At 49.3% G+C, this 226764-nt stretch overlaps 3 protein-coding genes and 1 long non-coding RNA gene across 10 annotated transcripts; 3 read left to right on the forward strand and 1 right to left on the reverse strand.

Annotated features, from left to right (window-relative positions):
* Positions 1-37136: 37136 nt before the first annotated feature.
* On the forward strand, positions 37137-95445 carry LAMC3 (laminin subunit gamma 3). Of its 2 annotated transcripts, none has more exons than XM_074362418.1 (28): positions 37137-37589; positions 50891-51195; positions 55630-55760; positions 58862-59028; positions 61231-61419; positions 61497-61614; positions 63432-63530; positions 66015-66151; positions 68319-68429; positions 70253-70445; positions 70611-70729; positions 72858-73076; positions 74753-74941; positions 78243-78488; positions 79350-79503; positions 80168-80310; positions 80805-80983; positions 82294-82435; positions 83471-83676; positions 84053-84129; positions 85309-85443; positions 86540-86687; positions 87750-87899; positions 89705-89807; positions 91547-91746; positions 92500-92646; positions 92735-92834; positions 93880-95445. In XM_074362418.1, exons 1-28 carry the CDS (start codon positions 37217-37219, stop codon positions 94128-94130), a joined length of 4731 nt encoding a protein of 1576 aa, XP_074218519.1. In that variant the 5' UTR covers positions 37137-37216; the 3' UTR covers positions 94131-95445. The 2 variants fall into 2 exon arrangements, with proteins under 2 accessions (XP_074218519.1, XP_074218518.1); XM_074362417.1 differs by having other exon boundaries at positions 37138-37589; positions 87720-87899.
* Positions 89760-100436, reverse strand: LOC123617114 (uncharacterized). 2 transcript variants are annotated; one of them, XR_012506583.1, is made up of 3 exons: positions 100306-100436; positions 90013-90176; positions 89760-89897 (listed from the first exon to the last, which is right to left on the reverse strand). It is a non-coding gene; the product is annotated as an uncharacterized LOC123617114 (long non-coding RNA). The 2 variants fall into 2 exon arrangements; XR_012506584.1 differs by lacking the exon at positions 100306-100436 and adding an exon at positions 91473-91594.
* On the forward strand, positions 98551-120927 carry AIF1L (allograft inflammatory factor 1 like). 2 transcript variants are annotated; one of them, XM_074362419.1, is made up of 6 exons: positions 98551-98716; positions 98925-98986; positions 110009-110075; positions 112634-112675; positions 114950-115112; positions 118014-120927. In XM_074362419.1, exons 1-6 carry the CDS (start codon positions 98686-98688, stop codon positions 118099-118101), a joined length of 453 nt encoding a protein of 150 aa, XP_074218520.1. In that variant the 5' UTR covers positions 98551-98685; the 3' UTR covers positions 118102-120927. The 2 variants fall into 2 exon arrangements, with proteins under 2 accessions (XP_074218520.1, XP_074218521.1); XM_074362420.1 differs by lacking the exon at positions 98925-98986 and having other exon boundaries at positions 98580-98716.
* A 1075-nt stretch (positions 120928-122002) lies between these two features.
* NUP214 (nucleoporin 214) lies at positions 122003-212836 on the forward strand. Of its 4 annotated transcripts, none has more exons than XM_074362415.1 (37): positions 122003-122157; positions 124922-125117; positions 125759-125910; positions 127099-127297; positions 127947-128017; positions 128900-128963; positions 129410-129513; positions 131110-131216; positions 131861-131927; positions 135671-135797; positions 136913-137074; positions 140484-140958; positions 142484-142659; positions 144639-144736; positions 146908-146994; positions 147201-147350; positions 148385-148543; positions 151516-151619; positions 153619-153801; positions 154501-154586; positions 154689-154772; positions 158561-158821; positions 159565-159726; positions 161864-161963; positions 172806-172881; positions 174189-174267; positions 176970-177060; positions 178375-178436; positions 180806-182638; positions 184656-184726; positions 197096-197252; positions 203491-203573; positions 203661-203813; positions 208136-208307; positions 210034-210173; positions 211054-211078; positions 211580-212836. In XM_074362415.1, the coding sequence occupies exons 1-37, from the start codon at positions 122113-122115 to the stop codon at positions 211696-211698; spliced, it is 6480 nt and encodes a 2159-aa protein (XP_074218516.1). In that variant the 5' UTR covers positions 122003-122112; the 3' UTR covers positions 211699-212836. The 4 variants fall into 4 exon arrangements, with proteins under 4 accessions (XP_074218516.1, XP_074218517.1, XP_045373271.2 ...); XM_074362416.1 differs by having other exon boundaries at positions 144642-144736; XM_045517315.2 differs by lacking the exon at positions 203491-203573.
* Positions 212837-226764: the final 13928 nt, after the last annotated feature.

A 226764-nucleotide genomic window follows, 5' to 3' on the forward strand; every position in this document is an offset into this window, starting at 1 on the left:
TTCAGAATAGACACCTCTGTTCCCTGCTTCTCCCCAAAGCTGTCTTCCGGCTCCCGGGGCGCCTTGGCCCGCCACGCTGTTCCCTGGCACCGTCTTCGTCTCTCCCCCACTGGCTGCCAGTCTGTCGCCCCATCTTCATCCCTCTCCCAGCCCCTCACTGGAGAGGGAGACTGCCTGGGTGTGGGGCAACGCAAAGCTGGGACCGGGGGCACTCCCTGCCCCTTGCCATATGAGCAGACTGTTACCCACCAGAAGCTGGGTTCACAGCCTGCCAGCTGTTTGTCTCCAGCCTCCTCTTCTTTCAAGGGCTGCCTGCTGGCCTTACCTGCAGCCCCACCCCCACTGCCCCAGGGAGGCAGCCCAAGGAGCCAGAGAGGGTCCCTCAGCACTGGCCGGGAGTCAGGGGACCTGGGTTAGTGTCCTGGCACCGTGGCTCTTTCTAGGTGGCACCTATCCCCTGAGACCTGCGGATTAAAGGAATTGGCAGGTGACCGCTTGGACCATCAAGTTTGGGCAGAGGGGTGTGGTGGAAAGCACAGGGTCCTGGCCTGGCGCAAGCAGCTGTGCCTCTGAGCCTCGGTTTCCTACGGTTGCCAAAAGTTTAACTGTATTCTCTTCAAAAAGGCTCTTGTGAAGTTCTAAGAGAGTGCATTGAAGCCCCTGAGCAGGGCGAGGCCTCAAGCTTTCCCACTATGACCTTGGGCAGATTTCCTGTCTTCCCTAAGCCCGAATTTCCTCACTGAACAAGAAATTGCAACTTCCCCCTTTTAAATGGGCGATTGTGAGGTTTGTAGGCATGAGACTGGGACTGCAAATCTGTGATTCCAGTTTGAGGAGAGGATGTAAACTCCAGACATGTTTATACACAGACAGAAGATCGCCCTTGGCGGACCCTGAACTGAGAGTCTGGATGTCGGCGGGGTGCTAGGGACCAACGGAGTTTTGGTATATATGCTCTGGGTGGACAGAGAAGGCATCCTGGATGAGGAGGGGGTGTGCGCTGGGCTGTGAAGGTGGGGACCTGTAGATGTTGGGGGAGAAGGCATGTCAGGTAGTGAAGCCACAAAGCAAAGGCAGAGGATGGAGAGTGACAGTAGCCTGCATGGGCTGGTGCCTACAGGAGGACGCTGGCTGGAGGATCTGCTCCCAGACCTGCAGGAGGGCGGTTGGACAGGTAGGCGGGGGCCACCTAGTGGCTCCTCCCGGCACTGTTCGCTGTCGGGTTATTTCACGTGCTCAGCCGCAGATTCCTCACTTTCTTGCCTCTGAGGGGTGGTGAGTGAGTGTGTGGGGTGGTCTTCACCCATCACCCACTCTGGGGTGATGCCCCTGCTCAGACCCCCCAGAAGAAGAGTTGGCTCTGGTACAGCTCTGTCATGAGCCTGCAGGCCTTTGCTCAACACCTTATATGCTGCCCTCACCTGCCATGCTTGGGGCACTATCTCAGGAGAGGACCGTGCCGCTCTCTGGTCATCTGCCCGAGATCCATATGAGAAAATCGCAGCTGACCCCACAGAGGAGACAGCGCCCCACTTTCTGATTTCCTTTTGACAAAGCTGGTGTACGCAGAGCCCCAGAGATGAGCCCAGGTGAGCTCAGCTGGATCAGAGGGGTATTAGGGCTTTCCAGCCAGTCCAAGGCAGGGCATTCCAGGAACTGGCCAGTCACCCCTGCCCACTCCCTCCCTGCACATCCCCTCACCCTTCTCCCTCAGGCTCGCCAACTCCCCGTGTTCCTGTCTTTCCTGCCCATGGCCACCTAGACGTGATGGTCCCACCCACAGAAAACTCTTGTCTGGGATTTTTAGTTGAAATTCCAGAGAAAAGGCCTGTGATTCTTCCTACTCATCCTTTGGAGCCAGGATATATCAATCATAAGTCGTCAGCTGGCCGAAGACAGGTGTCCTTGTCTGATGGAGGGCATGGCTGTGGGGTCCTGACACAGGGCACCTCCCTTAGTGGGGAGTGGGTACAGGGCAGGCAGCAAAGTATGTCAACCTCAAGAGAGCCTTCCCATCAGGGAGACAAGATGACGTTCAGGGTTGCTGCTGTTTGACTTGCTGTGGCCCACTGAGCATCATCCCAACACTGAGCCCCGTGCCAGGCACTCTGCATCCTGCCAGCCACCCGGAAACACAGGAGCTAGCGTTATGCGCATTTCAAGGATGAGAAAACTGACTCCAAAAGGTAAGTTATGTAACTTGGGAAATAGCATGATTAGTAAAATGATACAAATAATAGCTACCCTTCAGGAAGCATTTTCATGTGCTGTGGACCATTCATTAGCAATAGATCTCATTTCATGTAATCTTCACCAGAAGCCTATGGGTGACATTAATATCCCCATTTTATAGATGAGGCAGCTGAAGCTCAGAGAGGTTAAGTGATGCGGCCAAGATCACACAACAATTGGTGGGGCCAGAATCTGAACCCAGGTCTCTGCCCTGTGGAGCAGATCCCCCTTTCTCACTCACGTCCATCCTCTTGGTTGGCTAGAGCTGGGCCTGAGACTAGTGCCATGCAGCTGGCCTGCAGCAGGAGCTCAGTGAACGTGAGCCGAATGTCAAATATGCTTGTCTCTTGGGGACCAGGGGATCGGCTGGCCGGGAGGTAGGGACCTCTGGCCTCCGTCCACCCGGCCTCTGCCCCATGCTGCCGAGGGCACTCAGCTCTCACCGTAAAGCTGTCTCAACTTAACTCTGACAGTCACATTTATCATTAAAAATAAATTTATCTTGGCTTCCCATGGCGTGGAAAGCTACTGTGCAGTGATTCAATGGGCTTGTCACCCCTCGCGGTTAGGCACGGGGAGCTGAACAACTGGATGGTCTCCAACTCCAGCTCCTCATTTTCTGCGGCAGGAGCCAGAAATGTACAGTGGGCTGACATTTAATTTAGAATCCAACACACCTTGACATAAACCCATAATACAAAGGCGGGGGCGAGGGTAGGGGGAGTCCAAGTGACAGGGCGGATTTCTTTCTTTCTTTTTTCTTTTTTCTTTTGCTTTGTCAACTCTGAGTGGTGCTGACAGTCTAGAGGCCGCAATCAAAGGCAAGAATTAGCACGGAGTGAACGTGTGTGTGTGAGTGTGGGAGCTTTTTCGTGGATACGGCATGCACAGGCGGGTGGGTCTGTGCCCTGAGTCCACTGGGATGCTGTGTGTGGCATCTTGCAGCGTGTCTGTCGGGTGGAACCAGAGAAATGTGTGCCAAGGCGGGGTTCTCAGGGCTGAGACTGGAAACCAGGAGTGGGACAGCTCGGACATAATGGGCCAGAGGGTACCTGCCCGTGGGTCTTGGGGTCTCCAGCCCTTTCCACGGGTCCTCCAACACACAGTCAGTGCTCTCTAAGTACGGAGCTTCTTTTAAAAGCTGGAGGCAGAGTTCCGGCTTTTCATTCAGCAGAACACCCTGATGGACTATTTGGGTGTGAAAAGCTGGGGGTCAGGCTTGGCCAAGGAGGGGAGGGCAGGACCTGGGAGGGAGGCCAGAAACCCAGGGAGAAAGGTGGTCTCAGCAGAAGCAGCTGGAAGAGGAAGGTTCATAGGGAGGGGGAGGGAGGCAGAGGGAGCAAGGAGGGAAAGGCCGAAGCCCACCCGGCCAGGTGGGGGCCTGGGGAGAAGGCTGGCCCGGGAGCCAGAGTGCGGGCGGGCACAAGTCCGAGTCCGCAGCGGGATGCGTGCGCTGGTACCAGAGTGGTTTTCCATGTTGTGCCACAGGAGCAACCCATCTGTTCTCCCTGGTTTTGGTAAGAGTCTGCTCTGCTTAACGGCCTGTGTTCGCGGCTTTGGGGGAATGAAAGTAGTGGGCCCTGCCCCTGACCCAGCTCAGCTTCAAGGCAAGGCTGGGTGTGGGGTCCAGCTACCAGAGGGGCGGAGGGGCGGAGAGGGAGGCTCTAGAGATGCAGAATTCAGGCCCAGCAGGAAATTCGACCCGCAGGTGACACCAGCTTTCAGTTTTCAGTTTTAGAAGAAACGCGCCGTTTTACTGAATGCCCACTCTGCCAGGCATGGTGCGGGTGGCTTGGATTTTCTCACTGAAATCCTTGCAAGAACCTCAGAGGCACATGTCATGGTTTCTGTGCCATTTCACCAATAAAGGAACAATGGAAATATGTGAAGGTCAAGCAGCTTGCTCAAGGTTGTGCATTTTATAAACATCACAGCTTGCATTTGAGCTCTGCAGTCTGGTCCCAGAACCCCCAGCTGCAGAATTTGGGGACCCTATGCAGCTAACACTTGGATTACACGTGTTTGTTGTTGAACGAAAAGAACTGGGTATAGCAAACAAACATCTTGCAACCAGCGGCCGCGTCCCAACAGTCAAGTGGCCAAACTTTCAAAAAGGGCGAGCCTTGTTTCCTCTTCTTTCCCGTCTGTGCACTGTAAGATACTGGACTCAGTGCTAATCCTGTCAGTCGCTGTGTCTGCCGACTCCCATGGTGGTTGTTTCCTCGTGTTTTGTAATTTTAGATTGTGTGCTCCATCTTGGTCAGAGCTTTATCTTTGGGAATCCGGTGGGTTCTGGGCTGGGCGTCTGACCTTCCGTGGAGGAATGGCTGTTGTTTTCACTAGGCACCCAAGGACACCCCAGACCCACAGCCACTTAAAGTTCTCGTCTTCCATAGAGAATGAATTCAAACTAAATCTTTATGAGGAGAGACCTGTGGTTATTAATCTAAAGCAGAAACTTTTTCCTTCACCTCTTCTCTTTCCCCTGAAGATGGACTTTTTGCTAGTCTGCCCATGTCCACGTAGGCTCTCTGTCACCTTTTAGTTTCTGGCCTATGGTGATTTCCTTCTCTTTTTTAAGTTTAGCTACACATTTAAAAGGACGTTTGTGATATCAGATCCAACTTTTGTAGGTTTTTATTGTCGTAGGTGTCTAGTCTACTGTATTACTGAAAACTCTCTTCTCTCATGCCTGTTCACTTTATTTTAACTTGAAAACTAAAGTCTAAATTATATATGATAAAATGCACAGATCTTAAGGGTAGAGTTTGGTGAATTTTGGTCACCACACCCGTCATTTCTGTTGCCCTAGGAAGTTCCCTCCTGCCCCTCTGCTATCACACCCGGCCCCCCCAGCGGTAACCACTGCTCTGATTTCTATCACCTTAACTTCCTTTTGCCTTTTCTTAAATTCCATGTGATGGAACCGCATGGAGTGTGCGCTTTTGGATCTGACTTCCTTTGCTCGGCGTTGGGCTGATGAGATTCATCCACGTTGTGTATTTCAGTAGTTTGTTTCTTTTTATTGCAATAGTATTTTATTTGTGGTTCTGCATAATTGGCTTAAGCACTCTTCTGGTGATGGACATTTGGGCTGTTTCCATTTGGGGCTGTCACAGCATTGCTGGAACATTTGGACGCTTGTCCTGGTGCACACATGCACACGTTCCTTGAAATTGCTGGGCGATAGAGTAGAAGTAAGTTTAACTTTACGAGAAACAGCCAAACTGCTTTCCAACGTGGCTGCACCATTTGATGCCCCATTAGCAGTGTCTGGGGTGCAGGTGCCCCATATCTCACACCTGACTTCCTCCCAGTGTTCCCCTGAGGGTCACGTGGGTAATGGTGGCTCTAGTGTGTCTCTCAGAGGCCCTGTCACTCGCTCACTCAGTCATTCCATGAACATTTCCTGGGCTCCTCCCCTGCAGGCCTGCCCCATGCTGCCTTACCCCAGTTCATCGGACCTCGGGATGGGCTGGGCGGCCTGCCCCCAGGGGCCACTCTTTCCTAGTATGCCTGCCAGAGGGTCTGTCTTACAGCTGTGGCCCAGAAGGCAGCTCAGCTGTCATCTGAGCCTCTGAGGAAGTCGGCCCCTTGGTCAAACCTCAGCAATGTGGCAAGCGCATGGAAGGCTTGTCAATCACCATTCTGTTTCCCAGTCCACCCCCCACTGCTGGCACCCACCAACGTCTAGGACTGAAGGACCAGTGCCCTTATGAGAAAAACGGCCCAACTGCTTCCCAGCCGCGGTGGTAGCCTTTGATACTCCCGCTAGCAGCATGAGGGGCAGGATAAATTCAAAGCCCAAATCCCCGTGAGAACAAGCCTGTGGTCATTCCTTTGTGGGGACATTTTCCCCTCGTTTTCCTTCTAGCTGTTTCACCTGCAGGTGGATTTTCCCCATAGTCTGCGTGTTCACTGAGGGTGTGGCCCTGGCTTTATTCGGGGTTCTGACTCCCTGCCTTGCTGGAGACTGAGGCCTTGGGGTCGGGGGTTCCAGATGCCCCACATCTCATGCTCCAGGTCCCACCTGGAGTAGCAGGTGAGGCCAGAGAGAGCAAGCCCACAGGCAGACAACCCCCAAACCCTGCATTGCTCCTCCAGGTGAGACGGCGCCCCATGCCTCCGTGGGGATCTGACCGCCCTCTGGCAGAGCCCATGCAATCCGTGCCCCTCTCTGGAGACCTACCTGAAAGCCCCCATGCCCCAACCAGGCCAGCTGAGCTCTCCCGGAGAGCGCTCACCCCTTCTCTCACCTCCCACGTCCAATCCACTGAGTTCTTTCAACAAACATTTATTGAGCACCTACTATGTGGAGCTTAATTCTAATGAACAAATAAGATATTTTCAAACAGTGGTCTCAGAAAAGAAAACAGGGTGCTATTGTACAGAGTGGTTGGGGCATCTGGTGAGGAGGCGGTGCTCGAAGGATAAGAAGGAGCCGTAGGAGGCTCTGAGGGAGGGCTCTCCAGGCAGAGGCGGCAGCAGGTGCAAAGGACCTGAGGTAGGAATGATATAGGCAGATGTTTGGACTTGACATAGGCCTTAGGGTTAGAGCACAGTGAATAAGGGGGCAGAGGTGATAGCTATGCCCAGAGACAATCCTGTCTACCATCTTGGGATTCTTCTTTACAGTCCTTTTTCCAAGTGTTTGCCAGAGACTCTGGGCCATGGGACCAGCAATGTCTTGGGAATCTATTTGTATGGGCCAATATAGAACAAACACAGACAGAGAGAGGATCTTGGAGGTGTTTTTGTGAGCAGCCCTGTAGGGTTGAGATAGGAAAATAGCAGCAGCATTTATTCAGCACTTACTGTATGCCAGTGCAGCAGGTGGGCACTCAGCACCCACCGTTCCTTACTGTGCTGAGACCTGTAACCACACCCTCTCCCTGAAAGACAGCCCGTGGCCAACAACAGAGGGGAGTCGGAAGAGTGGAGGATAGATACCCCAGCTCCCTCACCCTTTGTCAAGGGCATGATCTACCCTGTTTCCCAGAGTTCCCCCGGGGGCTGGTGCTCCAGGTGCCCGTGGTACAGTCTGATACACAGCACACCCAGTGCTGGCTGCCTTCCCTCCCGTCTCACCCTCCTACTCCCCTGGCAGAGCTGGGATCACGTCCAAATAGACGACTTGTATTTACATCTCTGCTTCCGGGGAAGCCAACATAAGGCGACCAGGTGCTGTGTGTATAGGTTTTGTGTGTATCTCCATCCCTCTCACAATCATTCAGCAGCTTCTAGCGTAACCGTATTTTTGTATTACCTCCTGCTGCTGTGCGCCAGACACTGACTGTGGTCAGTGCACTGTTGGACGTGACCTGGCATCTGTGCCCCAGCGACTGGGTCTTGCCCTTGACCCAGAGGAGGGCCTCAGGCTGAAGATGGTATTTCTGGCACAGATCATGTTTTACCAGATTGGGGTCACACGATACGTACCATTTCATAACCTGACTGCGAGAATTGTCCCATGTTCTTAAAGATTCAGAAGCCCACTTTTAGAGTTAAGCCTGTGTAATGATGCTATCAGCTAATACGCACGGGAGATGCTCTCCAGGCCGGCAGCCGAGCTTAGCCTGCTCTGTGTGCTAACTCACCAACCCTTACAGGGGCTGGTAGCTAAGTCCACTTATTCTCTCCATTTCCAGAAAAGGAAACTGAGGCACAGACAGGCCACAGCTGTAGACTGGAGATTTGCATCCGGGTCTTCGGACTCCAGCACTGGGGCTGGGGGTACTTGGCGTTTATAAGCCTCCCTTAGTTTTTGGACATTTATTTCTATTTTCTAGTTGTTGTAAACAACGCACAGCTAACAGCTTTGTCCCCCCGCCCCCGGCCCCCATGGCTCACGGCCTCGCTAATTACTTCCTCAGGGTAGGTTTCCAAGCAGAGAATTATGGGGTCAAAGGGCAAGACGGTCTTTAAGACTCTACATCCCCACTGCCCTGCTCTGGCCTTGCCTTTGGAATCTCCTGCCTGCTTTCCCACACTGTCTTGAGCCAAGTGTTGCTGGGAAGTGTCCAGCCTTGACCTTTCTCCACCCAGCCCCACCCTGCATCCGCCCAAGTCTGCACCTGACCTCCAGGCCGACATGCCTGCCCAGGAGGGCTGAGGCTCTCGGTGAGGCAACTCTCTCCCAGAAAGGACGGGAGAGGAGAGGAGGGTCTTCATGGAGGTACTGTGGTTGCTCCTGGCACACAGTAGGGGCTTGGTTTTGAATGAATGAATGAATGAATGAATGAGTGAATGAACGAACAAGATGCCTGGCCTGCCTGAATCCACTTCTAATTGCCAAGGAGCTCCTTGTGAAGCAGCCTCCCTACCCTGGAGCCTAAGCCCCTGGCACCAGTGGGCAGGAGGGAAGGGGACAGCAGACCCGAACCCTTCAGTCTGCACCCAAAGCCCCACAGGCCTCGCTGGCCTCATCCTTGCTGTGTGCCTTCCCTGACAAGTGCTTTTCTCTCTGAGACAGGCGCTCCAGCCAGGGCACCTGTGCTTAAGCCAGGATGGGCCCACCCAGAACACTCAAGCCAGCAGTAACTTCCAGGAGACACAGAGACTCTGGACACAACAGTGTATCTGACGGGTGGGAGGTGGTTGAGTTCAGCTCAGCAGCGGGAGGGGACTTCTCTCCCTGTCAGAACTGAGATGCAACGGTGAGTCCCGCAGCCACATGGACGTGGCTACTGGGGCCAGGTCCCCTCAGCAGCTGCTGTCTCCTGGGCCTGGGAGAAGGGCCCTGGCCCCGAGCAGGTTCAGGGGGCTGGGGTTGGGATCTGCAGGCTCAGAACTTGGGCCACCTACTCCTGGGGCCCTGAGAACCCACCCAGAAGACCCCAGCAGGAACTGGAGAACCCTGAGGGACAGCCGGGCCTGCCCTGCGCCCGGCCAGCCTCTAGAAGCACCTGGCTCATCCTGGGAGCCCACACGTAGCTGTCATCAAAACAAGACCGCCGCCACCGTTCTGGGGAGTAAAAGCAGCTCCTGGAACTTAGCCTCAAAGCAGGCTCCGTTCACCCACATCAGGCCCTGAAGTGTCAGGAGGGGCAGTGCGGGGTACACGCCTTTCTGCATGCTGATCCCTGCCCCACGTGGAGTCAGAGACCTCTTGCTCTGACAGCGTGAGGACCCCTGTCCTCTGGGCTCACCTGATCTGCTCCCCCTGTGTAGCCAATCCAGGGCCCAGCTTAACTGGCCGGTCCACCCCAGGCATAACTCCCCTGGGTCCCAGCTCCTGGCTCTCCCCCGGAGGCCTGCCCATACCCCCTTGGCCTGAGCTTAGGGGTGCTGGGAGTCCCCAAGGAATGCGCCTCTGACACAAGCCTATGCTGCCAGCCCTGCTCGCCTTTCATAGCCCAACTTGCTGAGTTACATTTTACAAACCCTCTGGCCCCAGGGCGGGGAAGGATGGCCCTGCCCTGAATGTCTGCTCTGTTCCTGGCAGTCAGCAAGGGAGATTGTCCCCTCCCTCCCGGGTGCTCAGGCGATGGGAGAGAGCCAGGAGTGTGGGGACCATTGGGAGCTGGCTCAGGGCTCTGCAGGGGGAGCCAGGGATTCCCAGGTGCCCCCAGCTCGTGGCACCAGCTCTGTTCTGCCTGGAGCCTCACGGCTGAACCCTCGTCTCAGAGCTGACAAACGGGAGCGGGCAGTGAGGCCCCCAGAGAGTTAGATGTAGATGATATCATGGTGCCACCAGGAGATGATCCCTGCCGACTGGTCCCCAGCAGCCGGCCCCAGCGCCACGAAAGGAGGTGGCTAGCTGTTTAGGAGAGTCCTGGGAAGGGGGCAAGGTGGGGGGAAGGCTAATCAGGCCGTCCTGATTATAATCGTCCGAAGGCGCCGACCCCCTCGTGCCCACGCAGACGGGGACAGCCGCTGCGGCGCGGTGGGGCTGCTCCCTGCTGGGACCGTGCTGGGTAATGTTCTTTCGACATAACTCTATTTAAATTCACATTTCCATCATCCCCCAGAGGAGCCAGCAAGAGAGCTGAGCTGCGTGGTATAAGCCGGGAACGGATTAGACGGGGTGGGTGTTACTTTTTCCTTTTATTTTCCCTTAGTGACGGAGATGGGGTTGTGGGGTGGGGGGCAGGTGGCTGTTCTAGAATCCTGCAGCATCAGTGTCAGAAGGGCCATTATGGGCCACCCAGCCTCAACCCTCTCGATATCCAGATGGGAAACTGAGGCCACAGGGACCCTCGGCACAGGCGGCAGAGCCCCTGCCCCCGGAATCCTTCCCTGAGGAACCCGGCGCAGGTGTCAGGGAGAGGGCGAGCCCAGGTCTTCGCCCTTCTGCTAATCGGCAGGTGACACCACTTCCCTCCAAGCCAGCGTGCCAACCAGCTGCAGCCCCCTGAGGCGCAGCCCCTCCCGTGCTGCTCTGCTGAGCGAACTCCTGTCCGGAGCCCTTTCTCCCGAGCAGAGCTGGGACCTCATTTCCTCTGCAGGAGGCCCCCAGGGGCTGGCAAAGGCCATGGCCTCCCAGGAGGAAGGGGCAGGTGAGGGACCATCAGACGTGGGCCCAGGCGCAGGGCCAGATTGAACAGCCAGGAATGTGGCTCCCGGGGGAGGCCAGGGCTCTGGGAAATGGAGCTGTAAGGAGAGAGGGTAGGGGTGGGAGGAGTGGGGAGGAGGGAAAGAGGGGGATGGCAGGCTTAGTCTGGCCGGCTGAGCCCCAGAGGGACGAGCCCTCCTGTCGTCCCATGCCCGCCTGGAGGGTGGGGGGAGCGCCAGGCAGAAGACAGGCGGCAGCAGGGGAGAGGAAGTTAGCTGCGTTTGGGATGAAACGCCGAGCCTTATGAATGCCAGAAATGTTCAAAGAAGCATCTGGTTTTGTTTTTTGCAATCTCCCCCATCAGCAACAGCTTGGGTGCCTTGGAGGGGGCTGCAGCCCAGCCTGGATGTCCCCCTGCCAAGAGGCCTGGCCACCATGGTGACAGCGGGGTGTGTGTGTGTGTGTGTGTGTGTGCATGCACATGCGTGTGACCCCCTCCTCCGAGCAGCCAGGCAAAGCCCTACATTGCCAGGTCCCCACGGGACCCACATCTCAGCCCCTGGTGATGTGAGGCTTGGAAAGGCTCTCACCTCCTGGGTTCCTGTGAGGCCAGTCGGAGGGAGCTTTGGCTTGTCTTTAACTGGGTCCTGTCCTCCAGGGAGAGGACTTTCCATCCTGGTCCAGGGGTGACAGGGTGGCCTCCTGCATGGATCCCCAGGCTCTGGGCTGCTACGACTCATGCCCAGCGTGGACCCTGTCCCATAAGCCTGTGGACTGGCATTTTCTTCCGTTCCAGGGCCTGTGCTGAGTCCTGAGCCAGGCTCAGAGAGGCTGAGACACCCACCTCTGTTTGCACAGCCATGAAGTGCTCTCCTCACTACCTTCTGTTGCTTCCATTCTGGTGCCCATGTGACCAGGCTGATGGCCCCAGGGAGGGTGCTGGGTTGAACCTGGCTGAGAATCCACCGCCTTGCATTCTAGACCAATCACCACCTCATCTGTGCCCATGACCTCTGTCCAGTCACATCCCCTCTCTGGCCTCAGTTTTCCCATCTGCTAATCGGGTCTACGTCACAGGACCACTGCGGAGGTCAAAGGAGACAAGGGCTGTGAAGTCACTTTGCAAAGGACTTAGTGAGTCACAGACTCAGATGCTGTTGGAGCCAGCAGGTGTGTGAGGTGGCCCAGGGAAGGGCGGCTCGGAGGGGAGGGGACAGGGAGTGTGCCAGGCTCCTCCAGTAGGCCGGCCACTTTCTGTCCCTGCAGCAGGGGCCAAAGATGAGGGGTTAACACAGTGTGTTGTAGGTGGGCAGACACAGGTTCCTGTCCCAGCCCCGCTGCTTACCAACTGACCTTGGGCAAGTGGCTGCCTCTCTGAGCCTCAGTTTTAACAGTAAGTCTGTAAATGGGATGATAACACAAGAAGTCACACCTGCTCGGGTGACCATGAGGATGCAGTAAGGCTCGTTGCCCCCTTAGGACAGGGGCGATGATGGTGAACGGGAGGCGAAGTGGGACTTGAGTGTGTGTCCATTCCAGAAGCTTCCATAGAGGGTTCTGTCCAGTCCTGAGCAACTCGGGTCTAACTGCCCAAACCAAAGTGGGCTGGGAGGCAGTGCGGACCCCCAGGTGCCCACCCTGAGTCTGTGCCAGGAAAGGAAAAGTCAGTCCTCACCTCAGGCCCCAGGAGCCCAAGAGCAATGGAATGAGAACCAGGGCCGGGAGCGGCTGGCCTGCCCTCCTCCCTGGGCCGGTGCCTGGACTGCCCGCCCAGGCTGGGACAGGAGTAGGGGGCCCTCGGACCCCGAGAAGAGAGGAGAAAGCTGTGTTCTTGGCTCCGACTGTCCCACACAGTGACCCTGCCCCCAGCAGGGTGGACCCGGGTGACAGGCCTCCCCGGGACCCTTGAAGGGAGAGCGGAGGTGAGGATGCTTGAACTCTCCCTGGAGGCCACCAGGTGAGCTGCTTCCCTGGAATCATCTTCCTGCTCACATGGCTGGTTGGGGGAACTCGGGCCAGAGCAGGAGGACCACGTAGCCTGAGGCCGGGATGGTCTCTGCTGTCCATGTGGCTGGAGGCCTTGGGACCAGTCACCTGCCTGTACCCTGACACTGAATGCGAATCTCCAGCTCCTAGCATCTTCCAACCACTGAGTGTGAAGACCAGAGACTCTTAGAATCCTGGAATCACGGGCCCCCTGGCTCTTTGGGATATATACTTTTTTTTTTTTTTTTTACTTAAAAGACGTAACCAGTGCAAAGGAATTTGGAAATGCTTCCCAATGTGAGGACGGCTGATTCTTTTGTGCCGTCTTGGAGGGTGGGTGTGGAGTGTCTGGTGGGGGTGGAAGCACAGAGGGGGCTGGAGAAGCTGCCAGGACACCTGCTTCCTCCTGAGCAAGAACCAGAGATGTGACGCGCCACCCAGGTGTTGCCAAGCCCCGCCCCCCGCCGCCCACCTTCTCCTGCTGACTCCTGTCCCTGCTGCTGGGCCCCTGCAAGCCTGGGATGTGGCTGTGACCACAAGGAGCCCCCGACCCAACCCCGCTCCCTCAGGCCCAGCTACGCTTTCCCCATCTTCAAATGCGGTCTCTGGATTCGATCTTAGCTGCAATAATTTGTTTTTTCGGTGTGTGTGATTTTTTGTTTAATTGAAGTATAGCCGGTTTCCAATGTTGTGTTTCTGGTGGACAGCACAGTGACTCAGTTAGACGCGTACTATCTACTCCTTTTCAGATTCTTTTTCGTTATAGGCTGTTACAAGGTGTTGACTATAGTTCCCTGTGCTCTACAGTAGGACCTTGTTGTTTATCTATTTTATATGTAGTAGTTAGTATCTGCAAATCCCCAACTCCCAGTTTAGCCCTCCCCCGTCCCCCTTCCCCCCTGGTAACCATAAGTTTGTTTTTTATGTCTGTGAGTCTATTTCTGTTTTGTAAATAAGTTCATTTGTCTCTTTTTTAAGATTCCACATGTAAGTGATATCACATGGTATTTTTCTTTCTCTGTCTGACGTAACTTTACTCAGTGTGAGAATCTCCAGGTCCATCCATGTTGCTGCAGATGGCATTATTTTATCCTTCTTACGGCTGAGTAGTATTCCATTGTACATATATACCACAGCTTCTTTATCTAACCATCTGTCGCTGGACGTTCAGGTTGCTTCCATGTCTTGGCTGTTGTAAATGTAATACTATGTTTAAATGAGATCTTTTACAGAACCCTGCAGTCTAATATCAGAGCTGTTCTGGGCTGGGGGGAAGGTGGTGTTGATGGCCCCTGGACCCCTGCTGGCCTTCTGGTTTCCTCCCTCAGCCCCTCCTGCCTTCAGCCCCCAAGTAGCTCCACAGAACCTGAGACCCTGAGCACATCTTTAACCCCTGGCTGGCTGGATGCGCTACAGATGCAACATCCAAACTTCCGCGCGTTAGAAAACCCTCGATTCTGAGACAATGGGTTGAGCTCCTGGACGGCAGCTCCGCTCACATCCATGAACAACTGAGCAGGAGTGACCGAAGGAGGTGGGGGTTGGCGTGTCTGCCCTGAGGAAGGGACCCTTCTGAGCGTGGACCTTGGGACACTTGGGGCTACATGGTACTGGACCCAGGCGTGGTCCATCTCGCACCTCAGTATGAAGCCAGGTTCCCAGGCGGTGTCAGGAGTCTTACAGCCCCGCCAGCATCCCCTGGGCAGCAGGAGGGTCAGCAGGCACAGCTGATGTTGGGGGGTGGTCACCCAAGAGCTGTCGAGTGCCATCTGTGATGTGTGCCCTGAGGGTGAGAGGCACCAGCTGGGCCGGAACTTCCTTGGGGGTCTGACCTGGTCAGGAAGGAGCAGATGAGATGGGAAGGCTAACAGGTGTGACAGGTGAGGAGCAGAGGGAGCCAGGGCCTTGTGATGGGGGAGGGGCAGCTGTAGGGGAAGGGGAGGGTGTGTGAGGGGGACTAGAGGGTGAAGGGACCAGACTCTGTCCCCTGCACACCCTGCTGGGGCAGAGAACTGGGTACTCGCTGATGGCTTTAAACAGGAACTTGGAGTGACCAAATGGCATGTCAGGAGGTCCACTCTGATTGTGACGGGAGATGAACTGCTGGCCAACCAAGGTCCGCACTGGGGCTGGGAGAGACGCCGGCCCCCTGGACCGGGCTGGGGAGGGGAGAGGAGTCGGGGAGGACACAGTCAGCAGGGCCATAAAAAGGACAGTGTCAGAAACAGGTGAAGGGGAGGTGGGGGCAAGGGTGACCCCCGTTGGTGTCTGGCCCAGGCATTTCAGTGACGGGGAGCTGCTCACTTCAGCAGAGAACCCGGGTGAGGACTGGGCTTGGGAGGTAGATCTGGTACTTCCTACTGACGTGTTGGGGTGGGAGAGCCCTTGAAACGCTCCCAGAGACAGTTACAGGTCCAGGTATGGAGGGCGAGTCTCTGAACTACAGGCGCGGGTGGTGTGTCATCTCTGCATGGGGAGGGTGGGATGAGGGTGGTGACCGAGGGTGCGAGATGCCAGTGAGGAGCCAAGGCTGAGTTGCAGGGACGCGTCGTCCTGGGCGGGGCGCCCACGGCCAGTGCAGGACATCTGTAAGGTCTGGTGGCCTCCTTGTGGGAAGCCCCCAGGACCCCCAGAAATATCTGGGTGCCTCCGAGAGCGGGCTGCGGCCGCAAAGCCATGTGGATGGTGGGGAGCAGCAAGGTGAGTCCCATGGGTCACATGACTTCGTCAGAACGCACGGCTGGGGGAGGTGCATTCAGATGCAGGAGCAGATCTTCCAAGATGCAGTGAATCTAAGAATATATTCTCTCTGATTCTCAGACCGAGATCTCAGAGTCAGTAAATGGGACCCAGCTGATATAAAGCCCTTGGGGGTTGTCCCTGTGCCCGTCTCCTAGGGATGTGTGCAGCTGACCTTTCACCCCCAGCAGTGGCCCCTAACCCTAGTTGGGGGGTCAGAGGATGGAGGGTCCCAGAGAAGGCCTCCCACAGCTGTCCCGCAGGCTGGGGGCTGCTTGGAATGTGGCCAGGCAGCCTGAGTTGCATCCCAGCTCATGCAGCTCCTCACACATCCTCATAATATTAATAATAAAAAGGTCTGCGCTTGGCTCCCTCCAGCAGGAGCTGGGAATGCCAAGTGGTCTCAAGGATGCCACCGCAGACAGATGAGGGAGCACTCGGGCTGCGGTGGGCAGGGCAGCTCTTCTGCAGCCTGTCCCCCTTCGCCCCTGGGGGGCTGTCTGGGACGTCTTTAAGGATGCTTTGTTAAGCCCCATTAAATATGCATCGGCCCCGTGAAATTTTAATGGCCCACTTTGAGGTGTCACATTCTTCACCTTCTCCTATGAAGGAAGGTTGAGAGCTGAGAGCTGATGTCTGGCACTGGGGACCCAGCCCCAGCCCCTCTGGCACTGCCTGGGCCTTGGACAAGGCACAGCTGGGACACACTGCCCATGGTGTGGATTGTGCCTCAAACCTCACGCATACCCAGCCCTAGGGATGGAGGGCCCCTCCAGTAGAGTTTCTCCTCTGGACAAAGCTGGGGTCAGCAAACTTCTGTAGAGGGCTGGCAGCAAATGTTTGAGGCTTTGCATGCATGTCTTTGATTTCTTTTTACAACCGTTTAAAAATGAGAACACCCTGCTTAGCTGCCAGGCTGGAGCTCAATTTGATGGGGGCTGTATGTGGTTTCGATTGACTTCACCTGGTTTAACCCTCGAGACCACCCTGGGAGGCAAGAATTGGTACCTCACTCTCCATTTTGCAGATGCAGAAACTGAGGCTGGAGACCTGGTGGGCTGGCCCACGCGGGAGGTCACAGCACCTCCTGTCCCTCTGACCTCAGGTGCTGCTGCCCGCCTGACCATCATTCTGTGTCCTGAGAACTGGGGAGCAGCTGACCACACACCCTCCTGCCTGAGGGCCTGAGGACCAAGACCCAATGGCTGGGGTGGCGGTGGGCCCAGGACTTTATCAGCTTCACTCAAGCTCCCCGAGGAGGCTCAGACCCCACAGCTCTCCTCCTTCTGGCCCCTTACATCCCACTTCCCACAGTCCCCCAGATTGCTCTTTGTTTTTTTAAACTAAAGTATAGTCATTTACAATGTGTCAATTTCTGGTGTACCGCATAATGTTTCAATCATACATATACATACATATATTCATTTTCATATTCTTTTTCATTAAAAGTTATTACAGGATATTGAATATAGTTTCCTGTGCTATACAGAAGAAATTTGTTTTTAATCTATTTTTATATATAGTAGTTAATATTTGCAAATCTCAAACTCCCAATTTATCCCTTCCACCCCCTTTCCCCACCTGTAACCATAAGATTGTTTACTATGTCTGTGAGTCTGTTTCCGTTTTGTAAATGAATTCATTAGTATCTTCTTTTTTCTTTTTTTAGAGTCCACATGTAAGTGATATCATGTGGTATTTTTCTTTTTCTTTCTGGCTAATTTCACTTAGAGTGACGATCTCCAGGTCCATTCACATTGCTGCAAATGGCATTATTTTAGTCTTTTTTGTGGCTGAGTAGTATTCCATGGTATAAATATACCACAGACCACAGCTTCTTTATCCAGTCCTTTGTCGATGGACTTTTAGGTTGTTTGCGTGTTTTGTCTATGGCATATAGTGCTGCTATGAACATTGGGGTGCATGGATCTTTTTGAATTAGAGTCCCCTCCAGATATATGCCCAGGAGTGGGATTGCTAGGTCATATGGTCCCCAGATTGCTCCTGCCCCCGGTTCTCTGGGTGTCCCCCTGTGTCCCTTGTCCCTGTTCCTGTTTCCGGGTGTGTGGTGGTAGCGGGGGGCGTCTTGGTCTCCCGCTCTGTCGTGTCTCCATGTGCCTATGTTGTTGAGCTATGTACTTATCTGTCTGTGTCTCTCCGTCCCTCTCTGTGGATTTCTGTCTGTATCTCTCTGTGTATAAGTACTTTTCTCTGTCAATCTGTGTTTTCCCTGCCTCCAGCAGCCTTCCACCCCACCCCCGCCCAGGCCTCTATCTCCTGAGTACCCTAAGGGTGTTTAAATGACAGTCCCTCCATCAGGCCTGAAGGCTGGGGGAGTAGCTGTGGCCACCGCTGGGACCCTTCGGGGCAGACCTTGCTACCTACCTGGTGGGACTGGAAGGACAGTGTCCTCCCTTCCTGGCTCACTCCACCTCCACCTCCAGGACAAAGGCCAGACTGGTGCCTGGGGGCTGCCCGTGCCATCTCTCCAGCCTTGTGTCTCACTCCGCCCCTACCCCCAACCCCCTCAGGAGCAGCAGCCCGGCCTTCCCTACACACACTCTGCATCTTTCTTTCCTCGGGGACTTTGCATAAACTGCCCTTCTGCCTAGAACACTGGCTGATCCCTGCGTCCAGACTTCCCTGCCGGCTCGGGCACCTCATCTCTGCTGCTGGGTCTGAACTTCCATCACAGCCTCTGGCAAATAATTGCTGACTTTCTGCTCCCAGTAGCCGTGGCCGGAGTCACATCTGTGTGCAACCTCCTGGTATCACCTCCACCAGCTCCGCTGGCCCTGAGTGGGCACCTGTTGAAGAAGGGGTGGGAAAGCTTCCAGAGCTCATCACAGGAGGACCTGCCTCTCCAGGGCTTCCTGGGGGACCATACAGCCTTGACCTAGGCTGTGTGGTCATCTGTGAGCCAGCGGCCCTCCCGGCCCAGCCCTGCCCCCAGGGGAGGGGGGAGGGAATGACAAGTCCCAGGCAGGCGGGAGGCCCCAGGGAGCTCCCGTGTGAGGCAGCAGCAAGGACAGAGGATGCCCTGCCAAGCCATGAACCCTGGCCCCTCCAGCTGCTCCCGCCCCAAAGCCCCACTATTACACTTGCTCCTGCCCAGCCTCCAGGGGCCAAGTCTCTTCCCACTCCCTGCTCCTCCGTTTCCTCATCCCTCAAACCAGGAGCTTTATCCAGGTCAGCGTTTCCCAAACCTCAGTCATCCCTCCACCTCCATGGGCCATCTCCAACATCATTTATAGAACTGTTTTCCTTAAATCTACCCACTTGTTCGCTCCGTTAGAGGGGCCCTAATTCAGGAGCATCTGATTGTCCCTCTGCGCACGGGGAGCTCTCTGAATGCTCAGAGCCACGTGGGTATATATCCAAGGCCCTGCTGGACTCCTCGAGAGTCCCAATGCATAAAGGATACATGAGGCACTGAGCTATATTTTCCATGGTGAGGCATGTATTAGACATGATACAATACATGGGGTAATGAAAGCATGCGATATATGCGTGAGTTGTTGCCAAAAAATCAGCCTCTGTGCCCTGAAAGATGAATTCAGACATGGAGACAGAGTTTTGGGAGAATCAGAAAAGAGCAGTTTATTGCTTTGCCAGGTAGAGGGGAGTCACAGCCTTAGGGACTGTGAGTCCAAGTTGGGGTTGGGGTCTCGAGGTTTTATAGAAAAACTGTCTGGAGCAGAAGAGCGGTAACAGTCTGGGGCAGTGTGTGGTGCTGCTTCGCCTTGTTAAGTCTTGATAAGTCCGTCTGGAGTCACAGAAAACTCTAGGGTCTGTCCATTCTTCTGAGGCCATCAACCTGTGACTTTCTTTCTGGAAAACAGCTTCTGGGTTAAAGAATGTATAGGGAAGGTTGGAGGCTATTTTAGCAAAGCAATTGAGTGCGTAAACAAAAAGAAAAGCAAGATGTGTCAAAATGAATCAGCGAACAGCCTTAGCATCAGGGAAGCCATTTTGTTAGTTTCGTTAGTTGGATTTCTACTCTCTCAGTGTCACTTCTGTACCTACGATATGCCCCTCGGCATCCTAGCAGAGGGCAGGAAGCAGAGGGGGAGCCGGCCTCCGAGTGCAGGCAGCCCCAGCCCCGGGGAGGGGGGGGCCCAGGGCTCGGGTTTGAATCCGGCTCTGCCCCTCGCCAGGTGTGTGACTTAGAGCGAGTAAGCTAGAGACCTCGGAGTCCTGGCCAGGTCCCCAGACTCCTTTACTGGCGCGGTTGCCCGTCTGCCAGCTTGTCTGGCTTTGCTGATAACAGTTTACAGCCGTTGGCAGGTGGCTGGGCACGGAAGCCCAGCCTGGTCCTGGGATGGGACAAATGCTGGGGGTACCGTCTGTGCTCCTCCAGCGCTTCTCTCGGGATCACGCTGAGCCTGGGGCCTCACCTGAAACTGCATCCTTGTTGGCCTCCCCTCCCTCCCCTGTCCGGCTTCCAGCTCCTCTGGCTTCTCCTGGGACCACTTCCTTCATAAAATCACTTTCCCCGAAGTCCTTGACTCAGGTCTGCTCCCGGAAGAACCCGCCTAAGATAGCAGGTGACTTGCCTCTCTGAGCCTCACTCACCTCACCTGCAAAATGGACATAACGTTCCCCCCACAGCATGCAATTAGCATGAAGGGCCTTAGCGTAGGGCCTGGCCCACAGCAAGTGCTCACTAAATGCAGTCGCTTCTGATGGACGTGGAACGCATAGCAGTCTTGTCACTAAGGATACACAGGAATGAGGCACTGCCCCTCAGGCAGTGAGGGGCGTCCTGGGTCACCTGCACCGTGGTTAGGGAGAAGCAGCTTTAGAAAACATCTGTGAATCTTCAGAGTTGGTTTTGGGGCCGCAAGTCCGCCTTCTCCCCAGATTGCCAGCTTTCTGATTAAAAGCAACGTTTTCTGTTTTTACCAAAAAAAACCAAAAAACCAGTCTGTAGCCCCACCCCACCCCCTTTGTATCAGAGAAGTTCTCATCCTTGGCTCCGCGCTTACAAACAGCCCCACTGACTCTCAGGCTGTGGGTTGACGCCTTGGGGGATGGTCTGTCACAAGAGCGGGTCTGGCCTCTGACACGGTCCTTTCCTGGGATGTGGCCTAGGACATGCGGGGCTCTGGGTTCGAGAGTTGTGGATGTTTTACTGGGAAGCCATCCTCATTCCGAGGGAACGCGAGGGTCCCTCTGCACAGAGGACAAAGCCAATGGGCTGTCAGAGAGAAGAACCATGGAGGGGGGGGCCACCCGGACCCTCAGCCCCACCCTGGGCCACCCGCTTTGGCCAGAGGAGACCCAAGTGGCTGGGCAGCTCAGGTCAAGTCGCGTGCCTCCCTGGGCTTGCGTGGCCGCGTCTGTACAGAGGGACAATGTGAGTGAATAATGGGGGGAAGGCAGAAATGTGCTCTCAATCCCGGCCTGTTTGGATGGGGCGTCTAACCCCCCGGGGAGGATACTATTAACTCCCCCGCTTCTGACGAGGAGAAGGCCACTCAGCCTCGGAGCTGAGGGGACCAGGGCCAGGCAGGGCTGAGTGCCAGCCGCCGGGCTGCTGTGCCGCCTCTTAGGAGCCACAGACTCACACCGGTCCTTCCAAGGCTCTGTTCCTGCCCTGCAGGTCGTGTGGGAGCCAAGGACTTCCCTCACGGGGTCCAGGGGTCAGGGAGGCCGTTGTCCCCACCCGGGCCTGGCTTCCCTGGCCCCCAGGCCACATCTCAAACCTGCAGTTGGGGCTTCCTGCAGGAAAGCATCCTCAGAGCTGCCTTGATTCTTATTAAGTCAGCAAACCTGCAGAAGAAGGGCGCCCGGCTCCTTCTCCCCTGCACCCCCCACCGCCCCTCCTCCCTGCACCTTTCATCATGGGGGGAAAATCCCGGTAAGATGACTAACGTCAACTCAGCCTGGGTTACCAAGACAACCTTCCCTGCCCACCGCTGGCAGGGAGAGAGGGGGGCTGGAGGGGAGGTCCCCACCCACCCCCACCCTCCCGGGGTCCCGCCAGGGGAGGCTGGGGCGGTGGGCACCCCTGCAACGGGGCTGTCATCCTGGGTCGCAGGCTGCGCCTTTCATCTGTGAGAGGGTGCCTTTGCAGCGGATTTGATTCTTCCGGGTTCTCGGTGGCAAGATAATTGAGGAGGGAGTGACGACGAGATGGAATGAAATCCTCTCCACCGTGGAAAGAGCTCAGTCACGGCTGCCTCCTCCTGCTGCTGGCTGCCTCGTCCGGCCCAGGCTCGGATTTGGGGGCCCAGAGCTTTGGGGAAGGAAAGCACAGGGGCCAAGACGAGGGGCCAGAGGGGTCAGAGCTGCCTGGGCGAAAACCCCACGTCCACTGTTTCCAAGCTGTGTGACACTGGGCAAGTTACTTAACCTCTCTGAGCCCCAGTACTGACCAGACACTAGTTACAGCCTTCATGGGGCTTTTGAGAGATCAAATAAGAGAGGGTGTGGACATCCCCTCCCATGAACCTGGCACCTAGGAAGCACTCAGTAAATGAAAAGGGCTGCTGTGAACGCCAGGTCTGTTCCCGGCCCTAGCCCCAGCCTCTGCAAGGGAAGGGGACTGACATTTACACAGAGCCCACTGGACACCAGGCCCTGCTCGGCGTCAACGATGCCCAGGAGGAAGCATTAGACCCTACCTGCGGTTGGCTTGTGTGGCAGGCAGGGCTTGGAGAGCCAGCTACTGCCCAGCAGTGCTCAGCAGGGAGGGCGAGGTGGTGCCATCCTTCCAGCCTGGTGGGACTGGAAGCCCAGGGTCTTCCCTGCAGCCCATCTTCTCCAAGCTGCCCCAACTTTACGTGGCATCAGCCATGGCAGATGCAGGGACTGCGGTTGACAGCAGTGGGGACACTGGGACATGCCTGTGACCCCACAGCCCTTGGAGAGGCCCAATCTCCTCACGGCCACTCCTCCCCCCACTGGACCTCTTCCTGGATGGTGGCCGGGCTTTCTACGCCCCCTTCTGTCCTTGTGGTGACCTCAGTACTGTGACAAAAGCCCTGGGAGACGCATAGAATCCAATCACCTGTCGTTAGGTGTCCTCCATGGCGGCCGTTACTGAGAGGAGGAGCATGAGGCGTCCAGGACAGAATGAAGCCAGTCAGCTGGGCAGGGGGAGGCGGTGGTGGGAGCTCCAGGCTGGCATGAGCGGGGAGGAGAACCCGGGGCCCGGGACCAGCCCCTGCCAGCCAGGCGGCCTCGGGAGCCCGATGCTCCGGCCCCTGCTTTCCACGCTAGGTTAGCCTCTTTCAGCCTCAAGAAGGTTTAGAATTAAGAACAGGCACCTTTAAGAGGATCAAAACAACAATATGAATATTTTTGTCTTAAGCGTGTGCATTTTGGGTAGTTTAAGCATTTGCAAGGTTCAGGAGAATTTTGCCGGTTAAAGTGCTAATCAAGCCTGTAATTCGAATTTAGAAGATGAAGTCGAGCACTTGATTTAGACTTGGGATTTAGGGCGCACTCTTAGGAAGTTTGTAAACAGTGCTGGCATTTACCACGTCTGTGAGTTCAGTGTGTTAGATGTGCCAAAGGTGTACTTAAACCTGTAGAGAGGCCGGCTTCTCAGTCAGATCACTGAAGTACTTAAAAGAGAACCGGCTGTATTCAATTTATTTAGGCAGCTGCAAATGTTTAAAGGAGCCTGAATAACTAGTTTTGTAAATGGGACCAAAGAGTAATTAAATGCCCCTTAAAAGAGATTATTCTGATGTGCTAAATTTATAAATATATAAATAGAACAGTAAGACGTAAAGTGAATTTTCAAACTTAAGAAAGAACAGCATTTGTGAATGTGGAACATTCATGAATCAGATCTTAATGTTTAAAATCAAAGTCATCGTCTGAGTAGTGTTTTCTGTGCACACAAGTCGCCCAGGGAACAAACCACTCACAGGGACTCACCCCTGCTCCTGTCTCCCACTCAAAGCGTACCCCTCCCGTGTGCCCCACCCGCCATGATGAGCGCTGCGGGCGACAGACCTGGCTGCACTCGTCGGTTTATGGTTAACAGGCTAATGTCAGCTTTGGTGGGAAACCCTTGGGCCTTTGATCCGGGCCTTTGATCCAGGCCTTGGCCTACAGGTCTCTGATGGTGGGGGCTGCCCCGAATCCTTCAGCTGACCCTGCCTTTCAAGGGGGGAAGGAGGGTCGAGCTCCAGCAGTAACCAGGAAGTGTTCAAAGTACCTAATACGGTTACACAAGCCAACACGGCTATGATGTTATTAACCCTGGGGATATTAACTCGTGTAATTGGCACAACGACCCATTTTGCAGAGGAGGAGACTGAGACGCAGAGCTGTGGGTAGCAGAGCTGGGACTTGACGGCAGAAACTTCACTCTTCATCACGCTTTTCTCTTCCGTATCTTGCTCCATCCTCCCAGCTCTGTGAAGGAGGCATTATTGTCCCCTTGTGCAGGTCAGTCAGCTGAGGCTCAGAGAGTCTAGAACCTCCCCTAAGGCTGCATGGCTAGCATGGGACAGAGACTCAGCAGCTTCGGGCCCCTCCGACATCTGTGCAGCCCAAACCCAGGGGGGAGATGGACTTCCGCTGACAGTTGGAGCCGTCCTTAGATGGTTTTGTAATTATAGCCACGGCCAATGTTCTGCAGGCAAAGGGCAGGGGCTCAGCGTGCACATAGCAGGGAGACCTGGACTGGTCTGGGGACAGGGGAGGCCAGGAGGGTGCAGAGGGAGGGTGATGAGGGGTGAGCTGGAGAGGGTGCAGGGATGGGAAGCACCTGGGAGCGGTTTCCTGCCTTCAGACTTTCTCCTGAGAACGGCTGGAGGTGATTGAAGGATTCTGAGCGCGGAAGAGGCAGGGTAGACTCATGTTTGTAAGCCATCTGCCACGAGAGGGCAGCAAGACAAGACAGGGAGACCAGAGAGGGGCTGCCTCGGGCGTCTGGGTGAGGGGGCTGTAAGCTGGGCCAGCCTAGTGGCTGGAGAACTGAACCAGGTGGGTGCAGGGAGAGAGGGCTCGGGAGGCAGCCTGGACAGGGTTTGGCAACGTTAGGCTGGATGTCAAGGAGGACCTCCAGGGCCTGGCTGGGCCCGGCACAGTGTGTGGATACCTCTCCACGTGGAGCCCCCAAGCCGAGTGACTTCCACTGGCCTGAGTGCGGCGTGGAGGGCGGTCCGAGGGACAGAGAAGCATGGTCCTGGGGCTGACTGCAGCAAACTGGCCTCAGTCGCGCCCCCACAGCCTGGCCTGAGGTGCCCTCCCAGCGACCTGAACTGCTTAACTCCCCCCAGAGGAGCCCGGGTAATTCAGTCTCTGTGTTTACTCCCACGGTGAGTGCCTCTGAATCTTTCATCTTGACTGCTGACTGTATCAAAATTCCCGTGGTAATTGGATCAGGTGCAGTATTTTCCATGAGGATATTAAATCAGGCCTTCTGCCCGCGTCCAGAACGATCCGTTTCAGAATATAAAGATGCAGGAGATGGCATTACCCCAGGTATTTTTCCTCCTTTAAACTTTCTCAGCACCCCCCACCCCGCCGCCGCCCTCTTAATCATGGCAGCTCTTTATTTGTTGCCAAATAAATCGGGGCCGTCCTCCCCTCTCCTGGTTATTAGCTAAAGGAAAGGAAAGATTCTTGCAGGTTGAAGGGGGAGGTCGGGGGTACGAGGAAGACGGGCCCGGGTGGGGACGGCAGAGCCCAGGACTGTCGCACCTCTGGGGAACCGGTGGGCGCAGCAGAGTGGCCAACGGTGTGTGTGAGTGGAGGGACAACTAGCCACTTCCCTGCCCCCAGTCTGCCACCAGGCCCCTGGGAGGGCCACATGGGTGGGGGTTGGGGGTGGGCACTCAGCCTGGATGCAAGCCCCTGGTCAGCCAGCCTTCAAGGTGGGCTGTTTGGACTGTAATCGCTGTAGGAGAAAGCTCAAGGACACAGCAAGGCTCAGGGCTGGGAGCTGGAAACTCACAGACATTTTGTTGCTAAAAAACAAAAGAGAAGGGAAACTATTAAGGTCACATCGGAGGTAGAGGAGGCCGTGTCAAAATGGCTGGGGCGGGGAGGGTATAGCTCAGTGGTAGAGCACATGCTTAGCATGCACAAGGTCCCGAGTCCGAGCCCTAGTACCGCCATTAAAAAACAAACAAACAAATAAATAAATCTAATTACCTTCCCCCCCAAATTAAAAAAAAAAAAAGGCTGTCATTTGGAAGAAGACAGGGATGGTGGCTGCACAACAGCATGAATGTACTACATGCCACCAAATCGTATGCTTTAAAATGGTTAATTTCATCTGACATGAATTTCATGTTCACTTAAAAAAGTGGCTCTGTCAAAACGCTGCTGTTTCTCGCGCCTAACTCAGTTCTGTTGTTTCACCAATACTGATGGAGCCTCTGTTCCGTGTCAGGCAATGACTGAGGTCCCAGGTGGGCAACAGTGAACCAAACGCAGGTGCTACCCTCAGAGAGCTGACATCAGGGAAGGGGGGAACAGACGACAAGACAGACGAAAGAGCTGGGGAGAACCGCAAAGCAGTGGGGTCGGGGCAGGCTGCCCTGAGCAGTGACGGGAGGAGGAGGGAGCACCCAGGCGAATGTGGAGGTGGGCAAAGGAGGGCAGCAGGGAGGCGAGTTTGGGGGACCGAGAGCAGGAGAGAGCAGCGGGGGAAAGCCTGGCACAGCGGGGCCCATCAGGACCTCAGCACTCCCTCTCAGTGAGCTGGGAGCCAGGGGAGGGTTCTGAGCAGAGGAAGTCCCTCTGGCTGCTGGGTGCAGGATGGACTGTAGGGGCAAGGCCCAGGCAGGGACCCCAGGTGGGCGGCCAATGCAGTTGTCTAGGTGAGAGTCAATGGTGGAAATGCAAATTGAAACCACAAAGAGATCCAGTACATAGCTCACAGAGTGGCTAAAATTAAAGTCAGATATCACCAAGTGTTGGCACACACCTGGAGCAACTGGAACTCTCACCCATTGCTATGGGCGTATAAAATGTTACGGCTCCCTTGAAGACATGCTTGGCAGTCTCTGGTAAAGTTAAATGTACCTCTGCCCTACGACTCAATAATTCCACTCACAGCCACATACCCAAGAGAAACGAGAACTTATAATCACAAAAAGACACAAATAAACTGCTTTATTCACAATAGGTCCAAAGTGGAAATAGTGTAAATGTCCATCCACAGGAGAAGGGATGAACAAATTGTGTATCCATGCGGTTAAATTCTATACAGCAACGAAAAAGGAGGAGCCCCTGATACACACAGTGACATGGATTCATCTCCTACATACTAGTGTCAAACAAACAAGAAAACAGACACAAAAGAGTACATATTATATGACCATATTTTTCTGAGGTTCTAGAACCTTCAAGTGACAGAAACGCAGCTTCCTTTGGAGAAGTGGTAATGACAGGGGAGGGGCATAAGGGAACTTTCCAGAGTGACGAATGTTCTTTGCCTTGATCCTGGTGGTGGTCTTCCAGGCACATAACACACATAAAAATTCATCAAGTTGTGTACTTATCTGTAAATTTCACTGAATATGAATTACACCCTGAAAAAAACTATCAGAGAGAGGGAGAGAATGGAGGGTCCAGCCAGGTGATGGGGTGGTAGGTGTGCAGGTGGGGGCACAGAGGACCTGCAGAAACTTAACTTTCCCCCCTGGGCTCACTGTTTCCGGCCCAGGCAGCCTGCAATACCAGCCACCTCCTGCGTTTTCCTGTGGACCCCACCCCTTACTTTGGATAGAGTCAGCCTGGGTGAGCAGATGCCTGCTGCAAAGCGGGCAGGTGGCCTGAGGAAGCGGTTATTTATTTGGGGGACCCAGCCCGTTTGTCTGATGGGGAGGGGCTGGTGGTGAGCATCGCGGGACCAGATTCCTGATTATAACTTCATAACGGGCACTGGCTATTCGGGAGGCGCTGATATTTATGGAATAAATACGACGCGATTTATGACTGTATCTCCCTCTGATGTCCCATCTGATATGCAATTCAATTTCTTTTATTGTCTTTGGGCTTTTGCCATGGAGGAGAATGCATAAATAAATAAATATATGGGCGAATGGCAGCCGGCAGGCCGGGCCGGGGCTGCCAGCCCGCCGTCTCCAGTCCCATATTAGGCCCATCTATCATGCGTTATGAAGCCAGAGCCTGTCCCCCGGCTGGGACAGGGAGCAGACATGCCGGTCACTCCCTGTTATTTAGGGGCCTCCGTTGGCAGGCTGCCCTGCCCGCCCTCTGCTTGCCACCCGGCTGAGGCATCCTAACTCAGGACCAAAGCCTGGGCTGCTCTGCCACTCGCTGGTGGGGACCCCTGGGGCCCAGGTGTCCCAGCCCTTTTGTGGCTGGGGAACTGCACAGACTCAGGACACGTGCCCCTGCCGCTCTCCTGCGGGTGCCCCTCGCCAAAGGCCTGGCTGTGGCTCTGCTTTGGAGTCAAATCACATCTTGAAAACCAAATGGGGGAACCTCTGAGCCCTGGGGGCCTGGGTAAGTCACCCTGCTCCATCCTCACCTCCTCATCTATCCAGGGGCTACTTTGGAGATCGAGGGAGGCCCTGCACATGCTCAGGGCAGGGCATTTGTGCCACGCAAGGATCGCCTGGGCACTTACTGAACGAGGGGCCTCGGGAACAGGTAGACCTCAGCCCTGCCCTCAGCAAGGCCCTGCTCTGGATGTATCTGAAGGGCTCAGTGGCTGGGGTCCCTGCCCCTTGCTGAGGGCACAGTTGGAGAACCCCAAGGCCAGCTTCAAGGCTGCCCTCCATAGCTCCTCTGTGGCCCCCACTTCATGCAGACTCCTGCAACCTAGATTTGAGTAGCCTACAGCACCCCTCCTTGTGCCCCTCGGGGTCTGTCCTCCAGAGGCCACCTCTGGCCTCAAGCCCCCACCCCAAGGTGCTCCCACCCTCTGTGTCTCCTCCACCCGAGAGCAGGCTCTGAGTCCTGTATGTCCCCAGCCATGCCAGACCACAGGCCCTGTGACAACCCTGCAGTTACCTTCAGGTTCCAGGGGCCACAGGGGCATCTCCCCTACATCAGTTCTGGCCACCGTTTCTCCTCCGGCCCACACGGAGCCTGCCTGCGGTACCCCACGTGTCTCAGCGCTCCACAACCTTCAGATGGTGTCTGCGCCCATGCCCAGCCCAGGTTCTGCCACACCACACATACACGCACACACACGGAAGCCTGACAGCTCCGGCACACCCCTGACACAGCAGTGTGGGAAAAGTGATTTGCAAAGATCTCCATTAAAGAGACAAATTTCCCTGCTGGAGGTGGGGACAGACCATCACCCACTGTCTCAGCTGAGACCAGAATGGGAAGGAAGGGGGTGTGGTGGGAAGGAATGTTCCAGTGGCGGGAACAGCATGTGTGTAAGTTCTCAGTGGCCTGTGCAGAGCTCCCTGGATGCTCACGGAGGGAATTCTAATCTGACATGGATGCTCTGGTTTGTCCTGGAAATTGGGAGGGGTGCAGGAGGGCAGGGGGAGGGCAGGGCGAGGGGGCTGCTAAGAGAATCCAAGGGAACTGAGTTCGGACCCCACCTGATCGCCCCAGCCATGGAACTTTGGGCAAGTTACTTTGCTTCCCTGAGCCCCAGTTTCCACATATGTAGCATGGGGCCAATACCCTCTCCCTAACACCGTCCCAGAGATGAGGAGCTGGGATGATTTTGAACATGAGGTGGTCAGGGACAGGGCCTGGCCCAAGGCGGGGAGCAGTCACCTCTCCAACGGTGCAGCGGAGGGGGCTCTAAGCCGCCAGCCTACCACCACCTGTGGGGCTACCCTCTGCCCACCTCCCTGTGCCCTGGCTGCTCCCCAGCAGCCCACGCCCTCCTGGGGAGCCACAGACTTGGTAGCCTTACCGTTTTATTTTCTAGATGCTCCTGCCTTGGCCTTGGATCGGCCCCAGCAGGCGGCATAAATTTCCTGCAGCTTGTGCCGAGCCCCATTAACGCAGGCACCAGGAATGCTAATGGCTCAGCGTGGTCCCAGGCCAAGAATCTACTGCCTCTCCCTGACATTTGTAAAGTTCACGTTTTCAAAATAAAGCCACGTGAAGGGCGAGGTGCACTGGTCAGTCACTTTCCAGCCGTGGGTCACAGGCTTGTGAGTTCCTTCCCTGCTCTTGGCCTTCACCCCTCTTTAAAGGGCAGCCAAGCAAAGCCCAGCCGGAGCCTGGGCCTTGCTACCAGATCTCTTTCCCCCTTCTTCCCTCCCTCCGGCTTTCATGTACTCCCTCATTTACTCCATACACTCTGGGGACCACCTGGTGCTCACCCTGCCTGGGACAGAGCAGGAAGCCACAGGATTCTTGTCCTTCGAGACTGACGTTCTAGTGGGAAAGAGGGGCATGGAATAACAACAGGTGTTAGAAGTGCTGTGAAGACAGGGGCTGCGCATCAGGGAGGGCTTTCTGAGGAAGTGACGTCCTGAGGTCTGACGCCTAGAGCAGGAGCAAGAGTCAGGCTGGTGAGAAGAGACAGAGGAGCATTTCAGGCAGAGGGACAGGCAGGTGCCAAAGTCCTGGGGTCAGAGGGGATCTGGCCAGTCTGACAGTCTGGAAGATGCAGGAGTTGTGGAGTCTTATGAGTTGGGGCCTCAGAGGCTGCCTTTACCCGAGAGCAATGGGAGCCCCTGCAGGGTGGTGTCAGGGCCTGGGGACAGACAGGGGACCAACTCAGGCTCGGGGGTTCCCTTGTGGTCCCGGCAGTGCCCACGGCGCTGATTAGGAAACCCTGGAGCAGCAGGAGCGCAGCTGTACCATATCTGTGCCTTCCCCTCCCTTGCTGGGCTCCGCTGCTGACTTAGAATTGCTGTTTCCTTGTCCTCAGCAGAAAGAGCTGGGAAACGAAATTAGTTTAAGGGCAACTTCGGTGCGGCAGGGACCGCTGGTGGGGACCAGTGTGTTTGTGGAACCAGCCACTCTACTGGGGACCTTGTGCTGTTCTGCTGTTTTATGTCCCATGGATTCATCCCACAAGTGTCCCTGCTGGGCAGAGGAAGGGGGCCACACAGCCTCCTGCCCTCAGGGGGCTCCCAGTCTGATAGAGGAGATGGGCCACAGACAAAGAAGCAAGTGTGAATGAATAGGTCAGGTGTGGTGGGAGTTAGGAGGAAACAGGGCTGGGAAGCGCAGGGAAAGGCCGGGGTGGGGGGGGGGGTCTAGGACAGCCTCGTCGTACAGGGACCCTAGGGCAGGGAGGGATGCAGAAATTTGCAGGATCAGTGTTCCAGGCATAAGGAACAGCACCTGCAAAAGCTCTGAGGTGGGAATGCGCTCTGTGTGTTTGGAAAGGAGGTCTGGGTGGCTGGAGTCAAGTGGCCAAAGGGAGATGGCGGCAGGCGTGCTGGAAGAAATGGGGAAGTGTCACCAGGCAGTGCCTCCCGCTGGGAGGAAGAGGGCCCCAGGACTGGAGGCAGAGGCTGTGCGGGGAGAACCCAGGGAGGAGAGGCCCTCACTTCCCGCGTATGTGCATGCGTTCCTCACCGCCGCAGTTACTGCCATCCCCATCCCCACCGTCATCACCATCATCCTCACCACTGCAGTTACCACCATCCCCATCCCCACCACCATCCCCACCATCATCACCATCATCCTCACCACCAACACCACCACCATCTCCATCCCCACCATCACCATCATCCTCACCACCATCATCTTCATTCACACTTAAATCCATTTGTTCACCATCTATCCATCCATTCATTCAGATGCACTCATTCTTCATTTATTTTTCATTCACTTACCATCCACGTATCATTCGTCATCCTTCATTCATTCACTAGGTGTTTTGCAAGCACCCACTCTACCACCCATCCAGGGATGAGTCACACCCTCCTGCCTACCCTCCAGGGGCCTTAGTCTGGGGAGGTTGGGGCACAGACCAACAAGAAAACCCACTGAGGGGCAGCTGGGCTGTGTGTCTACCCACACAGTGGGCTCCATGGCCTGGTGTTCCTGGCTAGGCCCATCTGTGGGTCACTTGGGCTGTGTGTGGGCAGCGTCTGGCACAGCAGAGCCATATCTGTGTGGACCTGGCCACGGGTTTCCCCAGGGAGTGTCCACTTCCCTGAGTGTCCAGAGTAAGTGGAAGTGGACCTCGCAGGGGCCAGAGGCTTGGTCTAGGGCTGAAGCTTCTCACTGGGGAGGAGCTGGAGAAGGGAGGGTGCTCTAGACAGACCTCGGAGGCCATCCTATCATACAGATGGGAATTCTGAGGCCCAGAGAGGGCAAGGGACTTGCCCAAGGACACAGAGTGAGGGAGGGGCCAAGTTGGGAGACGAGTCTGGCCTCTTGGACACTCTTCTGGACCACCTCTGAGGTGCACACTTTCAGCCCTTGAAATTGACTTCCCTACCTGCCCTTGACCTGAGCCCACTTCAGGACGCAGGTGGCCCAGCCAGAGATGGGGACGCCACCATTGTCTTCCCCCTCCCCATCCCAGCTCAGCTGATTTCCCTCCTCAACACAGCTGCCCACCCCCTAATCCCCTCCAGGCCACCACCCTCTCTCCCCAGCTCCTACAGGAGCTTCCGGGCCATTCCTGCTTCCCTGCCAACACCCTACCCCTACCAACAGAGAGGACTTTCCAAAGCCAAACCTGCTCCAGTCTCACCTCTGCTGAAAACTTTCCTTTGGCTCCAGCAGCCCTCAGGTGGAGTCCGACTCTTCAGCAGGACACTCAGGGCCTGGTTGGCCTGTCCCTTGTCCACCCCCACCAGCTTGCCCTCTCTGCCACCCCAACCCTGCTTCTTCCCAGACTCCCATCTCCAGCCACCCTCCAGTTTCCTTCAATTTGTCACACTTTTGCCTCTGAGCCTTTCACATGCTGTTCCTTCTCCTGGAATGCTCATCCACATCCCTTTTTCCTGGCTATCTCCTCCTCTCCAGTTCTCAACTCAGACCCTGCCTCCTCCAGGAAGACTTCCCGGACTTCTCCAGAATAAGGTAGTCGCCTTTTCTTTACTGTCATTTCCCCAGTGCTCACCCTGATCACTCTGTTATAATCCCCAGTTTATTATCTGGACCCCCCAAGTGCAGGGACCATCTCACCAGTTCATCACTCTGTCCCCCATGCCCAGCCCAGAGCCTGGCATGTGGACTCAGTAAGTGTCTGTCCAGAGAGTGAATGAGCGATGAGTGGACAGTACTATTACCCTCTGCGCAGCCCAGCCTCTGGCCCCTGCACCACCCAGAAGGGAGCATCATTTATCCATCTGGGCCCCTGGATTTGAAGGGCAATTCAGGGCTGTCTCAACCCTGGACCCAGGCCCTGCTTGGGCTGGGGACAGAGAGGGGTTGAGACAGTTGCTATACTAAAGGGTGGCATGCCCTGAGGCCAACCATGTCCCTGGGCCTGTCTGAGCTTGTTAACTCCAGGGAGAAGATGCTGTCTGAGCGTGACAGCTGAGGGGCCCCCTGTCAGCTCCCATCAGCATGAGCCCTCCCTCCCTACCCTGCCTTCTGTCCCATCTTGCATGTCTCCATTGTGCTGTCACCTCCTCCAAGTAGCCTCCCCTGATTGCCCAAACTAAACTCACCCCCTCATCCTGGCCCCTCATCTATTTCCTTTGTGTCTCTTACCTTACCTGTTAGTACTGAATTCATCAATTTGTTCCTGGGTAATTGTCTCCCTAATTCTCTAGGAAACCACATGAGGTCGTCCCACTGCCTGCACCATGGCCTCCCCAGTGCCCAGCGTAGGTGCTCCCTGAATGAATGAATGAGATGAGAGTAAAGTGGAAAAGCGCCTTGGCTCTGGGGCCAGGCACATGGGGTCTGAATCCAGGCTTTGATACTGACCAGCGGGGTGATCTTGGGTGAGGGACTGCCCCTGACTGAGCCTCAGCTTCCCTGTCTGCACTCACCTGTGCAGATGGTGGGCTCAGCCCAGGCCTGGAGCCCAGGAAGCCTCTGCCATGGCCACCCTGTCCTTGCTCAGAGGTGGAGGAGGCTCCCCAGAGGTGCAGTGGGTGATTGCATTGCAGACAAACAGGCTTGGGTCTGGCAGCAGGGTCCTGGGGGTCCAGGTAGAGCCAGTCACTAAATTCCCTCTTCCATGATTCCCTACTCAGCCTTAGCAGACCCCCAGTTCTGACTTCCTGCCCTGTCTGCTGAGCAGGTGGAGTCGGCCCACTTGACAGAAGGGAAGACTGAGGCCCAGACATGCAGATAGAGAGCACCAACTTAGAGAGCCTTGGAGCCAGACAGGGCATCATGAGAAACCACCTAGACCAGTGCCCCAGAGGGGCAGGGTCCACCCAAATTACCACAATGAGTCTGGGGCAGTCCCAGCTTCTTCCCAGGCATCCAAGGCAGGACCCCAAGGCTGGGGGCCAGGGTTGCTCTGCCTCTGCACTAGTGCCCCCAAATCTGGGCTCCAACAAGGCTTCGGAGCTGTCAGGCAGGATCAGCAGGGGCCTGGCCCCATCTCCCCAGATTTAATTAACAGGCCTTTCATCTCTGTCCTGAAGGAATCTGCTATCTTCTGTCTTCTTAATTAACATTCATTAAGCAAATCTGAACAGGGTTTTTCTCCCTCCTTTCTTTGCCTGGAAGGTTTTAACCCTTGGTAGGTAGGCTGCAGGGAGGGGAGCCTACCACCTTTGCTTTAGCTCCCAGTGGGAGGTCAGGCCTCTGCAGGGACTCCCCAGGTCCCCAGGATAAGCGCCACACAGAGACACCAGCCCCTCCTCCCACAACGCCTCCGTGCCACCCTGATTCCACCCTATCCATCTTCCTGAAGGAAACGGACATGGGTCCTTCTGCTCAAGAAACTTCCCTGGCTCCCTGCCACCACTCGAACAATGGGTTAGGACAACGGGCAGGTTGTGAGGTCCGGCCTCAAAGCCCCAGACTGCAGAGAAGCCGAGGCCGTTTGGCCTGTGGCTTCTATGGTTCAGCCAAAACATAGGCATCAAGTCATGAGTGTGCAGAGGGGACCCCAGGGCACAGATGCCTTTGCTGGGGTCATGGTGGGTCCTGCTGGGAGGTGACACTCAGGGCCTTCTCTTAATAGAGGGTTGGCGACAGGCATCTTGTTGTCCAGTGTCCTGAATGGTGACTTCCACACTTCTCCTGGCTCATTTCCTGCGGTTACAGAAGTATTGTCTTTTTATCATGCAGATTTGGGGAGTTACCCTGAGATTTGGTGGGTGCAGACACCCCAGGCCTAGGGGACCATACTTGGTTTCCCAGCATCGGGGGACCCCAGTGCTGACTCCTCCCTGACTCCTGTCCTAGGGAGAGCTGACCACAGGGATGGGAGAGGCTTGTGTGAATATCCTCAGCGAACCACTTCCCTTCTCTAGGCCCCATTTGTATAACCAGTGCCCTGGGCCCAATGACTTTATTCTGGTCCGGCGTCCACCAACTCTGCAGGGCCACCAGAGGGCAAGCGGGGCTAGTCCTGTAATGTGGCCAATGCTGCCACCTGGTGGTGGATCCGGGCTGAACATGAACAGGGAGAAACTGTAAATGCAGCAGGCGAAGGGAGCAGGGGAGGAGAGCTCCTGCAGACCCCCACCGAGGTGGCCGGCCCAGGCAAGGTGGACGCCTCAAGGATCACTCCAGGAGCTAGGCAAGGTCAGCGAGCACCCCACTGGCACCTCTCAAAGGAGCCATCATCTCTGGCCCAGCCCCTATAGGATCAGCCTTTGCCAGCCCCGTGGCTCCTCTCATTCCCCATTCCCTGAACTACACTCAGCACAGCCCTGGGGTCACCAGGGTGAGGGACATGAGGTCCCCGGCCCCCCACGAACTCACAACCCTCAGCAGCCGCAGGCCCTTTATAGGGCGGAGCCCCAGTTCATCGCCATGGTGCCCAGCAGAGCATCTGGCCTCTGCACCCTGCCTCACCCCCCAGGACCAACTCCCCATCCAGAGCTGCAAACACACAACAGGCTTGCCTTAGCCATTCAATCCTCTGAGTCTTTGCAAGTTCTGTGCCTCTTGCTTGAGATGCTCTCCCCCTACTCATCCTTTATGACTCATTTTACTTATCACCTCTTCTGGGAAGCACCTTCCAACTGCAGGCAGAACTAGCCACCCCACCCTCCCGACACCCCAAATCCCCCTGTGCAGCACCTTCTGTTACATCTTATCAGCCTGTTCATTGACATCAATGCATATGGCATCTCTCCCTCACTAGGGCATGGGGTGGGGGTGTCCAACTCGCCCCGTGTCCCTGCCCCAGCACAGTGCATGTTCGCTGAGAAGAAATGACTGAAAAACACGTGATCACAGCCCAGTCTTATAAAACAGGCAAGAACAAGCCTTGGAATGTCATCAGGTGGTTTCTTAGTGTGCCCCCCCCTTCTTCAGCCAGACTGAGGGCTCACAGAGGGCAGGACTTGTCTTCATTGTACTGATAGCAAGTTATTTTTATTTTGTGTGTCTGTGGGGGGGTGTAATTAAGTTTATTTATTTATTTTTAGAGGAAATACTGGGGGTTAAACCCAAGACCTCACGCATGCTAAGCATGCGCTCTACCACTTGAGCTATACCCCCCCCCCATAGCAATTTATTGCCCACTCTCTCCACCCTTGCCATGCTGGGCTCTGGGACAAGCACTTGGCAAGTGCTTAGGCGTTTCCAACAGGAAGGGTTGAATGCAGCGAAGTGCATGCTCAGGGGATGATGGATGGAGGGAACCTGGAAGTGCTGACATCAAGGACACTGCCGAGCTGACCCCATGGGAAGCTGCCACCACCTGAGGCTCTTGGAGCACAACCTGTAACTGCAACCCAGGGATGGAAATAAGAGTCAAAATGCCACCGCTGCTGCCACCACCACACAAAGCCCTCTCAACCCCCACAGAGCTGGAGAACGGGGAGCGCACCGCTGCGGGAAGCCTCCTCCTCTGTAACCTCACCTGCCATCAGGAAAAAAAATCACCAGGAGCGCAGAGGCCATCCTCGACCTACTTCTACCTTCCCAGTCTCCAGAGAGGACATCTGACAGGCAGGACCTAGCTCGCATCGGGACCCGAGCTGCAAAGGCTGCAGCTGAGAAATAGTCCTGAGTCTGCTGAGGAAGTTCATTCCTGTTTTCCTTAGAGTTTTTCTGGGAAGGGCTCCTAAGTTTTATCAAGTGTTTTCTCTAGCATCTGTTGATATGAGCACATAGCTTTCTCCTTTGATTTACTGATTTTAGTGAATTAAAAGGGGGCATCTCCTGGGGGGAGTGGATAGGGAAGGCCTCTCTTTGACGTGATGTTTGTGGTGAGCCCAGGTATCCTTGGTCACAAATATCAGGTTGGAATCTCTGCTTTGAGAGCAGAGAAAAGCCAGCAGCAGAAGCGCTTTTCAGAGTTAACAGAAACACAAGCAACCATCCCAGGAACCTGCCTGGGGTGACTTTATTGCTGGGAGAAGAGTGCAGCAGGAAAAACCAGATAAAGACCCCCCACATCCGCTTTTATCTCAGGACTTGAAAGGCACTGGTCAGAAGTTTCCGTGTAACGAGCAGCCACCGAAACCTCACCACCGCGGTAATGAACCGGTGTCATCACCAATCCCGTTGTACAGATGCGATCACTGAGGCTCAAAGAGCCAGGCAAAAGCAGCTGCGGGGGACTCGCAAGCCGGGCACTGCCGGGCACGTCCACCAGGTGGGGTGAGCGCCCCGGGACGGAGCGATCGGGGAAGGCGGGGGCGGCTGCCCCGTCCGTCCCTCCCTCCCGCGTGGGTCCCGCCCGCCGGGGGAGGCGCGGTCCGCGCCCACCGGAGCCCGAGCCGCGGCGGGCGGGTAGAGCCGGGCGCGCACCGCCGGAGCGCAGGGGCGTCGGTGCCCTTGACCATGGCGGCGGCCGCGCTCCTGCTGGGCCTGGCGCTCCTGGCGCCGCGGGCGGGCGGCGCGGGCATGGGCGTGTGCTACGACGGCGCGGGGCGCCCGCAGCGCTGCCTGCCGGTGTTCGAGAACGCGGCGTTCGGCCGGCTGGCGGAAGCCTCGCACACGTGCGGCAGCCCGCCCGAGGACTTCTGCCCGCACGTGGGCGCCCAGGGCGCGGGCACGCAGTGCCAGCGCTGCGACGCCGCCAACCCCAGGCTCCACCACAACGCCTCCTACCTCACCGACTTCCACAGCCAGGACGACAGCACCTGGTGGCAGAGCCCGTCCATGGCCTTCGGCGTGCAGTACCCCACCTCGGTCAACATCACCCTCCGCCTGGGTAAGCGCGGGCTCCGGGCACCGCCACAACCCACCTCGTCCCGGGCTGGAGGCAAGAGGCTGCAGCCCCGGGTTGACTGTAGGATCCAGATATTGGGTGGGGGGTGCTCAGGAACGGGACCTGTGCTCTCCACCATCTGGAAGGATAGACTGATGGGTGGCCCTTGGGGCTGGGAGAGGCGGGAAGTTTCCCGGGAGCCCTTTACAGAGCGGTGGATCTGGGTGCAAGGAGGATGCTCTGTAATGGTTGTTCATCCTGGACCCAGAGCTATTGCAGGGAAAGGAGGGAGGTGACCACCAGGGGCTGAATTAGTCTGCTCTCTGGGTCAAGAGCTCCTAATCTTGGGTCAACTGGTTGCCTTTGGGGGTTCTGTGAATCCCTGAGGCTGTGTGTAGTCCCTGGGAGTGTTCTTGGGGACAGCAGCCACCGTTCACCACTGGAAAGCTGTAGCCCTCAGGGCAGGAGCCAAGTTTCACCCGGGCGTTGGGTAACTGGACCGGATGTCCCACGCCAAGGTGCAGGAGCTCCTAGATTCCCTGGGAATCAGAATCCTGAGTCTGGACCCAGCACTTTACCCCTGGCACCTCCCCCATTGCAGGGAACGGGATTGCCTCCTCCCTGCCAAGTCCAGCCCAGTCCAGGTCCTCCTTGGGCCCCTTTGATGTGCCAGGCACTGAGCTAGGCATCTTAACTGTTACAGCCTCCATGACTTTTTCCAGGAGGGGCTGTTTCCACCCATCCACTCTCCCTGATCTGTGGGTTCAAAATTTCCCAAAGCTTGAAAACTCAAGTGTTTTTATAACTCATTTTGGTTGCTCAAGCTGGCCTGAGGCTGTTTATAGACCTCCTTGATCCTGGAGTGAATGTTCATACATTTTGTTACTGAGATGTTCTTTGAATGTGGCTGTTGGCCCCAGACCCGGCCGGGTGTGTTAACACAGTCTGTGCTATAAGGACGGCATCATCTCTGTAAACTCTGAAAAGTTCTGAATTCCAAATTACATCTGGAGCCAAACAGTTTGGATAAGGAATTATGGGACTGTATCCCTATTTTTCAAGTGAAACAGTTGAGGTTCAGAGAAGTTAAGTCTTTTGCCCAAAGACACACAGCTGCCAGGTGATATTGACATCAGTATATATCCAAGATCAGAGCATAGACTCCTTGACGTGAGTTCCACCCATCAGTAGAGTTGGCTCTTCCTAGTTCTGGGTAACAGTGCCTTGGGGAAGGCTGGGAAATGACACTGAAGTGGGGGGGGAGGGGACACTGAAGCTTCTAGGCAGAGCAAGCCAGTAATGGTGCCAACTGCCACCCCAAAAAGCTTGGTTGCCTGGGGCCTTGTCACCTCTGATCGACATGTCAGGTCCACTAGGTGGGGCTTGTTGATGGGATGGGACAGAGTCTCTACCCAGGAGGGCGACAGGAAGCCAGTGGGGGCAGGGAGGCTGGGGGAGCTGGCTGGCTGGGGCTGGCAGGACCCCAAGGCCACAGGGGAAGGAATCTGGGACAGGGTGGGGGCAGTGGAGAGACAGGCTGTTCCATGACAGAGGGTGGGGGTTTGGCTGATGTGTTGCTTGTGTGGGTGGAACCTGGGGCGGGCAAGGGGCTCAGGCCAGGCACACAGGGTAGGGGGGCCGGGGAAGCATCCGGGTGTTTGGATTCGGGGCAGCTCCCATAGTTGCGCCGCGTGCCCAGTCTGCAGCTGTGTGCGGTGCAGCCCTGAACTCTGCCTAGAAGGCCCAGAAGCTGGGCGGTTTTCGTCCTGTAACCAGGGACTTGAGGCTCAGACCTGGCGCTGTGAGTGTGGGGCCAAGACCTCACAAACACTGTCACTCACACATATTCACAGATTCACACACACTCAAACTCACACATACACAGCCTCACACTCTCACATCCACACACTCACGCTGACACACACACACCCAGCCATATCCTTCCCATGGTGTTGGGGAGCACCAGGCCTGTAGGAGGGACCCCGGAAGTGTGTGCGCAGTGAATGAATGAATGAATGAATGAATGACAATGTCACCTCCTCCATCCTGCACCCTGGGACCAGCTCAGGGTTCTCGCTTACCTGCTCTGGGACACAGAATAGGATAGAAGACACAATGCAGCTTTGGACTCAGGCCCGCAGAGCCATTCGCTGGGCAAACGCCACCTCCTCTCCATGCCTCAGTTTCCTCCCCATCCAGTGGGGTAAGCGTCGTCACCTTCCGGGGTGGTTGTCCAGGTCTCATGAGCTCATGTTGGGCAAGCCCTTACAGGAGCTGGGACGGTCCTTGTGTGTGGCCAGCGTGATCTGCTGAGAGTGGCTCAGGCTAAGGGTCCCCTTGGGGTGGCTTCTTCTGAAGGGATTGAGAAATGTTTGCCAAGCTGGCTGCCGAGAGACGTCCTGACCCTGGGTTCTGTTTATGCACGAGGGGTGCCGGGGAGCCACCACAGCCCCAGACTTGGCCCGTTTGGGGTTTCATTCCACTTTGGTTTTCTCCGTGCTGAGCCATGGATTGCATCATATTGGGGGAAGAAGAGGTCTGGGGTCACCAGGGTATTCCCAGTGGAGGCCCGACCTTCACATGGGCCAGGGAGCCTCTCCAAGCCCTCAGACTGCCTCTGCTGGCTCCATCCCTCCCCGCTTGACGTTCCTGGGAGGGGACAGTGGGCTTCAGCTCTGGCCTGGGTCTCCGGGAGGGACCAGGGTGAGGGACAGGGGAGGGAGAGGCGGCCAGTCAGCCCTGGATGGAGGTCGCTGCTTTCCCAGCCCCCTGTGAGCTCGCAGACATCTGTTCCAAATCCCAGAGTCCAGCACTAAGCTGAGCCTTCCTGTCTGGGATGAAAGGCAGCAGCGGGGTCTGGCGGCTCCAAACCCTCCACTGAGGCCCTGGGAAGCAGGCGGGCTGGGGCCTGGTGGCCGGTGAGGGGCGTAGGGGTGGTGGCTGGTCATCAGGAGTGACAGACACTCTTCAGGAGGTTCTCACCATGTGCTCAGAACCCCACTAAGTCAGCGCCCCATTCCAGCATCATTTGTTCTTTTATGGACAGAGAAACTGAGGCTTTGAGGATGAAATCAATTGCCCAGGGTCCCATGGCCAATAAATGAGAGACCCTGGGTCCCTCATCACAGGGCTCTGCGCCTGGGGGTGGTTAAGTGTCCAGGTCAGGCCATTCGCAGCCTTGGCTTTTGGCCAGGCTAGGTGGAATCTCCATTCCTGCTTGTCCACTTTTTTGGATTTCTGAGAATCTCCTGGAAAGACCCTGAATTCTGAGCTCTTGAGTGAGGGGGACATTGCAGGATTAAGGTGGGTGGGCTCCTGCCAACTTCCCTCCAGCCCCAGGTCCTGGCTGGGCACCACCCGTGTGCAGGGCTGGTCCCTCTCCGCATCCTTTCAGTGTGTGCTCCGTGCTCACAGGGCCTTGGCGATGCCAGCCTTGGGGTGTGGCCCCTCAGAAGATGAGCCAGGCCTGGGAATGATGTGGGTAAGGATGTATGCCCTGGGAACACATGCGGGGTACGTGGGCCTCACAGAGATCCAAAGGGTGGCAGGAGTGGACAGAAGAGTGAAGGACATTCCAGGTCAAGGGGACAGCACCTGAGGAGCCAGGAGGCCGCTCTGTGTGTCCTTGGACCCGCACGGCCTGGCTAGGAGGACAGCAGGGCCTGGCCCGGTGGGAGCCCGGCGTCGGGAGGACCTGCCGGCCCCTGCGGAGCCCGACGCCAGCTGGGTCTCCTGAGCTTTGGCTCTGTTGCGTCTTCCTGTCGAGTGGGCGGCCGTGTTTGCGTTGGACGAGGCCAGTGCTGGGGGGCCAAGTCCTCCTTCCTTCTCCCTGGGGGTTCTGGCTGGAATGCTGGGCCCCAGCAAGGTTAGGAGGTCAAGGCAGTGGACCTGATTAGCCTCAACCACAGAAGCAGCCCCCCGTGGCCCTGGGCCCAGCTGGCCCTGGCCACCTTCCCCCTCTCGGGGCTTCTCGGGACGGACTCGGCAGTGGCAGCAGTGAGATGTTCCAAAGCCCCTGAAGGATGCAGGCGGCCTCCGAATCGGCCTCCGTCGCCTCCCAATCTGGCTGCGCCCAGTGCCCTTCAGCAGGGCCGAGGGTGGGCCGAGGCTGCCTCTCTCCTCCCAGTTTTTGCTTTTGCTGTTGCGTCTGCCCGGCACCCTTTCTCCTCCTGCCCTCTCCTGGCGGAACTTCTCTGGATCTCATCCGTAAACAAAACAATCGTATGCCCCAGACCCCCCCGGGGATGTAACAGTGGACAAGCTTCTACCTGCCCCACGAAGCTTTGAGGTGACCTCCTCCACGAAGCCCCGGCCCCCAGGATTGGACAGAGGGTCTGCCTTTGCATCCTGGCGTCCCCCTGCCTTGCCTTGTCACAGTCTAGATCATGACCATGAGCTTTTGGTTGGTTTGTGTCCCTCCCTAGCTCCGAGCTGCAGAGGGGACGCCTGTTTTCACAGCTGTCCCGGCGTCCAGTGCAGGGCCCCCTGCGCAGTGGTGCTGTTGGGTGGGCCAGTGAAGGGAGTAAGTTAGCACTTAGTCCTGTGCAAGCTACAGGCCGGGGGCTGTTTACTCATTAAGCCCTCTTACTGCAAAGCCCATTTTGCAAATGGGGAAACTGAGTCACTACATTCAAGACACTTGCCCAGTTCACCCAAGGCAGGTTAGGAATTTTAGCCCAAGGCCACAGAGCTTGGGTAAAGCAGTGGAGTTGGGATTTGGACCCCAGCACGTCCTGGCTATACCATATTTCCTCCAGGAAGTTCTCACTCCAGGGAATGAGTGAATGAATGCATGAATGAGTGACTTACCAGCCTTCCAGGTACATGGCAAACTCCTAAGCTGTGTCCCCACCCCTCCCTCCTGGGCCGGCCCCCTCACCTGCATGCCCCAGGCTCCAGCCACTTCACCCACCTCCCATCCCCTCATCTCCCTGCCAGCCCTGCCACCATCTCACACCCCTGGCTTTGCCTTTTGGGATCATGGTCGATCTCTGGGGCCTGCACCTCTCGCTCAGTCTACCCCTGAGCCCTTGACTGGGTCATTCGAGCATTCTCCTGAGAGTCAGCCGTTGGATGTCACACAGGGGCCTCAAAGTGAGGGACCAAAAGTAAAGGCACTCATGTTCGTAGCAGCGTTATCCAGAACAGTAGAGACTGGAAGCAACTCGAGTGTCTGCTGATGAATGATAAGCAAAATGTGGCATAGCCAGACGGAGGAACATTATTCAGCCTTAAAAAGGAAGGCGATTCTGACACCTCCTGCAGCATGGATGAACCTGGAAGACATTATGCTCGGTGAAATAAGCCAGACACAGAAAGATAAACACTATATGATTCTCCTTATATGAGGTACTTAAGCGTCAGATTCATAGAGACAAAGTAGAATGGTGGTTGCCCAGGGCTGAGGGCAGAGGGGATGAAGAGTTGTTTAACGGGGACAGTTTCCGTTGGGGAAGACAAAAAGGATCCTGGAGACGGATGGTGACGGCGGTCGCAAAACAGTGTGAATGTGCTTGATACTCGTGAACCACGCACTCAAAATGATTAAGATGGTAAATTTTATGTTATGTATATTTAACATTAAAGAGTAAAGGCACCCTTCTTCCCCACCTCATGTCTCCATGCACTGAAGCGAGAAGCTCGGGAACCAGTTGCAGTTCTTCCCTCCTCAGCCCTTGACTTGAGCATTCACCAGGTGACTAGATCGTTGTCTAGAATGTTCTTTGTCTTTGCTTCCTCTCCGTCATTCCCACTCATCCCCTCATCTGCTCCCTGATGTGTTGCACTGGCCTTGAATGCCCTGCCATCTCTCTTTGCAAGCTTGTAGGTTGCACATTTCAGTCACGGCTCAGTTCAGACTGGACCTCAGAATCCTTCTTAACACGGAGCCCTGGGCAATAATCAATCAGATGAAACCTGTTAGCCTTCCCCAGCTTAGACAATAGGCTTGACAATCTTGATCCATATTTGGGGTGTAAACTCTTGGCCCGAGGATGAGAGAATTGTCATGGGCCCAGCCCTGATGCAGCCAGCCTCCCGTGGTGTCTGGCGTTGTGGTCATGGGGCTTCCCCAGCTCTTCGCAGGGATTCACTGAGCCTTAAACTGCCAAGAGCCCTAATGGGAGAGGACAGGAACAGCGGCTGGGCAGGTGATGGGACCAAGGAGCCCTGCTGTGATCCCGCTGCAGGCTGGGAGCGGCTCTCCCCACCTGGTTCTCATGCCCGCAGTGGGCAGGGCAGCCTCGCCCACACATTTCCAGCTCAGCTCCCCACCCTGCCCCCTCCAGCCCCACCCCCCCAGGCCACTGCTCCCCAGATGGCTCCAATTAAAGGGCTTTGTTTTGTTACCATTTTCCCAAAATAAGCCTCTCCTTGGGAGCTCATTCTGCTCAATCAGTGCCGGATGTGGGCCGGCCTGGGTCTGACCGCCCTGGTGTCATTCCTGACAGGCGGTATGTCCCAGCTGGCTGGAGAGGCCATGGCTTGGTGCTCCTAACGGCTGTGCATCCTTGGCACTGTGGGTTTGGGTGCCTCGCTGGTGCTCCCCAGCTGCCCCCGGCCTCTTCACCTGTTCTGTAAAGACCCGCCCATCTGTCCCACTGGTCTGGGACCCCCTTGGGACAGGGGCTGTGAATCCTCAGAGCTGAGCACAGTGCCTGGCTTGGGTGACCTCTGCAGTCTTCTTGGGCTCCAGCACCCCCTTCCTGGGCAGCCCCTTCTCTCTGGGCACCCACAGAGCATTGGATGTGGGAGTGTCTGGTTCGGTGACTTTGGGGCAGACAAGCCTGCGGTCGAGTAGAGACTCAGCTCCATGACGCTGGGTGAGTCCCTTTTTCCTGCCTGAGCCTCAGGCTTCTTCTTAGTAAAATGTGCACAGTGATGCAACTGTTTGGGGAGCTCTGAGACTCACTGTACAAGGAGCACTTAACAAGGTGCCTGGCACATAGAAGTTGCTCACTAAATGCTGACTGCTATTAAACAGACTCATTCGGGGACTGTGACTTGCACAAGCACTGTGACGGCCTCAGCCGTGCTGTCAGGCCTGCCTGTCTCAACTTGCTCACTGGATTCTAACTGGGAGGGTACAAATCATGCTTTATCTGCCATGCATTTATTGAGCACCTACTGTGTGCCAGGCACTATGCTCAGCTCTGAGGATTCACAGTCCCTGTCCCAAGGAGGTCATAGACTAGTGGAAGAGATGGGCAGCTCTTTACAGAACAGGGTGAAGAGGCCTGGGGCAGCTGGGGAGCACCAGTGAGGCACCCAAACCCACAGCTCCAAAAATGAGTAGCCATCAGGGAAAGTGGGAGAAAGGGCTCAGGCTGGGGTGTGTGGTCAGTCTGCTAAGCCACTGGGATGAACAGGGATGCATGGAGCCAGCCAGGTGAGGAACAGAGGGAATAGCATTCCAGGCAGAGGGAACAGCCCGTTGGGTGTCCAGGAGGTGAGATCCATGTGGTCCCAAGCACTGTCACTCCCCAGTTAACAGTTGGGGATGATGTTTTGACCCTGCGTTCCTGACGGGGGCACACTTGTCTCAATCACCCTGAACCCTCCTTGGCCCCTGGAGTTTGCAAGGGTCTGGGTTGAGGCTGCAAATTTAATTCTTGTCGCTGTTTAGAAGATCTCCAGGGCCAGTTCATTCCCCAGCCTTCAGGTTGCCTTTGGCAGAAACCTTTTCATCACAAAGCAGGGATTAAGTTGCTTTCTTAGCCCTTCTAATTAACTCTTGTAACAGAAAGTCCCTGCCGTGCCTCTGTGATGTTCCTGGGCCTTCTCCTGGCCCGGCAAAGAGAGGGCGAAGCCGCAGTGTTTCCTAGCGTGTGATGTTGCTCGTTTGCATGAAATCCCGGTGACTGCCTTTTTCCAATCACGCTTCTAGCTGCCAGCTACCTTTTAAGTGGCTCCAAGCTCCCCTCCCGCGAGGTGTCTGGCTGCTAGATGTTTACAGGGGAGTCTGGGCCGTGGACCTGTGCGGTAGCCTCCACGCAGCATCCTTTGGTGAATGTACATCTGGGGCAAGGCCCCACCTGGTTCCAAGGCCTGATGCCTGCTCAGAACTGAAGCGGCCGCCCCAGACACCAGCTCCATTGGTGACATATGCTTTCTTTTAAGGGACTCGGAGTTCCAATGCCAAGCTGTGCTGCAATGTAACTGAAAAACATCTTAAAACAGAACGTGGCAAGGCGGTTGCTTTTGAAAGTTAAAAAAGAAAAAATTGTGTTTTCTCCAGTTTTTAAATGAGAACAAGCTTTGTGAGAAAAAGTTGGGAAAAATGCATAACAACTGTAAAGGGAAGAAAAGTCACTCCGAGTCCTCTGCCCTGAGGACAGCCAGGCTTATTCATTTGATGTTGTTCTTTTCTGCCTGTTCTTTAGGGATTTTTAAACATAATCTGATGATTCTAAACGTAAGATCTTGTGTCTTTTTTTTTTCCCATTCAACATTTTGACTCTAGCTTTCCCGTGTATTACAGACTCGTGGTCAACTGTTCCAGTGGTTTCAATCATCCTGTGAGTTTATGCCCTATAACTTTTTTCTTTTTTAAAAAAATTTTAATTCTTTGTTGGGGGCGTAATTAGGTTATTTATATGTGTATAAGTATATATATATATATATATATATGTTTTTTTAAGTGGAGGTATGGGGAATTGAACCCAGGACCTCCCACATGCTAAGCACTCACTCTACCACTGAGCTCCCCGCATCATGCCCTACAGTTTATTGAACCTGGGAGGGGAGGGTATAACCTAGTGGTAGAGCGCATGCCTAGCATGCACAAGGTCCTGGGTTCAATCCCCAGCACCTCCACTAAAAAAGATAAATAAATAAATACCTAATTACAATTTATTGAACCCTTATGGTCGCAGTTTTTTCCCCATTGTAAAAAACTCCTTGATGTTTTTATGGCTCTTCATTGTGTCGCCAAACTGCATCCCCAAGGGGCCAATATATTTGCATTTCCCCCAATTTTTCTTTTATTGTGGTAAAATACACATAACAGAAAATGTATTATCTTAGCCATCTTTAAGTGGGCAGTTCACTGGTGTGCAGTACATCCATTCACGTTGCTATGAAGCCTTCACCACCATCCACTCACAGAACTTTTTCGTTTTCCCAAATAAACTGTGTCCACATTAAACACTAACTCCCGTTCCTCGGCCTCCCCAAGCCCCTGGCACCCACCATTCCACTGTCTGTCTCTGTGACTTTGACTACTCTAGGGACCTCGCGGAAGTGGAATCATACAGGATTAATCCTTTTGTATCTGGCTTATTTTGCTTAGCATAATGTCCTCAGGTTTCATCCATGTTGTATTGTGTGTCAGAATTTCCTTCCTTTTCAAGGCTGAATAATATTTCATTGTGTGAATAGACCACATTTTGTTTATTCACCATCTGTCGATGGACACTTGGGTTGCTTCTACCTCTTGGCTATTGTGAATAATGCTACTGTGAACATGTGTGTCCAAATATTTCCTCAAGGTCCTGCTTTCAGTTCTCTGGGGCATATACTCAGTAGTGGAATTGCTGGATCATATGGTAATTCTATTTTTAATTTTTTGAGGAACCGCCAAACTGTTTTTCATAGCAAATGCACCATTTTACACTCCTACTAACAGTGCACGAGAGTTCCAACGTCTCTACACCCTCACCAATGCTTGTTATTATTACCTGTTTTTTTAAAAATAATAGCCATCCTAATGGATGTGAGGACCAATTTTTAAATAAATATATATCTTTATATGTTATACCATATGATCCAGCAATCCCACTCCCGGGCATATATCCAGAGAAAACTATAATTCAAAAAGACACTTGCACCCCAATGTTCATAGCAGCACTATTTACAGTTGCCAAGGCATGGAAACATCCTAAATGTCCATCAACAGATGACTGGATAAAGATGTGGTGTGTGTATACACACACACACAATGGAATATTACTTAGCCACAAAAAAGAATGAAATAATGCCATTTGCAGCAACATGGATGGACCTAGAGATTATCATATTGAGTGAGGTTAAGTCAGACAAAAACAAATATCGTGTATCACTTATATGTGGAATCTAAAAAAACATGATACAAATCCTATTTACAAACCAAAAACAGACTCATGGTCATAGAAAACAAACTATGGTTACCAAAGGGGAAAGGGCAGAGAGGGATAAATTAGGGGTTGGGAATTAAGAGATACACATTAATATATATAAAATAGATAAACAACAGGGACCTACTGTATGGCACAGGGAACTATATTCAGTTTCTTGTAATAACATACAATGGAAAAGAATCTGAAAAGAAAATATATATGTAAGTATTTATGTAACTAAATCACTTTGCTGTACACCTGAAACTAACATTGTAAATCAACTACACTTCAATAATTTAATTTACATTTCCTGACTTTTAAGACTAGACATTTATGTGTATTCATAACTCTTAAGAACCAATAAAATTTATTTAAAAAATATATAGCAGCTTTATGGAGAAAAATTCATCCAATTCAAGTGTACAATTCAGTGGTTTTTAGTATTATTCACAGAGTTGTACGTGCACCACCCCAATCCGTTTTTGAATGTTGTCATCACTCCCAAAATAAACCTGGTGCCCATTAGCAGTCACCCCACCCAGTCTCTACCCACCCCCGGACCCCATCAACCACTCATCTACTTTCTGTCTTTACAGACTTGCCTATTCAGGACATTTAATATAGAAAGAATCAAACACTATGCAGTCTTTGTGGTCAGCTTCTTCTATTTATCATAACATTGTTCAGTTTAATCCACATGGTAGCACATGTCAGTATTTCATTCCTTTTTCTTGCCGAATAGTATTCCGTCGTCTGAGATAGCTCAATTTATTCATTTATCTGTTGACGAACACTAGAGTTGTTTTGGCTCCGTGTATATTTGAGTCCTGCCGCTGTGAACATTGTGTCCAAGCGTTCGTGAGGACATGTGTTTTCATTTCGCTTGGGTATATGCTTAGGAGGAAGACTGCTGAGTCATAGGGTGATGCTGTGTTTAACCTTTTGAGAAACCACAAGACTGTTTTCCAGAGCAGCTGCATTGTTCACATTTTTCACCAGCTGTGTCCGAGGGTTCCAGTTTCTCCACATCCCACCAACACTTGTTTTATGTGTCTTTTTAACGACGTCCATTGAAGGGGAGTGGGATCTCGCTGTGGTTTTGGTCTGCGTTTCCCCAATGGCTGGAGATGCTGGGCGTCTTCTCTTGTGCTCAGGGACCATTTGAGTGTCTCCTTGGAGAAATGTCTATGCAGATCTTTTGCCCATTTTTTAATTGGCTTGTTTGCCTTTTTATTTTTTAGCTGTAAGAATTCTTTATCAATTCTCGTTAAACCCCTTGTCAGATCTCTGCTCTGCAAATATTCTCTATTCTGTGGGTTGGCTTTTCATTTTCTCAATGGTGTCTTTAGAAGCATAAACATTTTTATTTCGATGAAGTTCTGTTCATCTTTATTTTCTTAAAAACTTTTGTTTATATTTTTTACAATCTAATCTTATTTTTATTTTTTAACGCCTTTATTGTGGTACGGTTCCTGTACAGTGAGCCACACGTATGTCACACCCATGAAACCACCACCACAATTTTTGTGATGCATCCTTTTTTCTAATGGAGGTGCTGGGGACTGAACTCAGGACCTCACGCATGCGAAGCATGCGCTCTACCTCTAAGCTATACCCTCCCCGCCAATTTATCTCCTTTTTCTTTTGTCCCTTGTGCTTTTGGCGTCACATCTAAGAAGGCTCTGCCTAACCCAAGTCATGAAGATTTACTCCTAATTTTTTCCCCAAGGGTTTTATAGTTTCAGCTCTTACATAGGGCTAAGATGTTTAGACAGAGGATTGAAGTGGCTTCCCCTCAGTGCATAAGGAATCCTTTGGATGGTGACAGAGGTGGCAGCCGCGGTCCAGGCCTCCCGGGGTATCTGAGACCAAGGGCAGAGTGTCCAGAGGGAAGAAAGCGGACACTGGAAGGGGGAGTGAACAAGCTCTGTGCTGCTCTGGGGAATGAGTTGACTGCTAATGCTACAGCCTTTGGGAGGGCTGCCTCCGTTGGTGATTCATTCATTCATTCATTCATTTATTCATCCATTGGTTTGTCTGTTCTTAGTCATTGATTGCTGACACCTGTGTGGGCAGATGAGGCTACAGGATTCAGTCCTCCCCACCCGCCCTGCTCCCCACCCTCATCCCCCTTCCCATCCCGGCCTCCCAGTACAGCTCTGAGTAATTGTGGTGGATCTGGGATCACTGTCGTGAGCACTCCTGGGTCCTGATGGTGGCAGCTGGGCAGGAAGGTGGGCAGGGTGGGTGCCTGAGGCTAGAAGACCCCCCATCTTGATGTCAGCAGCATGGGGGAGGGGAGCAGGACTAAAGCAGATGGAGAGAAGAGGCCACTGGGGGAGGGGGCAGTGTGCAGAGGGGGCCAAGGAGGGGATCCGGGGGGCCAGGAGGAGCAGCCCAGGAGCAAGACCCAGGAGGCAGGGCCAGGAGGGTGGGCTGCACGGAGGCCTGCCTGGGGGAGGGGGCTTCCAAGATAACAGGCATGATCCGTGGCCCAGGAAGTAAGGCAAGGGGCCTCCTGCATGTGGCCACAGGGGGCTGTTGGTGAGGAGGCTTTGTAAGAGCAATTTCTGTCGAGCGGCTAGTAGAAGCTGAATTACACTGGGCTGAGGGTTAAGTTGGGAGGTGAGGTCGTGGGGCCAACAGATGTAGACTGCTCTTGGGAAATTCGGATGGAAGAGAAATTCAGTGGAAGCAGGAGGAATTCAGTGGAATAGAGGGGCCAGGAGGATTGTATTAGGGTTAGGCTGGCTTGAAACAGGCATGTCTCCGGACTTCAAGGGTCTGAAATCACTGGGAGGCAATCAGACCGAATGACACAAGTGGAAGGTTTGGCTTTGTTGGCATACAACTTTCTAACGGTAGAGCAGTCTTCTTCAGGATATGGCAACATCCCAGTGCTGGAGATATTTGAGCAGAAAGAGATGGCTGCCTGTCAGGGGTGTTACACTGCAGATTCCTGTGCAGGGAGGCCAATTGGCCTAGATAAGGGATGGTAAATACCTGGGAAGCGCACCAGCATGGTCCTTTCCAGTGTCCCTGACAGGCATCACTGATTGATCACAGCACACCCAGCTCGGTGCTCCAGGCAGCCTCTAACAATCCATCCATCCAGGACAGTTTATGCAGCACAGCCGTTCTGCTCTTCCTGGACCAGGATTCTGACTCTCCCTTCCCTTCTGTAAAATGGGTCCATGTCATCCTGTGCAGGGAAAGCTTACGAGATCACCTATGTGCGGCTGAAGTTCCACACCAGTCGCCCTGAGAGCTTCGCCATCTACAAACGCAGCCATGCTGGGGGCCCCTGGGAGCCCTACCAGTTCTACAGTGCCTCCTGCCAGAAGACCTACGGCCGGCCCGAGGGCCAGTACCTGCGCCCCGGCCAGGACGAGCGCGTGGCCTTCTGCACGTCCGAGTTCAGTGACATCTCCCCACTGAGCGGGGGGAACGTGGCCTTCTCCACCCTGGAGGGCCGGCCCAGCGCCTACAACTTTGAGGAGAGCCCCATATTGCAGGTCAGAGAGGAGTGGGGCTCAGAGGGGGCAGGACGGGGTTGCAGGCGGGACACTCAGGTCCAGGGGAGCCACAGGAAGTCTAAAGTGACAGGAGGACATGGGGCTGGGGGAGGGTATACTGCGAGATCCCATGGTTTTCAGATTTTTTTTTTTAATTGAAGTACAGTCAGCTACAAAGTGTCAATTTCTGGTGTACAGCACAGCGTCCCAGTCATGCATGTACATACCTATATTTGTTTTCATATTCTTTTTCATTAAAGATTATTACAAGATAATGAATATAGTTCCCTGTGCTGTACAGAAGAAATGTGGTTTTTATCTATTTTTATATATAGTGGCTAACACCTGCAAATCTCAAACTCCCAAATTTACCCCTTCCCACCCGTGTCCCCCAGTTTTAAGCAGTAGAAGCTGTTGTTGGGTCTAAATCTTTTGTGGACGACTAAGAATGAAATAGATGGAAGACAGGTGCTCAGTCCAGCAGAAGTGTCCCTTCCCTCACCTCTATAGCAGAACTCTGTGACAGCCACCAGAAACGGAGGCCTGGAGCAGGGAAGGGGCTTCCCAGGGGCTCACGTGGGTTGGCAGAAGGGCCCAGAACAGAATCTAAGGGTCCTGACTCGTAGCTGCTGCTCCTGCTAGAATTCCCTCCTAAGGGCCCCGTTTCTCCCTCTGCGATGGACGGCATCCCCTGCCCTGTGTGTCTCCAAGAGCTTTTACGAGGATAAGAGGGAAAACGTGAAAAGAACCTGAGTTTGGAATCAGAGAGTCCTGGGATCTACGCTGTGAGGCAGGGCTGTCCAACAGAACTGTCTTCAGCAGCAGAAATGATCTCCGGCTGCACATTCTGGTGTGGCAGCCACGAGCCCCACGTGTCTGTCGCACACATGGAATGTGACTAGCACGACTGAGGAACAGAGTTTTAAGTTTTATTTCATTTTAATGAATTTCAATTCAAAAAGCCACATGTGGCCAGCAGATGCCACATTGGACATAAAGTGGCCGGCACAGTGCGTGGCAGAGAAGATGTGCTCATTCGTGCTTTGAAGACGAAGAGTTCCTGGTTGCTCCCCGACTTTAACCTTACAGCAGAGAGAATGGCAGGCTTGAGGCTGTGTCCATCCATACGGGTCCCCCCAGCCCGCCCACCTGGGTCCGGTATCAGCACCACGCATGCCCACATTTCTGTGTGTCAGTGACAGTGCGTCTGCAGATGCGGTGATCTGATGTTTTTGGCCATGGGACGGCCCGCTAGTCCACTTCCCTGGGTTCAGACAGGCCTTTGCCGAGATGAACCACTGTCTCCTTCCCTCAACACGTTCAGAGCATTTCCTTTGCCTGTCTGGGATAACAAGGGGGCTGGGGTTAGAATCCTTGTTGTTTCTAGAGGGGACACTGAAGCCCAGAAAGAGGTTGTGTCCTGCCCGGATGCCCAGCACAAGAAGACACAGAGTCAGCCGCCCTGAGGTCCCCAAGACCACCCTCAGTTTCAGTGATTCCTTTCAAGGACTCACGGAACTCAGAAAAGCCGCTGTACTCATGGTGATGATTTATTACAGTGAAAGGATATAGACTGAAACCAGCAAAGGGAAGAGGCAGGTGGGGGCAGGTCCAGGGGCGACCGGCACAGGCTTCTAGGTGTCCTCCCCCAGTGGAATCGCGGGAAAGCGTTTATTTCTCAGCAATGATCTGAGCACACTGCCATCCAGGGGAGCTCACTTGTGCCTTGGAGTCTGGGGTTTTTATAGGGGGTCTGCCTGTGGCCGACCTTAATCTCCAGCCCCTCCAGAGGTCAGGCTGATCCCATGTGGCCCAAGGCTCCCCGTAACTCACACTGTCAGCAGTGACTGTCTGGGGTGGCCCAAGGCCCAAGGTGAACAGAGACACTCTTATCAAGCAGGACATTGTAAGGGCTAACAGGTGACCCCCCCCACCCCCCCGCAGGAGTGGGGGCCACAGGCCAGAGCTCTCCTTGTCTAAGGTTAATCCTTTACGGCACAGAATCACGTCTCCAGACGCCCAGGCAGCCCTGCTTAGCCCTTTAAAAATGTTCACATGTGATCATGATTCTGTTTAAAATGACAGTTTCTTCTCCCCAGGGCTCCGAGCTCTGTAGATCAGCAAACATCAGCCAAGGTCATTTGAAGACAAGCAGAAGGGCAGGGCCCCTGCGCCGCCTGCGTCTGTGCTGTCTTGGCAGTGGGGTTCCCTAACTTGTCCCATACGTCCTGGATGCTGTCCCTGATGGAGAAACAGCCTTTTCAGAAATGACCCCTTCTGCCGTCCCCAGGCAGAAGCCAAGGTCAGAGAAGGGCAAAGAAAAGCAGGTCCACCCTCCCCTGCTCTCCCATTCTCCCTCGGGGCATCCCCAGGGTGGTGCTTCCTCTGAGGACATGGAGCATTTGGGGTGGGGGTGGGGTGGGTGGAGGATGTGTCTGTGTGGTTGTTGGGTCTTGGGGCCCTCTGTCCCCCGTGGGGGTGCCAGGGACCTCAAGGAGAAGGCCAGCCCTCTCCAGGGTGCTGGCTGGAGCAGAGTCACTGCTGCTTGAGCGGGGACCCGCTTCTCCTGGTCCCCAAGGTCTGCCCAAAATCAACCTGGGGGCCCACCCGTAATTTTAGCTGGGGCCATTACAAGTTGCAAAAGCCTGTTCGTTGCCTGTACGTCGGGGCTCCAGCTTGCCCGAAAGTGACCTCTAAGGCGTCAGGGGGTGACTTGTACAGTTTGGGCTAAGCGAATAAATGCCCTTTCTCTCTCCTGCTCCCTTGCTGGTGTCTCAGGGAGATTTTGCTGCTGTTTCTGTTGCCATCAGCTTTGCAGACTGATGGAGCAGGTCACAGGCTGCAAAGCAGATACAGGAACTCAGAGGAGGGTCACTTCGGGCTGGAGAACCTGGGCAGGTCACTGCCCTCTGGGCTTCCCCATATGTTGAGGGCATTGGGGTAAATACAGGGAGGCAGGCAGCCTGGTGGCTAAAGCTGGGACTGGGGGAGGGGGTCAGATAGACCCGAATCCCAGCTTTGCTGTGCACCAGCCATGCAACTCGGAGCAGAATATTTACCCTTGCTGAGCCTCAGTCTACTCATCTGTAAAGTGTGGGCAAGAATGACACCGACCCGTGGGGTTATTGTGAGGACCTGAGTTATAACTGCACGACGCGGGTCAGCTGCCGCGCCTTCCAGCTTGGACAGCAGCTGGGTGGAGTTCTCCGGGGGCACTTTTTCGGGAGAAAGAAGACTCTCAGAGCAACAGTATGCACTGCTGGGGCCCCACCCCTGGCCTTAGCCCTGGTGCCCCGGCTGCGCCAGGAACCAGCAGCATCAGCACCACGTGGCACGTGCGGCAATGCAGAGTCTCAGGTCCCGCCCCAGACCTCTGATCAGAAGCTGCATTTAAACCAGATCTCTGAATGCACACTGACATTTGGGAAGTGATTCGGGAGGGGTGGGGGCTTACAAACTCAGCTGAGTGCTGAAGCTCCCACTGAAGTTTTCTGGTGCTGGACCCCTTCCCGGCTGAAGCATCCTCGGGCAGAGGCCCTGGGCCCCAGGCGGCCGGGCTCGGGGGTTGCTGAGCCCAGGGGGATAGGAGAGGCCTGCTGGCCCGACTCATGCTGGGGCAAGAAGGCAGACTTGGCCAGGAGTTCATTTTCTGTCCTGATGGGCTTGATTGCTGAACCAGGAGTTCCTGGGCTAAATTAAAATGCTGATTAACATTCAGCCGGAGCTCTGATTATAACAGCAGGCGGATGAAAATGCCAGCCTTCCGTGGGCTCTCCCCCACTGCCCCGCCAGCTCTTCGCAGGGAAGCGGCTCATTCGGCCATCAGCACGGATTTATCGAGTGCCAGGCAGAGCCCGGGTCTGGGGCTGCGGTGAGAACCAGGGTCCTGAGCCTCTGCTCCCCTGGGGCCGTGTTCCTGGGACAGCCCCAGGCCTGGCCCGGCTGGGCAGGGTGGGAGGGCGCCCGGACACTCCTCCCCCAGCTGACCTCTAGAAAGCAGATGCACTTGCCGCTGGGAGCAGTCAGGTGACCTGTGCGACGGGGCTTTAGACGGGCTGCTTCAGCCCTTCCCCCAGCACCTTGACCACTTACTGAGCACATGCCGGACCCCGCGCCCTGCCGCTGACGTTGGCCATCCGCCTCCGACACGCTCCTGGGGTCGACGTGGCTTCTTGTCCCATTTCACAGACGGGGAGATGGAGGCTCCAAGACCTTGAGCAACTTCCCCAAAGTTGCACGGCCAGGAAGGGACCCGAGAGCAAGGGCTCCTTATTTCTGCTGTGTTCTCAGAATCTATCTGGGCTTGGCCCGTTCCTGAGTCCCGCGAGACCCCCACCCCCGCCCAGGCCGCAAGCCGGACCTCCCGGCAGAGCAGGGTGCGAGTGAACATGCAGGAGCCCGTCGGTGCGATCCCCCTCCGCCTTGCCCCCCCAGGAGTGGGTGACCAGCACTGAGCTCCTCATCTCCCTAGACCGGCTCAACACGTTCGGGGACGACATCTTCAAGGACCCCAAGGTGCTGCAGTCCTACTACTACGCCGTGTCGGACTTCTCTGTGGGCGGCAGGTAGGCGGAAGGCCGGGCGGCGGCCCAGCCCCGGGACGTTGCGGCTGCCACGTGGGGCTGCCACGAGAAGCCACCTCTGGTGCCCCAGGGGAGAGGGAGCAGGAGCCTGGTGCCCTGGGCCCCCCATCCAAGGCCTTCGTGACCCAGCTGCACCCCACCTCCCAGCTCCCTCCCCCTGCTTTTCCAGCATCAGCTGTGTTTCCGCCACCCCCCCATCCACCCCCTCATTGGTGGGAGATGCCAGCCCTTTGCACCTGCAGTCCCTTCCGCCTGAGGGGGTCCCTCCCCCCTTTTTTCCTTTCTTTCGCATCTAACAGGTACATTCATTCCCGCACGTGGGCACGTTTGCAGCAGCATTCCACTCTCTGGTCTAACACACATAGCACGCTTTAAATTTCCAGCTGGACCCATGATCCATGGGACATGAGCCAAGCAAAGCTGGTTCCTGGTGGCCACGAGCAGGTGCAGGACCCTGGGCTTTCAAAGCTTAACTTCTTTTACCAGCTCTTGGGAGCTTATAGCTGATGAAGCCCATCAACTCTGTTCTTCCCCAGGTCTCCTCACGAACTTGGGCATAGCAGGGCTTCCCAAACATTTTTAGTAAGGCTTTGAGGCCTCTTGGCACCGGATGACTGGTTCAGGCTGCTCCACGGCCAAGGACCTGGAGAGGTCACCGAGGGAGCAGGCGTGACGTTTCCGCCCTCTTTCTCACATGGGGAACGTCCGGCTGTGCCGTCGGGACCCCCGGCCTTGGCCCACGTGCTCCTCTGACTTTGGTCAGTGCAGTAGCTTGTCTGTTTAAGCATCGTGGGATGAGGGAGGTCTTCAACATAAATGTTTATTGGGTGCCTTTTTTTTTTTAAATTTATTTTGGTTTTATTTTGGGGAGTGATAATTAGGTTTATTTATTTATTTACTTATTTATTAATAAAGGTACTGGGGATTGAACCCCGGACCTCTGGCATGCTAAGCACACACTCTGCCACCAAGCTATACCTTCCCCCCATCATTGGGCTTTTTCTTGGAAAGGAGAGAGGAGACGTGTATTCCTGCCCTAGGCCGACAGTAATCAGATCCGTCCCCAGTGATCATGTCACACGCCCCAGGGTAACACGGACCGGAGGCCCGGGCAGGGTGTGCTGGTGGTCAGAGAGACCGCCCCGCAAAGAGGGTCCCCGCGAGGCTGGAGGAAGCAGGGGATGAGCGTGTGCGAGATCTGGGCCTGAGGAATGAGGAGACGGCCCTGTGGCTGGGACGGGGTCACTGAGACAGAAGGTTGTCGGGACCGCAGACCAGGTCTTTGTAGTCAGCAGGAAGCTGTGAAGAACTTGCCCAGGGTAGTTAACAGGGTGGGGTTTCTGAAACACCCCAACCCCTGACATTGCAAGAGGGCAGAAGGAGGGGAGGGAAGAAGCTGGTTAGGCAGAGCGGGTGCGGGGATGGGAGAGGGGTGGGCCCTACAGTTATTTAGGACAGGAAGTCAGCTCGACCTGGGAGTGGTGGCCCATGGAGGTAGGAAGCAACTGGCTTCCAGGATTCAGGGATGCTGGGGTGGTGTTCAGAGGGGTGGAGCCGTCTGGGAAGGGAACTCGCGCCCCACTGCCTGCACTCAGAGGATCTGCGACCTCGGGGGGTGGGGGCTCGGGAGTGAAGGGGAAATGAGGGTGTCTGTGAGGGCCCCTCTGCTGCCCCTCTGCCCCCGCCACTCCCACACTTGATTCAGGTCAAAGTGTCCAGCAGGAGGGCCTCTCCAAGGCTGGTGGAGGGCGCTGAGCTCCAGTACCTGCTGTCAGAGGGCTTCGGGACAGAGAACACCCGGGCCCAGCTGCCAGAGCCAGGCCACCCTTCAGTCCCTCTTTTGGGGTCAGAGGACTTTGTGAAGGAGGGAGGTGTTTGCAGCATTCCCTCGGGGACGTGGGCGGTCCCTTGTCCCGAGACCGGTGACCACTGTCTCCCAAGCCTGCCTGGTGCCTGCCTCACCCCTGCAGGGATGCTGCGGCAATGCCTGCCCACTCTGAGCTCCCAGGGAGGCCTGGCAAGGAAACGATGCCCTGAGCCCTTCCCAAGCCCTGTGTCCCCAGAGTAGAGATTGGCAGTGGTCAGAGATTCTAACACCCACTTAGGACAGGGCCGGGAACACAGTTTCCGGGGGGCCACCAAGTGTCCATAGAGGAGTGTCTAGGAGCTTGGGGTCTGTGTGGAGTAGGAGAGAATGGGGTTCAGCTTCTGGTTCTGCCACTTAGCATCCGTCACTTCATGGCCTCAGTTTCCTCATCTGTAAAATGGGGATAGTTACGGCCCCTCTTGCTCCAGAGAGATGATGTGAGCTAATGGCTCAGCTGGGGGCTGGTAGAGAGGAGGGTTGGGAGCTAGAATCTGTGGCCATCCTCTGAGTGGCTCAATCTGGCTACTCGGGACAGGGGTGACAGCCCCACAGGGTTCAAATTCAGCCGAGCATGCTGTGTGCCCCTGCCCCTGCCCGAGCACCCTTGTTCCTGCCTGATTCCACCAGTCTCCTGACCCTGTGGGAGGGTGGGTGAGGCAGGCCAGGGCTGCCCTCAAAGGCACAGGCTCCCAGGGGTCTTGAGACGAGTTGGGGGCTGTCCTGTGTAAGGAGCAACCTCTTTCTCATCCCTTTAGACAGAAAGGAGGGCCCTGAGGTGGGCCCCCTGGCTGCCCCCACCTTCCACCCGCTGTCCTGAGCTGGCTCAGCCTCTACCCAGGAGACTGAGGTGACTCCTCCCCAGGTCCCTCTCCGCCCCCGGGGTGAGGCTCCTCCAGGGCAGAAGCCTTCAGCCGCAGCATCAAGAACTTTGCTGTTACCACCCGGTGGCCTCGGGCAACCTCTCTGTGCCTCAGTCCCTCCTTCTGTTAAATGGGGCTGATACTGGGCGTGTGATGACACAACAGCATGTGTACAGAGCTCAGGACAGCCCCGTGCCGTCCGTTCTGGTACTGTTGCCCCAGGCACATAGTAGGTGTCCAGTGCCGCTTCAGAGCTGAGCAGTAGAATCAGGGGCTCACCTGGTGAGTAACCCCTCCTCTGCCGGCACCTACGCCAGCTTCCAGAGCCCCCACTCCCCGCCGTGTTCTTTTCCCAGATGCAAGTGCAACGGGCACGCCAGCGAGTGTGGCCCCAACGAGGAGGGCCGGCTGGCCTGCCGGTGCCAGCACAACACCACGGGCGCGGACTGCCAGCGCTGCCTGCCCTTCTTCCAGGATCGCCCGTGGGCCCGGGGCACAGCCGAGGCCGCCAACGAGTGTCTGCGTGAGTGTCTTGGGGCCTTGGGGGCCAGAGGCCAGCGGTGCAGGCTGGGAAACCAGCTCCCCAACCCTGGTGGGGGAGGGGGGCTGCTCCTGGGTGGGCCTGGGGGCAGCCCTGGGCCCTGAGTGGGGATGAGGAGGAGCTGAGGGAGAGCTGGAGGGGAGTGCATTTGATGGTGTGTCCTCATCCCCACAGACAGCTAGCCAGACCGAGTCTCCCAAGCAGAGGCGTCCATGGCAGGAGGGCTGGGCAGGACCCCGGACTTAATTCTTTTGTTTCAACTGCTCCAGCTGCAGCTGCTAATCAAAGCCAGGCTGCCCCAGATCCCCCAGGCAGCCCTTTGATGCCCCGGCCCCCATGTGTTGTGGCTGGGGCTGCCTAACCTCAGAGATGATGGTGCCGGCACATACCTTCTCCAGGGACGGGGGCCGTGCATGGGGTGTGGGGGGGGAGTCTTTCAGCCTGGTGTGCCACCTCCAGTTTCCCAGTGTCCCCAAGCCCTGCCTCGTCTCCCCCAGCAGTCATCGGGCTTGCTTCGGGCTGCCACGTGTAGCCGGCTGTCGCTGGGCACCAGCCCCCACCAGCTAGCTGCTGCACGTGTCCACGTGCAGGCGTCCTGATGGCTCGGCCTCTGGGCCCGCTGTGCTCCTGGCCCTGGGTTGTTGGCATCTAGAGCTGGGCTGGGGAGGGACAGCCTGTTCCATGGAACTTGGCACTGTCTGCAGGAGGTTCCTGGGGCCACCATGGCCCTAGTGAGTTTCTGCTGCCCTCGCTGGCCTGCCTCCACCAGGAAGTCCTCTGGGAGTGAGGGCACTGGCTGGCTCACCCATTATGAGTCTGGGGCTGTCTCCATGGTGGGGACACAAAAGTCCAGACTACTTCTCCTGCCACGTCCTCACCCCTGTGGTCACATCTCTGTCCTCCCAGTCCCCAGCCTGGAAGCCGGGGCTTTGTGCCTGACCCTTCACCACCCCCGAGGCCAGGCAGCCCCTGGGCCCTGATTTTGACCTCACCCACCTACCTCCAACCCATCTGTGTCCTTCTACTCAACCAACACCGTGGTCCAGGCCCGCCACCCCTCGTCTGAACACTGGAAGCCCCCTCCTCCCTGCCTTCCCAGCCCCCAGCACCCCCTCCGCCTGTAGCAAGAGAACTTTTAAGTGCAAATGCAATTACGTTCATTCCCTAGCAACACTCCCACAGTGCCCCTGCTTCAAGGTGAAGTCCACAGACCACGGCTGCCCAGCCTCCCTGGATCAAGCTCATCTGACCTCGACCGCAGTAGCTGCCCCCTGCACCCCTCCTTGACCTGTCACACTGCACGATGTCCCCACCTCTGCCCTGGCCATCACATAACATGCTCTCTCCCCACCCCCACATGAGGCAAGCCTTGCTTCTCTAGCTGGGGCACAATTATCCTCTCATCTCCTGCTTGGGACTCTCCACTCCCCTCCCCTCCCCTCCCCTCCTTCTCCCTGCCAGTTCCTTCCTGCTCACCCTTTAGATTCAGCTTAGCTGTGCCTTCCTCCAAGAAGGCTGGTCCCATCCTCCCAGGAGAGCTGTAAGGCCCTCCTTTTACCTCCCGGAACCACCCTGCTTCTCCCATCACACCTGCAGGATTTTCACTTACTGGCTGCACCTGGCCGCTGCCATCAAACAGTGGGCACTTGTGTGTAGGAGCTGGGTTTGTACTGTTCACTGGTCCAGCCCCCGCTGGGCTCACCACAGGAGTCAAGACAGAGATGATTCTTTGTACATACGTTTTTAAAAATGTATTACTGCGTAAATGAAAGGTGGCTTGTATTCTCCGCTTGCTTCTGAGTGACCTCATGGTCACTTGGGATCACATTCACACACTGTTGTGGCTTAGAGGACCCAAAGGAGATCTTGGAGGGAGCCACACTGCCACTCCACAAAGTAGGCAGTCTGATCCATGACCAGATGACTGTACATCCTGGCTTGCCTGGGAGGGTCGTGTATTTGGATGTATTTATTAATGGTGCCCCCTTTGTTCTTAAAAGTGTCCTGTTTTGGAAGGTCAGTTAATGAGTCTCCAGATCCCTGGTCAAGCCAGGCCTGAACTCCACCCTTGACCTTTCTTCATCTGCCTGCTCATTCAGCATAAGGAGGCTGATTGGCACAGACTCCCCTCCTACCCTGTGTCACAGCCTCTCACACACACCCTCCCCTGTCTCCTGCCCACAGCTTGCAACTGCAGTGGCCACTCTGAGGAGTGCACCTTTGACCGGGAGCTCTTCCGTAGCTCGGGCCACGGTGGGCGCTGCCTCCACTGCCGTGACCACACAGCGGGGCCGCACTGTGAGCGCTGCCAGGAGAATTTCTATCGCTGGAACCCATGGGCGCCATGCCAGCCGTGTGACTGCCACCCGGCAGGTGAGTGGGCCCTGCCACCCCGAACCCCCACCCCTGCCCTGTTCCGGCCCCTGCAGCCCTGTGCCCTCCCTCCCCAGGCTCCCTGCGCCTCCAGTGCGATGACTCGGGCACCTGTGTCTGCAAGCCCACGGTGACAGGCTGGAAGTGTGACCGCTGCCTGCCTGGGTTCCACTCGCTCAGCGAGGGCGGCTGCAGGTGAGGGGGGGGCAGCGGGTGTGGGCAGCCCAGCAGGGGTGCACGTGGTGGATTTGGACAGAACAATGGAAAGCAGGAGGGAAGGGATATTAGCTGTCCTTCCGTCCCTCTTTCCTTCCCTCCTTCCATCCCTTCATTCCTTCATTCCTCCCTCTATTCAGCACTTTCTTATTCTGCAACTACCATGCCCCAATCCCAAGAGAATACAAGAGACATCCTGTCCCTGGAGAGGCAGACAGACATACAGGATGAGCAAGAGACAGGGTGTGAGCCCCGTAGAAGTTCAGCGAGTCTTGGGGGTCAAGGACAGGCCTCCTGTAAGAGGCTCTGAGTTCTAGTGTGAGACCTGACACAGGAGGGCTGGTGAGAGGAAGGAGGGGCAAGTGTTCCAGCCAGGGGAGAACACATGCAAAGGCCCTGAGGCTAGTGCATGGTGAAGCTCAGGAGGATGAATAGGGAGTGCAGGCAGGAGGGGGTGCAGAGGCAGAGGGTCCGGCAGGGCCCCGGAGGCCTCAGGAGGAGCTGTGGACAGATGAGAAGCAAGAGTGGGATGAGGTTGGAGGCAGGGCAGAGGCTGCAGCAGGCTTGTGGCCACTGGCACTCGGGTTTGGCCCTGGAGAGGCAGAGACCTGGATGAATTCCTGAATCCCTTGGAAAGCAGAGTTGGCAGGAGGTGGTTACTAGGGAGTGGACAGAAGAAGGGATGAAGGCTGACATCCAGGGTTCTGCTTTGGGCACGTGGGTGAAGGGAGGCCACTCATGGCAAGGCGAGCACAGTGCAGAGAGGCTGAGTCTGCAGTGCCAGTGGGGCATCCAAGGGGAGAGAGATGGGCAGGGGGCTACCGGGAGCTGGACCTCAGAGGCAACGTCTAACACATTACTGTCACTTGATTAAGAAAATACGCAATAACCAAAAAAAAAGCCACTATAAATTCAGAAGCACTTTTAAATGAACTTGGTTTTGGTTAATTGCAGCAATCTCCTTGTATGTTTGAAAAGCAGTGGAAATGCACTTGGGAGGTGTGGGAAGTTCTCAGATCCCTCATGAAACAGTGGTTCGAAGCACAAAATTGGTCATTAAGTGGAGACCTGGATGCTTTTCCAGGGTCTCTCTGGCCTCTGGGCCTTTGCACATGCCATCCCGCCTACTCCAGAGCATTCTCCTTTCCCTCAACCTGCCATGTCCCCCTGCCTGTGTGTGAACAAAGTCCTATTCATTCTTCAGTTCTCAGCCAAGGTACTACTCCCCCAGCAAGTCTTCCTTCCTCCCTGTGCCCTCGTCCCCACTCTAGGGACCTCCCGGTGCTGCCACAGCCTCTTGTACACTCTCTCCCGTAGCACTGATCAAAGTACAGCATCTCCCTGTTTGCTCTCTGTCCTCACTGGATCATGCTCTGTGAAGACAGGAACCACGTCTTGTCAGATGGTGGATGGATGGGTGGGTAGATGGAAGGGTGGGTGGATGGAAAGATGCATGGATGAGTGAGTGAATAGGTATGTGGGTGGGTGATGGATAGAAGGATGACAGAATGAATAAATGGATCAGTGGACGGAAGGATGCACAGATGGATGAATGAGTGGATGGAGGGACAGACGGATGGATGGATAAGTGGGTGGGTAGGCAGATGACTTACTATTCAGGTGAGTGGATGGGTCACTTCCTTCACTCAGTGGGAACAGTAAAGCTGGAGGACAGGCTCTTGGGTCTGCCTTCCTCCTGTTCCCGGGGAAGGATAGATTCCTTCCAAGGAAGATGGGCTATTTCCACTCTGGAGATGCTCACTGGACACCTTCCTCTCATCCCGTCTCTTTGGCAGACCCTGTACCTGCAATCCCGCAGGCAGCCTGGGCACATGTGACCCCCACAGTGGGCGCTGCCCCTGCAAACAGAATGTGGAAGGCAACTTATGTGACAGGTTGGTGAACCGATCCAGTAAGCCTGCTGGAAGTGCCTCTGGGCTTGTGATGGTGGGAGGAGCAGGGGGCATGGTCCTCACAGACTTGGGCAACCCCACCACCTGGCACCCTTCCTGGAGCACCATGGATCTGACACCCAGGGAGTTATGTAAAAGTTTTATGACACCATTTATACTTTGACCCACCACCACTGATGGTTCATAAGCTGTGAAAATACATCTTTCGGGTTTTTTTTTTTTCTGGTTCAGAATCCTGAAAAGAAAGAGCTAGAAAGGATAGGAGAGATCGTCTAATCCAGACGTAGCAAATATGTGGTTACTTGTACCACAGCCCGCCCATCCCACACCCAGGGCAGACATAACTAATGGAGCACTATCACAACCCTTCCATCTCACACCCAAAGCAGACATCACTAATGGAGCACAGCAGTCTTTATTGTGAGCCCTACTATAACCTTAGAATCCTTCTCTACACCCTGCTCCAAGAAGCTCCTACCAGTTGAGCTGAGATTCAGGCCTGTTTGCCATCCTTGCCATCCTGTCTTGGAGCGTCTAAAGCTCAACGAGGCAGAAAGACTTTTCCCTAAACTTCCTCCTCCTTGTGTTATGGGGCCTCCCAGCTCCAGCAGTGGGCTGCCAGCAAATGTGGGTTTACCTCCTTGGGCGCATGCTATCATTTCTTCCTGGCTTCGTCCCTGACCTCTGAAGCCTTTGTGGCCTGTGCAGGGTGTGCCAGGGGCTCCTCATCCTCTGGCCATGGGCTGTGTGTTGGAGAACCTGACACGGCATCATTTTGTGGGCTCGACTCTTGCCAGACTGTGTGAGGCCTGTTCTGGTTCAGGAAGAATCCTGACCTTGAGTCTCACCTTGGCCGGCCCCAGGCCACCTCCTCATCTTGTCTGCATGTGGCCCGCTCAGTCTTCCTCCTCTGGGACCCCCAAGTGAGGAGGAAGAGTGGAGTTGGGGGGTTATATCCCGCTAGCTCTGCTCCACTGCATCGAGTCTTGAGGGAGATCCTCCATGGAGCCTCAGTTTGCCCAGCTGTGAGATGGGAGGGCTGGGTGAGATGTATTTGTCGGAGCTGGCCAGGCGTTGGGGCATTGTCAGAGCGTCTCATGAGTTGGATTCCTCCACCTGGGCCAGCTCGAGTGGAGTTCCCCACCCCTTACACACTGGGGTGCAAACCAGGAATCTGTGTTTGTAAAAGGCCTCTCCAGGGCTCCTTGGAGAAATGGCTGATTCTGAGGCGGGAAAAACATCAAGATGAGCCTGGAGCATCTCATAGTGCCAGAAAGCAGGGGTGTGCTTAAAACAAAACCAGACAAAAACAAACCCCCCCAAAACCCCAAGCCAGCATGGGGGTCCGTGTCAAAAGGACATGAACGCCAGCCTGAAAGAGTTCCCCAAACTGGAACAAAATTTTAAAAGACAGTATTGGATTATAAGCCAAAGAATAAAATAAATATCTGGGTCCACACGGATATAAATAGATGAGTGAATAAATAAATACAGGGACGAAGGGACAAATCTTCCTTACAGAAGAATTCCAAATTATAAACGTGGACGGAACGAGGGAAGTATAAAATCACTGTTGGAATATCAGAGGAACAACTGCTGTAGGCAAGAGCCTCTGGTGAGGACTGAAATGTGTGGGCAGGATTTGTAGGAGAAACAGGATATTTGCATAGCCCCCAAGTATCTCCCTCAAAATATTTGCTAGTGACTGATGGTTTCAACATGTGTGGGCAATTCTTTGATTACCCCCTCCTCCCAGAGGTGGCGCTTAATTCCCTTCCACTCGACTGTGGGCTGAATTCAGTGACTTGCTTCCAGTGACTAGAATATGGCAGTTGCACAGTGGAGAAACCTGGCAGGCAGCGCCTTCACCAAGTGGTGAAGGTTAACGTCGCCAGTGACATCACGTGGGTATCATTTACCCCAATGTGTTGTGACAAGAGGGACACTTCACCTCTGTTTTGTCCCAAAACCCATAGCCCCAGTCTGATCATAAAAAAACATCAGACAAACCCAAATGGAGAACATTCTGCAAAATACCTGACCAGTCCCGCCCAAAGTGTCAAGGTTGTAAAAAGCAAGGAAAGACCGAGAAGCTGTTACAGATGAGAGGAGATGAGGGTCACGTCGAAATGCAACGCCGTGTCCTGATCCTGGAGCAGAAAGCAGACATTAGTGGGAAAAGGGGAGAAATCTTAATAAAGCCTGGGGTTTAGTAAATAACAGTAACTGATGTTAATTTCTTGGTTTTGACAAACGTCCCCTGGTAATGTCAGATCTTAACATAGGAAAAGCTGGGCGGAGAGGCTGTGGGAAGTCTCTCTACAATCTCTGCAACTCTTCTGTAAAGCTGAAATTAAAAAAAAAAAAAATGTCCCCAGTTATTCTGAGCTCGCATTAGCCTAGCTAGGATCCTCTGAACCTGGCCGGTTCATTTGACCTCATGGGCATGTCCTACCTCCATTTCAGATGTCGCCCGGGCACATTTAATTTGCAGCCCCATAACCCAGCCGGCTGCAGCAGCTGCTTCTGCTACGGCCACTCCAAGGTGTGTGCGGCCGCTGCCCAGTTCCGGGCGCACTACATCCTCTCCAACTTCCGCCAGGGTAAGAGGTACCTCCCCCCGCAGCCACCTCCGCGGGGTCTGCTCCCAGCCCAGGGGGGGCAGGCGGTCCTGCTCTGGGGAGGTCCTGCGATGCTGGAGGGGGAGAGTGTGGAAAGGTGGGGGCAGCCTCAGGCCCCCAGCCCGCGTGTCTCCCACGGGCCCCTCTGTGTCCCTCAGCACAACCCAGCATCTCCCTGCACCCCTTGGCTCCCTCCCAGCCCGTGTCTCCTTCCTCAGCCTCCAGCAGGGGTGGGGGCTGGGGTATGTGGCAGCCTTTGGAGCCCCTGGGGGAACTTCCAATCACTTTGTCAAGACTGGCCTCCTTGGCGGACCTCAGTGCCTGGGATCCAGGCTCAATCCCCTGGCCCCCGTTTATCCAGCACCTGTGTACACCAGGCACTGTGTGTGGAGCTCTGAACCTTGCATTCAGCCGTAGCTTACGTGGGTCCCTGCCTCGCCCCACTGAGCCTCCCCGCCCCTCATCTCCCCCAGGGAGAGAGACCCTCAGGGCTGGCTCTGGGACGCCCCAGATGGAGGAGGCAGTGCGCCCTCTGCTGGACACCACGCAGAAAGCAGGACGGAGAAGGGCTTGGATGGGGGAACAGCGTTGTGGTCACCTGGCAGCGAGGCTAGGATGTCAGTGTCAGACGGCCCTTAGAACAACATCATGATCCTTTCTCACTCTGAGCCAGGCCCTTGGTTTGGCGATTCAGTCAGCATCTCACGTTATCTCACAAACACCCTCGGCCGGCTGTTCTCAAACTTTTTATTTAAAAAATTTTTTTTTAGTTCTCAAACTTTTTGGTCTCTGGATGCTTTTCTGCTCTTGAAAATTGAGGCCCTCAAAGGGCTTTTATTTATGTGGGTTGCTTGTCTGTATATTTTCTGTATTAGAAATTAAAACAGAAAAATATCTGTGTATTACTTTATTTTAAAATGACCAGAGTAAACTTACAACAAAATATAGCATCCACCCGTGAAAAACAACTATCTTTTTAAAAGGCAAAAAAGTTTTGTGAAAAGACTGCTGCTCATTTTACATCTTTGCACGTCTCTGTAAGATTAACAGAAGTCAGTTGATTCTTACCACAGTTTCTGCCATTTAATCTGTTGTAACATCATACCTCTTGCAGCTTCTGGAATGTTCTCACTGTGAGAAAGAAAATGAAAAATGCAAATGACATTTTAGTGTTATGAAGAAGATAGTTTGACCTCATAGTCTCCTGAAAGAGTCTTAGGAATCTCCCAGGATATTCAAACCAACTTTGGGAACTGCTACAGGGCCATAGTACCTCATTGCCCCTCTTCTGCAGATGAGGAACTGGCTTCAGAGAGGTTAAGTAACTTGCCCAGGGTCACACAGCCAGCAAGGGACAGTCCCTAATCTGGCACTGAGGAGCCCCAGACCCCCCTTTTCTGACCTCTTTCCCTTTCTTCATCACTCCCTCCTCACCCCTGGGGTGCCCCGGGTGTTGGGCCTCCACCCCGTTCCCCAGCTGCTCCCTGGAGAGCGCCCCCTGGAGGTCACTTGCTCTGTGCCAGATTGTGCTGGGTGTATGGTACACCGTCACCAGAGGGAGGGTGGACTGAACTGGGCCTGGGGACAAGGCCTGGGTTCCCAACCTGGCCTGGCCACTATCTAACCAGCAGCCTCCTTGGGTGCAGTGGGGCTCATGCACACACACCTCAAAGGATGGAGTGGTGAGGTCATGAGCAAGGAAGTTCTCTGAAGACTTGAAGGCGAGATCAAGTCCAGTCTTACCAGAGATGGCCCACAATAGGTGTCTCTGGATGTGTCCTCGTGGTGTGCTCAGAGCCTGCCAGAGGGGCAGGGGAGGCCCAGAGGTCTCACCAGGCCACAGCAGAGCAGGGTCCCTGAGTCTTCCAGCTTCTCCTGGGGTCACCTCCCACCCTGAGACCCCCATCCTGATCTGGGCTGGGGATCTGAGCTCCCTGGCTCTGGGCTTGGAGGATTTGCTAGCACCAGCCGGCTCTCATCCCCAGGGGCCTGTCCCTAGGACTGTCTCTCCCCTCTCTGGGCCCCACTGTTTCAGCTGCACTCAGGCCTCTGGAGGCCATCCTTGGGACCCAGGGAATGGTGGGAAGTGGGAGGGGGCAGAGTCCACTCTCCAGGGCCTCACAGGGGCCTGTATGTGTCTGCCATCTAGGAGCCGAGGGCTGGCGGGCCGGAAGCATGGGGGACCCAGAGCATCCTGCACGATGGAGCCCGAGGGGACTCTTTCTGAACCCAGACGACGAGGAGGAGCTCACAGCACCAGGTACCTCCCAGCACGGGCAGGGGCAGGACTGCCCGCGCTCATTTCCTGTAGCCACTGTGACAAATTACCACCAACTTAGTGGCTAAAACCAACACAGATGTGTTCTCTCAGTGTTCTCTGGAGGCCAGAAGCGTCTTACTGGGCTGAAATCAAGGTGTCAGCTGGGCCGTGTTCCTTCTGGAGGCTCTAGGGGAAAATTGGTCCCTTTCGTTTTTCCAGCTTCCCGAGGCTGCCTGCATCCCCCTGCTCACGGCCCCTTCCTCCTCCTTCGAGGCTGGGCAAGTCTTTCTCATATTGCATCTCTGACACCAGCTCTTCCGCCTTCCTCTTCCTCCTTAAGGATCCTTGCGGTTACCTGGGGCCCAGCGGATAATCCAAGATAATCTCTCTACTTTAAGGTCTGCTGATTAACAACCTTAATTACCCGTGCCATGACACTTAACGCAGTCACAGATTCTGGGGATCGGGACATGGACACCTTTGGGGGCTGTTTTTCTGCCAGCCACGTGCCCCACAGCATCTGCTGGAGCCTGCCCCCCTACACACACCGCCCTTCCTGACCACAGCCTTACCACCCAGGGCTCCTGCAGGCCACTGTCACACCCCAGACAGTCCTTGTGCATTTCCCATCAGCCTCTCGCCCCACCGGGCTGCCCTGCCCAGGGCCCTGGTATTCCTGTAGAAGCAAGAAGTTCTCGATTATTCTGAACCACCCCCCGCCAACGAGGGCAACTTTGGTCTCCTGGAGACTGCATCGGACCGGGAGCCTGGAGTCCATTCTTAGTTCTACTGCAGCCAGATTTGGGGTCCATGGGGTCCCCGACCCAGTCCTGCCCTTTCCCTCCCTCTGCAAGAGGGGTGGGTGGGATGGTGCACAGACAGCTGAGGAGCTCTGTGGACGCAGCCCCCCCCCTGCAGTCAGGAAGCAGAGAGTCCTTGGGCTCCCCCTAGGGCAGTTGTTCCAAGTTCAGATGCCTGAGAGCAGAAAACACGCTCTATTCGGTGGCTGCTTTGTAGACACATTTAAGAGACAGGGGTTATTCACTCAAGAAGTGTCTGCTGGGTTCCCGCTGGATGCTGGGTGAGGCAGGTGGTGAACGCAAACGGTTTTATTTCCCTTCTTGCCCCACACACTCCCGTTTGAGTACAGGAGGACTAGGGGAAGGAACGATGGGGTGTCTGTTGTTCGCTTTCTTTCTGTGTCATGATTTTCCACAGAAGCACTTGGTTCAAGCAGAGAAAGAGTACGAACAGCTATATTAGGGCTCATTGGTCTCAGCTGGAAGCGAGTTCAGACTCCCGGGCAGAGGGTAGCCCGTGGGGGCTGTCAGCGCCCCTGCTTAGTCATGCAGGTGACACACTTACCTTGTCCTGCTTTGAGCCTCACTAAACTCCCCCGCGTGCGGGTCCTCCAGGAATTCCGTGCTCCCCGGGCATCGTGAGTGCTGTGTAAACAGGCAGGCACCATCGCCGTGTGTACTGTGTGCATCTCCCCTGCTCCCACACAGCCCCCCTCGTCCCATCACACTTCGCCGATGAAACTCAAGTTCAAAGAGAAAAGTAGTAAGAATGTCAAGATAGTGAGCGCAGAGCGTTAAACCGGGCGTGGGGCGCCGTGTGGCTGCAGGGCGGCCGCTGAGCCAGCCAGGTGTGGGCGGGCACCCTCCGCATCTGAGGGTGTGCGGGGCCATGCCGAGACACTTTGGTTTCCTCCTTGCTGTGGTTTTATCTTTTGAAGGTTTAATTGCCGATAAAATCAATATAGATATGTAAAGTCAAGCTAATTAAGTGAAGACGATCAAAACCTCTTCTCTTGTCTTCAGAGAAGTTCCTGGGAGACCAGCGGTTCAGCTACGGGCAGCTCCTCACTCTGACCTTCCGGGCCCCTCCCGGGGGCTCCCCGCCCCCCGTGCAGCTGCGGTTGGAAGGGGCAGGCCTGGCCCTGACTCTGCAGCCCTCCAGCTCGTCCGGCCCCCAGGATGCCGGGCAGGTGGGGGAGGTCCAGCTCGGGTTCCAGTAAGTGTCCTGCTCTGTCCTACGGGAGACAGAGTGGTCCCTGAGGTCCAGGCACGCTCGAGTCCCCTGTAGTCTGGGGGCTCCTGCCCTCCCCACTCCTGCTGGAGGACTCTGGGCACCACCTGCCCTCAGCCCCCCGTCTGCTTTGACCCCTCCCTCTGCCAGGTTGCAGGAGACCTCCGAAGACGCGGGCCCTCCGCTGCCCCCCTTCCACTTCCAGCGGCTGCTCGCCAATCTGACTGCTCTGCGCATCGGGGCCAGCGGCCAAAGCCCCAGCCCTTCCGGTCAGTAATGACAGGGACAACCCCAACCCCGACCCCCAAAGCCAGCTAGGCCCCCGGGGCTCTTTCTTGCATCACCTCGTTGAGTCCTCACAGTGTCCCCGTCTTACCACAAAGGGGTCTGAGGCTCAGAGAGGTCGAGACACTTGCCCAAGATCATATAACCCGCGAGGGCAGCAGGAGTGGTTGCTGAGAACAGAGGCAGGGGCTGAACAGGTGAGGGACCTGAGGATGGACAGCTCTGAGGGACAGGTGCTTGGTCTGGCGACAAAGCAACCGAGAACCTAGTGTGGTCACACTATGGCAGAGCCTACCTCTTCCAGGAGGCTGGACCCTAGAAAACCCTTGGTTGGTGCCAGCCAACCTGCTGCTGGCTCCCGCGGGGGGCCAGGCCAGGATTCCTCAGGGCCAGTTCCTCCTGCTGGTCATCGGAGGCATTGCACCCAGAGGAGGCCTGGTTTCTAAACTCTGTCCAACGGCTTAAGTCCCCACACAGCTTCAAGGGAGATTTCTCACCACTTTGCGTCACTGGGTGATTGCCCTGAGGGTCGCCTGACTGTTCCTGGTCCCTCCCTCCTTCCTTAATGTACTTTCTCCTCCTCGTGGGCTCAGCCCCTTCTCTCCTGCCTCCTCCATGCCTGTCTGTGCCTAGACAGGCATCCTCAGTGCCCAGTTTTAGAATAGACCTTCCCTGTTTAACACCCCTTTTACTATCTGGAAATGGAATTCGCAGATATAACCCACCTAGACACAATTTTAAAACCAATAACATCCTAACTGTCATACACAGAATAAATAGAAGGAAAGTAAATGATATTTTAAAATTACCATATGAATTCCAAACAGTCATGCTTCTAGGGGGGTGATTCGCTCCTTTTGAGAAGTCTTGGCTTAGCTGGCCCCTTTGAGTGCAAGGCTTGGAGGTGGTAATCCAGCCCCCTCCAGCCCCAGACCCTCCTCTTTGGGGCTGTGGTTTAGTTAATCGCCTTCATCCTCATCACCCTTGCCAGCTCCCCAGAAGCCTCCCTGCTCCCCAGGTCCCCGAGGCCCCCTTGCAGGAATTTCATATTCAGTCTTTCCAGCAGCTTCCCAGAATTTCTGTCATTCACTCAACTGTCAGTTTTCAGATGTTAACGAGGCACCTACTTCTGCCAGGCCCGCGCTGGGGGTGAGCTGGAGACGCACGTGGACCAGGGGTGCTCATCTCACCTCTGACCCCCAGGCCTCCTCTTCCCGCTGGTGACATTCTGGGGTGTCTCTCTCCAGACCTTTCTGTGTGATCACACAGCATGATGTTCGGCCACTTGCTTGTTTCAGCTCACAGTCCGTCTTGGAGGTGGATGCTTGTCTTACACATAAGAAAGGCTGGCTCTCTGTATTCACCAAGTATCGTTCCGTGGCACAGATGCTCCCGAAAGTGGCACAGATGCTCCCCTAATTCATAGACGTTGACGTGGTTTCCAGCTTTTCACCATTGCCAACAGTGCTGCAGGGAGTAGCTTCTCGTAAAGGTCTTTGTGATCTTGTGTGAGTGTGTCTTTAGGACAGACTCCTCAAAATGGGAATGTTAGGTTGAAGACGACACATTTCATCTTCTGACACGTGATGCCGAGTTTTCCTTCCTATGCTCTGACGACAAGTGCCCCCCCGCCACTGTCCACCTGCTGGGGTTGCTCTCCAGTGTCTACAGTTGGTTGTTTTTATATTTTGCCCAGAGTTTCTGGCTGTTTTCTGTGGGTACATTGGTGTGGTAGGAGTCCCTCCTCTTGTGTTCATACTAGATTTGTATTCGTACGTCCACTTGCGGGAGTTCCCTTCACCCCCTCCTCCACGCTCACACATCTTTAAAATACTCCCCAATCTGGGGGGCGTGAATGGTATCAGTGTTTCAATGTACACGTCTTTAATAACCTGTGAGAGTGAACGTCTTTCTGTCTCCCAGCCATACCTTTTTCTCATTCTGAAAATTACCTATTTTTCCTTTGCCCTTTGTTTTTTAAAAATTATAATTGATCCATGGATTGTCTGTATACACGTGGGCCGGTAACCCTTTGCCTGTTACATTTGTGATGGTTTGGGGGAGAAACACATGCATGGAACTCTCTCCCCTCTCTCCCTCCTCTCTCTGCAGGCCAAGTGTTCCTGACTGAGGTCAGGCTCACGTCGGCCCAGCGGGGGACGTCCCCCCCAGCCCCCTGGGTGGAGACTTGCTCATGTCCCAGGGGGTACACGGGCCAGTTCTGTGAATCCTGTGCTCCAGGATACAAGAGGGAGACACCACGGGGGGGTCCCTATGCCAGCTGTGTTCCCTGCACCTGTAACCAACATGGCACCTGTGACCCCAACACAGGTGAGTCTCCTGGTACCCCACCCTAAGGCTGCCTGGGCCACCCTCTGAACAGCGGAATGAGTACTGACCTGAACGGGGCTGGCTGTGTGACTGTATGAGTGATCACTAAAAACAACACTAATGAAATGGTGTCCTTGAGTTTCTCCACGTGCTAGGCACCCTTTGATACACTGAATCATTGAATCCTGCAAAAGCCCCTGCGGGTCCAGGAACCTCTCCTGTCCCATCTTACAGGTGAGGGACCTGAGGTGCAGGGAGGCTGCATGGCCAGTAGGTGGCAGCGCTGCTCCTCCCTGAAGTTCGCTACCAGCTGTTCATCCCCACTTGTACCAGAGGGAAGCCCCGGGAGAGCCCTCACCCACAGTCACTGGGCAGGAGATGCCGGACCGGCCAGGGCTGGACACCAGGCTCTCTCCACCCCACACCACACGCCTCTCACACGGGAGGTGGGAGGGTCAGCACTCAGCTGCCTCTGAAAAGGGAGATGCCTGCTCAGCTTTTCTCAAGCTGGATGCTGGAGCTGACAAAGGACAGTAGCCTGAGGACCGGCAGGCCAGCCAGGGCAGGCAAGTTTGTGCACTGTGGGGGCCCCTCCCTTCTTGTGCCCGTGGCAGGCATCACTAATCGAGCCAGATGCGGCCTCACAGTCCTTCCATGCAAGTGCTCCAGGGGAGACATCTCATGAGACGGGACTAGTTTGTCATCCCTCAAAGCCCCTTGCCCTGACACATCTTCCAGCTCCATTTGGGCAAGTCCTCATCTGTGAAATGGGCCCAGCAGCCACGGCTGCCCACAAGGAGGAAGGAGGAGTAATGAGCTTGAGGATGCTGGGCTGAGGAGGGGACTGTGGAAAGAAAGGCAGGCGTGACAGCTCCCCCTGGTGCCACCCCTGCCCACCTTGTCCACCCTGGATTCCCCTTTCTTCCCCCTGCTCACCTTGGTCCCTGCTGGAGGCCTCTTGCTTAACCCCTTCTCAGCCAGGCTCCTCACTCGGTCCCTGGCAGTGGGACCTCCCTCCCGGCGCCCCAGGCTCTGAGCAGACTCCAGGTGCTGTGGGGCTGGAGAAGGGGGTTTGCAGAATCCTCTTTATGAGGACCCAGTGGGAAGAGGGAGTTTTGTTCTGTGAGACCAGGCAACCTCTGGGAAGCCACAGACACCCCTAAATGGGGAGCCTCACATCAAAGCCAGAGTCCTGGGTCTGTGTCATTCTCGCTTTTGGTCCCTGAAGTGAAAAGGACACGGAGGAAGGAGAAAAGGAAAACTGAGACTAAACTCTGGGAGTGTCTTTGCTGGTTCAGTGATAGGTTTTGGAATACAAAGTAATAATGATGACGGTCAAAATAATTGTGTGCCAGAGACTGCGCAGGGCGCTTTGACTGCATGGTCTCATTGAATCCTGATGAAACCCTTTGAGGTCAGTTCCCCTGTTACGCCCATTTTGCAGGTGAGGTTGTCGAGGCCCAGGGGTGCCCAGGTTCACACAGTCAGTAAGTGGCGGATGCGAACTCAGGGTGGACACTTCCTCCCTGGGCCGTGCCGCCTCCGTCTTGGAGGGTTCCCACCCCAGTTCTGGTTGGAATGTGCTCTGTGACCCCCATGACCAAAGAAGCCTGCCCGCTGTGTCTGGAGTGTCAGGGCTCAGGCAGTGGTAACCAGGTGTTTGCCTTGCCCCTCAGGGATCTGCCTGTGCGGCCACCACACCGAGGGTCCGTCCTGTGAGCGCTGCTTGCCAGGTTTCTATGGCAACCCCTTCACAGGCCACGCCGATGACTGCCAGCCCTGCCCGTGCCCCGGACAGTCGGCCTGCACGACCCTCCCGGAGAGCAGGGAGGTGGTGTGTACCCACTGCCCTCCGGGCCAGAGAGGTGAGTGGCTCACGCCCAGGGGCCCTGCCTCTGCCTGGGCTCCAGGAGTGAGTCCTGGGTTTGGCATGTGGCAGATGAGGGGAGGGCCCAGCTTAGAGGCGACAGATATGACCTCTGGAGACACTGAGTCCCATAGCCCCTTGGCCAGAGCTCCTGGATGCTGTGGGTTCCAGGCAGAACTGGGGCCGATGAGCACGTCCAGGCGAGCTTTTGGAAATTCTCACGTCTGGCCCTGGCCCCGTAGAGCCTGGTTTAGTAACTTAAGATGGAGGCCAGGAATCTGTATTCCTCTCAAACTCCCTGGCTGATTCTGATACGCAGTTAAGGAAAACCTGATTGAACTTTCAGCTTAAAAAAAAGAAATGTCACCAGATAATGTGTGACCCGGAGGTGTCCCTCCCCCCAACCCTCCCCCCATTCCTCATTCCGGCTCCGGGCCCAGGGCCACCCTAGACATCTGATTTTTTTTTAAGATGTTATCCGCATACCCTATAATTACCCTTTTAAAGCATACAACTTGATTTTTTTTTGGTATATTCCATTACTGATTTCTAAAATGTTGGCAAAATATGCATAACATAAAATTGCCATTTTAACCATTTTTAAAAATTTTTAAATTTTTAACGTATTTTTAACCATTTTTAAGTGTGCAGTTCAGTGGCGTTAAGTACACTCACAGTGTTGCGTGACCGTCGCCACCACCCATCCACAGAACTCTTTTAATCATCCTAAATAGGAAATCCATATCCATTAAACTATTAATAGCTCCCCCTCCCCCAGCCCCTGACGTGCACCATTCTAGTTTCTGTCTCTGATTTTGACTGTTCCAGATACTTCATGTAAGTGGCGTCGTACGATATTTGTCCTCTTGTGTCTGGCTTGTTTCACTTGGCGTAATGTCTCCGTTTCCCAGGCATCTGTTTCTATGTTTGGTACCCGTGGCTGCATCAGGACAGCCTTGGTCCTGCCAAACGTCTGCTTTGTTGGGATCACTCTGAAAGCAGCTCCCTGACCACTAGCAGGGCTGGGGGGAGGCCCCAGAGCAAGGGTCGCAAGAACTGAGGGAACGAGGTCCCACCTCAGGACCCTGCCCACCCCCGCCATCAGGCTGCCGCTCCGTTTCCATAACCTTCCCCACATCTTCAGTTTCCCTGCCTGTGGCTTTCCCTGGTCTGCCACATGAGGGGACCCCAGTCAGAGAGCGTGGACAGTTAGGGAAGTTACCCAAGGGAGGACTTCAGGGAGCAGGGCGCTGCAGTGCGCGGAGGGAACCCTGGGAGGGATGCCTGGGGTGGCCCTCAGGCCCCGGGGCTTTGGCCAGCCTCTGTCTTTATCACACCAGCATCCGTCGGGCCCTGCCAGAGCCCCGCATGCAGAGAGCTCACCGGGACAACCTGAGTCGGGCCTGACCAGGGTCAAGTCCTGACCCCTGCCTGCTTCACTTGCCTACCATCCTGACTGCTCGCAGCTGCCTCCTGCCCTGGGAGCTGTCTTAACCTGGTCCCAAGTGGATGGCGAGTTAACTGCGGGGCCGCATTCTTCGTCACCGACTTCAGTCACCCCCTTGCTCTTCTTATTCCATTTCTATTTCAGAGTCTTAAAGCCAGGCACTAACCTCTACCTTGACTCCACGCAGATTTTGCTTTTTCTTCCTTTTCTTTTCTTTTTTCCCCCTTCTCTTCCTTAGTGGTCCTCCTCTCCATTTTCAAGGTTGCCCGCCTTTAGTAGTTTTAACTTGATTTCAACTGGACCAATGAGCCTTGAGGAGGCAGGGAGCCCACAAGTATTTTTCACAATGACAGTAGCTATTTTTAAATCATACAGTTAGCGCATACTCATCGTAACACTGTAACGTATTTGTAAAAGCGTAAAGAGGAACGTGAATGTGGGAGCAAGAAGAAGACAACTTAAGGTGCCCCTCATCCTGCCACCCCCAGAGTTACCCCAGTTTTCTATTTCATGCAGATACACACAGAGAGGTGGGTGTGTTTACCAAGAACGGGCTGACATTGTGTGAAATACATGGTACTGTGTGAAATAGATGTTCTTTTATGCCCCATCTGTGTCCAGAGTGGACCTCCCAGGCCACGACCCTCCAGAAGCCTCCTCACACACCATCTTTTTTGAGATTCACAGTGACCCTAGGGCTGGAAGATGAGGCAGCAGCCCAAGATCAAACCCAGGAAGCAGGGCAGGCATTGGAAATGAATAGTCCAAAGGAAGTTCTGAAACCATGAGAAGGAGAAAAGGCAAAGGGGGTGTATACATCTATCAAAATTCATCAAATTGTACATCTGAAATATGGGTAGTTTACTGTACAGGAATCATCCCACAATAAAGCCATTAAAAAAGAAAAGGCAAAGGAGTCAGAAACCACACATGAAAAGGCAACACAACTAAGAGAGGGAGATAGGAGAGAGGATGATGAAGAGGATGGTCAAGAGGAGGGTGAGAGTGAAGATGGAGACAAGGAAGGTGATGATGAAGAGAGTGATGATCAAGATGAGGATGAAGACAGTGTTCAAGTTGATGACAGTAGCAATGAAGATGATGGATGACAACAATGATGGTGGATGATATCCGTGACAAAGATGGTCAAGACGAAGATGATGTTGACCAAGGTGATGATGACAATGAAGATAATCAAGTTGACGACAATGATGAACATCAAGATGGTGATGAAGATGAAGGTAATGATGAAGATGAGGGGTGGTGAATGATGACCAAGAGGGATGATCAAGGTAATGATGAAGACAGTGATCAAGTTGATGACAATAATGATGAAGATGATGATGATGACAAAGATGGCCAAGATGAAGATGTTGTTGACCAAGGTGATGATGATGATGTTGATGAAGATGAAGATGATGGTCAAGACACTGACGAAGAGACCAGTGATAGTGAGGAGAATGTCAATGAAGACATGATGAGGAGGGTGATGATGGTGAATGCATGACGACAGCCACTCCTGTTGAGCATGAACCATGTGCTAAGTGCTTTGCACAAATTATCTCACCAAACCTTCTCAACAGTCCTTTGAGATGGCTGCCATTATTGTCCCCACTTTGCAGACAAGGAGCCCAAGTTCGGAGAGGCACCGTGGTTTGCCCAAGACCACACAGTCAGCTGATGGCCCAGCTGGAACCTGGCCCTGGGTCAGCCTGACCTGGGACCCCGCGCTCAGCTCCACAAGGATACTTGAGGGAGCTCGCTTTGGCTCATGCCCACCCTCACCCCTCGTGAACCCAGCTGGCCGGTTTCCTCATTCCTGCCCCTCCACAACAGACTTCTCTTTTCCCAGGGCGGCGCTGTGAGATCTGTGATGATGGCTTTTTTGGGGACCCTCTGGGGCTCTCTGGGGCCCCAAAGCCCTGCCAGCTATGTCAGTGCAGTGGGAACGTGGACCCCAATGCTGTGGGCAACTGTGACCCCCTGTCTGGCCACTGCCTGCAATGCCTGCACAACACGACAGGTGCCTACTGTGAGCACTGTCAGGAAGGCTTCTACGGGAGTGCCCTGGCCCCTCGGCCCACAGACAAATGCGTGCGTGAGTACCTGCCTTCCAAACCCATGGGGTGGGGCACGGTGGGCCTGTTCTCCACCAGATGCAGCCGGCTGCTCTGCAAGGCTGTGCAGCCTTAAGCAGATGACTCACCTTCTCTGTTGCCTTATCAAGAAAGTGCAAGGGATTGCTATTCTCCAAGGTCTTTCAGATTTGGGATCTGATCACCTCTGACCCAGGGATTTTTTTTTTCCTGCTTTGATAAGTTAGCGCTCATCTCATGCTCCACAGTTGGCACATAAGATTGTCCCAAATGGCCTGCAGCACTCATCATGTTTGTCCTGCCCCCAGGCTTCCAATCCGGCTGTGCCTCCCCACCAAGATGCTCTTCTACCCCCTCCACTGCCTGGGTTAGCGCTCAGCCCTCTGTCCTCTCTTGGAGCGCCACCGTGTGCGGCAGCCCATGGGTGGCTTCCATGCTGCAGGGAGCAGTTCAGCATTTGCCCCAAAGTCCCTTGTTCCTGAGACCCTGCTCCACATAGCATCTGTCAGCCTCTTGTTTTATGGGGCCCAGGAGAGCAGAGTCAAGTGACCCAAAACAGTGGGTACAGGGGTCTTCCCGTGACTCCCAACCGAGTTTCTGACCTTCTCTCCAGCCTGTGGGGGCTCAGGGCAGGCCCAGAAGGGCCATCTGGGGCCACGACTATTCTGGGCTGTCTCTCCAAGGGCATAGAGCATGGGCTGGGCTCTGTCTTCCATGAGGCTTTTTTCAGAGACAGCTTAGGAGTCTGAGTGGAATGTGAGTCATCTACATGGACTCCTCATCTTCTGTCTCTCCTGGACCCCCAAAGTTTGGACAGATGATCTGCATGGTTCCCCAACACTCTTTCCTGCTCCCCTCTGCAGCCTGCAGCTGTAACCCAGGGGGCTCGGTCAGTGAACAGCGACCCTGCGACCCAGTGACCGGCCAATGTTCCTGCCTGCCTCATGTGACTGGACGGGACTGTGGCCACTGCAGCCCTGGCTTCTACGACCTCCAGCCCGGGAGGGGCTGCCAGAGGTGGGTGGGGCTAGGCTGTGGGCGCCGTTCCCCTGGGTGTCTCTCCAGGATGGAAGACGTCATCAGGGAGCCTCCAGGGAGGGGCCTGGCTTGGCATGTGTTGTCCCAGGCCTGCTGCCAGGTACAGTGTGCCCTGCACTGGTGAGGGACAAAGGGATGGTCCTTGGGGGTCAGATTCATGGCCCTGCCAACCCAGGATGTAGGCCAAGAGCAACCCTAAGGGATGTCCAGGTGGGCAGGGCCGGTTTGGTCTCTGATTCCCTTCTCAGTAACTCCATCACTCTGTCCCCTTTGTGGCCACAGCAGCACCTTAGATAGTGTCTTCGGGGAGCAGTGGAGCACTCCAGGGAAGTGCCCAGTGAAGCAAACTGGTGTCTGTTCTTACCAGACACCTCAAGCCTTTAATATGCTAACTGCATTGTGATTTTCCAGCCAAGGTGTATGGTCCAAGATGTACCTATGTCCCCATTCCTTGGTGGGGGGGGGGGGCAGCCTTTTGTGAGATGTGCTTCCTAGGACACAGCTTGGGGAAGCTGCCTGACAGGGAACAACGTGGAGCTGGGGCCTTGTCAGCAGAGGGCATGAGCCGAAGTCCCCTCCATCAGCCTTCATCAGCAGAGGCTGCAGAACTTGTCTCAGACACGGGTTCCTTCCCTTATCGTAGCTGTAAGTGCCACCCGCTGGGCTCCCAGGGGGACCAGTGCCACCCCAAGACCGGGCAGTGCCCCTGCCGTCCAGGCGTCGAGGGCCAAGCCTGCGACAGATGCCAGCTCGGTTTCTTCGGCTTCTCCATCAAGGGCTGCCGAGGTAAGGAAGCCGGGGCCTCCCCGGGCTGCCCGAAGAGTGGGGCCTGAGGCTTCTGGGCAAAGAGGACCAGTGGGGAAGATGGCAGTGCAGCAGGAGAGAGAGATCAGGTACAGGGCAGGTCTTAGAACCGCTGTGGAAACATGGAGTGAGTGAGAGAGGATGGTGAAGGGGGCCAAGAACCAAGTCCTGGTCTCCACACATTCCTGTGTGCCTGGGGCCGTCAGGTCGCCTCTCAGGGCCTCAGTTCCCTCATTTGCACGGTTGGGCTGCATGGCAGTCCTGTGCCTGGCTGGTCCTCAGATCCCTGAGACGCTGAGCTAACTCAGGCTTTTAGTCGTCATCTCTGACCTTCTGAATCAGGCTCCTGGGAAGGGATGTACTTGAGCTGCGCATGGGGGTCTGGAGCAGCCCGGTGGGTGGGTGCAGGGGACTTGGGGGTTCCGGTGTGGAGTGGCCATCAGGGCACCCAGCGCTCTCTGTCCCGGCCCGCCCAGCCTGCAGGTGCTCCCCACTGGGTGCCGCCTCGGCGCAGTGCCATGAGAACAGCACGTGCGTGTGCAGGCCCGGCTTTGTGGGCTACAAGTGTGACCGCTGCCAGGACAACTTCTTCCTCACGGCCAGCGGCGCCCGCTGCCAGGAGTGCCCGTCCTGCTATGCCCTGGTGAAGGAGGAGGTGAGCCTGCCCCGTCCAGGCCTTGCCCAGGCCCGCTCCATCTTCTGTTCGTTCCACGCCCCCAGCGAGCGCCCACTCGTCCACAACTCTCAGGCCTTCTGGGACCACCGGCTGCCTCCACCCTGCGCCCACTCAGCCATCTGGCCTATGTCAACCCTCCCCCACCCTTCCCCGGCTCCTGGGTGGACAGGAGAAGAGTGGCTCCTGCTGCGTGTCCCTCCCGACCACCCAGGACAAGGCCTCACACTTGCTCGAGTTCAGTGGGGCTGAGACCATAGATGGCCCTTTGTGGGCAGGGTCGCTGGGCAGGTGATGTCCATTCTGGGGCACAAGTAGAATTTCAAGCAGGGAGGGCTGCAGTGCAGGGGTCAGGAGCACGACTTCTGGGATTCCCCTCCCCGCAGCCCCATAAGTGGTCACACGCCCAGGCAGGGGACAGCCTTGGTAAGCTTCAGTGGCTCCTACTCCAAAATGGAGGCAGTTCAGGCCTGCAACCCCTTACCTGAAACTAATGAGGCCAGCTTTCAGAATGACAGCTCTGTAGAAAGATCAGATGGCATGTAGAGTTTCAGGTACCACCCCCCGGGGCGCCTGGGCCGGCCCCCTTGTCAAACCCGTTAATGCATCTGTAGGAAAACGGGGGAATATTCACACCTCAGGGGCAAGTACAGGCCCCCAGTAGCCTCGTTCAGAACAGTGCTGTTTCTAAATGAGTTCAGGATTCTTTGAACCTGATTTTGCCGTCAAATAAGGAATGGGAAGCTTTGTGGGTTTTCAGAGCATTTTGGACTTTGGAATCAAGGAGAGAGCTTAGGACCTCTATCCCCTAGCCTACAGGGTGCTCACAGGATGAAGATGAGCTGGTGCATGGCCGGTGGTTACTCTTGCCTGGCTTCTGGCAAGTGCTCCGTGAACGCATTTGTTGTTCATATGATTGGAAAAACAGTGCTAGGAGATGTTGCTGCTCACTCAGTCTGCAGGCGTCACATGCCTGCTCTGCCCAAGTCCTGGGAACACAGCAGGACAGACAGAAATCCCCCCGGGGCTTCCCTTCCCATCCCTCCCTCAGTAGGGCAGAGGTGTGGTCGACCGAATGCCAGCATGTGCTGTGGGTGTGAGAGGGGAAGGAACAGCTCTGAGGAGGGCACAGCTGGGTCTCAGCGGTCCTGTGTGTCCTTAGCTTTGAGGCCAGGGTGGGGTTGGAGAAGGCAACGCTTGGGGAGGCCAGACCAGGCAGAAGCCAGGAGGAAGTGTCCAGGCAGGACTTCAGGCCACCAACCTCACACACCTTCCTTCCCTGACCCCTCCAGGCTGCCAAGCTGAAGGCCAGGCTGACCTTGATGGAGGGGTGGCTACAGGGATCCGACTGTGGCAGGCCCTGGGGACCACTGGACATTTTGCAGGGAGAAGCCCCAAGGGGGGACGTCTACCAGGGCCACCACCTGCAGCAAGGTATGGCAGGAGAGCAGTGCAGAATGCTGGGAGGCAAGAGGAGGGCGCTGGCTGGTCAGATGCCCCATTTGGAGCCCTTCAGTCTGGCCTCAGGATGCGTGGAAGGCTCTGGGCTTGCCCTAGGGAAACCCACTTGCTGGGAGAGCTTGTCTGACCTCCCCAACTAAGCTCCTTTTGTGATGCAGTCCTGTCGCCCCACGGACCTCTCTTTATCAGTATCCTCAATGCCCCTCTTCCAGTTGTGCTTGGTAGCTTTATTAATATCCGTCTCTGACTATAGCATCGGTCCCCACGCTCCCTGCCCCACCCAGCCTGTACCCATAAACTCAGGGAAGACAGGGGTTGGGTTCATTGATTCACTCAACAAACACTCACCAAGGCGCTGTCCAGGTGCTGAACAGGTATCGTTCCTGCTGTCTTGACTGTTGGCCATTTTGCTCACTGCTGTATCCCCAGCATAGAAGGTAAATGAGTAAATAAGAAAAAAGACTCATTAAATCCAGGTGGAATTTGACCCTGAGACACTGAAATTTAGGGAGCATCAAAAGTAAATTTGTCATTTTGTAAAATTTCACGTTCACAAGCACCTGTACTCCTGTAGCAGCCATAGGTGAGCTGAGCACCCGTTAGCAAGACTATCAGAATAGGGAGCTATCAGGTGCTGGGCATAAAAACGCCTACACTCAGCCACGCTTCAATTACAGAGCTGACTCAAGGCGGGATTTGCCTGCTGTCTCAGATTCAGGAATTGTTTGCTGCGGCTCTAGAAGGCCTGGGACTTTCCAGTCTGTCGTCTGTGGCTGACTCCCTGTGTGTGGGACCTTGGGTCATGATTCGCCTTCTCTGGGCTTCAGCCTTTGCATCTGTAAAATGGGGAGGCTCTTCCTTTAGAACTGACTGGTGGTACTCAGGCCTGGTGATGGAGTTAAGCTGTGCCCGGGGGAGTGGAGGACACAGATGGGGCCCATTGAGGGTGGGGGTTTTATTGTAAAGTCTCAACTGCTCTGTGACCCCCAATCTATGGGCTTTATTCAGGGGCCCAGGAAGCTTTCCTGGAGCAGGTGGCAGGCCTGGAGGGTGCTGTGAAGGCTGCCCGGGAGCAACTACAGGCACTGAGCCGGAGTGCTGGCTGTGCCCAGGCCGGAGACGAGAAGACCTGCGTCCAGCTGGCAGACCTCGAGGTGGCGCTGGAGTCCTCAGAAGAGGAGATTCTGCACGCAGCCACCGTCCTTGCGTCTCTGGTACCCCAGAGGACCCCTCCCTGACCCCTCCCCACACGCACTGAGCCTGGGCATGCCTCCCCACTTTGGGAAGGCTCAGTTTTCTCATCTGCAAAACAGGGGATCACACAGGGCCTCCCCTGCTGATTCAGTGAGATGTTTGCAAAGAATGAGGCACATTCCAAGCAGACAGCGAATGCCCAGCAAGCGGTAGGCGTCGTTACTGCTGTTTGCACACTCTAGGGCCCCACTCACTGGATGCTGCCCTTGTAGCTGGCTGTGAGCGTTTGCAAAATAAGTGGCGCAGTCAGTCCTGCCTGGTGACTTAGCCGGATGTGGCCCCTGCCCTTCAGGGGTGAGTCGTCAGTTTCCTCCTATTTCCCTCTTGTCTCTAAAGGTGATTCCTCAGGAAGGGCCCAGCCAGCCTGCCAACTGGAGCCACCTGGCCACAGAGGCCCGTGCCCTCGCCAGGAGGTGAGCCCCCATACCCCAGGGAGCATGATGGTGAGGTCCTGTCCACACCATGAAGGGAGCCCAGTCCTCCTGGGAGCTTCCAGGGTCACGGTCAGCCATAGAGGTACCCCCACCCCAGGAGTTGGAATCAGATGAGTACAGAGCTGCCTGGTTGGGAGGAAATGTCACCACCATGGGAAGGACAGGTGTGCAAGGAAGTGTGAGCCCAGAGATATGGGGGTGGGGATGGAGTTCTGCTATATTGAGCTATAATGCACATACCTTCAAGTCAAGTGTACAATTCAGTGGTTTTCAGTATATTCACAGAATATTCACAGAATTGTGCAACCATCCCCACAATCAGTTTTAGAACATTTTCCTTACCCCAGAAACAAGTCCTGCACCTTTAGGCATCACTCCCCATTTCTCCTCCCCCTCCTCAGCCTCTTTTAACCACTGATCTACTTTCTATCTCTATAGATTTGCCAATCTGGACATTTCACAAAAATGGAATCATACAATTTGTGGTCTTTTGTGTCTAGCTTGTTTCACTTAGCATGATATTTTCCAAGTTCATCCATATTGTACCATATATCACTACTTCATCCTTTTTATGACCAAATAATACTCCACTGTACAAATATGCTGTTTTGTTTATCCAGTCATCTGTTGATGGACATTTGGGTTGTTCCACCCATTGCCTTTAAGAAGCAACTTAAGATCCTAAAAACAAGAAGCAATCTGTCCCTTTAGCTGTGCTTTAGACCCATTTTACAGATGAGAAAACAGAGAAGTTAAGGGACTTGCTTAAGGACACACAGTTAGAAGTGGTAGAGCCGGGATTCAAGTGCAGGCTGTGTTGACCACTCTCTTCTGTGCTGTCTTTATTAGGGTGACCATGCAATTTATTGTCCGAACTGAGATTTTATGTGTGATAAAAGGCCCTTTAATCATTATGCCAGGACAACGGGCATAAACCCTACATAACAGGAACAGGCACCTGGGTCCCCGTCCCATCAGTCTTCACTGTATGTCAGGCAGAAGGAGGAAGGGAGCCTGGCCCCCCATTGCTGTACTTTTTGGGGAGGCTGTACTCTCTTCGGGACGGCAAGAGGCTCGTGCAGTGGCGGGTGAGGCCAGGTGCACAGCTGCGCCTGCGACTGTGTGAGCTCTTGGTGATGGCTGGGCGGGTGTTTTCAGTCACAAGGACACCATGGCCAAGACTGAGGCCACTGCTCGGAGGGCCCTGCTCGCCTCCAACGCCAGTTCTGCACTTCTCTGGAGTCTGGTGGAGGGCAGAACAGCCCTGGAGGCCCAGCGCGACCTGGAGGACAGGTAAGACCTCCCAGGTGTGGTTAGGAGCTTGGTTTGGCCTCCTGGAGCTGACAGGGCCAGGCCAGAGGTCGCTGGTTCCAGATCTGGCTCGTTCCCTTGAGTCCTGATGTTCTTTGGGGCAGGGCGGAATGTCAGAGGCCGGATCAGTGATGAGTTATAGGATCCTAGTCTTGCCTGAGGTGCAGCTCAGCCTCTGGAGAGAAGGGACAAGAACCTGAAAACAGAGGGCCCAAATCAGCACATCCTCCCTGCAGCTTCCCCCGCCCCACCCCAGGCCCCTGGGGCAGCTCCTCTCAGGCACCAGCTTTCTTCCTGGCCTCTGCTTCTCTGTTCTGGGCGGCCTCCTTGTATCCGGCTCAGTCAGAGGGTCAACAGACATCCCAAGTGGACTTCCTAGATGAGAGAAACTGATCGGCCCAGCGTGGGTCATGTGGCCGGTCCTGAGCCAATCAGTATGGCTAGGCTGAACCACGTGACCCACTCCGGGGCAGGGGCGCTCGCTCTCTGAGAAGGGGTGTGGGACGGGAGGGACCCCCGTGGGAGGTACCACCCCAGCAGTGTCCATGGTGGGGGGAGCTGGGCGGGGCAGCACGTGGACAGGAAAGCTGTTCTAGTCAGTTGATTACGGCACTTCAGGGCAAAAGGGCCCCAGAGTGCTCCTGCAGCCCAGGTGTCTCCATTTACCTGGAGAACAACATGCCCAAGGTCACCCAAGGACATCAGGGCCTGGGCCACTATCCCTTCCCCAACACCAGGCGTTTTCCTCTTGACATTCACCCCAAGGAGCCAAACATTGGCAAAGCATGTGATTCTCAAGTGGAAACCAAGCGGGAGGCCCTTCAGAGAAGCGTGATTGAATTAAGTGAATGAGGAAACAAGAATGCGGTCCCTCTACTGCCTTTTCCATTCATTAGAAAGCTGCCCAGTGGCAGCCAGTTTCCGAGACCAGCTGCCGGTACAGACCCTAGAGGGCGGCTCTGCCTGGGAATTGCCAGAGGCCTTCAAAAATCAGGGGCTCCCGTGGGGGCTGGAACAGCGCTGGGGAGGGATGGCCTGCACCCTGCTCCTGGGCCATCCTGCCCCTGTCTCCTCCCAGGTACCAGGAGGCGCAGGCGGCCCAGAAGGCACTGGGCGCGGCTGTGACAGAGGCGCTGCCCGAAGCCGAGAGGGTGCTGGCCGCCGTGCAGCAAGTAGCCGCAGACGCAGCTGTGCACCTGGCCTCACCGGCTGCCCCCGCAGCACTGGTCAGCTCGGCTGTCCTTGGCGCTCTGCTTGGGGCGGGGGTGGGAGAGAATGTGGCAGCTGGGAAGCCCAGGCAGAGGCAGGTGACGTGGCTTATTTTTAGCTATACAGCAATTGATTAAAGACAATCCACCTCCACAGCTTGGCAGGGCTCCGCCAATCTTGGTTGTCGACTTTAGTAATAATATCAAGGCCGAGGCCTCTTCTCCACCATGGTGGCATTGGTAACAGCACAAGATGGACACGGACCGAGATCCCAGCTCTGCCACCCCAGCTGTGTGACCTTGGCCAAGGACTCTCCATCCTTGGGCCCCAGTTACTTCGTCTGTCAGATGGTGCTCGCCCATTAGGTTATTTTAGGGCTGCATCCCAGAGGGGCCGACAGCGGATTCGTAAATAATGCTCAAGACAGGCCTCAATGCTTGTCGGCCCTCATCCCCCTCGACCTATCACCCTATGCTCATCACCTCCGGGTAAGTCAGGTCATCTGGTCTTCTCAGCAATCCTGAAAAGCCAGGAGCTGAGCTTTAAAAAGAAAAAAAAGATTAGACTTTACAAATGCACCTGCAGCCCAGCCCTCCGGGGAGTGACTGGCCCCAGGCTGCTCACTCAGCATCTTTGGTTCTCCCGCTGCCTGTGAAGAGGAAGAGGCAGGTAGGGACATGCTTGGCTGTGGGTGCTGCCCCAGGTACCGCCAAGGGCGGGAGGTGATCCGCAGTCCCTGCACCGAGCTGCTTCTCCCAAGTTCGGGAAATTCTGAATTCAGAAGTATGGCTGGCCCGAAGGTTTCAGCTGAGGACTGCGAGCTTGGGAAAGGCAGCGCAGGTCAGGGAGGCCAGCTGAGCTGCCTGAGGCCACCTTTCTAGAAATTGCTGGGGCTGGAATCCAAGCATCAAGTGACCGGTTTCCAGTGTGGCTTCTCTTGCCCCAGCTCCTCTGCTTCTTGGGGTCCACATGCAACCCTGCCCTCGCCGTCCCTGCCCCCGGGCTTCTCCCACCCAGTAAAGGATCTGCCCCTTGGACCTTCCTGTCAGGCCTCTGCTGAGCCGTCCATCTCCGTGCAGCCTCAGAAGTCCCAGGCTGGGGCCCTGGCCCTGAAGGCGCAGGACCTGGAGAAGATGGTCACATCAAGAGAGCGCTTGGTCACCGAGGCTTCCCAGGCCCTGCAGGCCACCGCCCAGGCCATGCTGCACGAGACGGAGCCCCTCATGCAGGTGGGCTCTTGTCCTTTGAGGCTCCTGGGGGAGGTTGGGGCTGCCCCAGGGAGGATGCAGGGGAAGGAGGGGACAAAGACCCGGACCAGTTCTTCCTATCCCTTCAGTGGCCACCCTCCCAAACTCCAGAGAACCTCAGTCAGCCTGTGCCAAGGCAGGAGGGCCTGATTTCCTGGGAAAGGAGTGATGGTGTGGGCAGAGGCAGGATGGACAGACAGAGCACCAGCAGCAGCCAGAGCCACGCCCACCACCCTCACTCAGTATAATTGCAGCTGGGATGGGCCTCATTCATTCGTTCTTGCATTCATTCGTTCACTTGCCAAATGTTTTAGCAAGCACCTACGTTGTTCTAGCGCTAAGTTCCATAGTTTGACATTAACAGCCCAGACGGGAAGGCAGTGCGAAATAATCAGGGAATTCAAGAACTCTGGGGTGAATTTAACCTAATCCAGTGGTTTCCAACCTATGAAAGTATAAGGACCCCTAAATTTTTTTTTAACTTTTCATCTGGAAATAATTTTAGATGTAGAGAAAGATTGCGAAGAAAGGACAAAGAACTCCCATATACCCTTCACACAGATTCCCCTTCTGTTAACGTTTTGTCAAACTAGATTTCAAGGATCAAAATAAGGAAATCAACATGGTATATAATACAGTGAACTGATCTGCAGGCCTTATTCAGATCCCTCCACTTACCGCAGTAGCGGCTTATTCCTCAGCCACCTTTATTTTCCTTTTAAAGACAAGGAATTCATCAGGGCCCCCTGGGTGGTACCCAGGGATCAGGTCCATCACCCTGGTCTAGGGCCTGGCAAAGCCATAGCAGAGTCAGGGCCAGACCCCCAGATGTAGTGCCCCATCCAACCCCAGCACCTCCCACCTCACTGTGCCATCCTGCTGAGCATTTGGAGAGAGACTTAAGACACAAGAGCTCCCTGGGCAGCACCTGGGGCTTCAAACCCATGTGATTTATCTGTTTCTTTTTTTGGTGAAATTCACATAACATAAAATGACCCACTGTGAAGTGTACAACACGGTGGCTTTTAGCACATTCACAATGTTGTGTGACCACCACCTCTGACTAGCTCCGAGACACTCATCAGCCCCAGGGTGAACCTTTTATCCATTAAGTAGTCACTCCTCATTCCTCCCCCTCCAGTCCCTGACAACCGCCGATCTGCTTTCTGTCTCTATGGATTTACAATCTGTGCTGGACATTTTATATAAATGAAATCATGCAATATGTGACCTTTGGCGTCTGGCTTCTTTGACTTACCATAATATTTTCAAGGTTTATCCACATTGTGTATATATCAGCACTTCATTCCTTTTTGTGATTGAATAATATTCCATGGTGTGGATACATCACATTTTGTGTATCCATTCATCCATCAAACCCATGTTCTTTAAGTTTCCAGCTTTATTTAGTGGCAGTGGGGAAGAAACTAATTTTCTATGAGTAAACGTTGTTTACTAAACAGATTTCGTTATTTCCTGTCCTCTGGCTGAGATACAGCAGCATTCAGAAAGAAATTTTCAGTTGTCCATCTTTCCTTTAGTTCTTATGTTCCACTTTTCCTCTGAGCTTTTGTGGTAACTTCTTGGGAGAGATACTCAATATTTGGGAGAGATATTTAATATTTGTATAGCAAAACCAATCAGGTGTTCCTGGTAAACAGCGTAATTCAGTGTCAGAATTTGGGTGATGTTTTGGGACCTTGTATGTGTGGGTTTGGTGCCCTCGAGCGCCGACTGTGCTCAGCACACCTCCAGCCCCATATGCCCAGCCTCTCTTCTCTCTCCAGCTGCACCAGGAAGCCAGAGCCGCCCTGACCCAGGCTTCCTCGTCTGTCCAGGCTGCCACAGTGACGGTCACAGGAGCCAGGACTCTGCTGGCTGACCTGGAAGGTATGTATGTCCTGCTTAGTCCTCGGCTCACTGATGCACACATGTCTGTGACAGACACCTGGATTCACGCCTCAGCCAGGGCAGGTTTGGCTGCAGGAAACAGAAGTCCAGAGTCATACGGGCATAAGTCAAGGAGACTGTTCCCTCCTTCTCTCAGGACCTCTCCAGTGGCTTCTGGTCCCTCCCCACCTCACACATCACTCACCAGGTCCTTGCCCAAGTGGCTATCCATCATCAGACCACACGCAGAGCCCCTCAGGACCAGATGAGAAGAGAATCTGATGTCATCAGCTGCCCACCCCTGATCAAGGCCACTCTGGATAGGGGTCCAGTTACATGTGGCTGCCCTGGTCCAATGTCCAGCTGGGGCTGCGGAGAGGAATGTGGAGTCTCCCTTTAGATGGGGGTGTGGGTTGATGCTGGTCTGGGTCTTTTTTGCGCTTTAGGAAAATGAGGCTAAGTGCCCCCATTTTACAGATGGGTGGACCAAGAGAGGAAAGTTTGCCAGGTGAAATGTGGACCAGCCTTCCAAGGGACAAGGGAGCCCCTTGCTTGTAATTATTCTGCCAAGAGAGGGTTTGTGTTCAAATAAGTTTAAGAAATGTCACATGGTGTAGAACCCCCAAGGCCTTGCTATGCACACCTTGGAATATTAAAGGCTCTGAGAAGTCCTGCGATGAAGAAACTGGGTTCACTTTATGTAAACTTAATTCACATTCCCCCTTAGCATTTATCAACACCCTGTAGAATTAGGACTCTACAGCATGCACTTTAAGATAAAAACACCAATTTTTGTGTATAAGAAGCAAGGTAGATCTAACTTCTGGATTGTCTTATAGAACAATTATGTAGTATTATTTGTCTGAAAACTAGAAGGCTTGAATCTCTTTAAAATTTGATTTTGTCTACTGTGATCAGTGCTCCTATGACACATTTCCTTTAGAATTTTATCTGAAAGGAAAGGGGAAAGCCTCTTTCTTTATAGACGGAAGCTACTTCTTATTGGGTAATAAAACCTATGTGAATTGTAGACTTTCCTTTTTTGTCTTGGCTGCTGGGAGGCTAACAGGTAAATAGAGCATCTGGTACCTGCACTGTCATTATCCTAATTTTCTGGCACGTCTCACTTTTCCTCATCCCCCCTATTACATATGGCTCTTTGTTTTTCATTTTAATGATCCAATTTTTAAAAAATCTTTTGTTATATTTTGGGGGGAGGTAATTAGATTTATCTGTTTATTTTTAGAGGAGCCACCGGGGATTGAACCCAGGACCTCATACATGCTAAGTGTGTGCTCTAATGCTTGAGCTATACCCTGCCCTCAATTAATGGTCCAGTTGTTGGTCTATCACAATAAGCTGCCTCAAAGCCTTTTTAGAAATGGGTGGAACATGAAAACAAAGAGCCGAATGGCTCTCGCCATGCACAGTGCTGTGACTCCCCATCTCCACCACTGGCCCAGACATTGACCATCCTGTCATTTTGTGACTTCAGTATCATGATAGGCCATGAATCTTTACATTCACAGAGAGCAGTACGTCTCACTTATTTTGTTTGTTTGTTTGTTTTCCTGGGTGAGCCTGAGAAATTTACGCACAGATCTCATGCAGCATGCATCTGGAACCTCCACTCATGTTGTCCAAGGGTCTGGGGTGGTCAGGCACCTGGCAGGGACCTCCTTACAGGCTCTCCACGCATGAGCTCAGCCCTTCTGACACAGCCTTGGGTGGGTTTTCAGGAATGAAGCTGAAGTTTCCTCGGCCCAAGGACCAGGCCACGATGAGGAGGAAGGCAGGCATCATCCAGGACAGGCTCCTGGCAGACTCAAAAAAGAAGACCAAGCAGGCGGAGAAGATGCTGGGAAACGCAGCCTCTCTCTCCTCCAGTGCCAAGAAGAAGGGCAGGGAAGCCGAGCTGTTGGCCAAGGACAGTGCCAAGGTCAGGGCCGTGGATCTGAGCTCAGGGGCATCCCTGCCTTCTGGGCCTGGGGGAGGACTGTCACATATGGGCTGCCCTTCTGTAGGGTAAGCGTTGCCCCTGCAGATCTGCCCCTTCAGTGTGCAGTGCTGAGTACTCCGCACTTACAAAGGGGTCCCAGGCTCCAAGCTCTGGAGGCTCACGTGGGCTGCTTTGTTGATTCTTCATGAAATAAATGTCACTGCTGTCCCCGTGGGACAGGGGAGGACCCTGAGGCTCAGCCCGGTTCAGTAACTGAGATCACATAACCAGAATTCATACTTCTGTCTGTTTGGCTCTATTCCCTAAATCTCTAGGCTTTTGTTGTTTAAATGGGACCAAATTCAAATCTCCCCAGTGCTGTCACTGGCTTTATTGCTCAGGCCCCAAGTAAACTGTCTATAGCTGCCTAGAGAAAGTGCTGGATTTGAGGGAGGAGTCCCCAGGTTTGGTTTCTGGTCCTGCCATTTTGATTTTTGGCCAGCGCCTCCTCTCTACCTGTTTTCCCCATCAGTAAAATAGTTGGAGTTTCTCCTCCAGGGAGGGACGAGTGGCGTCCGGCAGTCTGTACTGTGTTGGCAAGTACTGTGTACGTACTTGTTGAATGAATGAAGGAATGAATGAACGAATGATCAGGTGCACGAAGCGATGACCGCTGGGCATGACTGCTGTCAGTGCCTCTGAAAGGACTTACTCCATACCCTCTTCTCCCTGCTGCTGCTGCCCACCCCGTAGCTCGCCAAGGCCTTGCTGAGGGAGGGGAGGCAGGGGCACCGCCGTGTTGGCCGGCTCTCCAGCCAGACGCAGGCGACACTCCGACAGGCCTCCCGGCAGATGCTGGCCTCAGAAGCACGCAGGCAGGAGCTGGAGGCAGCAGAGCGGGTATGTGTGCCAAGACCCCCACCCCATCTCGTCCTGGCCCTGGGAGCCAGCTGGGAGCCACTCAGACTTTTCATCTTCCCCGACAAAGGTGGATGCCGGGCTGAGTGAGATGGAGCGGCAGCTCCGGAAATCACGCACCTCCCTGGAGAAGGACATCAAAGCCTTGTCGGAGCTGCTGGCCAGGCTGGGTAAGGAGACCCCGAGGCTGGGTCCGACCCCCTGGGTCCCTGGGGCATGTCGGGGATCTTCCTGTGAGGCCCAGTCCTAGGGAAGCTTTCCTCCTAGCCCTCAAGTCCACGGCTCCCCCCATCCCGAGCCTTGTGGCCGACCACAAGGCAGGGCTGGTGTCCAGAAGCAAGCTCACTTTGTACCTCCAGGGGCTGCTGGTCAGGTGGAGGGGAGAGACACAGAACACTCAGTGCATCCAGAACACCTGTAGGTACCAGGTCAGAGGGTCCACCCTCAGCAGTTGAGGGTTTCAGAGAAGGAGAGAGACGGTCACAGAAGCCAGTGTGGCAGCAAGGATCAGGTGCTGCTTTGGAATCAGACAGACCAGGATTCAAGTCCGGCATTTCCCCTTCCTTGGCTTCCTTGGCAGAGAGGTGGGAAAATCACTCCACCTCTCTGAGCCTCAAGTTCCCCATCTGTGAAATGAGGGTAACAGTGGGGTAATCTAGAAAGTGCTTGCCACGCTGTGGAGGGTGTGACGAGTCAGTAAATCGTGGAGGGGCCAGCACCCAAAACATGGGGCCCTCAGAGTGGGGTAGGGGTGGTGTCAGAGCGGCTAGGCTGAAATGAACAACATGCAGTTTTAAAAGTTGGGGTAAAACACACAAAACATGAACTTTGCCACTTCAACTATTTTTCAGTGTACAGTTCAGTGGCATTAAGTACAACATTCACCTTATTGTGAAGCCATCACCACCATCCATCTCCAGAACTTTTTCATCATCCCAAGACGAAACCTGTCCCCACTACACACAAACCCCCCATCCCCACTCCCCCAGCCCCTGGCGGCCCCTGTTCTACTTTCTGTCTCTGAATCTGGCACTGTAGGCACCTCATCGCCCCCCTGCACTGCCCTCTTGGTCCCTCGATTTCCCGGTTGATCATAGGCAATTGGGATCCTGAAAAGTTTGGGCTGGGGAGGGTCTCTGGGGATGGGGACTGAACAGACTTCTGGGGCCTGCAGGGGAGCAGGCCCATCCTGAGGCTGTCTGTACCCCTCCGCAGGGTCACTGGACACCCATCGAACCCCAGCCTGGGCCCTGAATGAGACCCAGAGGGCACTGGAGCACCTGAGGCTGCGGCTAGGCCCACCGGGGGCCCTGCAGGGGAAACTGAGGCTCTTGGAGCAGGAGTCGGAGCAGCAGGAGCTGCAGATCCAGAGCTTTGAGAGCGACCTTGCGGAGATCCGCGCTGACAAGCGGAATTTGGAGGCCATTCTGCACAGCCTGCCCGAGAGCTGTGCCAGCTGGCAGTGAGGGCTGCCCGGACCCCGCTGTGCCCCCGGCCCAGGGCAGCATATACCCCCAGAGGTGTGCCACACAAGTGCACTCACCAGAGCCTGCTGCCACACACCCGCACACTCACATGCCTTTCCCAGTCTGTGCCCACATCCCCTCCACACCGGCAGGAGTGAGTGTGCAATCACAGCTCACCCAGGCGGCTACTGTGTGCGCTCCCACCCCACACACACGTAAATGTGCACTCCCCAGGGTCAGCAACATGTACACGCATGCACAGGCACAAGTTACGGACATGTGCCTGTGTGTGTGGTACACATCTGTACAAGTCCCTTCATGCACGCACATGGAAGCAAAACCATTTCTTAAGGGACCACTGTGTGTTGCACCCTCTCCGGATGCAGGGAGCATATGATCTGTTAAATAACCTTATGCCACTAAGAGACCCACTTGCTCCTGAAAGCAAAGACCCAGGCAGGGTTGGTACCTGGGAGGCTGAATGGGGCCATCTGCAGAGATCCAGGGTGGATTCAACAAGAACCAGAGCCCCCAGTTCCAGATCTGCCCTCAGTCCTGCAGCTCCCAGACCTGTCTGTCACCCACCACAAACACAGCAGCTCTGCACAGCTGAGGGACCAGGCAGGTCAAAAGACACAAGATCCTGGTGGGGATTGGCAGGAGGGATCTCAGCAGAAAAATGCAAGGCTCAGGACTCCTGGGGCCACAGTGCAGCCTGCTAGGCTGGCCGGGGCATGGCCCCCTGCTGCAGGGTTGTCACTGGCTTCATGGAAGACTCGAACCTCAGGATCCTGGGACTCAGCCAGACTCACTGAAGGCATTGTCTGCCCTGGGCCCAGGGCTCCTTTCAACCTAGAACCTGTCCAAAAAGCCAGGCCTCGTGGCCCAAGGGGACATAGGTCAGGGGGCTCAGAAAGGTCACTTGGATCTTCCCTTTGTGACCCTGCCAACCCTGGTTAGCCTTTGACCGATTGACACTTCCCAAACTGGCTCTGCAGCCCTGTGGCCCCACCTGCCAAGAGGGAGGCCCCTGCTGGGCATGAAGGCCTGGCTGCCTTTCTAGTCTGTCATGCTGGGGAATCCCCTGTGGCCAGGCCCCCGCTGGCCCCTGCCCAGGATCCCCCAGCAGCTCCTCCTGGCCCACCTCCCCTTTCCTGGGCCCTCTTCCAGCAGACAGCAGGACCTTGGCACTGGGAGGATGGGCGCCCCTAGGAGCCCAGCGCCTTCCTACCAGTCTTCCTGTCCCTACCAGGAGGGACAGGCAGCAGCACAGACCAATTCTGTTTAACGTGGAAATAAAGGACCCCATTTACTAGCTGGGTGTGGCGTGCCTTTGGTCCTCCCGTGCTGGCCGGCAGCAGGAGCCCTGGCTGTGGGTGTACTCACTCAGCACCCAGTGAGTTGGTGGCAGAACTCCAGTGATCCCTCTTGGCGCACTTGAGGTGGCAGGTCACAGGACCCCAGCTGAGCCCCCTGGCTTTGCCAGTGTCTTCCCATTGCGGGGGGCTCTGCTGGGTCCTGTGACCACAGGCACCTTCCCTCTCTCCTCTGCTCCAGGAGGCTTATCAGGCAAAGTCTAGGGGCTGGAGGAGCTTGAGGGGTAGGTACCTCTGGCTCAGGCTGGAGACACTGAGGCAGAAAAGGAACTCAAAACCAGTGTCCTGCAGCACAGAAAGGCTCTGGGAGGGACACCAGTGAGGAGAGGGGGAGAACGAGGAGGGCTTTGGGCCAGGCCTGAAAGGATGGGGAGACAGCAGAAAACATTCCAGGCAAGAGGTGGGCAACAGCCCAGGGTTTGCAGGGTGGGGACCTGGCCCACACAGGTCACTGCGGGAAGCCAGGTTGCAGGGGCGGGATGATGGCACATGCTCAATCCGGGCTCTTGACCAGGAGGCCGTGTTGGTTTAAGCAGAAACGGGGAGTTTGTTGGGAGGACTTGGGAGAGTGTCCTGGAATCCTGGGGTAGGAAGGACTGCCAAGCCTCAGAGACAGCCAGAGCCTGGGGGCTCCCTTCCCTCACCCCCTCCTCTCTCCTGGGTCTCTGCCTCTGCTCTCTCCTTGTCTGCTTCAGTTATTTTCTTTCTGCAGGACAGCTGGCTTTGCTTTTCCTGTGCTTGATGGAAGAGGATGCCCCCACTGCCCTCATCCTGACCCACCACGGCCCCCATGTTTACTTGTTATCAGGTCAAATGCTTGGCAGAGACAAGCTAGAAACTGTCCTGATCAGCTTGGCAGGAGAGACTAACCCAGCTTAGCCAGGTCCCCCTACTCCTGTTCAGAATAATGAGGGTCTCTGGGCCCAAGGCCATATAATGAGAGCTGGGCTGTGCTCCGTCCCCAGTCCCCTACCCCATCCGCACCAACCTGCTGGGGAGAACATTGAGAAGAGGTGCACTCCTTCACAGAGAAACCAAAACCTGAGGCCAGAGGTGGTGGGGTGGGGGGTGATGTGGTGCAGATCAATGACCTGGGAGGGACCTGGTAGATTTGGGAAGGAAGACACGGGGCAGGGAGGGCAAAACAGGAGGTTGTTGCTCTACAGTGAGTTTGATGATTGATGTCTGGTGTGAATGGTACCAATGGGGGTCCTTTGAAGACCTCTGGGACAGGGTCTGATGTCCCCCAGCCCCACTTCCCTGCCACCTAGCTTCTCTGCTGACGCAGGCACACAGCAGGTCTGATGCCTGCTCTTGGCATTAAAACTATCTGTTCAATCTGTAGGGGGGCTCAGCAAAGCCCAGTCCCAGCATCCCCAATGGGTGGAGAACAGGCTTGCTCTCTGTTCCCAGTGACGTACCTCAGGCCTGACATCTCATGACTCATACAATCCTGTCATGCCTGGTGTGTGGGGAGTCACTCTCTGTCCCCAGAGGTGGGGCTGCGGCTGGGTGGAATGTGGCAGCTGCTGAACATCTGGTTAGTAATGCAGCCCAGCAGCTAAGCAGAGGAAGGTGGGGTGGCCTCTGCCCTGCAGAACCACTGACTGGGGCCAACCAGTCAGGACAACAGGCCATCTGAGCCTAGACCAGGAAGTGCATTATGAGGGCCCTGTTCTAAGTCAGCTCTCTTCTCTGGCCTCCAGACGGAACATCTCCCATCAACCAAGGGTTATAACTCCTATCTGCCTAAACCACCCTGACAGTAATAAAATTTACAACAGCCCCTGCTGAGTGAGAAGCACTTGTCTCCCCCATTCTGCAGACCTGGAAGATTAAAGCTCAGACAGGTCAAGTGCCTTGCCCAAGATCACACAGCTTGGCCATATCCAAACTCTAGGAAGGGGTGTGGATAGGACTAGGAGAGTAGCTGGCTGTGCTGGGGAGGTAGGTCCTGCCCCCTGGCAAACTGCTGCTCTGGCATTAGCCCTCTGTCTACCCCTCTACCTTGGGGCAGCCTGGCCTCTTCCCTCCCCGGGGGCAGCTACAGAAAAAAAAGAAAACCAGTTGGTCTCAAGATCCCAGTCCTAGGGGTCAAGAAGGAGGCAAGCCTGTGGGAAGGGGACTTCCTGGATCCAATCCCCAGGGACTCAGTTTATGTGTGGGTATTGGGGGGGTGGGGGGGATATTACTAGCGACCAGGTGTGCTCTTTGCCCAGGATAGTCCCCGTCCGTGCCTGTGACCCCAGCGTAACTATTAGAAGTGCCGCCCTTCATTCTCAGTAATGTCCTGATTTGGACGAGTCCGCAGTTTCTGCACCCTGGGCCACACTATTCCTGGAGTTAGAGGCTTGGTTTATCATCCCAGTGGACCTGTATGCCAGGCGTCAACTTTCTGACTTTTCCGTGAAATGGAAATGCTGAATCCTCTTTCACAGAGTATTGAGAATTAAATGATATAATGCATATATCCTGTGTCAACCTGGCAAAGTTGGTGCAGTCTGTGAGTGCCCAAGAGATAAGTTTTATTAACAAAATAGTAACTCGCTCAGATTTCAAGTGTCACTGAGAGCCTAGTGGTAGTTTGTCACTATGTGTTTTCTTAACAAAAACTTAAAGCTTTTCAAGAATTAAGAATAAAAGTTGGGAACGTAGACCTTCCTTCTAAAAGTGCGTCCTGCGCAGAGGCTGTAGTAACGTTTACAGCCCGGGTTGGTTGAGCGCTTACTCCCTGCGGCTGGGACCCGCGTTTGATCCTTACAGCCACCCCACGAAGTGCGTACAAAGGTTGTCCCCGTTCTGGTTATGGGGAAACCGCAGCCCCGAGCGGGAAGGGGCTTGTCGAGGTCCCAGCGGGAGCGGAGAGGGAGGTGCTCACGGGCGGCCCCCGCACTGTGCATTCTCCGCGTCCTCCAGCAGAGGGGCCGGCCCGCGGGCTCGGCGTCCCGCATAATAGCCGCTTTGATGCCTGCGGCCGGCCGGCCGGCGGGGCGGGGAGGGGAGGCGGGCCGGGAGGGGAGGGGGAGGGGGGGAGGGGAGTGTCCGGCCGCCCGCGCCATCCCTCCGCCCCTCGGTCCCGCCGCCACACGCCGCGGGAGCTCGGACCAGGCGCCCGTCCCTCCTCCTCGTCCCTCGCCGAGGCCGCGAAGCCCCGAGCCGTCAGGAGCCCGGTGCTCACCATGTCGGTCGCGCTCAGCAACAGGTTCCAAGGTAGGCGCCGCTGCCTCCCCGTTGTCCCGCGCCCCTGCTCCGCCCCCCTGTCCCGCTGTCCCTCGCCCCTCGGCCCCCGCCCGGTGTCCCCCACCCGCCACCTGCGCGCACGGGGCGGTCGGTGGGGTCTGCGGGAAGCGGGCGCGGGCCGACGGCGCGCGGCCCGGGGAGACCCCCGCTTCCCGGGCCGCCTCTTTGTCTCCTCCAGGAGGGAAAGCGTTCGGCTTGCTTAAAGCCCGGCAGGAGAGGCGGCTGGCGGAGATCAACCGGGTAAGCGCGCGCCTCCACCTTCGCTTTTCCAGCCCCGCCGCCGCCAAGGGCAGCTTGCGAATCGCCCCCAAAGCTCCCAGCGCACCGCGGGTCCCACCTCCGTCCGTGAGGCTGTGCCTCCCGCTAAATCAACCCCCCCTTCCTCTCCTTCACCCGGGCTTCCCCCAATTTCCTCCCTCCAGCCCTGTTTCTGTGCCTCCGACTCCAGGTAGGTCCCCCACCACCCTCTCCACCGCCCTCTAGTCTCGGGTTGCAAGTTGTTACTTTCAGACTAGAGAGGTAAGGCCCTCCCAGGAGCGCTGATGCCTCCGGGCCTGCCCCCGGGCTCCCCCGAAGCCCGCCCAAGACCTGCTACTACAACTTGGAGCTGGAAGGGACCCCTGAAGGCTCCAGGGAGTCCCCAGTTTTACAGTGAAGGAGGGAGGGAGGGAAGAGAGGCCCAGAGAGGTGAGGTGGCTGTCCCGAGATGGCACAGCAAGTCCAGATCAGGCTGCTTTTGGAACCTGGGGCAGTGTTGGCCTCCTACCTGACCCCCACTCCCATCCCCACAACTCCTTCTCACTCCAACTTTTAGGAAAGGTTGCCTTAGAGACTTGGTGCTTTGCTTGCTAGTCCTAGTGGATCTCCACAGAGAAATCCTGCCAGCTCTTGCCAGGCATACGATGGGACCTTATAGACCTTTGCTTAAAGACCATTTAAATTCTAGAAGATAAGGACAAGTGTCAGGGCCTGCTTGGATTGGCCAAAACTCCAAGGCAGCACAGCAAGACCCAGGCTCGGATCTGGTCTCCATCGCGTTCCGGCTCTGTGGGCTTCAGCAACGACCCCTCGTCACAGAGCCAGGGTCACCATGAGGGCGGAGTGAGGGAAGGCATGTAGTTAGCACACTTGGTCCAGCACCCGGCCTGAGAGAAGACCTCCATGGATGGTTCTCGGATTACTTCCTGAGGAGGATGTCTCCAGGTTCCCTCCTAACTGGTTGCAGAGGCATGCCCACTGAACCAAGGCTGGACATTCCCCCTGCTGGCTCCGCCAGGCTACTGGGCACCTGAGATCTGAGCCCAGTTCAGAGTCCCAAAGTGGAAAGCTGGTGAGCATCAGCAGGGTCCTGGTGGGGGCTGTGTGGAGGTGGGTCCAACCACTGCCACACAGTAGTAGGTCTGAAATCTTGCCAGGGGCTGGCAGTCTTGATTCCCTCCTTGATTTTCTTGGACTAGGCAGCCTGATTTCACTCCCCTGGCCGTAGGGATCCCATGGAGGTCTCTGGGGACCCCAGGGTCCCACCAGGTAAACTCCAGCCCCCTCATCACCATCCTCACCTTGCTTCTTGGTGCCATCTGGAGCACAGCTGAAACGGAGACTGGACGTCTGGCTGGGGTTCTCAGGGGTCCGGGCTGCTGGGCTCCCTCCCAGTTCACTCTGCAGCTAGCCCAGCCTCGGTCTTGGCTGCTCTTGCCCTCTGGACAGGAGCCTGGAACCCTGACCTCATACAGCCCCCTGGGCCACTCAGCCTGGCAGGTTCCAAGCCAGTTGAATCCACCCACAGCCAGAGGACCCTGAGCCAGAGACAGCTGGAGATGGCGGAGAAGTGACTGTAGTTGGACAAACCAGGGAAGCTGAGAGTGTGTGGGACTTTCTATGCCAACCCTGCCCTTGATGGGGGGTGGCGGGGGGAGTAGATGGGGACAGGAGGGGAGCTACAGGGTTTTGGGAGGTGTACTGGCTTGGCTCAGAAAGGGGAGGGGCTGTGCCTCTCAGGGACTGATCTGGATACACTGGAATTGGGGAAAGTGAACAAAAAGGGGCTGTGTCTAATCACCTCAGGACCCCAGTGCCCAGAGAGGGCAAGCAACTGGCCAAGGCCACACAGAAGCCAGTGGCAGAGCTTCCGGTCTAGTGTCCTTTCCCTGCCTGGGTGCTATTCTGAGATCTACTGTGTGAGTTGGGCTGCTGAGACCCAGGCTCTGGGCCCCTGGAGGAAGGAGTCTCCAGGATCAAACCAGAAGCTTGCTGCTTCCCACCACAGCGGGTCAAGATGGCCCCACCACAGTTTAGAGTCACGGGGACGGGGATGGGGGGGGCACGCTCACTGGCTCTGTGACCTTGGGCAAGCCACTTGAGTTCATGGGAGTAGGTCTGTTGTGATTTTCCAGCTGAAATAATCTATGTAAAGCACACAGGAGAGCTGGCTTCTGTCCTGATTGTTATCATTGGTTTGTTTGGGTCTTAAAGGTGCAGGAGTAGAAACCTAGGGGCAAGGTCTGAGATATGCTGGCTGCTCAGCCTGGACCAGACCCCCTCATCTGGCAGAATCATAGAGTTGGTGGAGATGAACAGATTAAAACTCCTTGCAGACTCTGAGGGAGTCACTGTGTTAGGGGTCTGAGTCTGTTTCACCTATGGCTATGGTCACAGCGGAAGTTCCCTGGGGTGAGTGGATTCTAAAAGCAATCGTGTTGGCAGCCCAGACTGCCTGCCTTTGGGGTGCAGCTTCACTGCCCCACTGGAGCGGGGCTTTTGGGGGGCTGGGCTGAGCAGCTGCCCAGTGGCCCTGGGGAAGCCGGAAGGCGTGGAAGATGGGGCTTCAAGACTCACTCACTGCATGTGCTTGGTCATCGCTGTGGGTGATGCCTGGGGACAGAGCTATCAGGCCTGGGGGCTTCTCTGGGCCAACACCCCAGTTCCCTCTGTGGCCCTTCTACCCCGCTGGGGTGGGCCAGCTTCCAAAGGGCAGTGAGGTAGTTCAGTCTTGGCCATTGTTAGTATAAGGGATTCAGGAGTAAAAGGAGGAGAACTGGGTGGGCCTAGAGGTCCAGGTGGAGCTGTGTGAAAATGCACTTTTTGCAGTTTCGCTCTAATTTTAGCTGTCATTTTCTGAGCACTCGGCATGTGCCAGGCAGTGTGCCAGGCAGTGTGCCAGGCGTGCCTCGGACATTATCTCATTGGATGCTCACTCCAACCCTGCGACGTTCTGTCTATTCCCATTTTACAGAAAATGAGACTCAGAGGGGTTTAAACAGCCACACTGGAACCCAGCCTCTTCTCTCAATCTCTGAGCTTGATTGGTCTCCTCTATGGACACCCAGCCCACCTCTGGGCCATGTGTGTATGTGTGTGCGTGAGTGTGCGCATGTGTGTGTCCATCTGCGTGTGCGCATTCTCGGCACTACTGGAGCAGGCAGGACCAGCACACGCCTCCTATTCCCCCCACATAGCTGACATTCCCTGTGCCCCGATGGCATGGCAGGTGACCCCGGGGCCAGCCAGACCCGGCCTTATATGGCAATGGGACAAACTCTCTCCAGCTTCCTACAGGGACAGAGGGAAGCTGTGGGGCTGGGTGGGTGCCCCTGAGAGCGCCCCTACCCTTGGGATGGAGCCGGGAGAATGGTGAGAGCTGCAGCTTGAGCTGGCCAGAGGCCAAGATCTTTAACAAAATAACGTGAGTCGCTCTTTGCTCCGGGCCCGATGTTTGACGTACATCATCTCACTGACTCCTCTCAGTGGAACGCTGATCAGATGCACGGCAAGAATCTGTAAACATCCCCGTGGGACAAGGAGTAGCAGGCCTCCCATTTTAGAGATGAGGAAACAGAGACTCAGCCAGGTGAAGTCACCCATCCAAAGTCACACAGCCAGGAAGTGGCAGAGCCAGGATTTGGTCTCCAGATGCTGCCCAGGGCCTGCCCTGGCCCCTGTCCACCAGGTAGCCGTGGCCTAGCTGTGACACCAGCCTCTCTTGCTTATGTGGATAAGGATCTCTGGCTCCAGTCCCGCCTTCTCGGCCCTCCTGGGTCGAATGAAGGACACTCAGCATTTCCTGTAGCATTTCAGTGCCTGATGGTTATTTCAGGACCCATGTGCCATCTGTGCTGGGAAGAACTGGGCCTGGTAGGCTGGGTATCTCTGTGCAGGGCTGGGGGTACCCTGCCCAGCAGTGGGGGCCCTCTGAGACCTGACCCAGGCACAAAACAGGTGTGTCTCTTTTCCTGTGTCCTGGCAGTGCCACCCTGCCCCTGCCCAGGTGAATGTGCCCAGCTGGCATCGCCGGGCACCCGTCTCTCTTGCTCTTCCTTAATATATTATAAGGGAGATGGTGATAACAGCCACGTGAGCCTTCGAGGATTCAGTATCCCTGCAGATCCAGCCAGTCTCGACCTCAGTGTGGCCATGTCACAGGAAGCTGGAGATGGAATTTCTGCAGGCTCTGCTTCATTTGTGTAGTTGGTGGGATGTTTTCCTTTGGCTGCCCCATCTATTGGCGAGGAAGCAGCATCTGGATGAGGACCCAGAGCTGCCACAGGGAGTGTGAGCCTGCTGTCCTTGTGGGTGCTTGTTACAGGCCCCTGCTACACGCCAGGCACCAGGCTGGGCATGTGTGGTCCGGTCCTGACCCTTTAAGAGCCTGTCAGCTGTGTCAGAGGCCACACAGCCAGGCATGGTGCCGCCTGTCCTACAAGTTTTTGCCCAGGGCTTCAGCCACCAGCCCTTTGGATGGCCTGCAAGATGGTGATAATCTGTCAGCCTGAAAATTCTGCTGCAGCTAATACATAAAAGTGGACCTGGAGGGCCAGGAGCAAGCATCCAGGAGCAGGTGCTCGAGGTACCAGCCCAGAAAGAGAGTTAAGTCGGGGTGGCGGGTGGGGGAGCAGACAAGTGGCAAGGATCCAGAGGCTGGGACACAGCGGGGGCTGCCAACCTCTGCTGGTTTGGGAAACAGCCCTTCCTAGGCATGAGCACTTGGATGGGGCTTCTGGGATGGGGGGAGAGTCTGGTGTGCATCAGGGCTGGAGAAGCCCAAGAGAGGTAGCAGTGAGCCCTTGCAGCTGCGGGCACTGTCCCGTGGGGCTGAGATGGCAGGACCCTGTCCCAAGTGGATGGCCTGTCACTGCCAGCTCAGCCAGGTGTCCAAGGCCCTTGAGGAGGAATGACCAGAGGCTCAAGGCTCACCAGGAGGGCTTCGTGGCACAATGAGGGAGAAAGAAAGTTGTGGGTGGGTCTCTTCCCTGCCCTTCCCCTGCTCACAGTTGCCTCTTGGTATAGCTTGAGTCTGTTGGTGTGAGTGATCCAAACATTATGAGAACTGCTAACCCTTAGTAAGTATCCTAGGAGCCAGGCTCTTTCTATGCAGTTAGCTTGTTTATTTATTTATTTATTTTGAGGCCAAAAAATGAGTTTATTTGGGGTTTGTTAGGACTGTAGGCCAGGAGACACAGATCCCAGCTCATTTAATCTTGACGCCAACCCAGTGACAAGGGTCTATCATTATGATTCCATTTTAAAGATGAGGAAACTGAGGGCCAGAGTGGGAAAGCAAGTTGCCCAGGGTCACAGAGCTAGGATTTGAACTCAGCCTCCCTGCCCCATCCTTCTGCCTTGCTTGCCTTACACTTGCCTGGAGGATAGATGGTTTAGTCAAGACCTTTCCCTCTGGGGCCTCAGCTGTTGAACAAAGAGGACAAGCTGGATGCTGTCAGGCATCCCTTCGGGGTTCTGTGCCTGCTGTGGACGTGGGAACAGCTCTGCCACCCCCCTAGGCCTTCCCTGGGGGCACTGGCTTAAAGAGTGACCACCTGGCTCACAGCTTCCTGTTTTTGACCCCAGGCTCCTCCCTGCCTGCGTTTCCTGGTTCTTTGCCAGGGCCCTACCAGGGGCCACCAAGGCCTCTAGACGTTCCTCTCTGCATATCAATAGTCACTGTCAGAGCCCAGGGGCCCCCTGCACCCCTCATATCTGGAGGCCCTGATGGCAGTTTCTGCAGCCAAAAAAAAATGTGTCTTTAGGGGACAGTGGATTGGAGTAGGGGGTGGGGCTAGAGTAAACCACACACCCTGCCCAGGCCCCTAGAGAGCTATAGAGTGGTTCCTTGGCCCCTGGAATAACCTCCTTCTGCAGCTGCCCAGGAGGAAAGGTAACTCCCAGTATTGACTTTCTTTGCCCAGAAACATGTAGCCAGGTGTTGTTTGGGGCAGGGAGGGAGCTGGGATGGTGAAGGGGCGAGGCCTTGCATTATTCAAACTTTGTGATCTTGAGTAAGTTGAGCAACATCTCTGGGCCTCCGTTGTCCCATCTGTCAAATGGGGCCATCCAGAAAGGGAGAAGAGAACTAACCAGCCTAAGCTGGGGGTGGGGTTTCCTTCTTAATCGATTTCATAGTCAATGGTGGTCTCTGGCTGATGAATTGTGAGTAATCTAAGTGGACTGAATGTATATAAATTTCAGACGGTAATAGTAATAAATAGGTAACATTTATTTCACATTTACTAAGTGGCAGGCACTGTGTTAGGCACTTGATGTATATTTACTTACTATAATTCTCAGGACAAGCCTGTGAGGTAAATATTTTTATCCTTCCTACAGATGGGGAAACTGAGGCCCAGACAAATGAAGCAGGTTTCACACTCAAACCTAGGCACCTGGCTCCAGCTTGCCCTCCTTCTGTTTTTTCCTTTCTTTTTCCAAATGTCTGGATTGAGTTCTATCTCCATCTCCTCTGCCTGGGGGCCCATTCAGGGCAGGGGGGTGGGTACTGGAGTCTGGACAGACAAGGCACCTGCGCAGTGGGTGGGACTGTGCCCTGAGGCGGGGCAGGGCTATGGGGGGAGGACGCCTGGTAGAAGGAAGCTGTGGGCTATGCGCAGGCAGGAACCAGGAACCCAAAGCTCAGAGGTGGGATGGTTGCTGGCACCACAGCCAGTGGAGCTCCTGTTTCCTGCCACCCGCCTGCCGGCCTCCCCGGGCCCCTGCCAAAGGCATGGTCCACACAGCTGCCCCAAGCCCGGGGTCAGTGAGGGCTGCCGGCCCACGCATGAATGGGTCAGCTGCTTCTCCCACCCCTGGACGCTCTGTGGCTCGAGCATTTGTCATTGTTGGCTCTAAGGAAACATGTGATTTCAGTCTCTGAGTCCTCCCCAGTCTGTCACACACAGACGCATGCTTTTGCAACGCTGCCTGGCCATTTCAGGAGTGAGAGTGGAGAAAGTCATTCTGGGCTGAGTGGCCGTCTTCTCCGTTCATTCAATAATGTTTTTTGAGCACCTACTATGTGCTGGGCACGGCTGGCTGCTAGGCATCCATGGGGCAGAGGCAGTAAACACATCCTCCTAGAGCCTGTAACCGAGGCCCTGCCTCCTCCCAGCATCCTTCCAGCACCCGCTTCATTGGGTCACTTCTGTTCCTCAGCTCTGTGCGGGGAGGGAACCCAGGCAGCCTCTGCTGGGGAGCTTCATCCCAGCTCAGCCACTTGCTAGCCGGGCTGCCTTGATGGGCTAGTTGTTCATCCTTTCTGAGTCTCAATTCATTGACCCCTCCTGCAAATATTATTGAGCATCTATCCTGTGGCACCTTGTCGGGGGAGACAGATAATGGGCAACACCCTTCAAAAGCAATTACATTGTGTTAGAGAGGTGACTCATCCCATGGAATAAAAGGTGTTTTCTTAAGGTGGACTGGAAGCGGAGGTGGGGACTCTGGTGGGCAGAGTGGATGAGGTTGGCCTCATTGAGAAGGTGACAGTTGAGTAAAGACTTGAAGGAGGTGACATGCAGACCTGCGCACTCCAGGTAAGGGACACAGCTAGAGCACGGGTCCCAAGGTGGGAGCGCACCAGGCATGGGGCAGGCAGAGAAGGGAGGCTAGGCTGGCTGAGGCATCCACTCCAGTGGTGGGGGGTGGGGAGCGCGGGACACAAATGACATGGCATGTTAGGTGGTGATAAAGGCTAAGGCTTCATCAGTGAAAAGACAATAATCCTGGATGCCCTGGGGCTGCTATGGCTGCTGAACACCTGGCCCAGGGTGAGGTCCAGGGGTGGATGTGGTTATTCAGTGGTTCAGGCTGAGCTCTTGTCCTTCCTCTCAGCCTCACCTGGTTGTTCTGCATTTGCCCGTGTGTGATTTGCCCCTGAGACCAAGGACCTTGTCCTACCCCTCGAACCCAGTCTGCCTAGATCCCTGGAGGTGTTTGTTCTGTATTACTCACAGGCTCCTGGATGGTGCAGGAGGCCATGGTAATGAGGCCCCGAGTGAGGCTGTGGCCGGGCCAGCTGGACCCCGTGGGCCCTGGGGTTGCCCTCCGCTCACCTGGCTGCTAGAGGCATGAGCCCTGGAGTCTGATAGACGCAGGTTCCAAACCCACCCTGAGCTTCCGCATCTCCTGGGGACCTTAGACGTGTTAGTAACGTCTCTGGTCCTCCTGTTCTCACCTGTAAAGTCAGTTAACAGTGGCTGTGAGGATTGAATGGGATAGCATAGTGCCGACCAAAAAGCAAGGGGGCAATCAGAGCCCCCCTGACCCAGCCAGGGGAACCACGTTGGCGGCGGGGGCAGGTGGGTTCCTCCTACTCTGCCAAAGGGTGCTGAGTGAGCATGGAGGAACTTGAACCCAGGAAGGGATCAGATTCTGTCTCACAGTCAACCCTATCCATTGTTTAGTGAGCGCGGACGTTTGAACCTGGTACTAACTGCCCACAGCGGGTTGTCTCCACTGAGAGGTAGGTCCCTGAGGAGGTGGGTACCCTTGAGATCCAAGCCCAGAGTGCTTTAGCATCATTTAGATTCCTGTCATTCTCCCATTCTATATTCTCCTTATAGTGACTGGCTGGAGAGGTAGTGAGTCCCCTGTCCTAGGAGGTGTGTAAGTACAGACTAGGTCATTTAATTGGGACATGACAGCAGGAATTTAGACAGGTTGAGTGATTGACCTAGGTAACTTTTTTTTTTCATTAAAAAGATCATGTATTGAACTTCAAGTACATATTTATGTGGAATGTTCCAAAACTTGGAATTAGAAAAAAATTTAACCCCTCAAAGTTAATGTATAAGTTGTCTTTTTACAATAGTAGTTGGCATAGTTGTAATAGGCAAAACATCCATGGTAGAAACCTCAAGTTCAGCATCATGATTACCTCTGGGAAGGGAAAGAAACTGGATTGGGGAGGGGCAGATAGGGCCTTCAAACTGTGTTTTAGTTAGACCTAGGTAACATTTAACATCATTTAAAACACAGGCTTCCTGTAATTTTAGGATCTTGTCTTACTCACCTTGATGTTAACCTTCTCCCCTTCCCTGCTTTTTTAAATTAAAGTATAATTGATTTACAATGTTGAGTTAGTTTCTGGTGTGTAGCAAGTGATTCGGTGATACATATATATTCTTCTTATTCTTTTTCATCATAGATCATTGCAGGATATTGTATACAGTTCTCTATGCTCTGCAGTAGGACTTTGTTGTTTATCTATTTTATGTATTGTAGTTTGTATCTGTAAATCCCAAACTCCTAATTTATCCCTCCCCTCCTTTCCCCTTTGGGAACCATAAGTTTGTTTTCTCTATGAGTCTTTCTGGTTTGTATATAAGTTCATTTGTGCCATTTTTTAAGATTCCACATATTAATGATACCGTATGATATTTGTCTTTCTCTGTCTGACTTCCTTCACTTGGAATGATCATCTCTAGGTCCACGCATGTTGCCGCAAATGGCATTATTTTGTTCTTTTTTTTTTGATGGCTGAGTGGTATTCCATTGTATACCTAAACCACATCTTTATCCAGTCATCTAGCAATGGACATTTAGGTTGCTTCCATGTCTTGGCTATTGTAAATAGTGCTGCCATGCACATTGGGTGCATGTATCTTTTCAAGTTAGAGTTTTCTCTGGATATATGCTCAGGAGTGAGATTGCTGGATCATATGGTAACTCTATTGTTAGCTTTTTAAGGCATCTCCATACTGTTTTCCATTATGGCTGCACCAAGTACATTCCCACCAACAGTGTAGGAGGGTTCCCCTTCCTCCACACCCTCTCTTCACCTGCTCCCTTGATGCCTAGAACAGAGCAGTGTGCGCTGTGGTCCCTGAAAAACTATTGAATGAATGAAGGACTGGAGGAGCAATGGCCACATCCAGTTGGCTCAATGAGGAAAGCAAGGTCCAGAGAAGAGAAAGGATTTGCAGACTCCCGTGCTAGGATGGGAACACACCCTCTGCTTCCTCATCTGCTTGAGGTTCTAGGGCCGCTTGAGGATTAGCAACAAGGCAAGTAAAATTTCCGCCACTGCACCCAGCCTAGTGGATGCTTACTAACTGTTGGCTTTTTGTTTTAAAGCCAGATGAATGCCTGCTATCTGCGCATCTTTAAGTGTCAAGGTTAAAGATGCAGGCTCTAAATCAGACAGAGCTGAGTGAAGTTCTGTCTCTGGGAGCTTCAGTTTCCTCATCTGCAAAATGAGACTAATAATAGTAGCTACCTCTTGGGTCCCCTGGGATATCTGGAGAGACCATGGGGGTAAGTGCTTCATTCTGGAGCCTGTCGTTAGTCCCACCCCGATCTCCACCCCTCCCCAGCCCATCTGGTTCTGAAAGGACTCATCTGAGTCTCTGCAAGCATCTGAGGGGGCAGGTGCATCCTATTTTACAGGTGAGGACACAGGTAAGAGGGTAAGTGACCTCATAAGATATGTGTAGTTATTTTCTGGCTAGAGAGACAAACGATAGGACAGCTGCTGTTTACTAAGCTGTCAAGATTCATTTATACATGCTCCTGGGATTCTCATACAAACTCCAGAAGAGGCTGTGATCAGCATACGCATTTGGCAGGCAAAGCTATAGCGATTTAAAGAGGAATCAATTCGCTCAGGGTTACATACCTAAGAACTTAACGCTGGAACCAAGCGGCTTGTCTTTGGGGCTCATGGCTTCATGGATCCTGGAATGGGGGTGCCCTGTGGGGAAGCCCAGGTCCCTGCGCCTATAATTCAGAGGCTGACTGAAGGTGTTCAGTTTGCTAGAGCAGAAACTCCGGGCCCCACCCCGAGCTGCTGGGCATGTTTCCTACCCCCAGGGTGGACTCTGCAGGTCTGCCTCTGAGGGTTGACAGAAGGCCAAGGACAAACACGGAAGCCTCCTGCTCTGCCTGGCCAGGCCCGGCCACCTGGCAGGAGAGGAGGCACCGGGCAGGGGGCCTGTGTGTTGGTGAGCTCTGCCGACTGCCCCCTTGCTCAGCGCTGCCCTCTCCCCTCTGTAGGAGTTTCTCTGTGACCAGAAGTATAGTGATGAAGAGGACCTGCCAGAAAAGCTTGCAGCCTTCAAAGGTGAGCTGGGGCGGGCTGCCCACCCTCCCAGGAGAGCTGGGCGGGCCTCTCTGCCCTCACACACAGGGTTCCTCACCCAACAGGGCCAGGCTGCACCCTGTGTCATCCAGAACGCCCCTCTTCCCAGGGGGCTGCGAGATGGGGTGCCCAGTGTGGGGCACGGGCCCCTCACCCCTAGCCTGCAGGCCCTGGCCTGCCCCTGCCCCTCTCTCCCCTCCGGCTGCCCAGCAGGGCTCAGGTTGGCTCCTGTCCGCCGCTGCCCAGGCCCTGCTCGCTCCCGGGGCCCCACAGCACACAATCGGCTCTTTGTAGCAGCCCTTGCCTCGCCCCCTCCGCGGTGGAGCGTCTCGGGAGCCCCTGCGGAGAATGGACGTTTGTGTCGCCACAGTGGAGCAGAGTTTCTGCCCATTGAATCCCAGCAGCATGGGATGAAAAGAAAACAGGGCCCAGGAGCCCCTGCGGAGAGGGGGCGGCATAAAGGTCCCTCTGTTCCGGGCTCTGGCACTTGGGTCTCAGCCAGCGGCTCAAAAGGAGAGGAGCCGCACACAGAAGGAGCGGAACAGACCCACCTTTCCTGCCCAAGAGATGCACCCGGGATGCGGGAGCCCTGGGCGCGCTGGGGGACCACTCGAACATCCTCCAGGCTGCATCCCCCCTAGAGTCTTGGCAATGTGGGCATCGTCCCTGCTCCAGGGCAAAGAACCTGCCAAGTGCTCCCTGGACCACTTACAGCTTAGCTGTCCTTAGGCAGGACATCAATGGCTCAGCAACTGTCGAGCGCTGACCTTGTGGTTAGCATTGCGATCTCCCTGCATCCTCCCAATCCAGCCGGGAGGGAAATGGTGTGAGCTTTAATTTACAAGCGAAGAAACTCAGGCTCAGAGAGGTGGGGTCATTTGACTGGGATCACACAGCTCACCTATAGCAGAGCTGGAGCTTGAGCTCGTATTAGTCTCACTCCAAGGCCCCTGCTCTTAACCATTACACAGTGGTGTCTTATATATTAAAAAGGGAGGAAAGAGGGAGCAAAGGAAGGGAGGAAAGAGGGAGCAAAGGAAGGAAGGAAGGAAAGAAAGAACAAATGAACGAACTAGAATAAAGACACCCCCACCCCTTGCCCGTCCATCTGCACCTCCCCTCCCTGTTCAGAGGAGGAGTGGTCAGTCCATTCCTTTCCCTCTGAATCCCAATAGGGTCACCCTTCAGAGGTGGCTCTGAAAGGAGGAACAGAGGTCCCAGGGGTCTAAGTTCTGGTCTCCTGGGATGTAGGATTGGGTCCATCCTGGGACCACAGGAAGTTACCTTGGAAGCAAAGGGACTGTAGAAGTTTCAGATCGTTCACTCATTTGCTCTCCAAATGAGCCTTACTAGGCACCAGGCCATGAATGGGCCTGGGGACACAGCGGAGAACGCATAGGACAGCTCCTGCCCAGAGCAGCCTGTGTCCTAGTTGGGGAGGGGTGGTGAAGATTGAGCAAGGAAGTAGAAAGCCTGTCAGATGGTAGTAGGGGCTTTGTGGGGTGATGGTGTCCAGTTAGAAAGGCTGGGGGGGGGGTGCCTGAAGGCATGAGAAAGGGCCCTGAGAATGCCTAGGGGGAACATTCCAGGTGGAGAGGTGGCAAGCCTGGAGCAGGAGTGGGAGCAGGTCGGGGGTGGGCCAGGAGCGGCAAGACCTGGGGAGTGGAGCCGGGGGGATGGTGGGCCAGGCAGCTTGAGAGGCTGGAGGGCAGATGCTCGTGAAGGTCACAGGAGCCTCGAGGGTCACTGGGAGTACCTTGGCTTTCTCATGCTGGCTGCTTGGTGTAGAAAAGACCCAGAGGGTCCTGCTCTCCGGTGGCAGGGGTGACCTGCCCAAGGCCACCTGACATTTGTACACATTGCCTTGTCAGGAGATACAAGCTCATTGCTCTGCAGTATTTCCCTCACTGTTGGAGGTTCCCTGGACCCCTAGATCAGGGAGGTTTAACTCAAAGTCTTTAGGTGAGGTTTGTGGGGAGGGTCTGTGTACCCATGGGTGCTGTGTGTTCCACTTTGTGACCAAGGGCAGGTCATTTCTCCTGAAAGATCATTGGATTCTCAGTGGTACCCATGACCCCCCTGAAGGTTCAGAACTATAGGGACTTCTTAAGTTGGGGGTCCGCACACCTGGTTCTCCATCAGAATCACCTGGGACACTGAAAACAGACCAGTTCCTGCCCACAACCCGCTCTTCCCAAGCCCTGCAGACTTGTGTCTCTAAAGCTGGGAATCTATTCTAGCCACTTAGCAGTTGTTCAGATGCAGCCAGTCCCCACTGGCAGGGACCTGGGAGGAAGCAGCTGCCCTCCTGGGCAGAGGATCAGAGCGGCCCCCTGGGCACCTTTCTCCACGACGCCTGTGGCAAAGGGTGCAGTCTGGGCGAGCCCTTTCTCCAGAGACAACAGCTGAAATGACATGGCTCCCGTCAAGGCCCCCACGTGGGATAAGGAGGACCAGTTGCCTTCAAGGGAATCACTGGGACCCTACAGGAGGTGACCCTGCTTCCAAGCTAATGCCAGTTTCTGCTCTGTGATTTCCAGAGAAGTACATGGAGTTTGACCTGAACAATGAGGGAGAGATTGGTAAGTGAGGCCTTGAGTGTGCTGTGGGGTGTGGGGATGGAGGGAGGAGGGGAGGGTCCAGAGAGCTCCACTGACCCACCTGCATGGGTGAGGGGCATGGGGTGCTCTCATGAGTGGACAGGCACCCACTGAAGCTTCCCCAGTGGGCTAGGCCAGGTAAGCTGGCCTTGAGCCTATCTGCCGCCCACGCTGGGTCCAGTGCCCCCAACTCTGCTCCCTACTGCTTCCCTCCCCACCCACCTCCCTACCTGTGCCTCAGCCTCCCACTCCAGGTGCTTTGCAGACTCAGGATGGAGGGGCCGCCCCTGCCTAGGGCTGGAGATGCTCAGGGAGCTTGCATTTCCTTTGTCCCCAAACCTGTCCTTCCATTTGTACGTTGTCCTGTAGTTGACAAGGGGCTTTCATAGACATTGGTTCCAACAGACCTTTCTTGTGTCCTGCCATCCAGGAGCTGGGGGTGACAAATGCCTGTTCCGTGGCACTTATGTTCAGGACCATACCTTGACCTTCACTAGTAATTCTATGACATGGTCAAGGCCGCCTTAATTGTTCCCATTGTACAGATGAGGAAACTGAGGCTCAGAAAGGTGGAACGACTTGCTTGGGGCCTGCTTGGGGCATATGGTCATGAAGTGGCCGCCAGGGCCCAGATCCCCGCCTGTGGTTTCCAGGTGGGTTCTCCCTCTGCATTTCTCTGCCTCCTCTGTCTCCTCTCATTTTCCTCCCGTTTGAATATTTTTAGCCTTTTAAAATTTTTTATCCCTTTATTATTTATTTATTTATTTAATTTAGGGTTATCAAATTAATACATTGTTATCATAAAAAGTTTTGGAAAACCTAGCAAAGCACAAAGACAAAAATATTTCATCACAATCCCACCTCCCAGAATTGACTGTGATCAATATTCCGGTTTATACTTTTCCACTCTTTGTTCTAATCACAAACTGTTTTATACCATTTGGGAACCTCCCTTTTTTAAAAATACAATGCTTTGTTAGTATTTTGAGATATTACTAACTTTTTTGAAAATATAATTAATGGCTGCATAATATTCCATTGTGGGGACAGACTATAATTTATTCAGCCAATGCCTTAGTATCTCCCATTTAAATGATGTCCAGTTTAACTATTATTGACAATCCCATGAAAAATGTTCTTGTGCATGAATCTTTGTCCATGTTGCTGATTATTTCTTTTGAGTTAATCTCAGGAAGTAGACATTCTGGGTCAAGGGCTTTTGAAGCATCTTGCCAAATTGCCTTCCAGAAAGGTCTTGCCAGTTTCGAGTCTGGCCAGCAGCGTGTGGGAGACCTTTCGCTTCTTCCTGTAGCGCACTGCCCGGCTTTCTTTGAAATGCCCTGGACATCCTGGCACCTAGGGGTCTGGCAACAGTCCTGCCCGCCCTGCCTCTCGGGTGAGCTGGCTCACCACTCCTCCGGCCCTAAAACTGGCCCCTGCCCCACCCTCACCCCAACTCCCACCACCCTTCGCTGACACATTGTTCATGGAACAATACAAAGGAAATTGTCTCAGATCTTGGGAGCTGGGAGGTCAGAGGCAGCAGCTTCTTGGGGGTGTAGTGACTTCAGTGCCTCCCTTGTTTTTCTTGAATTTTGTTCTTTTGTTGGCTTTCCTGGATATTCTTGGCACCCTCTCTCTTCCAGTGAGGTGGAGCCCAGGACTGTAGGGTGGGAGTGGCAGGTGGGAGTGGCAGGTGGGGGGAAGCTGCTACCCAGAGCCCTGGAGTGTGACTTCTGCCTGGGTCAGTCTGACTTCCTGACCCTACCTCACTGTGGCTTCTGGGGTGGCTGGAGCACCAGGCTCACGGCTCGCCCGAACCTCAGGTGGCAGCAGAGAGAACAACAGAATGAAGAAGAAAGGCTACATTGGCACCTGCTGTGTGCCAGGTGCTTTTGGAGCATCCTCATTCCAAATGATCTTATCAACCACTGGTGGGAGTAGGGGTTCCGAGGGGTTAAGTAATTTGCCCGAGGCCCCACAGCCAAGAGTAGCAGAGCTGGATTCCAGCCCAAGTCTGTCTGACTTTAGAAGCCCATGTCCCTAACCACTAGTCCATACTGCCTCAGAAGAGAGCAGGGAGTGTGAGATGGGTTCATTCTCCCTGGAGAAGAAAGGCCATTGACTGCAGTCTCCAGGGAGGTGCTGTCCTGCCTGGCTTCTTCTGGGCATAGGATACCAAAGGGAAGTTGGCCAGCTTCCCTACTCGACCCAGCATCCTGTCTCCACTTAACAGATCTGCTTTTCCTCTGGCAGACCTGATGTCTTTAAAGAGGATGATGGAGAAGCTTGGGGTCCCCAAGACCCACCTGGAGATGAAGAAGATGATCTCAGAGGTGACAGGTGGGGTCAGCGACACCATTTCCTACCGAGACTTTGTGAACATGATGCTGGGGAAACGGTCGGCGGTCCTCAAGCTGTGAGTACCTCCTGCCTCTCCTGGGGCCTCTGGAGGCAAAGTCATGGTGTGTGGAGAAGCCCCTGGCTCAGGCACCCCAGCCAGGAGGTAACTCACTATGTGACCTACTGGGCAAGGCTCTTAATTTCACTGGACCTGATTTTCTTATCTGTCAAATGATCACGTTAATACGTATCTCTCAGGAAAAATTAACCTGTAGCAGAACCTCTGGTGGAATCAGTGCTTGGTAAGTGGCAACGGTGATGGTGATGATGACGATAATATATGCACTGTTGAAACTTTCCAAGCCTCAGTTCCCTCATTTGTAAAGAGACTCTGCTACCTCACAGGGTTGTTGTGAGCATAAGATAGAGTCAAAAACTGGTTCTAAAGGGAGGTGGCATTCAAATCTTGATGCTATTTCTTGCTACCAAAACGACCTTGGGCAAATTACTTTAGGCCCCTGAGTTTCAGTTCCTTTATCCTAAGACAGAGAAGATCATATGTATCTTGCGTGGAGTGATGTCCTGCAGGTTAATGATATAACACAGATGGAGTCTAACCCAGCACCTGACTGATCGGCAGACACCTAGTGTAGTGGCCAAAATCACACTGTGTGGATACTTTCCCATTGGCGAGCAGCAGAGATATTCCTTGGAGAGTCTCATAGTATTTTTCCAAGCTGTAGAGGACACTCACTGGCTTTTATGAAATAAGATTAACTTTTTTAAAAAATTGAAGTATAGTTTATTTACAATATTGTGTTAGTTTCAGGTGTACAGCAAAGTGATTCAGTTATACTATATGCTTCTCTAAATATATCTTTTTCAGGTTCTTTTCCATTATAGGTTATTATAAGATATTGAATATAGTTCCCTGTGCTATACACAGTAACTCCTTCTTGCTTACCTATTTTATATATAGTGGTGTGTATCTATAAGATTCACTTCTTCTAAGGTACAAATGTAAAATATACCTGTCTCATTTTACAAAGGGGAAGTTGGGTGATCTGCGTATGAGCACACAGTTCGGGCTGGTCAGAGCTTTTAGTTTGGGGTGGGATGAGGCAGGAGGTGTGGTGGCAAAACCATGCAGGTCAGATTATGCTGCACCTGAGAGACAGGTGGTAGCAATAAGAGTGATCATGCTATTAAAATGACACCTAAGATTTAATGGACGTTTACTATGTATCAGACACTAGTCTGCATGTTGACTCCTTCGCTTTATCATTCATTAATTCAGCGAAGATTTATTGAGCACCATTAGGTGTCAGGAATTACTCTGGGTGCTGAGGACACATGAATTACTTGCCTCACAAAGCTTACATTCTAATGGCAGGAGACAGACCAAAACAAAACAAAATAAAAAGACAAGATGCCAGATTGCAATAGTGCAGTACAAAGGAAAATAAAGTGGACAAGAGGAATAGAGATGAATGGGATAGTGGGCAGAGAGGATCTCATTGAGAAGGCAATGTTTGACCAGAACCCTGAGTGAGGGAGATGTGAAGAGATGTGAAGAGATGTGAAGATCTGGGGAAAAGCACTCTGGGCAGAGGAAGTGGCAAGTGCAAAGGCCCTGTGGCAGAACCATGGTTTTATGCTCAAGGAATAGCACAGAGGCCAGGTTGCCTGGAGTGCAGTGAGTGAAGGATGAGTCTGCAGAGATGGGCAAGAGCCAGGTGATGTGGGGCCTTGCAGTCCACGGTTGATTTCACATTTTGTATATATACGTTTTTATCGAAGTATAGTCAGTTTACAGTATTGTGTCAATTTCTGGTGTACAGATTTCACATTTTGTGCTAATGTGGAGGGATGCCATTGGAGTTACTCTAAGCAGGGAGTTGACTTTTAAAAGGCCCCCTTGACTGTGGTATGGGCAAGAGTGGCAGCGGGCAGGCCAGTAGGAGGCTCGTGCACTTGTGCAAGTAAGAAATGAGGCACTCAGCCTGGAGAGGGTGTAGTGCAGGTGGGCAGGAGGTATTGAAATGGGGAGTGATTTTGGAGGTAGAGTTGGAAGGAATCCTTAAATGCTCAGATGTGAGGTGTAAAGGAAAACAGGGAGTCTGGGATCTGAGTTAACTGAGTGATGGTGCTGTTTGCTTTGAGAGAAGAGCAGACGGGGCAGGGAGGGATTGAGAGCTGTTTTTGATGTGCTGAACTGGAAGTGCCCTTAGACATCCAAGGGGAGAGAGGTCGAGAAGGGAGCTGGCTGTGGAAATCTGGAGCGCAGAGGTGAGCCGTTTGTGGACTGTCACACTCTGGATGGAATTTAAAGCCAGCAGACTAGAAGAGCGCATCCAGGGAGTAAGTCAGATGGAGCAGGGCACTGTCACTTGGAACAGCTCCAGGACAGAAGCACTTTTGGCATCCTCACTCTCAGTTGGAAACATTGAGCATCAGTGCATCAGTGGGATGAGTGTCTTGCTTGAGTCACCATCTGGGAAGGAGTAGGGCTGTGATTCAAATCTGGGCAGTTTCCCTCCAGAGTCTACACTTTGAACCCCTATTCTCTGCTCCCCAGCCTTTATCCTTGGAGCAGTGGGAGGTTTTTGAAGACACGAAGGGGTTTTGAGCAGAGCCATGGCCTAGCCTAGCTCTGCCTCCTCCAGGCAGCATGGTTAGAGGAGAATGCATGGCCAGAAGTCACAGGTCTCATCCTGCTTCGGGCTGCCTGTGTGGCTCTGAGGAGTCACATTGCCCCTCTGCACCTCAGTTTTCTCCTCTGTAAAATGGGACTAGCAGCCCCTTTCACATAGCTGCTGCCACTGGCTTCTGGGAAGATCCCGCTGGAGAGTGGATGCAAGGACATTCTGTTGAGGACCTTGCAGATGTGAGGGCTGGGATGGTCTTTCCCCGGATGAGGGAAGAAGTCTTAATCCTGTGTTTTTTCTTTTTTTTTTTTCCTCCATCTCCAAACCAGAGTCATGATGTTTGAAGGAAAAGCCAACGAGAGCAGCCCCAAGCCAGTTGGCCCCCCTCCAGAGAGAGACATTGCCAGCCTGCCCTGAGGACCCCAGCCTGGACCTGACCCACTCTCCCCACTCCTCTTCCTCCCTCCTGGTCTCACTGCCCTTCTTGACTTGTTGTGATGTGTCTTGTTTGTTTTGTTTGGTCGTTGTGTGTCTGTTTGTTTTTTCATCAGCAGAATCAGTGATCTCTTTGTGAAGCACAAATTATCTGCCTTAAAGGGGCTTTGGGTGGGGGAATCCTGAGCCTTGGATCACGCCTCCCTCTTTTCTTCCCTCCCCGTCCTCTCCTTGTGCGGAAGGGCTGACGTTAAACCAAAAACCAGAGGGGGCAGGGCCAGAACAGAGAGACTGAAGGCTGTGATTCCCACACTTGAAGCTGGCACTGTCTGTCCTTCTAGGAGGTCTCTGAGCTAAGTCCCAGAACCCTGGCCTGGCCCTGGTGAGGACCTCAGCCCACTTTAAGAAGCCTCTGGAGTCAAGATAAGGCTGCAGGACTTCATTAGGGTTTCCCTGGACAGCTCGGTGGTTCCAGGTCTCAGGTGGACCATGATGTGGCCACATGGTACCCCTCCTCCCCAGCTGGTCCCCCCTTGATCCATGCTGCCTCTCATCCTCAGTAAGGTTACAGAAGGAGAGGGGCTTGGCAATTTGAGCCCTGCAAGGAGGTTCCAGGAGGAATCCTCTAGCCTTTCCCCCTGGCCACACTTTTACAGGCAGCTCAGAGGGAAGGTGCAGCCCCCCTGACTCTTGCTGGGGCAGCAATGGGCTTCAGAGGTAGAGGGGATCCAGAGGCCTTTGGCAGGGATTCAGCTCAGTCTAGTCCCATCTTTTAGGGAGGATGTTGAGGGCAACAGGGTAGGAGAATGAGGGCTTAAAGGCTCATGGCAAAGAGGCAGCACCGCTCTTAAGCCAGGAGCTGAGGAATGGGTTCTCTTTCTGATCCCAACATGCTTGAAACCAGACTGTGCTTCCCCATCTGCCTTCACACCTTACTGATGCCATTCATTCATTCACCCTTCATTCATTCACTCAGTCATTCAACAGATATTTATTGACAACCTGTTACAAGCTTTAAGTCCCCCCACTTTGTCCCGGCATGCGCCGTGTCCGCTGTCTATTTCATCACTCTGTTTCCAAATCACCCAAAACCTTGAGCTTGGGGATTGGATTAGGGTCACCTGTGTTCTTTATTATGGACTAGGGTTTCCTAGCCCTGATCCACCCTGTAAGTTAGCTGGGCCAGGCCTTTCAGTTCACAGGTGAGAAAACCCTGGTGGCCCACAGGGATTAAGTGCCTTGCCCAAAGTCATGGGTTAATCTGGAGATGGAAGATCTGGATTGGAGCCCTGGTGTTCAGATGCCCTGCCCACGCCTCACCTCTGCTCTGGGCTGCCTCTGTCAGTGATGAAAACATGGGAAGGGGCAGGGAAGGGCAATCTCCTGAGTCAACCCTTGGGGAAGGCCCTGGGCCAGGACTCACCCTTCTCAGTGCCTCCAGGCAGCATCAGGGCTTGGGTAAGGGCCAGGCCTGCTTCTGCAGTTTTGCCTTTCCCAGAGCTTCCTGCCCAAGACACTTCCCAGAACTCAAGCAGGAAGGTTATCACACTGGCCCCATCTTGGCTGTGCAGGGACCCCAGCCTTGACCCCATCTGTATTCTGCACTTAGATGCACTCATCCATTGAACATATTTCTTAAGCACCTGTTATGGGCCAAGAGCTAAGAACCCAGTAGTAAAATGGACAGACTCATGGAATTTAGAGATTAGTGGGAAAGTCAGACCCCAGCGACGACCAGTGAGATGTTAGGAAAGAGGAGGATATGGAGGTGACTCTATTGCAATCCTGGGGAGCTAACTGGGCACAAGACCGGGCAAAAGTCTTGGAGAAGCCTTTGCAGAGCCTTAAGGAGAAGTCTGGGAGCTACTGGGAAGTTGGAGCCAGGGTGAGCTCCCTGAGGCTCCTTTGACCCATAATCACGAGCCCAAGGAACTGGAGGGAGTGGAGCAGATAGGGGATGGGGAAATGGCCAGGTTGGGTTAATCCACTGGTCTTAACCAGTTCAGGAACAAGATTATTTGGCTGTGGCTGGCTGGTCTTCAGCCTAAGGAGCTGCTTCCAATGCACAAGCCTAGTTGAAGTTTAAACTCCAGCAAAACATTCCTCCCTGTAAATGTAAAACTTCACCCCTACTCCCTCCCCTGCCTTTTTCCCCCATTGAGATCCTTAGATGAGCAACCATCCTGTTTCCACCCCTTCCCATTGCCTCTCCTCTCTGGGACAGGAGCCCTTTGAGCAAGGTAACACCTTTCTTGACTTCCAGCATAGCAAGTGTATCTGCACTTCACTCAGACAGGAGGGCAGGACCAACTAGGCTTATTTCAGTGGGTTTCACAGTTTACAAGGCTGCAGGAAGCCTCCTTAAGGGAGGAGAGCAAGTGGGTGTGTCCCCAGCTTCTAGAAAGGGCAGGAAGGAGTTCTCATTGGATGGGTAGTGTTCTAGGAAACCCCGCCAGTTCCTTCACCATTTCTTGGAATTCAGCTTCTGGAGGGAGAGGGTCTCAAGAGTGGTCCCTGGGAAGGGGGATCTGTATGTATTTCAAGTTGTGGCTGTTAGCTCTAGGACTCTCACTTCTCTGGCTAAGGGCTCAGCTGCTTAGAATTTCAGCTGTCTTCTTTCTGAAAGACCAAATCTAACTAATGTAACCAGCGACTTGGGGACTGCCAAGTATGGCTTTGTCCCTGCCATTTAAAAGGAAGGAGTGTGTCAGGCAAGTTCAGTGGATGCAGTATGTGAGTGTGTGCGTGTGCATGTGTGTGGTGCCGGACATATCTCTACAGATTGGAAATAAAACAAACTTATCAACATCTTGACTAGTGTATTTGGGGGATGCTACCGGGGCTCTGCAAATTCAGAAGAGCTGGCTGATAAATGACAGACTGAATGAATGTGTCCTGTGTGCCAGGCTCTGTTAAATGCCAAACTTCCTTTACTCTTCACAGTGGCCCCACGAATAAGGTTCTATTATGTCATCTTTGTTTGATAAAAGAGAAGCAGGCTTGCAGATGATCAGTTGGCTGAAAACCAAATAGTAAGTGGCAGAATATGCCCCCCAAATTCCCCTGGAGCTGACTCATGGGCTCCAAGCTAAGAACCTCTTGTCTGAGAGCATTTATAATTCCACTACAAAAATCTTTACCTAGGACTGTGTAATAGCCATCAATTAGTATATTCAGACAAACTGAATTCTAATCCTGCCTTCACCACTTTCTGACTGAAGGGCATTGTGAAATTTGCTTAACTTCTCTGTGCTTCCAGTTACCTCATTCATCAAATGGCACTAATAACCCTTAAGTGACCAGGATTAAGTAACAGATCTAAAGCGTTTTGCTAAGTCTCCAGGCTCTTGCTCTGGAAATGATTACCTTTCCAGGAGTAAGCAAAGCTGATCTTGGTGCCCTTTAACCCCCTCTTTCGACCTTCGTGGGTAGACACACAAGGGTCTCCGTGGCGAAGCCCCACGTCACCAAATTTCTGAATTTTTTTCCTCCACACTCCCCCTCCAAAGACTCCCAGGAGCTGCCCCTTGGAAATATTTGTCCAGTTCCTAACTTCTCTGAAATCGGAACTGTTAATAACCACCTACATCCGAGGATTACTGTGAAATCTAACAAAACGAGCGAGGAGGGCACGGGCATGAATCGCCCAGTGAGTGTGACCAACACGAAGCAAGCCGGTTCCGGTGGAATCCCGGCGATGGCACCTGGACGCTCCTGGGCGAAGGAGCACGAGCCCCGCGGCCACGCCCCCTACTCGGTCCGGCCAATGGCAAGCGGCGGCCAGGAAGGCGCTCGGCTTCAGATGGTCCCTCAGCCTTCGCAGACAACACCGCCGAGCGAGGTGTGTGGCGTCACCAACCCGCGCCGGAAGTGAGGGATTTTCTGAGCGCCGCTAGCGCTGAGGGAAGGAAGTTGGCCTGGGAGAGGCCTGGGCTGTGTCGGCAAGGCCGCGGGCGGCAGCGGTGGCTGCTTTGACCAACTGAGGGCGGCGCGATGGGAGACGAGATGGATGCCGTGATCCCCGAGCGGGAGATGAAGGTCAGACACTGGCCAGGGCCTCCCTCCCTTCTTAGTTCTGGCGTTGCCTTGGAGCCCCGCTGAACTGCGGAGCGCGGGTGCCGGCCGCCCCACCCCCCGCTTCCTCGAACAGTTTGCCGCTTTCAGAGTTTTCACCTACGCGTCCTGGAGCGCTCTGTCTTGCCGCCGGCGTGAAAGCCCCACAGAATGCAGTTTCCCCGTCCTTTGTTGGTCTTGTGAGAGTCTCTTGAGTTACCCTAGCTACTTTAATGTGGTGGTCGGAGTAGTGATAGTAATTACTGTTTCTTCAGCGTATGCTCTGTGTCAGGCACTGATAATTACTATAGCAACCTTACGAAGTAGTGTTACTGTAGAGGAACAAATCGAGGCTCGGAAAGTAACTTACCCAAAGCTACATCTGACAAGCGGACTGAAATCCAGGTGTTTTTGTTGTTGTTTTTAAGACCCTCTTTTTTTTTAATTTTAAAATTTTATTGAGTTATAGTCAGTTTACAATATTGTGTCAATTCCTGGTGTAGAGCACAATTTTTCAGCCATACATGAATATACATATGTTCATTTTCACATTCTTTTTCACCGTGAGCTACCACAAGATCTTGTATTTATTTCCCTGTGCTATACAGTATAAACTTGTTTATTTATTCTATATATACCTGTCAGTATCTACAAATTTCGAACTCCCAGTCTATCCCTTCCCACCCCCATCCCCCGGCAACCACAAGTTTGTATTCTATGTCTATGAGTCTGTTTCTGTTTTATATTTAAGTTCATTTGTCTTCTTTTTTTTTTTTTTTTAGATTCCACATATGAGTGATATCATATGGTATTTTTTCTTTTTCTGGCTCGCTTCACTTAGAATGACATTCTCCAGGGACATCCGTATTGCTGCAAATGGCATTATGTTGTGATTTTATGGCTGAATAGTATTCCATTGTATAAATATACCACAACTTCTTTATCCAGTCATATGTCGATGGACATTTAGGCTGTTTCCATGACTTGGCTGTTGTAAATAGTGCTGCTATGAACATTGGGGTGCTGGTGTTAAGACCCTCTCTTTACTCTCAGTGTACTAGTACTTATTTAAGGTGGCCCAGGTTTGCCTAATGCAGAGCCAGGGTTCATCACTTATCTCACAAAGCTTTCGTTAACTAGAGTCAGAGGACTGTTTTTGGTATTGGAAATCAGCCTGAAGTCAGGAAACTTGAGAGAGCCAGGTGATCCAAATGATGGTTATAAACACCTGAAAGGGAATAAGGTGTAGGAAGCTTTTAGGCATTTGAACAGCAGGTCACTGAAATGCATTTAGGGAGTAGTAATCCATACCATATTGACAGTAGTAGTTCCTTATTTCTTCTTAATCACGCCAAGGGCCAGCCACCTAGTGAGTGTGTGCCGTATTCCTCGGGTGTGCTGGAGCAGAAGGAAAAAAGGTTTTAGAACCATAGACTTAGAAGATGATAGTCTCCCTCTGAGTTACTGATTACAAGACCCCCGTAGGATATTTGGGATTATCAGGATGAGAATTAATAAAAAAGATTGAAAATTGTATGGTCTCACCTGGAAAACTATGGATTTCTGGTCACTGTACTGAGTTGGAATTAAGAGTATTTCAGTTAATCTTTTAGCAAATATGTATTAAACATCGAATGCAAGGAAATTAGTTTGTGGGGTGTTAAGGATCCTGTATGAAACACCATGAATGTAAAATGAAGGCTGAGAAAGGCTGTCTGGCTTTTACACTTTTGGAGTATAACCACATATTTTTTTCACCAAAACCTTGACCTAAAGATAGGTTTAGAACTGAAGGAAAAAAACAAGCCACGTATAATACAATTTAACATAATGATTGCAAACTTACAGAACTCTTTTCACCAAGAAATGGTAACACTGAAAATTCTTTGAAAGCATATAGATAAATTGATGAAAGACTAGATAAGTCAGGCATTGACAGGAGGTTGGGGAAGGCTCTCAGACCCTCAGGTACTAAGGAGAATGAAAATGGAAGGAAATGAAAAGTGGAGGTGGCCCTGGATGTGGCTGACGCAGTTGTGGGAGGGAAGCCCAGTGTCTGGAGGTGAGACTCTAGGGGTGGACGGGTCAAGCCGTGCTGGCCTTACAGCCTGTATTAAGGGGTTTGTACTTGATTTTAGATGTCCTCGCAGCATCTAGGTATGTTTATAGGTCTTGAACACTGAGAGATTGATCATATGTGCCCTTTTCTGTGATGGGAGTTTTGTTTAGCATTTGATAACAGGTACGCTAGTTCTTGAGACTTTGTTATCATTCGGTGGTCATTGTTTCCATGTATATTTGTTGCATACTGCACTAGTTTGAGCTTACCGGGTAGTTGGGGGTGTTTTCAATATTTACCAACAAATTATTAAGCACTACTTTGGATCATAAGACAATACATACCTTGAAATAGGACAAGATTATAAATAATAAAGTGCAGCTTGTGTGGTGGTTCAGACAATAATTTAGGAATTCAGAAAAGGAAAAGATTAGTGTTCACTGGATTAGTCAAGGAAGGCTTCATGAAAGAATTTTTTTAAATTTGTTTTATGCAGTCAATACTAATAAGCTCTATGCCAGGTACCGTGATACCATAAGAAGCTTTAAAACGACTGAGCCCCAGAATCCTGAGACCCAGGGTAATATATCAACACTTTATTGTACTGGAATTGGGTGTACTGGAATATAGTGACGTGTGATTTAATTTCCTGTTGTTCCTGAATCCCCTTGTTTTGACCCCTCCCCACAGGATTTTCAGTTTAGAGCACTGAAAAAGGTGAGAATCTTTGACCCCCCTGAGGAGCTGCCCAAGGAACGCTCGAGTCTGCTTGCCGTGTCCAACAAATATGGCCTGGTCTTTGCTGGTGGAGCCAGTGGGTTGCAGATTTTCCCTACTAAAAATCTTCTTCTTCAAAATAAACCTGGAGATGATCCCAATAAGATAGGTAAGTTACTTGATTTATTTTGCCTAATAGAGGAGTGTAGTGAAGTTTGCTAACGCAGTTTGCTTCCCAAGGAATCATCCTGGTACTAAAATTACAACTGCTGTTAGCCCTGGGATCAATTCCTTGAGAATAAGTTCTAGGTGGGCTGTGGGAAGCCTTTCTGGGTGTTCTCTTTGGTCCTTTGTATTTCTCTTTTGATGAAGTTCCCCTCTGAGCTCAGAGAGAGGAACAGTTTGCCCTGCTTTTTAAAATTTTTGCTCAGTTAAACTTGGTTTCTGGCTCTCCAGGAAAAGAGTTTTGTTGCTCGGCTCTTTAGTTGACACAGCAGCACCATCCAAACAAATGGGAATGTGTACTGTTTGGAGCATTGTTGCAAAAATACAGGACAGGACAGTATTTTCAACAAGGGCGACAGCTGCAGGTAGTGTCTCCAGGTCACGTGAGGAAGGGCCCCCGGGATACTTAGTGCATTGTTGCTCATCTGTCAGACAGCTAAGATTTATCTGCACAGCTAGGTAGCAGGCTGTGTGCGTATGTTTGTGTAGATGCGAAAATTATTTCACATAGACCTGAATAGAGGGGTTGTGGCTTCTGCTTAGAACATTCCATTTTCTGCTTTGTGTTTTTTTATGTTTTCGTAGTTGATAAAGTTCAAAGCTTGCTAGTTCCTATGAAATTCCCGATACACCATCTGGCCCTGAGCTGTGATAACCTCACACTTTCCGTGTGCATGATGTCCAGTGAATATGGTTCCATTATTGCTTTTTTTGATGTTCGCACATTCTCAAATGAGGTAAGCTGCCGGGAAACTGTAGGGACCTAAGGTCAACATGGGACCTAAGGATCGAATCATAGCCTAGAAGTTCTTGGTTGACCTTTGAGTTTTTTCTAGATTAAAATATGGGTTTTTAAAACGTTCTTAATTATAGAATCATAGATCTTTTGAGATAGAAGTGACTTCAAGAAGTCATTTCAGGAGGGAAGACAGCTCATTGGTAGAGTGCATGCTTAGCAGGCACGAGGTCCTGGGTTCAATCCCTACTACCTCCATTTAAATAATGAATAAATAAAAACCTAATTATCCCTCCCACCCAAAGAAGAAAGAAATTATTTCGTGACACCACCTGCCCCAAGGTGTTTTCATTTCTCATTTACATGTGAGACAGCCAAGGTCCAGGGATCCTTAGGTGACTTGCCCGAGACGGTAGAGTTAATAGATACTGTCCGAAGCTCTCACATCCTGGGTCTCTGGCCTCCTAACGCAGTGTTCCTCCATCCCGGGCCGTTTGGTAAAGCTAATAGTCAATGGTGGCGCGTGTGTGTGCTGGCTGTGTGCCAGGCCCTGTGCTGCGCCTTCCGTGTCTTGTTCCTGTCAGGCCTGCCTCGCATGGCCTTGCACCGTGGGTGCTGTCTTCTTCATCTCCCTGCCGGAGGAACGGGCCCAGAGAGTTTTAGTACCTGTTCAGGGGCCCAGCACTGCTTGGGGGTTTTTTTGGTTTGTTTGCTTTTGGTACCTTTTATATCATTAATCTTTTGTTAGCCTTCTACCACAAGTAGAAGAAGTAAAAGAAGCTTCTTTTAATGAGGCTGTTTTGGAAATTTGAAGCCTTTTGAGGCTTCTGCCTACCAATTAAAATAAGTACAATAGTTTAAGGTGAGAGCACTCTAAAATTCAAGGGCGCAGCACTGCTAAGAATCAGAGCCCAGATGTTAATTCAGTGTCTGCTCTTTATTGGTTATTTTGCATTTGTGTGTGCACGTGTTAGGAGTCCCTCCTAGCACGCTAAAATAATGGCCATTTTCAAAGTTGTTTTAAAATTGTAACAAATAGGTTGTCACGTACAGCTACATATTTTTTCATGGTCACAGAGAAAAGTGAACTGTAATTTGAGAAAACTTGCATATTCCAGAATTTTCTTTGACTATTGAATGTCTCTTCATTAATTTATTTGTTTTGGTTTCTGGGCATTTGTTTTAAAAGGCTAAGCAGCAGAAACGCCCATTTGCCTATCATAAGCTTTTGAAAGATGCAGGGGGCATGGTGATCGATATGAAGTGGAACCCTACTGTTTCCTCCATGGTGGCAGTTTGTCTGGCTGATGGCAGCATTGCTGTCCTCCAAGTCACAGAGACAGTGAAAGTGTGTGCGACTCTTCCTTCCACAGTGGGAGTAACGTCTGGTGGGTAATAAAGTCTTCTACTCTGTAACATATACTAACGGTAATCTATTTAAAAATTAATTTCTGGAAAAAAAATTTGGGTTTTTTGTTGTATTTGTTGTTTTTTGGCAGAAGTGGAAAGAGTATTTCCATAGTTAATGTCCTTGATACCAAACAGCATACATAATTTAATTTGAATGTTCTTAGGTTTTCTGAAGAAAAATATTTTGGTATAGCTGGTTTAGAAGTGTGTTTTTGAAAATAATTGTTTCGATCTGAAAAGCTCGTACTCTGAAACAGACATTTGTATCTTCAGCAGAAAAGCGTTAGAAAACATCAAATAGGAGCAAGAGAATGATTTCTTGATATTTGAAAACTTTGTTCTTGTATTTAGAGACTACAGAGTTTTTATACTTTACAGCTTCCTGGGCAATACTCCTTTGAAAAAGCATTTTTAGTAGCTGATTCAGTGGCCCAGTGATAAATCACAATTGGCTTAATTATCAAAATGATTTTTCTTCTTTTACTTTGCCTAGTGAGGATGATCCCACAGTCTTTCATGGGCTGACAGAGGACTAAGAGGTAGTGATTATGTAGGTGTTTTGGTGCAGATCTCATTGATTTGCTCCATTTTCTTTAGTTTTTAACTGGTGGCATTCTCTTTACTCAGTTTGCTGGAGCCCCAAGGGAAAGCAGCTGGCAGTGGGAAAACAGAATGGAACTGTGGTCCAGTATCTTCCTGTAAGTCTTCCCTTGGACTTCAGAACTTTTTAAATTAAGTTGCCTACTGTTTTGGAGGTGGTTTGGGAGTATTTTTGATGTTTTTTTCCTATTAAAATGTAACTCGCACTGATTGCAACAAATTTGTCAGTACCCGTGTGAATGTGGGGTAGAGTTGTTGCATGTCCACTCTGTTGTCCTCTCACTGTGGGCTTCCAGCAATAACACTCATGAATATTCTTCAGTGTAAATTGACAGAGAATACATGTATGTCCAGTCAAGCCTGGGTGGGAAGAATCGGTTCACAGGCAACGTCAAAGCCTGTGTTGTTGTGCGTTCCTCCTGTTCTCAGAGGGGCTGCAGAGTGTGAATGTGGTGGAATAGGTGTCAGGTTAAAGGTTTATTTCTTTTTTGTTACCACAAAAACTTGTAATGTGAAATTTGGCACATATTCTTTTAGGGCATAAGAAGATAATACAGTTGGTTTAATTTTACTGTTTGCCTTTTTAAAAAATATCTTAATAGTATATTGAAGTCTTTTTTCCATCTCATTACGCTTAGAGCTACTTCATTCTTTTGAATGGCTGCGTGGTAGTCCACTGTTAAATGTGCTGTAATTGACTTATCCATGCATTACTGATGGTTATCTGCATCAGTAAGAGTGGTTTTGCCACTATAAATGGTATTGCGTTGAGCATCCTCATACCTACATCCAATCACGTTCATGTGAGCATTTCTGTAGGATGGGGTTCTAGAAGTAGGCATCCCCTCTTCTCTGTGTTCATCTTCTCCTGGCTGGAGACATGAGACTTAGGTGGCTTCTAGGGGAACATACTGTATTTGGCAGTCTCGTTGTTTTGCGGTTTGTTATATCTGACACTTCTTTTCAAATCTCTATTTCAGACTTTGCAGGAAAAAAAAGTCATTCCCTGTCCTCCATTTTATGAGTCAGATCATCCCGTCAGAGGTAACACATCTGATTCTTACTGGGCTGACCTCTAACGAGGTGCTGCTGTCTGTATTGCTAAAATTTCAGATCATGTGATGTAACTGTATACCTGCTCAAGGCAGTGTTGATGTATGAAAACTCATTATTTCTCTTAGCTAATTAAGTCACTGTAACAATAATCCTCTGGTAGATGTCTACGTCTCTGGGTAAATGCCATTAAATGTGGATCCTAGTTTTTTAGAATTCTTCATAATTTGCCTTGATTGTAATCCATCAGAAAAAAAAAATACCACTTTGGGATAAATTTGGGCTTCTTGAGTCTTTGTGAATTATATTTAGTCAGTGAAATCTGGACCTTTGTTAAAGCCATAGCAGTTGGGTTTTTTATCCAGGAGGTGTTAATTTTATAATATACTGAGGTTAATCTAAACACAAGATGCTTTACTAGAATGTGTGTCTTTCAGTTCTGGATGTGCTGTGGATCGGTACATACGAATTCACAATAGTATATGCTGCTGCAGACGGAACCTTGGAAACTTCCCCAGATGTGGTGATGGCTCTGCTCCCGGTATGTGTATGAAAGGGATGCCGTCAGGTTCCTTTCCGTATGTCAGTGGTGGTGCAACTCGAGGTGTAAGATTTTAATGCTGCACCATGGGCCTGGGGACCAAATTACGGTGTCCACTTAGAGCATGTTCTTCTATTGAGTCACAGGGTGAAAAAAGTCATAGAACTTACCTTTGCTCAAGCTGTGAACTGTGAGTCATGGTAGATGTTAACCTGATAAAGACATTTTAGAAAAGCAAGAAAATACTTTGATTTTTAAATTTTGTTGACTTATTTATTTGTCAGATATTTATTGATTGCCCACACAGTGTGGTTTAGAGCTGAGAATACAGCTGTGACCAAGGCAAAGTCCTGGCTTTTGTGGGTGTTGCATTTGAATGCTAGTCCACAGACAAGTGTTGGATCGAGGAGTGCTGAGGGGCGGAGGATGACTGGGGTGCCGCTTAGGTTAGATGGTCAAGGAAGGCCTCTGAGGAAGAGCCATTTAAGTGAGGGAGTGAGTCATTTTGACAATGAAGAAGGATGGACATGAATAATAAGGTCCACAGCGTCTTACTAAATTGCAGTCGCAGTAAAAAAAAAAACAGCAGGTGAGACAGGACTTCCATTTCCAAATCCTGCTAGCCTTCAAAGTCTAGGAACATGCTGAATACATACATAAATGTTTAAATATAACAAAAGTGGGAGTTGCACTAGTCATTCTGTTTTGCAGCCTTGTTTTACTGAGTAAATTGCAGGCATCTTTCTATGTCAATAAAATCTGAATTTTGCTTTTGGACAGTCAGTTTATTTAGCGCTTCCTCTCCTGGTGGTTACTCAGCGTGTTTTCAGCTTTTCCCTATTTTAAAGAATGCTTACGTACCTTAATGTACATTTTGTGGAGTTATGGGGTTTTTTTAGAATTAATACCTAGAATTGAATTTGCTATATCAAGCAGTATATGCTTTCTTGATAGGCTTTTGAAAACATTGCCAAAGTATCTTTCAGAAAAGTTGTATCCGTTTATACTCCTACCCCCAGTGGGGACTGCCAGTCACCCAACAGGTGTGTCAGTATGCAGTGCTACCATTTTCATCTTTGCCAATCTGAGATGAAAAAACGTACCTTGTTTTTACTAACTCTTTTGGATTCCAGATAATAAACATATTTTTAAAATTCCAACCAAATTAAGATGCTATTTCAAGATGTCATTAAGGTTTTCTGTTCCCAGGGATAATAAATTAATACTAGCATTTGCTGACTCCTGCTTATGTCCGAAGTGCTGGGCTAGACGCCTCACTTATGTCCATTCATGTCACACAACAGCCTTTGATGGAGGTTTTAAGGTCCGTCATGCATGTGGGAAAACAGACGTTGAGTAATCTGTCCGTATGAAGTGACAGAAAAGTTTGAATTCAGTTTGGTCAGCGACCAATGTTTCTATTCTTTGTGCTGCTCACTGCTGCCTTTGTATCATGTCTGTATATTTGGACATAGATTTTGACATGAATTTTCTCATAAAACTTAAAATGATTTAATTTTTTGAGATCCTTAACTGTGTAGGATTAAAGAAAAATTGTCCATGAGATTTTTTTTTCTCTCATTCTGTTCATTGTAGAAAAAAGAAGAAAAGCACCCAGAGGTGTTTGTGAACTTCATGGAGCCCTGCTACGGCAGCTGTACAGAGAGGCAGCATCATTACTACCTCAGCTACGTTGAGGAGTGGTGAGCGCGTACCCAGGGACGGGGTTTCTGCCCTCACCGTCAGCTCACACCTGAGTCACTTTGTCCTGCTTGTTCTGTTCTGTTTCCTCTCAGTAAGAGGAAAATAGAGGATGGAGATGCCCTGAACATATTTTCAGCTGATGCTGGATAATGCCTTTCTGACTACTGCCTCTGTTTCCCCAATCTTGAATTATTTAGCTCAAATATATACTCAACTTAAAAATCCAGTTTTTCCAATAATACCAGTGATGACTTAAAGTACTGATATGTAAGGAACATATTAAAAGTTTTCCTCTGAGCAGAAGTGTCTCTTTGAAAGATAAATTACTTGAAGCAAAGCTTCTGTCCTCAAACTATGTTATCCTCTCTACAGGGCAGCACATTTATTGGGAATTCTGCCTTGATTCTGTTGTTTCTCTCCTTTGTCTTAGGTAGGCAGTTGGCTGAGTCTCAGGGCTTTAGCCTATGAACTAAAAAGTAAAGCTTTACATTGAAAATCTTCTTACCTTTCCTCAACCATGTAGAAAACCTTGACTTCCTCCTTGACATTTCGAGGAAATCCTTGTAGATGTTACCACTGACTTAAGTCAAGGTGGAACTGTTGCTGTTTGAATTTAATGGTCTTCTGATTTTATTCTTTGAAGGGATTTAGTGCTGGCAGCATCTGCGGCTTCAACAGAAGTTAGTATCCTTGCTCGACAAAGCAGCCAGGTAAATGTCTCGCTTTTGTCCCTTTTATGTGTTGCTTCTCTGAGGAAGATTTTGGAGGGAGTTAACTATGAGGTTAAGCTTTAGATGAAGTCACATCCCTTTTAATGAGTTTCTGGATAAGAGCAAAGCTTAAATGACACAGAGCCTTGGGCCAAATGGCTTGGGTATTGCATTGGACAAACATGGGTGTCAGATTTAGCAGTTCCTTCAGTGTCATAAAAAGCCCTTCTGTGTGTGGTTGCATCCACGTGTGTGGATACATACTAGTAATCAGCTTCCAGTAGGAGTGGGTACACCTGGATGTTTACCTGGGAGGTTTTTCCTGCTGGATGTGTACCTAGGTATACTTGGCTGTATGCCTAGGGGGTTTTTTCTGCTTTGTTCTGTTTAACCATCTTTGTTTTCTTCCTGTTACTTAAAACCTGCCTTTTCTGTTAAGTTGACTATAACCCATCCGTGACTATAGATGAGAGACATGCAAATCAAACCAAATTGAGACTCATCAGAAATACTTCCTGTTTGACTTTGCAAAACTACCAGAAAGCTAAAAGCACTTGTGTGTCTAAGCACCAGTCTCCCTTCTTCTGCTTTGTCCTCCTCGCAGGCCAGAAGTGGGCTGAGGGGGTCCGGGTGTGGCCGCCCTGAGCTGGGGTAGGCTACGCAGAGTGACTCCGCAGGAGGCACAGTGAGAGGGAAACTTTTCTTCCTTTCTTTCTTTCTTCAGTTATATAATTAGTAAAGGCCAGTTAATGGTTGTAGTAAATTTGGCTGTACATCAAGAATAAACATTTCTTTCCAGAAGCCACAAGACATTTTGAAAAATTGATTGTACCAAGTCAAATATAGAAAAGACATTGCACGGTTTATGATACCGTGATAAAGCTGGATGATAATACAATTTTAAACAAAACAAAATGGAAATACTGGTAAATGTATATACATGTATATAAAATCACTGTTTGAAATAATTCACGTCAAAGAGAATCTCAAAGCTGCAGTTGCAGACTACTCAGAAATGGTGGCAGAGACAAACATGAAAACCTAGAGCTGTGCTTACAGAACAAGAGAGAATGAAGAGTTAATGAGCAACAGATGACCAATCAGCACAGTGTTTGATGTACAATGTGAGCCAAATTTAGCACTTTTGCTGCACTTTGTAAAGGATTGTGAGAGAGGAATGCAGAGAGCTTTGAATGTGGGTCAGTTACATATTAAACTAATCAAAACCAAGTGGATCAGAAGTCTGCCAACTTCAAAGATTTTTTTTTTTTTATTGCTAAGAAAACCAGGATAATGACCTAAAATTTCTTTTACTTCTGAACATTAAAATGATAAACTATTTTTCTGCTGCCGTCTTGGTGTTAGGTGTGGCCACATGGATTGAGTTCCACCTATTGCAATGGGATCAGAAGTTTCCGTGCTAATTCTAGGCCTGGCCTGTGAAGCTATAGGCCTCCTCCATTTGCTTTTCCCTTTGTCACATGGATGCAAAGGACCAAAGTACTGGCTTGTGCAGTCACAAGCTAGAAGGAGCTTGGATCCTTGAATACAGCTGCTGGGACAGCCACTCTGCCAACTTGAATACCCAGTTAGACTCCAGAAGTCTCCTGTGATGTTGGACTGGTGCCTTGGTATACCCTAAATAGTGAACTAGGGAAAAGGAAACAATTTATGGACCCATTAAATACAGATAAGGTGATATCTGTATTTAGGAACACTGAATCTGAAATCCCAAATTAAATATCACTACATTAAATAGGATACTAAATGAAAGAATCGTGTGCAGTGAGCAAGTGGAGTTTATTCCAGGAGTATTTTTCTATCAAATATAAATGTTTAAGTGACCACTCCTTGAAGAGGCGTCTTAAACTAATAATGTCCATAACTGAACTCCTTTTTCTCCCAGTACTTGCCCCTCCAAGTTTTTCCCTTTGTAGGTTAATCTCCATTCAATCAATTGCTTAAGCAAAAATTATGGTGCCATCCCTGACTCTATTTCTCTCATATCTCACATCTGTTGAAAGGTAATGTCTGGCCTACTTACAAAATACATCTGAATTCTGACCATTTCTTTGAAGTCCTCAGTCAGAAATTTTTCTTTTTCAAGTTTAAAGATATTTTGAGTTTAAAGATATTTTGTGCACCCCGTGCACAGTTACATATACCTTTTCAATCAGACAACATTTATCCATTCTCTGGGCGGCAAGGTGGCCCACCGTCAGTGCATAGCTCTTATCAGGTCCTGGAGAGGTGACTTTGGGGTCACAGGCCGGATGTCAGCAGTGTGATATGCTGATCTTGGATTAACTTCAGTAGTAATTTCCTAGTAGCAAAAATATTTTATGTATTCACACATTAAAAATATACTTCTATTTCTGCTTCCTACCAAAATAATTTACATTCATGGTTGAAAAAATCAAATAATGAAAAAGGGCTTTTAAGTGAAAAATCATTACTGCTCATCCTGTCCTGATCTGTCCTGTTTCTCTAAAGGGGACCATTTTTAACATGTAAACTTTCTCTTTCAATGGTTACCTCCCTATCCCTCAAAAATAATCTGCTGTGTGACTAGTTGTCAATGATTAATTTTACACTTTATTGGCCCTGGTGGCAAATGAGGATTTAGCTCATATGTGGCCTTCAAACCATTCCCCCCGCCTCTCAGTAGGGTTATAGGGGTGTTTTAGTTTCTTCTTCTATTGGTTACCTTTGAGCCAACCAAGTAATAATTTTTACCTTCATTTCTTATGGTATAACTATATAGTGTATCTCCTCATCTTCCACTCTGAGAGAAGAGCATCTTGGCAGCCCCCTTGCCTTTCACATACCTCCCCTTACTCCTGCCTTCATCTGTGTCTTGCCTTCTGCAAAATCAAGACTGATATTATTTGAATTCTGTAGTGATTAGCAGGCCTTCTTTATTTTGTCTATATATTATTTTTCAAAGTTGGAATCAATTTTGCTTATGTTATGAATGTGACTGTTGTTTATCCATAGCTAAGTCATTGGAGTGCAATTATGTTCACTTTTCTGATCTGCTTTTTGTTCTTCTGTTTCTCATTGAGCTCTATTCCCCTTTGATTCATGCTGCTCAGATTTGGTCAACGTTAAAAGTTGGACAAAATGTCCATGATTTTTAAAAATCAGGAATCATTTGTTGCAAGGAACAAATATCACTCAAGCAAATTTGAGCAAAGGGGGAGTTTATTGGAAAGACATGGTGGTTTCTCAAGGAATCCAGTGGCAGGAAGATTGACCAGTGTAAGGGACTGACTCGGGGGTCTAGGTTACCTTCTGTCTCTGTGGACAGGTGAGCACAGGGCATCTGGCCAGTGTATAAGATCTGCTCAGGACTGCAGTAGAGATCACCTGTAGTTCCTTGTCCCCAGCCTGGATTTCTAGGAACAGGTACTGACCAGCCGAGTGCAGCTGTTAGAATTACCCACTGTGTTCAGGAATCTACCTGGTTGTGGTGGACGGTACTTCAGAAAGTGTTCACGATGGTGGTGGTTCATTCACAAGGCAGGAACTTTGTACACCGGGAACAGACGGAGAGGTTGATTTGGGAAAGTAACCCCTCGCCTGCTGGGGGACTCATAGCTTTTAGGCTCTTTCCAGATTTCAGAGTCTCAGGCAGCACATAACTAAACCAAGTGAATTGTCCTTTTTCTTCTCTCCCATTTGAGCAGTGCCAGGGAAAGCGCTAACCAGTACGGCATTTTCTTCTTGGTCCTTTTTTCCAGAACAACTGGGAATCTTGGCTACTGGAGGATTCTAGTCGAGCTGAGCTGCCTGTGACAGACAAGAGTGATGATTCCTTGCCCATGGGAGTTGCCATAGATTATACTAACCAAGTGGAAATCCCCATCAGTAAGTACAGCCTGACGTCGCTCAGTGCAGAAACGGTCTTCTTCCCGTTGAGGTTAGTTTGGGAATCCAGCTCTGTATTTTCGTGACAGAATCGGGTCTGTGGTACACTTTTAACTTGTAACACGTTTCTACTTGAAGAGTGAGATGCAGTGCATTGTGACAGCACTCGTCTAATTTGTATGGATATTCGTTGAGGTGATCAAGGTCAGATACCGTGTGTGCGTGCGCGTGCGTGTGCGCGTCTGTGTGTGCTTTAGAAGGTGACTGAAATACAGAACCAGATTTCATAGCTTTGTTTCTTTGCCCCTTCCAGTTTCCCCAGTGCCTCCCAAGGGAACAACACCCTAGGCAGGTGCTGTGTACGGTACTTAGTTTGATGGCTTGGATTAGAAAATCAGGGCCTCGAGCCCAGGCTTCCCAGTGGGGCCTGAGCACCTGCTCTGGGTCTGTCTTCTCCCCTGCTGAGGCCGGGCAGGGCTGCAGTCCCACAAAATGCGAAAGTGAGACAAGATGTATCTTTGCTCTTTATGTTCATTTTATGCTTCATTTTAGAGAGATGTCCCTGTAAAGCACCATTAAGTTCCTTTCCTTTTCCCTGATCCGGCTCTTGATCTGATTAGGTCATTTACTCTGTTTCTCTTGGAAGACTTTATTGACATAATACATGCTTATGGTTCAACTGTGAATGAATATAAAGTAGTTAGACTCACTTTCCTATGTCCTCCTGTATGTTTTCCAAAGAGTCTAATCTGTCGTTGTTACTAAACCAGTCACTTCCTGGAGACTCCTGTCTGGGTCATGGGAATACTAAACCTACAAGCCGAACACTGGGACACACATAAAAATCAGAGCTCTGGGAGGGTCAGCGCCACCGCAGGACTGCCGGAGCTGCCGTGGCGGGCTGGCGGCACGGTGGCCATCTGAGCATGGCAGCAGCTCTTCTTTGAAGGGCTGTTGCGTGGAAGGCTGTTCAGATCTGGGTCAGAGCAGACCGACAGAGCTGCTGTAGAGATGAGTCCAGTAGAGGCCTGTTGCTTGGGGCAGCTGTCCCCTGCTGAGCCCAGGCCCTTCGACTGACTTGGCTCTTCTGTCACCTTTGTTTTCTTTTCTAACAGGTGATGAGAAGACTCTTCCTCCTGCTCCAGTTCTTATGTTGCTTTCAACAGATGGTGTGCTTTGTCCATTTTATATGATCAATCAAAATCCTGGCATTAGGTCCCTCCTCAGGACACCAGAGCGGCTCTCGTTAGAAGGAGAGCGGCAACCCAAGTCATCAGGTACGTGCCTCTCTCCATTTTTGCCAAGAGGGGATACCAAGGGCCTGTACAGGAGTGTCTGCAGGGATGAATACCGCAAGGCCCCACTGTGGTTATCTTTAGTAGCCAGTCTGTCTTACAGAGGCAGGACTAACCTTTTCCTTGAACACACCCATGTCCTTGCCTTCTCCAGCCTTTATTTTAGAGAAAAAGGAATCTCAGCCAGATGGAGCCCATTAGGGAGTTTGCCAACAATATCCTATTATAAGACCTTATATTATATGGTCTGGAACCTAACACATTTAATCATGAAGGGATTGGGTAAATAAATGATTGTATGTCTGTGTAACAGTGAAATGCCATGTAACTATTTCAAATGTATTTATTGAGAAGGAAAAGAGCAGAACAGATCGTGAAAAAGCACTAAATACTGTGTGATATGAGTCCTTTTTTATGAGAAAACTATATACACAGAAAAAAACACTTGAAAGATTAAATTCTAAGTAGTGGCTGTTTTTGGGTGGTGGAAACATGGGAATTTTCTTTTCCCTTTGTTTATATTTAATTTTCTTTAGTTTTTTTTTTTTCCCTCTTCTTTCACAGTGTCACTTAAGTAATATGTGTTTATTGGAGAAAAATTAGAAAATGCAAAAACAAAATCACTTAAGAGCCCATCAGTCCTCAAGCAGTAGCCAGTCAGCATTTTGGTACATATTCTTCATGCACACAAATGCATATGTGTAAATGCCAGTGTGCATTTTCAGAATTTTCACAGTGATAATGTATCACTTGTGAAAACAAAATAAACTATTTAAAAGGGCATTGTTTCATATTTTGGAATTTCACTAATATTTCTCTTTTTGAATTCTGTGAGTGTATAACCTGTAATATTTTCCTCTTCTAATGTGGCTAAAAAAGCTTGTAGCTTAACCAGTTCTATGTCTAAGAATACGTTGACAGTTGGTGTTGGATACAGTTGAGAACATTTAGGGTTATCTTTTCTCACTGCTTCCCAGGGCAGAGCCAGTTGTATGTCATAAATAGAGCCACTCAGGTACTTGGGCTCCTGCCAACTGGCAGTGTGATCCCAAGTAATATACCAGGTGCCTTGCGTAGACTGTACCAGTGTTGTTGTGTTGAGATAGCTCGTTGTCTGCAATGTGTGTTCTCTCGAGTGAGTTTTTTCTCCTTTTAAGTGCTCCTGAGTCTCACGAACTACCTACACTCAGTTGCCTGGTCTGTCTTCAACAAGCAGTGTACCCTGTCAGGTCAGGAGCCTGTGGGATGGTGTTTGTTTCTGAGCACAGTTCAGTGTAAGGGACTTTGCTGCTAGCCCCTTAAACCGCTGAGCACAAGCAGAGGCCGGTTGTACTGTTTGCCTCTCCTAGAGAAACCTCATCTTCCCTCATGCTTTGTCCAGAGCTAATAGCCGTGTTCAGGTGAGGGGAGGGGAGCCGCTGAAGGCCGCCAGTTCACCAGCTCTCGCTAAAGCTGGGTCATGGGTTCATAGGACATGCACATCTCCACCCACTTCCACACTCCAGCCCCAAGGATGCTGGGTTGAATGATCAGAAAGGGCAGCATGAGGGTTTTCAGATATTTAGTTCTATTTCCAGTGGGAAAAATGCCTATGATTTCTTTTGGATTTGACATATACTTTTCATGTTGGTCTGCTAAACGCATGGAAGTGATTAACATTTGTGTGCTTGGGTCTTTAAAGAAGTTAGCTTTTGCTGATTCCATATTTACTGTGTCAAGAAAGTATTAACAGTTTTACGTAGTAACCTATAATGAAAAAATATGTACATCTATGTGTATGAGTGAATCACTGTGCTGTTCCCCAGAAACTAAGACAGTTGTAAATCAACTATACTTCAATTAAATATATGTATACATTGAAAAAAAAGAATAGATTTGCTTGCATTAAATTCTTTCATAGAAGGGACAATTTACTTGGGGGTCTGTTTTCATAAAGTGTCATCTTCATACTTGTATCCTAAGTATTTCATTGCTTTAGACATAGTGAAGAGAAACTGTCATCTCCGATGATTTAGAAGAACCAAGACCATAAATGTATTGATTAAAAAATATTGCTTTCTTAGTTATTTAGAGAATTAACATACTTACTTTGTAGAAAGTTTGGAAAATAGAAAAAAATTTAAGCTTGTCTTTCCAGTGTTTTTCCATAAACATTTGCATAGTTGTCATCATACTGTATACCTAATTGATATGCAGGCTTTTAGTTTAAATTTTAAGTGTTTTCCAGGTTCTTACATAATTTATATGATTTATTTAAGAGTGACTTGAATATTCTACTGAATATATTTTACCATTTGGGTCGTGTTAAGTATCTTTTTCATTTTTTAGGTGATTTTCATAGGCTTTATTCTTAGAATTGGAATTACTGGGTCTATTTTTTATGATTTTTGAGACATAACGCTAAAATGTTTTCTAAGAGACTGTTAAGTACTTGCTAGTAATAAAAAGTTTCAGGTTTGGGTCGGGGTAGGATATATCGCAGTGGTAGAGCTCATGCTTAGCACGCACAAGGTCCTGGGTTCAATCTCCAGTACCTCTATTAAAAAAAAAAGTTTCAAGTTTGGTTCATCCTTTCAAACATAGGGTATTATATGTATTTAAATTTTGGTAATTTAGGGGACAACCAAAAATATGCCTCATTTAAATTTGCATTTCTTTGATTTGAAAATTTGCTTTTTCTTTTTGTGAATTAGATTCCCAGCTTATATGTATTGAAGTCTTGATATTTTTTAAATCTTAATTTGTATGAGCTTTAAAAATGAAACATATTAGCTTGTCATTTGCTGCAGATTTTTTTAATTTACCTTTTAGTTGTGTAACTATTTTTGTATGTAGTCAAATCTTTATCTTTTGTGATTTTTTGGTCACTTCTAGGTTTACCGAGTTTTTAGACTCTCAGAGACTTAGCTCACTTTTTGCCTCCTTTGTTTTGAGGTATATGTGTGTGTGTGTGTGTGTTTGCGTGTATGCTTTTGTATATGTATGTATCTTTAATTAACCTGGAGTTTCTTTAGTGACTATTATGAGGTGTAGATCTGAATTCATTTTTTCCTGGTAATAAAATATTGCAGAATGACTTACTTTTCACTGTAACCTTGAGAAGTGTATTTTTTCTATTTTACTTAAGTGGGTATTCATGAAGTCCTATTAGTCTAATGTCTTTTCTCACTTCCTTTTTCCTTCAAAGTTTTATACATCTTGCTAGATGGAATGTTTGCTATGGAAAGTCCAGCATCAACTCCATTTCCCTTTTTTCCGCCTTCATGAACTGGGACCATTATTTTTGGCTTCATTCTACCACAGTCCTTTTCCACTTGCTTTCTATGATGTAGACCTCTACTGTTACAGGGTTAACTTCTCCCTTCCTTTTTCGCCAATTTTTTCATTGCAGGAAGTACTCCTACCACCCCAACCTCCTCTCAAGCCCCACAGAAACTCGACACTCCAGCAGCCACAGCTCCTGCCTCTGTTCTGCCTTCATCATCGGCCGCTCCCACCTCCACCTTCTCTTTACCTTCTGCTGTTGGAGCCCCTGCCGTGTTCTCCTTTGGTTCTTCTTCCCTGAAATCATCTGGTTCTGTCACTGGGGAGGCCCCCCCATATTCCAGCAGCTCCGACAATCCCAAAGCAGCCCTGGGCTCTGGAGTATCCACCTTCTCCTTTGCGCCTCCTTCTCAAGCCTCCTTCGCCCCCACCCCTGTGGCCTCTCCCATGGCACCACCAGCTGCTTCATTCTCCTCGGGGCCGTCGGGTTTTAAGCCTACCCTGGAAAGCACACCGATGCCAAGTGCGTCCGCTCCAAACCTAGGAGTGAAGCCCACGTTCCCACCGTCAGCTTCTGCAGTCAAGGTCAATCTTAGCGAAAAGTAAGTAACACTTCAAGTTTGACAGGCAGAAACACTGCAAGTTGTTCACGGTAAAGAGAATCGCCATAAGTGAAGTTACTGAATAGATTTTCTTTTTTGCAGAGTAATAGTTGCAAAGGATGAAAATTCAGACAACATGAAAGGTTTGCATTTCATCAGTGGATAAGAGTCCAGAAATCTCTTAGAATTTTTTTTAAACTATTGGAAGTTTGTATTTAAGTGCTTGTTTTACTTTTTCAGATTTTAAATGTAGGAGAGACTCCTTTTGAAAAATGAAGCATTTCAGACTAATATCCCGTAAAGAAAGCGAATCTCTTCAGTCCTTTTCCCCCCTTGTGTCCACTCTGGACTCTCTCTGAGCTGTTTTCCACATCGCCAGCAGGTGTTCTTGTGAAACTGTAAATGCGTCAGAGGTCTCTCCTGCTTGGCAGTCCCCAGTGGTTCCTCATTGCTCTCTGAGTACAGTCCTAACTCTTTGGCACTGCATTCCAGTTTCCTCCAGATCTGAGTCCTGCTAACTCACGCCAGTCTTACTTTTTACATATCTATCTGCTTGTATTGTTCTCACCACTAGAATGTAAGCTGCTTGGGAGAAGTAATCTTTGTGCCTTGCAGCCTTTCTCAAGATAACCATTGAGGGTAAACACTACTGGTCTTCCCCCCACTCCTCTGTGTTACTGTGGAGGGGTTGCTGGCTGCTGTCATTGTTAATATTAAATTGTCATGAAGCCACTTCATTCTAAAGGTTGCCTAATACCCCGTTTTGTGGCCATACTGTAATTTATTCAACCAGTCATCTGATGCTGGATATTTAGACTGTTTACAGACTTTTGCTCTTTAGGTGAAATTTCCCTTCCCTTCCCAGTGGACCATCAGCATCCCACTGAGAGACCCCACCCAGGAAGGTTAAGTTTTGCTTCAGTCACTCTCCGTTCTTCATGGTCTCCAGTCGCGCTGCAGCCCAGCCGCCCTCAGAATGGGCGAGCGGGACGGAAACGGTGTCTGAACTGGCGGGTGACATCTTCTGCTTTAGAATTTTTTACTTTCTGTCAAAGAAACAATTACAAAGCAAGTTTCTATTTACTCTGTGTTCTTTATTTAGCCTTGATCCCTTCTGCCTTAATCAGTCCGCTTCACCGAATGTTTAATGAGCATGTATTATGTGCAGAGCTGCTGCAGAGACTGGAGGAGGCGGTGGGCCTCAGGCTCTCCTCAAGGAATCATTGTCTGATAAGTGAAAATGAAACTTGAAATGACTGTCACACAAATCTATTTGTCCTAGAATGAGGGAAAAAATAGCTTTGTGGTTTCCTGAAACATGTTGCCCATTTCTGACTACTAGGGTGCATTTGCTTACTGTAGCGTTAGGACGGGAACATGTCGTGTGTCCAGTGATTATTAGCATGCTCTGTGTGAAGGCAAAAAACTGTGGATGGTAAGTTCGCCCTTGATGATTGCTGGTGACCAGTGTGAAAAAACCTGTTAGCAGCAGGCCATGCTGATCCATTCGGACCGCCATTTCCAGGTTTCCCGCCGTGGCTCCCCCTGCTCCTGCGCATAACTCACAGACCGCGCCCTCGATGCTGCCCTTCTCCTCTGCCTCCAGGCCCGCTCCCTCCGGGCCCCTCAGCCACCCTGCGCCGCTCTCAGCGCCATCCAGTTCCACGTCATCCAAGTCCTCAGTCTCTCCCTCGGCATCAGGTATGTTTCACAAACTGCTTTAGAGCTCAGTCCTGATTTCTCAGATTAATGTTTTTCAAAGTTGTTTCAGAATGTTAGCTAACATAGTTGGACTAGGTTAAGTTATCTTGCTTCCTGTAACTCCCACGAATGCCCTGTGGCTTTTGTGCTCTGAATTGGGAAGACTCACAGTGGGCTCAGTACGGCCACACTTGTCTCTGCTTGTGGGGCCTTCTCTTCCCGTGGAGCCTGCCCTGCGTGAAGATCAGTCACAGACCATTCGTTAAGCTGCACAGAAGAGGAAGAGCCTACGGTGGCGACTGTGCTTGTTTCTTCTGGTGACCGTTTGGATTTTCATACTCAGCCCAGCTATAAGCAGATTTATCAAATAAAGGTCGTAAATGGACATAATGTTTATAGCCAAGTTGAAGTGCATTATGATGCTCCAGGAGCAAATGTACCTAGCCTATCTTTTCCTTCGTTCAAATCTGCAGAGAGGTGGTGTAAGTTATATGATGAGTACCATGACTTGCTGACACTTGGCACTGTTTGCTTTATGTCTTTCCGTTTTAATGTAAATTTTTTTCTAAATCATTTGCAAGTTAATAGCAGACAGGAAGCACTTCACCACTAAGTACTTCAGTGTGTTATCTCCTAAAAACAGGGGCATTCGATACGTTATCACACGGAGGAAATTTAACAGTAATCCAGTCAATAGCCCATGTTCACATTTCCACAGTTGTCCCAGTTGTGATCTGTATAGCTTTTTCCCCTCCAATCTGGGAGCCGCTCAAGGACCACACATTATATTCTGATTTGGTCTCATTAGTCTCAGTTTTTCACCTTTTTTGTCTTTCTCAACATTAGCATTTGTGAAGAGGTCAGGCCAGTAGCTTTGTGGACTGTCCCTCAATTTGGATTTGAGTTTCCACGTGGTGAGGTTCACATGAAACGTTTTGAGCAGTAATACCACATAGGTGATGTGCATCATGTCGCATGATTTCCTTTTGTCCTGACGTAAGTGAGGTTAATTTGCTCATGTGGTTGGGATAGTGTTTGCCAGGTCTTTCTCAGTTTTTAAGTTGGTTTTTCTGAATGCCAGTGATAATAAATATCTAGCCAGACAAATTTAGGTAGCCATTTGGTGTTTGAGGATCAGGAATAATTTTATCTCGGTAAATACTGAGCGAGTGTTGAGCTGTGAAATTCCTGAAATCTTCTCTTACTTATTGCTCAAGAGAAAGGGCTGCCTTGTGGAGTTTGCCAGAGTCACCTTACTCTGGGACTTTTCATCAAATTCTGAAAAGCTTCTGACTGTGACCTAGGAAGTTAACAAGCCTTACTTTAGTCTTTTCCCATCTCTTTACAGTTTGGGAGAGAAAACATGACCATAACACACAAACACTTTATCTATTTCCACTGCTCACCACCCACTTCTCTCTACCCCCATTGCCGTGATGGGATTCTTACAGTTCAGTGGGTCCTAGAGTACTGGATCGCAATCCCAGTTGCACACTGGATCCCTTCCCTAACAGTTTAATCAGCCTTGGGTGTGAGTTTTTGGTGCATTTGTTTTTTAAAAGCTTCTAGGTGATTCTGATGCATGACAGGGTGAGACTTGTCCTAAAGGCTTTCAGAGGGTCTGAAGACCCTATGAGTTCTTACAAGGTGACGGGGTTACTGTTCTACTGTTCCCAGAGGTGCATTCAGGAGCCACGTGGAGTAAGGATGGCCCAAGTGGACGATCTCCTGGGCTTGCAAACAAATACACACGCCTCTTATCAGAGTCCAGTTTCATCTGCTTTATAGAGTTTCCTGTCTAAAAATGTAATGCATGTCTTTTAGTTATTTTAGAACTATGGATGTCACTCTCAGTAACAAAGGTATAAAAGAGGGGCCAGTGACAATAAGAAACGTATTTTTTTTAGATTTGAGGAAAGGACATTTGTGATGGGAAAATAACAGGAATAAATACTGTTTGTTTTAACTTTTTGTTCTAGCAGTGCGGTCAGCTCAGGGCATTCCAAGTCCAGCGCCCTCCATGGTGCAGAAATCGCCTAGAATAACCCCTCCTGTGGCCAAGTCAGGCTCTCCCCAGGTATGTTTAAACTCAGCCTACAATGCTGTGTGTGCTAATTTATTGCCCAAAACATGCATGTTTTTAAAACGAGTTTTTGTGTTTTAGAATTCATACCTTTGAAGTAGTATTTAGTACTATGTGATAGAAAATACCAAAGTATGAGCTTTGAATATTTGAAATGTGCGTTTATAAAAGCCATGTATCTCAACCCTAGAATCTGAGAATTGTTTTCTCTGCTGATTCCTGAGCTTATCCATGTTGTGCTGTTCCATTTGTTGTGTTCTCTTTATGTCTGAAAAGACTATAGCACCTGATTTTTTTCCTCTTATTCCCAAAGAAGTCGATCCTTTGCCCTCTTTTTCTCTGCCTCTCCATAGCAACTCAGTTTATTTTCCTTTTTTAATTTTTTACTGACATATAATACACATGGGGAAAAAATGGGTACATGTGATATATGTACACCTCAGGTGAATTGTCACCAGCTGAATACACCTTGGTAACCAAGACCCAGATCAAGAACTAGAACATGACTGGGATCCCAGAATCCCCCCCATGTGTGCCCCTCAAGGTCATTACCCTTGCTGAAGGGGTTTCACTGTAATGATTTCCAACAGCATAGCTCAGTTTAGTCTGTTTGTACCTTCTGTGAAATGGAATCACGTGGTATACGTTCTTGTATCTGACTGCTTTGCTCAACATTACGTTTGTGAGGTTGTTTCCTATCGTTGTGGCTGTACGGAATTCATTTGGTGACCGTACTGCAAGTTTCTTTCCACCTTTGATGGGCATTTGAGTAGCTTCTGGGTTTAAATTATTGTGAGTAGTGTTGTTATGACCATGCTAGTTGATGTCTCTGGGTGAATATACGTAGCATTTTGGGGGGCACATACCTAGGAGTGGAATTGTCAGGTCATGGACTGTGCATACGTTCCTCTGCAGTGTCTTCCCACCAGGGGTCTGTGAGAGCCCAGGTGCTCCGCCAGGCCTGGCACTTTTCATTTACTATTGTTGTATTTTATGGTCTTAATGAGTATTTCCCTGTCAACTAGTAAAACTGAGCTTTCTTTTTCTATATGATTGTTAGCCATTTGGCTATCTTTTACAGAGGGTGTCTGTTCAAGTCTTTTACCCATTTTTCTGTTGGGTTGTCTTTTTCTTAATGATTTCTAGGAAATCAGTGTTGCATGTGCACACACACATGCAAAACTTCCATATAATGCAAATACTTTCTCTGAATTGTGTTTACTTTTCTCTTTGTGGTTTCTTTTGATAACTATAAATTCTTAATTTCATCTTGGTGAGTAGCACTGGCCAGGCAGCTTGCTCAAGTCTCAAATCCACGAGTCGCCGTAGATGACAGCTCCTCCCCAGTCCACACTGATGTGGTGTATGTCATAAATCCACGTCTCTGTCTCCTGCTGGCATCGTACTTCAGGCCATTATTATCTCTTAACCTTGTTGGCCTCCTGACCGCTTTTCTGTTTCTCTACCTCTCACTGTCATCCATGCTCTATTTTAATATCATAAATCAAAGAATAGTTTAAACTCTCCTAAAACTCCACTGGTAGTCTTCCACCACACTTAGAATAAAATCCAACCTCCTCGGTATAGCCTTCCACAACCTGCGTCTGCCTGCCTCCGGCTCCCTCCCTGACTTCATGTGCCCGCTTTCATTTCATCTCTTTGCCTTGAACTTGCCAAGGTCTTTCCTGCCTCACTGATTCCTTGCACTCGCTCTTCTTGCTGCCTGAGGGGTGCTTCCCCGGGAACTTCCCATAGCTTCTCCCTTACTTCAGGTCTTGGTTCAGTGAGGGCTTTCTGTGCTGTCTCATCTCAAGCAGTGCCCACCTTTATTCTCTTTATATGTTCCTGTTTACTTTTTTCATATCACTTATCACTAACTAAACTTACCTGACTTGTTTACTTCTCATTATCCATCTTATCCCAGTAGAAGGTAAGTTCCTTGAGAATTGAGGACCTCGTCTACCTTGTTTACTCCTATCTCCACTGTCTGGAACATGCTTAATACCGAGAAGGTACCCACTAAATACAGGTTCAAATGAGTGAATGGTGGGCAGTGACTGTATTACGAGAGTACCACTACCTGTGGTAGACGCTGAACCACTTGCTCCAAAAAGCCATCACTGGGGTATAGGATGCACTTTTAAACCGTTTGCCTTTCGTTTCAGGTGAAATCACTTCAGCCTCCTGTTACAGAAAAGCAGGGACATCAGTGGAAAGAGTCAGATCCTGTGATGGCTGGAATCGGGGAGGAGGTAAATTTGCTCCTGCAGACTCTTCCACAAGTAGCTCTGATAGTGAGACTGGAATGGCTCTGAGTGCAGGCTTCTATGTGGCTGTTTTATTCTGGCATTGAACCTTGGTGTGTCCCAGGGAGTCTGTGCTGTTAGCAAGCCTGGGAGTGGGACATTACTGCTGTGCCATTCAGATTAAGTCACCGCCTCCTTTGTGGCTTCTGCAGATCGCTCACTTTCAGAAGGAGCTGGAAGAGTTGAAAGCCCGGACTGCCAAAGCCTGTTTCCAAGTGGGTACTTCCGAGGAGATGAAGATGCTGCGAACAGAATCAGACGACCTGCATACCTTTCTTTTGGAGATTAAAGAGACCACAGAGGTTTGTGTTTTTGATGTTCTTCTAAGTTGAATTGTACTTTTAAAAACTGCTCTCATAACACTCCATGGATGTATAATACATATTTTCTCTCTTCAGAGAACATCACTGTTTTTTATGTGGATAAATTTACTTAGGAATGTCTCGGTTCAAATTCTTAGAGATTATGTGACTTTGGGCAAGTTATTCTAGCTACTCTATGTTTTAGTTTTCTCATATGGAGTAGTAAGTACTTCCTACCCCACTGACACGTGCAAGGCACTCTGTTAAACTTTATTACAGTTGTTAATTTAGTTTAGGTATATTTGAAAATTTACTGATTTTTTTGTTTCTTAGTACAAAAGCAGACTTTAATGAAGCTATTATGTGTCATTTACAGGAGAAAATTTACTGTCTTTTGTAGTAAATTATTAGGTTATAAAGTTAGGTTTAAGGAAAAACAAAACACGTAAGAGAATATATGGTATAAAAATAATAAATACTTGTTGTCAGTACTGTTTACTGTGTTACTGTTATTACTTCCTGCGTGCCAGGCATCGTGCTGAATACCTTACCTGCATTATCTCATTGACTCCACACCTTTTCTGTGTGGTCGGTACTGTTATTCTCTATTTTGCACATCAGGAAACCGAGGCTCAGAAAGCTGGAGTGACTTGCCCAGAGCCACTCAGTTACTGGGTGGTAGTGCCTGGACCCCAGTTCGGACTGTCCTACTCCAGAGCTCTGGCCTTAGATAACATGCTTGGAAAGAGGAAAGTTCTTCAAGGTTTTAGCAGTGATCAGGGTTATTGATACTTTTCTTATTTCGTTAGTTTCTGATTATTAGAATATGTATTTTTTAATGAAGAAGGAAAAATAATGAACATTAGCATCTTTCTTTCCAAGCAATGAAATTCATTTTTTGCTTGACCAGTAACTATATTCAGGTGTTTATCATATTAAATATTTGAGAAAAACACCTTCCTTGATCTAGAAAGAAAGGTTTATTTCTTGGAACTAGCACTTTTGTTATCAACACAACCTTGTACCTTTTCTAGTCTCTGCATGGAGATATAAGTACCCTGAAAACAACTTTACTTGAGGGCTTTGCTGGTGTTGAAGAAGCCAGAGAACAAAATGAGAGAAACCGTGACTCCGGATATCTGCACTTGCTCTGTAAGAGACCGCTGGATCCTAAGAGTGAAGCTCAGCTCCAGGTAGGAGAGTCCAGCCAGGGCATGTGCTTAAAACCCGCCCCGGTGACAGTCGCGCTCCTTTCTGAGGTACAGGTTTGGATAACTGCCCTTATAGAGTTACTTCCCATCGAGTTCCTTAACTGTGACAAAGAAAATGGCACTTTTCCACTTAGTGTTTTTTGGATTAAACAAAAATATAATTCATAATTAAACCCTAAGCTTGGTAGAGAGTAGCTGTTGAAAAAGATACATTTAGAAATCAAATCATGAATAGTAATTATTACAGTAGTAGCTGTTCATTGATCACTGCAAGATAGTTTTTATACAGTATTTCTAGTCTTCAAAACCTCTTACTCTGCACGGTGATCTTACTGATCCCGTCGTACGGATAAGGATATGGAGTGTCCTAGGCCAGGGAGCTTGCCCAGGGTGCTGTTGTTGCTGCTAAGAGTGGGACCAGAACCAAAACCTCCACCCTCCTGGGGCTCTTTCCTGTGCACTATTACCAAAGTTACTTCTCTCACTCTCACTAATTCTTTTTTTTTCTTTTTTTTTTTTGGATAATTAATTTTTTAAATTAAAGTATAGTCAGTTTACAATGTTGTCAGTTTCTGGTGCACAGAATGTCATACATGTACATACGTATATTTCCACTTTTTATTACAGGTTACTACAAGATACTGAATATAGTTCCTTGGGCTATACAGTAGAAACTTGTTGCTTATCTATTTTATATATAGTAGTTAGTATCTGCAGATCTCGAACTTCCAATTTATCCCTTCCCACCTGTTTTACTCCCTGGTAACCATTAATTTGTTTGCCATGTCTGTGAGTCTGTTTTGGTTTTGTTTTTGGTGGGGGGAGGTAATTAGATTTATTTATATATTTTTAAATTTTATTTATTTATTTATTTTTTAGTGGAGGTACTGGATATTGAACCCAGGACCTTGTACATGCTAAGCACACACTCTTACCACTGAGCTATACCCTCCCCCTGTTTCTGTTTTGTAAATAAGTTCATTTGTGTCTTTTTTTTTTTTTTTTAAGATTCCACATATGAGTGATAGCATATAATATTTTCCTTTCTCTTTTCTGGCTTTAATTCTTAATTATTCTTATATTCTCTTTTAGCTCAATCTAGTCTTTGTTATCATCTTTCAATCTATTTAAAATTGTTGTCTCACAGCTTTAGTAGGGGTCATCCCGTACCACCGCGGGTTTTCCTAGAATCCGGTAGGCAGGGGCGCACAGTGGCTTCCTTACCTGGGTTGTGAGGGTCTGTGAGTGTGACGAGTCCCCTCCAGCCTCAGAATTTGACTGCAGATGCTACCGTTCCTGCCATTTCCATCCCATACCTGGTAAACTTACTGACAGTAGGAAAATGAAAGAAGTGATTTCCCCCTCTCAGAAAGGCTGAGGAACCCCTGCTGCGTCCTAGCTGTGTCCTTCTCCTGGGGATGTGCGCCCTCAGCAAGAGGGTGCTGCCTGCTCGCCCGCCGCTCAGCAAATCACCGGCCTCCACGGTGCATCTGCTTACGCTTCCTTCCTCCGGGCCTCTCTACCTCCTGCTCCCTGTCCACACTAGAAGAGTTCAGCTTTCGGGGAACACTTTCCCTATTCAAAGGGAAACAATCTTCCTTTTTCACAGTGCTAAGTAGGTAATAATAGCTAGCGTTTATGGAATGCGTACCATATCCCAGAGAAAAGTAAGGAAACAGATACTGGAACGACCCAGGTCTCACCACTGCCAAGGGCTGGGCCCTGGAGCCTGGGCGGTCGGCTCAGAGCCGGTGCTCTTAAACACGACGCTGCAGGAGGCCGTCCCTGCAGCGGGATGGAAAGTAGCAGTGGGAAGTTGAACATGGAAATACAGTGTGGGGTATGTTGCTGTGGGATTGCAGGTGAGGGAGTAGCTAAGCCACAAAAGAGAAACATTTGTGATAGGCTTTAGAATAAAAATTGTTTTTTTCTGGTAGACAAAGTGGGGAGGGCATTCACAAGAAACAGCATCAGTCAATGCACAGAGGGGCGATCACCTGTGAAGCGTGAAGCGTCCAGCGTCCAAAGTAAAGGGCCTCCCTGTAGTCCTCGAGGACTGAGTTGAAATTTATACTCGACACAAAGGTTACTATTGCTTCCTCAGATCAGCCTGGCTCTCTTTAAATGACGTTTTCTTTTTCAGTCAGAACACATACCCTTGTCCAAGAATAACTTTGAAAATAGTTAAACACAGTAAGATCTTTGCACAGATACAGTTTTCCCAGCATATAGCACGTTGTCTTGTATACATTTTTAATGGGATGCTGCATTTCCAGTAATGGAATGCTTTATTTTTAAATTTTTGAGAGTCAAATTGTGTAGCCATGAAGATTAACACTAGGCCATAATTTAAAGAAAATTATCACAGTCTTAGAATAAATGAATAGGTAAGAATTTTAATAATGGTAAATTCAGTTTCTAGTGCTGATAATCCTTTGTTTTTGAGAAATGAGTTTTTCCCCGCTAGTGAGATGACTTACGTGTTCTGTGCTCTGAATAGCTGGGTGCAGAATTATTTTCAGCACCGTTTTGTAGAATAATTTTGTCCGTATTACAATTAATTTCATGGGTAGGAGAGCAAAAGTTAAATGGGTGCACTGTCGGATCACCAGAGTGCAGTGGAAAATTCCTGGACAGGGTTGAGCTGCTTTTACAGGAGCTGAAAAATGAGACCTAAGCAAAAACACTGGTTCCCCAGAGGCTCTAGGCGGCCACGCCCAGTCTGTTTCCCTTTCTTCATACCACCTGTCTGTCACACACTTCAAAAGGTTGAGTTTCTGTCTTTCATTTGAATTATAATGTATCAATGATTATATTAAAGCTTATTATGCTTTCCTTGTTCATTATAGTTCTCAGTATAAACATACTTTAAAATCGTTTTAACTGTTTTGACACACCTTCCTCCAAGCTACTGGAAAATGGTGTCATTTTCCCATCTCGTTTTTTTCTTGTAGGAAATTCGGCGCCTTCATCAGTATGTGAAATTTGCTGTCCAAGATGTGAATGATGTCCTAGACTTGGAGTGGGATCGGCATCTGGAACAAAAGAAAAAACAAAAGTGAGCGCAGTCTTCTCTTCCACCATGTAGATATTACTGTGGTCTTTTTAAAAGATCATTTAGGGGGACTTAGAAAAAACCCTACAAAGCTTCATTCTCTTTGACCTAGTCATTATACTTCTAGAAATTTGTTCTATGGAAATAATAGCAATGTTCACAGTAATTTACATAAAAGAATTTATATTGCAGCGTGATTTATGGTAGTGAAAAATTGGATTCAGCCTAATTATCCAAAGGTTAGAGGAGTGGCTAAAAAAAATCTTGTCACTTTTTTTCCCTTAATACAGTATACTATGTAAGCATTGAATAGCATGTTCTCAAAAAAATTAAATGTATTTCCTGTTATATGAAATATACAAAATATATAACTAATTATTAGGTACAATATATAAAATATGAAAAGGGGAAGACATAAAATCGTACTAGATGACCTCAGTGTGGAGAGCTACTGTGGAAGAGAGGCTGGAAAGAAATCTGCCGAAATAGTCACAGTTACACCTGTGAGATGGGATTAAGAGGAATTTTACTTTTATACTTTTCTGTATATTCCAGACTTTCTTTTGGAGGAAATACTTCTAATTAGTATGGATAGCTAAAAGGATGAGAGGACTGGGAACAAAAGTATAGGGAATCCTTCTGTCCCTGGGTGTTTGGTTTTATTCTGTGTGTTCTCCAGAAGGAATAGAATGCAGTACATTGTGAAAGCAGTAAGGTGCCCACAGGAAATGTAAAAAACAGGTCAGCCCTCAGAATGTCAGATTTCTGAAACATTTACACTTGATTAATGTGATTGGCCTTGTAAGGAAACAAACCAGAAAATGATCTGTTTACTTGTTTACAAAGCCGTGGGATCACAGACTTCTAAGTGGGGCAGCCTGTGTCGTGTCAGGGGCAGGGCAAGAATGCATTTAAAATAAGTAAACAGAATTTAATACGTTATATTGTACAACATGGAGAACGGCTTTGTGCCCAACCTGAGGAAGCTCAGCTTGGAGCCTAGATGTGGGAAGGTAGAAGTGAACTGTGATCCACCAGACGCTGTCAGGGCAAGTGTCTGTGGCCTGGAACACTTGTGCCCTTAAGCAGCTGGGCGCCTTTAGAGATTTCACAGCTCACTCTCCGGGCTTTGAATTCATGTTCTTTCCCATGTGAGAGACTGGCTTGACCTGACAGTGTGAGCATTCTGTTCCACTTGACAGTTGGGTTTCTCTTCCTAATTAGTAAGTTGACTTTTTAAAAAGTGCATGATGCTAACAGAGAAGCCAGGCTTTCTTCTCCTTTATAACAACCCAGTGGGTTTTCTACTTAACTTGCCTTTAAGTTCCCTTTCTGCAGAGTTCAGATTCTTAAATCTATACAATTTTCTAACACTTCTCTGTTTTAGGCCCTTCTCTAAATATTACCTTGTATCCTACTGAAATGCCTTTTAAAGATTTATGTTGCACTACCTTGTCACTAGAAAGGAAGGAACTATTGTCCCTTTCTTGTTTCATTTCTTTCGGGGGTGGGGGCGACCTCCGTGCTGCTGAGTCGTGCGCTATCCCTCTGTTGTTCGCTCCACCACCGTGGCCACTCTCCTATCCCTCTTCCTCGACAGCACTCTGAAAAAATGACCGACTCCCTGGACTCCCATAAACCCTTGGGCTTTTCCTTTTTATTTACTGTAATTTACATGCAGAAAAGTAAACACATCCTAAGTACATAGCTGAAGGAGTTTCCCCGCCGTTCCTTCCTGGAACCCATCCGAGGTTCTGCGGGTTGTGCCGTCCTCTTCACAGGCCCGGCCTGCCCAGCCCCGGCTGCTCTTTCCTCCCTCCATCTTATCCTCATCGGAGGGGCTTTCATCCCCATTTTACATTTTAGTAATGTCTTGATGCTTCTTTTCCGCTAGTGGTTCTCCATTTTATTCTTCTCACTGTTGTAGACTTTTTTTCTTCTGGTGGGAAGTCCCTTTCCTGGAACCATTCACATTTGATTCCTTTATTCTTGATGTCAACAGGCGCCTGCTTGTGCCAGAGCGAGAGACACTGTTTAACACCCTTGCCAACAACCGGGAAATCATCAACCAACAGAGGAAGAGGCTGAATCACCTGGTCGATAGTCTCCAGCAGCTCCGTCTTTATAACCAAACCTCCCAGTGGAGCCTTCCCTTGGATGTTCCCTCCCAGAGCAGCACTCACAGGTGTGCAGGAGAATGGGCCTGTTAGTGGCCCTTGCACTCAATAAATAAGGTTGAATGAACAATTAAATATTTAGAGTAAGGCAGAGTCATCTTAGAGTGGTGCAGATGTGGGTTTCAGAGTGACTCTGCTGTCTTTCACCTGTGTGATCCTGGTCGGATTCCTCACCCTCTCTGATCCTTTGTTCCTTTGCCAAAACACGGGGCTAACAATATGCGCCTTGAGGATTATTGGAGAGTTAAACTAAGTCTATAAAGCACCTGGTGGTACTTTATACAGATGCTCAATAGATGATAGCAGATACTGTAGTCAGAATTATTTAATTGAGAATTAACTGTCAGGATTAGGTTGACTAACTTGTCTTGAAGCTCAGATTTGTCATTTTGCAAGAGTGGAGATTTCAGACCCTGCAGTTAGACAGTTAACCCCTGAAGCTACCAAAGTGGTCTTATGTTTCTGCCTTTAGGCCAACTGTGTAGGATTTTAGTTTCCCTTTCCCCTGGAGCCCCATTGATGTGGTGTTTGCTGTGGGGGTGGTATGTAATGTTGAGACTGTGATCTCTTTCCTTTGAGCTGGTCAGATTTCCCATCTCCATATTGGGATGCTCTCATCTCTTGCCTTTTACGTAGGAGGATAGTGTACCACCCCCTGCAATTTCTCAGGTCTTAGTTGGTTCACTTGTAACACTATCCTGTTTCAGTTTTGACAGTGACCTTGAAAGCCTGCGCAATGCTTTGTTGAAAACCACCGTGGAGTCTCATACCAAACCCTTGCCCAAAGTACCAGGTAAATGCATTCTTCCCAGTCTTTTAACTCTTTGTTCTCTTCCACATACTAATATCTTAAAAATCAAGTCTTTAAATTTATGGGTTCATGGATTTCTTGCAGCTAAACTGTCCCCCGTGAAACAGGCACAGCTGAGAAACTTCTTGGCCAAGAGGAAAACCCCGCCGGTGAGATCTACTGCTCCAGGTAGAGGAAACTGGTCCTGAATTTTTAGCATAAACCATATAGAACATGGTGTGGGAGTAGGACCCGTAAGAGTGTTTTCCCTTTGGTTCTTAATAGGAGATAGAGAAAATGTCCCCACAGTCTGTCATCCGTCTGAATCCTGGTGCAAGAAGCAGCTTATACATAGTGAATGAAGCAGCTCAAGGTGGTGGTTGAGGCTCTTGTGCTGTGTTTTCTGCAGTCCTCAGGTTAGGCGGCCGTGACTCCCAGGACCCTGTTACTCCTAGGTATTTCGAGATGTGTTCTCTAGGAACAGGGATGTTCTCTTATACAGCCATAGTACAGTAATCAGATTTAGGAAACTTAACGTTGACAGAACACTGTTGTCTGAGTGCAGTCCGTACATTTTACCAGCTGTCCCTCATGTGTTCTGCTCAGCCCCTCTTTTTTTTTTTTTTTTTTGCAAATGTAAGATGCAATCCAGGATTATATGGTGCATTAAGCCATTGTTCTCTTTAGTCTCCTTTAGTTTTCCTTTTTTTGACAGTTTTGCTACTTACACACTGTGATTTGGTTTTGCCTGTGTTTTGCTCTTTGCATACTGTGTAAGTCCGTTTATTCTCTAGATGGATTTCTTTTGTTCTGCATCAGGTTTCTAAAAGTCATCCATGTTACTGTGTGTAGCTGATTATTTGTTTTTGCTGCTGTATTGTATGAATGCACTGCATTTGTTTATCAGTGCTTCTCTTAATGGACGTTCACTGTTTCCAGTTTCAGCCATAACATAGTAGAATGTTGTTCTGAACATTCTTGCGCGTGTCCTGTGGGGCACATGTGTACCGCTTGTAGGTGGTCACGTGGCTCCGACTAGGCTTGTGCCTCGTACGCTGTCCGTGTGCTCAGCGTCAGTGGATTCTGCATGCGCTTCTCCAAATCACGCTTTTACCAGCAATGCATGAATGTTCCAGCTGTTCCACAGCCTTGCCAAGCTTCATATTGTCAGTCTTTTTCCTTTTAACTACGCTGGTGTAACCTTTTTACATGTTTAATAACCATTTGGACAGCTTCTTTTGTGAAGTGCCTGATTAAGTCCTTTGCTCATCTGTCTGTTGGATAATCTGCCTTACTAATTTGTAAAAGTTTTTATAAGTTCTTGATATCAGCCTTCTGTTGGTTATATAAATTGGAGATATGCATCTCGTTGCCTTTTTACCCTTTTAATATCTTTTGGCAAATAGAAGTTCTTAATTTTAAAACAGATTTTTCAGCCTTTTCTTATACAGTTCTTTTTGTTCTGTTTCAGAAGTCTGTATCTCTAGGTAACAAGAGTATGTGTGCACCTCATCTTTATTACTGTCTAGAAATGTTAATGTTTTGCCTTTCAAATTTAGATCTGCTGTCTACCTGGAATTTGAAATTTTTCAAACTGCTAGATGCAATAATAGCCCCCCTTTTTTTTCCTGTTCATGTGGCTTTCTGCCTGTCCTAATCTGAGCTGGCATTTAAGCAGAGTAAGATTCTTTAGGTTTCAGTGGAGCCTCCTTTCAAATGCCGGGAACGTAACTGCATCCTTGATCACTGTAGGAAGCAGCACGTATCAGCTATAGAGGCAGCATCCTTGGAACAGTGAGCAGTCCGGGCTCCTGGCCTCTGCAAGTGAGCATGGCCCTTGGATCCTCAATTGATGGATCTCTCTCCACCCAAATCCAACGAATTGCATCAGAAAGATGAAGGAAGGAAACTGAGAGACCCCCTCCCCCCAGGCTGTATCAGACCTTGGGTGTTACATAGTTATTTCCATTTCTCTATCCAGTTCCTGAAGGTGATGAGTGTGAGTCATCTCTTGTCGCTACTAACTCTCAGGAACTAGGATTTTAGAGAAATTATTGAGAGCAGCGTGGCCCTAAGAGAGTGTGGGGTTTGTATTAGTTTTCTATGGCTGCCGTAACGGATTATCACAAACATAGTGGCTTAAAACGCTGTTGTGTGGGTCAGAAGTCCAGGCGCAGCATGGCTCTCCTTGGTCCTCTGCTTGGGGCTCACAGGCTGAAGTCAGAGTGTTGGCTGGTCTGAGCTCTCATCTAAAGGCTCTGGGGAAGATTCCACTTTTGAGTTCACTGGAGTTGTTGGCAGAATTCAGTTCCTTGCAGCTGCAGGACTGAGGTCCTCGGTTCCTTTCTGTGTGCTCCTGGCCCCTTCATCTGCAGTCCAGCCACAGCACATCGAATCCTTCTTGTGCTTCACATCTGCCTTCCCTTCCTGCCACAGCTCTCTGCTTCCTCTCTTGCTTCCTTTCTCTGCCTTTAAGGGCTCTTGAGATTTTATGTTGGGCCCACCTGGAAAATTCAAGCTGTCCTCTCTGTTTATGCTCAACTGATTAATAACCTCAATTACGTCCACAAAATCCCTTTACCGTGTAATATAACCATCTAACAGAACATAACCATGGGTGTGGCACCAGGGGGCAAAGGTCATGGGATCAAAACTGTACCTAGCACAGAGCATTTTATGTATAACATAAGAGCATGGTCTGTCAAGTCAGATACACACCTGGTTTGAATTCTGGCTCTGCCACGTACCAATCTCATGACCTTGGGCAGATTATTTAACCTTTCCAGGCATTAGCCATAAAGTCAGGTGATAGCAATTTCTAATGTAGCTGCACCAAGTAAGTGCTCAGTAAGTGTTAACTGCAGTTCTGCCGGCGGTGCTGGTGGTTGTGAGTGGACTTTCTAAGTGACCCTGCCGAGTATTGACTTGCATCGAAATCAATGCAGTGCTGGTGCAGCGCTGTCCCATAGGCCTTCCTGCATTGATGGCGGGTGTTCTGTATCAGTGCTGTCCAGCGTAGTAGTTAACATGTGGCAGTTGGGCACTTCAGAGGTGGCTGGTGCAGCTTTGGATTTGAAGTGTTCATTTATTTAATTTTCATTATTTTAATCTAAATATCTGCACATGGCTAGTGTCTGTGCATATTGACGGTGCCACCTAGCAGTCGCCCAAGTACACGGCACTGGTTTTCAGTTGCATTCATTTATGTTACATTTACATTATGACAAATAAAGTCTTGTGGAGTAATGTGCCCATAGGGCAAGTAAGTCAGTAAATATTAGCAATGCTTCTAAATAACTTAAGGAGGAGAAAGGGCTGTTTTTTCTTTGGTTTTTGGCTTTTTCCAATGTACAGACAGTAATGTACATTGGGAAGTTCCTGGTAGAGAGTAACATGGCGTAAAGCTTTACCTCATAGTTTATGGAAGGAAAAAACTAGGGAAGGTCAGGATAGATTTCAGAGATTTTTTAAAAAATCTATTATCTGATTCAAAAGAATGATTTGATTTATCTGGCAATGTTAGAGACCCTCAGGACTGAGGATGTCCTGTCTTTTCTGGTTTGCGTTAGGCCTGTTCTTAGAAGTTTAGTGTTGGAAAGCAGTGGCAGCAGTGTGACTGTCCACTCTGCTGTGGAAGCTTGTCTGTTGCTTTTCTGATGTGGTGTTACTCTGCCTGGGAACTTCAGTGAGGGCTCAGGGTCCCCTGCCTCTACAGCAGCGTTCATTCCGTCTCTCACTTCACACTGTTTTGTTTAACAGTCAGGATGTTCTTGTCCTTCACAGCTCGGTTTCGCAAAGCCCCTTTGAGCAAAGACCTAAAACTATCTTTGCCCACATTCAACAGCAGCTGCTTCCACTTCAAATCAGTAGTAATTAAATCATTTGACAATTTGGCTATTTCTCTATGGACAGTGAAAATTACATAGCTTTTGGACTTGCCTTGAGTTGTACGTTGTGTTTTGTTTGGGGCTTTGTAGCCAGCCTGTCTCGGTCAGCCTTCCTGTCTCAGAGATACTACGAAGACTTGGATGAAGTCAGCTCAACGTCATCCATTTCTCAGTCTTTGGAGAGCGAAGACACACGGGCATCCTGTAAAGATGACGATGCCGTGGTCCAGGTCCCTCGGCATGCCCCGGTGGTTCGGACTCCTTCCATCCAGCCCGGTCTCCTGCCTCAGGCACCTCCTTTTGCGAAATCTCACCTGATTCATGGTTCGCCTGGTGTGATGGGAACATCAAGTAAGTAAACAGTTAGACAGGAAGTGATCTTTTCTTCCTAAGAGGTTTCTAACTCACGAAGGAACTGTAACTGGGTTTTATACTATCGCACCTATGAGTTGTGGGTTCCAGCCCGTTTCTACTAGTATTCTAGAAATTAGAGGACCAGTTCAAGAGGTGTGTTCTCCTTGAAAGCGCTTGGTAGGGCATTGTGAGGAAGAGGCGATGCTGCAGGGTTCACAGTTACCGCCTCACCGCTTGTGCCTTTCAGGTCCTAGTCATTTCAGCTCCTCACCTGTCGCCATGATCTGCCGCACAGCTCACCTGCCACAGTGCTCACGGTCTGTACTGGCTCACTGATGTGGCCTGTGTGGTGCTGTCACACTTTCAGTTCAGAGCATCAGGACTCTTTGTGGAAGTGACTTCTAACATAGGGCAGACGTAGGCCCTAGAATGGAGAGATTTCATGAGAGGAGAGCAGGACATTGGTCTGTGTTGGCATAAAAGTTATATATTGTTCAGTGTCGGAGGAAACGATCCTGTGAACAGAACTAGCTAACAGAAGTGGACGGGCAAATTGCATACAGCGTCTTTGAAAGAGAAAGGTGCCAGCCTGTCAGTTTGCTAATACTTTTCTGTGTCAATGCTTAAAGAGTTTTAATTTTAGCATTTCCCCTGCAACCTAACATGGAGTTTTTCCCATTTTAACTTTTACGTATTCTTCTCTGATGCATTCTCTCACCTAATTTTTCTTTTCCCCTCAGTGTCTACATCAGCTAGCAAAATCATTCCTCAAGGGGCTGACAGCACAATGCTTGCAACAAAAACTGTGAAGCATGGTGCACCTGGTCCTTCCCACCCCATCTCCGCCCCCCAGGCAGCCGGCGCTGCAGCCCTGCGACGGCAGATGGCCAGTCAGGCACCAGGTAAAACCCCTATGATCATGAGCTGTCCGAGTCTCAGGCCAGGACACTGGTGCCAAGAAATGGCTGGCTCTCTCTGCTGCCCTTGAGAGGAGAAGACTGGTGTGACAGCTGTCTCTCTGTTTTTGAAGGGAGAGTTCAAGGAGGCAGAGACTTGGGCTGAAAATGTTTTCTTTTAAGGGGCGGTATTAGATCTGCCACATTCAATGTTAAGTGGAAAATCAGTGGGTTTTGTGGGGGCTTTTTTGATGGAGTTCTTAATCCCTACTTTTGAATAATGTTTGCTTTATGCCCCAAATTACTCTTTTCGGTTAGATCACCTAGTAACGTAGAGTTGTCTCATAGTATTTTAAGGATCCCGGCCACCCTTTGCAGCGGGTCTTAGTATGCCCATTTTGCTTTTGAGTAAATGTGAGGTTTGGAGAGGTGAGGGTTAAGTAGCAAAACTCGGACTCTGGCCCGTGTTCTTTGTTTTGCAGTGCAGCTTTTTCTTAAGATTGCAAATTTAAGATGGAAACTTTACAGATGGAAACACTAATGAGCTAATCAACCTCTGCATTTTGTCAGTGGTTTGTGGCTACCCATAATTTTCTACGTTGAGATTTCTAGGTAGTTAGCCTTGGGACTTCAGTTATCACTAGTTACCAGTTTTTATAAGCCAGTGATTCTCAACTAGAAGCTGTTTCACCCTGCCCTTTCCCCCCAACAGTTGGCAGTGTTGCTGGCATTTTGTGGGTAGAGACCAGGAATGCTGCAAAAAAAAAATGCTAAAATGCACAAGACAACCCCACAACAAAGGACTACCCAGCCCCTAAATGTCAGTGGTGCTGAAGCTGAGAAACTCTGCTCTAAATCAGGTGTTTTTGTTTTAGCTGAATAAAACTACTTTTTAGTTTTATCACTGCTTAGAACACCTATCAATTTAGACTAAAATTTTAAAGACTAAAAAAAGACATGGTTTAATTTAGACAAAAAAGAATTACCATTATATAGTAATAAAAGATTTCTAAGAAAAGTTTAAATATTAAACTCTTATTAAGGCATCTAAAATAGTTATGAAAGAGCAAAAGCAAAATAACTTTTAAAGGTAGTTGAGCCTTTTTAAAAAATAAGAAACCTTTGATGTTTAAATATTACTTAGACCAAGCAGAATCTTGGTATTGTGCTGAACAGGCCCAAAATCAAGCTGATTGAGTTGATTATTTATAAACTTAAAATCTGGCAGGATTTAGGACTATTCCACTCTCAGCAGGAGGTGGTGTGATCTCTGTTATCCTTTTGGAAGCAAAAATTTCTAAGATGTAGGCACCTTTGAATGCGAAAGATGAAGTATGTGCAGTCCCAGGCCGGGTGTCCCTGGTGGCGTCTCTGGAGGAGGATGTGAAGTAAGCTTCCATAGACCCACCGCTCTACCTGGGCTACCGCTTTCAGCTTGGCCCGGGATGTGCAAGAGATCTGAGAACTTTGCTTAGGCCTTCGTAATAGTTAATTATGAAATGTCATTAAGGCTTGGGATACAGTTTTACATTATAAGACACAGAAAAAGAGAAAGCTGATAAGCCCACAGCGGGCAAGTGGTGTGAGATCAATCCCTGTTGCCACTCCTTAATTCGGGCCTCTTGGCCTTGTCCTCCATTCTTGTCCAATCTCCATTTTTCACATTTTATTCATTGTATCCATCTCACCAAGCCGTGAGCTCCTTTAGAGAAGGAACTATATTTTAGACATTGTACTCCCAGCACCTAACAATAATAAGTTCACATGAAAGGGTGGTTGAATGAATGAATGTGTGATGGAGGCAGAAGTCCTCAGTCTGAGCACCGCTAGTAGCTCCTTCTGCCCTTTTCCAGGACGAGCCAATGGTACGGCAGTATGTCAGCTCTGCTCTGTAAAAGCTGGCTAGGAGTTCCTTTTTCCTAAACTAGTACATTTGATTAAGTTGCACAAAGGCTCGTCCCATAGTCTCTGTGAATGGAGTGTGCCAGCTGCTCCACTGAACACAGTGCTGCAGAACTACCTGGATCTCCTTTGTATAATAAGTTTGCATTCTGCTTGAGTTTGTGTCTTAGTTACTCATTACACCTGGCTGGAATTTTTGATCCTTTACTGCAATTAATGTGCCTCCCTCTTCTCTACATAGCTGTAAGTACTTTGACTGAGTCAACGTTGAAGAATGTCCCTCAAGTGGTAAATGTGCAAGAACTGAAGAATAATCCGACAGCCCCCTCTGCAGCGATGGGGTATGTTCCTACTTTTCAGTGTGTTTACGCCAGTGAATTACTCTGTAATAGCCAGGAACTGCCTGCAGGGAGCAGCACTGCTGTTGTCACAGAGTGACTATTTTCCCTGCAGCACTTCAGGTTAGAAGAGGGGTGGAGTAGACAGCTAATCTTGGGTACACAATTGGGTTTTCAGGAAATTGTCCTCTTTAACTTGCAGTGACAGCTGTGTCATAAACCAGTAAAGTCTGTCTTGGTGTTACGTGCTCAGTATGCTGTTTGCCATGTGAAAGTCTACATGTGGTGCACGTTAGGGTATTACAGCAGGTTTGGTGTAGGGTTTGAGTTTTGATTTGTTTTCTAATAATACTCTTGGGGCTCCAGCATTGGCACTCCAATTCTAATGCAGGCTCTCGATTCTGAAAACCCAGTGAGGATCTTGAGATTGACAGTCTCCTCCCTCCCTTCCTCTCTCCAGGCAGTCCTGTTCTTTCAAGTTTCTTACACCTTTTGTATGAAAAAAGCCTTTTCAAAGGCAGCAGCTCCGTTTGGAGACTTCCAGCTTCTGTTCTGCGCTGTGTTTGAGGGCTGGATCCTTGCTGCCAGAGCTGACTTGTCTTCAGTCTGAAGCTGTGTTTAAAATTCAAGGCACTGACTCGCTCCCACTGTTCTGGACAGCGCAGCTTGTAGACTGTGCCTGTGCCCTGTTGCTCTGTGCATTTTGTAGCCAGGATCTCTTCTGTCCCCTCCAGCTGCCCTTGTGGCATAGGGAAGAGTTGAGGGACATTTCCTCAGTTTGAACGTAGGGACCGTGAGGACAGTGTCATTCAGGGAGTTAGTGCCTGGGGCCCATGATTAGTCCAACAGCAGGACCAGCAGCCTCAGACCCTGTGTGTCTTCCAGTTCGTGTCCTCTCTCTCCCACCTTCCTTCCCCCAGGTCTGCTCACGGTTCTGTTTTGGCTTTACGGAGTGGCCCTGCCTCACTAGTCCGGTGGCCTTCTCTTTTTCCCTCATTGGTCCATTTATCAACACTGCCAGGAATTTCTTAGTTATCTCAGGGCCATACTGGCAGCCAAAAACCAGCCTACTCACTTTCCTATCTTGTAGTGACCTTGAAGCTTTGGTATGCTGTTTAGACCAAGATGGCATTTGTGGTGGTTGTGAACCTCTCCAGGGAAAGAACTGTGCATTAGAGTTTGGGAATTATAGCCAGATTCCTAGCGTAGGGTAGGCAAAGAAAAGCCACTGCAAGGCAGAATGTTGCATAAGACAGGAAAATCCAGCTTAATGGTGAGAGAAACATGGTCTGGTATTTCTGAGGTCTTTTAGCTATTAACCACATAGGAGAAACACCGCTTGGTGATTTCACTTTATCTTATCTCAAGCTTTGTTTCCCTCAGATGGTTCATCTGAGCTGATCATTGATACGGGCTTTGTTAAAGGAGCAATTCTGAGTTTGCCCTTTTTTCTGACTGAAGAAAAATAGACATACACACAAAAGGAATCTTGAAGAAACTGTCTTCCTTTCCCTATAGAATTGGACTCTGTTACAGTTGTTTAACTTGTGTGCCCAGCGGGGTGCCTGGAGTATAGTTCCTTTTTAATAACCATTTGTTGAGTAACAGATGAACGCTAAGCATAATTGGTAAGTGGAAGTTGGTATTTACCACCTCCCCCCATAAAGAAGCTTGAGAGGGAAATACTTTCGTTATAAAATTTCTTACTTTCAGATTCTATTCAGCAGTAGTTTCCTAAGTGTATTTTAAGTATTTAATTTTATATTTAACTTTTTCTGAGTAGTATCTTAAGATTTATTAAAAGATGAGCTTACATATTTTCGCCATTGGTATATCTTATGTTCATTGGCTTTAACTGTCAAATACATTGACTAACCATCCTGTTTTAAGGAAGAGCATTTATCTGGAGCAAACCTGTGACTGTCTGGACTCCTTTCCAGTGCTCAGTCACTTGATTCCGCAGGTTCCTAATGGGTGTCTGCCATGAGTATGGTAATACCCTAGGTACCAGAGATATAGTAGTGAGTAAGACATACCAAGTGCCCACTTTCACGGCACTTAGATTTTAGCAAAGACGGCCGCTGAGCTGCTGATCACATCGGCAGCTACTGAACTGCAGTGTAGTAAGTTCAGTGAAGGAGAAGTAAGTACAAGGAGCTAGGAAAGCATCCAGTGGGGCAGTCTGAGTCTAGGGCCCACGAGGAGGTTGGGAAGGAAGAGATGTTTTAGCAGAAGGTTGTGCAGTGACCAGAAGCTGCCAGGCAGGGCAGAGAGAAGAGTGTTCTGAACAGAGGGTGCAGGATTGTAAAAGCCTACACCTGGGAGAGGGTGAGGTGTGCTCGAGGTGAAGGTGAGAGAAGGCCAGAGTGGCTAGAGGCCTGGCGAAAGTGGCCAGTGAAGAAAGCAGAGCCGAATGAGGTGAGAAATACGGTGCGAGTTTTGGTTGGTTTTTTTCCCCAAACACACCAGGTACATTATTCTTTTCAGGAATTTTGGCATTAATTTATTCATTCTTTCCTCAAGTGCTTAATGAACATCTTCTATATGCCACATACTGTTCCAGGTGCCGGGGATAAAGCAGGTAACAGAACAGATCCCCAAAAAGCCCCAAACCCTACCCTAGTCACAGAGAGACGGTAAGTAAAATATATAGGATTTTAGGTGGTGGTGGATATGAGGGAGAAAATCAAAGTAGGGAAGGGGTTTAGGGACTGCTGCCTGGGCACGGGTTGCAGTTTTAAATAGGGTGGCTAAGGAACGTACTTCTCATACAGGGCCAGTGAGTAAAATATCTCGGAAGTACCAGACCGCATTTCTTTTACCGTTAAGCTGGATTCTCCCATCTTATGCAATGTTCTGCCTTGCAGTGGCTTTTGGCACTCAACATTTGAATAAAGATCAAAAGGCCAGAGAGCAATTCTCATGAATATTCTAAGGAAGAAAGCCCCAAGCACAGGGCCTGTAGCTGGAGCTTGTCTGGCAGATCCTGGGAGGAGCCAGGCAGCCACTGGTGGCTGGAGCTGGAGGGAGAGTTGGGGCGGGGCTGGGAGTACTTGTCATGAACGTCTAGGAAGCCTCGGTCAGGACCTGGCTGACCACTGGATGTTGAGTAACCTGATCTGATTTATGTTTGCTTTTTTAAAACAATCTTAACAGTTTGTAGAATATTGGGGCATAATTTGCACACAGTTAAATTCACTTTTTTTTTTTTTTTTTTTTTGCTATAAACTTCTGTGAGCTTTGACAAATGCAGGTAGTTATGCTGACCTATGGTTTTAGCAGGAAGCTTCTGGTTCTTATATTGAGAACAGATGAGAAGGGCTAGAGTGGGGAATGGTAGAAACAGGAAGCACCATTAGGAAGCTTTTTCTTGTTTATTGTGAAAAATATGTATAATAAAATTTACTATTTTAACTATTCTTAAGTATATAATTCAGTGACATTAAATACATTTACAGTGTTGTGTAACCTTCACCACAATCTGTTTCCAGAACTTTTTCACTGTCCCGAACAGAAACTGTACCCATTAAACAGTGATCTTCACTCCCACCTCACTCTAGTCCCTGGTAACCTCTTTTCTACTTTCTGTCTCTAAGAATTGGCCTGTTCTATGTACCTCATGTAAGTAGAATCATACAGTATTTGTCCTTTTGTGTCTGGCTTATTTCACTTAAATTTTCTAGATTTATCCATGCTGTAGTATGTGTCAAAATTTTGTTCCTTTTATGGCTGGAATGGAATACAACAGTATTCCATTGTATGCATGTACCTTATTTTTCTTATCCATTCATCTGTCAGCAGACACTTGTGTGTTTCCCCCTCTTGGCTATTGTGAGTAATGCTGCAGTGAACGTTGTACAGGTATCTGTTTGAGCCCTTGCTTTCAATTATTTTGGTTAATGTTTTAGGAGTGAGATTGCTAGACCATATGGTAATTCTCGTTTAGCTTTTTCAGCTAAACATAGTTCAAACTGTTTTCCAAAGCAGCCACACCATTTTACATTCTCAGTAGCAGCATATGGGGTCCCAGTTTCTCTGCCTCCTCAGCCACACTTTTTTTGTCCATCTTCTTGATCATAGCTTTCCTAGTGGGTGTTACGTGGTATCTCATTGTGGTTTTGATACGCATTTCCCTTATGAGTAATGATCTTGGGCCTCTGTTCTTGTGCTATTGTCCATTTGTATCTTTAGAGAAATGTCTGTTTAGATCATTTGCCCATTTTTTAAATTGGGTAATTTATCTTAGTTGTTGAGGTGTCATATTCTTTATGTAATCTAAATGCAAGTTCCTTATCAGACATATGATTTGCAAATACGTTCTCCCGTTGTTTAGGTGGTTTTTCACGTTCTTGATAATATCCTTTGAAACATAAAAGGTTTTAATTTTGATGAAATTCAGTTTATTTTGTTGTTGCTTATGCTATAGGTGTCTTAAAAATAGGTATGTATTTATGAAACCATTGCTTAATCCAAGGTCATAAAGATTTACTTCTGTGTTTTCTTCTAAGTTTTATAGTTTTACCCCTTACATTTAGGTCTTTATCCATTTGAATTAATTTTTGTAAATGGTGTGACTTTGTGGTCCAAAATCGTCCTTTTGCATGTGGATATTCAGTTGTCCCAGCACCATTTATGGAAAGGACTCTTGTTTTTTCTCTTCAATTGTCTTGGTACCCTTGTCACATTGATTGGTTTTCTAATGTTAAACTCATCTTTGATAGTGATGTATCGCCCTTTTTATATGGTTGGATTCAATTTGCTAAAATTTTGTTAAGAATTTTTGCACCTGTCTTAATGAGGGATATTGGTCTGTAGATTTTCTTTTCTTGTAATTTCTTTGTTCCATTTTGGTATCAGAGTAATGCTGGCCTTATAGAATGAGTCGGGAAGTGTTCATTCCTCTTCATTTCCCAGTGAAATCATCTGGGCTTGGAATTTTCAGGGTTTGGGGTTTTTTTGGTTTTGTGTGTGTGTGTATGTGTGTGTGTGTTTTAACTAGATATAGGACTGTTCAGCTTATCTGATTTTGATTGAACTTTGGTAGTTGGTGCCTTTCAAGAAACTTGTCAGATTATTGACATGAAATTTTTTGTAACAGTCACTTATTACCATCCTTTTAATGTGTATAGAATTGATAATGATTTCACTTCCTTCTTTCCTGTTAGTGGTAATTTGTATCTTTTTTTTTTCCTCATCAGTCTAGCTAGAGGTTTATCAGTTTTATTGATCTCAAACCAGATTTGGGGTTGATTTGTTTTCCTATTTTTTTTTTTAACTTGGCCTTAATAATTTCGTTTTCCTGCTTACTTTGGGTTTTGTTTCCTCTTTTCTAGTTTTTTAAGGTTGAAGCTAAGGTCATTGCTTTGAGAGTGTTCTTTTCTAATATAAGAATTTGGTACTATAAATTTTCCTCTAAGAACTACTTTGGCTACATTCTACAGATTTTGAATATGTTTTCCTTTTCATTCAGTTCAAACTGAATGAAAAGTACTTTTGAATCTATCCTGTGGTTTTTTTTGGTATACTTAAGGGTTATTTAAAAGTGTGTTATTTAGTTTCTAAATAATTAGACATTTTCTAGATATTTTTGTTACTAATTTTTAATTTAACTCCATTGTAGTCAGAGAATATGCTTTGTATGACTTGAATTCTTTTAGATTTATTTTGATTTCTTCTGTGAACTAGGATCAGCAAGATTTTTTTTTAAGGGCCGTATAGTAAATATTTTAGGCTTGTGGGATATATGGTCTCTGTCTCAGCTACTCAGCTCTGCCACTGTAGCCTGATGCAGTCACTGACAAAATGTAAATGAATGGGCATGGCTTTGTGGTAGTACAACACTTTTTACAAAAACAGGCACCTGGCTTTTGGTGTATAGTTTGCCAATCCATGACCTAGATTATCAGTCATCTTGGTAAATGTTCTGTGCACACTTCAAAAGAGCATGTATTCTGTTCTTGTTTGTTGGAGTATTCTATTTTGTCGATTAAGTTAAGATGGTTGATAGGGTTGTTCAAGTCTTCTACATTCTTAATAATTTTCTGTCTGCTTGTTCGATCAAATAACAAGAATGGTGTTCGTTATTTTTAGCTATAGTTCTAGATTTGCTTATTGTTCTTAAAGTCCTGTCTGTTTTTGAAGTTCTGCTATTAGTTGCATAAATGTTCAGGATTGTTACATTCTTTGAATTGAAATGACCCACTTTGTCATTAAAAAATGACCCTCTTTCTCCCTCATAAGATTAATTGCTCTGAAATCTATCTCCTTTATTAATGTAGCTAGTCCAGCCTTTTCTGTTTAGTGCTAGTGTGGTATATCTTTTTTCCTTCCTTTTATTTTGGACTTATTTTGTGTCTTTATATCTTAGATGGGTTTCTTAGAGACAGCATATAGCTGGGTCTTTGCTTTTTTTTTTTCCAGTCTGGCAATCTGTGACTTAACTGAATTGCTTAGATCATCTACATGTACCGTGATTATTAACATGTTTGGTTTAATCTACCATATTGCTGTTTGTTTTCTATCTGTCCTAATTTGTTCTTTGTTCCATTTTTTCCCTTTTTTCTGCCTTTTTTTTTAAACACCTTTAATATGGTATGATTCCTGTACAATAAACTGCACATATTTCAGATGTACAATTTGATGAATTTTGATAGATACATACACCAATGAAACTACCACCACAATCCAGATAGCTAACATTTCCACCACTCCCCAGGAGGTGTTTCGGCCTTACTTTTGACTGAATTGTTTTGTTTGTTTGTTTGTTTGTTTTGTTCTGTTTTATCTTTTCTGACAGCTTATTAGCTATAGCTCTGTGTGTGTAAGCAGTTACATTAGGGTTTCTAGCACACATCTTTAACTTACCACAGTATTGTCAGGTGCCATACTACTAATAAATAGTATAAGAATCTTATGGTAGTCTTCTGTTTCTTCCCTCCCCCATCTTCATGCTGTTGTTGTATATTTTACTTCTACCTGTGTTATAAACCTCATGATATGTTGGGGGTAAACAGTTGATCTTTTAAACAGATTTAACTAAGAAGAAAAATATCTTCTGTTTTTCCCATGTAGTTATCACTTCCGATGCCCTTTATATCTTTTGTTAAATCCCAGGTTTCTGTCTGGTATGATTTTTCTTCTAGTTGAAAGGCTTCCTTTAACATTTCTTCAGGTATAGATCTGAATTCCTTTTTTTCAGCTTTTGTGTGTCTGCCAAAGTCTTTATTTCACCTTTGTTTCTGAAAGATGTTTTCACTAAGTAAGGAGTTCTAGGTTGACAGTTTTTTCTTTCACTGACTTAAAGATGTCACCCCACTTTAAAAATAATAACTGTAGCAGTTGCCGAATCTTTAAAAAAAAATTCCATCCCTTTGTTTTTCTTATTACAAATGTTTGTTGTAGACAGTATAAAAAATTCAAATAGTTAAAAAGAACAAAATTTAAATTACCTTTATTCCCACTGCAAATATTCAATCACTGTTTGCATATTTGTTCATCTTTGTTTCATGAAAATTTAGTTTTCTAAAGTAAAATTTGAATATATGCTGCTTTGTAACCTCCTTTTTCAACCTAATCGTGAAACTTAGTTGTTAATATTTTCCATGTCATTATATATCCTTCTTAACAGATCCCTATTTTCATATTTAATAGAACTCTTTTTAAAGCTCTAGTGCCGTTCCAACTTACATTGTTGAAGTTACTTGACCTCTAGACATTGACACAGAAACTACAGTTTGATTTAGCAGACTTTTAGATGATATTTTGGAAAGGGCTTGAGTCTTCAAAGACGTCAAACTTACCAATGGAGGACAACAGTTGGGGGTTACAATCTCCATTGACAGACATAAGAAATCGCAAAAAGTGAACTGATAGCTTTTTTTTCTCTAATGACTGGCATTTGATAGATGCAGTTCTTGTGTTGTTACCAACAATACTAAAATAAATCATTTGACACTTAGATCATTTTGCATGCTTGCAGCCATATCTGTTGGATAAATTCTCAAATGCAGGCCTGCTGAGGCAAAGGAGGTATCCATATATGTGATCATGTATGTACATACATATAATTTTTGTAATTTCGTCAGATTTCTCCCAGTAGCGCTTATACCGATTTCTCCTTCCCACAAGCAATGTATGACAGTCTGGCTCCCCATATCTTTGCCAAGATTATCAAACTTCAGGATTACTGCCAATCTGTTAGGTAAAAAAATGAACTGATAGCTTTTGTTTTCAATACCTTCTATTTTCTTTTCCCTCCTGATTTTTTTTTTGTTTCTTCAGTTGCTCTTGATAAGTAGTCCTCCCTCCTTACTTGCCTCACCTTTAAATGATATAGGTCATTAGATAGTTAACTTCAGTAGCTTCCCAGTTTAGATTCCCTGTGTCACGTGGATTTATAAAAAGATGTACGTGATAATGATTAAGACTTACCAAAGTAAAACATAACCAGGTCTCTTATTTTTAAGCCCATTGAAGTGTTGGAATAGGTAAAAAGGATGAGTAGTTGGCCCCTTTCACAACAGCAGTATGAGTATTTACCTTGTCACAGTTCATTACGGTTGAAGGGACCACTAAGAAAGGGCTTCAGCAACATTTAAATGCCTGTCAGTCTTCACAGCTCAGTTTTGTCATCACGAGTAGAGCACACATCCTAGAATGCGTGCCCGTCAGCCTGCCTGCTTCGGCAGGCGATGCTGGTAGGTTGTGGCAGAAAACAGAAATGGGCTCTTCTGTGTTCAGGACAGTGTCTGAAAGAGGCTTGTTGTGACATTTTCCCATGTTTATCATGTTTGATATTTTCACCTCCAGTTGTGTATTAATTTTTATCACAGTGGTCTGGGTAATGGAGAGTCAGAGAACTTAACTTCTGTTGGAATTGTTTTTCTCCAAGAACCTAATTTTACTACTCTTAGTGACCTGCGTGGCTCTGTTACTCCTTTCTTAAGCAGTGCACTGATGTTGCCAGTGATGCACATGTCATTTGTAGACTCATGTGGTGAATATATGTCTCTTTGGAGCTCTGCTACAGTGCCATTTTCTTCTTGTGGTCCTCTGATTTCTGTTTTCAGTTGTGAAATAGAACATGTCAGGTGAATTTCTGATGAGCTCTTCCAGGTCTGTACTGTTAAGAAGTACGATACTGTCATCCAAAATGTGATAATTCCAAGTTTGGTATTCCGTCTTCTCTTGAACATTTCTAGCTGTTGATTTCCACTGTTGTTTCAGTTCATGATCGTGGACAAGTCTTTGAACACGTGTATTTGATAGTACACTGTTCCTTTTTGTTTGTTCTCTCGGATCACAGTAGATCCAATTTAGTCAGTTGGTTTGTTAGCTGATCGCACTGAACAGCATTTCTCTGCAGGGTTGTCACATGGCCCCGTGTGTAAGTTACTGTGAGTCCTAATTTTGCATGTTTAGGGATTTGGGATACTCAAGAGATTTCTAGCGTTATCACAAGTAAATAGAACAATGATTATACTCAGTCTGCTTCATACATGATTTAATTTAGTATCATGTCATCACTAAACATGAGGTGGAAAAAAATGTTCTAAAATTGGATTCATTGCTGCTTTTATTTTCATTTGTAGCTTCTTTCTTGCTTATCTTTGAGAAAGCGTGGAAGATTTTCATCTCCCTTGTGATTCTCATAAGCTCAAACCATTTTTCCACCTAAGTCTGCTGTGTCTGCCCAGGGATTTCTCAGTCCCAGCAGTCTCACTCATGCGTTCCTTTTCTCGTTGGAGATTCAGCAGATGAGGGGGAGCACTGTGCCTGCGTACCTGCTTGGTAGAATATCTCAGGGGAACAGGGATGTTTCTTCAGAGAGACGCACACTTATAGCTGCTTCAGTAGAAAAATAAAGAGGGTTTTGTTTTGTTGAAAATAACTCCATTTTTCCTTCTCTCAACCTAATAAAGTTTGTTCGGAAAGGTTCCTGTGTTTTTCCAGCAGAGTATCCTGAGGTGCTTGTAAGATTGTTAAATTGTTTGATAATGTTTTTTCTATGAGGCATGGGCTTATTTTCGTCTTTCCTCTTCCAAGTGAATTTTTGGATGAAAAATTAATTCTCCCTAAATGGGAGTTCTGAAAAACAAAACCAGATCCTATGGTTCCTACTGCTATACATACCAGTCAGAGTAGCTCTGGATTGAGGACAGATACATTGATGGAAAAAATTGCTCCCAGGAGCCAAGAAGAGAGCTTTGCATTAAACAGGTGATTTTTCCCCCCACATATTAACACTATGCAGTTATTGAAGTAATAGTTCCCTGCATGGCATGTTCAAGGTTAACAAAAGATCATGAGAACTCTTTCTGCAGTACTGTTCATATTGCAGCAGAAGTGCAGGTTAGAAACAGAACCGTGGTACATTTGAATCTCTTACACGCTGACCTGGTGAGCTCTGGGCTCTTGGGGCTGGTGGCTGTGAGAAGCTGAGGTCTTGAGGTCTGCTCTGGGGGCCACATACGGATGCACATGGTCTGCATCCCAGAGATCCTGCTCAACACTGTCCAGGCTCCGAAAAGAGAATCAGGAATTGCCCAGGTCTGGAAAGGTGGTGGGCTATCGCAGGGGACGTGGAGAAAGCTTACTCTCCAGATAAGAAAAAGATCTACTTCTGAATGTTGATAACTTTTTTCCTTAGGATTGCAGGAAGAAAATACAATTTTAAGGTCACTGCTTTTATGTTTATGCTAAAGAAAGTGTCAGATGACTTTGGTTAGGGTCTCAGACGTGTGTTCTACCCCAAAATTTTTTTTTTGGACAGAAGGTTGGCTCAAGGATGAAAGTGATTTTCACCTTGTCATGCCTTCTCTTGAGCGTATGCTTTGTGTTTTTCAGTTCTCCAGTGCCATACTCTACAGCCAAAACGCCTCACCCAGTGTTGACCCCCGTGGCTGCTAACCAGGCTAAGCAGGTAACTTGCTGGGTTTTTCTTTGCTAACATGACATACAGTGACTGTCCTTGTAGCTGAAGACAATCCTATATGAAGTCTTGTTGTTTAAGTGAACTGTGTATCTGACAAAGACCTGTGATCCTTTCCCCACAGTTTATGCCAGTCTTGTCATAGTAGGCCAGGCAGGCCCTGCTGCTGTCTTTGCAGGCCATTTGACATTCTGCATTCTGATACCTTGTATTTCTGTGGGGTATCTGGGTTGGAACTTACTTTCACTTAACATTGTCGTAGCTAACCCATACAACAACCATCTGCAGTAGACAAGATAGATATTCAGATATGTTCCACTAATGAGGAAGCCTAGGCTCAGGTGACTGAACACAAGCTTTCAGGGCTAGTAAGTGATGGCACCCAGGCCCAGGCCTTCTCACTCCCTCCTGTCCGCTGCTTTGTTCAGTGTGCCTTTCAGTGTCAGTGTTTGGGGACAGACTCTTGCTTTCTCTTGCATCCCTGTTTTTCAGACCTTGTATATTCAGTCATGTTTATTATGTCTACTTTGAGGCTTTTGCCTGAAAAACATTCTTTCTTACAAAAATAGGTTATACTGTAAACAGTTGACCACCCAAGAAGAAAATAATAGGAGATGGCTGAAAGGTAGAGGAAGCTGTGTCTGAAATGTTCCCTGGGAAAACCTCGTTTCTCTGCTACTCTCATATCTACCTTTAGAGAAGTAGTTTCAGATTGTGCTTGAGATTGAATGTCAGAACTTGCTGGTCATGGGTTCTCAGACGTGGCTCTCTTCCTTAGTTTGCTGTGACTTAACATGGCATTTAAGCAGTTAAAATACGATGTTTCTTCTAGAGATTTCCACGTTGGCCTTGGAAAACATGTGGTGAGGCTTAAATCATAAACAAGAGTAAAGAATGTTGACTGGAGATGGATAAGTTGATAGTTTTGCTTTTTAACCTCATTATAAATTTATTGAGGGCCAGAACCTATTTCATTCATTCAGATTTCCCTCCATTTGTCTGTCAGATATTCCAGTGCCTTTAATGTGCCAAGCGTTGTGTTAGGCACTGAGAAAATAAGCACAGTAGGCAGGCACGACTCTGTTTTCTCGATGCCCGCAGACTATTCCCATCTCTCATACGGTGTTACACGCGGTGAGCATTTGAAAATACTGACTTAAATTAAAACTTTAAAAACAAAATTAAACTAAGTAAAAGTTTTTGTGCTTGCTTATTTTTAATTATGTTACCATTTTACACATTCCTTTCTTCCAAAGGCTGGCTAGTGGTTTCACATGAATGTTTTGCTCCTATTACAGGGATCGCTAATAAATTCCCTGAAGCCGCCTGGGCCCACACCAGCGTCCAGCCAGTTGTCATCTGGTGATAAAGTTTCAGGTCAGTTTCCACTTTTGTTTTACTGAAAATAAAGTGAAAGATAGGCTCCACAAGATTTTTTTTTCTTTTTTTCCACAAGAAAGTTTCTTGTTCTCGATCACAAAGGCAGCTGACATAGGAAATCAAGTAAAGATATATTTGAAAGGCCTCAGTTGATGTAACATCTCTAGGAAATTGGCCCTTCAGCAGCTGTGTGGACTTGCGAAATGTGAGAGCAGCAGGAGAAAACCTTCCTTTAAGTGTGTTTCCTAAAAAGGAGCAATAGTGTTGTCTTCACCTGCCTTGCTGGAAGGTCAAAGTTTAGAAAAGAGTGGATTGGAACATTGAACTCTGTTCCGTCTACTGAAAGGAAAGAAAAACTCTGTGGGTTTGCAGTGACAATTCAAAAGCCGGTAAAATGCAAAAGTAAAATGGATCTGTTACAATATAAGATTTCGGAGTAGATCTAATTCAGTATTAAGGGACTGTGGCTTCATATGCTTCTAGCACTCCCTCAAGCTTAATTTCTCTTAACCAACAGTAGTTTTTACAGTCACCATAAAGTGCTCTGATCAGGCATCCACACTGCCCAGGCCAGCCTGACACAGAAGCATGCTTGTACGTGCAACCTAATTTAATGTGGGGTGCTCCTTGGCACCCCCTTTTGTTGGCTCTGTGTTAGAGCCCACTTCATCTGGCCCGTGTACTTTATGCTCCAGGGGTCTTGTGCCACCCAGTCCAGCATTCTCACCACACTCTGGGTTCCAGCTTTTGATTCATGCTCTCAAGTGGGTCTTCAAGCTAATAAATACTGTTAGAGACGCTGAACTTCGCACGTTAGCAACCTGCTTTCCATAATCTCCACGCAGTCATACAGTCATCCTAACTTTCTCTGTAATCAGAAGGCTTCTCATTGAATATTGGGTTTATCTTCAGTAAGTATTCCTTGCACTCAAAAGAAAACCAGTGTTGGGTAAGCCCAAGTTGTTTTCTAGAATTTGGATTAATGCAGAAGCACAGGTTTTATCATGTCAGCCTTAATGAGTAGGAGCCGAATTAGCATCTCTTGACTGGGCTCTAAAACTTTATGTTAGAAGGAAAAATTTAGCAGAGTTGTCAAAGACCTAAGATTCAAATTTAAAAATCTGTTTCCATTTCTAGCTAATATTTGAGGAAAATTTTAAGAAAAATTTTGTAAGATAATATATCCTAACTTCTTTCAAGGATTTTTTCTTTCTTTTTTTTTTTTTGGAGAGCTTTCTGTCACTCCTGAAGTTAGTAATCAAGGCAATCTCAGGGGCTTTGCTTCATGAAAGTCTTCTGCACTTAGGAATTGCTGAGATCGATCACTCAGTGATGACTGTGAAGCATCCTCTGTCATTGCCAAGTGTTTACTTCTGTTTTCACCTGCCAGGTAATCAAAAGGGAAGGACTTTTTTTTAAGTAGGAAAATGTCCCTGAAAAATACTGTTTACGAGTTTGCAAAAATTTTATTAAAAATTTCTGAAACCTCTATAGAGTAATTCCCTTATTATTAATGATGATAATACCTCTTTGTTTTTCTGGTTATGAAACTATTACAGGTCCATAGAAAGTCTGTGGTGTAGAGCTTATATGTGCAGAAAATGAAAGCTGACCTATAAGTCCCACATTCCAGAGATCGCAGTCCTTAACTGATCTGATCTTATCTCTTGAGGTTTGATGTGTATCTATTGTTGTTTTTTAAATAAAAATAGCCATGTCCTGTATATATTGATTTGTAACCTCTTTCCCCACCCCCCTTACAATTAATATCCTGTTCATCTTTCCAGATCTGATACAACTCTACCTGACTCATTTTAATGGTGGCCTAGGACTTCACTGTGCAGTTGTACTCTTAAGTTTTACCAGTACTCTGCTAATAGATTAGATTGTTCTTAATTTTTCAAGATTGTAAGTAAGGCTGCATTGGACATCCTTGTACACATCACATTATAGTGGTTGTTAGAATAATTTTACAAATATTTGCCCCATAGTTACTTGAAGAGAAGGTGCCTTTTCTTACTATTTGGTTTAGTTTGTTTAGGCTTTTTAAATGTCATTCCCCAATTCCCATCCCCTTTTAAAAGCAGAGCAACGGGAGAAAGATTATAGGTAATACTCCAAGCTGTTACAAGTAGTTACAGCGTATTGAGTGTGGGGAGGATGATGGGTTTCACTTTTAACTTTCTGCGCTTCTCTGTGTTACATCAATCATGTGTTACCTCTGTAATTAAAGAAGAAGAAAAACAACCATTATTTGTTAAATACAAAAATTCTGTGGAAAATACAGAAATATGGGAAAACAGAGCTGTGAAGTAACTACTCAGATATTTAGTTAATGTAACCTATTTCTCTTTGGATTTTTTCCCTTTTGGTACATATTACTTCTCAATAATTATAAAGCTACCTTTGAAGCCTCAAGTTTGAACTGTGCTCCAGTTATTTTGATCTCTTTCCTGCAAAGGGGAAAGTGTGGCATGTCTTGTTTTGGGATTAACAGGAACAGAGCCAGAGAGCAAGCTCGGAGACCTTGAGCACGACTTAGCTGACCTTCTCACTGGGCCACTGATGTCCTAGAAATCGCGTGACCCGGGCCACGCTCTCTGCAGCACTGCGTGTTAGGTGCCGCCGAGAATTACAAACTGCAGTGGTATTTCTGACTCTGTTTTTGTAATGTTCTTATTTTTTTCCCATCATTTCAGGACCAGGGGCAACCAAGATAGAAACAGCTGTGACTTCCACCCCGTCTGCTGTTGGGCAGTTTGGCAAGCCTTTCTCATTTTCTCCATCAGGGTCAGTAGTGAACTTAAATTTTGTGGCAGATCACTAGCAACCTTATAGATAGCTTCCCCAAATCTCACAGCCAGTAGGTATATTTATATGCTAATTGAATGTACTTGGAGTTTCTTATCATTACAGTAATGCATTTGGTGGTAGTGTCAGTAGCTTAATGTCCTAATGTAAATCTGTTTCCCCTTTTTGGTTCAAGTTTTACATGTGTTATTCCATGTCTGTTTAATTGTTTTGTGTTTTAGGATGAGCCTAATTGTCTTTGGGTGTAGTGGGTCTGTGGTTGGTCTAGTTTATCACACTGCAGTGTTTTCATTCTGGCACCATTTGAGGACTAGATGTAACATTTGGATTGGCTTTGCTGCACTGAGAGGTCAATATACTAAACTGAGACATGAAGACAGAAACCGCTTGAAAAGTTGGGTTTTATATAGACGTGAGGAAATCCATCTGTTTCCTTTTTACAAAGTAATGATGACCGTACGTAAAGCCGAGTCATCTTTTAACAATGAAAGGGTCTTCTAATCCTCTCCCCGAGGGGAGCTTTTACTGACCTTGGAGGGAGAGTGCCTTTTCTCTGGGTTAAAAGCACTTGTCTTGAAACCTGTGAAGGTTGCCAAAGCAACTTCCCTTCAGGGTGGAGTTAGACCCTGTGTGGCTGAGATAAAAACCTGTCCAAAGATTTTTTTTTTTTTTTTTTTTTTTTACCATTGAAGGGTTGCACATCAGTTCCATTAGAAAAGCCTCTTAAGCTCTTTTAGTTTATGTTTTTATTCATATTAGCCACAATCTCTTTTCCCTAATGTCAGTTTGTTTCTTGTATGTCCTTCAGCCTAACACCTTGGGGAAAAAGGAGGGTGTTAGGATAGAGTTTGAAGGGTAAATTTATTACATTTTATTGTACATCATTATGTTTTATACTTCCCAAAGGTAGTTTGAAAGAATTTTAAAGACTAGGTCAGGCATCTGCCTGCCATTCCCACATGCACGTTCCTGGTACATTTCTGCTCCTTTGCCTTCCTTGGAGTAGGTTCTCCCCCCCCCCACCCCCAGCCTCTACCGGGGAAAGCCCAGCCATTCCTTCTCCCCTGCAGCTCCTTTGTTACCTCACCCACAAATTGCCTCTCCCTGCTTCGAGATCTTGGGAGGGCTCTACTGCTTCGAAGATGATGTACTTTTACTTCGTTGACATTTACCATCTAGACTGTAAGTCCCTGGAGAGCAGAATGTGTGAATGAATTCTAAGATGTACTATTGAAAGGGCAATGCTGTGCCTTAGGTTTGTTCCTTTTTAACTGCTCTTCTTCCACTCCCTAGGACTGGCTTTAATTTTGGGATAATCACACCAACACCGTCTTCTAATTTCACTGCCACACAAGGTACAGTCTCTGCATTGCGTAGCGTTACTTTTGTGTCTCCCCCTAAACAAGCGCAGGGGTTTTCATGCAGATATGTTGGCATTTTACTTGCTGCTGAGTCTTGCTTAAAGCATCTGCAGGAAACTTGGTGTTGATGTTATGCGTTAGAAGTAGGCTGGATTTAAGCACTGCTGGGAAGGCCTTCTTCTATCTACATAGTTAAGAACAAGGAAAGGATTCACTTCTAGAAAAGCAAGGCTGTGTGTTAAATGTGAAAGATTTATACGTGAATTAAAATTTCTTTCTCCATCTGTTTTGTATGTCATTTAGAATTTTATCAGTTTATAAGGTGAGGTAGACGTAGTACTATAGAAGTAAAAGATTGAAGCCATCTGTTTCTATGATAACCTATCAGAAAACACACTGGCCTCACGCATGTTATTACGGACTTACCAGCCAGCATGTTTTTAATGTTTAAAAGAATTTGAGGACCTATAAGGAAACCAGGTGTATTTTTTAAGTGCCTTTCAGTTCTCAGTTTAAGTAATTAAGTTTATTTTTCTTTAAAAAAGATTGTTGCATTTTATTATAAAAATGGTATGTTCTAGAATCACACATTGTACCCTTAACCATTGTAATTATGTAGTATTTCCTTCTGGGGTTTTTGCTTCCACTTTATTTCATTTAACACAATCTCTTGTAAATTTTCCAGCATTATTGAAATTCTTGTATAAATGTCATGTTTAAGGCTACATAATTTCCGTCTTGTGGGTTTGCCACAATTTATTTAACCATCCACTTAATGGACATTAAGGCTATTTCCAGGTTTTCCCTGTAATGAGTAACGCAATGATCATCTTTCAGTAGGTTGAGTAGATTCAGCAGATTTTTTTGAGTGCTTTCTGTGTGCCAACCCAAGTGGTGAAAGTTTTTTAGTAAAAAGAGGACCTCCTGAAATCTCCTAGAGGGGGACCAAGGAGCTGAATGCATAACAGACCTCCTCCACCTGATCTGTGTGTAGCGCATTAAAGGGTTGTTGATTTCATCCCTTTCTGGAACAGTGATTCCTTTTTCTTTTTTTTTTTTTTAAACATGGCATTCTTTTTTGGGGGTGGGTAGGGAGTAATTAGTTTTATTTATTGATTTACTTACTTATTTTTTAATGGAGGTACTGGGGATTGGAACCAGGACCTCTGCATCTAAGCACGCACTCTACCTCTAAGCTATACCCTCCTCCCTGGAACAGTGATTCTTAAACTGTTTTGCCCACTTAGATGTGGCAGAGTAGCCTTGAGACACCCCCCCATTCTTACTTTCTAGAGGAAAAACAACTCAATGATATAAAAAGATTGGAGAAGAACAAAATAATTGTCAAAAATCATAAGTAAATTAGTAATAAAACACAGCAGTAATTCCATAAACATTTTCATTAGTTCAAGGATAGACAACAATCCAAATCCACGAAACAACTTAGTACAACACCAGTGATACCAAGAGGGGCTCCTGGCAATTATCTGCAGGTAGCAGGAGCTTTGCAGTTTTCCCAGGAGCTCATGATAGCCAGACATCTTAAAGCGGTATGGAGGTGTGAACATCACGAGCACTTGCCGCAGACCAATTTCAGCTTACAAATACCAAGTTTTAGTTACTCGTACTTACCGCTTTTCTGACCAGGCCTTGTGAGTGCTTTACCTATATTTCACTTAATCTTTGTGGCAACTGTGTGAGGTATGTGTTGTTAGTATGTCTGTCTTCCAAATGGAGAAATTGAAGCCCAGGGAGGTCATTTAACTTTTCCAGAGATGCACAGCCAGCAAGAGGCAGAACCTCCAGCCTCAGAACCTGCCCATGTCCTTGACCAGTAGGTCGCACTGCTGCTGTGAGAATGCTTACTAGGAGAGCACTAGGAAGTAGCGCTTAATTGTATGTAAAAATGATTTCTTGTGGGTTGACATGTTATTTGTCCATAAAACCAAAGGAAGAACTTCCATTTGGGATCAGTTCCCGGTCTATCAAGAGGCCCATAGGCTAGCACTGTGCTAAGAATATTATTGAGGAAAGGCACACATGGGGAAAAATGGGAAGATGCCTTTTGATTTCTTTTTCAGGGGGTACTATGTTAATTTCACCTACTCCAGATATAAGTGTATTTGTTAAGATTTAACGGTCATAAAAAGAATGTTTGTTCATGTCACCTCAGTGAGATGACTCAGAGCTAACGTTCCTGTGGAGAAGTGTTCATTCTGACCTCTCCAAGGAAAACTGCTGTCAGAACAAACGATCCCTGGCTGTATCAGGGAGGAGGGAGACTGGCTTAGAAAGTCAGTGAAAATGTGATAGGTCAGATTTTGTGAAATCCAACCTATTTCCTGACTTCTTTTTCTTGCTAGGGGCAACACCCCCCAGTAAAGAGTCAAACCAACTCGACACATTCCCTTTTGGCGGGGGAGGCAAATCTTTTTATGAGACCATTGCTGAAAGCTCAGCCCCCTCGGGAATGACGGCGTCCAGCACCCCTGGAACTGCTGTTGCCTCCCCAGGAGAGTCCGCTCCCTCCAGCAGCAGACCTGTGCCACCTTCTGGAACTGCTCTTGCCACCCCCTCTAGCAAGCCGGAAGCTCCGCCGTCCAAGTTGGGAGAGCTTCTGTTTCCAAGTTCTCTGGCTGGAGAGACTCTAGGAAGTTTTTCAGGACTGCGGGTTGGCCAAGCAGATGATTCTACAAAGCCAGCCAGTAAGGCTTCGTCCACGAGCCTAACTAGTGCCAGTGCACAGCCAACCAAGGCTTCGGCCGTCCCCTCCGGGTTTAGTTTTACTGGCCCCACAGTGTTAGGGAAGCACGCGGAGCCCCCCGTCACCTCCTCCGTGCCCAGCACAGTGGCACCAGCAGCAGCCAGCACCAGCACCAGCACCAGCAGTTCCTCGACTGGCGTCTTTGGCAGTCTGCCACTCACCAGTACGGGATCCTCTGGGGTAATCAATTTTGGTGGCTTATCTCTAAGTGGTAGTAAGACCAGTTTTTCATTTGGAGGCCAGCAGATGAGTAGCATGGCGCCCTCATCTGCCCCACCCTCAGCTGCCACTGCCGCTCCCTTGCCTGCATCATTCCCCACGTCATTTGGTAGCCTCCTGAGCTCAGCATCTGCTCCCACCCTGCCTGGGTCCTCTAGTAAAGGCACAGAAGAAGCCACATCATCGGCAGTGCCCGAAAAGCCAGGCAGTAGTGAGACCCCAGCGTCAGCAGCCTCCTCCCTTCTAGGGCAGCAGCAGTCAGCACAGCTTCCCCAGGCTGCTCCTCAAACTTCTGACTCTGTTAAAAAAGAACCCGCTCTTGCCCAGCCTGCAGTCAACAGCCCTGGCACTGTAGCGTCTACTACCAGTGTCGCAGCGCCTTCTGCAGAGGCCGCTCCGGCCACCTCCGGGGTCCTGGACGTCAAGACGGAACCGCCATCTCCGGCTTCCACCCATCCTGTGCCCGGGCAGACTGCCGTCACCACACCTGCGGTCCCAAGTGCAGTCCCCGTGGCCCCAGAAACATCAAGACCCCCCACAACCTCCAATGTCGTTTCCAGTGTTGCTCCCAGCCCAGCTACCGAGATAGCGGTGTTTGGGACTGTCACTTCCGGCTCATCTGTCTTTCCCCAGCCACCGGCTGCCAGTTCTAGCTCAGCTTTCAGCCAGCTCACCAGCAACACGGCCACCGCCCCCTCCGCGACCCCCATGTTCGGGCAGGCAGCAGCCAGCACCGCACCGAGCCTGTTTGGGCAGCAGACAGGCAGCACGGCCAGCACGGCGGCTGCCGCGCCGCAGGTCAGCAGCACAGGTTTCGGCGGTCCAGCCTTTGGCACCACTGCCACAGGGGTCTTTGGACAGACGGCGTTTGGGCAGGCCCCGGCCTTCGGGCAGTCGACCAGCAGCCCGGCGAGCAGCTTCTCCTTCAGTCAGCCCGGGTTCAGCTCCGTGCCTGCCTTTGGTCAGCCCGCGTCCTCCACCTCCACGTCTACCAGTGGCAATGTCTTTGGTGCCTCTTCCAGCACCGGTAGCTCCAGCTCCTTCTCATTTGGACAGTCTTCTGCCAGCACAGGAGGTGGGCTGTTTGGCCAGAGCAACCCGCCTGCCTTTGGTCAGAGTCCTGGTTTTGGGCAAGGAGGCTCAGTGTTTGGTGGCACCTCAGCCACCACTACGACAGCAGCATCCTCTGGGTTTAGCTTTTGTCAAGCTTCAGGTAAGCATGTATGGGAGGTTTTTACTTTCTTTCCCTCTGTATTACTTGAAACATTTGCAGTAACTCTGCATTACTTTTGTAAGTGAAAGAATGAAAAGGAAAACCTAAGAGATTCTGAAGTCAAGGGAGCTCTGTGCCCTGGCGGCTGGGTCGTTTCTGTGGTCTGATCTCTGTTGCTCCAGCTCTGCTTTTCAGCAAGGTCTGCACTGTCCCAGCCACCAGTGCCAGTTCTGTGGTGGGGAAAAGGCAGGTCTGAGGAAGTGGCAAGTGACAAATGATTCATAAGAATGAAATTTTAAATTTGAAAGGTGCTTTAGAGGTCATTATGTCCAAAACTTTCGGACCTCGAGGTGACTGATGTAATATTTAGCACCAGTAACGGAGCCAGAACTAGACCCCGGAGCTCCTCATCCTAGCTCACTGCCTTGCCAGTGTTTTGTATTTCCTCTGACACCGTCTTGCTTCCTAGAAGTGCAGAGACTGACATTTGAAAAGTTGCGGGGGAGGGTATGGCTCAAATGGTAGAGCACATGCTTAGCATGCACAAGGTCCTGGGTTCAGTCCCCAGTACCTCCTCTAAAAGTAAATAAGTAAACTTAATTGCCTCCCCCCTCAAGAAAATATTAAAAATAAATTTAAAAAAGAAAAGTTTGTATTTTTTTCTATTCTCAGTGTAATTTTTTAATAAAGCTTTAAATTTTACTAAGTTTTGAAAGTAAAAGGTAATCCTCACTACTGCATATCCAATCTTAGCAGCTACATTTACTTCTAAAAGCAATAGACAGGACAATTGGAAAATCTTTCCTAAGTTTTGCTTTCCGAAGGCATTTCATCAGCAATCAGGTTCAGGGGGTGGGGTGGGTGGAATCAAGGATCAATGATGTCTTGGTGGACAGGATTGCAAGTAACTGCTAATTCATTCCTTTGGTGATAATTTATTTGAAGGTGGTTCATAATTTATTAGAAAGGAAGTCTTTTCCTTTCTTCCTTCAGCAGTGTTTGTGAAGCTCCTACTAAGTTCAGCTGTAAGAACACAGTGGTGAAAGACAGTTTTGAAATCCACCTGATGCCCTGTGAAGGGGCTGGTTGGCCTCTTTGAGTGATGGGAAATGGAATAAGTTGGTTAGAGTGGGCAGGGAAAAGGCCTTGTGGTCTTAAAAGAGAGTAGCCTATTTAACACTATCTCTAGTGCATTCTTTGTTCCACAGTCAAAAACTTGAGAATCCCTCATGCACAAGTATAATCAAGCTCTTTTAGTACAACTGAGAGCTTCTGAAGAACTCTTCTTTCTGCAGTAAGGTGCACACTAGGGGGATAGGTGCCTGAGCAGTCTCCTGCGGCCCTGGCTGCGGGACTGAGACTCGCCAGAGCTCCCCTGCTAGACCGACAACAGAAACGAGGATGGCACTCGGCGCGTGTAACTCCTTGTCTGGGGCTCTTCTGTTGCATAGTTCTGCCTGGGTTCCCAGGCCCTGTGCAGCCCAGCACCTCAACCATGTTATGCCACTGAGAAGAAGCATGCACTACCCTGAGAGACTCTGGTGTTTGGAGAGATCAGAGGAGACCAGAGAGTAGGAGTGTTCCTGATAGTCAGTCGTTGGAGAAACTGTTGGCAGCTCTAAGTCTAAGGAAAAGCTGCTCGGAGAGTCTGCGCCCACCTGGGGTTTGGCAGAAGACAAGGATTCAGTCATTGGGACTTGGAATTATTCTGTTATAAAATTTTAGTGATGAAGAAAAGATCTTTAAATTATTTACTCATAGTTTTCTCCATTTCCTAGATAGGAAAACAGATATTATTCGTGAGTTGATTTATTGTGGGGTACTTTAGTTACTTACTTATTTTTACTTTTAAGAGAATTAAGCCTTTAATTCCTTGTTTCACAAGTAAAGCTGGCCTTGTTGGTGGCTGTTGTGGGGTACTGTAGCACACTTGAATGCCGTTGAGAAAACAAAAAATACAACTTTGTTGCACAAGATTCATCCAAATTAAAACTTTTGTTTTCTTTTTACTTTACAGGTTTTGGGTCTAGTAATACTGGTTCTTTGTTTGGTCAAGCAGCCAGCACTGGGGGAACAGTCTTTGGCCAGGTAAATATGTATATTTGCCTCTCTTCCTGACAACACGTATCAAACCCATTTGTGCTGTTCCTGTAGCATAATCAGCCGTGCTGCGTGCCCAGCCCCAGCAGACAGCCCTGTGGGCCGCTAGCTCTGCCTCCTGAGGCTCCCTTGGAGATGCAGAAGTCTCAGCCTCTGATGAGGGAGAATCCGCCAGTGTGCCCTTGTTTAGCAGTCCTCGCGGGAAGCACTGTAATAGTACGCTGACGTCCGTCAGTCTTCTGCCTGTTGTTACACCAGGGCTTGGCGAACTGTGGCCCGTGGGTTAAATCCATTCTTGGCTTTTTTTTTTTTTTTTAAGGTCTTTGAGCTAAGAGTTTTTATCTTTTTAAGTGGTTGTTTAAACAAGAAGAAGAATATGCAATATGCAAAAGAAACTGTATGCAGCCCTGTGCTAAGCTTTCTGTAGTCCAGAGACTCCTTTTGGTGACCTGAGCTGTTTCAGGTTGTCTGGCTGGTGGTTGTCTATGCACTGGGCCTGGTATAAGTGCTGGGTACAAACTGACTCATGTAATCCTCAGGTCTTGTGTAATGTAGGTGCTGTTATTTCCGCATTGGACAGATGAGGACACTGAGGACACAGAGAGGTTGAATTTACTATTATAAAAGCCAGTAGCTTTCAGATTGTAGTAACCTCATGAGGAGTCCTTCCGAAGAAAGGTACTCTGATACATTGGCAATGATTGTGACTTTCCTGAAGGTGGAATTGGTATTTGTCCAGTAGTTAATAAAGTGGTTGCCATATTATGTTTCTTATAAATCTTCAGATTTATTACCTTTTTCCTTTAAAGTTGGGCTCTGCCCTAGTCAGTGATCCTTGACAGAAAGTTCTTTTTTTTTTTTTTTTTTTTCTTGACAGAAAGTTCTGATCTTAAAGTTCTGGAAATAGCACATTAGGTCATTCAAACCAAGTTCCCCGCTGAAAACAGCTAAAAATGCTAGATAAAATATAAAAACCATAGTTTTAAAAGCATTTACAAGCTAACAAGTCATTTACCAAACCAAACTAAAGGGAAAATGGGAACTACAGAAGTGGGGAAAACACGAAAACCAGTTCTGCCCTTAGAGCATTTACTAATCTGGGAACATCTGAATTTCCTCTGTTAATAACCCCAAAAGCCACACATCACTAAACAAGATACGCACAAAGTGGGAGGGCTAACAGAGACCCTCTCTGCAATAAGCCATGACTCCACACTCACCAGTCTTGGCCTGTGCGTGTGGCCTGACATCCAAGGATGGTGGTGTCTCCAGATGTCTGGCAAAACAGCACAGGCCACTCTGAAGAAAAGTTAGGCCTCAGTTAATTTTCAAGGACATTGATTCCCATACCTAAATTCATCACAAAAGGAAACAAAGAACTATGAGCAAGAGCTGGAATAAACATCAGACACACATTTGCAAAGACTTCCTAGACTGTGAAGCAGCTGTGTTGTACATGTTTAAAAGAAATAAAAGACAAACTTGAAAATACCAGTGAAGAGAAGAAAATTATAAGAAATGTCATAGCTTTGAAAAAGAACCAAATAGAACTTCCAGAAAAATAAAATAATTAAAATTTTAAATCAGCAGATTAGACCCAGCTGAGGAGAACAGTAATCGACCACATCAGGGATCAGGGCACTTTTTCTATAAAGGGTCAGATAGTAAACAGTTTAGACTTTGAGAGCTGCTTGCAGTTTCTGTCACAACTACTCAGTTCTGCCTTTGTAGCACAGCAGCAGCCACCGGCAGTACACAGTGAGCGAGCGTGGTTACGTCCCCACAAAGCTTTACTTACAAAAGCAGGTGGGGGCTGGGTTTGGCCCGTGGGCTCAAGTTTGCTGAGCCTTGAACTAGAAGTTCAGATTAAGTTATCTGGAATTCATCATGGAGAGTGCAGAAGATGGAGAATGCAATAGAGAAAGCAAAAATCATAAACGAGAAAATCTAACATACCTTTAATCAGAAGGAGAAGAGAATGTATGACAATATTAGAAGAGAAAAGGACAGAAATTTCCAAACCAGCAGAAAATAGTAACCCACAGATTCAGAAGTCCAACAAATACCAGGCAGAATATGTAAAAGGAAACTGAATCCAAGCCCTGCCACAGTGAAACTTCAGAAGCACTAACGTAAAATATTAAAAGCACTCAAGAGAAAAACAGGTTACCTTCAAAGGAGCAATAGTTGGACTAACAGCTGACTGCTTGGCAGTGGCAGTGAAAGCCGGAAACCTAGGATTCTACCTAGAATTTCTAAACCCAGCAAAAAAAAAAAAAAAACAACTTTACAGAATGAAGTGAAATCAAGACATTTTTCAGGCAGATACAGAGAGGATTTACGCCTAGCAGACCCAAAGGAAGTTCTAAAGGGTATTCTTCAGGCAGAAGGAAAATCTGACCTCACTAAAATTACAGCTTTCTTAATCTTAGGGTAAAATAAGCCATGAAATAGGAAAATTATATAGCCTATGTAACCAACAGAGTAATTGTATTCAGAATATAAACAATACAAATCAAAAAGAAAAAACACGACTGCACTCCCACCAAAATGGCTAAAGTTGAACGGCTGACAATACCCAGTACTCGTGAGGAAGCAGAGTGACTAGTGGGAGTGCAGATTCATACACTCACTTTGGAAAACCATCTGGAAGTATCAAAACTAGATACACAGAATCCCTGTTGACTCAGCATATCTGCTTCTAGCCATGTAACCAACAGAAATGGGTGCCTTTGTTCACCAGATGTGGGTAAGAATGTCCATAGCAGTGTATTCAGAATAGCTAAAAACAGGAAACAACCCATGTGCTTATCAGTTAAAGAACTGATCAGTAAATCGTGTATTATACAGCGGAGTGCTACGAAGCAGTGAAATGATGAAATAAGGCAGACTGCTCCCCTACAAAGCAAAGTGGGTGAATCCCACAGACGCAGCGTTAAGGGAAAGAAGCAGACACAGGAGAGTACGCACTGCTGGCGTTGCGTTTACCTAAAGAGTCAAGTGCAGGTGAAACTTAGCCATCACGATAGAAACCAGAAGAGTGGTTACACTTAGGACACTAAAAATTTTATGGGGTACAGAGGAGCTTTCAAAAGTACTAACAAAAGTTTGATGTCTTAAATGTTGAGTGTTACAAAGTTTTACATCAAAATTCATCGAGCTCTCTACACATGAAATTTGTCAACTTAATAGTAAACACAATAGAAAGAAAACAGACAAGAGACTATAAAAAGTGATGGTTTTGGTTATATAACATCATGGATGTACCTAATGCCACGGAGTTACGTACTTAAAAATGCTAAAGATGGCAAGTTTTATGTATATTTTACCATAGTTTAGAAAAAGGGAGAAATAAGAAAGCACAGAAGGATAGCCAGAGGACCAATAAACATATTCAATTTTAGTTAGTAGTACAGTTAAAACTACAAAGAGATGCACATCTATAAAGCAGTAAAAATTAAAAGTCCAGCAATACCAAATGCCAGCGAACATGCAGAGCAACAGAAACTCACATACACCCTTATTTGGGTTGTAAGTTGTCACAGTCGCCTTGGAAAATAGTTTGGCGTGATCTAGCAAAGTTCCACTCCTAGTTTGTTCTTTCGAGAAACTCATACACAGGTGCACCAGGAGACAGTGTTGCAATAACTGAAGACTAGAAGCAGCCCAAATGGTTATCAGCATTCCAATGGGTAGATGAGCTTATGTTACTCTGTAGTAGAATGTTACTTACTACATTGTGAAATATAGTTGTGAAAATGAACAAATTAGAGCAATCTGGGTGACTCTCACAGGCATGATTTGAGCCAAGAGATTTAAAACTAACTATGATAAACTCCCTGTTGGTTTCACCCCTTCCCTCCCACCATTTTCATCCTTCACAGAAATTATGTTTGCAGTTGGAGGGGCTAGAAATTTAAATGAATATTTACTTCTATCGTGGCAGGGGCCTTCTCTGTTACATTCATTGCTGTATCCCCAGGGCTTAGGACTGTGGCCAGCACAGGATAGGTACTGTAAAAATGAATGAGTTTTCAGGTAGTAGAGAGATGCTCAGAAAAAAATTTGAGGATGCAAGGTAGATTCTGGCCAGGATATGGAAGACCTTCACTTTCATCATAATAGCAAGAACTCAGGTAGTGTGAAAACGACACTAACTCTGTGGGTATTAGAATTGTCTAGTGCTGTGTAACAAATACCCCCAAACCTAGTAGCATTCTCTAGTGGTTGGCTTGGCTGTTGGTTTATACCTTAAGTGGAGTTCTTGGCTACATCTGCATGTGGCTTCTTTGTGTGGCCTGGGCTTCCTCACAACACGGTGGCTGGATTCCAAGGAGGAATATTCCAAGAGAGAGAGGGACCTGTTTGTGACCTGTCCTCAGAAGCTGCAGAGCATCATTTGTACTGTATCTTCTTCAAGGCAGTCAGAGTCACACCCAGGTTCAAGGGCAGGGGAATAGACTTCACCTCTTGCTCTAGAAGAGTTTTTAGGTCTAGAAATATTACTGTGATCATCTTTGGAAAATACAGCCTGTTACAATGGGACTTACAAAGTGTGGCAGGAAGCCTTGTTGAACTGATTTCTGGAGAGGGGAGTTAATCGTAGGTGACTGTGATGGTACAGCACCTTTTGTGGGCAATTGTCAGGTCTGGGTTTGGAAAAGTGGAAGAGAGGCCTTGCTAAAGGAAATTTACTGTCGAGGAGAAGCCAGAGGAAGCTATTGGCAACAATCAGGGCAAACAAAACAAAAGACCAATAAGCACATAGAGAGGTAATCAGTAGTGTTATAAACATTAGGAAAATGAAAATCGAAACCATAATGAGATACCACTCCACATCCACTAGGAGGACTATAATTTAAAAAAACAAAACAATAACAAGTATTGACAAGGATATGGAGAGACTAGAACCCTCATATAGTACTGGTTGGAATGTAAGATGGTGTGGCTGTTAGGGAAAACAAGTTCTTCAAAAAGCTAAACAGAATATCCTATGACCCAGCTAATCTACTCTTAGGTGTACACCCATAGGCTTTGAAAGCAGGAACTCAAACAGACACATATTCACCAGCGTTCACTGCAGCATTATTCACAGTGGCCAAAAGATGGAAACAACCCACATGTTCATCAGCAGTTGACTGGATAAACAAAACGTGCATATTCATACGGTGGAATATTATTCAGCCTTCTAAAGGAGTGAAGTTGTGATCCATATGCTGCACATGGATGAACTGTGACTACATTATACTAAGTAAAATAAGCCAGATATGAAAGGACAAGTATCTTATGATTTCACTTACATGAAATGTTTAGGATAGGTATATCCATAGAGCCAGAAAGTAGATGAGAGAATGCCAGGGGCTGGGGGCAGAAGGAACCAGGAAGTTACTGTTTAATGGTTCTAGGATTTCAGTTGTGGTGGTGAAGAATACTTGGAAATAGATAGTTATAATTGCTGCACAATCATTGTGAATATAACTGATGCCATTCAGTTGTATACTTAAAAATGGTTAAAATGACAAGTTTATGTCATATATTTTTTATGACAGTTTTTAAAACTTAATGATTTTAGTATACCAAAACCATTGAATTTTGTACTTTAAATCAGTGCGTTGTGTAGTATATGAATAATATGCCAGTAAAGCTGTTTAAAAAAAAAAAATTAGAGTCTGAAAGACAAATTCAGTATAAAAATCCTCTGTTCACCCCTCCCCCTCTTTTGCTAAGAGAAAGGAAATAAAGGCAGGACTAAAAGCAGAAAGAACTCAGTCTTGCAGTCTCCTGGTCCCTGTAATTGTCCAATCCAGTCGTAAGGCTGCAGCCCAACTGCCTCCTGGCTCCAGGCTCTGACACCTACGTGACAGATAACCTAAATCCTAAGCAGACAGTGTTGGGCTAACCAGAGGTGACTTCATTCTAAATCTGTGAAGTATTTCCTGATCAGCTGAACACTTGGTGAAATCTGAATAATAACCTCCTCACTTTAGGATACAGATGGAGGAGTGATCTCCCACTGTCTGGGGGAAATGTTAGCATTCTTCAGTCACCATACCACTGTTCTGTACAAAGTCCAGTATACCAGGCAAACCAAAAATTATGTAACGTGAAGAAGCAAAAATAAAAGGGGAATCCCTAGTTGTATTTTAGAATTCAGCAAAAAATAACCTACAGATAATCCAGGTATTGAAACTAGCAGGCAGAGACTTTATAATAACTTGTGCTCCAAGATGTACAGAAAAATAAAAGAATGGTTGAAGAAGGAATCTCAGTAGAGAAATGGAAATTACAAAAACAAATAGAAGGTCTGTATCTGAAGTTTAAATGTAGTATCTGAAATAAAAAACTAGATTTAACAGCAGAGTGCATACTACAGAAGAACAGTGAACTTGAAAACATGTCAGTAGAAATTACCTAAAATGAATCTCAGAGAGACTGAAAAGAAATTGGACAGAACATTAGCGACCTGTAAAACACCACCAGGCACTTGAGCACACATGTAGTCAGGGTCCGAGAAGGAGAGGAGGCAGAATGGGATAGAAAAACATTTTTTGAAGAGACAATGGCCAACCTTTTCCAAATTTGTTGAAAAACAGGAATCCACAAATTAAGAAACTCTGCAAAAATCAAACAGGATACCAGAAAACCACACTTAGACACATCATAGTTAAGCTTCTGAAAACCAGATGTAAAAAGAAAAATGTTAAAGCAGCTAAAGAAAAAAGACTCAGGACATCAAGAGAAACAATGTATTGTGTAGTTAATAACAATATTAAATATATGACAACCATAGCAAAAAGGCAGAATATCTTTGCTACCTTGGATAGATCAGTGCCCCCAGGGGAGTTTCACAATCACAATGTCTGGAGACATGTTTGGTCCTCATGAGTGGGGGATGCTGCTGGCATCCAGTGGGCAGAGGCCAGGGATGCTGCTAAACGTCCTTCAGCCCTCCAAAACAAAGAATTATGTGGCCCAGAATAATACCATGATGAAAAACCCATTAGGAAGACAAAGGTTTCTTAGAACACAAAAAGCACTAACCGTAAAAAAGGAAATTAAAAAACTGGACTTCGTTAAAATTACAAATTAATACTCATCAAAAGACTTTGTCATGAAAATAAACAGACAGGGTATATACACTGAGAGAAAATATTTATAATGCTTATATCAAACAAAGGGCTTCTGTCCAGAATATATAAAGAACTATGAATCAAAAATAAAAAGACATCTCAATTTTTAAAATAAGCAAAATACTTGGACAGATACTTTATAAAAGAGGTATGCAAATGGCCAATAAGCACATGAAAACTTGTTCAGCACTGTTAGTCATCAGAGAAATGCAGATTAAAACCACAAGATACTACCTCATACCTGTAGAATTATTAAAATTTAAGAACTGACAAGACCAAACGTGGAAAAGATCTGGAGCAGGTAGATCTCTTAATGCCTTGCTGGTGGGAGTGTGAAATGGTACAGGCATTGGAAAACCATTTGGCAATTTTTCAATAAATATACACTAATTTTGTCATTTAGCAATTCTAGTCCTAGGTATTTACCCAAAAGAAATGAAAATGAATGTTCACAAAAAGACGTCTATAAGAATGTTCATAGCAACTTTGTTTATGAAAACCCAAATGTGGAAACAATCCAGATGTTCATCAGCAGGAGAATAGTAAGCACTGGCATACTCATACAATCGAATACTACTCAGCAGTAAAAAGGGAAGGTTGACGAATGCATGCCACATGGATGGATCTCAAAAGCATATATTGATTCTAGCGAGGTCAATTAGGCAAGTAAATGAAATAAAGTTCCCCAGATGGGAAAGGAAGAAGTAAACTATGCATCTGCTGATAACATGATTATGTATATGAAAATCCTAAGGGAGTCCACTAAAGAACTGTTAGAACTAATGGGTAAAAAGCAAGTTTGCAGGATACAAGATCTGTATCTAAAAATTAATAACATTTCTATACATTTGCAACAACCCATCTGAAAATGAAATTAAGGAAGCAATTCCATTTTCAGTATCATGAAAAGGAGTAAAATACATAGAAATAAATTTAACAGCAGTGTAAAATATATACTCTGAAAAAATAAAACATTTTTTAAACAAATTAAAAATGATCTAAATAAATGATTAAAGAGGAGGGAATACTCCCAAACTCATTCTATGAAGCCACCATCACGCTGATACCAAAACCAAAAACACTACCAAAAAAGAAAATTACAGGTGAATACCATGGCCTGTAACATAGATGCAAAAATGCTCAACAAAATATTAGCAAACAGAATCCAACAACACATTAAAAAAGATCATATACTATGATCAAATTGGATTCATCCCAGGAACGCAAGGATGGGTCAACATACGCAAATTAATCAGTGTCATGAACAAAAGAAAGGACAAAAATCACATGCTCATCTCAATAGATGCAGAAAAAGCATTTGATAAAATTCAGTACCCATTTATGATAAAAACTCTTACCAAGGTGGGTATAGAGGGAACATATCTCAACATAATAAAGGCTATTTATGACAAACCCACACCCAGCATATTACTCAGTGGTGAAAAATTGAAAGCTTTGTCACTAAAATCTGGAAGAAGGCAAGGATGCCCACTCTCACCACTTCTATTCAACATAGTATTGGAAGCCCTAGCCATAGCCATCAGGCGAGAAAAGGAAATAAAAGGGATACTAATTGGGAGAGAAGAGGTAAACTTGTCACTATGTGTGGATGACATGATACTATATATGGACAGCTCTAAAGGCTTCACATGAAAACTGTTAGAGCTGATAAAAAAATTCAGCAGGATAGCAGGATACAAAATTAACATACAGAAATCAGTTGCATTTCTTTACATTAACAGTTAAATCAAAGAAAGTAAAGAAGCAATCCCTTTTAAAATCACATCCAAAAAAAAATAAAATAAAATACTTAGGAATAAATCTGACCAAGTTGGTGAGAGACTTAACTTGTGGAGAACTACAAAACATTGATTAAGGAAATTAAAGATGACTTTAAGAAATGGAAAGATATCCCATGCTCTTGGATTGGAAGAATTAATATTGTTAAAATGACCATACCACCCAAAGCAATCTACAGATTTAATGCGATCCCTATCAAATTACCCATGACATTTTTCACAGAACTAGAACAAATAATCCTGAAATTTATATGGAATCACAAAAGACCCAGAATTGCCAAAGTAATACTGAAGAAAAAGAGCAAAGCTGGAGGAATAACCCTCCCAGACTTCAGGCTATACTACAGAGCTACAGTAATCAAAACAGCATGGTATTGGCACAAAAACAGACATGGATCAGTGGAACAGAATAGAGAGCCCAGAAATAAACCCACAGACTTACGGTCAATTAATTTTTGACAGAGGAGGCAAGAATATACAGTGTATAAAAGACAGTCTCTTCAGCAAGTGGTGTGGGAAAACTGGACAGCCACAGGTAAATCACTGAAGTTAGAACACTCCCTTACACCATACACAAAAATAAACTCAAAATGGCTTAAAGACTTAAATATAAGACAAGACACTATAAACCTCCTAGAAGAAAACATAGGCAAAACTTTCTGACATAAATCTTAGCAATGTTTTCCTAGGGCAGTCTACCCTGGCAATAGAAATAAAAGTAAAAATAAACAAATGGGGCCTAATTAAACTTACAAGCTTTTTCACCACAAAGGAAACCATAAGCAAAACACAATGACAACCTACGGAATGGGAGAAAATATTTGCAAATGATGAGACAAGGGCTTAATTTCCAATATGTATAAACAGCTCATACAACTTAATAACAAAAAAAAAAACAACCCAGTTCAAAACTGGGCAGAAGACCTAAACAAGCAGTTCTCCACTGAAGACGTAGAAATGGCCAATAGGCACATGAAAAAATGCTCAGTATTGCTAATTATCAGAGAAACGCAAACCAAAACTACAATGAGGTATTGCCTCACACCAGTCAGAATGGCCATCATTAAAAAGTCCACGAACAATAAATGCTGGAGAGGCTGTGGAGAAAAGGGAGCCCTTCTACACTGTTGGTGGGAATGCAGTTTGGTGCAGCCATTATGGAAAGCAGTGTGGAGATTCCTCAAACGACTAAAAACAGACTTACCATATGATCTAGCAGTCCCACTCCTGGGCATATATCCGTTTTATATCCAGTTTTATAAGATTGCATTTTGAATACTAACTCCCTATTCAGTGACAAAGGAATTGCTAATTTTTTAGACACGATAATGTAATGGTTATGGTTTATGTTTTAGAACTCTATACCGGAAAACTCAATGGAGGAAAGGATAGGATGTCTGGGATTTGCTTCATTCTAATAAGGGACTGGGGGAAGTAAACGGGGATGCAGATGACACTCATCTGGCTGGGAGTTTGCCTTTGAAGCTGGGTGAAGGGTACATGGGCTCATTATACCCTTCCATCTATATTTTGGAGATTTTCCAGAATTGAAAGTTTTGATAGCTATTATTATTTATAGACAATTAAGTGAATGGGATACCCTAACCCAATGGATGCAGTGACTGTCATTTCACACTCACTGCAGTGAAGTTACCCACTTCTCTTCATTTCTCCAGATATCCATTATTTTTCAAATCATATTTTTAAATTGAGGTTGAACCGTCTGAAATTGCCAGTCCTTGTTTTTGTAGGACAGAAATGTCCATGTATTGGCAGCTTCCTGTGTTTCAGCCTGAGGCAGAGCAGTCAGCTAAGAAAGCTGGTGATTTCTGCATGCATAGTTGTCAGATCTTCCTTCCTTTCAATAAACTGAAAGTCAGTTTACTAGTTATCAGAAGCCTGTGCTCTTATGATTGGATTTCATTCCAAGTTTTAAAAAGCTGTTACTCATCATTAAATGGTTGTAATAAACAGTTACTGTGTTTAAAGAAGTTTAAAGGGAAAAAGAAAGAGACAAGTCAGTACATTAAGTTGGTCTCAGGTGAAACTTAGCTTGTCGTGTTCAAGGCACAGAGGGCTGATGTGACTGTACCCAGTGAACGGGGAGTGATAAACTGTGATGCTGAGAGATGGACGGGGCCACGTCATGTAGTGTCTTTTGGAATTTTTAAACAGCAGTGAGATGGTTTGACTGCCATTTTCTAGTGTTGTGCTGGCTGCTGTGTGAACATAGCTTGTAGAGGGAGCAGCAAGCCACTGAAGTTGTTGTGAAGTCCAGACAGAAGTTCAGGTTAGGTGGCTCAGGCCAGGGCTGGTGGCTGTGCACCTGCAGAGGAGGGGCACGCCGGGGGAATGTTTCAGAGGTGGCCCACTAGAGGTTTGGCTTCTGTGGAGATTAAACAGTTACTTGCGAAGTGCTTAGAAAGGTGCCGAGCTTATAGAAAATGCTCAGTCGTCGGCTTGCTGTCATCGTTAAAATACTCAACTGCAGCCGTTTTTTGAGCATGTACTTACGTATCAGGCTCTTTTCTGAAGGGCACTGCATTTCTTAGCTTGTTTCATTCACCCACTGTTTTGAGGTGGCTGGTTTATTTTCCCCATTTTATGCACCCCTCCCCCGCTCTTCCAAGGGGGCTCCTGTGAAGTCCTATGCACAGCGACCCATTTCTAATGGCCCATCTTACTCTACATTATCAGCCAAGGAGATATCATATCTACCTAGTATTAATGGTCCTCAAATCTGGCACCAGTCTTCCTTAAAGAACCAGTCTCTAAGCAGAAGTACAGTGTGTGGTGCCCTGTACAGCCTCGTGTCAGCACGTGCCCTTAGTTAGCAAGCATCCCCTGAGGATAAGATGTGCAGACCTGGACTGAATTCAGCTGTGGTCATCATTTCAACAATGGAGCTAATTTAAGCTGATTTCTGCAGTACTTGGAAAGTCGTTATGGAATAAAAGTGTGCGAATGAGGAGAAAAGACAGTGTGAACCACTTCTCATTCGTTGCTGATGAGTTCAGCCAAACACTAGCGGAAGCAAAATAAGTGGTCCTCATCATAACCTAGAAATGTTTTTAGACCTTTTCATTTGGAAGAACTCTTGAGGGTTTGGTTTTCCTGCCCTCAGCGTCATGTCCAGCAGAGACCACAGGCAGCAGGGCAGATAAACCATGGAGGCTCCCGCCTGCCGTAAGTCATGTTTCCAGAGAACCGTGAACAGAGCATAGCTTGAGAACTTGTGATCTGGAGGAAGTGTTCCCGTCCAGAGCTGAGCTGCTTTGGAGGTGGTTAGAGCGTCTGTGCCCACTCTGACCACCTCCAGCGTTCTCTTGCTTTTTCCGTCTGTACCAGCTGCAAGTGCCTCCTTTCCACGGACGCGGCCTGCCATTTTCTGATGACCTCTCTCACTTCCTGCCCCTTTTGTTTTTCAGCCGTCGTCCTCCTCCAGTGGAGGCATGTTTGGGTCTGGAAACACTGGAAGAGGGGGAGGTTTCTTCAGTGGCCTTGGAGGGAAACCCAGCCAGGATGCAGCCAGCAAAAACCCATTCAGCTCGGCCAGCGGGGGCTTTGGATCTACAGCCACCCCAAGTAAGTTGAGAAAGTTCTCCCAGTCTCTCGGTCCCCTAATGCCATTGTCGTCCTCGTGGTGTTCTCAAAGCTTCAGTGACAAGTGTAGAATGGAAGGAATAGTTCTGGAAGGGCCATTTAAAATATCTACCCCAAAGCAGTGTGGTCTGTTTTGATTTTGTTTTTTATTTTTGGTTTTTTAATGAGGTGTCCTATATAATCATGAAAAGACATCAGAGCTGCAGGGAGAAGAGCTGTGTGTTGAGCTACTCGCCTCTTCTCTCCCAAGGCCCAAATTGCTCTGTTACTTAGGATTGAAATAGCTTGAAATGAATGTGAGCAGACAAGCATAAAAGAGAACAGCAGAACAAGCTGGATGTGCTTGGAGAAGGAGCATCTGGATTTTCACTTGAGGAGTACTGTCTTTGAATTTGCTTTAAAATTCAGCTACTGTAGAGAAGTGTCACACAAAAGTTGAAGCCGTCCTCATTTCCCATCGCTTACATCTTTGTCTTGTTTTCAGATGAAGCTGTACCTTTCTGCTGGTGCTTTCTTCTCCAGCTGATTCTCTGTTGATCTATTCATGGTTGGAAATGAAAGAAATTTGTTTGTTTAAATAAAAAAATACATATCCTGTTGCCAACAGAGACGGAGATGGGAAGTTGAAAGCCTGTCATCTTCATCTTGGCTTCACTCATTTAATGTGCTTACAGGATCTTAATGCATCGAGAGCTAGTGTTCTGTCAACAAGACAGACAGAGGAAATCCAGACAGAGCCTGGATTTTAAGGCTCATGTAGTTAAAAGCAAAACTCTCTGTCCTGACTCTCCTGGGTTCACAGATCAGTTATTTTGATGTCACTGTTCATCTAGTAACACGTAAGGAAAGATTGTGGTCAAGACACATACCTCTTAATTTGTGAAATTATATAATCAGAAATTGTTCTGCTAGGAGGAGTCTGGAATCCTAGAATGAAGGGGATCGTAGAAGTCGAGTCTAGTAATTTTCAAAAACTTCGTGCAGACGAACTCTTAAGCAGGGTCCTTGGTGAAAATAAGTTATTCAGAAGCAAGGTCAAGAACCCAGAGATACGCCTGGGTGGTTCCCCCATGCTTTCCCCACCTGTCAGCACAGAACTGCGGGGCCCCGTAGCACATACTTTGAAGACATGATCCTGGTAGTGTTCTCCGCTTTCCAGTAAAGAAACAGTCCCCACTTGGCTAGGTGGTGTTTCATCACAAAGCCAGAAAGCGGCAGGTCTGGAACTCGGCTCGATCCCACTTCATGTGCCAAACGCAGCCTCTGGCACAGAGTAAGCATTTGATAAAAAGTGCTAGTGAGAAATAGAGGTGGGTCATTACCGGCAAGATCGTGCTACTGGCCTGTTTTGTTAAAACGTAAGTGTGTCGTATCCTTGTAGCGACGCCTTTCCTGCCGGCAGAGGAATCTCTGATGCTGTGGCCCTTACCTGTCAAACCTGCCTTCGCTCAGTGTTGGGCTGGAGCTGGCGTGCACGTTGCTTCCCAGCTGCGCGTTCGGTGTCGCCAGGGAGTGTTCATTCACACCATGGTCACTTGGCAACGCCACAGACTGGGGGGGCCCTCCCAGCCTGTTGGTCATAGGCACACCATTGTTTCTAATTCTTTAATTTTGGTTTAGGATAAACACGTATCTATTCTTGATACCTGACTCCTGCTGGTCTTCATCTCCTAAATGTTGGCTGTTGTAAACCAGCAGTTTGCGATCATACTTAAGGGAAGTTTAAGTGAGTTGAAAGGGTACAGGAAAGACTTAACATTACTCTTTTTGTTGTTTGTTTTTATTTATTTGGGGGGTGGTAATTAGGTTTACCTTTTTACTTATTCTTGGAGGAGGTACTGGGGATTGAACCCAGGACCACATGTGCTAAGCGTGTGCTCTAGCACTTGAGCTGTATCCTCCCCACCCTTACATTACTTTGTTTTGAAACACTAAGTATGTGATTTGCTAGTAAAAGGGACAAGAGCTTCTGTAGCCCCTAGGACCAAGTGCAGGATAAGAGGAGGGAACAGTGGAGAAGGAGCTAGGAGTCTCCATCTAGGGAGGGCTTTGTCCTCACCGCAGAACTGTGATCCCCCTCCGATCACCCCAGGGACAGCCTCCTTCTCCCCAGGTGACTCTGCGGCGTTCGGCACTTCTGAGCAGCACTGCTTTCCTGTGCTGTGTGGGCTGCATCCTGCTGCTCTCCCTGCCTCAGACAGCTCCTTCCCTGCGGCTTTTCTTCTCCTTTTGCGCCGTCATGGGGTGTGTCCCCAGGGTTGGTATGCTATCACGGGAGTCTCCAAACTCCCCCTTGTCTTCACGCTCCTGCTCCATGGTCTGAAGTCCATACCAAGTGGAGTGTCTTAAAACTCTTTTGTTTTGTCACAATCCCTCCTTAGAACCCTTTGGCAGTGTCCTATGAACTGTAGAATCAAGTCCAGAGCAGCTCCTTAGGCTGAAATGCAGGGCCCTCTGTGAGCCCCAGTGCACTTTGACTCAGTTCCCCCAGCACATTCCCTCTGCTTCGGCCCGTGTGTGTCTGTTCTCTGTCCTTCACTCACACACGCGACTCCTCCCTGCTTCAGTGCCAGGGTTTTCGCTGCTCCCTCTACTCCGCTCACCTGAACCTGCCATTCCTTTCAGGGTGAAGTAAGTCATCCTCTGTGCAGCTTGGCCCGAGTGTCCTGAGGGCCCACAGTGACCGCTCCCTCTCTGGAATCCTGCGGTCCTTGTATTGCGTTCCTTCCCGGGACATCAGCAGGAGGGAACTCATCTTTATGACCACCTGCTGTGTGCCAGTAGTTCAGTGTATGCGGGCTCATCACCTCTTAAAACAGTATTTTTAGATGAGGCCGCCCCCATTTTATCCATCAGGAAGTAGGTTCAGAGCGGGCACGTGGACTTAAGAGAGGTAGCAACCATTAAGTGGCGCAGACAGAGTTTAATCCAGGCGTGTGTGCAGAGCTCAGATCCACCTTGTTGCCTCCCGAGATCTCCCGGCCTGGTCACGGAACGTAACTCCACCCTGTGTGCCTCGTGTGATGCCCTCGTGCTCAGTCCGCATGCATGGAACACACTCCCTTGCAGATAGATGTCTGAGCACAAATTGGGCGACCAGCAGTTCTCCTTGTGACATTTAGACCCAGGCTGCCTGGTCCTGAAGCTGCCCTCTTTAGCCCTGAGACGAAATTGGACCCGTGCTATAATCAAGAAATACAGGCTGAGAGTACTGTTGCTTGGAGTTGTCATGTTCCGTATCCACGATGGAAAGATCTTTTCTCTCTCCCGGAGACTCTACCACAGATAAACCCCAGGGGTCATGTGAGTCATTACCTATAAGGCCCTGTTGCATCCTTGAGTCTTGTGCTGAAGACACTGGTGAGAACCATTCTCAGCACATCCTTTCTGCTCAGGGGCCTGAAAGACATGTTTGTTCGAGGATGAAGAAGCAATTTGATGTGAATCTTTTGGTCCCACAAGGCACCTTCTGCAACTGTTCTTTAAGAGAATGTCTTGGAAAGTATCATGGACAAGAGCCTCCTGAGAACCCCCTTCTCCGTGTGTGTGGAATTCTCGTCTGGCGACTTGCAACCTGCAGGGTGACATGGGACCTGGTCTCGGTGATGTTATTACGTCAAATTTACATCAAGTATGATTTAATTGGAGTGGGTTGGACCCTGATGTTGGATTATGCTGGTGTTTTTGCCAAATCAAAGACTGTGTGGGACCCACACTGCCAGCAGCGGTGCCAGTTTGACCTGGACCCGGGAGCCCCGAGTGGAGGTCATCAGACGCTGCAGGACGAGCTTTCCTGCTGGCTGTTTCCACAGGTGAGGAGGACGCTTCCACGGTGAAGCGCTGTTCCAGCGACCAAGATGCTCCTTATCTGCCGTATTTTCAGAGCTGAAGACTTGTTTTGGAGCCACTAGGAGAAAACTGAGAAACACATTGTTGACCATAGAAACGGAAAGAAGCAGACATCACATCACTTCATGCCACTTTGTTTCAGAGCAGCTTAAATAAATCCTAAAGCGTTTCTACATGCAGCTCCTTTTGAGGCTGCAAATGACAACTTGAATGGCTTAAGTCTTGGGATCTTTGCCAAATGAAAAGGATTCAACTTCCTACTGCCGACCTGCTGTTTTATTATATTGAGCGTGATTGGGTTATGACAGGAGGAAGGTCAAAGAAACAGACAGGGGAAGTTATATTTTCTGGGGAGCTCCTTAAGCCTGACGAGGTGCTTTCCATATGTTATCTTATTTAACCTTTATAGCAGCCTCGTGTGGTCATGGTCGTGACCTTCCTCTTCGTCTAACAGGAAACCAGGACTTTGGAAGGTTAAGTCCTTGCCCAATAGTTATTAGGTGTTCTAAGCCAGGTCTGACTGCCAAGCTCACATATTCTACTATAATACCTATGAACATCTTAAAGACAAAGGAGTCTTAAAGAGGAAAAAGGATAAAGAAGCCTGAAGACTTTTTTTAATCAAGGTACTGGGCATTGAACCCAGGGCCTAGTGCCTGCTAAGCACATGCTCTACCGCTGAGCTGTACCCGCCCCCCAGGAAGCCCAAAGACTCCTGCATGTTCTCTGGCTTCTCCAGAACTGAAGTCTTCCAGCATTGTCCCAATAAAATCACTCCATCTCTGTATTTCTGATTTCTCCAAGAGAAGATCTAGCCTCTAATCTTACACTTGAATTTGCTATTTGGAATTTTTGCCTTGTTAGCACTAACAAAGTCAGAAAATTGCAGTCCTCTGTTCTTGGGGGAAAAAAATAAAAGGAATGGCTGAGAAGCTGGGTTTTTGTCTTCAGCATCAGATGTGCTGCCATTGAAGAAATCTAACATAACCTTCAGCTAACACATTGAGGGGAAGATCAGACTGCTCAAGAGGGCATCTTGCAGACTCCGTCAGGGTTCATGTACAGTCCTGTGGTACCACCCGGGGGTGATGGGAAGGAATTGGCTAACCGTTCCCTCCATCAGTGCCTGCCGTACCACTGTGCTTCTCAGACCATAAGCAGTGGTCCTACACGGCAGGTGGCCACGTGGCGGTCTGCGGTTCTGTTATTGGTGCCTAGAAGTTTGAGGTGGCTGTGTCCCTAAGGTATGGCTGCTCACTTCCTGGACTGTGCATCAGGAGCACTTCAGCTGGCAGTAGTAACAGAGTGGCATTGGCAGCAGAGCAAGAGAAGAGACCCCGGGACGGACAGGCCGGTGGTAGACCATATCCTCAGACAGCTCAGCTTGAAGAGTTACTCACCCTCCACTCTTCTCCTTTCCATCACCATCACTGCGAGCACCGGGCTGGCCTGGGGGACGACTGGGCTGGGCAGATGTTGGTACAGATGTTGGAGCCTCTCATTTCAGCCTCCTGTTTATGCGTGCACCCTTGGGCATTGATCCCACTTCGGGATAGCTTCTTGCCTTATTGGGGGTGCCAGTGCATTTTAACAAAATACCTATCCAAACGTGGCGGGGAGATGTGAGTTGGCCCTCCCCTCTTCCCACAGAAAAGGGTTGAAAAATTCCTGTTATATAGTGAAATGTTGGTATTATCCAAGTGCTTCTGTGTCTATGACTTTGGCTATTTATATATTGTCTATCAGATTGGCATTTCTTACAACAAAAAACATCTCACCCATCTTGGTTTTTAGTGGTTTCCTTTTTCCTTTCATTCTTGAAGGGGAGTAGTGTGTAGCTGAGGGAGCAACCCACTAGATAGGCATCTAAAAGGTCAAGGGCTTAGTTGAACCTCTTAGAAAGAGGAAATCAGACTGGAAGTCTTGCCAGCCACTTGCATTCTTCAGAGCATCCCTAGCTCCCATTGGACCAGAGGTAGGAGCGCAGGGTTTTCCCTACTTTGTCTGCCGTTCTCTGCACAGATCAGGCAACAGCCAGCATGCCCAGCTACACTATAAAAGCAGAATGCTGGAAGCCATTATGTTTGGTTTGGATTTTCTCTCACTTAGTTTTCTCTAGTTTGACAAAAAGGAGAGCTGTGAAAACAAGCCCCGTTCTTCAGAAGAAGCCAGTCTTGTGTGTAGCTGCGAGACTGGTCTTCTGCTGCACAGACCTGATACCTTTGGGTGCACAGAATGTGTTTCTGCAAAAAAGCCTCTTCGCTGGGGCCTGTTGCTGCCCCTTTATTTTATGCCTGGAAATAGGAGCATGCCAGGAAATCCCGAGCCCGGGTACCAGAATGAGTAAAACCCTGCGCTCACATACACACAGGTCCGAGACGGTCTCCGTTTCACTGCTGCTCCACCCCCTTGGACCCTCGACTTCGTTGGCACCCCCTTCCCCCGAGACACCACGTGAGCTTCCTTCCTCATCTGTTCTACGAATGGGCGAGGGCTTTTTCTCCCTCTGCTCTCCCTCACGCGTGCTGCTCGTCTCTCCAGATACCTCCAGCCTGTTCGGGAACAGCGGAGCCAAGACATTTGGTGGGTTTGCCAGCTCATCGTTTGGAGACCAGAAACCTGCGGGCACGTTCAGCTCTGGAGGAGGAAGCGTGGCATCCCAAGGCTTTGGGTTTTCCGCTCCAAATAAAACAGGTACTCCTGCACCTATTCACTGTGGTCATGGTTATAGGTGTACTTAACACGCATAGACCTCTAGGAGGAGAGCTCTCGGGGTGAGGTGGTTCTCCAGGGAGTGGGACTGGAGGGTATGTGGAGAGACTTTGCCCCCAAATTCACTGTCTATTTATTGAGCGTCTGTTAGGTTCCTAACACTGTTCCAGGTCTCCTGAGACATTTTGAAAAGCACAGAATGCATGTAATGCAACCCTTAAGAGAACTTAGTGTCGTCCTAGAGAAGAAAGCATTGTAAATATGTAGCGTTGCACAACAAGCAAAGTCAGGGAACAGACGAGAAGGTGATGACTGACGTGTGAACTGGAGCATCCTGGGTCAGATCGTCTTGGGTGCCCGTTACCTGTGAAGGGCAAGCAGATCATCTGTTTAATTTTTTATGTGGCTGTCTTTTTGTCCTCTTTTCCACATCTTTTTTTTTTTAACTTTTGAGTAAAACACACATAAATGTATGATATATTCCTGTACATATACGGTATCCACATACAACTCTACTGCTCGGTTACTTTTCACAGTTGGAATATACCCATGTAGTCAGGAATAGAGAACACTGCAGTACTGCTTTTTATCTCAGCATTACTTTTAAAGTATATATTTATAAACTGGCTTTTTATAATCGTGTATTATTACACTTAACAATTAAAAATTTTAAAGAGCAATATATGTTTAGATGCAAAAACATCTTCATCTCTGTCAACCACCTCTCTCCTGTTTCTGTCTCAGATCTAGAGTCTGCATACCTTCCTTTGTTGTGTGGGAAACTGTGTGAAAAGATTGTTTAAAGACGGGGGCAGAGAAGGAGGATGTTTGCTGAGAAAGCGGTTCTTTAAAGCAAATACCCTCGGGCAAGCAAGCAGGATACTCTGAGTATATGGGGCTTCCTGAGGAAGGATCCTACCCGAGAAGCAGGTGCCCAGGCGGCTGTGACTGAGGAGCAGGGTACCCCGGATTGGTACCTCTAATCCCACCTTTTAGAACCTCAGTTGCTGTGGTTTCCAAATGCACTGTGGCGAGGAGGGTAGAGCTCAGTGGTAAAGCATGTGCTTAGCATGCATGAGGTCCTGGGTTCAATCTCCAGTACCTCCATTAAAATAAATACATAAATAAACCTAATTAACGCCCCCCCCCCCCGCAAAAAAAACAAAAACAAATGCACTATGCACCTTTACTCAGACCCATAACTGAGATGGGTTAATCTTTGCTGTTTTTTTAGACTCTTCCCTGGAATTAAAATGGACCAGCAATGAGCATTGCAGCTTTATTTTGCCCCCACCCTTCCCTGCAGTGAAGGACATAAAAATGAAAGAGCTAAAAAGCTTTTGGTTCTAGTTCACAAGGTAAATATTATTTGACTGAGAAGTTTGAGCGTATTAATCATCAAGACTTTTAGATTTATTTTTTGAGGAACCTGATAGTGTTTTCTTTGATTCTTGTGTTTTTCTTATATGTTGTTCCTTGTCCTGGGATCGTGTCCCAGTTGCTTTGAGAATCTGCCCCTTTTATTTTTTCAGTCTTAAAGAAAATTTGTCCTCTCACCTTTCAGAATATTTTTTCCTATTTGATTACTTGCTCCCATGAAACTACCTAAATTGAAGACTGGAGGGATTTTGGATTGATGGTTTGGGTGGGTCTCTGAGAAATTCCAGAAGTGTCCATCCTCCCTGGAGTGTAGTTGCCTTAGGAAGTAGTACTACTGGAGGTGATTTGAGGAGAGGACAGAGGTGGGACACACTCAGAATGACCTTACTGCTGCCCCCAGTCCACCGGGTTCACGCTGTCCTGTCACTGGAGTTGTGAATCAAATGGCAGCAGAGGGAAGCTGCGTGACACGTGATGGTCAGATGATTGGTGGCCCTCTGAGTCACTCAGACTTTGTTCCAGTCCCAGCTCTATCAGTAACAGCTGGCCAAACCAGACAAGCAACATAGTCTCTAAGCCTCAGTTTTCTCACCTGTGCAGGGGGATCCCAGGGTTGTTGGGCAGATCAAAACAGACTGCTGTACAGCCCCTGGCACGTTGGGGCCCTCGGGAAATCAGAAATCTTACCATCATTGATTACTGCTGAGTTTCTGTTTCTTCTGGAGAAGAAAACCTTGAAAATACAGCATCTAATAAAATTGGGCCCCTCCTAGCATCAGGAGTGAGTTGCCTATCTCCAAAAGTAAGGCCACAGTGACCACTCTCTTCCCTTTTCATTTCGCTGTGACCTGGGTTCGTTGTTTAGGGGGCACTTTGTGTGTGTGTGTGTGTGTGTGTGTGTGTGTGTATTTAATCTCCTCCCTTCCCTGTCCAGTTTACTTTCTGTATTGTTGTGACTTCTCATTTTTCACTCACCTTCCACCAGGAACTCTGAACAATATTGAATACAAGGCACTAGATAAAGCCCTGTGTGTCTAGGAAGAAAGCGTAACCAGATCCAGGATCAGTCTTCAATAATTCAGCTGTGAGGGTTTTTTTAGCACTTTTTTTTTTCCAGTCTGTTATATTTGTAACCCAACAGTCTCCATTATCATGGCTTGGAATTTCACTCAAGGTTTTAAAATACAGAATGTAAACCCCAACCTGAGCCCGAGCAGAAAGTACCTTCTCAGTTGTGCTTCTGCTGTTAATGGTAAATAAGCAAATGACTGAATCACAAAATAGAAGTGAACCAAGGAATTCAGCTGACAGCTTTTCATATCTCGTATTTGGTCTTCCCTGATTCCGGTGGCAGAAGCTTGTGGTGTGGTTATACTTTAATAAGAAGGCCTGATTGAGGAGTTTGGGATTAACAGATACACGCTACTATATATAAAATAAACAACAAGGACCTGCTGTATAGCACAGGGAAATGTATTCAATTACTTGTAATAACATATAATGGAAAAGCATCTGAAAATACACGTATAGGTATATGTGTAACTGAATCACTTTGCTGTACACCTGAGACTAACGTTGTAAATCGACTACACTTCAGTTTAAAAAAAATGCATTGGCTGATTCTCAGCACACACACAAAAAAGGCCTGACTGATGCCTCAAACAACGGAATTCACTTTCTGAAAGGGGCGTCCTAGAAGGAAGCCTCCGTCTCCTTGGGCAGGTCGCCTCCTTGCTGAGCTAGGCCACCATTATTGCGCTCAGCATGTGGCTGCTAGGCCAGCAGTCATTTTAAGAGATACTGCCCTTGAGAGCACATTTCTTGTACCGTTTTATTCATTCAGCCGATTCTCACCGAGGGTCTCTGCTAATAGCCTAGAATAATTTAAGTAGTCCTTGGGGCTTGGGAAGCCTCCTTAGGAGCAGAAGGAGTAGTTAGGGAAGGCTCGTCTGTCTTCCTGCCCAATGGGCATCCACTAATGTTGGGGGGGGGGGGCTGCCTCGGGCGCGCCTGACCCTGCCTGTGCAGTCACTGCCTGTGCCGCCCCCGGCCTGTGTCCACCCGAGTGGTGCTGCCGGGAGCCTGCCCGGGGCTGTGGCCGCCGAGGGCTCTCCTGCAGCTGGTTGTTTGCCTTATCACAGCCACGCAGCAGCAGCCTTCCTCCAGACAAGAAACTCGGTGTGCTTGTTTACTGAGGAGTATTCTGACAGGGGAGAGAGAGCATTTTAAAAAAATTCTTTTGCACAAGGAGACTCCTGTGAGAGATGCGAGAGCATCGGGCTTTAAATAAGTAACAAGCACCTGGCTGAGCGCCAGCACCGTGTGTCTCCGTCCCCACTGTAACCAGCTCCCAGATTCTCCCCCAGAGGGGATTTTGAGCCTCTAACTTTATCATTTGTGCTTCCATGAAGCTACATGCCTTGCCTGTGTGATGATAAGTAATAAAATCTGGCCAGTTTGACAGCTGGATAGGGATTGGAGGTTTTGAGAGTGATTTTTTGGTGAGAAGTCAGAGACCACAGAGGGCCTGAGAGGCACCGAGTTGGTTCTTGGTGGCAGTCGGGTCGAGGCCTCAAGAGCCTTGAAGCCGATGAGTCCAGCTTGCCTCTGGGAGGGACTGGGGATCTCGCAGACAAACATGAAGCCTGCTGGAGTCTTAAAATTCCAAGGAGCTTTCTTGAGTGGACCCCAGGCCCTCTGCTAGAAATGGAGAGGGTGGAGGTTTAGTGTTTGGTTTGGGTTTGATTTTATCGTTTTGCTGATAGAAGGGATATTATTACCCTTTGCTCTAGTGTTTTGTATTTGAATTTCTAACATATTTTCCCTTTTTTCCTTCCTCTTTTGATTTGGTTTCTCACTACTCATTCTCTTCTCGTCTCCCTTTTTTCTCCCTGTTTTTGTTTGTTTGCCTCTGTTTTGCTCAGGTGGCTTCGGTGCTGCTCCAGTGTTTGGCAGCCCTCCTACTTTTGGGGGATCCCCTGGGTTTGGAGGGGTGCCAGCATTCGGTTCAGCCCCAGCCTTTACAAGCCCTCTGGGCTCGACGGGAGGCAAAGTGTTCGGAGAGGGTACTGCGGCTGCCAGCGCAGGAGGATTCGGGTAAGCCCCCCGGGGCAGGGCCTGGGGAAGCCCCCACGCTTAGGCCAGCAGAGGCACTGGGCCCAGCTCTCCTGTTTTGATCCCTACTCTTGACTGAGCTGAAGGCCCTTCCCTCAATCAGCGAGCCAGTCGCTCCAGGATTCCTATTCTCTCTGGCGGAAGGCTTGTTTCTTCCAAGCCAGACTCTGTCGAGTACACGGCGGACATCTGCTGTGTTGCTGTCCCCTGTTACACAGGGTACTGGTTGGCAGGTCCCTGTCCTCCTGTTGGAGCTAAAGGATTGGTTAAAGGAAGGGGATTAGTCTCACCTTGGCTGCTTGACAGCTGAGATTGCCCTTGTGTGGTGACTACTGCTAGGAAATTCTGGGTGAATAGCTTTCACCGGATTCTTTCCTCTTGGGGTTGTTGTGCAGTAGACCCGTTGTCCTGGGCAAACAACTCTGTGTCCCCTGCCCCACTCCAGACCCTAGAGTGGGTATTCAGTCCGCAGTCCCCTGGGCCAGTGGCCGCGGAGGCACTGCCAGGACCCCGTACACATTTCAGAGTCTCAGGTGCTCAGAGCTGCTCTTACTGTCAGATTTGCTTGTAAGGGCCCAGAAAATCCAGCCTGGTTACCACAATCCCGAGAAGATAGCCTTCACCACACCACAGAGTCCCAGTAAGGTACGTGTGGTGGCGACTGCAAAGGGTCTCGTTCAGAAGAGGTATTACTGTCTGAAGCCAACCTCTGATAGACCTCTCGCCGCCCTTGGCGCTCGCTCAGGACGTGTAAAGCTGAAGATTGGGGGTGTTTGGGAGAACCTGTCAGGGTACTCGGGATGAGTGTTGGCAAGGTGACAGTGTCTTTACCTTGAAAATAAACATGTTCATACCCTTTCCGTGAGAGACGCTGTACAAAAATGCTGGTGAGTTTCAAGGAAAGTGAGCGAGTTGGTATATTGCTTCTTGGATTTCATGCAGAGACTGATGGGTCTCTTAATTTTCTCCCAAGAAATCAGGAAACCCCAAGACTTGAAATTAAGGAAAGCTTTTAAAGGAGAGTTGGGACTGACTTAAGCCAGTCTTCTCGGCAGGCTCTGGTGGGCGCTGATCTCCCCAGTGACCGCCCAGCACGTAAGGCCACAGAGCTGGTAGAAGGGCTGTGGTTGACTAGGGATCTTGAGGTTTTTACTTATTTGAAACCAGCTGTTTTCCTCACTAGTAAAAAAGAAAGTATCATATTCTGCCTTGGCGATGGGGGCTCTCCCACAGAAATCCTGCCTGGCAGGTTAGTTCCATTTTGTCTAGCAGAGCTGAGTACCCACTTTGGTATGAAATCCCCGAGAGAGCCTGTCACCTTTTTTCGGGTCCCTGGCCATGAAGCTGTCTGTGACCCCGGCTGACCTGTGAGGAGCCCCCACAGTCGTGTAGGAGAAGCCGGCGGGAGGAGTAGGGTTAGAGCAGGACCAATGAGCTGGAATTTCCAGACAGCGGACGAACACTGAAACACCAGGCAAATTGGATTTCATGTTGTATTCCTATTATTTTTCTTCCCAAAGCTGAGCTGAAGGTTTGCTCTGGGCTCTAGCCTGTTTTTTCTGAGCGGCTGCTAATTTAAACCAAGCACGTCACCTCGAATCATGTATGTCGTGCATCCTAAGACTTAGGAGGGTGGACTGAGGCAGTTGGGCAGCAGAGGGACTGCGTGGCTGCGCTAACTGTGGTCTGATTTCCCCCCGGAACCCAGGTTTGGGAGCAGCAGCAACACCACATCCTTCGGCACCCTCGCAAGTCAGAACGCCCCAACTTTTGGATCGCTGTCCCAACAGTCTTCTGGGTTTGGGACCCAGAGCGGGGGATTCTCCAGCTTTGGATCAGGCGGAGGAGGTAGGCAGCCAGACATCCTCCCTCACTGTGGTCCCTCCTGTCTTCTCCTCAGTAAATGCCCGATCCCCACCCCCCACCCCTCCAAAAGAACAGGCGGTTCTGCCTGGCTGTTCGGGCTGGTACTGTAAAAGCAGGAAGCGCTTGAAAGGCAAAACGTTCTTTTAGGTTTTAATTAAGACTTGTAACATTGTGCCATTTCTTACCAAATAAAGAAATGGCTGACTTGACTTTTCCCTCAAGATTTGAGAACCCAAAAAAAAAAAAAAACCCATCCTCCTAGACCTTGGTTTAAAAGTTACACTAGGAGACTCAAAAAGTAAGATGTAGAAAAAAATAAAAATAAGATGTAAAGACTCCACAAAATGCCTTACTTTCGTTTGACCCTCTGCTTCTGCAGATAGTAGGATGCGTACATTCTGCTTTTACCCTTGCAACACCCTTCTGAGGCAGAGAAGTTAGGCATCATTATTATTTTGCAAATGACACAAGAACTCCAAGGGGCCAATCTGCCCAAAAGGCCAGCCGGTGAGCAGCAGAGCCAGGCCTAGAACCCGGGCATCTTGATGCTCTAGCCTTAAGAGGAAGAGGAAGCTTTATGTGAAAAGTGGAAAAAACACATTTTGCTGATGAAATGGATCTCTATGGTGCGGTACAGCAGTGAGAGAGGCTGTGCCAAAGACCCTCTGCAGACACCATGCCAGGGAGGAGGGAGGAACCCTGAAATCCGGAGAGGACCCCTCCCCTTCCTTCCCAGTCGGCCTGCAGAAAGTAGGGGAGGAGGGCTTTCCCTGGGGGTAAAAGGGAGGGGAAGAATGTGGCCTAGAGACCACCTTTGTCTCTCAAGTGTCTGTTTTAACTCCACCCTTTTCCTCTTCTGCAGTATTCAGCTTTGGATCATCTAGCTCGTAAGTATCCCTCTCTGGTGTTGAGTCATTAAATGAGGATGGAAGAGTGTGTGGGAGGTGGAGATACGGTTTTTGCTCTGTATGTACATTTTGTGTCCGTCTTTCCTGTCCTGGAAGCGTGGTGGTTCAGCAGCAGGTTCTGGGTTTTGTGGACTTGCTGATCTTGGTAGGCGGGTGGCAGGAGGTGCCAGGCCTGGTCTCCTCAAGGGCCGTGCATGAGACAGAAAAGAGTCTGCCTCCTGGTGAGCAGAGACCAGAAGGCAGGACTCGAGAAAGGCTTTTCCTTACTTCCCTGTTAGTGTCTCAGAAGCTTCATGCTGAGTCCTGGGCACCAAGCCCATTACCAAGTCTTATTTTTTGATCCTCACTCTATGTGTCTGTGTAGAATTGCATGACATTAAAAATTCAAAGTCCTGAACTTCGCACACTGTCAGTGGCTTGAGCCCCGAAGCCCTTCGTCGGAGCAGGAGCTGATCTGCCTCTCCCGGTGCTTCCTTGCAGGTCTGTCCAGGGCTTCGGCGGCTGGAGAAGCTGAGCGGGTGTCTGTGCTCCTTTCTGTTCCTGTGACCAACTGCGTTCTCAGCTCCTCTTTGCTGAGAAACCCTGGAGCAGTCCTTTGAGATGGACATTCTTAACTGAAATACACACCCAGAAAGAAACAGCGGAAACCAGACTCCAGAGATGCTTGATTGCTTGTTTTGTTTTCTGTTCGTTGTTTCCCCCCTGCTATTAAACCGCTTGGTCTGTTTCCATACAGAATGTATGTGGGCGTTTTCAGGTCACAGCCAAGGAGAGAGGTTTCCTCACTCCTGTGGCCTTGAGAAACCTGCACAGCCGTCCAGCAGACAGCAGTGTGTCTTCAAAGGCAGCGCCAAAAAACCCAGCACAGGGTATTGAGAGCCAAGAGCTTCTCCCAGACAGCCTCCCTGGTCTTCCTTGCCCAGAGCCTTCCCGGAGGGAAGAGGTCGAGTGCTGGCCAGCCCCCTTTGGAGGATATAACATGGTGTCTCTTCTTCATGTCCCTTTTGCTGTTGGATATCAGGGCCCTCAAGGTGCCAACTTCACGATTGGGTGGAGGGAGAGAAACTCCCTTATGCAGTATGCTGGCATCACTGAGTTTCAGAGCGGTGGGGGCGGTGAGGCGGGCATGGCGAGCACCCCAGTGAGCACTGACTGGCCGGTGCGCTGCCCTGGAGCAGCTTCCTCGGTCTGGCTCACCTCCTTGGTCTGGCTCACCTCCTCGGTCTGGCTCCTGGGCGCCATGTGTCCCACAGCTCACGTCTACTCTGGAGAAGGGAGGGCAGCTGATTGAGAAGTTGACTTTTATCTCCAGTAGGTGATGGTGACGTTGGTCACTGTCCTGGCTCTTCGTCATTTAACCACAGCACAGGTAGACCCAGGAGTTGAGAAACCGTTGCTCCTGCCCGGGACCACAACAGGAGTCCCAAGGGGTGGCTGAGAGATCGTAACTTCTGTCTTATCCAAGTGCTTGTAGCGCAGCGCTGCTCAGGTCTGGGCATATTAGAACTCAGGCCTGGGCTCGCCGAGGCCGTTGCTGATGAGCGGGGACGGCCTTGCACCAGCGTGGGAGTGGGAACTCGTTCCCTCTGAGGCCCAGAATGCAATGGCGTTCCGGCTCGGGTCATTAGCAGGGGAGGCCTGGAAGGGGGCAGTTGTTTAGATTTTTACATATTGGAAAGTTGTATTTTGAAATGTTTTAATAAAAGTTTTCCATGTGATGTAATCTGTCACCTTACAGCCAGTGTGGCCTCGCTGGTTCTGTCGGCTTGTTTGGAAGGGAGGCCTCAGCGAGGTGCTGGGGCCACAGCCTGCTCTGTGGTCCCCGCCCACCGCTGCCTCCCACTTCCCTGGGGTTCTGTGCACAGCACGGACTCACGACCCCCCAGTCCTGCAGATCCAGATTCAGATTCAGTGGGACTGAAGCTGGGCCTGGACGCCGACCTAGGCAGTGACTTCCGTGGTTTCTTACGCTCATCAGAAGCGGAGTCTCCTAGTGCAGCACGTCGGATTTCAGGAACCTTAGACGGGAATTAGGTCCCTGGATGACTTGTCCTGTTTTCTGTGCAGCTGGTGGGAGTAGAATGCGTCTGTCCACGTGCTCCATGAGTTAGGACGTCTGCCTCCTGCAGAGAGCTTGGATCGCCATCATTTAACAGGTACCCTTTTCAGTCCTTGCAGAATTGAAGAGTCTGTCTCCAGCTGCTCTCCTGTGAGGCCCCCTCAGCCGCGGAACCAGCGCCCCAGACGCCCACACAGCCGGGCACGGGGCCTGCTCCTCCTGCATGTGCTCCCCCTGGTTTCTACCCGGGGCCATCTTGAGACAAAGGAACTAGAATTTCAGTAGGAAAAGCTCGCGGTGGAGGGCCTACCTTTAAAGGGAGCGATGTTACTGAATGACAGGGGCCAACTCTGCCTTGGTGTGTCCTCCCGCCGACCGGCACCCAGCCAGCCGTCTCCTGCCCTTATGTTTCTCCCAGAGGCTCTTTTTTTTTTTTTATTTATTAATAGAAGCTGGTTCGGCCTAAACCCTTGACCTCAAATTCTCTGCGTTAATCCTCCATTGAGGTGGCATGTGACATCTCTCCAGAAGGCCGTATCAGCTGTCCTGGGCCAGATAACACCCCCACACTCGCTGTCGGGCAGCAGCACCGGGGAATGCACTGCTGGCGCGGGAGCCCCTCTCAGTTCCTTTTTTGGGGTCGATTTTGCTGGTAGGTGGCAGGGGTCATGTCAGAGCCCTGCCAGCACACAGCCCCTGAAACCCAAGCTCCCAGGATGTTGGGCTGGGAACGCACAGTGGCTCCAGCCTGCCCGGGGAGAAGATGATGGGGCGCGAGCCTTTCCCAAATTGGGGCAGACAGAGAGCAGGAGAGAGCTGGGGTGCGAGTGTGGGGGTCATGTCACAGCGAGAAGGGACCACAACTGCAGATCAGCCAGGAGGAGGCCCGCACCCAGCTTCCATAGAGCAGTCAGCTGCAGTGGGGAGGTGGGCAGCCACAGTTGGCTTCATTCGTATCTCAGCTTGTGTCACTCAGGAAAGGCAGGAAGGGAAAGGGGGAAGGCAGTTTAATGAGCTAAGTCACGTTTTGCTGGGCTTTTCCAGATGTCAATGTCGTGTATTCATAATTGGCACTTCAGATGGCAGTGCAGTGATAGAGGCACGAATTGGGTTTCTCAGGGGCAGGATGAACCCAACGAACAAAGTGGACGAGCGCACAGGCCCCGCTGCACCTTGATGTGGCTGTGAAGCCCCTGCTCCTGAGCTGGTGGCCCCCGTCCCCTCAAGCATCCTGATGCTGCTTCAGCTTTGCCTTCTGTTTCTGTCGTCACCCAGAGATGTTTCTGGTCCAGGCCCCTGGCCCTGTAGAGAGGGCGTGGCTGACCCTGACCCCAACCCTCACTAGCTCCGGGACCAGAACAAGGCACTGGCCTCTTAGTGTCATGAGGGCTTTTTCTTCAGTGGTGAAAAGGTGAGATCCCAACCTTGCAGGGCAGTTGTGAGGATTAAATGAGGTGCTGACCAGCACAAAGTAGGTTCTCACTAAACGGTGGCTGTTCTCACCTTGCAGACTTTGCCCTAAGTCCAGGGCAAACAATTCTAGATTCCCACATCAGCCACCTCTGGCTTGGGGTGGGGAGCATCTTCTACCCAGCTGTGGGGCCCCCTGGCAGACACCGGGTGAGGGTGTCTTTTAGACAAAGTAACGTGTGGGGTGGGAGGTCCCTGCATCCTCCTGGACTTGGCTCTGTCACCCTTTCCTTTTCTCTTTAGTTTGGTCAACTCGTGGGTTCCCTCTGTTTCTCTCCAAGCACCTGACCAGTGCTTCCAGGCATTGGCTGGCTGTCACATTCCTGTTCCTCCTAGGTGTCACCTGCTGGGTGGAAAGCAGGGGCGGGTGTGCACCCAGCCCAGGGCTGTGCAGGATGTCTCTTCCTCCTCCATTCTCCCTGATTTGTCTGTTCCTTCGTCAGCTCACATGAGAGAAAAAAGCAGTTGGACTGAGGTGGTTGCAGCCACCAAACCTCTTCTGTTTTCAAAATGTTTCTGTGGGAAGTTTGGATATTGAGCCAAAACAGAAAGGTTTCCATGGTCAGATAAGTTGGGGAAAAGAATGAACAGAGAAAAACTTAAGAGATCTTTTTAGTGGAGGATTCTTGAGCCTTTAATATGCAAATTTGCTTTGTAAATCAGAGGAACTGGTCTGCCATTTCCCAAATCTTTTTACCTGGGACCCTTTCTGCTGGAGCCACATTCCTTGGCGCTTATCCCGAGAACTGCCTCATCTTTGGTGTCGCTGAACAAAAGCGTAGCTTGCTTCCTGCGGGTTGTGTTTCCAACACACGTTCCTCTCATATTCGACAGTAGTAGTAGTGATAGTTTATTGGGTGATTACCACATGCCAGGCACCGTCTGTCCTAAGTGCTTCATGGGCGTTTTCATGTTTAAGTTAACATCTTCCCGATGAGAATGAGACCAGGCAGTTTGCTGAGTCTCAAGCCAGGCAGTATCCTGCCCCGCCCCACGCCACCCCCCTGCCCTCGGCTCTGCCCCGGCTGCCGCCCACTGTTAGCTCTCATGATTGTTTTTCCTCAAGGTGCTCGCTCATTTTAGAAGAAATACCTGCCCAGCTGTGGCAGAGACACTGCTGGGCCCTTCGCGCACCTGTCATGCCCGCCTGTGGAAATGAGCCAGCATTAGATGAGGACCACAGTCAGCATCCTGCCCGTGTGTAGTCATTTGCCCCAGTTCTGCGGCCTCCAACCTTGTACGTGATTGTCTGTCTACACTGCGGCCCCGGGTGGTGGGGCGGCGCAGAGGCGCCGTGGAGCCCATGGGGGCTTGCTGGCTGCTCCCCGATGAAGGTGATCAGACTCTGGAGGAAGCAGCTGGCCCCACGCCCTTTGGCCATGTAATCCCCTCCTTCCTCTGCAGTCTCTTCAGGGGTCTGGCTTTGAGGCTTTCCAGAGCCCCACAGGAGGTCAGCCATAGACCCACCGGGGGCGGCAGTTGCTCCATTGTTCAGCCCCTCTGTGCTTATAAATAGAATCCCGTCCATTCCACAGCCCTGGCCGGAGATTCTCCACATTGTTTGTGGCCCTGGATGGCCAGCTGCAGAGAAGGAGCCTGTGCGGGAGGGGGGCCGGCAGGCAGGAGCCTGGGCAGCCCACCCGTCTCCTGTCAGTGTCCCTTCCGCACTGCTGGCCCACCTGGTCCTGAGCTGTGAGGATGCAGAGGAGCTGCTGCCTTCTTACCCTCCCACGGTCTGTCGGTTCCTGCAGCCACACCTAGGCTTGGCTTCCCATCAGAAGGGCCCAAAGGGAGTCCTTAACCGCCGGCAGGGCACACATCCCTCCTCCCTCAGCAGCCCCCTCTTGCCTCACTCGCCTCCTTGCTCTCAGGGCCCCTCTGTACTTCCTGTTCCCCAGATGGCCCATTGTCCTTGCCGCCTGGGGCTCTCCCATCCTCATCTCTGCTGCAGCACCCCTGGGCCTTCCCACTCATCCTGCGGGCTCAGTTTAAATCACTTCACTTTCCCCCAGCACCTCCCAGGCTGCCTGCCCTGCTCAGGCTCAGCCATCCCCTCCGTGTCCTGTCATCCCACTCTGCTGTTGGAGGCACACGTCACAGGTACAGTTACTCGTGTAACTGGTTGGTTGATTTGTTTGTCTAGTCTGTCCCCCATGCTCCCCCAAACTGTCAGCTCAGGGAGGGCAGAGGCTGTGTCAGCCTTGTCTGTCCTCAGACCCTGACTGCAAGAGACAGGAACTGTGGGATAAAAGGCACCCCGAGCAACTTCCCAGAAAGAAGCTAGGACTTGCTCCAAAGCCAGACCCCAGCAGGAGTGGACAAGGGGGTGGGGACAGGATACGGAGCTGATCACACCAGGGCCACACAGCGAGGCCAGTGTCAAAGCCCGAGCCGACCAGAGCCCCCAGCAGACATCACTGTGGTGGCCCTGGCCCAGTAGTGCCCACCCTGCCCAGTGGCCCTCTGGTTCTCAGCATCCTGGGAAGGTGCTGGCGTGGGGCTGGAGCAGCTGTCTGTGGCACCCAGAGGGTGATGGGAGCACGGACTGGATGCAGAGAGGCCTGGGTACCTGGCTTTCCTCTAGGACTTCTCAGCTGGAGCTAGTCATGCCCTTTGGCCCAGGGGGGCAGATGCCGCACACCTCACAGGGCAGGTATGCACAAGGCCGTGCCTGGCACAGTCAGTGGGCGTCTCACAGGTGGCTCTCCTGGCTTCGTGGGGGCTCCAAAGCTGCAGCAGCCTGGCCCAAGCAGATGAGCCCCAGTGCTCGACCCCGGCCACACCCGGCTTGGGCACACACCCCCGTGCGTTCACCTGATCACTCCTCAAGGAGGGGCAGGGCCGTGGGCTGGCAGGTGCCTTGCCCCTGTTTACCCTCAGCCTCATCCTGGCCCCAGGGAAAGGGGCACCTGCACCCCGATCCGGTCTCCAGGTTCCTGTCCCTGCAGGTGAGAACGGCCAGATACATGGCTCACACCTCACCAGTGCTCCTCTCGGGCCCCACCGCCTGCTAATCTTATCACCCCAGAGCTCTCCAGCTGGCCAGGGGGTACAGGAGGAGCAGGAAGGGCCTGCGTGCCAAATTCTGAATCACTGGCTGCAGCTGACAGAAGGAGCTGTATGAGCTGATACAACAGCTTGGTTGTCACCAGCCAGCATTTTCAGAAGCATTTAGTATTCTCAAGTCTTTGGATGTTTACTTTCAAATCACTTTCATTTCCTATGTTTTAGGGAACAAAGATTTGCCCCAATGTAGGGAAATGAAACTGCTATAATGGTGTTACAAGTTTCTGCATACAGGTGACTGGACAGCACAGCCTAGTACCTCCCACCAGCCCTCCTGCCCCGGGCCCAGGACAGCCATGCGCCTCTGTTTCGTCAGGTAGCAGCCACTGCTCCGAGCTGAAGTCAGACCTGGATCCTCTTCCCCCGCAGGGGCTCCTGGCATGGGATCTTGCAGAGTCCTGACTTGTGTCTATGGCTTCTTTTTTCATTTTGAGCCATTCTGGAAACAGGAATAAACATCCTCTCTGAGACATTCAAGCCAAGTGGTGCTTAGACTCCGCCATGTGGTTGTCAGTGTCACAGATGGTGGGACCAGTGGTCAGCATCCAGAAGCATTTATTGATGTGTCGTGCTTCCTGTGCGCCTCTCCCCTGCCAGTCCACCACCAGCCCGGCACACACACGTGCTTTCTCCTAATGGCAGTGGGTCTGGCTATTCCAGCCACAAATTTATCACCCAGGCTCTTTTCTCACCGAGTGTGTTGCTGGCTGTAGGATGTGTGTTCAGGGAGAAGGCGGTCTCTTTTGTGGCCCTGGCACACAAAAAAGCTGGCCGAGTGGGAATCCAAGAAGCTTGGGACTTCAGGGCTGAAGATGATCCTGTTCAATTCCATCCTCAATACAGAAGGGAATCCAGACCAAAGAAGGGAAGAGAGTGACTCAATTCAGCATGTAGAGTTTATCGCTTAAGATCACGTAGGTGTCTAAGTTCGAATCCCATCCTTGCTGTGTGACTTAAGGCAAGTGACTTAACCTCTCTGAGCCCCAGTTTTATCATCTGTAAAAAGGGAAAATGATAATACATTCATCTAGATTTGTTGAAGATTAAATGAGACATTGTATATAATTATCACCATAGTTTATTCGAGTGAGAGTAGAGTGCTAAGTTCCCCGTTCTGCCCCACTTCTCATTTGCTGCACGTAATGAGCTTGCTCTCTGTAGTATATGGCAATAATTGAAGAGCGAAAGTGAGTCTGTTGCAAGATCTTGAGTTGCTTTCTCTGTTAGCTGTTTATACTCCGCAACAAGTGAGCTTGCTGCCCAGAGGTAAAATCTTTCTCAGAGCATTACAACTTAAAAAGATATGCATGATGGGTCAGCTTGTGTAGTAAATGTTCACTGGATAAGAAAAATATCCATAGTCAAACTTGTGGCAAATATTTTATCTTCACATACTCAGCCATGCCATAAAAATCAGTTATTGAAAGTCACATCATGGGAATCTACTTATAACCCGGGTCCCTATGGTTTCTGAAGGGCTATGAGGGTGGCAGGAGTGCGTCGTCCATTTGAGACTTTTGCTTGTCCATACAGGTGCCTGTAGCCCAAAGGTACAAACCAGGTAGGCCCTGCTTCCTCCCACTTTTGGCTGTTCACAAAGATCACCAAGGTTGTCCCTAATCGCCTTCGGGTGTCCCTAATGCCTTCTCTGCACGATTTTCCCCAGTGGAATGGCGTGCGTGAAGGTGAGATTTCACTTGTCAGTGATCCATGTTAAAGTGAGGTCTCTCAAAATGCACTGGGCCTGAAATTGGAACCTGCAAATACACCGAAATTAAAACCCTGCCTCTGAAGAAGCTTCTAGTCTGATTTTTATTGTAGAGATGAGCCGTTTCATGATGGTGTCCATCCACTGCCTCTTGGATAGAAAATCAGAATGTACCTTGGGCTTCTTTCAAACTCATTCTTCTTTTCAGGGCTTATTTTGCCTATAAAGAGTATTTTGTGGTGAAATAATTGGGTTGGGGGATCTGGAATGAGACAGGGCCCCAGTTCTACCATCATTTAATGCTGATCAGGGTGTGAGAGCAGCTTGCCTGAGTGGATAGAGATACTCTGTCCAAAAGTCAATTTAATTTCCAATTGGATTTTTAGTCAAAGATGTTTATTTTGTCTTACAGCTAAACTTCTGTCAAGAGCAAACAGAATAGTCAAAGTACAAGTGGCTTAGCTGCCTAGTAACAGGAAATGGGACCATGGGGACCTATTACGGTGATCCACTGCCATTTATAAGTTTATTAATGCTGTCAAGTAATGATTCCTATTTATTTCCTGGCACTATTTCTAGATTGGAGAGGTAGGTGAGGGCAGAGGGCTAGAGAGGAAGACAAAACTTACACTGCTCATTCCTAGAGCAAAACTCTTTCGATCCATATCTTGGCTACTGGTGTCAGAGTTTTGGACCAAGCACCCAGTCATATGGACAACGTTCTCTAGAAGGGTCTATGGGTCTAAAGATGAAAGTCTGTTCTTCAACACAGAATTCTTTAGTTTCCTTCACGTGCAAGGAAAATGACTTCCTGAGTTAGAAAAGGTTACCCATGAGAGGTATTCACAAGTGAAAAGCGTGGGAAAGTCCACGGAGATCTCGACGTCTCTGTTGAGACGTGTAGCTCTTGTGCATCTGGGGTCAACATGAAGGGCTTCACCCGCATGAGTGCGTGTCAGGAGGGTGGGCATTCTGCAAGTTGCGAGGGGGTCACATTTTCTCAGGGAGCATCAGCATGGCCTTGAACCGGTCATGGTTTTCAGTTGCTGTTTAGAGATGAATTCATACACCTTAGAATCGCTTGTTTTCTCTTTAGTAGATCACTGTGTTCCTATGAAACTGCTGCGGTAATATCTTTTTTTAAGTCAATTGATTTCCTCTAATTCTTGGTTATTTCAGGGTTCTTTTTTTCTAGAAATTGTGACGCTGGCCTACAGATTCTTTTATTTCCAAGTATGCTGAGTTTTTGTTTCTAGCAAGATGAATTAGTAGGTATCAGATTTACTTTCTTTTCTGAAACAACTAAAAAGCCAGTTTTCAAGACCGTTGACATCAGGCAGCAAACAACAGTGACCTCTGAGGTTCAAGAAACAAATGGGCTTAGCCCTACAGTTGCCCCAGTTTCCTGCCTAGAGAACATTCTCAGATCACAGCCTAGGGAGCGCCCAAGCAGAGCCCAGCGGTCTTCCTGAGTTCCTAAGACAAATGTCAGAGAGAACAAGGCTACACAGAGAGGACCCTGGACTCTGCAGAGGGACTCTCTGAAGTACTGCAAACTGATCGGCTCATGCAAGTGAGGAATGCCCATGTCTAGAGAAAAAGCAACATGAGAGGATTAGAGGCAAAATCCTCAGAATTCTACAGCAGAAACTAGTGCTGGTTCCTACCAACCAAAGTGAAAAACCTCATTATGTGCTTAGCATTAGAGTCCTCGGAAGCAGCAGGGGAAAATTAGTCCTAACAAAGTACCACTCTGATCCCATCTAACAAATCTTAGAAGGAAGACCAAAAGCTTGCTTCCTAGTGCAATCCCAGAACTAAGCTCAGGAAACTTAAAGGAATCCAAAAGTACCTAGTGCCCAACACCATTCCCAGCATCCAATCAAAAATGACCAAGTGTGCAAAAAGAGAGACACGGTCTGTGGTGAGGAGAAAAGTCAAACGACTGAAACTAATGCAGAAGGGGCCCAATGACAAGATTAGTAGTCAAGGGTTCTGAAGTCATTACTAAAACTGCTCATGTTTAAGAAGCTGAAAAAGAAGACTGGACATGTTAAATAGAGGCATGGAAAATGCTTAAAACCAGAGATGAAAGCTGTAATTTCTAAATGAGAATATCGTGGACGGAATTAACACAATATTACACACTGTGGAGGGAAAAGTCAGTAAATTTGAAGACATAGCAATAGAAACGACACAAAATGAACCACACAAAGAAAATCATTAAGTCCACCGAAGACCTGAACAACACTATCAACCAACTTGGACCTAATTGACATTTATAGAACACTTCACTCAACACCAATAGAATGTATGTTCTTTACAAGTGTACCAGGATAGACCAGTTCCAAGTCATAAAACAAATCTCAGTAAATTCAAAAGGAATTAAGTCATATAAAATATGTTTTCTAACATATGAAATTAAATCAGAAATCAATAACAGAAAGATATCTGAGAAATCCCTAAATATTTTGGAGGCTAAATAACATTTCTAAATAATCTGTAATTCAAAGAAGAAATTTTAAAAGAAATCAGAAAATATTTTAAAATGAAAAGTTAAAAAACTAATCACAATTTGTGGTGCTAAAGCAGTACTTAGGGGGAAATTTTTATCACTAAATGCCTGTGTTTTAAAAAGAAGAAAACTAAGAAACTAGGAAAAGAAAATGAAACCCAAGATAGGCAGAAGACAGGAAATAAAGATCAGAGCAAAATGGAATAAAATAGAAAACAACACAAGACAAAAAGGAGAAAATCAGTGAAATTTAAAACACTGGTTATTTGAGAAAATCAATTAAATTGATAAATCTCTAGCCAAACTGATCAAGGGAAAAAAATGACCAATGTCAGGAATGAGAAAGATGACATTACTACAGATTCTTCAGATATTAAAAGGACAGTCAGGGAATATTACAAATATCTTTATGCCAATAAATTCAACAGTTTTTTTTCCCAAGAAATGTCTATTTCACCTATCAAAGCCCACTCAAGAAGAAATAGATAATCTGAACTGCCTTATAGCTATTAAAGAAATTGAATTTATCATCCAAGATTTTCCCATAAAGAAAATTCCAGGTCCAACTGGCTTTCCTGTTGAATTCTAGCAAATATTTAAGGAAGAAATAATGCCAGTTATACACAAAATCTTTCAGAAAATTGAGGAGGAAGGAATACATACCAATTCATTCTATGAGGCTAGCATTACTCTAATACCAAAACCTAACAAAGATATATAAATGAAAACTATCACTTATCAAGACTGATATAAGAATTTTTAACAAAATTTTAGGCATCAAAAAAAAAGTTTAAGAGGGGAGGGTATAGCTCAGTGTTAGAGTGCATGACTAGTATGCACAAAGTCCTGGGTTCAAACCCTAGTACCTCCATTAAAGACAAATAAATAAACCTAATCCCCACCCCCCTACAAAAAAAAGTGAAAGTGAGATTGAGACTGGTAAAGTGTACTTAATTAAAAAAAAATTCTTTAATGTTTAGGCATAAACTTCAATAAAATATAAAAAAGATAATGCATAATGACCAAGTGGGGTTTGTTCTAGCAATTAATGGCTTTTTTGAAGTTAATCAATACAATTATATTTATATTTAGAGAGTAAAAAAGAAAAAACATGATCATCTCAATAGATACAGAAAAAGCATTTGCTAAAATCCAATGTCCATTCCTGACAAAGACTATCAGTGAAATAGAAACAAGAGGAACTTCCTCAGCCTGATAATGGGCATCTAGGAAAAACCTACTATTAACATCATACTTAATGGTGAAAGAATGCTTTCACATCAGATTGGGAACAAGCCAAGAATGTTCATTCTCACTGCTTCTATTCTACATTATACAGGAAGATCTAGCCAATGCACTAAGGTAAGAAAAAGAAATAAAGGGATCCAGATTAGAAACAAAGAAGTTAAACTTCATATGCAGATAACATCATTTATATAGAAAAGTCTATGAAATCTATAAAACTAGTGAGTGACTTTAGCAAGGTTGCAGAACATAAGATCAATATACAAAAATCAATTGCATTTCCACATCCTAGCAATGAATAATCAAAAATTGAAATTTAAAAAGCAAATGCCATTTATAATACCATCAAATATATAAATTACTTACATATAGATCTGACAAGATGTGTAAGACCTGTACACTGAAATCTATAAAATATTGCTGACTGAATTTAAAGAATACCTAAATAAAAGGAGAAACACATACTCTTGAATCATATTGTTAAGATGTCAGTTCTCTCCAAATTGATCTATAGCTTCAATGTAATTCCATGAAAATCGGAGTAGGCTTTTTTTTTTTCTTCTTTGGTAACTAATTTTAAAATTTATTTGGAAATGCAAAGAACCTATAACAGCCCAAAAAACTTTAAAAAAGGAAACGTTAGAGGGCTTAAGCTATCTGACTTTAAGACTTATTATAAGCTGCAGTATTTAAAACCATGTGATACTGGGGTCAAGATAAGCAAATAGATCAATTGTACAGAATAGACAGTCCAGAAATAGATGCACACATATATGATCAACTGATTTTTTACAAAACTGAAGAAAGGATAGTGGTCCTGGAATAATTGATGGTGTATAGAAATATAATTGATTTATATTAATTGACCATGTGCTCTATAACTCGCTAAATTTACTTACTCTATTTGTGTGTGTGTAGATGTCTTTGGATTTTCTGCACACACATTTTTCATTTCATTGCAAATAGTTTTCTTTTTCCTTAATCCTTTTTAAATTTTTATTGAACTATAGTTGTTTTACAATCCTTTACAATTCCTTATGCATTTTATTTTTCTTCCTTTTTTGCTCTGTGCACAAGGTTGAATAGAACAGGTGAGAGTAGACACCCTTGTCTTGTTTCTCCTACCCGCCCTCCAAGCAGCCATAGTTCTGTGCCATACGGATGCCTTGGCGGTGAGAGGGTGAGGAGGGGTGAAACTGGTACCCAAAGGGATTCTCTGTAGGACCAAGCTTTCTAGATTCTCAGGCTGGATTTTCAGGACCCCTGTCCAGCTGACAAGGAAGTGATGCTTCTTCCTAGAGTGTCCATCTCTCTCAGATCCCCCGGGAAGGAAGATGGATTATGGGCAGGATTCAGGCCTTTCTCGGTTCCCTGGCCATCAAACCCATCAAGTCTGCCAACCTCACCACCATTTCTCATACCTGTAGTTCCTATAGGATCATCAGCTTCATGTTGTGGGGGTGCGGGGAGCTGGATTCTCCTCCTGCACCATCAGAGTGTGATGGAGTGTGACCAGGTGGAAGAATTACTGTGGTGTGGAGCTGTGTGTCAAGAGGACAGCTGCTGAAGCCCCGTCAGCCTCCCCTCGCTTACCTCTACAGGAGACATCAGGCTGTCTACAGGCAAGTCCCTTCGCCTTGCATGTGACAGCATCCTAAGTGCTGCGTTAATCACTCAGTCATCTTGCTGGCTGCTGGGCTTATTCTCTGAGGCCCCGCCACACAGAGCTCCGCGCTGACCAGAGGCACCAGAGGAAGTCCCAAAGGGAACCCATTTCCATTGCTGACAGCCAGACCTGCAGCCAAAACCAAATGATGGCTGAAAACCAGGGCAGGTGCCCCTGCCACTAACCCATGATGAAAACTTCAGCTGGTGGTCAAGCGGGAGCACCCTGGCCACAGCCTTTGGGTCCCCCTCCTGTCCCCTCCACATCTTGGGATGGGCCACATCCAGATTAAAAGAATCTGGGAAGCTCAAGGTTATGCCTGTTAATACCTGCCCCTGAGGATATAATGAAGGACCTTGTCAACAATCACCCTGAAGTCCAGGTGGCACTTCAGAAAACTTCCTTGTACTCTTAACTTTCTTCATGCACAGAAGTTACTTCATTTTATGAAAAATAACCTTTTCCAGGTAAGTGAATTTTCTGGATGAGAAAATCTTCTCTCTTTAAGCACTTGGACTCTTACTATGTTAAGCAGCTGCAGGGAAATCTTCCCAAGTGGGCCACACATGGACTTCCTTGCGTGGCTCTAGAATTACCCGTGTGTTGATGACTCACTGTGAGCAGCAGGGTCTGGGCTGCAATCCTGGGACAGGTCTGGGTAGTCAGGACCCACGGAAGAATGGGTCAGACAGAAATGCCTTAAAAAGGAAGGGAATGTTGACACCTGCTACAGCGTGGGTGAACCTTGAGGACATGGCGCTAAGTGTAATAAGGCAGACACGAAAAGACAAATACTGTGTGATTCCACTCATCTGAGGTCCCGAGACTAGTCAGAGTCATAAAAACAGTAGAATGGTAGTTGCCACGGGGTGCTGGGGAGAGAGGGACGGGGAGCTGTTGTTTGGTGAGTGTGGAGTTTCTGTTGTGCAAGATGAAAAGGTTCCAGAGGCAGATGGCAGTGATGGTTGCACAACAATGTGGATGTTGTGCAGTGTTAATGACACAGAATTGTACACCTAAAAAATGGTTAAGGTTGGGGGGGAGGCTGTAGCTCAAGTGGTAAAGCACATGCTTAGCATACACAAGGTCCCGGGTTCAATCCCCAGTACCTCCTCTAAAAATAAACCTAAAAAAAATGGTTAAGGTGGTAAATTGTACATATATGTTACCACAATTAATAATAATATACCGTCCACATTCTCAACTAAGGATGCTAGTGACACTCAGGGAGGGTAAGCAGCAAGCCAAGGTGGCGGGCGGTGGGGCCAGCGTTCCGACTCCAGGGCCAGTGCATCGGAGCTCAGGACAGTGGTGAACGTTAGCTGAGCCTTAAGCCTCTGGTGGGCACAGGACAGAGCCCACAGAGACAGGCTGGCACGGCTGCGGGGAGACTTGGCTGCCTACCTTGGGGAAGCTGCCACGAGGCGGGCGTGCTGGAGTGAAGTAACCACCCCCCACCCCAAGGAGCTCACGGCCCACCAACACCTGTGTGCAGGGCAGCCTTTCCTCTGCCTCGTTGACACCCCTGCGTGGGACTGGACAAATGCTGACCGAGGTGCTCCTTGGTCCCTCGGCGCATCCAGGGCAGGCGACCTGTGCGGGGGCTAGAGGTGGAGAGCGATACTGCTTGTATTGGTTTTCACCTTCCGCGTCTCAGCTGAAATTGGGGCAGAAAAGAAAACCATTTTAACATCCAGGTTACAAGGTCAATATCAGCTGACGCCTGGCTGCGTGCGAGGCCCTGAGCTCAGGGCTGTGCTTGCTGATCCCACTGAATCCTCCCCTATGAAGAGAGTGCTGTAGCCCATCTTGCAGATGAAGAAACTGAGGCTTGAGGGCTTACTAGTGTTAATAGCTCAAATGCCCTGAGCACTTACTGTGTGCCAAGTTCTGTCCCACAGTGCTTTGTGTCAGTTGACCTTTGAATGCTCACCAC

The sequence above is a fragment of the Camelus bactrianus genome, chromosome 4, assembly GCF_048773025.1.
Source record: "Camelus bactrianus isolate YW-2024 breed Bactrian camel chromosome 4, ASM4877302v1, whole genome shotgun sequence".
Taxonomy (NCBI): Eukaryota; Metazoa; Chordata; class Mammalia; order Artiodactyla; family Camelidae; genus Camelus; species Camelus bactrianus.

What these genes read in the sequence shown, in the direction of transcription:
- LAMC3 (XM_074362417.1), top strand. Translation starts at nt 37,217, where the DNA reads ATGGCGGCGGCCGCGCTCCTGCTGGGCCTGGCGCTCCTGGCGCCGCGG. An exon ending in CCACCGTCCTTGCGTCTCTG is followed by an intron (nt 83,677 to 84,052) that starts GTACCCCAGAGG and finishes TTGTCTCTAAAG; the next exon opens with GTGATTCCTCAGGAAGGGCC. An exon ending in TGGCCAAGGACAGTGCCAAG is followed by an intron (nt 91,747 to 92,499) that starts GTCAGGGCCGTG and finishes CCCACCCCGTAG; the next exon opens with CTCGCCAAGGCCTTGCTGAG.
- AIF1L (XM_074362419.1), top strand. Translation starts at nt 98,686, where the DNA reads ATGTCGGTCGCGCTCAGCAACAGGTTCCAAG. An exon ending in GCTCAGCAACAGGTTCCAAG is followed by an intron (nt 98,717 to 98,924) that starts GTAGGCGCCGCT and finishes TGTCTCCTCCAG; the next exon opens with GAGGGAAAGCGTTCGGCTTG. An exon ending in CGGTCGGCGGTCCTCAAGCT is followed by an intron (nt 115,113 to 118,013) that starts GTGAGTACCTCC and finishes TCTCCAAACCAG; the next exon opens with AGTCATGATGTTTGAAGGAA.
- NUP214 (XM_074362415.1), top strand. Translation starts at nt 122,113, where the DNA reads ATGGGAGACGAGATGGATGCCGTGATCCCCGAGCGGGAGATGAAG. An exon ending in TCCCCGAGCGGGAGATGAAG is followed by an intron (nt 122,158 to 124,921) that starts GTCAGACACTGG and finishes CCCTCCCCACAG; the next exon opens with GATTTTCAGTTTAGAGCACT. An exon ending in TGGTGTGATGGGAACATCAA is followed by an intron (nt 158,822 to 159,564) that starts GTAAGTAAACAG and finishes TTTTCCCCTCAG; the next exon opens with TGTCTACATCAGCTAGCAAA.